Source organism: Phocoena sinus, chromosome 2 (assembly GCF_008692025.1).
Source record: "Phocoena sinus isolate mPhoSin1 chromosome 2, mPhoSin1.pri, whole genome shotgun sequence".
Taxonomy (NCBI): domain Eukaryota; kingdom Metazoa; phylum Chordata; class Mammalia; order Artiodactyla; family Phocoenidae; genus Phocoena; species Phocoena sinus.
Genome location: NC_045764.1, coordinates 71290692 through 71534484, shown reverse-complemented (window position 1 = coordinate 71534484; position 243793 = coordinate 71290692). Strand labels below are relative to the sequence as shown.

At 38.8% G+C, this 243793-nt stretch overlaps 1 protein-coding gene and 2 pseudogenes across 1 annotated transcript; 1 reads left to right on the top strand and 2 right to left on the bottom strand.

The window, feature by feature from the left end:
- Nucleotides 1-703: 703 nt before the first annotated feature.
- On the bottom strand, nt 704-217314 carry HERC1 (HECT and RLD domain containing E3 ubiquitin protein ligase family member 1). Its single transcript, XM_032621703.1, is given in 80 exon segments — nt 704-1348; nt 4550-4855; nt 7454-7606; nt 8104-8356; nt 9129-9205; nt 10332-10497; nt 10781-10950; nt 12031-12200; nt 14201-14339; nt 15717-15886; nt 17453-17555; nt 18640-18762; nt 19466-19621; nt 20433-20614; nt 21657-21795; nt 22685-22810; nt 22985-23050; nt 31502-31795; nt 33244-33368; nt 33371-33415; nt 33626-33644; nt 34406-34507; nt 42377-42523; nt 44109-44214; nt 44620-44819; nt 45653-45783; nt 47728-47928; nt 48764-48891; nt 49803-49930; nt 50682-50887; nt 52065-52278; nt 52418-52688; nt 56202-56376; nt 57094-57294; nt 57979-58031; nt 58793-59061; nt 60026-60246; nt 61264-61388; nt 62630-62861; nt 65196-65312; nt 72353-72513; nt 74642-74840; nt 76944-77719; nt 79772-80292; nt 82087-82170; nt 82559-82798; nt 87435-87611; nt 90343-90453; nt 90991-91097; nt 92962-93117; nt 95286-95470; nt 95634-95871; nt 96108-96228; nt 96866-97081; nt 98770-99038; nt 106216-106267; nt 111579-111699; nt 112147-112459; nt 115025-115196; nt 116998-117118; nt 117207-117321; nt 128572-128745; nt 131205-131426; nt 133822-134013; nt 135367-135499; nt 135625-135777; nt 138910-139131; nt 140117-140242; nt 145749-145914; nt 146233-146367; nt 147879-148050; nt 149615-149759; nt 150987-151114; nt 152213-152356; nt 152938-153034; nt 155460-155771; nt 156588-156782; nt 167330-167425; nt 173631-174586; nt 217085-217314. Coding segments are annotated over 79 exon segments (14592 nt in total). The 5' UTR covers nt 174561-174586; nt 217085-217314; the 3' UTR covers nt 704-1162.
- LOC116750168 lies at nt 142971-143119 on the top strand (annotated as a pseudogene).
- A 4155-nt stretch (nt 217315-221469) lies between the features above and the next one.
- Nucleotides 221470-221570, bottom strand: LOC116750064 (annotated as a pseudogene).
- Between the last annotated feature and the right edge of the window lie 22223 nt (nt 221571-243793).

Genomic DNA, 243793 nt, shown 5'->3' with positions numbered 1-243793 from the left:
CCCGGGACCACACGCTCATTCTGACATGCCTGAGCAAATGAACACATCGCCCAGGGCCTTCTAGGTCTGGGTTTAAGCACCAGGGGTGTGACCCCTTCCCCAGTCCCCTGCACAATTCCCCACCATCATTCAAGGACATAAAAGCCACGCGTTAGTTCTCAAATTCATTCACACGTTCACATGGTCACTCATTCATGTATGCTAAGTGCCCACTTGGCTGCCCTTCCAGGGTAGATGACATGCTATTGTAAACTGCCCCGCTCTTTAATTCCATCACTGGATCCGCTGGCTCCTCAAAGGGCGGTGGCGGTGGGCAGTCAGAACTATATCACTTTAGTTAGTTTCCTCCTGGCCTAGTAGAGCTGCATCCCGTACCAGGCATCCTGGGGCTGTTCAAGAAAGGCTCCTATTAGCGTGTTACACTCTAAGCCAGCTACGGAGAAGGAGGAAGCATAGTGCTAAAGGATGGACACAGGGACCCTGTAGTGAGGGAACACAGTGAGAGACCAAGGATGACAGAACCAATAAACACAGGAGCTTTCACCTCAGGGGGCTGCTAGACCCATGTGGCCCTCCGCTCTGTCATTTCCAAGCGAAGCCCAGTGTGAAGGAATGTTTCTGATGAGTCAAAAAGCTGTCGGAGTGAAACTAGTCTGAAAGCTCATTCTCTCTTCATCAAAGCTCCAATAACAAAAGCAGCCCATGCACTGATTCCTGAATTGGCTTTATTTCTCTGCATAAGGAACCCTGCACAGGCAATTCAAATTAAAACAAAATAAATATATGAATATTCATGTAAAACTGTCCTTTCTAATGAACAATTATACACAATGTACAATTTCATGTTCACTGGGTGGGTTTACAAAAATGTACCATTCCCAACTAAAAATGCACCGAAATGGTTCCATGCAAACTTACCAAAAGTGACCACAAATATGGAGGGAAAAACCTGACTTAGAGCACTTTGTCTTTTTTTTGTACAATCACAGAAAAATAAAAACATCTAATTTCTTTGTTACATTTAGAGTAACTAAATGTGGCCACTGTTTATAATGTCGGTTTATGTTCCTAAAACATCTATTAGTTACCATAAAAGTGTATCAGCATTAAGTTGGAAGTGAGCATTATCGAGAAGAAGGAGGGGCGACGGCACCCTGGGTGGTCAGTAGTCAGTGTCGGAGCCCTCAGCGTTGTCCACGTTTCGCGAGAGCATGTAGTTGTCCATGTCGATTGAGCGGCAGTTGTTGATGGCGTAGCGCAGGCGCTCAGCCATGACCAGCTGGCTGGAGTAGGGCGGCAGTCTCAGCTGGAAGAAGCAGGTCTGTGAGGTAGGCAGACTGTCGTAAGGCTGTGGAGAGAGAGACCCAGAGCCATGACTGCAGCACTGGGGTATCATGGGGGGAGCAGGGCTGCTCATCACCACCACCCCCAAAGTCAGGAAAGCACTTCTCCCTGCCTTCAGGTGGGCTCCACGGACATGACTGACTGCACGGCCACCTGGAGAGCAAGCAGAGACTTGGCAGTGGTAGGAAGAGTGCAGGCTCTGGTGTCCTGTGGCCATCTAGCTTTTGGCGAAGATGCTTCTTTCCTCTCCTCACTCCTCCAAAGCCCTCATGTGTGAAATGAGAATGAGCCCTGACTGGCAGGGTTACCTGGTAGAACACACTTCGCACAGTGCCTGCCACAGCGTAGGAGTGCAACAGAGTTTGTTCCCTTTCACCAAGAGGGTGCAAACTTGAAGCTGCTACAGGGGTTCCCCCAACAGAGCCAGTGAAATGGAAGGAACAACTGTAAGGGAGCCACCACACTCCTCCTCCCCTCACCGTCCTCCTAGTGAGCATTCTGCCATCCTTCACCTGCCATGGCCACCAGCACACCGCTCAGATGAGGAAGGAGCAGTTAATGAAATCCCAGCCCAGCCCTTTAACCGATGGTGATGCAGTCGTTTAAAATGATAATTATGAAGATTAGCAGCAAAACAGCAAAGTGCTGGAGATAGACTGTTAGGTGGAAAAAGCAGAATACAAAACTCTAAATGCGTCATGCAAAAATGTATATGCTTGAAGAATTACACAAAGGTGAAAGGTGAAAATGGCTACCAGTAGGAGAGACAGGATTCCTGTCCCTCCCTGCAAACACTGTCCTGCCTTGCAAACACAACTATTTTCCAAACTATCTGTAATGATAATGATTTACATTGTTTTTATAATTTTTTAAAAAATGAGTTTTTAAAAAAGAACCTGTCCTCTCTTTCTCGTTGAACTCCTTGAAACCAGCCCTCCTCCTCCTGAGAACTCGCCATCAGGTGAGTGCATTTCCGAGAGGTGGGAGATGGAGGGCCCAGAAGCTGAGCTGTGCCAGAGCCAGTGATGAACGCAGAAAACCCTCAACCCACAAAGACATTAAAGGGGAATGTCAACGGGTGGCTCTGATTTGGAAACTAGAGAAATGGTTGAAAAGTCACAAAGCAGAGACCCACAGTGGTCAGTTTTCTGAGGCTAAAACCCCCCAGGCAGGGGATTAATAGTGGATTAAATAACTCCTGGGATGGCAGGGTAGCCCAGGACAGATACAAGGCAAGGCTTTTTTCCAGAGCTGAAGAGAAGCAAACCATTTCCTCCTCCCCATCTTTCTCTGAAGCAACAAAACAGATTTACAACTTACAGTTTCTGGCAAGTCACATCGAAAATTTACAGAAAGGCTCTTTTCATAGCCTTTCCCGTGCATGGCCTCTCCAGGAAGCCCAGGAGTGGAGCCCAGGCAGGCAGCCTCAGGAGGCAGCAGGGGAGGGACGGCTTTGACTACGGCAACTTTGAAGGGGTGGTTACAGGAAAAACACCAGAAGGGCAGATACTGAAACCTGATGAAACTGGTAGGATGGGCCCTTGAGTGAGGAGGTCCTACCTTCCTTACTGTTTCCGGAATAAACACCATGGGCCCTGCTCAGGGGACTGCCCAGCTCACGGCGGGTAGAGGAGGAGAAAGAGGGAACACAGACACGTCTAACTTAATGTTGGGTTCGAGGAGTGTACCAAGTGTCCAGGAGATGGATAAGAAGAAGAACTAAGTCTGCCTGGAGGAATAGTCAGGAGGCATAGGAAAGCATCCAGGAGGGCTTTCTGGAGGAGATGACATTGGTATTGGGCTTAAACGGTGAGTAATTGCTTGCCAGGCATAGATGGAAAGGGATGGGAGGAGAACTTACTAAAGCAGTGGGAATAGCCTGCACAAAGGCACAGACATTTAAAAACAGTGTGACCTTGGGAGTTCCCTGGTGTCTTAGTGATTAAGATCCCAGGCTTCCACTGCCACGGCCTGGGTTCAATCCCTGGTTGGGGAACTCAGATCCAGCAAGCCATGTGGTGCGGCCAAAAAAAATCTCCCCAAACAAACAAACAAACAGAAACCCCAAAATAAAAAACAGTGTGGTCTGTCAGGAGAAAGGCAAGCAGCCCATGATGGCCAGAACATAATAAGCATCAAGAGGTGATATCAGAAGGCGGGGCAGAGGCCCGACTGTGGAGGTGTTGAAGACTGCTAAGGTGGCTGGCGTTTATCCTGGAGTCAATACAGGGGGCCGCTGAACGGTGTGAAGGGAAAAGAGTGACGTGGTTAGAGAGGTGCTTGAGAAAGATGACTCTGGCAGCAGTGTGCATTTAGGCCTCTAAGCCCTTTTATTCCTAAGCCATCTGTCAAAACAGCAGCTGGGCTGGAGCTCTGCAGCAGGGACCTTTCATCAGGCTGCAGGGAAGCTGCACTGCCTGCTCCGTGATGCACGCCACGCACGTAGCCACAGAGCACGTTACTGCTGCTCCCTGTGTCTTCACGTTCCTTCTGGAGCATGTGCACCAGTTAATGGTTAGTATCTTCATGAAAACAAACAAGACCGTGTCCCAGTGCAGAAGTCACACAATGAAAAGGCATAGGAAATATGAGGCAGAGGCAACATGATGACACTTCTGCCAAGCTTAGCTTTCATTCAGGAAGTTACTGGAAGATTCAGTGAAGGTTGTTGGTTGTAGTGTGCTTTCTACATCCATTTAGGACTTTTTAAAAAAAAAATAATTTATTTAATTTTAATTTTATGTATTTATTTATGGCTGTGTTGGGTCTTCGTTTCTGTGCAAGGCCTTTCTCTAGTTGTGGCAAGCGGGGACCACTCTTCATCACGGTGCACGGGCCTCTCACTATCGCGGCCTCTCTTGTTGCGGAGCACAGGCTCCAGACGCGCAGGCTCAGTAATTGTGGCTCACGGGCCTAGTTGCTCCGCGGCATGTGGGATCTTCCCAGACCAGGGCTCGAACCCGTGTCCCCTGCATTGGCAGGCAGATTCTCAACCACTGTGCCACCAGGGAAGCCCCATTTAGGACTTTTTAAAATTGAAGTTATGTGATGTTTCTAAACAAGTTTTTGTGCTTGATTTTTTAAAAAAGTCTGGAAATTCCAAGCATTAATCCTGAATTGGCAGGCCTACTTGAAGCCGAACATGCAAGCATCAAGGAAGCAATAAAGGCACACATTACCAAGGAAGAAAAAATATCTTACTTACTCTATCAACCTTCATGATCTGAAATCTCTGAGAAATATCAGCAGTGTTGGCTGGTAGTCGAGATCTTCCAGACACAAACCTCATGAAAAGCACCCGCTCCTCATTGGAGAACTCCTCCAGCGTGTGCCAGAACCACTGTACCAGCTGATGCTGCTCGTCCACCTCCCGGTACCGCACCACTTTCTTCAAGACTTCTACAGAGATCTCGGGCATCCCGCACACCATCTGCTCCAGCTGCTTTGCTGTGAGGAGGGACAGCAGCGGCACAGGGACGATCCAGGACATCCCTTCTCGGACCGCAGCCACCTGCTCCCAGGAGAGGTTGTTCATTCAATGTGTGCGCATAGACTGGGCACCCATGGTGGACCCAACTGGGCCGGGCACCTCGTGCGTGCTCATCTTCTCCCAGGCCCTCTACTTGTCCCTCAGAACTGGCATGACTGCACACGGCCCAACCTCCTTGTCTCTGACCCTATGTTAGAACTTCTCCCTGCCTGTAGGACTCATACACTCCTTCCTGTCCCAGTTCAAGTCAATCCAGGAGCCCACCTTCCCTGCCCCACAAAATCCCAGCCCACTGGGGCCTTCCCTCATGCCAACCACACTCCTAATCACACACGGCCATGGGCTGTTAAACTGTGCTATGTGGGATACTTTGTCTTCTCAGGAGGGTAAGAAGCTCTTGGAGGATGTGTCTAGAGCGTCTACTGTTTTTGTAATTTATATTTTCTTTTGAAAACAGTTCTATCCTTTTTGTAAAAATCATTTGTGCTGATTGTAAAAGAAAAAGAAAAGTACAAAGAAGAAAGTAAAACTGAGATATCCTTTTGTAGGAAGGCCGCAAAAAGGACAGAAAAATTGATCAGGAGATGGGTTCTGTATCCCAGCTCCATCACTTCTTTTACTTTAATTTTCTGATCTGAAAAATAAGGTAAATAATTGCTGCTCCCATGATTGTGACAGGTATTTTAAATTGAGTCTGTGTGACTGGGCAGTTAGCCCCTGTTAGCACAGTGCAGAGAACAGGTCAGTCAGGGAATGCCGAAGGGGTGCTGCCAGAGGCTGCCACACAGTCTGTTTGGCAAAACCCCTCCAAGGCTGTGCAGTAGTGCGTACTCTACACACAGACCCATCACTGTTCCAGGTTTCTTTCATAAATAACTTCTCCACTCTTGGCCAATTCAAAACCATCTACCACAAACAAGACCAAACCAGAGAACCTGAACAGGAGCCACACCTCGAGGAAGGCCCTGGAGTTATGATTGTACCAGGTTGTCATGCCCAGGGCTAAGGAACGGAGTGGCAGTGAGGGCAGTCTCTACTGATAGTAAAGGGAACACCCCAGCCAAAGTCTGCCAAAAAACAAGCTGTTTGCCTGGAAGGATAAAAACCAAAAGCTGTCTGGAAAAAAAAAAGGCTGAGGTACAGGGATGGCTGCTTGGGTTGGGGACAACTGGGGACAGCTATGGGAAGAAAACAGGGTTCTAAGAGACAAGGAGGAAGTGAAAAGAGGAAGATGGCCTTGTTACCCAGAAAGCAACAAAGCCAGGGCAGAGCACAGCTGATGGACAGCAGGTCAATCTGACCTTCATCGGAAAGGTCAGCACAAGAGCCTGGACACCACGGTTAAACCTGGTTTGCGATCCTGGCTTTGCCTTGGGCACATCACTTCACTTCTCTGGACTCCATGCATTCATTTGTGAAATGGTGATAGTAATTTCTCTCTCTCAGAGTAACTATGTGAAAAGCCACACATGCGGGTGCCTGGTACCACATCTGGCATGCAGAAAGTGATCAGGAAATTTTGGGTCAGTTATTCAGTCTGTAAGGAGTAAACATATTCAAGAACTAGAGACAAACCCTAAGCCCTGGCTGTGTAAACAACATTGCTGACAGGATCCACCCTTACTAAGCTAAAGGGTATAGTTTTCTGACTGGACTTGGCCCAAAGTCAGAGTCAAAGAAGGAACCAGGAGTGAAGGGTGTAGAATATATACACTTCAAATTACTACACAGCCTCAGAGCCTGCATCTAGCTCCTGAGAAGAACCCAACATATTCTGCAAATAAGGTATTACTGAAGTGGCTATGAAGGATTGTATAACCAAAACCACCACTTTTGGACACAGTATTCATTTCTGTGGTCACTCACCATACTCCCATCATTTATTAAATGCTTACTACATATCAGCATAGAACAAGGCTATATAAGTTATATATATGAAATACATTTTTCATTCAATGTCTCACACACTAACTGAAGAAAAAAGACCCAAACTCTGCAGCCTAATTCTTAGACCACAACACAGAAGTATGTGATATCTTGAGGAATTTCTAGGTAACAAGAAAGATATGTACAGACCTGGAGGCAAGTCTGTCCAGAGAGGAGATGCATTCTCAGCTGGGGCTTGAAGGACTGCAGCAGGTGGGGGAAAGAAGCACTCACATGGGATTGCAAGGCCAGTGTTTATGGGTTAATTCACATGGACCTCGACTGACCAAGCTGGAGTGGGACACTGGGTTGGGGGGCAGTAAGAAATGAAGACAAACAGGACAGAGGAAGAGTGAGAGTGAGAAGGCAGGCTCTGAAGGCCTGGGGGAGGGCTTGGCCTCAATCCTACCAGTGACCAATTCAGGGCTCACCTAAGGCCTTGAGTGAGGCGACAGCAGGCCCTGAGACTACGCCTGAAAAGTCTCTGAAAAGGGACTGAAATATATTGGGTTGGCCAAAAAGTCTTCCATAACATCATATGGAAAAACCCGAACGAACTTTTTGGCCAACCCAACAGATACTGATTAATCAACACAGTGAATTCATATGCCAAAATTCAGTAAAAACCAGACAGCTCCTGCTTGGAGACAAATGCAAACATTCATATGCACCTCCCAAAATGTTTCATCTCACCTGTCGGTCCATTTCATGAAGTCGATATTCAATGGCCCTCTCCACATACTCCTTCCTATTAGAAAACGTGAGTGGGATACTATTTCCACCAGGGATTATAGGAACCATTTTGCCATCGGCGCTCTGGCCAACAAAAGAATCAAGAGGAATCATCTGAGAATAGAAGAAAAAAGAATTTTTACTCCATGGTAGAAATGACCACAAAAAGTATGTTACACACAAATACAGAAAAACATTAACAATATCAAAAATTTTAAGGATGAAAACAAGGCAACTGAGATAACTGATCAGGCTGCTTGATCCGCAGAGAGCGCTGACTCATCTGATTGTAATTAAAAATGAGGTTGCATCTCTCTGCCTCCAAATCAGGTTTGATGAACTCTGGTCATCCCAGGCCTCCCTCTCCACCTGGGTTCTCTCTGTCCTTCACTCTAGCAGGCAGAGAATGGATTAAAGGGGAAGGAGCAGAAGCTGGGTGCTGGAGCTGACTCTCTTAGCAGTTATTTAAACTGCTGGTTTGAGCTGCTAAGCGCAGCAATGGCATATGGCATGGGTCAGCCAGACAGCAAATGGAAGGCCATACCTGAGCTTTGCACAGAAAAATTCTAGTCAACACCAACAGAAACATGAACCAGCCAGGATTTATTTACCTCATGGAAACTCTCCTCGGTAATCCCACTGTCTTCAATGTGAAGAATGCTGTTGAGAGTCTGCACGTAGAGCAGATCCACCTCCTCCAGGTCTTCCAGGGTGAGTGGGACGCAGCACAGCTGCTTCCACACCAGAGGGGCTAAGTGGAGGTCCAGAGGCTTCTTTGTGCGAATGGCAACCCCCATTAAAATTCCCAAGAACTTAAACTGCATTAAGTGTTCATCGAGGCAGGCAGAAGGGTTAAAAAGGAACCTGCAGAATTAAAGGAACTATTTCAAACAAGGTTGTCCTCATTTTTATCAGAAATAAGTTATCAAACGGCTATAGCATTAGTCTAGACCTGTGCTGTCCAATATGGCAGTCATTAGCCGCATGTGGCTATTTAAATTAATTAAATAAAATCTAAAATTCAGCTCCTATAACCACATTTCAGGCGCTCAGTAGCCACATATGGCCTATCGCTATTGTTCTGGACAGCACAGGGACCATATTTTGAATTATTTTTAGAAGAACCGTAAGAGGGTAAGTGAATGATCTATTAGTCTTTAAGCTACCTGCTCAAGGGTGCCCTATTTCCTAAAATCATTTCATTTATCATTTACAAGTCCATGAAGCAGGATCCAAAATTCAAACTTCGACAAATAAAGGAATAATACATAATTGCACATACTAACTGCTGTGATTGGATAGCATATCAAAGGTTTTCAATGAGTTTTAATTCGTTGAGGGAAGGCCATGTAGGCCTTCAGAAACACAAAAGAAGTCTGGTTTCAATATCAAGTCTGCACTTCCTCTAACCCTCTATATTATCATTGAGTTGATCTCATAATAAATAACAAGTCATGATGTTAAGTGTCTTTCCTATGTGTGAAAAGAGAACAGTAGCAGTTCCTACTCCTTATCATGAGGATTCAATGGGATAATCCATGTAAAACACTTAGTACAGTGCCTGGCATATAGTAAGCACTCAATAAATTTGAGCTATTATTACAGACATTCAATAACACTTGCTGACTGCCCTTACCTGTCCCTATTGTAACCCACTTCTGCGGTAGCATTGGGAGAGGGTATAAGAAGGTCAACAATACCAGTTTCAAGTTCCTGTAGAAGAAAGAAAAACAATTTCTTAGAAATGACAATCAAATGCATCAAGAAAACGAAACAATTAACATTAAAAATCATACTGAAAAGAGAATATTGAGGAATTTACAATGCTTATGACAACCAGCCATCTCTATAATTATTTTTGTGGTTGTAATTTAAAATGAATTTAGGAGACTCCCCCATGTGCAGAACTAAGATGAAAAAGTCAATCCAGGGCACGAGTTGGGGTATCTGTGAGCAGGGTACAGTGATATTCAAATAAACTTAGTAAATGATAGCCAAGTATTATTTTAGTTACAGGATTTATCAGAAAAATCCTGATACTAGGCAAAGCTGGAAGGGTCAGAGCTGATCTGGAAGCAAAGCTGCCACTGTAGATCTTAAAATATGAACTGGTTCAAACTCTTTTTAATTAATTAATTAATTAATTTTTGGCCGCCATGGGCCTTCGTTGCTGTGCATGGTCTTCTTATTGTGTGGCTTCTCTTGTTGCGGAGTACGGGCTCTAGGCATGCAGGCTTCAGTAGTTGCAGCACGTGGGCTCAGTAGTTGCGGCACGCAGGCCCTAGAGAACACAGGCTTCAGCAGCTGCGGCACGTGGGCTCAGTAGTTGTGGCTCGCGGGCCCTAGAGTGCAGGCTCAGTAGTTGTGGTGCATGGGCTTAGTTGCTCCATGGCATGTGGGATCTTCCCAGACCAGGGCTTGAACCCATGTCCCCTGCATTGGCAGGCAGATTCTTAACCAGTGCGACACCAGGGAAGCCCTGGTTCAAAATCTTAAGACTTTGAAATAAATGGGAGCGCATGGGTGGTCCTGGATTTGTCTGTTACATAAGTGTAAATATGTGTCATTGTTTCCTCTGCCAGTGTTACACAGCACAACAGATGGTGAGTCATTGGTAGATGGCGAAGCACTGGCACTTACTCAGTAAGGTATCTTCACAAAGCATTTCACAAACCTTTGCGGTAATTCGCCTATACATCATTAACAGCATAACTTTATGTAAGGATTACAAATGCATCCTTGCTTACATTTATAAAAACATGCCAGAGTAATCACTGGAAACAGTAAAACAGCCACCACCTGAGTGGACAACTCAGCAGGGGACACTGCATGAATATACCTGGCACATCTCTGTGATCGTGTCATCGAACACTCCTCCAGCATCATCAGCCCCTTCTCCAACCAGCTTAACTTTCCAGGCTCGGGATGGCAGACGGAGGTCTGATGCATTCAGTTTAACTACTTGTCTTGCTATTTGAACAAAGATGGGCTTACACTTCCTTCCTCTTTAAAATAAAGGGAAAACATAATGAAATACAATGCTCTCAAATCACCACAAAAGTCACTTGAAGATATTTTCCCACCAGTGAATGAAAAGGCCAGCTTAACAACAGCCAAACACTGTGCTAGGCCCACTGTAACCACACTGGGTACTGATGTAAAATACTATTACTATCCTACTTTACAAATGAGGAAGCTAAGGCTTCCTCACAGAGATCAGTTAGTAGTAAGTCCATCTCACAAAATGCTAGTTAATGAAACATATACACGTATACATAATATGCTAACCTGGTTGATATCCTCTTTACAGTAATTTGAGGTCCATAGTTTTTGCCTTGAACCATGGTTTTTCCTATAGAGCGCACCATTGGGAGGGTGTAGACTCTTGGGGCTAACAAAGGTCGGAGCTGTCCCTGCACAATGCCCCATGTTCCAGCATTATAATGAGATGTACTATTCTGTAACAGAAAGTAAGCTTAGCAGAAATGGTACAGTCTAAGGCTTAAAAGAAATAACACATCTTACTTTTACAAATGCACTTCAAAAGCATAAATCTGGGTATTAGCCATTATTAGCAACTTTATCAAAATATTTTTTCTGGTAAAGTATGATTATTATTTTTAAAAACTTATAAGATACAGAAAAGGACACACACACAAGCACACAAATAAAATCATCCATAATCCTATCATATGGAGATGGCCCCATTAACGCCTTCATCTATTTCCTTCCAGTCTCCTTCCTTTTCACATTTTCGAGACCATACTATTTATTCAATTTTCCACTGCTTTTCTCACCTCACTTTACACCATACACATTTCTCTCACTAATTACAACAGGTTGCTAACACTCTTGTTTAGTGCTGCACAGTATTCTGTTGCCTGGTTGATTATCTATTTCTAACAATGATTTCTCAAACCTCTCATATGCCGTGACTAGTTACCCAAAGGATTTTTGACTAAGTTTTACAAACTAACACACATTTTGGCAGGCATGCCTACACATTAAACAAACAAACAAACATAGCCAGCTTGCTTTCTTCCTAAATTATCAGACTCTTCTACAAAGACAATCAAATCAGCCAAATTTACTTTCTCTCCCCCACCTATCCCTCCACAAGGTATGCTCATTTGTAAGCTCATTTGTAAGGAGAGCAAGAAGTCTCCAAAATTTCCCAGACTCACTTACATAAGCACCTTGACTGTGGTGCTAACACCTTTGTGTGCTTAAGCTTTAAAATCATATTCTGGAGTTCGTAGAAAATACACGCTTAGCTTTTAGCCATTCATACTTCCTTGAACTTTGGACAAACCGAAACACAGAAGGAAGACCACTGTGTGTTCAACAGCATGATAACCTATATCTGGACTGTCCTTAATCCAGCAATAAAAGGGGAACAGAATTGGTGCCTTTTCTACATCTCTTGGGGGCTGAGAGTAAAAAGCATTAGCTACGCAAGAATTTTCCGAAGGCTGAGAAAGAGGCCCTGGGACCTGGTACGCACATCACAGGCACTGCTTTCCAAGCCGCCATTTTACCTGATTGTTGGGGCTGAGGTTCAGTAGCCTCCAGGATGAGTACATGAGGTCAGAGAAGTGGTAAAGCAGCCGGAGCCTGGCCCTCGCAGTGTGAATGCTCACCTCCCTCAGCGCCCCATACTGGGGGGGCACTGCATCGGGCAGGCCCAGCTGCAGAGGCACTGACACACCTGCCCAGAACACAAATGCACACTTGTAAAGGAAAATGCATTGTTTTCATCATGTTTAGTGTTTTGAAAAATTTCAAACACACATGGAAGCTGCAAGTATATAATGAACACCCATTCCCACCACTTAAATACTAAACTTAATATTTTGCTATATATGCTTTATCACTTATTTATCAATTCCCCTATTCACCATCCATTCATCTTAATTTTTTGATGCACCTTTTGATGCACCTGTGTTGGTTTGTAAAACATCTTTTTAATTTATCATTATGGAAACTTGCTTTTTTTTTTCTCCTTTAATTTAGTTACCCACTTAACTATGGGACTTAAAACCGTTCCTGCACAAAAAAACTCCAGACAATAAAACCCAAATTCATTCTTTCATATTCAACAATTGTCATCTTCATAATAACACAAGGTGTGGGCCAGGACCAGGTAGGCAGTTCTGGAAAATGGAAATGGGCAACTCAGCAGAGCCACCTCCCATACTTACTAGGGATCTGACAGAAAGTGACCATGACAGAATGAAAGATATCAGTAGATGATTCAGAAAGGCTTTATACTGCAAGGATAAGAGCTCTGCAGAGCAAAAACTACAAGGACTGTATCCATGGTTATCATCTTATAGAAACACACAAAAGACTAAGAATAAGATACTCAACTTATTTGAGTTTCCTGCAAATAAAGATTTGTACAGTTCAATTCTCAGAGGTATTTTCCTACTATTAGTTAAAGCTAACATTTATTGAGTACTTTTATGTGCCTGGCACTGTTCTAAGAGCTTCACGTGAATTGATTCATTTACTCCTACAGTTCTTTACAATAGGTGCTATTACCCTTGCTTTGAAGACAAAGAAACTGAGCCTCAGGGTCACTCATCTCCTAAGTGGAGGAGCCAGGATTGAACCCGAGCAATGTGGTTCCTGAGTCTGAACCTTCAGCCACCATGCTGTATGGTCTCTGTCCTGAAGTGGAAGGGAAATCCCACTGGAAGCTAAAGAGGCCCCTGAGTACCTGAAATTGTCAGTGGGCCGGCAGCACTGCTCATTCTGGGCTCTGTTAACCAGAAACCATCTCTTGCTTGTTTGCAATCTACTTGGCAGTCCTACCTTGCTCTCTCAGGGTATGTAAGAGAAAACAATCTCTATGGGAAGTCTTTCCCAAGGACCTGTGGCTAAAAGTAGAGGGCTTCACAAAAAGGGATGAGAATACGGAGCTCTCAGGCACAAGGTCACTTCAGGGAAGTTCTAGTGCCTCAGAGACCAGAGGATGGTTTTAGAAAGGACTTGAGGGCCTGGGAAAGAAATAGACCAAATATGAAGAAATGCATAAGGATAAGTATCATACTTAAGGCAATGGTTACATTTGTGGGGAACAAAAGATGGATCCGATCAGGGAGCGTACACAGTAGGGTGTTAGGTACACAAATATGCATTTTATTTTCTTTATATCTTTTTGTAGACCTATGAGGATTTCGTAATAAATTAAAAGCAAAACATACAAAAGGTAGAAACAGCCCATCAGTCCTGCTATATACACGGGAGTAAAATGGCAACAATTTTTTTTTGTTTTTCTGCTGTGCCAATGTATAGACAACATCATGTTTCAAATGGCTGACTAGGGTGAAGAATCTGACAAGTGGTCTCTGGGCTTTTCATCTTTATTCCTTAACAGCATGGCTTAGAAAGCTACAGTTCATCACTACTATATATAAAAAATACTTTATTGCTATTCCAAAATTATAAATTTTGCTTGCCTAAGTGATACATTTTCTTCTTTTGGGGAGCAGAGAGGGACTGCTATGTAATGAAGTCTGCAGGAGAATCACCTGCTCTGAAAGTATTTGCAGTACTGTAGTACAAAGAGTGCTTTGGTTGTGTGGGGGAAGGTTTGATGGTTTCAGAATGGTGCCTGGATGCAGTGTGAAGCTGGCAAGCAAACAGTGCAGCTGGGGAGTGCTGAAAGAGAGGCTGCAGGAGCAGGGATATGTCATCCCTCACCTGGTGCTCTTGGTGGGACAGGCGGCGCTGTCCATGCAGCACTGTGGCAGCGACCGGCCGAGATCTGCCGAATGTTTTTCCCTTGCAGAACTGTTACCAGGGTTGGTTCTCGAACGTGGTTGGTGTGGCCTAAGCCAAGCTGGAAATAAATTACAAATACACAGAGATTCAATTAGAAAGAGGAAGAGAGGAAGTCAAGATGATAAAATTTGTCTTGGATGGTAGCAGATACAAATAAGTTACTATCTGTACCAAGCAATGGCATCAAAATAATGAAATTAATTCTGATTTTCTCTATCAGAATGATCCTCATAGTTTATACTGTCTCTTAAAAACTAAGCTGTAACAAGGTCATTCCAAATCTAGCAGACGAGTCTTAATGACTGAAAACATCTTTGAACTCCACTTCTAGAGAGGAAATAAATTCTTGGCAAGTTAAAAAAAAAAAACAAAACAGAATGATCTATAGAGCTTTTACTTAGAACACACTGATTTCTTGACTTTTAACATGGACTTCCTGTGTAACAGTAAATAAACAATTATAAAAACATACATAGAAGCAGATTCTCAACTCCGGATCTCTGTCCTTGGGGTCCGACTAGGACACCCAGTGTTTCAGTGGCTGAGCATCTCAACATCATCAGGCAGGATCATGTCAAGGCCCTGCCAGGGACCTTCCAAAGGTCTCTCAACAGCAACTCTCTTCTCATTAAGATAATGTGCAACCACACTGTTGAGCAGTTTCCCCATCTGTTAATATAGTGACGAGGACACCACAGAGCTACTGTGAATAATACTGGACCTTGAACTTGAGGGTCGCTGGCTCTAGGGGCAGCTAGACGTAGAGAGGATTTACAGAGGAAGGAGATGTTGTTCGCATGTGGAGCTGAAAGCCACTGTAGTAGCAGGTATCTCAGACCTGCCCCACCAAAGTGTGTCCCTTCTCCACATACAGGATAGGCTGAACACATCAACCTCTTGAGTCTTTTCTCAACCTCTTACAGGCTCAGTTTACTACTCTACGTAATGGGAGTGACAAGACTTCCTGAACAAACACAAACATACTTTGTATACTGTCATATTATAAAATATAGAAGTATTGTTTCATCCTTTCCATTTTCCAGATCAACTGATGCTCCTAGTACCTAACCTCTTTTATTACTGTAGTGAAAATGATGATTAATCGTGATAGTAGCAAATACTGAATACTTATAAAGTGCTGTTTACTATGTGCTAGGCACTTCTCAGTGTGTGTAGACACATATATATTCAGCGAATCCCCTTAACCACTTTACTGTACTGCCAGATTTTTTTTAAACCATGATATAACACTTACTAGACCATCATCAAGAGACAGAGAGGCACAACTGGACTCCAGATAATCAGCCCCATAGCAAAGTGACGTGCTTGAGGTCTTGTGTAGATATTCCGAGTTTCTAGCTTACCCCTTTGCCAAATGAAGAATGTTGTCAGATTTCTAGAACATGACAGAGCAGCAAGCGAGATAAATATGTACCTGCCCCTCTGAATTGCTCCCCCAGGCATACACATCTCCAGTTGATGCCAAAGCAAGTGTGTGTTCAGCTCCAACGGCCACATCTTCGATGACCACTCCAGCCAGGACAGGGATTTGCTGTGGTCGATTGTGATTGCGAGCACGCCCTTCTGGCAAGCCTATCAAACGATCTGAAAAAATAGCAAGAGGACATTTATGGACGGCACACCACAGTCCTTTTACATTTCCTGATGAGTCATTTAATGTCTACAGTGGTATGGCAATGACATACATAACTCACTGGGGCAAAAGCTGCTTTGCCAGTAAGGTATACTGGATTCTGAGCGAATCAAGTTTAAGACTGTTTCTTTGCAAAATGCCACGATCTCCTTTTTCATAAAAATAAATAAAATTTAATTTAAAATTTGCAGCTTATTTCAAACCAAGAGGCACCTCTAGCATCCTCATACTTGAGAGGACTGGCACATAATTCACAGAGGCCCTAAAGTTCTTGCATTCTAAGAAAAGACATCATGCAACCTGTCCCGTCCTCAAATTTCCAGCCAACTTCTCCCCTTCTCTTTGCTGCCAAACTTCTACGAAGTGCAGGCCAGTCCCTGTTGCTTCACATGCTGTAGGCCTGTTTGGCTTGGCCACCTTCTGCAGCCTAACTTGCATTCTCACCACTGCACTGAAACTGTGCTCTCAAAAGCCATGAATAGCCCTAACTGCCTACACTGCAGCAGCCTCTTCTCCAGCTCTAGCCCATGGAGCTCCACTTAACCTTCTGATAATGTGGCCTCAGCTCCTTCTGCCCCTCAGAGACTCTGCACTGTCCTGGCTCCCCAACTACCTCTCTCTCCACTCCCTTCAAAGCCAGCTCTCCCATGTTCACCTGCCCTTTACTCACATTCCCTAGAGTTTTACCCTCCACTTTTTTCATGCCATATTCTCTCCCTGGGTTTCTTAGAGCTTATTAATATGGCTTTAACCACACCATTAGGAATTATGCAAACCTACATCTCCATAAACAATCTCCCTGGAGTTCCAGATCCAAATCCCCAGTAACTTGCTAGACTTCTGCATACATGTAGTCTAGAGTATATGGCCCCAGTTCAATATGACTAAAACTAAGCTCCTTATCTCTTTCACCAGAACCAACTTCCCTGGCCTCAGCAGCGTCCATGTTCTTCCAAGACTAGAAACTTCAATCACAGCTCACTTCTTCCCCCCTCTTCCTGACACATTCTTCGGTCACTACAACTTGCAAAGAAGTTCCATTTACAAAGCTGAATATATTGCCAGGGAATCCCACTGTGGATGCTTAGATTTTGAACTTACTCAAGATTTGAATCCCAAATGCCTGTGAATTCCTAAGACCTGGACCCCCAGTCCCTGCAAGGGCTGGGAAGTGAGGCAGGATCCAGAGGAGCTCTGGTGGTCAAGGCAGTGTTTGTGGTAGCATGGCAGAGGCAGCAGAGAGGAGGAAGGGAAGCGCTTTGCCAGGAACTCTTCTGGCAAGAATGAAGGCTCTGGCATGAGGGGCCATCAATGGAGAGGAGAGTTTGTCCTTACAACAAATATCATGAAAATGGAGCAGAAAAGTCGCTAGTGAATGAAGGTTGTGTGGCCAATCATCACCCAGAATGAAAAATGACTCAGTTTAAGCACTTTCTATACAGCTGGAAGGCAAATGTTTCTGTAATACATGTGTGCACAAAATAAGCAATATAATTAATGCCTGGAAAATGCCCTACCTTGACCAAAGGTATACACATGACCATCTTTGGTCAATGCAACAGAAAACTGAGTTCCACACGCAACCTTTTTTATTCCAATTCCACAAAGGACATCAACTTTCTGCAAAATAAAAGCGTAAGGCACATAATTTAAAAAGGAAAATAAAAACACTCGAATTTGCCTACTGGCATGTATAAACTCAAGGATTATCTTCCAATAAAAATACTAATAGTCACTTACTTGTTTTCAGCTATATCCACACTCCTACATGTTATTTTCTCATACTGCTCTGCAAACTACCTGAATTTGGGCGAATATTGTAGGGGGTAGGGGACGTTTAACTAAAATCCCCAGGACCCCATGTGAAGTGGAAACATTCCTCTGGGCAACGGAAACCAAAGAGAGTCTATGGCTGTTTAAAGAACACCATAAGACCATGTAAAGCCGTGGTCTGCTCCCAGTTAGATCTTTTCTGCTTTCAGAGGTGACAATAACTGCTTTATATGTTCTCCAGAGAGGATTTCCTTCCTTTTTGTATCCCTAGCTGAATATTCACCAGTCTAGCTATCAAGATGTCACAGACTATATACGATAGTGAATCTGGAGTTGAATATAAATTGAATACTTGTAAATCATGCTGCTTCTTAAACGTGTTAGAAAAATCCACATAAAAAGGATTGCACAGGAGGTCTTCTGAAGAGCCAAGAAACCTTCTATAATGTGAATAAAGCCTCTAAATCATCTGTTTATGGACTTGGATTTCCTATTACTTTTTAAATGCACATATATAATTCAGTGGTAATAATAAGCTGAAATGGCAGTCACAAGCAGAGAGTTACAAAACATTGTTCATGGTTCCCTCCATAAGACACCCTGGAGATACGTTTATACTTATTTCTTCTCTACATGGGAGGTAGTCCTACACTACTCAGCCCATGACAAAGACAGATGCTTGTCCTTGCAGCATTTTTATATCCAGTTTAGTAATTAATGCTTATTAATTACTTATTTTAATTAATTTATTTTAAATTACTTATTTAAAATAAGATCTGGAATGCTGGAAATTTAAGAATAAGCAAAAGAAGCTTCTAAATTTCATTATGAATTACCAAAAATGTTAAAGGTAAATTACTTCCAGCTAAAAAGAGGTACTGACAGAAGAAAACCATGTTGTCTGAATCTCTAGATTAAAGCCAATACTGACCTGAGGTGAAGATTTTGCAGTGGAATTTCCTAAGCCGAGTTTTCCATAGTCCCCATCTCCAAAAGCCCACACCATGGAGCCATCTGCTGACACTGCCAAAGTATGGTTTAAGCCACAAGCCACCTGGAGAAATAAAAGGGTGGTAAGGCAAATCACAATACCTAAAACACCCATTTCTGGGACACTCTGTCTTGACTTCAGTGAAAAACCTGGCTGTGTTTCCAAAAATTTTTTATTGGTTTCAGGGCCTTACATATGTTAACCAAAATGTGTCATGAAGAAAAAAATTCCTAATGTCCACAAACAAAAAACAACCTTTTTCAAAGTAAAATCCTTCAAATATCTGTGGCTAACTCTGAATCAGAGTGCACAAAAGATAGGAAAAAGTACATAGGATTAAAAAATACTCATTCACACCAGAGACAGTCTAAGGAATGATAAAAGATAAAAATAGTAAAAGATAAAAATATTTTATCTCATCTTCTTGTTAAGAGAGAGTCTCAAAATGTACAGGTCAGGAACAATTATTACTTAAGAGCAGCAGCTACCAATGATGCTGCAGTTCAGCCATCTACTTCCAGGATACTGAAGAGGAGTTACTATATTGCTTAAAGCTTTCATATCAAGTGGTATTATGAAGAGGATTTAAAAATATTCACATCCCGAATTAAGACTTCCATTTATTTATCAATTAGGCCAAACAAAATGTATATCAGGTTAAGTACGAGTGGTGATTCTAGTTTTCCTGAAAGGACAATGTCTAAGTGCACATAGCGGAAACAAGAAACTGTGATCATATAGAACGTATTATTGATTTATTCCATGCCTGTCCAATCTGATACCCCTCCAGTGCAGTTACTCTCTCTGGAAGTTTTTTGTTCGAAGTGTTTCCAAGACCCAGACGACCGTAGTCACCATTCCCAAAGGTAAACAGTTTGCCATCTGATGTTACCACTGCTGAATGTTTGAAGCCACAAGACATCTACGAATAGAACAAACAAGAACAAAAATTTTAACAAGAGGGCATACTAAGAAAGAAATCAGTCCTTTTTGGTTATTAATACAGTAATAATCTTTAAGTAAACTTCACTGAAAACTCAGGATCTTCAAGACCAGTATGTCCTATCCACCCAAGTGGCCCTCCTGCTCCCCCAAGTCTGATCCACCTCAAAATCCTCAGGAAGACCAAGCTAAACAGCATACCTTGGAAGTGTTGCTACTCTTCAGCTACGCAGGGATGACCTAGACTATATGAGTTAATGAATAGGGAAATTCTTTGTAAACTTTAAGGTGCTATGTAACTTTACAATATTATTTTAGATCATAAACTGATTTTCCAGAAAATGTATATGAACTCAACCTTTGTAACGATAATGATAGGTTGAAAGCAAAGCTTTCCATTTAACACTATATCAAGAACTGTGGGGCAGGAGTTAAACCCCACTTCTTCCAAGGACCTGAAGCACCCTGGCCTGGGTCAACCAGCTGGCTCAGGAAAAAGGAGTCCATTCTAACACCAAAGCCCATTCAAACTCCTGAGACACTCAAGAATGACTCTGAACCACCAAAAACACTGGATCTTTTATGATGGGGTAATAAATTTTTACTACTGTTTTTCATTACCTAAACTTGAGAACTCAACACCTAGTATGTTTACATTCAAAGATAAACTTATCCAGGCGCAACTATGTCCCGCATGCCACAACTAAGACCCGGCACAGCCAAATAAATAAATAAATAAACATTTAAAAAAAAAAAAAAAAAAAGATAAACTTATCCATATTCTGTCCGACCTGCACCACTTCTTCTCCCTGTAAGGCTTCAATCTGCCTGGGCCGCCGCTGCCTGTCGCTGTTCCCATGGCCGAGTTTGCCATAATCACCATCTCCCCAGCTAAAGACCTCACCACTTTCAGTCAGGGCCATTGAGTGTCCATCAGAACCACAGGAAGTCACCAGCTGGGTCACCACAAAGCCTGGAACAGAGCAGAAACCCAACAAGAGTCGCTGAATGTTAAAAGTCCCCTCTTTACTTGAAGCTGCTACAGAGTAATCTCACAGAATCAAAAAATACCACAACAGTACTTCAGAAATATAAACAATGTCTTTAATTTTAAATCAGATTTGCAGCCATAACCTAGAAAACTGGGAGCAGTCACATAAAATGATGATGACAAGGAAGAGGAGAAGGGTGATAGGAGCAGTTATAGTCACTAAAGATTATGTTCTAGCCACTCCTATAAATGCTTTACATGGATCGCTCATTTTCTATTTTCACACAGATCCTATGAGGCAGATATTATCATCACCACTTTTACAACTGGGGAAACTGAGTCACAAAGAGGTTTAGTAGCTTGTGCCAAGTACCCGAGGCAGGATCTAATAGAACCGAACAGGAACCAAGCCCTCCCATCCCCAGTGTTGTGCACTTCACACACACATCTGAAGGAAGAGAACTTAGAGCTACTCAAGAATTTGTTCTGAACTCATGTTACTTGTATGCTTTTACTTAAAAAGCTCAATTTGCTCTCTTTGTAGGCTTCAGAGTCATAAAAGTTAACTTTAGGAACAAGCCAGGGGTCCGTGCAGTGGTTTTTCCAGAGGTTTTCTTTCTCCAAGTCACAGAGCACTCTGATGGGGATGCCCTTTAAAGTCTTTAGTACATACACACATTTCCGTATAAATTGATTTTTAATGTTAATGAAGCACATGCATGATTACTACTGCTATTAATACTTGCCTAATTACAGTTTTGCAATTTTAAAGAATTTGTTTACAATCTTCAGTGTGTATTAACACAGCAATTCTAGCATGGCTATGATAAGTAACTTGCAAAATAATACAGCTCAAAATATGGAAAATTAAGGTTGTACATGCCTAAACGAGAATCTAAATATAAGTGAAAACCCTACATGACTTTATCTAGCAAAGGTTTGAGATGAGTTCTAACATAATAAGCAAACATTCCTACAGATAGGTCATAGTTTCCGATCAGCTTTTAAATGAGGATAATTTTACCTTGTAAGGCTGAAATAACGGTCAGCACATGAAGGTCATCTGAATTTCCTTGTCCTAATCTGCCATAACTTCCTTCCCCACAAGCCAACACTGTGCCATTGGCCTGTATGACAAAGGTACAATTCTGACCACATATAACCTAGTATAAAAACACATAATTAAATATATTATCTTTTATTATATAGCTTTATCAGGCAAACATTTAAAATGATTCCATGTATACTTAGGATACCTTTATCGGTTCTTTTATCCTTTCATTAAAGAGGAAGGGTTGACATAACAATAAGCCCTTGACATAACAATGGGGTTCCTATAAGCCCTTGATTATTATAAAACCTCTTACTTAACCAAGAGATGTATGAGGCTCATCTGATGATTTAAGATACTTTAGAAACATGTTATCTACAGGGCTTTCAGCCAACTGTGCAGAGTTTAAATAATAACATTAACAACAAAATAGATAAAAGAAGTAAAAGGAGAGGCTGATGGGAAAATAGTAAAGACTGGCTGGAGGCCACAAGAAGCAGAAATTGCAGGGGATATACACATGAAAGAACAGTGTATCCTGGGGCTTACCGAGGTAGAGAAGAATGGAAGAGAAAGCAGTGGCCTCAAGAAGGGTTTAGAAATATAGTACCATGATTATTAGACGAGGGGAGGAGTGTCAATGACATCTGGTTAAAGATCCCAGTAAGTTTATGGCCCCCAAAGAGAGAATTAATAATTACCAATATCTTAACTTCTATAAATATATGCTGGGCAGGCATAATGCATCATGATGTTAATTCATGATACGTGAAAACAAGAAAAATTTAGAAACGTATTAACAAAACCTAAGTCTGATAAAAACTCTAAAAAACTTTTATTTAGAAGCTATATACAAGCTATACATCATGACTTTCTTTGGTGATTCCTCACAATAGACTATGCAATGGACAAACTTTATCCTACAGTGAGTTACTGACAGCAAGGGAATCACAACTGTCAGTTCCCAAGTTTCTTCTACATTTCTTTACCCTGTTAATTACCTGTTGGGCCTGTGAGAATGAGGGAGCTGCTGCAGGTACCATTACATTTCTTCCAGCTTCTGCAAGCTGTCCATGCCTGCCAGCACCCCACAGGTAGACATCACATTTACCTCCCAGGTGCCAGTCCTAGAAAACCACAATCAAGTCAAAATTTGATTCATTAATTCATTCAAACAAGCATGTACTGGGTACTAAGTGTGTACCAGCCTCTATGGGGGACACTAGGACACGAACACACAAGCATTTGGAACCAGAAGATTTACTAAGAACCACCATACAGTTATCTTTATCTTTACTGACCTCAGGTCTGGAAGTTGCCCAAGACATAATTTGTTCATCCATGCCATTAATCCATTTACTGTTATCCTGAAAGACAGCAAACACCAGGATCAATTTTGCTTAATCAATATTTATGTTTTTTTGGGTTTTTTTTAGGAGGCCTTAAAAATGATCACTTATTTTTAAATAGGAAAGGAGAAGCCCAAGATCACATGGTCAGTTACAAGCAGCGTGAAGACCAGAATGCAGCCCTCCCTTCTCCCAGGCCATGTTTTGAGAAAATCATTTGCGAATGATTTATCTGATCTAAACTAACAACTGAGTCTTAAAGAATTTGGTAATATTATGTGAATTTAAGAGCAGTTTCACAATCATGCCAAACTTGATTTTTAATATTTCCCTTTACTATAAACACTTGCATTATTAACTATCACGAACACATTGGAGATTCAAAGCGAACCATTTCTGAACATCCATAGGTACAAGGTCATCTGCAGGAGCCACCACCCCCGTGAACTCGTTGTATGGCTGTGGGCAGGTCATCTTTCTAGGTTGCAGCTTCCTCGTCTACAAATGACATATTTGAGGCAAATGGGCTCAGAAGGATACTTCCTAATTAAAATATTCTATATTTAGATAATTTCCTTCAATTCATATGTCTCTTTTATACTGTATCTTTATTTATATATTCAAATGTTTGTTTATATAAATCTTAACTAGGTAAAGGGGTTGTTAGATCAAGTGCTGGCCTGCACTATTCTACCCCGGCATTTTATCTCCATCACAGTTTCTGTATCTAGACGCTTTCAAATACAATCAGAAAGAAATGACAACTAAAATGTTCTCTTAAACATTATTGAAGTGCCAAATAATTTAGAATCTATAATTGGAGTAAATCTAAAAAGATGACCAGGAAAAGATGCTAAAAAATATTTATAAGTACATATATACTGGGGGACCTTCAAGATGGCAGAGGAGTAAGATGTGGAGATCACCTTCCTCCCCACAAATACATCAAAAATACATCTACATGTGGAACAACTCCTACAGAACACCTACTGAATGCTGGCAGAAGACCTCAGACTTCCCAAAAGGCAAGAAACTCCCCACGTACCTGGGTAGGGTAAAAGAAAAAATAGAGACAGAAGAATAGGGATGAGACCTGCAGCTTGGGGAGGGAGCTGTGAAGGAGGAAAAGTTTCCACACACTAGGAAGCCCCTTCACTAGCAGAGACGGGGCGGGGTGGGGGGGTGGGTGAGGGGGAAACTTCGGAGTCACGGAGGACAGCGCAGCAACAGGGGTGCAGAGGTCAAAGCGGAGAGATTCCCCCACAGAGGATCGGTGCTGACCAGCACTCACCAGCCCGAGAGGCTTCTCTGCTCACCCGCTGCGACGGGCGGGAACTGGGAGCTGAGGCTCGGGCTTCGGAGGTCAGAACCCAGGGAGAGGACTGGGGTTGGCTGCGTGAACACAGCTTGAAGGGGGCTAGTGTGCCACAGCTACCCGGGAGGGAGTCCAGGAAAAAGTCTGGAGCTGCTGAAGAGGCAAGAGACCATTGTTTCGGGGTGTGCGAGGAGAGGGGATTCCTTCCCTGTTTGCCCACAGAAGCACCACCTAAACGAGCTCCAGAGATGGGTGCGAGCCGTGGCTATCAGCTCGGACCCCAGAGACAGGCATGAAATGCTAACGCTGCTGCTGCAGCCACCAAGAAACCTGTGTGCAAGCACAGGTCACACCTCCCATGCCGGGAACCTAGGCAGCCTGCCACTGCCAGGGTCCTGTGATCCAGGGACAACTTCCCTGGGAGAACACACGGCGTACCTCAGGCTGTTGCACTATCATGCTGGCCTCTGCTGCCGCAGGCTCGCCCCACATTCCAATTATAACTACTGTACCCCTCCCTCCCCCCAGCCTGCATGAGGAAGAGCGGGCTAATCAGCTGCTGCTTTAACCCCCTCCTGTCTGGGTGGGAACAGATGCCCTCAGGCAACCTACACGCAGAGGTGGGGCCAAAACCAAAACTGAACCCCAGAAGCTGTGCGAACAAAGAGGAGAAAGGGAAATTTCTCCCAGCAGCCTCAGGAGCAGCGGATTAAATCTCCACAATCAACCTGATATACCCTGCATCTGGGGAATACCTGAATAGACAACGAATCATCCCAAAATTTAGGTGGTGCACTTTGGGAGCAACTGTAGACTTGGGGTTTGCTGTCTGCGACTGATTGGATTCTGATTTTTATGTTTATCTTAGTACAGTTTTCAGTGCTTGTTATCATTGGTGGATTTGTTTATTGGTTTGGTTAGTAACTCTTCTTTTTTTAATTATTTTTATTTTAATAATTTAAAAAAATTAGTATTACTATTATTTTTTCTTTTTCTCCCTTTGCTTTTGAGCTGTGTGGCTGACAGGGTCTTGGTGCTCCGGCCTGGTGTCAGGCCTGAGTCTCTCTGGTGGGAAAGCTGAGTTCAGGACACTGGACCACCAGAGACCTCCCGGCCCTGTGTAATATCAATCAGCGAGAGCTCTCCCAGAGATCTCCAGCTCAACGCTAAGACCCAGCTCCACCTAACAGCCAGGAAGTTCCAGTGCTGGACTCCCCATGCCAAACAACTAGCAAGACAGGAACACAAGCCCACCCATTAGCAGAGACACTGCCTAAAATCATACTGAGTTCACAGACACACCAAAACACACCACTGGATGTGGCCCTGCCCAACAGAAAGACAAGATCCAGCCCCACCCAGCAGAACACAGGCACCAGGTCCATCCACCAGGAAGCCTACACAAGACACTGAACCAACCTCACCCACTGGGGACAGACACCAAAAACAACGGGAAATACGACCCTGCAGCCTGCAAAAAGGAGACCCCAAACACAGTAAGTTACACAAAAAGAGAAGACAGAGAAATATGCAGCAGATGAAGGAGCAAGGTAAAAGCCCACCAGACCTAACAAATGAGGAGGAAATAGGCAGTCTACCTGAAAAAGAATTCAGAGTAATGACAGTAAAGATGATCCCAAATCTTGGAAATAGAATGGAGAAAATACAAGAAACATTTAACAAGGAAGCCTAGAAGAACTAAAGAGCAAACGATGATGAACAACACAATAAATGAAATTAAAAATTCTATAGAAGGAATCAATAGCAGAATAACTGAGGCAGAAGAATGGATAAGTGACCTGGAAGATAAAAGAGTGGAAATAACTACCGCAGAGCAGAATAAAGAAAAAAGAATGAAAAGAATTGAGGACAGCCTCAGAGACCTCTGGGACAACATTAAACACACCAACATTTGAATTACAGGGGTCCCAAAAGAAGAAGAGAGAAAGAAAGGGTCTGAGAAAATATTTGAACAGATTATAGTTGAAAATTTCCCCAACATGAGAAAGGAAATAGTCAATCAAATCCAGGAAGTGCAGTGAGTCCCATACAGGATAAATCCAAGGAGAAACATGCCAAGACACAAATTAATCAAACCAACAAAAATGAAATTCAAAGAAAAAATAGTAAAAGCCGCAAGGGAAACCCAACAATTAACATACAAGGGAATCCCCATAAGGTTAACAGCTGATCTTTCAGCAGAAACTCTGCAAGCCAGAAAGGAGTGTCAAGACATATTTATAGTGATGAAAGGAAAAAACCTACAACCAAGATTCCTCTACCCAGCAAGGAGCTCATTCAGAATCAACAGAAAAATTAAAACCGTTACAGACAAGCAAAGGCTAAGAGAATTCAGCACCACCAAACCAGCTCTACAGCAAATGCTAAAGGAATGTCACTAGGCAGGAAACACAAGAGAAGGAGAAGACTTACAATAACAAACCCAAAACAATTAAGAAAATGGTAATAGAAACATACATATCGATAACTACCTTAAATGTAAATGGATTAAATGTTCCAAACAAAAGACATAGACTGACTGAATGGATACAAAACAAGATCCATATATATGCTGTCTACAAGAGACCCACTTCAGACCTAGGGACACATACAGACTGAAAGGGAGGGGATGGAAAAAGATATTCCATGCAAATGGAAATCAAATGAAAGCTGGAGTAGCAATTCTCATATCAGACAAAATAGACTTCAAAATAAAAACTAGTACAAGAGACAAAGAAGGACACTACATAAGGATCAAAGGATCAATCCAAGAAGAAGGTATAACAATTGTAAATATTTATGCACCCAATATAGTAGCAGCTCAATACACAAGGCAAATGATAACAGCGATAAAAGGGGAAATCGAGTGTAACACAATAATAGTAGGGGACTTTAACATCCCATTTCCCCAACGGACATATCACCCAAAATGAATATAAATAAGGAAACACAAGCTTTAAATGACACATTAAACAAAATGGACTTAATTGATACTTATAGGGCATTCCATCCAAAAACAACAGAATACTGTTCTTCTAAAGTGCTCATGGAACATTCTCCAGGGTAGATCATATCTTGGGTCACAAATCAAGCCTTGGTAAATTGAAGGAAAAATGAAATCATATCAAATGTCTTTTCCAACCACAACACTACAAGACTAGATATCAATTACAGGAAAAAAACTGTAAAAAAATACAAACACATGGAGGCTAAACAATATGCTGCTAAATAACCAAGAGATAACTGAAGCAATCAAAGAGGAAATCAAAAAATACCTAGAAACAAATGACAATGAAAACACGATGGCCCAACACCTATGGGATGCAGAAAAGCAGTTCTAAGAGGAAATTTATAGCACTACAATCCTACCTCAAGAAACAAGAAAAATCTCAAACAACCTAACCTACGTACAGCTGATTCACTTTGTTATGAAGCAGAAACTAACACACCATTGTAAAGCAATTATACTCCAATAAAGATGTTAAAAACAAAAAAACAAAAAAACCCTAACCTTACACCTAAAGCAATTAGAGGAAGAAGGACAAAAAACCCGCCAAAGTTAGCAGAAGGAAAGAAATCATAAAGATCAGATCAGAAATAAATGAAAAAGATATGAAGGAAACGAGAGCAAAGATCAATAAAACTAAAAGCTGGTTCTTTGAGAAGATAAGCAAAATTGACAAAACATTAGCCAGACTCATCAAGAAAAAAGGGAGAAGACTCAAATTAATAGAATTAGAAATGAAAAAGGAGAAGTAACAACTTCTGCAAAAATACAAAGGACCACGAGAGATTACTAAAAAGCAACTATATGCCAATAAAATGGACAACCTGGAAGAAACTGACAAATTCCTGGAAAAGCACAACCTTCCAAGAGGGAACCAGGAAGAAACAGAAAAAATAAACAGACCAATCACAAGCACTGAAATTGAAACTGTGATTAAAAATCTTCCAACAAACAAAAGTCCAGGACCAGATGGCTTCACAGGGGAATTCTACCCAACACTTAGAGAAGAGCTAACACCTATCCTTCTCAAACTCTTCCAAAATACAGCAGAGGGAGGAACACTCCCAAACTCATTCTACAAGGTCACCATCACCCTGATATCAAAAAAAAGTCAAAGATGCCACACAAAAAAAGAAAACTACAGGCCAATATCACTGATGAACATACGTGCAAAAATCCTCAACAAACTACTAGTAAACAGACTCTAACAGCACATTAAAAGGATCATACACCATGATCAAGTGGGGTGTATCCAGGAATGCACGGATTCTTCAATATATGCAAATCAATCAATGTGATACACCATATTAACAAACTGAAGGATAAAAACCATATGATAATCTCAACAGATGCTGAAAAAGCTTTCGACAAAATTCAACACCCATTTATGATAAAAACTCTCCAGAAAGTAGGCACAGAGTGAACCTACCTCAACATAATAAAGGCCATATATGACAAACGCACAGCCAACATTGTTCTCAATGGTGAAAAACTGAAACCTTTCCTCTAAGACCAGGAACAAGACAAGGTTGCCCACTCTCACCACTATTATTCAACATAGTTTTGGAAGTTTTAGCCACAGCACTCAGAGAAGAAAAAGAAATAAAAGGAATTCAAATTGGAAAAGAAGTAAAACTGTCACTGTTTGAAGATGACATGATACTATACACAGAGGATCCTAAAGATGCGAGCAGAAAACTACTAGAGCTAATCAATGAATTTGGTAAGGTAGCAGGATACAGAAGTAATGCAAAGAAATCTCTTGCATTCCTATACACTAATGATGAAAAATCTGAAAGAGAAATTAAGAAAACACTCCCATTTTACCACTGCAACAAAAAGAAAAAAATACCTAGGAATAAACCTACCTAAGGAGAAAAAAAGACCTGTATGCAGAAAACTATAAGACACTGATGAAAGAAATTAAAGATGATACAAACAGATGGAGAGATATACCATGTTCTTGGATTGGAAGAATCAACACTGTGAAAATGACTCTACTACCCAAAGCAATCTACAGATTCACTGCAATCCCTATCAAACTACCAAGGGCATTTTTCACAGAACTAGAACAAAAAATTTCACAATTTGTATGGAAACACAAAAGACCCCAAATAGCCATAGCAATCTTGAGAAAGAAAAAGGGAGCTAAAGGAATCAGGCTCCCTGACTTCAGACTATACTACAAAGCTACAGTAATCAAGACAGTATGGTACTGGCACAAAAACAGAAATATAGATCAATGGAACAGGACAGAAAGCCCAGAGACAAACCCAGGCACATATGGTCACCTTGTCTTTGATAAAGGAGGCATGAATATACAACAGAGAAAAGACAGCCTCTTCAATAACTGGTGCTGGGAAAACTGGACAGCTACATGAAAAAGAATGAAATTAGAACACTCCCTAACACCATACACAAAAATAAACCCAAAATGGATTAAAGACCTAAATGTAAGGCCAGACACTATAAAACTCTTAAGAGGAAAACACAGGCAGAACACTCCATGACATAAATCACAGCAAGATCCTTTTTGGCCCACCTCCTAGAGAAATGGAAATAAAAACAAAAATAAACAAATGGGACCTAATGAAACTTAAAAGCTTTTGCACAGCCAAGGAAACCATAAACAAGACCAAAAGACAACCTCAGAATGGGAGAAAATATTTGCAAATGAAGCAACTGACAAAGGATTAATCTCCAAAATACACAAGCAGCTCATGCAACTCAATATCAAAAAAATCAATCAACCCAATCCAAAAATGGGCAGAAGACCTAAATAGACATTTCTCCAAAGAAGATATACAGATTGCCAACAAACACATGAAAGGATGCTCAACATCACTAATCATTAGAGAAATGCAAATCAAAACTACAATGAGGTACCACCTCACACCAGTCAGAATGGTAATCATCAAAAAATCTAGAAACAATAAATGCTGGAGAGGGTGTGGAGAAAAGGGAACACTCTTGTACTGTTGATGGGAATGTAAATTGATACAGCCACTGTGGAGAACAGTATGGAGGTTCCTTAAAAACTAAAAATAGAACTACCATATGACCCAGCAATCCCACTACTGCACATATACCCTGAGAAAACCATAATCCAAAAGGAGTCATGTACCACAATGTTCTTTGCAGCTCTATTTACAACAGCCGGGACATGGAAGCAACCTAAGTGTCCATCGACAGATGAATGGATAAAGAAGATGTGGCACATATATACAATGGAATATTACTCAGTCATATAAAGAAACGAAACTGAGTTATTTGTAGTGAGGTGGATAGACCTAGAGTCTGTCATACAGAGTGAAATAAGTCAGAAAGAGAAAAACAAATACCGTATGCTAACACATATATATGGAATCTAAAAAAAAAAAAGTTCTGACAAACCTAGGGGCAGGATAGAACAAAGATGCAGACGTAGAGAATGGACTTCAGGACATGGGGAGGGGGAAGGGTAAGCTGGGACGAAGTAAGAGAGTAGCACTGAGATATATACACTACCGAATGTAAAATAGATAGCTAGTGGGAAGCAGGTGCATTGCACAGGGAAATCAGCTCGGTGCTTTGTGACCACCTAGGGGGATGGGATAATGAGGGTGAGAGGGATATGCAAGAGGGAGTTGATATGGGGATATATGTATACATACAGCTGATTTACTTTGTTATACAGCAGAAACTAACACAGCATTGTAAAGCAATTATACTCCAATAAAGATGTTTAAAAAATAAAATAAAACAAAATGAAGGTACCTTTTACAATGTTATTGTAAATAGAAGAAATACAGATAAGCTCTAACAGGGGAAAAATAATAAAATATATATATATACACATATATATATACATATATATGCACACACACTAACAAGGTACCTATGGACAAGAAAATGAGAAAATGTGACTATGTCATTGAAAACCAGCACATTTATAAGAGCTCCACAATTCTCATAATCAATCCCTGTCACCAAAGAAGACTTCCATCAGATTGAAAGTGAGTATCTGAATGCAAAATATTTTAAGTTTATATAAGGGTGTGCTTCTTGCTCTATTCAAGCTAGCAAATACTTATTGAGGGTCTGCTACTTACTAAACATCCATAATACAATCTCAGTTACATATAACAGTAGCTCATACTACACTTACCATTAGGAGTACAAGTTCATCCTCTGGAACAGGCTCCAGATCGGGAACAGTAAAAGATTCTGGAAACTGTGCTCCATTGGTCAGGGCTTCAGCAGCTTTTATGGTGGTTGAGAAACATTCTAACCAGGCCCACTCATTTGGATTCCACGATGCAGGGTCAGGGAGGCAGTTCTGGTGGTGTGGTGGCACTGGAGGATTACACAGCAGCTGATCCAGATGAAGTCCCACAGCAAGGGAAGCCAGACATTGCATATAGGGGCTGTGAACAAGCTGGTCACCACAAACCACATGAGGCTAAGAGAAAATGCAAGGATATTATGCTGAAGAGCCTCTGCCAAATAATATAAATTAGCCTCCTGCATTCTAAAAGCCTGTAGTCATATTTTAACTTTACTGTTTTTTTTAAGCTTTTTACTTTGAAATAATTTTAGATACACAGAGAGTTGCAGAGATAGTACAGAGAATTCCTAGAAACCCTTCACCCAACCTTCTGTAATGTTCACATCTTATATAACCATGGTGCGATAATCAAAGCTAAGAAAGCAACACTGGTTACAATAATAATGAAACCACAGAACTTTATAGGGTTTCCCACTAATGCTCCTTTTCTTTTATTTTCTTTTTAAAAAATATTTATTTATTTATTGGCTGTGTTGGGACTTAGTTGCAGTGCGTGGGCTCTAGAGGGCCCAGCTTAGGTGCCCCTCAGCATGTGGGATCTTAGTTCCCCAAACAGGGATCGAACCCCCGTCCCCTGCACTGGAAGGCGAATTCTTAACCACTGGACCACCAGGGAAGTCCCTAATGCTCCTCTTCTGCTCCAAGATTCAACCCAGGACACCACACTGGCATTTAGCATATTTTCATTCAGTTTTTCTTGAATTAAAAAAAAAAAGGCAGATAACTGAACCCATGGAGACCTGCTCCCTCTCACATTTTCCTCCTTTACCAAAAGAACCCTGGTAGCCATCAAGACAACCTTCTTCCCTGGCCCTCCCTAGATGTACTAGAGCAACTCTGTGAGAGACTGAGCGATTCAGAAAGAAAACCTGGGCAAACCCAGTGAAATTAACGGGTGTGGTTAACAGCTGATAAGATTAATGTAGCATGGCAAAAAAAAAAAAAAAGGAAAAATGAAAAACCCCAGATTGAGCTCTGCCTAGGAGCAGCATACTGTTGACTACTGAGGGCTGGAAGACAGCTATACAGGATCATGGCCTGGGGCAACAAGTCCAAATTCCATAATTTCCCATTCTAGTATTTAATGACCTTACTTAATTCAACCTTACCTCTTCTACTAAACTTCCGCAAGGATTCACCTGATAAAGTCGACAGGATGTTCACTCTGACACCCATATCCATTCCCCCCTCCCAACTGTGGGATGGCAAAACCACACAAAAATAGATATATGGGTCAGAAAAGGGAAGATGATATACTCCGAGGTACAGGGATTTAAAGAAGTTTTAGAATGAATAAATAATCTGACGTGAATAATAGAAACACTATACAAATTTGAGGGTTATTTAAAAATTTTACTCCCACTACAAATAAAGTAAAAAGCAGGCTTAGGATTACTAAAACAACTGTTTTAGACATGAATTATCTTCATCTGATTCCACCCAAACAGCCCCCACTTATTTTACTCAGACCTCTACTCTTAAGGGATAAATTCAAAGCTATAATTCCCAATTCCAAAGCACCAGTCATCTGTAGATCTGCAAGAATGAGTGTAATCAGTTACCTTTTCATAGGCATACTGCTCCTGAAGCATCACAGGGAGCCGCTCCAGAAATGCTCTCATGCAGGGAGCCATGTTTAATCCCAGAACACCCTGTTGTTTCAGTGCTGTCCTACAGGTTGCTAAACATGATTGGCAGCAGCCCATTCTGCTGTACAATTCACGACCAAACATCCTGATGAAAATAAACCATGCCACATGATATTTGTTTAAATAAAAGACATTCCATCACCATTCACATATGAGAAATTCCTACTAGTAATACATTAAACACTTTTGCTTTTTGGACATTTTATGCTATACTTTTAATGCCTATGAACTTCAAAACATCTTAAATTTTGTCTAAGGTAAAAACAAGTGAGTAACTGTAAAATGTGTGAACTACCTTGGATTAGCTGATTCTTCTTAAAGAGAATTATTTGCTATCTTATAGGACTTGTAGGACAAGGTATCTAGTATATTTTAAGAGTCTGACATGACCACAAGGATACTAGAGGAAGTAGTACTCTGCTGAGGGACACACATCTACAAGAGAAGCAGCACTGCTCTGTGGCTCTATGGTTTATTCTATGCAGGCTACTACTGCCTATGGTCTGATTCTATATTTTACTTCTAGTAGGACTGTTCATGCAGGTTTTCAGCTCTATTTTAATATTACCACATATTAACCACATAAATGTAAACCAAGGCAGCACACTGACACTATTCATTAAGGGTATGAAAAGCAATACTGTAAGAGATAATGTCACATCATAGAATTATTTCACAGTAGAGGGCTAGTATTTTTTAGTAGAACATTAAATTTGGAAGCCAAGATATATTCTGTATAGTTGAGTTAAAGGTCTTTGAGGTAGTTCTTCTTTTCAGGGAAAATTCTTTAGATAATTTAGTGCTGTCTCAAAAATCATGGCAGAAAGTAATAAATCCTCTTGATAATTTCCAGTGGAAACTCATTCAATAATTAAGCATTTTTCCCAAAGTATAGGGTACAGGAGAGTACCAGGTTCTAGTTTTCCTTCTGCCACTAAACAGCTGCCTTATCTTGGGCAAGTAATAATCCCTCTGGATATCATTTTTTGCCTCGGTAAAGTGGGATGCTTGGACGACGATTTTTAAGATACCTTACAGGCTAACAACTTACAACTTGATATGATTGTAAAATTACCTTTGATCTATTTGAGCAAGCAGCTACCCCAACATCTGGAATCCATACTGTGGTCTGAATAGCACCAGAGCCAATCACAACAGTTTGCAAGACAGAGCCATCCTAAAATGAGATGTATTTATCAATATACACTACTTATCTAGTTAGCCATTATTTACATTTTAAATTTATACTTCATGTTCACAAAAACTTATTGTAAAACCTACACTTTAGGTATATTTGGCAACGCCCAACTGCATACTACTATCCAATTTTCTAGAGCCTTTTCTAAATGATTTTAAAAATACATCATTAAGAAAAAATAAGGGCAGGGGAGCCTTCAAGATGTCAGAGGAGTAAGACGTGGAGATCACCTTCCTCCCCACAAATACATCTACATGTGGAACAACTCCTACAGAACACCTACTGAACACTGGCAGAAGACCTCAGACTTCCCCAAAGGCAAGAAACTCCCCACGTACCTGGGTAGGGCAAAAGAAAAAAGGAAAAACAGAGACAAAAGAATACGGACAGGACCTGCACCTCTGGGAGGGAGCTGTGAAGGAGGAAAAGTTTCCACACACTAGGAAGGCCCTTCACTGGCAGAGATGGGGTGGGTGAGGGGGAAGCTTCGGAGCTGCGGAGGAGAGTGCAGCAACAGGGGTGCAGAGGTCAAAGCGGAGAGATTCCCGCACAGAGGATCGGGCCGACCAGCACTCACCACCTGAAAGGCTCATCTGCTCACCTGCCAGAGCAGGTGGGGGGGGGGGGGGCTAGGAGCTGAGGCTCGGGCTTCGGGGGTCAGACCCCAGGGAGAGGACTGGGGTTGGCTGCATGAACACAGCCTGAAGGGGGCTAGTGCGTCACAGCTACCCGGGAGAGAGTCCAGGGAAAAGTCTGGACCTGTCTAAGAGGCAAGAGGCCATTGTTTCGGGTGCGCAAGGAGGGGATTCAGAGCACTGCCTAGACGAGGAGATGGGCATGAGCTGCAGCTATCAGCGCGGACACCAGGCACAGGCGTGAGACACTAAGGCTGCTACTGCAGCCACCAAGAAGCCTGTGTGCAAGCACAGGTCACTATCCACACCTCCCCTCCCAGGAGCCTGTGCAGCCTGCCACTGCCAGGGTCCCGTGATACGGGAACAACTTCCCCAGGAGAACACACGTTGTGCCTCAGGCTGTTGCAACGTCACGCTGGCCTCTGCCGCCGCAGGCTCGCCCCACATCCGTACCCCTCCATCCTCCCGGTCTGAGTGAGCCAGAGCCCCCTAATCAGCTGCTCCTTTAACCCCATCCTGTCTGGGTGGGGAACAGACGCCCTCAGGCAACCTACATGCAGAGGCGCGGCCAAATCCAAAGCTGAACCCCGGGAGCTGTGTGAACAAAGAAGAGAAAAGGAAATCTCTCCCAGCAGCCTCAGGAGCAGTGGATTAAATCTCCACAATCAACTTGATGTACCCTGCATCTGTGGAATACCTGAATAGACAAGAAATCATCCCAAAATTGAGGCAGTGCACTTTGGGAGCAACTGTAGACTTGGGATTTGCTTTCTGCATCTCATTTGTTTCTGGCTTTATGTTTATCTTAGTTTAGTATTTAGAAATTATTATCATTGGTAGATCTGTTTACTGACTTCGTTGCTCTCTTCCTTATATATATATATAATTTTTTTTTCCTTTTTCTTTTTGTGAGTGTGTATGTTTATGCTTCTTAGGGTAATTTTGTCTGTATAGCTTTGCTTTTGCCATTTGTCCTAGGGTTCTGACAGTCCGTTTTTGTTTTTTTTTTAAGTATAGTTTTTAGCAATTATTATCATTGGTAGATTTGTTTTTTGGTTTGCTACCTCTCTTCTTTCTATTTTTTATTACTTTTTAATAATTTTTTTCTATTTTAATAACTTTATTTAATTTATTTATTTTTTCTTTCTTTCTTTCTTTCTTTTTTTCTCCCTTTTCTTCTCAGCCATGTGGCTGACAGGGTCTTGGTGCTCTGGCCTGGTGTCAAGCCTGAGCCTCTCAGGTGGGACAGCCGAGTTCAGGACATTGGACCACTGGAGACTTCCCAGCCCCATGTAATATCAAATGGTGAAACCTCTCCCAGAGATCTCCATCTCAACGCTAAGACCCAGCTCCACTCAACGACCAGCATGCTCCAGTGCTGGACACCCCATGTCAAACAACTAGCAAGACAGGAACACAAGCCCACCCATTAGCAGAGACACTGCCTAAAATCATACTAACTTCACAGACACCTGAAAACACACCACTGGACATGGTCCTGCCAACCAGAAAGACAAGATCCAGCCCCACCCACCAGGCACCAGTCCCCTCCACCAGGAAGCCTACACAACCCACTGAACCAACCTCACTCACTGGGGGCAGACACCAAAAAACAACGGGAAATACAAACCTGCAGCCTGCAAAAAGGAGACCCCAGGGGCTTCCCTGGTGGCGCAGTGGTTGAGAGTCCGCCTGCCGATGCAGGGGACACGGGTTCGTGCCCCGGTCTGGGAGGATCCCACATGCCGCGGAGCGGCTGGGCCCGTGAGCCATGGCCGCTGAGCCTGCGCGTCCGGAGCCTGTCCTCCGCAACGGGAGAGGCCACAACAGTGAGAGGCCCGCGTAACGCATAAAAAAAAAAAAAAAAAAAAAAAAGGAGACCCCAAACACAGTAAGTTAAGCAAAATGAGAAGACAGCAAATAGACAGCAGATGAAGGAGCAAGGTAAAACTCCATCAGACCAAACAAATTCAGAGAAAATAGGCAGTCTACCTGAAAAAGAATTCAGAGTAATGATAGTAAAGATGATGCAAAATCTTGGAAACAGAATGGAGAAAATACAAGAAATGTTTAACAAGAAACTAGAAGAACTAAAGAGCAAACAAACAATGATGAACAACACGAAAAATGAAATTAAAAATTCTCTAGAAGGAATCAACAGCAGAATAACTGAGGCAGAAGAACGGATAAGTGACCTGGAAGATAAAAGAGTGGAAATAACTACGGCAGAGCAGAATACAGAAAAAAGAAAGAAAAGAATTGAGGACAGCCTCAGAGACCTCAACATTCGAATTCTTGGGGTCCCAGAAGAAGAGAAACAAAAAGGAACTGAAAAAATATTTGAAGAGATTATAGTTGAAAACTTCCCTAATATGGGAAAGGAAATAATCAAGACCAGAAAGTGCAGAGAGTCCCATACAGGAAAAATCGAAGGAGAAACATGCCAAGACACATATTAATCAAACCAACAAATATTAAATTCAAAGAAAAAATATTAAAAGCAGTAAGGGAAAAGCAACAATGAACATACAAGGGAATCCCCATAAGGTTAACAGCTGATCTTTCAGCAGAAACTCTGCAAGCCAGAAGGGAGTGGCAGGACAAATTTAAAGTGAGGAAAGGGAAACACCTACAGCCAAGATTACTCTACCCAGCAAGGATCTCATTCAGATTTGACGGAGAAATCAAAAACTTTACAGACAACAAAAGTTAAGAGAATTCAGCACCACCAAACCAGCTCTACAACAAATGCTAAAGGAACTTCTCTAGGCAGGAAACACAAGAGAAGGAAAACACCTACAATAACAGACCCAAAACAATTAAGAAAATGGTAATAGGAACATACATATCAATAATGACCTTAAATGTAAATGGATTAAATGCTCCAACCAAAAGACATAGACTGGCTGAATGGATACAAAAACAAGACCGTGTATATGTTGTCTACAAGGACCCACTTCAGGCCTAGGGACACATACAGACTGAAAGGGAGGGGATGGAAAAAGATATTCCGGAAATCAAATGAAAGCTGGAGTAGCAATTCTCATATCAGACAAAATAGACTTTATAAGACTATTACAAGAGACAAAGAAGAGACGAGAGACAAGAGACAAGAGACTATATAATGATCAAGGGATCAACCCAAGAGACAAGAGACTACATAATGATCAAGGGATCAATCCAAGAAGAAGATATAACAATTGTGAATATTTATGCACCCAACATAGGAGCACCTCAATACATAAGGCAAATGCTAACGCCATAAAAGGGAAAATCGACAGTAACACAATAATAGTAGGGGACTTTAATACCCCACTTTCACCAATGGACAGATCAACCAAAATGAAAATAAAGGAGGAAACACAAGCTTTAAATGATACATTAAACAAGAAGGACTTAATTGATATTTATAGTACATTCCATCCAAAAACAGCAGTTTACACTTTCTTCTCAATTGCTCATGGAACACTCTCCAGGAGAGATCATATCGTGGGTCACAAATCAAGCCTTGGTAAATTTAAGAAAATTGAAACCGTATCAAGTATCATTTCCGACCACAATGCTATGAGACTAGATATCAATCACAGGAAAAAATCTGTAAAAAATACAAACACATGGAGGATAAACAATACACTACTAAATAACCAAGAGATCACTCAAGAAATCAAAGAAGAAATAAAAAAATACCTAGAAACAAATGACAATGAAAACATGATGACCCAAAACCTATGGGATGCAGCAAAAGCAGTTCTAAGAGGGAAGTTTATAGCAATACAATTCTACCTCATGAAACAAGAAAAATCTCAAATAAACAACCTAACCTTACACCTAAAGCAAGTAGAGATAGAAGAACAAAAATACCCCATAGTTAGTAGAAGGAAAGAAATCATAAAGATCAGATCAGAAATAAGTGAAAAAGAAATGAAGGAAATGATAGCAAAGATAAATAAAACTAAAAGCTGGTTCTTTGAGAAGATAAACAAAATTGACAAAACATTAGCCAGACTCATCAAGAAAAAAAGGGAGAAGACTCAAATCAATAGAATTAGAAATGAAAAAGGAGAAGTAACAACTTCTGCAAAAATACAAAGGACCATGAGAGATTATTACAAGCAACTACATGCCAATAAAATGGGCAATCTGGAAGAAATGGACAAATTCTTGGAAAAGCACAACCTTCCAAGACTGAACCGGCAAAAGAAAATATAAACAGACCAATCACAAGCACTGAAATTGAAACTGTGATTAAAAATCTTCCAACAAACAAAAGTCCAGGACCAGCTGGCTTCACAGGCGAATTCTACCCAACACTTAGAGAAGAGCTAACACCTATCCTTCTCAAACTCTTCCAAAATACAGCAGAGGGAGGAACACTCCCAAACTCATTCTACAAGGCCACCATCACCCTGATACCAAAAAAAGACAAAGATACCACAAAAAAAGAAAACTACAGGCCAATATCACTGATGAACAAACATGCAAAAATCCTCAACAAAATACTAGCAAACAGAATCCAACAGCACATTAAAAGGATCATACACCATGATCAAGTAGGGTTCATCCCAGGCATACAAGGATTCTTCAATATACACAAATCAATCAATGTGATAAACCATACTAACAAACTGAAGGATGAAAACCATATGATCATCTCAATAGATGTAGAAAAAGCTTTTGACAAAATTTAACACCCATTTATGATAAAAGCTCTCCAGAAAGTAGGCACAGAGGAAACTTACCTCAACATAATAAAGGCTATATGTGACAAACGCACAGCTAACATCATTCTTAATGGTGAAAACTGAAACTATTTCCACTAAGATCAGGAACAAGAAAAGTTGCCCACCCTCGCCACTATTATTCAACATAGTTTTGGACGCTTTAGCCACAGCAATCAGAGAAGAAAAAGAAATAAAAGGAATGCAAATCAGAAAAGAAGTAAAATTGTCACTGTTTGAAGATGACATGATACTATACATAGAGAATCCTAAAGATGCTACCAGAAAACTACTAAAACTAATCAGTGAATTTGGTAAAGTATCAGGATACAAAAGTAATGCACAGAAATCTCTTGCATTCCTATAGACTGATGATGAAAAATCTGAAAGAGAAATTAAGGAAACACTCCCATTTTACCACTGCAACAAAAAGAAAAAAATACCTAGGACTAAACCTACCTAAGGAGAAAAAGTTTTCTGTATGCAGAAAATTATAAGACACTGATGAAAGGAATTAAAGATGATACAGACAGATGGAGAGATATACCATGTTCTTGGATTGGAAGAATCAACATTGTGAAAATGACTCTACTACCCAAAGCAATCTACAGATTCACTGCAATCCCTATCAAACCATCAATGGCATTTCTCACAGAACTAAAACAAAAAATTCCACAATTTTTATGGAAACACAAAAGACCTCAAATAGCCAAAGCAATCTTGAGAAAGAAAAACAGAGCTGGAGGAATTAGGCTTCCTGACTTCAGATTATACTACAAAGCTACAGTAATCAAGACAGTATGGTACTGGCACAAAAACAGAAATATAGATCAATGGAACAGGATAGAAAGCCCAGAGATAAACCCAGGCACATATGGTCACCTTATTTTTCATAAAGGAGGCAAGAATATACAATGGAGAAAAGACAGCCTCTTCAATAAGTGGTGCTGGGAAAACTGGACAGCTACATGTAAAAGAATGAAATTAGTACACTCCCTAACACCATACACAAAAATAAACCCAAAATGGATTAAAGACCTAAATGTAAGGCCAGACACTATAAAACTCCTAAGGGGAAAACACAGGCAGAACACTCCATGACATAAATCACAGCAAGATCCTTTTTGACCCACCTCCTAGAGAAATGGAAATAAAAACAAAAACAAACAAATGGGACCTAATGAAACTTAAAAGCTTTTGCACAGCCAAGGAAACCATAAACAAGACCAAAAGGCAACCTCAGAATGGGAGAAAATATTTGCAAATGAAGCAACTGACAAAGGATTAATCTCCAAAATACACAAGCAGCTCATGCAACTCAATATCAAAAAAAATCAATCAACCCAATCCAAAAATGGGCAGAAGACCTAAACAGACATTTCTCCAAAGAAGATATACAGATTGCCAACAAACACATGAAAGGATGCTCAACATCACTAATCATTAGAGAAATGCAAATCAAAACTACAGTTAGGTACCACCTCACACCAGTCAGAATGGTAATCATCAAAAAATCTAGAAACAATAAATGCTGGAGAGAGTGTGGAGAAAAGGGAACACTCTTGCACTGTTGGTGGGAATGTAAATTGATAAGAGCCACTATGGAGAACAGTATGGAGGTTCCTTAAAAAACTAAAAATAGAACTACCATCTGACCCAGCAATCTCACTACTGGCATATACCCTGAGAAAACCATAATGCAAAAAGAGTCATGTACCACTATGTTCATTGCAGCACTATTTACAATAGGCAGGATGTGGAAGCAACCTAAGTGTCCATCAACAGATGAATGGATAAAGAAGATGTGGCACATATATACAATGGAATATTACTCATTATTAAAAAGAAATGAAATTGAGTTATTTGTAGTGAGTTGGATGGGCCTAGAGACTGTCATAGAGAATGAGGTAAGTCAGAAAGAGAAAAACAAATACCATATGCTAACATATATATATGGAACCAAAAAAAAAAAAGGTCATGAAGAACCTAGGGGCAAGATGGGAATAAAGACGCAGACCTACTAGAGAATGGACTTCAGGATACGGGGTGGGGGAAGGGTAAGCTGGGACAAAGTGAGAGAGTGGTAGTGTATATATGGGCATATATACACCACCAAATGTAAGACAGCTAGCTAGTGGGAAGCAGTCGCATAGCACAGGGAGCTCAGCTCGGTGCTTTGTGACCAGCTAGAAGGGTGGGATAGGGAGGGTGGGAGGGAGATGCAAGAGGGAGGAGATACGGGGATACATTTATATGTATAGCTGATTCACTTTGTTATACAGGAGAAACTAACACACCATTGTAAAGCAATTATACTCCAATAAAGATATTAAAAAAAGAAAAAAATTAAAGGGCAGAGAACTCTGAAAGGGGTTTCTTCAATATTCAAGGTATTATTACACAAAATATTCCTAGGATTGGTTGGGTTAACTTTTATCACATATAAGTTAATATAAAAACATTTCTTAAGATAAAAATAACATCTATACTCTTACCCTTAAAGACCAAATGTTCATGAGGCCACCTAAACCACCAGACACCAGGGCCAACCCATCAGAACTAAAGGCAACGGTCCGGACAGGGGTGATGTGTCCTCGCAATTGATAAACACACTTGGCTCCGACTGATTTCCTATATCCATCCTGCAATTCATTTTTATTTTTAACAAATATTGAAAAATAAAACAATTTATAGATTCAAGATTTACAATTCATTCTTGGAAATTTTATATTTCAGTATAAAATTGGGGAGGAGGGAAGGACAACTCTCTCATAAGGACTAGCCTGACGGAGAAAATAATAAGATATCAATCTGGTTCTCCTTTGCTGATGCTGTTTCACCTTTTTTGATACACTTCTAAGCTAGTTCTCTACTCTTCAAACTGGAAGAAATGACTACATTTAAGTTCCAATTATCCCTCAGAGATAGGAAAATTCTAACTTCTACTTTTTAATGAGTGTTTTAATTTTTAAATTTCACTTCATGTAATTTTCACTTTTAGCGTCTAACATTTGTGAATTGCACATGCTGGTGCTATACAAACAAGTTCCTCTTTCTGTTGGCTTATGGGTCTGTCTGTCCCATGGTATGTAATCTCATGTTTGCTCTGCAGGTTTTAGGAATGAAATAGGTAGGCCTGTCCAAAGGGCTACTCTTTAGCACAGAGAGCAAATCAGATTTATCTCTAGTGCTCCTACCTCTGCTTCTGTGATATTTTCCTCCCATTAGTGAGCTATCTACTCCTCCCTCCTCACCCCTTTCTCCCTGCCTTTAAGCTCCCTCTTCCTTTTAGTTTTGAGACAGCATAATACCAGATATACTCATTTACCCAAAAATGACATAATGTATTTGTATAATGAACAAAAGAGAAAGCAACAGAGGTTGCAAACTGGCAACTCAGGGATACAATTCAACCGGCCAACCAGGGTTTTAAAGAATTTCAAGTCAGATGCCAATGTTTAATATTGGGAGATCTTACTTAAAACACTGAATTTTTGGTTTCCAACAACAAAAAAATTTGACAATCTGGTAGCAACAGGCTCTCATTTCTGGAGGGTGGCAATCTCCTCTGTGGCAACTATGCCCTTTATATGAAGCATGTGCACTCGTGTGTGTGTGTGTGTGTATGTGTGTGTGTTTTACCTTCTCCACAGCTTTGTGAATGAATTTATGTTCCTTATCAAATGGCTCTGTGAGCATCTACCATAATTTTTTTTTTGGCCATGCCACGCGTCTTGTGGGATCTTAGTTCCTCGACCAGGGATTGAAGCCAGGGCCACAGCAGTGAAAGCACTGAGTCCTAACCACTGGACTGCCAGGGAATTCCCTGTCTACTGTAAATTTTTAACCTCTGTTTAAGGTAAAGGGATGGTTCTTCATAGGTGGAATTCTGGTATCAGTAGGAGATACTTTGAATAGCAGTGCTCCCGTGGTGTTCCTGCTTCACTGTACCAAAAACTTTAGCTTAGGACTCACCTATTGGTAGTGTTGATTATATACCATAAACGATCACCGCTCCATATTTATTGAACATCTCACCTTAACAAGCAACTATGGTATCTCTGACGTATAAAAAATTAGGCTAATTCAGAGAGCACACAAAGTATGACAATTATTCACATTTCCCTAATGGCTCTTGACATTTGAGATACCGAGTAGGAGTATTACTTGATAACATATACTATCTGTGGTTTCAAATAAAGTCTTGAAAAACACCAGAATATTTACCTGGCAATTTGATTCCTGGTCCCACCATCCTTCTGAACTAGTCACACTGGTCTGTGTGGTATCTTGTGGAATACGCCAAACACATACTAAGCCACTCTGACAGCCACTTAAAAAATTTGATCACATAAAACCAAAACATATCAATATGCAGAAGTAAAAATATTCTCAAAGAGCAATCAATTAAGACATGATAGAACTACTACAGTATATTTTAAAAATTTATTTGTAGTAGTTATGTTATAATCTTTCACCAAGAAATACAAGTAGGATCTATATTCTAACAATATCACACACGGTTAAGGAGATGGCATATCTTTGGATTACATATCCCAAGCTTCACATTGGAAAACTTCTTTATTTCCCTAAGGTGATCTTATGGTATTACACATTATAAGAACAGTAACTGGCAGTAAACTGTTTAAGATTATTGAGAAGCCACACTTAATGCAAGTAACAGTCTACACTAATATAAAAATTAAGACACACACAGACCCACAAATTTACAACATACCTGGCCATTAGTAAATGCAACTTGGATCCTTTCCCTGGAAGGCTGCACCAAGCAATGCCATTTACAATAGATGGATGGCAGAGTGAATGTAGACAGCGCCAGCATCCTGCAACAGGCCCCCAGAGTTTCACATTTTCTTCTTTGGCACATGTCATAAGAATATGACCTGTTGGGTCCCACTTCATACTAATAAGAGTATCCTTAAAATGGTAGAGGTAGAAAAAAAATCATAGTAATGCTTCCTTCACAAATACTTTAAACTTAATAATTTATGACCTATACTTCTATCACTCAATTATTTTGAAATCAACATTTTATGCAAATTAGATACTGGCATAGTATTTCCAATCACTAGACCAACTCACCCTTTAATATAGTCTGCACTATATATATTTGCTGCAGTCAAAGCTCAGTAAATGTTAGCTGGATGAATGAATTATGAAATTCTGATTCAGAAGGGATGTGTTATCTTTCATCACCATTTTTAAAGTTATTTTTATGGACTACTGATCATTAAAATATGAAAAAGAAGAGACTTTAAAAACAAAGCATCTCTTATACCAAAACCAGCTAATACTATGAGAATCTGGGACATGTCTTGTGTTTATATGGTTGTCATCATGGGGTTCTTCTGACTTCGTTTTTTTTTGCCCTTTTTCACACCTTCCAACTCCTGGCTTCATGCATTTATGTTACTTGCCTAGATGGCCCCATAAGCATCTGAACTGGCAACCTCTGTTTAAGGCAAAGGAATCATTCTTCATAGATGGAATTTCTAGCATTAGTGGGAGGTACTCTGACAGGGGGTGTTCCAAGGGTAATCCTATTTCACTGTTTTGGTTTTACCTCTTTCTTAGTTCAATGGCTTTCTTACACAGACTTTTCCATTTATATACATGGCCCAAAGACTTTGTATAACAATAGAATACTAAATCATAAGTGACTGATATAAAAAAGCTCTTTGAGAAACTAGTATCAAGCAATACTACAGTATAAAACAAGAAAAAGCAACCATCAGGTAAACATGCTTTACCTTATGTGCATCAATTAGAACAATGCCTCCTTTCTCAAGCGGTTCCTTTGTTCCCAATAACAATTTTCCATCAAAATATCCCACTGCAAATGGTCTGTCTTCACTGAACCAAGCAATGCAAGTTACAGACACTAACATGATAGAACAAAATAAAAGTTTTAAAAAGAAAATAAGAGAGACTTATTTGTCATTGTCTCCCTTAAAAGACAGAGACTTTGCAACAAATATATACCTCTACAATCACTGCAAGTAAGTTTACAAACATCTCTTTAACACATTTAGACAAAATGTAAGCTTACAGCTGGGATTCCATGTAACCCACTTTAAAAGTGTTATTTGTAAGTGACGAGGAGTACCTCATTTTTTAATCTTTCATTCTTTTGAAGTGGTTACTGAAAAACAGAGACAGGGCTTCCCTGGTGGCGCAGTGGTTGAGAGTCCGCCTGCCGATGCAGGGGACACGCGTTCATGCCCCAGTCCGGGAAGATCCCACATGCCACGGAGCGGCTGGGCCCATGAGCCATGGTCACTGAGCCTGCGCGTCTGGAGCCTGTGCTCCGCAACGGGAGAGGCCACAACAGTGAGAGGCCCGCGTATAAAAAGAAAAAAGAAAAAGAGACAAAAATTGAATTCCCTTGCTGATTTTAAGTCACTGTATAAGGTTCTTTCCTTTTGGACCAGAATCTACCATGAAACTGACAAATGAAATAATCCAACTCTTAGAAAAAAAAATTTCCTGTCCCTTCTCTTGCTTAATATTGCCTATTCAGTGTGTTTCCATATTCTAACAAACATGTTATATTCTAACAAGCTATATTCATACTTGTTTAAGTATATGTAACACTGGAAGGCTACAAAAGAAGTAAAAACCAGTATCTGTGGGAGTAGAATGGGGACATGGGAGCTGAGCAGATGTGAGAAAGACTTTTTACTGTATGCCTTTTTATTTATTTATTTTTTTGCTGCACTATGCGGCATGTGGGATCTTAGTTCCCTGACCAGGGATCAAACCCGTGCCCCATGCAGTGGAAGCACGGAGTCCTAACCACTGAACCGCCAGGGAATTCCCTACTGTATACCTTTTTAAACTTAAAAATTTTTGAACCCTATGATGGTATTATCTATTTAAAAAAGAACTGGGTAAGAAAATGGCAGCCACCAGGAGGGCTTAGGCCAGTGCGTACTCCCCAGAACTGCTGCTGCCCGTGTCTTTGTCCCCACAATGAGCCACAGCCACCCCCGGCCTCTGCAGGAGACCCTTTACTACTATCAGACCAGGGCTATGGACCTTGAAGAAAGCAAATGAATATTAACTTGTACTGATGGAGATGACATGTTTCTGGAGGATCCCCAGTATTCGCAGAAGACAGAAACTGAGAGTAATGACATGAGCATTATTCTGTGAATAAAAAGGAGCCGCGGGCTGTCAGGGGAGGACAGGGACTGCTAACTGGGCAGTGCACCCTTCATGCTGAGAGAGAAGAGAAGAGAGGGCGAGCTTTCCTCTCAGACATCTGAGAAGCAAGCGTGCTGTCCTCCAGGCCTCGAAACTGCATGGCTGTGGCTGGGATCTTCGAGATATCCTACTCCCCGAAAACATATAATAAAAACTATCTAGTAAGATGACTAGCCATCCAAAAGGAAGATAGTGAGAAAATAAGTAAAAGTAGGCTTCCTGCTATGACTTCTTAAATCAGGAACTTCCCTCCCCTTCTCCTCTTCCCCCCATTTCCTTAATTTTACTCATTTGTTAACAATTTCATCTCCATCAATGATTATTATCTTTTTTCCTCTTGGACATTCTTAACTTTCTAGAGAGACCTAGAGCCCATTAGAAGTGTTCAGACACTTGCACAAAGGATAAATGACTAATTTAGATCTTATTTTGGCAGTGATGTGTGGTAGGGGTTGACAAAGAAATATCTTTCAACTTAGTAACTAACTAAAATGAAATACCAACTGAACAATTTAGAAAACAAAACCAAAAGTAATATTTACTCTGCATATGCCAAAAAAGTAAATCTATTTGACTGGGGGGAACACTTTCTCAACCAGACACAATTCCAGTCACTTACCATCCTTTCGATAGCAATGCTCCAATTCTCGACGGTGCATGGTGGATACATCAACAACTTCAATCAGTCCTAGAGATCCATCCATCCGTCCCACCAACAATAATTCTGGAGATTCTCCTGACCAGGCTAAGGATGGACCCTCTTCTGGCCAAGCCAGGGCAGATACCCAGTGAGGCTGAATATCTACTAACCCTTTTCCTCCTAAAGAGGGAGAAAATGTTAACTAGTTGTCACTTAATTCTTAAAAACAATAACAAGAACAAAAATACGTACTATTTAATTTAATACACTCAAAGCAGTCCCCAATTTTATAATAGCCTACTAATGAATAAGACTGCAAGGCAAGATCCTTCATTTATATACTACATATGATTATCAAATTCATAGCTTTTCTGTAACTATTAATATGACAAAAATGATAGCTTTATAGGAGAAAGAATAAAGGAAAATAATCAATATACAAATGTCAAACACTTAAGTCCTTTCCTAATAATTACTGAAAACCAAATTAATATACAAAATTTACCTATAGTTAAGGCTAGCTGTTCCTTCAAATGTACGAAATAGAACAGCTATTACCCAAACATGCAAAAGCAAACAAAAATGCTGGTAAGCCCAAGATTACAATAATAATTTTTACTTTCCAGAGAGGTTATTAAAAATTAACAAGAGTTTGTCCCTGTGAAACAGATAAAATTAATAGAAATATTTCAGGTGATTCAAAAGAATACATAGCTAAAAATGCAGTGATTGCTACTTCTCCTCAAATCCTACCCTGAATGCTGAGTGGTCCATAGAAAGAATTTTTAGTTTACAACTACCAGGTTAATTGAAACTCCTAGAAGGAAAAGTCAGGAAATGAACACTTTCTCTTTAATTTAAACCATACTATGCATAGATTTTCACAGTTGATGAATAGATTGTGAGATTCAAGGTGAAGGGAAGCCAATGTTTGGACTTAGAAGGCTAAGAGAAAGGCTTTTTTTTTTTTAAAAAAGTAGCTTCAGTAGTTTACTAGTATTTATGTGACTCTTACCATTAACTTGCCAGATATTCACCATCTTTTCCAAAGCTCCAGCTAGATATTTGCCACTGATACTCCAGGAAACAGGTGAGAAACTTGGATCACTAGGTGATCCCAGGCTTTCCTCAGCATCACCTTCCCTAGAATATAACAGATATGTATGGAATTCTAATCCCCATCATCACAAAGTAAACTAAATCCTAAACCTTAAAATAAGGGTTTTATATAGACTATAGTACATAAAGGCAGATCAAAAGCTTTTACATTTCAAAAGCCTGGCTAGCAGTATTTGACAATCACATAATTGCTAGTGTTTGTCATAATGTGAAAAATTACAAAAAAGTAATACTTAGACAACTGATCATTTAATGTAGTACATAATTTGTCAACAAAAGTATTCTGATTCCATATGGGTTATACATATGGTTATTACTCAGAGCACACTGACTCTTGTTTGCCTAATAGCTAGGGAAGTTTTATAGCTAGCTATAAAAATATAAAAGATGCTACACTGTGCTACAGAAAAAATATCATTACCCTAATTCCTAAATAATCCTTGAAGAATGATGGAAAATTAGCCTACTGTTTTATAGAATTGAACATTTATAATGCTGGCATAGTAGACCTTGATTTAATTCTGAGTAAGCTGACAGATATTGACAGTTAGTATTTTTATTTTCTAAATTACTATCTTGCAAATTAAAAAAAAAGACACTGGAGACTGTTCTAAGAGAAAAAGTTGTAAAAAATTTTAGTGACAATTTGAGTACACTAACACAACCAAGATGAAGCATGTTTAGGATTGTCTTTTTTTTTTTTTTTGCGGTACGTGGGCCTCTCACTGTTGTGGCCTCTCCCGTTGCGGAGCACAGGCTCAGCAGCCATGGCTCATGGGCCTAGCCGCTCCACGGCATGGGGGATCCTCCCGGACCGGGGCACGAACCCATGTCCCCTGCATCGGCAGGCGGACTCTCAACCACTGTGCCACCAGGGAAGCCCAGGATTGTCTTATTTTTAAATGTTACCCAAGAGAGCTAATGTCAGTACTCACAATCTGTTGAACACACAGGTCTGTTGCAGTGAATACTGCTTCTTGGTGACATTCCACACCCGGATGGTGCCATCATTGCCACTTGTAGCCAAGAGTCCTTTTTTATTACACCAAACACAAGTCATTACCTAGAAAAGATTAAAAGTCCAGCAATATTTGAGCAAGTTTTAATTCAAATAATTCTATAATTTGAAAGAGTTCTATCAAATTAAAAAAAATCTACCATGAAATTGTAAAAGAAAAGTATCCATGTTATAAAACAACATGCATAGTCTTCATTCTTTTCTAACTGGCTTGTAAATATACACCTATTTGAAGTATAGCTTTAAAGTACTATGCCCAAACTCATTTGAGTTATCTTAGACCTGTTCACAATCTTTACTAAACATGCTTATTTAATTAAAAAACATTTATTTAATTCAATAAAATGGAAATATTCAGCATGTTCTATAAAACTAATTACACAGACTATGAAATGATTAAATTGGTAAAATAGGGGTCAGTCTTCATTTCCTAAACTGCCCTTGTCACTGCTCAGGAGCCCAGTGGGTTAGACTAAAACAGGGAGATCAATTGCTTCTTTTCCTGCATGTATAAACCCTCATCTTTTGTGAGGCTATACCTTTGGTTTTCTTCTCATCTCCCATCTGATTTTCCCATTTGTATAATATTATATCATATAGTATACAACACACACATGTAGAGAAAGGAGAGTTGGTAACTACCAGACAAATAACTGATAATTTAGCTTGTGTGTGTGTGAGTATGTAAGAGAGAGACACACACACCCATGATCTGAACTTTAAGCTCTTGGAGAAGAGGAGAAACTATTTTATCTTACATAAGGTGATCGACACACTTGGGGGTCAAAATACATACTCTGTTTTGATGAGCCTCCAACTTGATAAAGGAGCATTTTCTGAGATCTCCTCCCATATCAGCGAGTGTCTGTGGAGTAGTTTGGTTGTCGCGGTCATGTGCAGCAAGAGTGCGCACCAGCTGTTGAGCAGCCCATTGCCTATGCTGTGAGGATAGCCTGGAGGAGAGGCAGCAGGCTGCCAAGGCGTTAGCCAGCTCCAGAGGGCCTACAGCAGAAGGATCATAGGAAGGATGGGCATACAATTGGGCAGTTAAACCTGCTTAAACAAAACAATGAAATGATGCCCAGGTGAGAGCTGGTGGTGGTGAACAAACAAAAATGGGTTAAACTATCTTTTAAGAATTAGCACTTTTTCAAGCAATCATTTCACTAAGATATGCATACAAGGTATAAAGCATTTATCTCACATCAAATTCTATATTAAATCTGATTCACTGCAAATGTACATTTATATACACTAATCAATAGTCTTTGCTCTAAGGATACACCGACTGAGAATGCAGCAGAAATCATTTTAAAGCCAGGGCAGAGGAAGCATGCCCTGAAGAATAAGTTTGGCTTTTGTTGCTCAAAAGTGATCTTAGGGACTTCCCCGGTGGTGCAGTGGTTAAGAATCTGCCTGCCAATGCAGGGGATATGGGTTCGAGCCCTGGTCAGGGAAGATCCCACATGCCATGGAGCAACTAAGTCCATGCGCCACAACTACTGAGCTTGCGCTCTAGAGCCCGTGAGCCACAACTACTGAGCCCGCGAGCCACAACTACTGAAGGCCGTGCACCTAGAGCCCGTGCTCCGCAACAAGAGAAGCCACCACAATGAGAAGCACGTGCACCGCAACGAAGAGTAGCCCCCGCGTGCAGCAACTAGAGAAAGTCTGCACAGCAACGAAGACCCGGTCCAGCCAAAAATAAATAAATGAAAAATAAATAAATTTTTTTAAAAAGTGATCTTAATAGCCAGTCAAGGGAACGCACTGATAGATCCAAAAGCCCATCTCTCTTGGCCAAATGGTCCTGATGAAGAGAAGGGTAAGTACTGTGTTTAAGTAGTCCCTTCAAATTGTATCATCTTAAGACAAAGAAAAAAATAGCACTACTTTATATAAATTATATTCAGGAAGCCTACCAGGATTATTATCTATGGTGACCCAAACCATAATCTAATAAAATAATCTAATCAAACCAAGACTTATTTGGTACATTTTCTAATATTTGTTTCCAGGCACAATGAAAAAGTATCCATGCACTTTTCTTATGATCTAACTTAATAAGTATACATGATGTTATGTAATTCATCACATACAACAATGCAAAAACATATTTTTAAAAACATATCAAATTAATTGATTAAAAGACTGTATATTTAAATCGTATGAAACTTACCTTTCTTTTCAACTTCTGACTTATCATAATTAGGTCTCAGTTTGGCCCCTTTGTCTGCTAGTAATGCCACAAGGGCCTGAGTTACAACAAAATTTGGGGAGGTTACAAGTTTATTCTCTTCAGCAATTCCTCGGAGAAAGCTAGGTAGAAACTTTCGCTGAATTGGATCATCGACCGTGGTAAGATTTACCCCTGTTGCAGCAGAAATCAAGTTCTGAAGAGGCAATCACAACAAACAGGTTTAATTTTTACATATAATTTTGGAACAAAAAGAAGATTTTATCTCAGAAGGTTCTTTAAGAATTGGCTGGAAATAAGCAATGCAATAAGAAAAGCACTGAAAACTATCCTACCTGTGTACACAACTGCACCAGGAGTTTTGCAGCACTAGGAGTGTTTGATGCTAGACATCCCACTGCTGTGCTCAGATAGGCCAGGCAAGAAATGGGCTTGTTGGCCTTGCTGTGCCCACCTCGTGAGCGTTCTGAAGTGCTTGCCATGGCGGAAGGGCTGGTGGAGAGGCCAGCTCTCCCTGCTGCAGCCAAGCACATTAATCGAACCAACGTTCGGATATCTGTAAGTCCCAGAGATTCAAGACCAGCAGCCAGGCTACAACTGGAACCACTGCCAGGAAAGGAAAACACTTTAGATGCATAAAGAAAATAAATTTAAGGAACCATCTGGAGCCCCACATATCATCCATAGCACCAACAACCAAAATAAAAGGCAAGCTGCGCTATCACTAGTCATACAAGTCCTTAGAGATGTCCAAAAATATTATGTAAGCTGGAAACTGCTTTGAAACTTTTTTATTTTAATAAATATTGACATACTTAAGTATACCTGAATTACCAAAGTATAACTTACAGAAATGTTTACAAATCATGAATTTTCACAAACTGAACAAACCTATGTAACCACCTTCCAGATCAAGAAACAGAACATTACCAATACCCCAGAAGACTGCTTGGGCCCTTCTCGGTCTCTAGGCCTTCAAAAGTAACTACTATTCCAACTTTTTAAGGCCATAAACCAGTTTTGCCTGTTTCTGAACTTCATATAAATAGAATAATAAAGTATGTATTCTCTTCTGTCTGGCTGCTTTTACTCAGCATTATGCTTGTAAGATTCATCCACATTGTTGCATTACAGCAGCAGTTATTCATTTTCACTGACACAGAGGCATACTGTGGAGATGTTCGGGTTCAGTTCCAGACCATCACAATAAAATGAATATTGCAATAAAGAAAGTCACACAAATATTTTTGGTTTCCCAGTGCATATAAAAGTCACGTTTACACTACACTGTAGTCTGTTAAGTGTGCAACAGCATTAAGCCTAAAAGACAATGTACAGGGACTTCCCTGGTGGTGCAGTGGTTAAGAATCCACCTGCCAATGCAGGGGACACGGATTTGAGCCCTGGTCCGGGAAGATCCCACAAGCCGTGGAGCAACTAAGCTCCTGTGCCACAACTACTGAGCCTGCGCTCTAGAGCCCGCGAGCCACAGCTACTGAGCCCGTGTGCCACAACTACTGAAGCTCGCGAGCCTATAGTCCGTGCTCCGCAACGAGAAGCCACCGCAAGGAGAAGCTCACGCACCGCAACGAAGAGTAGCCCCCGCTCGCTGCAACTAGAGAAAGCCCGCACGCAGCCAACGAAGACCAAATGCAGCCAAAAATAAATACTTATTTTTTAAAAAAGAACAATGTACATACCTTAATTTAAAAATAATGTTAACCATCATCTGAGCCGTCAGAAATCTTTTTGTAATAGTAACATCAAAGATCACTGATCACAGATCACCATGACAAATAATAATGGAAAAGCTTGAAATATTGCAAGAATTACTAAAATGTGACAGAGACATGAAGTGAGCAAATGTTGTTGGAAAAATGGTGCCAATAGACTTGCTCAACACAGGGTTGCCACAAACCTTCAATTCGTAAAAAAAAAAAAATGTAATATCTGCGAAGCACAATAAAAAAAGATATGCCCATATAAATGAAATTAAGCACAATTCATTTATCCATACAGATGAGAGCATGGGGCTATTATGAATAGTACTGCTATAAATGTTCTTGCTTATGTCTTTGGGTGCACATATGTAAGCATTTCTGTTGGATATATACCCAGAAGTGTTTTTCTGGGTCACAGAGTATGTTAATATTCACCTTTAGTTGGTACTATTAAAGAGTCTTCCAAAGTAACTGTCTCAATTTATTTTCTCACCAACAGTGTATGAGAGTTCTAAGTGTTCCACACCGTCATGATCACTTTTTTCCCCCCAGTCTTTTAAATTTTAGCCATTCTGATGGGTGTGTAGTAGTATCTCATGGGGTTTTCATTTTCATTTCTCTGAAGACTAATGTGACTGAACATCTCATTGTTCATATTTATTGGCCATTTTGAGAGCCTCTTTTGTCATTATGTCCATTTTTCTTTTGGGTTGTCTGTCTTTCTCTTACTGGTTTATAAGAATTCTTTACATATTTTGTTGGTTATATGCGTTGGTTATATGCATTGCTAAGATCATCTCCCATTCAGTGCTTTTTTTTTCCTTTAACTTTTTTGCCTTTTTACTTCCTAAATGACTTGCTAAACAGAAGTTCTTTTTTTTTTTTTTTTTTTTTTTTTTTTTTGCGTTACGCGGGCCTCTCACTGCTGTGGCCTCTCCCGTTGCGGAGGACAGGCTCCGGACGCGCAGGCTCAGCGGCCATGGCTCACGGGCCCAGCCGCTCCGCGGCATGTGGGATCTTCCCAGACCGGGGCACGAACCCGTGTCCCCTGCATCGGCAGGCGGACTCTCAACCACTGCGCCACCAGGGAAGCCCCAGAAGTTCTTTTTTAATGCAGTCCAATTTATCAATTTTTTTTCCTTAAAGTGAATGTCTTTTGTGACTTGCTTAAGAAATCTCCGGTTGTTCCAATATCAAGAATAAAATCTTCCTCTGTTATCTTATAGAAACTTTATTGATTTACATTTCACATTTAGACCTAAGAGCCACTTGGAAATACTTGCTTTATATAGTTTGAGGTTGGGGCCAAGACTCATTTTTTTTCCTTAAGTGAATAAACCATCTGACCTAGCCCAAGTTACGGAAAAGACCATCCTTTCCTCACTGCTCTGTAATGTAAGCACTGTCATAAATCAAATGTTTATCTACACGTGTGAGTCAGTTTCTGAACTTCATTTTCCACAGTCCGAACTGTCTAGTCTTGAGCCAACCCCATACAGTCTCATCTAAGTATTTTTTTAAATATCCATTTTTTAAAATTTGTTTATTTATTTTTGGCTGTGTTGGGTCTTCGTTGTGGCGCTCAGGCTTTCTCTAGTTGCGGCAAGCGGGGGCTACTCTTCGTTGTGGTGCACGGGCTTCTCATTGCGGTGGTTTCTTGTTTTGCAGAGCATGGGCTCTAGGTGCGCGGGCTTCAGTAGCTGTGGCTTGCGGGCTCTAGAGCGCAGGCTCAGTAGTTGTGGCGCACGGGCTTAGTTGCTCCGCAGCATGTGGGATCTTCCCGGACCAGGGCTCGAACCCATGTCCCCTGCATTGGCAGGCGGATTCTTAACCACTGTGCCACCAGGGAAGTCCTCATCTAAACTTTAAGTTCTTCTTTCAGGGTCCTTCTTTCTTCATGATTTACTGTTAAATACCCCTACTTAATCATTTCCTAAATGGATGTCTTTTAGGTATTCTTGGCACTCTTCCCTTTCTTAACATTATGCTCCACAGTATGAGCACAGCAAGAGTCTCCACGATGGAATATACAGGCTGACTTAGCTACACAGTTGGTAAACTCTGCAAAAAACTCACTCGACCTTTTAGTTTTACCCTACACCAAATGGATCAACAGCCTTGGTTTCCCATTTCAGATAATAAAATAAAATTTTCAGTTTATTCAGTTACTATAATGGCAATATTTTCTACCTAAAAAGAGCTAAGCATTAACTGAATGACTGACTGACTGACTGAATTAATGAATGAATGAATAATAATGATGACTATGTCTAACTTCTTTCATTCAACAGTAGCTATTCAAGTTTCTAAAACTTCTATCCTCCCAAACAATACCAGACTCCTGTCTAATACATACTAGAAGCTAACGTAACATCTTTTGACACAAAATAACACTTACCTGACTGAGAGAAGAGACAGAGCTCTCATGACCATGGTTCTGGCCAGAAGAACCTGAGCAGCAGCAGTCACTCTCCTTAAAGCCACCACCCGGTCATGAGGGTTTGCTAAGGCAGCTGCCTGTTCACCTAATGTTATTCTCCCAGAGGAACTCTTTTCTACAGAGCCATGGCAACCTGAAAAAAATAACATTTTGCTTAGTTTATAAGAAGGTAAGAAAAAAAATAGCCGGACTACTGAAAAAATTTTCCATTCTACCTAGGTTCTAGGCTACCAGGAAATAAAGCAAATCAATGTGTTTTGCTCATCTGGAACTTTGTTATACAGAAAATTGCTTGGGAGAAATGGACATTTCTAAGTCAATAATCTATTATAGGAAAAATATGATTCTTAAATTTTTTTGGTTTTATTTATTTTTGCTCATGTATCACTTCTACTGATATTAACAAATATAGGAAAGATATAGTTTTTAAAATATGCTTTGAGTACACATAAAGGGCTGAGTCACCAGTACTGCGCCAATTCTTTATTTAGTACTCCATACAGCAAAAAGTTACCATACCCTCGCACCGAAATTAAAAAATACTGCAAAATGGTTTTTATTCATTTCCAGGTTTCTCTTAACACAAAGTTTAATACAAACAAAAAACCCCCTACATTTTATAAATTTTCTTTTTATCACTTCAATATTTTATAAAAAGAAAATATCAGAAACTTAATATTATACTAGACCTTCAAAACATTAGAATAACTGGCTACAGATACTTGATGGGATAGGAAATGTTGAACCCTTATTATTATTAACCTTTACCTTATTATTATTATTTACTTTTCTAAGAAGCAAATTAATATAGACTCTATAAAATCCATGCCAATCAGCATTTCAAGTTTACCTATTTGCATCAGAGTCTCTTCCATACTGTTGGTCGCTGTTACCATTGCTACTGATGCTCCCAACGGATCACTGTCAGGGAACTGGACTGGTTCTGGTACAATGCGGCGGTCGTTTAAACCAAGTGGTCCAGCGAGTAATTCAAACTCTTCTTCACCCGTTAGCTTTTCCTCTTCATCAACATCCAACATGTCCCAGTCTTCTGGAATTTAAATAAAGAAGTGTATGGTATGTGAATATAAACATGAAATAACTCTGCTGGCAATGGTTATTTTGAGATATGTCTAAAATGCAGATGGACTGAAAGCCGAGCGCCTACAAAATGAACTACGGCACCATCTCCTGGTGACCCAACCAAACTGCACTCCTGAGTTATAGTGAGACTAAGGGAAAGGGAGGCAGAGCAGTCAAATCCATTTAAACCAAAAGCACATGTTACAGTTGGTAGTGGAGGTTTCAACTAATAAAAAATATTGTTACGGGGCCAACAAAAAGTTCTTGACCCTGTCCATAATCATTAGGAAATGAGTTACTTCAAATAAATGAATGCTTCAGATAAACTGATGCTCACTTCAATTTTTTATCTTTTACTTTCCTCAATTAGGATGGAAATTCAAAATGTACTACATACTTTCCCTACTTTGAAAAAATATGTATGCCACCTGAAATTAACATTCTGTGGCAAAGCTAGTATTAGGACCCAGGTCTTTTTCCTTTTAAAACGAGGGCTGTTGCTACCAAACTATCTTGAACTTTTGGGGGGAAGTTTAAGTTAACATGTACATGAATACAAACAAACACATGAAGGTAAGTTTTAGTAACAGATGTTAAGCAGAAGGTACATACAAAAATACATGTGAAATAAAGAAGCTCTCACAACAACTACCTTCATACACACTGTCCTGCTTGCCAATTAGATCTGGAGCTTGTCCCTTGTACCTGCACCAAACACGAAGAACATTGTGTTTTTATATGAAACAGTGCCTCAAAGTGCAAATTATGTCATTAGGACATTTTAAAAAGTCATTAATAAAGCAACACAAAATTTAAAAAGTGTGTTTCATGTTATGGGCTAATGTAATAAAAACTATTGGTATTAAGTGTTTACAAAATTAATGACTATTTTACCAAAATACTAGGGAGGTTTCTAGGTTACCTACATAAGGCTTTTAATCAAAACCTATTCCAGAACGTCTTAAAGACTTTAATAGTTGACAATAAGGGCAAAAACCCTACTCAATAGCAAACATTTGCTATTCAAGGGTATAAAGAAGTAATATTTTCATGGAAGCTCATTTAATCTAAACAGTCTATATTTTTCATCAAGAAAAAAGACCTTAAGATGTCAAAACTATGGGGAGAAACACCAAAGAAAAAAATTGAACATAAGCCTCCTGAAGGTTAAAGCAAGGGTCCCACTCACAACTTGACAACAAATTAAAGGTTAACACAGTCAAGCTCCGGTGAAGAACCTGAGGCCATACCAACTGTTCCCAGACTACAGGCTCCCACCTCTGGCAGGAACTTGAATTCTTCCACCTCCCTCATCCTTGTCCCCAATTCAGCAATCATAGGTCTTTATAAAGAAAAGGTTAAAGGTTACTCCTCACATAAAAAAAGCTACAATTCCCATGTCTTAATGAGAGATACTTTATGTACTTCGATCAGAGGGTATGGTTATCTATCCAATTTCAAGGTACCTTTCAGAACTTGTTGCCTTGGATTTGGTCTTCAGGGCTAAGTACTTTTCCCTGCAGCTGCCACATAGCAGGTAGTATGGATTTCCACTCCCACATTCACCACCGAACCAGCCATCCACATAGGAGCCGTTGCTGCGATAGCCCTGGCGGTTTGCACTGCGCCCACAGCCTGGGTGATTTCTCTTCATGTGCTGATTGAAGCTGACAACACTGCACTCACACAGTTCACATACCACCACTTCTTCCCTGTCTTCAGACTCACAAACATGCTGCACAAAATAATTTCATATCAAATTATTAGTCAAGTTAACATAAAATTAAGAAGAGGTAAACATCATTTATTATATTAAATTAACAATTTTGTTTACATATGCTGGAATATTTGCAAGATGTTCATCAAGGCTATATAACAAAGTTCTTTCAAATTAAAATCCAGATCACACAGTCTGAAGGTGTTCTTTGCCCCTTCCTCACACTAGTAAGTGACAATAAAAGTAACTGACTATCCTACTGAGAAAAAAGTTATTAATAAAAATGACAATCTGCCCCATCTCAAATGATTTAAAATCCCTCCAATGAACCAACTACTTTCATCTGATCATAACATGCATATCTATTTTCTGAATTTCTAAGAAGTCATTTGGATTCATTTATCTTATTAACATAATATGGTATATGCTCTTTCCTATAGAACTTAAACCTGTGAACTTCTCAGTTTCCCTGCTACAAAAAGTGTAATGCTAAACAATGTAAACATACAAACCCATCATGTACCCTGCCCTTGGATGGAGGCATTTACAAGATCTAGGTGGCACTGGTTCCTAGAATGAGGCATTACAGTGATTAAATAGAACCTATAAAGAAGAAGAGCATGCATTCAGATAGCAAGGTAAGCACAGTAGCCATGTTAAACACCCAGCAGAGCTGACTGGGACCTGATGCCTATTTTGTAATCTATCTTTGATATCAGAAATCAAGTTATCACAGCACGGCTCTATTCATCTAGTCTGGGGAGAGAAGCAATAAAATCGCACAGAGAAAGCAACAAGAGAGACTTTTTCTTACTAGTTTGTAGGTATCAAAGTAACCTCAAGTGTTAAAGCCCCAAACTTTAGGATGAGATGTCAGACTTTTCAGAATGTTACAACTCTAGGAAATGCTGTTATTAGTAAGCTGTATGAACAGGAGGGCAGGAAAATAAGTCAGAGCAGCCCCCGCTGCAGTCACACACACCCAGGTAGGCCAATCCAGTACCTCTGGGATCCACATTCCCAGAATATCGTTGTCACTGGTCAGGTCTTGTCCAAACATAGCTTCCATCGCTTCATCATCAAGATCAATTTCCAATTCCTCATCTAAATTAAAGTCATACAATGCCCCTGGGTCTTGTTGCAAAGATATTCCTTCTCTCCGACTTTGATTCCTATGGGCCTGCACAGAGCGGTATAACCCCGCTCAGAACAAAACAAGAAAGGCATTTTATTTGCATGTATAAAATAATTCTGAATATTTTGCCAGTTCTTAACTGCCATACAATGCAGGTGAGAGCCTACCTCAGCTGACTTATTGGATTCCAAACCACAGACATAAAACTTTACCTAACATATATATATATATATATTCCTCTTCTGTGAAATGGGGATAATAGTATTCATCCCTTGCAGAGCTGCTGACAGGTTTAAATAAGATAATCTATGTAAAATATTTCATAATGTTTGTTATATAGAAGAACACTCAATAAATATGGGCTGTTATTATCCTTTTAGTTTTTTTTTTGTCAGTCGCTTTCATTAAATATTAAATACACATCCTATATGTTCTAAGACAGTCTCAGTTTTTCTGTTTCCATAAATTACTGAACCATTATTTACGTTTTAATAGTTCAAAGATTAAACTCTGTTTTGACAAATGACATATTCTAGATTTTAGTTTGGAAAATATATTCCCTATAATTTAAATTTCACATGCCCAGAACATAATCTTAAAAATATTTACTAAGGTAATGAAAAAATATATCTTTGCTTATCTGGGCCTTACCTAGTAGTGAAACCCTAAAATTCACAAAGTACATCAGAAAAGCCAGTGCCTACTTTGGCACAGTGCTCTTTCTAGCTCCTTCTCATCAGTGGTGCCTTAAACATGCATCTTCACTTCTTAAATTATAAGTATTTTGAGGGCAGAGAGAGCATTTATGAAATTTCTCAATATTTACAAGTGACCAGTATAGCCTTCTTCACCCAGAGGGAACTTAAAAATAAATCTATGAATGTATGCTGTGATTTAAATTATGTAAAATTATATAAATGCATAGAAAGTAATATGCAAATAGTTGCTCTTTTAATGTGGAGGTACTGAATACTTAGTATCATTAGTTTACATCTTCTTTAATGTTGCTTTTACATTTACTTTAAAATATAAACAAACTATATATAATACTTTCACCAAGAGAAGGATGTGAAACATACACTTACCTGCTCTTGCTAGCAATGTTCGAGCAGCTAAATCAAATTTGTGCCTTCTTGTAACTGCTGAGCGACCCCTAGCGGGTGGTCCACTTCCAGAAGCTGCATTCTCTACATGATCCAGATTATCAGGGCTAAAAGAGCAAGTTTGAAAGCAACACACATTTTTAAAATTCATCATGAACAGAAAGCACAGGTGCAAGCTTGCTTGTAGTACTTTTTCCTCCAAATATTATCGAGAACAAAATATGTTTGTTTGTTTGTTTGTTTTGCGGTACGCGGGCCTCTCACTGCTGTGGCTTCTCCCGTTGCGGAGAACAGGCTCCGGACGCGCAGGCCCAGCGACCATGGCTCACGGGCCCAGCCGCTCTGCGGCATGTGGGATCTTCCCGGACCGGGGCACAATCCCATTTCCCCTGCATCAGCAGGCGGACTCTCAACCACTGCGCCACCAGGGAAGCCCCAAAATATGTTTTGAAACATATCTTTTGTGTCTGGCTTATAAATATGTCATATTGCCCTGAGCAATAATTTTAATTGGTTTTGAAATACACCAACAATGAAATTACGCTTAATGCGAGTTTAAATTCAAATGAGGTCAATGGCCTTAACTAAATCCTAAATGATTAAATACTTAAAAATTGAAACGATTGGGAATCCTTGCCTTGGAAAAACAGGTATTTCAAAATAAGTTATGAAAATATTCATTAAGCTTGTCAGAAAAAGTCTGCATATTAATATAAGACAAGAGCCCCCCATATAACTTCATGAGCTAAAATGAAACGAAGATTTAAAGTCATAAGAAGTGCTGAAGGGGGAGGATTTTAGAAAGAATTACAGAATATTTTATTACATTTCTTTTTAGGCTAGGCATTATCAGAGAATTCATTTCACAACTTTAAAAAGGGGGGTATTGTACTGGATATTAAAAACTAAAGAAGAAATGAAAATATAAACCCATATTAAGAGACAAAAAAGATTGAAAAGTCCATTTCTATTGAATGCATTACTTTAAGTCAATTTATATTAAAATGAACATTCTAGTTTATATCTCTTATATAAAATTATTTTATCAGCATATTTACTTTATTTCAGAATAAACTTATTTTAATTTTTAGTTTCTTCTTTTCAGCAATTTTATATTAAAATTATTTCCTTATTTTCATAAAAACATCATTCAAGTCAAAACCTGTCATGTCATTCTGTTAAGGGTGCTTCACAGAAACATAAGCTTGTAACTGAAATGTCCACCTTTTCATCTCTCTCTAGTTATCAACCTTATATACCATTAGAAGCATCTATGAAGGGACATAATGGGGTTCTTGGGGTACCATTTATAACACATGGAACAGAAATATGGAAATTGGAATTTCACCTTTCACTAAAGCCTTCCTCCATTTCAGCAGCATCAGCTGATGGTATGTCTCCTGGTGACTGCAAATAGCAGGGATCATTTGACTTCCCACCACTGCCTACAACTGTGGCTCCGTGCCTTGAGTCGGCTGTGCTGCCTGACTGGGGCTCCTCCTCATCCTCATGCCCAGGGTGCTCTATCATCCACATGGCAAGGACAGTGATGTTCTGGGCATCAGCCTCTCCTCGAGCACCTGAACAGGGGGAAAAAAAGGTCTAATACTGACTTTGGGCAAAATAATTAGTTATTCATGCTATCAGTTTAAGACTGTCTGCTATGTTGCCACTGTAACTGAATCTTGTGTTAAAAATCTTACAAACCTTTATGGCCTCTTAAAAAACATACTGCCTTTAATAAAGATGGTGCTTCTCATAATTGCATATAATGATACATAAAAAGTTACAGTAAGAAAAATAAAAGGAATACAAATTGGAAAAGAAGAAGTAAAACGGTCACTGTTTGCAGATGACATCATACTATACATAGAAAATCCTAAAGATGCCACCAGAAAACTACTAGAACTAATCAATGAATTTGGTAAGGTTGCAAGATACAAAATTAATGGACAGAAATCTCTTGCATTCCTATACACCAACAATGAAAGATCAGAAAGAGAAATTAAGGAAACACTCCCATTTACCACTGCAACAAAAAGAATAACATACCTAGGAATAAACCTACCTAAGGAGGCAAAAGACCTGGACTCAGAAAACTATAAAACAGTGATGAAAGAAATCAAAGATGACACAAACAGATGGAGAGATATACCATGCTCCTGGATTGGAAGAATCAATGTTGTGAAAATGACTCTTCTACCCAAAGCAATCTACAGGTTCAATGCAATCCCTATCAAATTACCAAATGGCATTTTTCACAGAACTAGAACAAAAAATTTCACAATTTGTACGGAAACACAAAAGACCCCGAACAGCCAAAGCAATCTTGAGAAAGAAAACGGAGCTGGAGGAATCAGGCTCCCCAACTACAAAGCTACAGTAATCAAGACAGCAAGGTACTTGCACAAAAACAGAAATATAGATCAACGGTACAGGATAGAAAGCCCAGAGATAAACCCATGCACCTCTGGTCACCTAATCTATGATAAAGGAGGCAAGAATAAACAATGGAGAAAAGACAGCCTCTTCAGTAAATGGTGCTGGGAAAACTGGACAACTACCTGTGAAAGAATGAAATTAGAACACTCCCTAACATCACATACAAAAATAAATTCAAAATGGATTAAAGACCTAAATGTAGGACTGGACATGATAAAACTCTTAGAGGAAAACATAGGGAAAACACTCTTTGACATAAATCATATCAAGGTCTTTTATGACTCACCTCCTAGAGTAATGAAAATGAAAACAAAAATAAGCAAATGGGACCTAATGAACCTTAAAAGCTTTTGCACAGCAAAGGAAACCATAAACAAGACGAAAAGACAACCCACACGTTGGGAGAAAATATTTGCAAATAAAGCAACAGACAAAGGATTCATCTCCAAAGTATACAAACAGCTCATGCAGCTCAGTATCAAAAAAACAAACAACCCAATCAAAAAGTGGGTGGAAGACCTAAGTAGACATTTCACCAAAGAAGACATACAGATGGCCAAGAGGCACATGAAAAGATGCTCAACATCACTAATCATTAGAGAAATGCAAATCAAAACTTCAGTGAGGTATCACCTCACACCAGTCAGAATGGTCATCATCAAAAAGTCTACAACCAATAAATGCTGGATAGGGTGTGGAGAAAAGGGAACCCTTCTGCACTGTTGGTGGGAATGTAAACTGATACAGCCACTATGGAGAACAGTATGGAGGTTCCTTAAAAAACTAAAAATAGAATTACCGTATGATCCAGCAATCTCACTACTGGGCATATACCCTGAGAAAACTGTAATTCAAAAAGACACATGTATCCCAATGTTCACTGCAGCACTATTTACAATAGCCAGGACATGGAAGCAACCTAAATGTCCATTGACAGAGGAATGGATAAGAAGATGTGGTACATATATATAAAGAAATATTACTCAGCCATAAAAAGAAATGAAACTGGGTCATTTGTAGAGATGTGGATGGACCTAGAGTCTGTCATACAGAGTGAAGTAAGTCAGATAGAGAAAAACAAATATCAAATATTAATGCATATATGTGGAATCTAGAAAAATGGTACAGATGAACCTGTTTGCAGGGCAGGAATAGAAACACAGACGTAGAGAACGGACATGTGGACACAGAGGGGAAAAGGAGGGTGAGATGAATTGGGAGATTAGGTTTGACATATATACAGTACCATGTATAAAACAGATAGCTAGTGGGAACCTGCTGTACAGCACAGGGAGCTCAGCTCAGTGCTCCGTGATGACCTAGATGGGTGGGATGGGGAGGGAGGGAGGTCCAGCAGGGAGGGGACATATGTATACATATAGCTGATTCACTTCACTCTACAGCAGAAACTAACACAACATTGTAAAGCAATCATACTCCAATTAAAAAAACATTAAAAAAAATTATACTACCTGTGGCTTCCATGGCTTTCGCAATCTGCCGGAGAGAGAACCCCATTTCCAACAAGGGTACTGCAATTGCTGGAGGAGGAGGAGAAGTTGAAAGTCTACTGCTTGGGTCTGACAAGGCTGAGACAAAAGAAAGAGAAGTCCTAAATATCACTATATGCCATGAATAAAAAGTATTCTTATAGTAACCATAATTCCCAATTTTCTTAATAGTGTCCAAATATAATGAAATGTTACTCTACTAAGAATTCTCTAGTAACTAAATATGATTAAATCTGATATAGCTTTTTAAGGTTTTTCTTAAAGATAAACTAGCTATAGACAAACCTGCTGAAAAAAATGTTTGTTTTCTTTTTAAAAAATAGTTTCCTACTGACAAAAAATTTCAAGCTTTACAAAAATTTGTAAGAATAGTACAAAGAATTCTTTTACCCTTGAACCACTGGAGAGTAAGTAGCAGACATAATGCTCCATCTTCCCTGAATACATTAATATATTTCTCTTACAAATAACAACATTCTCCTGTATAACCACAAGGCAACTATCAAAGTCAGGAAATTAACAATTATCATCTAATCCAGATTCCATTCTAGTTGCAAGGAAAGTCCTGATAACGTTCTTTACAGCAAAGGATCCAATCCAGGATCATCTTTACATTTAATTTTCATGTCTCTTCAGTCTCCTTCACTTTGATACTTTGAAGATTCCAGGCCAGTTATAGGGTAGAAAGTCCCTCAATCTGATGTCTTCTGTTTCCTCATGATTAGACTCAGGTTGTGCATTTTGGCAGGAGAAGCGCAAAATTGATGTTGCCCTCTTCTTACTGCATTCTATTAGATGGTTCATGATTTCATGTTGTCCTATTATGATGGGTCTGACAAGGTTAACTTGATGATGTTAACTTTGATCACTTGAGTGAAGCTGGTATCTGCCAGGTTTCTCCATTGTAAAGGTACTCTTTTTTTTATTTTCTTTGTAATTAGTAAGTATTTGTGGGAAAACACTATGAGAATAGGTAAATATCTCATTCTTCATCAGTTTCACTCTGCATCCATTTATGCTTACTGGCTGAATTAATTATCATTACAACGGTTGACAAAATGATGGTTTTTTTTAAGTCCATCATTGCTTTCAGATTCATCAGTTGGTATTCCACTCTAAAGCAAAGCTTCTCCTTTCTCCATCAGTATAGGGTTACGGATTCTCATTGCATTCATGAGTTACTATCTGTTATTGTAATTATTGTTTATTTTTATGCCCCAAATCTCCCAGATTTGGCCAGTGGATGTCCCTTCACTCTGATTTCTATATCCTTCCAGCCTGTGCCCATCATTCTCTGAGTACTTTGTCACTTTATGGCACAAGCTATTCTAGGCTCATCTCATACTGAGACCTGAAATCAGCCATTTCTCTCTCAGAAGATCAAGGTTCCTTCTAGTAGAGAATGGTATTTAAAAGACAGGATCTTGGCACTAGGTGTGTGTACTGCTACTGAAGCATCACTGTCCCAAGGCCCTCGCAGTGGACAGCTGCCAGTGGAGGCCCTCTTCACCCTATATGGTTCTGACACCTAGTGCCAGGCCATATGGACACTTCTTTGCCCCACTTGGACTCCAAAACGTTATGCCAGGCCACTCCCCACACACATGAGGTGTTTTTTTTTTTCACCCCAATCTGGCTCTGACAACCCATACTGGACTACCATGCCATGCACCTCCCATACTCTGCTGGCATGAGTGCCTCCCTAGCTTGGCCCCACTTAATGGCTTTCAAATTGAATTAGTAAGGAAGAAGGGAAGGAGGGAAAGAGGGAAGGATGGAGGGAGGGAAGACTATAACTCTCATTTTTGCTTAAAAAAATGTCATTACTGCTACAGTGGTGATAGCCCTGATATATCTGATGGACTTCTCCTTGCCACGGTAGAGTAACAGAGACTAGATTTACCCTCACCTTAAACAACTAAAAAAACAGACAAAAATTATCAAACAACAGTCTGCAGATATTGGACAATAGGTAGTGTAGGACGGTGATCCCTGAGAGAAGAGAATCAAATGAGGCAAGGTGTACAACTGCCTTAGCTTACTGCCTGGAAAGAACTTCCCAAACTGCAGGTCAGGGAGGGTAAATTCAAGCCAAACTCAATGGTCTCTCTGAATGGCGGAGACAGAGTAGAGAGTTCAAAAGTGGCTAGAATTCACAGGGCAGAATCCAGAAAGGGGAGATCTGTATGGAAAGAGGGCAGCTACATAGAGAATTCCAGAAATGTGCAGAGGGTCCTCTTCCCCTCAAGTCCTCAGCTGATGCTAATACAGCAACTATCCAAAGCTAGGGAAAGAATCACCAAGAAGTAGCAGGCAGAACAATCCTTAGAGCTCACATAGGGTTGGGAAGTTTGTGTTACAACAAGCCAGAATGAAAAAACTTTGTAATGCATAAGGTATTAGATACAATACTAAACAAACTAAAGGCTGTCCTGGTCCCACCTAACAAAGCTTAAAAGGAAGTCTTGAAAGAATCAAATTGTTTTCAAGTTACTTAACTGAATTCTAGAACAAAGTTTAAGTATAATACAATGAACGAAATACAAAATATCCAGCACCCAGCTAGGTAAAATTCACAATGTCTGGTACCCAATGAAAAATTACCAAACGTGCAAAGAAACAAGAAAACACAATTCAAGATGAGGAGAAAAATTAATAGAAACAGATCTAGAAATAATTGATAAATTAAGTACCACAGACATTAAAACATACTATAAATACACTTGATTCTCGTTAATTGTGGATTCCCTATCTGCCAATTAATCTACTCCTTTAAGTTAATTTGTAACTCCAAAATCAATACTCATGGCACTTTCACAGTCATTCACATGCACAGGGTGACCAAAAAATTCAGTCTTCTGATGCATTTGTTCCCAGCTGAGGTCAAACAAGGTGATGCTCTGTATTCTTGTTTCAGCCCTCAGACTATAACAAGTGTCCTTTCATGCTATTTAGTGTTACTTCTTTTGCATTTTTTGTGCTTTTTGTTGGTGATTTCATTGTTTAAAATGACCCCCAAGTATAGTGCTGAAATGCTGTCTAGTGTTCCTAAGTGCAAGAAGGCTAAAATGTGCCTTACGGAGAAAATATAAGTGTTAAGCTTCACGCATGCATGAGTTAATAGTGTTGCTGGCCATGAGTTCAATGCTAATGAATCAACAACACATATTAAATATGGTGTCTTTAAATCGAAACACACATAAAATAAGGTTATATATTGATCAGTTGACAAAGTGTGACCAGAAGCTCACAGAAATCTAGCCCTGTATTTTCCCTAGAGAACAATGGTTCAGTTTTCACTAATTCTGTGTTCACAGAATATAACTGTTTTAATAATGAGAACTGTTATTCCATGTATTCTGTAAGGCAGAGGAAAGACTGAGTATGTTAAAAAAGACATGGGAGATTTAAAAAAAAAAAGACATACAGAACTTCTAGAAAACTACAATATCTGAAGGGAAACATACACTGGATGGGATTAAGAGCAGATTAGACACTGCAGAAGACAATATTAGTGACCAGAAGGCACAACAATAAAAATTATCCAAAATCAAACACAGACAGGAAAAAGAATTGAAAACAAAAACAGAGCAGAGCATCAGTGATTGTGATCTGCGGGATAACTGCAAGTGGCTTAACATATATGTAACTGGAGACACTGAAATGGAGGAGTAGTGGAACAGAAAAAAATCTGAAAAAAATAATGAATGAAAAATTTCCAAATTTAATGGACAACTTTAAACCTACATGTCCAAAAACCTCAATAAACCCCAAGCACAAGAAACATGAAAAAAACTACACCAGGGCAGATCACAATCAAATTGCTTAAGCCCAGTGATAAAAAGAAAAATCTTAAAAGCAGCCAGAGAAAAAGGCATATTACATCAACATTAGAAAGACAGAAGACTTATCACTGGAAACAATGCAAATCAGAAGACAGTAGGGCAACACCTTAAAGTACTGAAGAAAAAGAAACAACAACTGTCAATATAGAATTCTATTCCCAGTGAAAATATTTTTTCAAAAAGTAAGGTGAAATAGACTCTTTTGGACATAAAAGAGCCAAAAGAATTCATCACTAGCAGATCACTACAAGAAATGTTAAAGGAAGTCTTTAAAGCAGAAGGAAATGATACCAGATGCAAATATTGATATACATAAAAGAATAAAGAATCTCAGAACTAGAAAATATGTGAGTTAATAAAAAATACATATTTTAGTTTTTTAAAATATCTTTAAAAGATAATTGGCTATATACAGCAAAAATAATAATGTATTATGGGGCTTTATAAGATTCATAGAAGTTAAATTTATAATAACAAAAGTACAAAGGCTGCAAAAGGGGAAATGAAAGCATACTATTGTTAGATTCTTTTATTATACATGAAGTGGTATAACATTACTTGAAAGTAGACTGTGATAATTAAGAATGCATACTATAAACCTGAAAGTAATCTCTAAAAACACAACAGCAAGTATAGCTAGTAAGCCAACAAAGGAGATAAAATGGAATTTTAAAAATATTCGTTTAGGGCTTCCCTGGTGGCGCAGTGGTTGAGAGTCCGCCTGCCGATGCAGGGGACACGGGTTCGTGCCCCAGTCCGGGAGGATCCCACATGCCGCGGAGCGGCTGGGCCCGTGAGCCATGGCCGCTGAGCCAGCGCGTCCGGAGTCTGTGCTCCGCAACGGGAGAGGCCACAGCAGTGAGAGGCCCGCGTACCGCAAAAAAAAAAAAAAAAAAAATATTCGTTTAATTCAAAGGAGATAGAAAAAGAGAAAAAAGGAAACAAGAACTGATGAGATGAAAAAAAAGAAGGTAGATTTAAACCCAGCTATAACAATAATCACAGTAAAGGTAAATGGTCTAAACATCCCAATTAAAAGGTAGAGAACGTAAGGCTGAATTTTGAAAGCTGGACCCAACTATAGGCTACCTTTAAGAAATCTACTTTAAATACAAAGACCCAAATAAGTTAAAGGTAAAATGACGGGAGAAGATACATGATTATAAAACAAATAAAAAATTCAGAAGTGGCTACATTTATACCAGATAAAGCAGATTTAAGGGCAAACAGTATTAACACAGATAAAGAGAGTCATTTCATAACAATAAAGAGGTCAATTCATTAAGAAGATATAAGAATCCTAAATGTTTATGGACCTAAAAACAGAGCTTTAAAGTACATGAAACAAAAACTAATAAATGAAAGGGGAAATAGACAAATCCACAATTATAGTTAGAGATTTCAACACCACTCCCACAGTAATTGATAGAATAGGTAAATGAAAAATAAGTAAGGATAAAGAAGACTTGGACAACACTATCAATCAACTTGACCTAATCAACAATTTCTAGAACATACCACTCAACAGTAGCACATACACATTTTTTCCAAGTGTAAATGGAATAGTTATAAAAACAGACCATAGGGCTTCCCTGGTGGCGCAGTGGTTGAGTCCGCCTGCCGATGCAGGGGACACGGGTTCGTGCCCCGGTCCGGGAGGATCCCACATGCCGCGGAGTGGCTAGGCCCGTGAGCCATGGCCGCTGAGCCTGCGTGTCCGGAGCCTGTGCTCCACAATGGGAGAGGCCACAAGAGTGAGAGGCCCGCATACCGCAAAAAAAAAAACAAAAAACAAAAAACAGACCATATTCTGCGCCATAAGACAAGTTTCAGAAATAGAGTCACAGATGTAGAAAACAAATTTATGGTTACCAAGGGGGGAAAAGGGGAAAAGGGATAAAGTGAGAGATTGGGATTGACATATAAACACTACTATATGTAAAACAGGTAACTAATAAGAAGCTACTGTATAGCACAGGGAACTCTACTCAATACTACTGAATGACCTATATGCGAAAAGAATCTAACAAAGAGTGGATATATGTATAACTGATTCGCTTTGCTGTACATCTGAAACTAACACAACGTTGTAAATCAACTATACTCCAATAAACATTTTTTAAAATGAATAAGCTTAAAATAGTGAATTGAACATAAGCATTTAGTTCTACTAATTCCTGAAAACCCATTAAAATGGCAGTAAAGGAAATATTTTAAATGCAGAAATCCATAAGGACTGAGAGAACAGGAAAACTGCAGTAAAATTTTAGAAGTAAGAAAGCCAATGGGCAAACATAAATTGCCTCAGTGGTCCTGAGAAAACTGAATCCTCCAACAGCAATGAGGAAAGTCAAAACAACAGAACTTATTCCTCAGAATCTCAAAATGTTCAGAAATGGGTGGTAGCAGATACTTCTGGAAACCAAAGTGAGGCAAAAAAATAGGACTGACTGAGAGTCTAAGAAGCAGTTAGAAAATGGTACAACCACTATGCGACACTATAGGCAGTTTCTAAAAAAGTTACATATCTACCACCAAAAAATAAATAAATAAAAATAAAATAAAATAATTCAAATTATACAAGATATGTTCTTTGATGAAAATGAAATTAAATTAGAAATCAACAACAGAAAGATACCTGGAAAATCCCCTAGTATTAGGAAGTGAAATAACATACTTCCAAATAACCCATATGTCAAAGAAGGTATCAGGGGCTTCCCTGGTGGTGCAGTGGTTGAGAGTCCGCCTGCCGATGCAGGGGACACGGGTTCATACCCTGGTCCGGGGAGATCCTACATGCCGCGGAGCGGCTGGGCCCGTGAGCCATGGCCACTGAGCCTGCGCTCCACAACGGGAGAGGCCACGACAGTGAGAGGCCCACATAACGCAAAAAAAAAAAAAAAAGAAGGTATCAATGGTAAACTAGAAAGTACTTTAAACTGAATGAAAATGAAAACATAGCATTTCAAAATGTTTGGATTGCAGCAACATCAGTGCTTAGAGGGAAATTAACAGCATTAAAAATGCCTATATTAGAAAAGAAGAAAAGTCTAATATGACTGATGTACAGTACATTATTTCTCTCTTATATAGCCATAATTCAATCTACAGCTTCAAAAGAGAGAAGACAGCTCAGTTTGATGGGGCAGATCCCCCTTAATTAAAATCACTGTTCTACCTTCAGTGAAGACAAAACACAATGCCCACATAATAAAGTCTCACACATATGGAATGTCAAGGTCTGGGTGTCATAGCGCATGATAGCACACGCACCTGTGCGGTTAGCTGGCCTTGCTGACTGGGAATCAGGAGAAGTTAAGCTTTGCCTCCTTCCTACTTCATCAGAAGGAGAGGTTGGTAACGATGATATTGGAGGAGTCTGTGCACGACGTGTGGGAAGTACAGTGGTAGTTGGGTAACTAGAGAACATTTGCCTTTAAGAAAACAACAATGGTTAGCACAGAAATCCAATTAGAAAATAATGTATACATCACAATCTTCTTACAGAAGAATATGAGACCTGGAAAACTATACAAGTTAGCTATAGTTTAATCGGGGAGAGGGAAGAGAGACTCCACAGTTTTAAAAGTCGTTACCTCATAGGATGCTTTTACTATAAAAGTAATACCTTTTCACGTGTTCAGCAAAATGAAAGCAACATAGCAGGTGGGGGGAATACAGCAATTAACAAAATAGATTTTTAAAAAATCTCTGCCTTCACGCAGCTTTCCTTCTACTATAATACCAAGGTGACAGGGGTATTTTGGTAGGCATATAGTAGTTAGAGAATAAAGAAGACTTTTAAAGATAGATAAATTATAAGTTACTTCAGATACATACATTCGCTATAGCCATGAAATTATTCACATGGATTCAAAGTGAGAGTCTATAGGTAAGTTACGGAAAGAAAAGTGCCCAGTCACCCAACACAAATGAAAAACAGCATATGAATGATATGTCAGCTGTGTAGAGGGGTAAAAGTACAGGAGAAGCAGCCCCTCTCACGCTGAAAAGGCAGGCACTGGCTAAAAATAAGTCCAGGAAGATCCTCACTGAGTGACTGCTCTTTAGATTTGTCCAACAAAACTAATAACTTTTTAAGCATCAAAAGAGCACTGTCAACCCAGTCAAGCAACTGTGATACGATGGTATCCACATAGGGGGCAGCTGCTCCCTGATTTTTCTTGTATTAAATGATGTTGAGCCAGGCAGAGACAACTGCAGCTCTACTACAGTCTTAGCCAATAGCAGGGAAATGCAGACTAAGAGGAAAGAAGGAGTCACAGGCCTGGTGAATGTCTCTCGGAGCAAGGGAGCATTATTTTACCATTGAATTCCACACCTATGGAGTTTGAAAGGAAACAAAGAGTCACAGTGTTACTGATTCTCTGTGGATGCCTTGAATTCTGTAATTGGCAGAAGGATTAAAAACCATATTAGAATATCCTATCACTCTTCTCTTCCTCCTTTCTTGAACAGAGGCACTTCCTGGAACTGTGTTACTTAAGTGAGAGAGCTAAGAGGCAGATGTGTGGGGACCCGCCACTGGTAGCTACTTGGATTAGCGCTCCTTCTGTCTAAGACCAGAGCAATAATTCTTAATGTGTGAGCTGAAGCTCACTGCATCAGAATCACTGAAGAAACTTAATTCAAATGCAAACTAGGTGCCACACCAGACCTACTGAATGCGACTTGCTAGGGAATACAGCCCCAGACATTTAAAAAGTTTCCCAGGTGGCTCTTGTGCACACCAAAATTTTAGACTCATTACGATAATAGCCACTCTCTCTCCTATCCTCTAAGATGTGTTTACACACTGGAAACAATAATGACCTATCAATTAAGGGAAGGGGGGAAAGAAATAAGAAAAAGGGAGACTAACTATTCTGCTTCCCTTCATTTCACTTAAGCCCTCGTTAAGAGAGCTCACAAAAGTCTCTCCCTAAAGATTTTCACTCAAAGGTTTTTATTTTATGTATACATCTGGCAAACTGAAGCAAAAAGAAACTTGAGCATTCTTTGGAATTTATGAGTCTACTAAAATAGGGCTGGATGAAGAAGATCATAAGACATGCTCTTTCATTTGAAAAGTAGACTTGTTTGACCTTATAGAAAGAATAAAAGTATAGTTAAAGAATTATGCTTAAAAGGAAAACACCAAGAAGAGAAAATCATTTTCCTGGAGGTAAGCTCTTTCTTGAGGCTCTAATATTCAAAATGCAAGTATTTACCTTTGGAGGAAAAAAAATATTCAAAAGCCTAGCCAAAAAAAAAAAAAAAAAGATCATTATAAGAAGATAGAGTACTACAGTACCTGATTGTCTGTGGTACTGCTGATTAGATCTGGGACCACCACTAACTGGCTGAGAGACTTTGGGCAAGTTATTAAACTTCTGAGGGACACTTCCAACTTCAGTAAAATGAGTTTGACTATATGATCTCTTGGGTTCCCTCTAGCTCTAGAATGCCTTGACTTAGTTGGACACATTCTTCACAAGAGAACAACTGTGTGTTTAGAACCACAGGCATCAATATGGCAGACATTAAAGTCAATTTCCCTACCTGAGAAGACTAAGTGGCATCACTCCTGGGGACTCAGATGCAGGCACCGTTTCTGTGTCAGTGACTGGAGTGGTGGCAGTTGTGGTGTCCTCCAGTGAGCTGCTCATAAAGGATGTTGTACTCGAGGCTGATGGGCTAGTGGTAACTGGCGTCTGTGCCTGTTGGGCTTGGTCACTTTCTTCAGCTTGTTGATCAATCTCTATAAACCAAGATTACGGTTAAGAAAGTAGTAAGGATTTGTTTTTTTCAAAAGTGACGAGGGAATGGGAAGCTTTTAATTTGGAAAGCTTCTAAATATATTTCATAAGTATCAATTTCTGCAAAAGATTTACAGAAAAAAATGTTCTTATATATATAATCCTGCATTCACTATTGTACTTGTTATAGACTCTACAGACAATAATGTAACAAGCCCTTGTAATTACTCATTTCTTATTTTAGAGAAGGTGCTCTTAAAAACAAAAAAGTTTCACTTTTGTTTGTTAAGATTTAACCAGAGGTTCTCTAAAGATCATTAAAACTGTGTTTCCGGGCTTCCCTGGTGGCGCAGTGGTTGGGAATCTGCCTGCTAGTGCAGGGGACACGGGTTCGAGCCCTGGTCTGGGATGATCCCACATGCCGCGGAGCGACTGGGCCCGTGAGCCACAACTGCTGAGCCTGCGCGTCTGGAGCCTGTGCTCCTCAACAAGAGAGGCCGCGATAATGAGAGGCCCGCGCACCGCGATGAAGAGTGGCCCCCGCTTGCCACAACTGGAGAAGGCCCTCGCACAGGAACGAAGACCCAACGCAGCAAAAATAAATAAATTAATAAAAACTGTGTTTCCTTAGCATTTTGATTTTGATGCCTATCTTTAGTCTTTAAACAAGCAAAGATGAAGATATGTAGATACAAGAATAATAAAAACCTAAACAGAAACTCCATGTTCTGAAAATGACAGTGCTTCACAAAATAAACTACTCCCAAGAGTTTAAAAAAAAAAAGTTAAAACGTCTAAGGGCTTACAAATATTTGTAATTTTTCCTATCTGGTAAGGGAGCCTACAAATAAACATAATCAAGATAGCAGTTGTTACAAATAGAGAGCTAATTCTATTTGGCTTGCTAAATGACGAAGTACTTTTCATAATCATGATCTTAACACTCCTATTTATATGCACCACACACCTCTCTCTTCCTACTTACTATCTAAGCTAAAAAAGGAAGAAGGGGAGTAAGGGAAAAGGTAAAAGAAGAGGAAGAGGAAGGGAAGGAAGAAAAAAAGAATGGAAGCACCATGAAGGCAGGTGACTTTGTTTTGTTGACTCCCCAAAATCTAGAATAGTACCTGGCACACTGTAAGCACTCAGTAAACGTTTACTAAATGAACCTCATTTTTATCTCAGAATTCATATTATCCCCAAAGGTGAGGATAAAAGATAAAACAAGGTTTTTTACACACAATATATAGTCTATGAAAGTAGTACTTTAAAAAGTCCTTTAAAATGTCTCTGAGAAGTTATCAGAATAATATATATATTGAATCAGATCAGTAAATACATGAGTACCTTCTGTGGCACGAGTTAAATTTCAGTTTTATGAAATGTAATAATTATTAAGTTCTAATACTTGCATAGGTTTAAAATAGAAAATTATAGGTACAGGCACACCTCGGAGATATTGCGGGTTTGGTTCCAGATAACTGCAATAAAGCAAATACTGCAATAAAGTGACTTTTTGGTTTCCCAGTACATCTAAAAGTTATGTTTACACTATACTGTAGTCTGTTAAGTATGCAACAGCATTATGTCTTAAAAAAAACCCCAAAAACCAATGTATATATCTTAATTAAAAAATACTTCATTGCTAAAGAATGGTAACCATCATCTAAGCCTTCAGCAAGTCACAGCAGCAACATCAAAGATCACTGATCACAGATCACCATAAGAAACATAATAATGATGAAAAAGTTTGAAATATTGTGGAATTACCAAAATGTGACAGAGACACAAAGCAAGCAAATGCTGTTGGAAAAATGGCACTGAAAGACGTGCCTAACCCAGGGTTGCCACAAACCTTCAATTTGTAAAAAACGCAGTATCTGCGAAGTGCAATAAAATGAGGTATGCCTGTAGACAGATGATTATTAATATAAAGAAACAGAAAGGAACTGTTTTCCTTGCAAAGGAAATGTGAAAATTGCTTTGGCCAAAAAAAAAAAAAAACAAAACAAAACTTGTAAGTCTTTAATAGAATATATCACTTCTGACAATTATGAATAATTTCAATAGCACGGAGCAAAAATTTTAAAAATCAGATAACTTACCTTGCTTAATTTTGCCCCCAAACTGGTCTTCCAAAAGGCCATGGACCACTAACTTATAGATCATGGCTTGAGCTCGTTCCAGATCTGCTAATCCCAGGGCTCTCTTTATGGGTGACCGCATAACTGCTCGTTTCACCATGTGGCGCATCAAGAACTGAAGGGCTGCACGCATCTCCACATCTTCATGAACAACTGGAGAGCTCGCACAGTCTGAGTTGTGGCCATTTTCAGCCAGAACTTTTGGTATCAGCAACAGTTCCGCATATTTACTACAGCCAAGAAGAGCACTAAGTGATTTCATAGCACCGAGGTAGAGATAGGACAGCTGGACTGCTCTGATTTCTGACTGGGCTATGTCATGGTTTTTGGATATGTGTTCGTGATTTTTTCTTTTTCCTTCTGTTATTTGATGTTGGGATTCCACACCTGGCACTGTTGAATCTAAAGAAAATGAAGCTATTTCGTTTTCTGATTTGGAGCTTGTGGTACCCTGACTTTTAACATCATCAGATGTTAAGCCTGTTCGTGTATCTAAAGCAGATTCATTCTCAATTTTCTGCTCAACATCCCCTTTCTCCTCAGACTCATGTCGGTGTTTCTTTTCATGTCGCTTGGTGCTCTGTTTGCCCATGTCTTCGTGAATGCCAGTCAGATATGTGAGGTCCAGCAACACAGAAGCCGTCAGGCCTCGAAATCGTGCCACGTCAAAAGGAAGCGGTTCACAGGGTTCCAGATTATACAATGGAGTATCACTAGGCGACCAAAAAGTTGGGAAGCTTTAATAAAGATCAGAATGACACAGGAAGAAGCAAGTGAGGGATAGACAAGAGGAAGGTACAGAAAATAATGTAGACAAAATACAATGTATCATGTACACAGTACAGAGAATAATTTGCACAAACTAGAGAACTCATTACAAACAGAAAAATGAATCTATTATGAGAAAATGGGGAGATGTGATGTTAAACGCAAAAGCAATGAGATGTTCATATGCTTTCAAACAAGAATATTCATTATTATATAATATAAGCCAGGAACTGGCAAAATTTCTGTAAAGAGCCGAACAGTAGATATTTTAGGACTTGGAGGCCACATGGTCTCTGTTGCAACCTTTCAACCCTGCCATCATAGTGTGAGCGCAGCCACTGATAAACCTGAATGAATGTGTGTGGCTATGTAACTTTATTTACAAAAAGAGGAGCCGGACCAGGTGTAGTATGCTGCTCCCTGATGTAAGCTATTTGGAAAGTTTGCATAATAAATCTACTTTATTTTATGGGTAATGGCCATTTATAACCTGTTCCAGATAAGACTTTGTTTCATTCAAAAAAATTACTTTGTAGTCTTCAATAAATGCTTCTAATTTAGTTTAAGCAAAAACATGATCAAGTATTTCCTGATACTCATCAAGAATTTCCATAAGTTTAAACATGTTACAATTAAACAAATTGGAACAGAAAACTTTAGCAAGTATACAAAGTTTGGTGGCATGCATTTGTTCTATTAACTGAAATCTTGGTTCTAGCTTAACTTTTCAAATCTTGTTTTCCCTTTGTGTCATTTTTCTTGTTGGTTTTAATTTAATTACTTTGCTATATCGTATTAGGCATCATAAATCCTTTCCGAAACAAGGCAAAGAATAAAAGAAAAGGCAGATACTTTCACAAGTAAAATTTTCATTGCTTTCTTAGCTTGAAGTCCATTAACTCCTGAAATTGTGTGTAAACTTCATGTATGGTTATTTTTCAGCTGAGAGGGTCCATAGCTATCATTAGATTCTAAAACAGTACCACCTCCAAAAAATTACTGAAGAACCACTGTTTTGTTTTTTTGGGTTTTTTTTTTGCAGTACGCGGGCCTCTCACTGTTGTGGCCTCTCCAGTTGCGGAGCACAGGCTCCGGACGCGCAGGCTCAGCGGCCATGGCTCACGGGCCTAGCCGTTCTGCAGCATGTGGGATCTTCCCGGACCAGGGCATGAACCCGTGTCCCCTGCATCGGCAGGCGGACTCTCAACCACTGCGCCACCAGGGAAGCCCGAACCACTGTTTTTGATACTGTCCCATGTCATATTAACAATGGAATCACTTTAAGCAGTATAATGAACAGTTACATAGTATCATCAATAAATCCATGTTTTCAAATGATATAATTCTGTACAGTCATTAGATGAGTGAGTCTCCTTATCGACTGAGATACTTGACATACTTCCTTTTAAACATATGAAGTTTCTATTTCACACAAATCCTATCTGATTGCAAACACATCTAAATGCTTTTAAGCACACAGTTTGTGCCAAATAAATGTAATTTTCATACCCATCCAACATGTTGCACACTAAGGGTATAGAAATATATGCTTAAAAAAAGGCAAGAATACTTAAAAATCACAGATAATCCAAAACCTAATTTTAGTCACTCAAATGTTCCCATTGTACATTCAAAGCCCTCCTACGTAAAATGTAACTGACAGATCTGCTGACTGGCTTTTTTCTGTCCCAATGTGTAATGGAAATGATTAAAAAGGAGGAAGCCAAATGAAAAATAGAAAGAAGGATCCCAGTTACACCTAAACTAGTGAGCTTACCATTTCTTCACAAAACAAAATAAAAACTATATATTTTACAAGCCACTAGTATTCCAAGGAACACAAGTCTGGGAAATATTTCTTTATGAAATCACAGTACTCATACCCAGATGTATGAAAAAAATTATTTTAAAAAGTTAATTGGCAGCTCACCTAAAATACATAATTACTCACTGTCCATAGGCAATGGCCCATTTCACCAATAAATACTCATTTGCTGAAAGTGTAACTCAACAAATCATACCTGATGGTAATTTCTGCTTCATCCCATTGGACTTTGGCAGACGTGCTGCCCTCCTTGACCACTCCCAGCAGTGTGGCATGGCGCCCAGTTTGCTTGTGAACACACCGACCTCCAACTCTAAGACCAGCATCAACTCCTCCTATCACTGCCAGCACGGGCCACACCTCTATGCAAAGGGTCCTCAGCTGCGGCTCTGACAGGTCAGCAAGGCCATGTCTATTGTGTTTACCTTTCTCTTCCTCTTTGCTCTCCTTCTCCTCTCTCATTTCATTTTCCTCTCGGCTTTGAACCGAGCGGCTTTTCTTTAGCTTCTGACCTGAATCTTTAATACATATCTTAATTTTGTGTAGCCTTTCCATCATTTTTTTGTTAATGCAGTAAGTCCAACGGTCTGTTCGATGAAGGATACGAATAAGCTGAATAGTGGCCTCTGCCAGCACTGCTGCTACTGGACTACAAATGGGGTCTCCTGGAAGTAAGTCTCGTGGTGTGCCACGCATCTGCATATCACAAATTTTCACCTATAAAAGAGGGTAGCAAATGTGTGATTATTAATAGTTCTCTATTAATTCTGTAAATTATAAAACTATAAATTCCAACACATGAGTCCCATGTGGAACTAGTATTTGGTCTCCTGATACATGTCTATTACACTATTGGCCCCCAATAAGGAGGGAACAAATATTACAGTTCTACTGAAGTCAGCAGCAGTATGGTCCTGTGAAATAAGCTACCCTGTCATTTAAACTGCGTGCAGTCTGTGAGCAGCAGTGCTGTTGTGGCCACCCAAGAGATAGATATAGACCAAGGTGTATGTGACTGACTCCATTTAGCACCAACCCCCACCCCCCGGAAAAGTCTTGAGGATCTAGCCACTCTAGTCCTCAAGACACCAGAATAATAACGAGTCCTGGGACCATCTTATATTGTTCCAGCGGCACAAAGATAAAATCCCAAGGCTAGAAAATTGGTATATTCTCAATCTGGACACGCATTTCAAATAAGACATAGAGGCTGAAAGAAGAGCAAGACTTGGGTTCAAATCTTAATTCTGTGTAATTTTTGGAAATCATTTAATCTCACTAACCTCAGCTTTTTCAACTGAAAAGAAAATCGGCACTAATAACATTATCTATCTGTTACTATATTAAAGATTAAATTAGACTATGCACATAAAGTGCTTATCAGTACAGTGCCAGACACCCAGTAAATGTTCAAAAAATGTTAACTATTATTAGTATTGTTTTTTATCAGATTCTGAAGTCAGAAAAGGCTTCTGGGTAGAATAAAGTGATTGATACAAAGCCTATGGTTAAATTAATTCCTTCAAGGTTCACAAATGTTAGGGAGCAACAGGCCATCATTCTAACCAGAACGTACCAGTACCTATTCTAGGCTGCAAGAATATCATCAGGGAAAGGGATAAAAGCAGGTACTGGGTTGCCTCTTTATTTCATTTCCAGTTCAGTTTTGTTGACGACCTGGTTCAAGAAGCAGTTCCCCTCTCTCATGAATGGCTAGCTTGAAATTATACCTCCTTGAAAATTTTAAAAATATATTAAAAGCCCAGAATAAATGGTAACTTTCATGGTTAGAGTTTACCAAATCTAGCACTTCCATTATAGACACATTATATATGAGATGGCTTGAAAACTTTCTACTAAAAATTAACTAGAAATTCCGGAGACCAGACCTAGGCTACTTTTACTTGATGTTATATCCTCAAGTAAAAGGACGGGGTAGAAAACAAATCAACCCACAGGGAGACCACAAAGAAGTTTCTCTCTAACTGGGTTTTACATGAGGAGAAAAAAAAGTTTTTAATGAGAGGGTTATCTCTTTAATACTGTCCTCCTGAAGGTTTAAGGTTCAAATTTACACCATCTACAAGGTCTGAGAACCCTCTAAGCTGAATGAATGAAAGGCAGCTTCCCCGTCATAACTGAAACCTCCATTATTCACCTAATGGTATCTGATTACAATGAAGATTATTTTTAGATTCCTCTCTCATATGCACAACTGCCAGTAAACCAGATTATCCCTAAACTATTTCCTATAATTCCTATAATTGCACATATGTTTGAAAGTTGACTCACTATATTCAAATTACCAGAATATCAAATAGTGCCTTAATAAAGAGCAAAGGCAACTTCTAAAAGTAATCTAACCTTCATCTGGAAGAGTAAATTATCTGAGCAAGTACTTTTAATGGTAGAAATAGCTTATTATTTCTGTGAACTCTGATGTTAACAAATATTAATAAAAAATAACAAATACCCTTTATGCTTAATTACAAAGGTTTGAGGTTTCATTACCTTTTCCCCTGGGTTGCTACTATAGAACATTACGCATGGGTACAACTCTGCTGCATCCACATCTTCAAAAGCTAATTTGGGTTCCTATAGTGTGGCAGAGGTGATGGGAAAAAAAGGAAACAAAATTTTTTTTTAATTGATAATATCCAAGACACATTAAGAATCAAAGCTCTTATGAGACAGAGTAAGTTACTAGAGCCAAATCTCAATTAACCTTGCTAACCATGCTAAGGAAATTCCACATATAATAAATGACCTTAATTTGTTCCTCTGTTTCAACAATCTTCCTGGGATTTTACTATCTTTCTTTTTTTTTTTTGGTGCTGATAAATATTATAAGAACAGAAAGGTATTAGAGAAAAAGCAGAGAAGAGAAAATAATCTATAAACTGAATAGCTAGTACCTGAGTAACTGAGTTGAGGATAAATAAAAACAGGAAAACATGCAATACTTCTGAATGAGTTTCAGTACCTCTCCATTTTTCCCAAAGGAAATGGTCCTGGCTTCCATGTCTAACACACAGATAATGAAATCTCCTTGAGTAAAGCTGGACAATGTCAGAGTCTGTTCTCCATTGTGATAGAGGTTACCACTGTAGGCCCGATAGAGCCACATATCCGAGGTAGTACGGTGGTTAAAGTCATGTACTGGCCAGCGAGAAACTCCAACACAGGTGCCTTCATTACCTCTGTTTTCCTTCACAATGTAAAACTAAAATGAAAGTGGTAATGTTCATTAATATTCAAAAAACTTGTTTATATACTATTAACTGTATAAAGCCATACTGGGGAATGTTTGTGAATAATATTTATGCATTTATGAGAATATAAATAAACATATTTTCAGCTTAAGTGAAAATAACATACAAATGAAATAATTTCATGATTTTGTAAAGATTTTAAGACAGATTTAATCTTTACCTTGTAGAACATTTAGAATAACCTTTGAGTATTTAAAATAAACAATTTTAACTTACATCTTAATTATGAAGCTGAGGAAGTACATCTAGTCCAGAAAATTATTAATGGAAAGCTTCAATTCTTTATACCAATTTTCTAACTACTCTCTTGTGTATACTTCTGTGCAGAAAAGAGTTAATACAGCAGGCCTGAGACTGCTGTCTTTAAAAAGGCATGCTTGTAACACTGGCCCTTGGCTAGTATCTGGGAATTCGACTTGTATACAGTTTCCTACACTGTTAGAAAACTTTCCCAAAATGATTCGGGTGGCTCACCAGGACAAGAATGTTTGAACAAACAATGTGGTTTACACTGAACACGAACTTTCCTTTTGGGAGCTGGAGTTTTGGTACGTGCCAGGCAGAGGATACCTTCATGATCAGTCTCCAGTAAAAATCTTGGGAACTAAGTCTCTAAGGGGGTTCCCTAAAACATCACACACATGTTGCTGCATTTTCTTGCTAGGACAAGACTGCAGTCCATGTGACCCTTCATGGGAGGGAGAGAACATAAGGAAGCCTCCACGTGGATTCCTCCAGATGTCACCTGTGTCTTTTTTCCTTATTATCCAGTTATGTATCCTTACTACCTTGTTATAATAAACCCCAGTCATCATGAGTACAATGATAATACTGAGTCCTATGAGTCCTTCTATCAAATCTTTGAACATAGGGGTCACCTTCAGGACCTCTGACAAAATGGTGGCAACGTGAGCTCCACTTAGAACAACTCTAAGTCATTAAAATATAATTATATATTTGGGAAAAAGAGAGAGAGATAGAACTGGGGAAAGACAAAACTCTAGTGGCTATGGGGTTACACGTGTTATGAAGCAGCAGGTGAGTGGCTATCTGTTGTGAGAGGTAAAAGTTACCTATGGAATTCAAAACTAATAGATCCAACCCCAGGAGGGTTGGCTCACTGGGTCCCCTGGCTGCTTTTGGCCCTGTAAGATAAAGTGAGGCGCAAAGAGCAGCCAGAAGAAAATTTGTGCTCTTCTCTCCTCTAGGTGGGAGGAGAAAGAGAGCCCAAGCATTCTCACACATGGGCTTTGGATGGGCCGAAGAATAAACATTAGCTTGCAGCTGCTCTCTTGTCCAGGTGGGAGGGGGAAAAGTTCAAAAATTCCTGAAGATGAGTTTGGGGTAGACCAAAAGTATTAGAAGTATGTGTTGCTCTTTCCTCCAAGTGAGAGGAGAAATATTTAAATCAGTTCCCAGGGCTGGAGTAAAGCTTTAAATAGATGAAAGAGAGGGAGAAATGGAGAAAGGGAGAGAGAGAAAAGAAGAAAAGAAAAGAAAATACTCCAGCGATTTTCTTTAGCCTAGATGCTGTCACTGCTGTACCAGTGCCCTGGCCCAACCAATTAACCCTAAAAATGCTAAATTTACTGCTAGGGGTCTGAGTAAACTTGAGATCTGTGGGAAAAGGGAAAAGTAAACTGTATACAACAGCTTCACTTTGTGGCTACTGCATCTAGATGTATGATAAAAAATGATGTAAAAACGTTATATGCTCGTAACTTCATAAATACTAAGAGATCATCCTGATAAGTAAAAGCTGCAAAGGAAAAGTCAGTGGGATACAACTTCCTTGCTTTTTGCCCCAGTTGAGTAGATCGGAACTTAAATTCTTTGAGTACTGGAAACAAAACAAGCCTCCATAACTGATGATTTTTTGTTATGATTTTTGCCTATTAGAACTGCTAGAAAAAAAGGGAGACAAAATAAAAAGAGTGGCACTCTCCACGTAGAAATATACTTTGAGAGTTTTAAAAAGCAGTTGTTAGTTGCCAATTAGTTCTTATAAAATCAGATGTCTGACCCTTAGAGGCTGATGATTTTCTAGCCTGAAATGCGTATTTTTGAGTGGGTAAATTTGTACTCTAAGATTGAGAAGGCAAAAAGAGCTTAGGAAAGCCTTGCTCGTCACTTAGACTTAAAATGCAGCTGTCTGATCCTACAGCATTTAGGCTTTATTGCTGCCCCCAAAAGTTGCCAATTTTATAGAATCCTCAATTCACAGCTTCCAACTGCCTGGACCTGCCTCTAAGTTAAAACCTCATACTGTCTGCTATGGGCTGTTTCAACCCAACATGAGCTGTGTTCAACTAAAAGCAGGCACCAGCCTAATGAACAAAAATCAGACAGGGGGCTGGTAAAGATTTAGTTGGTGCAGCCATAAACTGAAAACTACATGGATTCTAGCTGTACTGTCCAGGTCTCTTATACATGCCGCTGGGAAAGGGCCTGTTCTTTTGATAGCCATCTAATTTGAGCTGCTGATTGGCTTTTTATTTCTGACATAGAAATTGATTACATTCCTAACTTTGATTCTTACCGAAAGCTGAAAGTTGGAGGAGGGCATACCTAGGGTGCATGACCTCTATGTCCACTCTTATAACAGACTGGACTCTTGACCTCTTCTTGGGGAGGTCTCACTGCTGTTGACTTATTATGTTCAGTTTTTCGGACTAGTCGTAGTTTGCAACAACAGACTGATAGCTTGATTCAATATCTGATATACACGCCTAGTAAGACAGTTTATTAAATGAAGCTCTCCCCAGAAAAAGACTGATCTTTCCTAGGCTGCTCACTGGATAAATGATTAGGATAAAAGGCGTAGAAGGTTTTGTAAACCTATTCTGGAAAACAATTTTTTTAATTTGGATTTTGTCCTGACCAATTGCTAACCTTTCTGGTTAAGTTGTATCAATATAAAAACATTTTTGTTAAAAAAAAAAAAAAAAAAAAAAGTTTTCGTGTGGAAATTCTTTTGTCCCTCTTGTACCTAACCCTTCTGGACAAAAGGTCTAGATGGAGATAAAAAATGACTGAGAAGACCTAAAGTTATAATAACTAAATGGGAAACACTGATTTTAGAATAACGGTGGGGGCAGGGAGGGGGAAAAAAAAAAAAAACCCAGGCCCTGGGAAAGTGTGGAAGAAGACAGAGGGCATAAATGATCATTGTTTTTTCGGAACTGCTCCTCCTCCCGGGGGGGGGGCGGGAGGGGGGTGGAAAGCCATGCTGTCAAGAAAGCTGTTTTTTTTGTTGTTGTTTTTTTTAATAGATCTTTATTGGAGTATAAATACCTCACAATACTGTGTTAGTTTCTGTTGCACAACAAAGTGAATCAGCCACATGCATAGAGCACTTTAAATTCAAACTAACTTCTGAGCCTTATACCTGACAGGCTATAAGAAGTAGGGGGTGACCCCAGGTCATGGAATTTCCACAGAACACCTCCAGATGTCATCCACACTCTTAAGGCAGATAAAATGATGTCACAGACAAACAAAACCGTTTAACAAACTGTCCTTCAGAGGCAGTCCCTCTGAAACCAAGCACTCAATTAAATTACTTAGACTGCAATGGGAACAGAAGGTGGGAGGCCCCCTGATGGGAGATCACATTGGGGTCCTGTTAACTTGTTCTGCCTGACTACTGTATATCCTGATTAGGGATATCTTAACAATTATAAACTCATTTCCAAGGATACCACGTATGACCTCTGGAATTGTACTTTTTGTGTATGCACCCTATTCTGATCCCTGGACTGGCCAGAGTTGTGCTGTGCTAAATTTAAGGACAAAGTCACTTGACTTTTTAAGATAGACCTTTACAATTAATGAGATTTGTTTTAACTGGCTAAGTCTAAGACCCCTGAAGTCAGTACTGGAGGTCAGTCTCACCCTGCTGTCTGGGGTCCTACCAGATAATAATATTAATTTTATTGTAAAAACACTGTGGCCAGGAGCCAGCCAAGGAGGTGGACTGTGCAAAAAAGAACACAGCAGAGACTGCTATCCTTAGAAATGTCTGCTTGCAATGTTGGTCCTTGGCTGGCACCTGGGAACTTGTCTGGTAAACAGTTCCCTACACTGATTAAAAATCTCCCTGATTGATATTGGTGGCTTATTGTGCTTAGACTGTATGACAATGTGGTTTATGCTAAAAACCCGCTTTCTTTCTGCGAATCTAAAGAAGGCCAGGCAGAGAGTATGTGACCAGCACTCAATAAAAATGTTGGGCACTCAGTCTCTAATACGCTCTCCCAGGAAGAAACATCACACATATGTTACTGCATTTTCATTGCTGGGTGTGCACTGTGTGACCCCTCATGGAAGGGATGATTATGATTTTTCAACCTTACACTAAAAAAAATTTTTGAGGTAATTTTACAATTACAGGCGAGTTACAAAAATAATACAGGGTTTCTGCATATCCTTCACTGAGTTTCCATTTATGTTAAAATCTTACATAGTAATAGAACATTTACATAAGATGATTTTTTTAATAGTCTTTCCATACTTTTTTATAATAACCTAGGAGGAAAGTACTAAAAAAATAAAATGCTTTTAAAAACTACTTGGAATTCTACATACCTTCCACTGATAGCACCCAGAAGTTACTCCAGTTGACGCCAATCCGTATCCTTTTCCTCCACTGCCATGAGTTAAAATCTGTCCATTCTCCACTATGCAACACTGAGCTTTCTCTGGGTCAAAGGATACTTCTTGTATAGGAAGATTCTCATCTTCTTCCTCCAACTCTCCCTGCTTCTACCAGAAAGGAAACTGGGTCAGTATTTTGAACTAACTCAGATTCAGTTCCTGAGATCTCCTTGGGTTGATTCCACAAATATTTATTATCTACTATGTACTAGTTACTGTGCAGACAATGGAACACAATCATACATACAGCATGGTCCCTGCCCATGAAGAGCTTACAGCTCAGTCAGGGGACAGAGAGACAAATAAATAACACCAGTATTGTAGTGAGAGAATAAAAGAAGTTACATGACAGGTATAGCAGAAACATATAAGTGTAAGTTTCTAAGCAGGCTTGAGAAGGATAAGGTAAGCATTCAAAAGAGGATGACTTCTGAGCTGAATCCTGAACGATGAGAAGGCATTAAGCAGCCGATCAAAGTAGAGAAAGAAACTTAAGACAGTATGGACAGCATGTGCCAAGTCATGGAGGTGAAACAGAGTTCACTGATTTAAAGAATTGCAAGCAGTATGGAATATCTGGAGGATGAGACTGAAAGAGAACAAGGAACTAGAAAGAGAAGAAGGAACAAAATCACGGAAGGCCTTCAATGCCATTCTAAGTTTAATCTTTACTCTAGACAATAGGGAGTGCCTACACAGAATGATTTATATAGAGGAACTACAATCAGATCTATGTTTTATAAACATTGTTTTACCAGGAGTATACAGGATGAAAGCAGAGAAAACAATCAGGAGTTTACTGCAAGAGTTCAGGTAAGAAATACTGAGAACTTAAATTCATTCATTTGCTCAATGGGTATTCAATAAGCATCTACTATGTACCAGGCACTATACCAGGTCCTATATACTTGGCAGTATACTGAACAGATAACGTCTCTGCTCTCATAGAACTTATATTTTACAAGGTGGAGATAGAAAATAAACAAGGAAATAGCAGGTAATAAGTGCTATGCTGAAATCAAAAAAGGTGATGTGATAAAGACTGTGTGGCAACTGACTCTAGAATGAGGATCAGGAAAGTACAATGAAGAAGTGATAATTAAGTTGAGACATGAATAATAAATTGACTTCTGAGAAACATATCTGAGGGAAGTATTCTAGGCAAAGAGAATAGCTGGCACAAAGCCCAAAGGAAGGAACAAGCTTAGTGTGTTCAAGAAACAGGAAGAAGGCAAGTTGTTCACAGTGTAGTGAGCAAAGAGGAGAGAACAAGGAGTTCTAGAATTTATCCCAAGAATGATTAAAAACCACTGGTGGGTTTTTAAAGCAGAGGACGAACATGCTCTGATTTACAATGTTAAAAGATCACACTGGCTCCTGTGTAGAGAATGGACTATAGGGAGTTAACAGTGGAAGCAGAAAGACCAGTTAGGAGAATATTGCATAATCCAGGCCAGAGATGGTAGTGGCTTCGAGTAGGGTGATGGCAGAGGAATGAGGAGGTGGAAAATTCAAGTTAAGTCTTAACAGAGAAGTCAACAGGACTTGGAGATTGTACAAAGAAAATGTGGGTGTGTGTGTGATAGAAAGAGAGGAATCAAGGATGACTCTTTGGTTTTTTGGTTGAGTCACTTACTAGGAAAGATGGGAAAGCCTGGGGAAGGAACAAGATGTAACAGAACTAAGGATGCTACTAAGTATGAGAGGCCTATTACACTATTATTCAAGTCGTAAGGCAAGTAGAAGATGGGTGTATGTCTGGAATTCAGGAAAAATGTCAAAAAAGGAATTAAAAATCAATGGCATACGGATCTGAATAAGGTTTTGCTGGCTATAGGAAATGAAATGGAGGTGACAGTTGAAGGAAAAAAGGGGTCTTGGGACCAAGCTTTGGGATACTCCAGCAGTCAGATTAAATAGAAGAGGAAGTATAAATAAAAGAGGATGAGAAGAAGAGGCCACTGTACTGGGACAGAAGGAAAGCCAGAAAACGTGTAGAATCATGAAAACTGACAGAAAGATTAACATAGCTAGATGGATGGATTCAAGAACTATTTAGGAGGTAAACATCAATGAGTTCTAGGGACCACATGGGTGGGGACATTAGGAGAATTCCCAGGAATTCAGGTTTGAAAAGCTAGTTGAATGTTAGTGCCACCAATAAAAATGGGATAGGAAGAAAAGGAGAAAGGTTTGAAGGAGAGACACGTGGGCTATCATTCAAGTTTGGAAGGCAGTGCATGTAGTGAAAATGGCCGTGGGTATGACTGAGACTGCTGGAAAAGCTAAAGACAGAACTCTGAGGAACAGTGGAATTTGGGATGGAGGCAAGGAGAAAGTCACACCAAAGAGATGCCTCCAGAGGGAATCAAGGATTGGCAGAGGGTATCTAGGAGAAAGTAGTGTTTTGAAAACAACAGAAAGCTAGAGTTTCCAGAGGTCAAGTAAGCTGTGGATAAAAAGCCATACACTGTATTACCAATAACACCTACCTCTGTCATTTAATTTCAGTGCTTTGATGGAAGATAAACAATTGGGCTGAAGAGATAATGAGAAGTAAGGAAGTGACTTAAACATACACAAGATTACTCTTCCCAGAAGCTTAGCAATGAAGGATGAGAGAATATAGGGAAGGCTTCATGGATAAAAAAGAAATTTAGAAGGGTGGGAATAAGAGATGTTTATAAACTGAGGGGAAAGAACCAGTGGAGGAGGAGACACAGTACAAAGAAGAGACTGAATAACTGATAGAACAAAATCAAAGGAGAAAGGATCCAGAGACAGGTGACAAGATATTCACATGTCTGTCTAAAAATACCTTTTTGGAAGAATCAAGTACCTGTAATTTTATTTCTTCTTCTTTTTCCTTTATCTGAATAGCATGTTTGGCCTGAGCAATGGGTGTCTCCCACATACAATCCGACAGGAGGGAAAACAGATGTTCAACAACCTATTTATTGAAGGAAAAAGAATGATAAAATTTGTAAAGGATCATTTTAACTATTTTTAGAAAAGATAAATCATGTAACTATAATATTAAGTCACATGTGAGATTTAATTATACCAATGTCTGACAGCTACTTTGGGTGGATGCAAGTTAAATATCATTTTTTAGAAAGACCATTACCCTACAAAGTTGGTTCAACTGTCCTCATGTTGCCCCACTATATGGACCTCTGATGAGGCCATGCAGCCTCACATCTTTCTCTCTCTAGATGCCCAAACCTAGGAAGAAATTCCACAAATTTTCCTTTCTTTCTGATCTTGAAAGTATTCACTATACCACTACTCCTCACATCCCATAACTCACTTAATTTCTCTTTCTCCTTGCTTAGAGATGAAAAAATTTAAAAAGCAATCTCAGAAGTGGAAGTCGTGCTATTGAATAAATGACACATTTACAACTGAAGAGACCATGAGTTTAGATTTTCGGTGCATCATGTTGCACATGTAAAGAACATCTTCTAATAACTTTAAAAATAGAAACCTGGGCCATTTGATCATCTTCTACACCAGATTCACAAGCTGGTAGCACAGCCTCAAGGACATGAAGTGCAAGGAGCCTCGTTCTTAAGTTACCAACTAGAGGAATTCCTGGAGGGGGAAAAAGACATTTTCTTATTATAAATGTGACTTAAATTCAAAGTTTAAATAAACCTCTTGAAAAAAATCTCTGAGGCTGCTAAGTATTTAGGATGGAACAGACTTCACTTCAGCATATTATCACAAGAATTCTGGATTCATCCCATATCCATTAATGTATATGAATATCCATGTTTGTGTTTCAGTTTTTATGTATGTAAGGGAACAGCACTATAACTACCTATGCCAAGTACTGTGCTATGCATTTCATACACATTAATAACTGTTGATCCTCACAAATCCTACATTATATCCCTATTTTACTGATGAGGAAACTGAGGCTCAGAGAAGTTAAGTAACTTGACCAAAGCCACACAGCTCAGTAGAGACAGAAGTAGGACTATAAATGACAGGTCTGTTAATCTCTAAAGCTCAGGCTTATCATCGCCTTTAATTGCTTCTGACTCCATCTATGCCCTGAGGGACTCACAGGATTAACGGGGTGTAAGCAGTTTGTACTTTTCTAAAGTAAGCAAAGGTAGAGACAGGATACTGATGCTCTTTTTTCTATCCATTACTACAACACAACCAGTAGAAATAAATGAATATCTGATTTTTCTTCATGCTCTAAGAACTTAATATTACAGAAGGCTTACCTTATTAAAGGAGAAAAAAAAGCTATTGTAAGTTATACTAGTTAAGAAAAACTATTGGGAAAATGAGTATAAACTTACTATATATAAAGCTAAGATGTGTATTTACAGAAGAACCCTGATTTGAACAACTGATCTGAAAATAGTAGTTACCTGTAAATGGCAGATCTTTTAAGAAAACAGGAGAAAGGTAAGGGCTCTTTTGAATAAACTGCTGTTTTATTTGCAGCACAGCTGATCAGTTTTGGAAATTCTTTAAATACTGTTAACAACAAATGAATTTCTTGCCAGAATTTGCTACCACAAAATGACTGGGATAATTCTGCTGTAAGAACACTAACATTTAGTATGACTCCATTTTACTGTATTTTTGCAGTTAATAACTGTAGCTGTTATGTTAATAATAAGTTGTCTGTATTCTTTTTTTGTTTATGCCAATCTTAAAACAAAGATACAGGATCTGAATTTTTAAAAAATTGAATACACATTAAAAAAAGTAAAAAGAAACACCAATAAACTATATTGAGAGTGTACACATATAAAACAGCATGTACCATAGAAGACTATATTATGTTTCAGCACATTTAAGAAAGACTAGGGATGATGAGAAAGTTCTGGAAATGGAGAGTAGCGATGGTTGACCAACACTGTGAATGTACTTACTGTCCCTGAATTGTACACTTAAGTGGTTAAAATGGTAAATTTTATTTTATGTATATTTATCACAATAAAAAAACAGATTAGGAAAGGACTGATAGTAATCTATGCAAGCAGACCAGACTTTTAGGCTAAGAACCAGGAATTAAGCTTATTATAAAGAACTCTCAGAGATAGCATACAATCAGAAGTTACAAATCAAGGCAACAGAAATCATATCATGATAAGAAAGAACAGACAAACTCCAATCTGCATTTTGATAATCCAAGAAGTAAACTCAAAATCTGTGTCAAATTATCATATTAAACAGGATGTTCTCTGCTTATTTTTATTACTGTAATCTGAACTAGAGCCAAGTTCTCTGCATTAAATCCACGATCTTCTCCAGTGCTACCTTCTATTATTAATTCCTCTCAATTTTTACTCCTACTTTTCTTTCAATCAAATAAGTACTCATAAAACAAGAAAGAAAAGGCTTAAAATCAAGGTCAAGTATCCAATGATGTTATCTGAATAAAACACATGTGATGTACAAAATACTGTAAAATAAGACAAAGGTGACATACCTGAAGAACATTTCTGAGATGCTATATTTAAAAGCACCTCTGTCCACTTTGGGGAAGCCATTTTTGACTGAATTGCTTTTGAAGATACAACTCTGCGAAGAAAAACTAGAAAATCCCCCAGATGAAGTTCGGCTGCGCGTTGTTTCCTAAGAGCAACTAAAGAGTGAAAAGACAAGTTTACATTACAACCAAAAGCCAACAGGAAACAGTCTTATATCAAATAACTTACGTTTAGAATGCAGTAAGCACACACCTAATTCAAAACCTAGGTTGTCAGTTAGCCTGGCTAACTGACAGATTGTCCCTAGCCTGGCTAAGACCCACTCAAAGCCAGTACTCTACCTCTTCTTTACTTCTTTAGCCTTTGCTAATATACAAACATTTATTACACTAGTTTGAAGAATATAAAATTATTAGCCTGCCCTAGGTACCTATATCTCACTCCAACCTTGTTCCTACACATTCCTTCAAAATCCAGTTCAAAGCTACCTCTTCCATGAAACTTTCTCTCTTCGTAGAGATCCCTGGGAAAATCTTTTAGGAGGCCTCCATCCTACCCCATTCTCACTCCCAGCAAGTATTTCTGTAACAAGACACTAAATTAATTAAATTAATTAAAGCCTGGAGACCTTAAATATAAAGCTGGTTAATACAACTTGATGATACAGTCTGTGTTTCAGTATCAGTACTACGTTTGAAATGAAGAGTATACCTTACTTTCAGTTAAGTATTTTAAAGAGTATGTGGAGTTATTAATACCTGGTCCACCTGCCTCTGAATGCCTAGCCACCGCTTACTAGAATCAGTCTCACTCCCAGCCATCCCCATAAATAGAATGGGTGCAACCTGAGGGGAATGGATGTGGACTCAGTCTGCTGTTACACCTACTGAGATTCATCACAGTTTCTTTTTTTTACTGGATATGAAAGGATCCAGTCTTCTTGGGGAGCTATAGGCTGAGAAGTAACTCTACTGGGCCTTCCCTGCCATCCATATGTGCAGTACTCAACAGAGTGGTAAGAAACTATTACCTGAACAACCCTGTATCCCCAAACTGGATCTCAGGAAAAAGGGAGGTGGCATTAAAAGCCTGTTTTAATTTTATCATACCCTGTGAGTCTGCCCATGCTCTTTGTATAAGCTACATACTTGCTATATAAAGAACAAGTAACTTGCCAGAGGTTCAGCCTCTGAAACCAAAAGCTAGCCCTAAATTAGGCTCATACATCCTCCTAGATTCTGCCCTAAGAGATTTAGCTATTTCTTCTGAGCTTATTGTATTACACTGTAATTATCTGTTTAAACAACTACCTTCCTCATTTCCCTAGAAGGTCCTTGAGGGCAGAGATAATGTTTTGTCATTTTTGTATCCCCAGCATATTCCTTTATCCACCCACCCATCTATACAGTATTAATATTATTTAAATACTACTTTATTTAAATATTATTTATTATAATATTCCAATATTAACATTAATTGAGCTCTTACTATGTGTTAGACACTGCTCTAAGTCCTTTACAGAGCTTATTATGGTAATAAGACACTGAATAACTTACCAGTTTTAGACCTTTATTCGCTTAATATATAACAGACATGTATAGTAGTTCTTCTGTTCAGGGTTTACGTTCTACTGAAATACAATGTTCACTATAGTTTGTTTTTTTTTTTTTGGCTGCGCCATGCAGCTTGCAAGATCTTAGTTTCCCAACCAGGGCTTGAACCCGCACCCTCAGCAGCAAAAGCACAGAGTCCTACCCACTTGACCACGAGGGAATTCCCACAATGTTCACTATAGTTTTTAAAAGCTGTAAGGAGATGACCATATTGCAGCAAGCAAAAATTATTACGGCTAAGTATAATGAAGAATTTTTTAGTGACTAGAGAACAGAACAGCCTAGCAAGAAGTTCAGCTTCCCTAATTCTAACCCAATTCCCATATAAAAACCCTTGGTCCTGGGGGAACACTTAAAACAAGAATGCAACCCAAGAGATGGGCTTTCATGATCAAATGCTACAAGAACATAATCTGGGGAAATCAGTCACCTAGAACCTCTAAGTTCTAGAGCCACAACAGCCAAGGAGAGGCTGAACTTAGACATTGAGTGGTACAGTTGCTTCATCAGGGTTAACCAACTCTAAAGAGAGGAAGTTCAGTCAGAGGTACCTCTAAACCATACATATTTGGAGAAAAAAGGGGTTTCTAAATGAATAAAAATCCTCTCATGCCTCACAACAGAAAGAACTCTACATTCTAATGATATTCACACAATGTGGATTCAACAAATGCTTGTAAATAATGACAGAGAAAAAAGATTTATGATACCTCTGAAGTCTCTCTTCTCAGTTTCTCCACTGGAGTCAATTTTTTTTTCTTCTTCATCCTCTTCTCCTTCTCCAAAAGAGGCCATAAGTAGTACACCGGCCTGGGACAACAAATTCTTCAACTGACTACAGAGTAGATCCAACAAAGATTGAACTACCTTGGGGCTCAGTTTATCAGCATAGGTCCTGAAAAAACATATACATGAAATAACAGGAAAAAAATAAATGGTAATTACACAGAAGGGCAAATGTGCTTAAACACATAAAGGAGATTACGGTGAAATGGAAATCACTAAAATGTGAAAGACCAGGCCCCACACAGTTCTACCAAGACATCTACAATGCTCACCCTGTAGTGATGGCTAGAATCTGGAGCAATCTTGTACTAGCCACTTTTAAAGCTGTGCTTAGCTGGGAAACACCCGTTTTTGGCAACAACTGAAGAGGTTGTCCTAGCATGGTGTCTGTGCCACATAACTGCGACAATACATTTAGCAGACCAGTGGAAATCGCCAAAGAAACATCTACTGGTTGATAGTGGACACTCAGGGCGAAAACTGTAACCAAAAGGAGACGCTGCTGGGCTTCTAAAAAGAAGAAAGAAAGAAAGGCAGTTGAGAATCTTCTTTGAAGTTAACAAAGCATTTACTAAAATAAATCATATTCCAAAATATAAATAGTAGTATGGAATACTATTACACTTTCAAGTATTTATTCTTTACCTATAAGCTGACCTAATGTTAAACACAGAACATTAGCTATCTAGCATAACCTCAGGCCAAAATGTTACTTGCACCTTATATTTGCATGTGCAGTTACTCACCAATGTGATGCTTGTTGGCTTGCAGGGCTCTCTCCAGAGTAGCAGACAATTGTTGATAAATCTTATGCACAGCCATCTGGATTTCAATCTGAATATTTCTCTTAGCTGCTCTGATCCCATCCTAAATTACACACAAAGATTTACCTGTTCTATTAACAACAACAACACTTCCTACCCAAATGAAAGTAAAAGCATTTTATTCCTAGCCTATGCTAGAGCCCTATGGTGGTTTTTAATTATTTAGTATATAAAAGTTTTACAACAAATTTATTTTTTCAATGCTTGAAAATTCTTGATTCTATATAATCTCTCTCCTTTCCCACAAAGCATTTTTCCTCTCTAAACATGGAAGACATAAAGACAACACTTCAAAAAAAACAGTTCAAGCAATCAGAGAAACTTGGTTAAAATGATCAAGTCTAAAATGTAAATTCTTGAAACCCATCCTCCCAAACACTAATCCTTATCCCAACTTAGATCTACCTCTATGCAATTTGGCTAAGAGTTAATAAAACTGAGCCAGCAAAGAATCTAAAAGTACAATAGTACCATGGCTTACCTAATGGCTTATCTAACCCCAGCTATACTCAGGAAACTAAACCAATGAGGTATCTTTAAGTCACTTAGGTCTTTATATTTTTAAACCTCAATTCTAAACACCAAAAAGTTTAGCATTATTAAACTGGTGTTGTAAAAATACAGTTAAAATCTGAATATACTAAAAGGTGTCATCCTCCCATGACAGTTCTGTCACCTACCTGATAGTGATGCAATCGGCCACTCTCTCCTTTGGCTCCTGCATGTCCAACAGTGCCTAAACCGAAACACCCTGCTAGAAACTGCAGCCTCACAGATGTGAGCAGAGTGGATGACTGGAAACCTGAGCTTGATCTGCTTCCTGTCAGAGAGATGTTACCTTTTTCTTCCATTCCAGACAATAGTACAAGGATCTGATGAAGTGCCTCTAAACGAAGCTTGAGAAAAAATAAAATAAACATTTTAGAATTCTTCACTGAACTGAGACACAAATAACTCTGTACGTCACAGACAATATATTTCTTAGCACACAGAAAATTCTGATATTTCTTAGGAATCTATTCTATTAAGATAAACATTTCTTTTACTGTTATGACTTTAAAAATTAAAATATCTCTAAGATCTCTGTAAGCATACTTCAGTATAAAAGAGGCTACACAGTACAAGGGGAAAAGTAGTAAATGTGGATGTAGGAGATCTAGTTTCAAGGCCAGAGTATTCCAACGACTATGTAGCCTTGGTAAACTCAATTTCCTGAGTCTCAGTTTCTTCATGTATAAAATGAGGCTAATAGTACTTTAATCTACTCACAGAGCTATTGTGACGCTCATGAGGAGATATACATGATTTCAAAAGCATCAAGTAGTATGGATACTGCTTCCTTTACTTATAACATTATATGGAATGAATACTCTTTAGTTCAAGAATTAGAAGTATTTCCAAAAGGTTCCTCTGTGGTTCTCTTGAACTTCTGGCTCTATCTTCCCTAGGAGGACACATATCCACCACAGCAGTCCGTTGGCCTACCCTCCTTTTTTTTTAAAACAAATAAACTTTTTATTTTGAAATAACTTTATATCTATAGAAGAACTGTAAAGATGGTACAGATAGTTCCTGTATACCTTTCCCCAAGCTTCTCCTAATGTTAGTATCTTACAAAACTATGGTACACTTATGAAAACAAATTAACATTGGTACAACACTACTGACTAAACCACAGAATTTATTTGGATTTCGCCAGAGTTCCCATAATGTCCCTTTTATGTTCCAGGATCCAAATCAGGATATCACATTGCATCAATTGTCTTGTCTCCTTTAGTCTGTGACAGTTTCTGTCTTTGTTTTTCATGACCTTGACATCTATGAAGGGCTGTTTGTGTATTTTATAGAATGTCCCTCAATTTGGGTTTGCCTGATGTTTTCTCATGTTTGGCCTACAGGTATGGATTTAGGAATGAATACTACAAAGTCCCCCTCTCATCACATTATTATCAGGGTATATGATATCACCAGAACTTACTATTGGTGATATTAATCTTGATCACTTGGTTAAGGTGATGTCTGCCGGGTTTCTGCAATGTAAAATTACTGTATTTTTTTCCCCTTTTCATACTCTGTTAGCTCTAAGTCACTAATTCCAGCTTACTCTCAAGAGGAGGAAAATTAAGCTCCACTTCCTGGAGGGAAGAGTATCAAAGAATTTGAGGACATGTTAAAACCACAATCATTAATAAATATTTTGAGGGGGATATTTGGAGGCAATGCTCACTAATATTAGCATTTATCATTATTAGCATGGTGTTCTAATCTAGGCCTTTTTAAACGGAGACAAATGGGTCAAAAATGGGGACTCTAAGAGCAGATCTGTATAGTCACCAACCAACCTCACCCTAGTTTCTAGGAGACAAGGAAAGACTTAGTGATTAGAGTATCTTGTGCACTATTGTTCACTTCAAACAAACTATCAGGCTGCTTTGGTTAAGACAGCAACATCAAAAAGCTCAAGTGAAGGAAAAGGGGAGGCAAGGAATAGAAGAAAAGGAAAAGTTTTTCCTACAATTGTACCTTCAGTGGTTCAGTTTAAGTTTCCACAGTCCCTCACAAGGAGTAAATATCAAAGACTTACTTCTGCCCTTAACTGTTGCTGTTCCATTGCAATGATGGAGGCTTGGGGACTTGTAGACATACTTTCCTCTGGCTCTTTAAAACCTGGGGCATTCCCCACATCTCCACTCACAAAGCTTACAACATTTTCAATCAAAGTGTGAACTCCCAAAGACTTGGTAAGATCAAAATCAGACTCAAAGGAGTTAGAGGAGTTGCACAACCAGTCTCTGTTATGTTTCAGCCGCGCCCAAGAGTCGCTCAGGGTTTCCAATTGACTATGCATAGGACCTACATACAAACAGAACAAAAACGCATCAGTGATGACCAAGATGAGCATACATTCTGAAACTAGATGAGGGCTGAGTGTTGCTATCATACCAACTGGTGAGAAATGGATACTAGTGTTTGAATACATGCATGCATTAAGTGAATCTGAGCAAAATGCTTTGGTAAAAAACAACAAACAAACAAAAACTACAGCAATGTAAGAAAACAAAGGGAAAGCCCTGTTTAATGTACCAGTGTCTCTGTAAGCGCTTTAGTAACACATTGCCACAAGAAAAAGAAAGGCAGAAGCTGCTCTCAAAATGCTTAGCTTAAAATGCTCTGCAGTATTAAACCAGACCATCATTTATGACCAAAATGGAACTCGGCACTTAGGACACTGCTGGTAAGACCTACTAGTAATAGGACTTCATCTGATTTAACATTATCATTGCAAAGATTGAGTCAAGACTGTGCAAAATGTGTACATATCTGCAATGAAATATTACCAAAAAATGAATACAGAAGGGCAAGTAAACTTACACAAAAAGGAGACATAAATATCACCCTTGGTTTCATTAATATAAGGAACATTTTTACTGTGTGATATGCACATTTATTTCAGGTTGTGAAACTCCTATATAAAGGAAGCAAAGTTTCACAGACAAGAATATATAAGATTTACTATAAAATGATATCTACATAAAATTACCAAGTGGTGTTAACAATAGTGGCTAAATATAATACCATTAGTTTTGCCAGTGGGCATTTTCTAGGCTAAAATCTTTACATTAGACAGCAAAAATGTTAATATGTTTGATCACAAGAACTGTCCAAGGCATGTGCCAATAATGGCTTTAAATCAATATATAAATGTCTAATTCTTACACGTTTTGTCTTTTTTGATTTAATTGATCTCAGGTACATGAGTTAGATTAATCATACTCCTTGGCTCATGATATACTCTCATCACTGGTCCATGCATGGCCTGCTTTTGTATTTATATTTACTTATAATAAATGTGAACACAGGAACTAGAGAACTGGCAGAATACTATCTATCTGTTCTTCCCCCCAACCCATCTCTCCCGTGTCCTCCAACCTAAGGATTTCATTATCACTCCTTTGCTTTTATTGTTGTTAAATATTGTTTTATCTTATATGTATTCCCAAGACAAATAATGTTTAGTGTTAGTTGTTTGTGACTTTATAAAAAACTATCATTTTATGTAGTCTTTTTGGACATTACTTTGCATTCAGTATAATATTGCTAATACTCATTCACATGATTCCATGTAACCATGGTTCATTTGTTTGAGTGCTGTATAATATCTCATTCTATGAATATACCAAATTTTTCTATTAGGAATGAATCTTGAGGTACCTAATAAAATATGCATTACAAAGATTATATTTGTTACATACTAGATGGAAAAGATGTGGGAAGAGGACTACTTAAACACTAATGCCCAAAGAGAAAATGAACTAATACAATATTGACTGTATAACTTATTTTTGAATTATTACAGTGATGTCAGGAAAACCCCAGGACCTCAAAATGAGACACAGAAATCCACAATAGGCAGTTAATATTATAAAGTAGCTATGAAATAATTTATATGCATTCTACTAAAATAATTTAGAATGGCTAAGAATATATGGTTTATCTGCCTTCTATATTTTAGCAAGAATTCTTAAGATTAAAAAATGTTGGATTTTCAGTTCTACTGAACATAAAAAAATAACCAATCTGAAAATTTCCCCAAACTGTATAGCTGAATATTTTCCCATGTAAAACAGAAAAGGTAAAAATCCAAAGAAAAATGTCATGGATGCATAATGTATTAAATTAAAATGATATTTAAAGAATAAAGGAGGGGCTAATGTGGAAAAAAAGAAAAAAAAAGAAATAATCATTTTCCACTTCCTTAAGCATCCCAAATGCAGACTCTGGATTTAACCTTAACTTACAAATGATATTTTTTGGTCTCTTAGCATTGAGCTTGTTGGTTCAATAATAAAATTTCAGAATAAAAATTTCTTCCATCTTCCAATACTTATAAATTACTTTTCAAAATGAAAATACAATGTGCAGAGTTAATGCTAGAACCACAGAAGTAAAAGTGACCTTAAAGATTACCTAGTCCAATTTCCTCACTTGAGGAAACAGAGGCTCAAAGAAAATGATCTTTTCTAAATTAATAACACTAATCCCTTAAGTTTATGGGAGGTGGCCTTACATATTCCTGTTCTTAACTCACAAATCACTGATCCATGGGAATTTCAACTGCCTGCCTATGCAAAGGCTCAATATGTGAAGAAACTGCAAGTAGTGAATTGCCTTAATATACTCCAAAATATTCTATGGAATAGGTGGCCAATCCCCAAATTAAATCCTCTCTGCAATTTAAAGCAGGGGTCAGCAAACTTTATCTATAAAGAGCCAGACAGTAAATAATTTCAGGTTTTGTGGGTCATTCACTATTCATTTAACTACTCAACTCTGCTGATGTAGTGTGAAAGCAGCCATAGGTAATACATGAGTGTGGCTGGGTTCCAACAAAACTTTACTTTCAAACAAAGGTGGTAATCCAGATTTGGCCCTCTAGTCAGTTTGTTGACCCCTAATTTAAAACATGTAATTTATGGGCTTCCCTGGTGGCGCAGTGGTTGAGAGTCCGCCTGCCGATGCAGGGGACGCGGGTTCGTGCCCCGGTCCGGGAAGATCCCACATGCCGCGGAGCGGCTGGGCCCGTGAGCCATGGCCGCTGAGCCTGCGCGTCTGGAGCCTGTGCTCTGCAACGGGAGAGGCCACAACAGTGAGAGGCCCGCGTACCACAAAATAAATAAATAAATAAATAAAACATGTAATTTATTAAGTATATAAGCCAAACAAAACTTTGTATGAATAAAATATAAGGAAGAATAAGACACTATCTGAAAGGAATAGGATAAATAAATTAATTAAATAATTATAACCAAAATGTTTAGGTTGATATCAAAAATACTTTGAAACACAAAATCTCACAATATGGAAATGAGAGATGAAAAACCTCTAATTCTTAAAAAAAATTATAACAACCTAATAACTGATTTGTTCTGTGTTGTTTTCTCTGAATATAGGAAATACTGTGTCTGAAAAGCATATCAAAAGCCTCTACAGAGTAATTGTGACTGAGCCCAATTCTTACTTAATATTAATTCAGAGTCTCCCACTATAAAAAGAAAATATAAAGTCCAACAAGAAATTTGAGATTGTTTACTTGTCCTTACAACTTTGGTTCTTAAATGGAATTTTCAAAATGAACATGGCAGAGCTGCAATACATACTTTATAAACCATAAAATATGTAGGCAAGCTAAAAGGGGAAAAAAATTAAACATGCCATCATGTACTTGCTTGAAGCTCTTCTTTTTTCTGGGGCTCAACTGGCCAAAAAGGAGTAAATACACTACCACAACAAGAATCAGAAGACAAAAGGAGAAATTTGATACAGGAGACAACATTCACATTTGTTCTTCTTTATATAATCTAATTCGAAATGCAGAGATAAAACAGCATTTCACCCATACAAGTTATACCATGAAACACACATGTTGATAAATGTTTCCAATATTATTTAGCAATAAAACCCTAACACTATATTTAAAGACCTGGGGCAGGGTAGTGAAATCAAACCATGATGCTCCTTCTTAAAATTTTGCTTTGGTATCCCCACCATTTTTCACTGTACCAGTTTCAGCTTAAATACAAAAACTAAAGTTAAGTATCTGCGAAAACATATTGTCTTTCAGTGAAGAACGAGCTCAGTTCTGCACAACTACAGCAAATCTTTTAAGTATTTATCAAAGTACCCAAATACTAACATGTTTAACAGCTTTTGTCAAGAATTTTGACAGGCTATTATGAGAATTAAATAAGTTAATATGTTTGAAGTGATTAGACCAATACCTGGCATATAGTAAGCAGTTTTTAAGTGTTTAATGAATATAAATTTCATATTACTTCTGAGGTGCTAAGCAGAAATATGTACCACCAGTCATCTCTTTTTAAAGTAACTGATGACATTTTTGGATTTAGAATTTAGCTCTGATGCCTCTAAAGAGCCGAACAAGTTGGCTGAGCTCAATTTATTTGCTCACTTTGCTCTACTCCTTCCTACCATACTCACTTTCTTGGACCAAGAGCTTGGACCAACTGTGACACATTAACTGGAGTGAGGGGAAAAGAAGCAATCATGGTTCAACAGCATGAATTCCAGTATCCCCAATGTCAAATACTGAAATTATAGGCACTAGACCCTCTCAAGGAGGAGTCTTTGGAGGCATATTAAGAGCAGCTGAAATGTGTATACAACCATTAATTGTCACTGATACATCCATTTAGTTTCAGTAAACGAGATGTAATTAAACACTGTTATCTCTAATTTCTCTTACTAAACTTTTAATAACTCAGGACCACTAGACTAATGAAAAAGAAAAGTGAGCGGAAAAAAGTTTACATTTCCTCTTCAAAATATTGGAAACGGGTAAATAAGCACATAGAAGAATTCTCACTTGGCTGGACATCTGCTTGTCCTTCATAGCTCAAGTCAGAATCAGAACACCTGAATGGCTCCAAAAAGTTCTCAGACTTGGTAGGTTCATCTGACCAACTGAAGATAGGCATGTTATGGCTTATGACATCTGGTCCATATTGACAATAAATAGGGAAAAAATAGGGTGGTTTATTTTAATCATCATTTAAGGGCAAAACAAAACAAAAAATTCCACTGTGGTCAGACGGTAGTCTCTAAATATACATGATTTTTAAAATTTTCTTTCAAAATATAAATGTTCCAAATGTATTTTCAATGTTAATTTCTTTTAAAGAAAGAAATTCATTATAATTAAATACATGATATTAAGTATACATTTTCATTGCTTAATCCACAAACATTGGGATTCATGAGATTGAAAACTATTTTTGCTGCTCTTTCTAGAACAGTACTCCTACTTTCTAGTCACCTATTCCTAGGAACAAAGCTATCAGCAAACTTTTTGCCTGAGAAAATTAAGATACAATGATTACTAGAATAAACTGGTACCACATTAGGTGATATCATAATAATTTGCATAACTAGTTTGCCTCCCTATTATAACTTCCTAAATGGGTAATTTAAACAAACTTTTCCCGTGAGGTCCTGTTTGTTTGCCTTTCTGTTTCCAACGAAATAAAGTTAGATTCCAAGAAGTTAATAGGTCTTGGTACTATGACCTTTTGAAGAAGTTGGTTTACCCATAAACAAATTTGGATTAATGGCTTAATTCAGTTGTATCTACTTAGCTCTAAAACTACAGGAAAACGACACGTACTTATAGGGCAATTGTTTAAAATTGTGAACAGACAGCAACTCTAGAATAGTTATTTTACAGTGTCATATTAATTCCTCCTAAGTAATTTACACTTGACTTCTAAGTTATTCTTAATTCAAATCTAAAAATACCACTTTTTGTTTTATTCCAAAGATTACTTTGTCACATGCTGACACAGTTATCACAGACTGAATCTCAAATTTATATTTCCATAAGCATGATAAAGATCTTAGAGAAAAGAGTAATTTTAGTCAACAGACTATCACTTATAAACATAATTAGTATAGTAGGAAGCTCTTAAAACAACAGGCTGGATCCCTTACGCTACTCAGTAAGTTTGGAGCCAACTTTTTATTAATATAACATAGAAATTATAGCAACAATCTTTGCCTGAGCTAACCAACATTAGGAAGGGAAAAGCGTTCCAAAAATTTAATTCCTAACTCAAGTGGTTAAGGAAAAGGATACTCTGGATAATTATGGCACATGAATTGCCAATTTTCAAAGAATTAGAAAATGATAAAATACATATTGCATGTTATACTAAACATCATTTAATTTCTTTGATAACACAAATACCCTATTTTTTTTGGAACCTTGATATGTTATAATACTAAAAGACTTTTCGATAAACAAAGCACCAGCTCTAGTCCCTATAATTCCTAATAGTTCCAAAAAAAAATCATTCTTAGTATTCTAAGTACCAACATTTCTTCTAAGTTATAAACACAAAAATGAAAAAACTGTGGGTGCATTTCTTCCTCTCATTCCTCAACCTTCCCTTACTTCTCACTTTTTTTCCTGTAGGGAACCTAACATCCTGCCAAGGAAGTTATCAAGAGAAGGGTTCAATTCTGAAATATAAAAGACAATATAATGGGAAAAAACAGTTTTCCTACAAGCTTTTAGAAAACTTCCACTAGTGGCAACTTTTAACATTTCAAGTTTTCACAACCACAGAAAAAATGGGTTAATATAAGTGCCAATTTGGGGGCTCCCCTGGTGGTGCAGTGGTTGAGAGTCCACCTGCCGATGCAGGGGACGGGGTTCGTGCCCCAGTCCGGGAGGATCCCACATGCCGCGGAGTGGCTGGGCCCGTGAGCCATGGCCGCTGCGCCTGCGCGTCCAGAGCCTGTGCTCCGCAACGGGAGAGGCCACAACAGTGAGTGGCCCGCGTACCACAAAAAAAAAAAAAAAAAAAAAAAAGTGCCAATTAATCAAGAATAATACTTGGAGAGTTTTTAGTTACCTTGGATTTGTATTATCTAAAACTGCTGTTCTTTCCATCTATTTGTACATATAAACAAGAGTTAACAATATTATTCATTAAGATACAGCTTTTAGCAAATGAGCTTAACTCTTGATGAACTCTAAAATCGCTCCTCATGGGAAAATTTTATTTTTAGAAATCATTTGTTCATCTCTTATATGCTTTGTATCTTGAGAGGCACTGAGGGAAAAAACTAGAAACTTTCAGTTTGAAAGTGTGTATGTGTGTGAATGGGGTAAAGAGTTCTCCCTGTAACACCATTTAAACTATAGCAACTATATCATTGAGCTAAAGCATGGCAAATTATGTCCATAACCCCCCACAATGTAAAGCACTGCTTCCAGAGTTCCATGGGACTTTTAAAAAGTCAAAACATGACAAATGAGAAAGAGAACTGAGTATTAACTCCTAGACATTCCCAGATCTTTTTTTAAGGGTGTATATTTTCAAAAAAATGATCTTCCTTTTAACTTTTCTGATAAAATGTTTCTAACTTTTTGCAATAATGTTTCAATGGCAATCAGATCTAAATATATCAGATATAAAAAGAGCTACCTAACCAGATATTTAATACTTACCTCTCTTTCTATGAGATGATGCCAAGTCCAAATCAACATTTCGTCTTCCACTCTGTTAAGTTAAAAATAAATAATAAAATTTAATTGTGAAAATTATTTAAGATTAAGATTTAATAGAATACTAAATAAAATAAAAAGTAATCTGCATAATTATAGCAATGTGCTACTTATTCACCAGTCAAGTCAGGCTAAGAACAAAAAGTCTCTAAAAACCCACTGAAAGCAGTTCAGGCACATGACTCTGAGATACTAAAACACAAAGTCAATATGCACATTAATTAACAGTGTAAAGTAGCAGAACTTTTTCTTTGTTGTCACCTTTTTCTTCTTTGAAATCTTTGTCTTTTATCTTTCTAACACAGTATGATCTCTTATTAATACCCTCTAGATGCCTAAAGCCCCTGTAGCAAAGTCCCATTTTCCAAAATCACTACTTGCTCTATCCTCACTTTCCATTCTTTTCAAAACTATTAGCCTTGGCTAGGTGTATAGAAGAAGAGAATCTGATGAACCCACACTAACAGAAGAATAACACAGTCCTAAGCTTTCTGGTGGTATTTTAAAAGACTTCAAAATGTTTTCAAAACCTCTTAAAATAAAGAAATCTCAAATGGTTAAACTGCAGTCAGCTTAATAAAACAGTGAAGGCTTTCAGGAAGAAAGGAAGTATATTTGTGTGTGTGTGTGTGTGTGTGTGTGTGTGTGTGTGTGTGTGTGTGTGTGTGGTGGGGAGGCACTGGTGACAACTATCTACTCTATGTACAGATAACCATATACAAACCCATGACTTAGATTTATGCACAGATTTGACATTATGGTCTCAGCAATTTCAATTGCACTTTATCACACAATAAAAAAGTTGGTGGCAAAGAAGAAAGGCTGCAGAAGTGACAAAACAGACCCATTTAGGAAATGTCATTTAGAAAAGTTTTTCCTGGTAATACATATAGACATATGTACCCACATTGTGGATAAATACATTTTGTTTTACATATACACACACACACACACCAGAAATAAGTATGTTCCCAGGCCATTTGATGCTGGAGAAAACACCAAACAGTTGTCACAACAGTTCCTGAAGATAATGCTATCTCATGCAATATAACATTTTTATTATACAGTACCTTTGCCATGAGGGCTCATGGAAGAAATTTATCTCAGGTCTCAGAACCAGAAATATCTGAGTTTTTCTTGAAAACCTGGTTTTTATCTTTTACACACTGTGAATCATTCAACTCGTGTTTTTCCTATTTGCTGGCCAATCTCTGGCAGAACATCACAGGATATGTGTAGAGGTGTACAAATCTTACTCAGGGCTTTATTTTCCTCTCTCAGTTTCTTTTAGCCCTAATTCATTCTCTTATACTTTTATAAATAGTATTTATTTTTGTATGCTAAATCAAATCCTTTGTGAAAGAGGGCGGTAGGGAAATGAGGGAGGTAGATTAGGAGAGCGTAGTAAGAATTGCTGGTAAGTATGACATGTGTCAATCAAACAGTTAACTGTGTAACTGCTGACTTAGGTTTCTCTGGTCACTAAGACAGAGTAGATAATATATCACATAATACTCTTTACGAAAGAAGGTTAAAACTCAGATTTAGCATCAAGCTGGTTAACTTCAGTTATTTTAAGAAAGCATTTCATTCACTGACAATTCAGGATAAACAAGTACTACCAGCTATCAAAGACATCAATGACAATCCTAAATAACCTCAGACAGAAGGGTAACAGATTTCAGCTGGAAAATCCCACACTGCCCCACTGCTTGCTCCTCTTCGTCTACAGGAGGCTCAGCCTGAAGGCTCAGCCCAAGTCTTCTCACCCACAACAGAATCTGCTCTCTCTAGTTCTTGACTTTCCCACCTTTTATAACACAATCTTTCTAAATATTCCATAAGAAAAGTTGATTAAGAGTCCATCTTTCCCAAAAATGTGTTTCTTAATCTTTTTAAAATTCTGCAGAACCTAGACGTGGCAATTATATCTAGGTTCAACCCACCTCCATTTATCTGTCTTCCCATTATGTTTTGAAAACATAACTTTCAACATGTTTTAAATTGTATTACTAAACTTGTTCACAACAACCCCGCTGAGGCAAGTATAACAGGTAGTGGTATTCCCCATTTCAAAGATAAAAATGCTGGAGCTCAGAAAGGTTAAGTGTCTTGCCCCACGTCAAAATCAATAGAGTCTATTGTGACTAAGTCAGATTTCATTGTTTGCTTCCAAAAAGTACACCACTTTAACTACATTTATCCTCATCTTTTAACTTTCATTTCAGTTGAAATGAATTATCAGTCATTTACAATATGCAAAGCACAATGTAGGAGACATGAGGGACATTAAAAAAACTCTAGACCTTCTAAGAGGTCTACTGGAAAGACATACTAATAATACATAAGTAAGTCCAACATGAGACAAACCATTAGTGGTTTATTATAGATGCTAACAAACTGCCATGTAAATAACAGACAGAGTCACTGTGAGTAATCTTAGGAAATCTTAGGAAAGTTTTCTGGAAGAGATGACATTTTAACCAGGCCTTAAGAGAGAGGTAGGACTTCATCAACAAAACCCAGGAGAAGGACATTTAAGGCAAACGATGCTTGAGCAGAGGCTCAAAAGGTATGTTTGGAGTCTGGCAGATGGACTACTACGCTATGGCAAAAATGCAGATTACCGCAGGGGAAAACTGGCTTCAAAAGCAGGCAAGCAACATTTTCCAGAATCTTTGATTTCTGGGTAGGCAGTGCAGAGTCACTGAGGTTTTTTTTAATAGGAAGGTAGCATGACCAGCAGGTGTTCTGTTGTTGTTCTTGTTGTGTTTGTGTGTGTGTCTGTGTTTTTCTCTTTTTTAATTTATTTATTTGCTTTTATTTTTGGCTGTGTTGGGTCTTCGTTGCTGTGCGCAGGCTTTCACTAGTTGCAGCGAGCAGGGACTACTCTTCATTGCGGTGCGCAGGCTTCTCACTGCGGTGGCTTCTCTTGTTGCAGAGCATGGGCTCTAGGCTCACCGGCTTCAGTAGTTATGACACGCGGGCTCAGTAATTGTGGCTCACGGGCTTAGTTGCTCCGTGGCATGTGGGATCTTCCCGGACCAGGGCTCAAACCCGTGTCCCCTGCATTGGCAGGCAGATTCTTAACCAAGGCACCACCAGGGAAGTCCGTTGTGTACATTTTTAAGAGCTCTACCTCTGGGAGCAGTATCAAAGGAGAGGAACTGGAAAAAGTAGGGAGATCAGTTTGAAAACTACCAGTTCAGGCAAAAGTAACAAGGGCCTATATTGAAGAGTGGAAAGAACAAATAGGCACAGAAATTTTACCAAAATAGATTAGACAGACATTCATTCGTTAAAAAAATATTTAATGACTGCCTACTGTGTGCCAGGCACTATAGGTACTTGGGATACAGCAGTGAATAAAACAGCAAAAACTTCTATCCTCAGGGAGCTTATATTCTAGTGTAGACTAAGAGAAACTGATAAATATAGCAAATAATGTTAGGTGCCAGAGGGTGAGGGGGACAGAGCAAGGCAAAGCAGACAGAGAGTGAATATCTGGAAAGGAGAGCAAACTGGAATTTCAAATAGAGTGGTCAGGGTAGGTGTCACTGAAAAAGTAACATCAGAACGAAGACTTGAAGCAAGGGGATTTGCCTACAGACAACAGTATTCCAGTCAGAAGAAACAGCCATGTAAAGGCCCTATGGGGAAGTTGTGTGGTATGTTCATGGAAAAGCCAAGAGGTGTCAGTGTGGCAGAAGGAGAGTCATCAAGAAAGAGAGTAGCAGCAGAGGAGATCAGAGAGGAGTGAGGCCAGGATATGTAGAGTCTTATAGGCCCCTGCAGGGACCTAGGCTTCTACTCTGAGAAATAGTAAAGTCATTGGAGGTTTTGAGGAGAGAAGTGACATGATCTGTTATAAAACTGTCACAGGGCTAGGAGACTAGATAATGAGACTGATCAACTTGGAAACATAAATGGACAGAGAGGAATCTCAGTAGATGGCAAGACTGGGAACGTGAACTGGGAGCACAGAAATAATAACGGGAATGAAGAATAAACGGAGGAAGAACAAACAAAAACATACAATGAAACTTGCTTGAAGACACTGTTCAACTTTCCTCAGAGGAGGAATCTTTCACGCTTAGAAGTTTCTTTTAAACAATAGCTTCATGTTTATGTAGCACTCTATACTTCTCAAAAATATTTTCACATCCAGTTTCTCAATGCATAAGAGAAGAATTTCAGAGCTAAAAATGAATCTCAATCCAAAAAACCCAGAGTTTCCGTTTGAGCTATCATGTGACATGACCAAGGTCTCAAAGCTATTCGTCAGTAGGATCGGGTTCAGAAGCCAAGTCTAACACATTACCACCTACACAACAGGCACTACTATCCTCATATCATACAATGGGACACTAAGGCCCAGAGAAGTCAAGTAGCACATACAGATTCACATGTAAGGCAGAGGATCAGCCAAAATGAAAATCCAGCTATCAACTCTAAGTCCAAAACTATTCAAATAGAAGCTATCTATTAGACAGCTTTCATTCTATAATTTGTTTTACCCGTCACACTATAGCACATATTACTTTCTACTTATATAAATCAGCATCGCACTTCTTTGATTTTTACCTTAAATGCCTGCAGTTCAGGTCCTGAGGCTTTTTTGATAGGGAACTGAGAGCTACTGAAAGATTTTAAGTAGAGGAGATATAAACAGATTTGTATTTCAGGTATATTATTCTAGTGAAATGTTGAAGATGGGCATAAGACAAGAGATGAGGCAACCAATATGGAGGTTTTTGTACCAGGCCAGGCAAAAGAGAAGGAAAGTCTGAGACAGAGCAGTGGCAAGAGGGATGGGCAGGACATAGTACAAAGATATTAAGAGTAAAATTTTCAAGGTTTGACTAATTGGACTGTGGGGAGTGAGGAGGTTGCAGGGACCAGGAATTAAGAAAAAGTAGAGTCAAGGATGAACCCAGGTTTCCAGCCTGGGTAGTTAATAGTAACACTTACTAAGATAGGGAATGTGAGAGAAGAGGTTTAGGAGAAAAATGAGTTTATTTTTGAATAGGTTAAGATTGTGGTCACCTGAGATGTTCAGGTAGAACGTCCATCAAGGAGTCAAATGCGTGAATTTGGAGTTTAGGAACAAGTCAGAGTTAAAGAGAGATACCTGAGTCACTAACATAGAGATGATAAATACCTATGCAATATAGTTATCTCATTTCTCTTAAAAGTTCTTTTAAAAAAGTTTTTGTATGTCTAAAACAAACGTATATTACTTACTCTAAACAAAGTCTTATGTTGCTATACAAAATTCCTTCTTTACTAAATCTAGGTATACCTACCAGTGCGTAACCCTCTTCATCTGATTCAGGCTGAGACAAATCAGATTCACTCCTCGATTTGATCAGTCTATAATTTGGACTTGCGTGGATTAGCCGGCTCTCTGCAGTAAGACTTTCACTCCTGTCTCACATGCACAAAGAAAAGTTTTTCGATTTGGGACTGTTAGTGAACATAAAATTGAATGGAACTAGCAGCACAGAGATAAAACACACACACAGTGAGGAGTAATTATGTCTGTCAATGGAAAACCCTGGCTCTCAGGCAGGTCTAAGCACAAAGTCCTTCTCAATTACATCAGAATAACTTCCATGCGACTAAATTACAGAATTATGCCAATCAACTACTGTTGCTTATATGTGTGAAAAATTGTGCCTCCTCATTTAATCAGAAATTTATACTCCAGGCTGAATTAGTATCACTCTTTACATTAAATTCATCCTTGTCAATTTGTATTTCCTCCTCCATGTCTGTGTTAATTTCAGAATACAGTAAGTGAGAATAAACCATTTCAATGCATAAAGAAACAAGGAGAGGAGAGAAATGTTTTAAGTTTCTAGTCATTCCCACCTGGTCATAAGTCCACCCCCTTCAGAGGCACTTGTGGAAGGCTGCTGCAACTGTCCTTCTTCCCTTCGCTTCTGAAGCTCATCAATCACAGGACTTACTCCTAATATTAACAGGGCACATCGATGGATCACGGAGTTGCAGGCAGCAGTGTACACATCCTGACCCTCAGGAAGGTCTGTGCTGACCCTTCGCTCTTGCTGAGACTGAGGAGGTGGATCATCAGCTCGAGCCCCAGACCCTGCCCCACTGTTCATTCTATCTCGATCTCGGCTACGAGCTACTTCACGGGCTGAGAGGAAACACTGAAAGATTTCTGTAACATGTAACACAAAAACAAGGTCTTAACACATGGGGAGAGAAGAGCAAAGAAAATAACAATAAAAACAGTCAAAAAGTTTGGACCAAAAACTTACTGAAAGAGGGAAAATCATTTTTTAGATATTAAATACTAAGTAACTAAGTTAAATTTTATTAAAAATACACATATAACATTAAACTTTTTATAAAAATTACAATAGGAAATACTTATGCCTTTACAGAATTTAGATTTGGTTGATTCTATTTCTACTCTTATGCGTTTGATCAGTGGTTTGCAAAGTGTGGTTCTAGAAGAGCAGCATCAACATCATCTGGCACTTGTTAGAAATGAAAAATACTGGGCCCATCCCAGACTTTCTAATCAGAAGCTCTAGGCATGGAGCCAGCAATGTACGTTTTAACAAGCCCTCCAGCAGATTTTGAAGGCCATTAAAGTTTGAGAATCACTGGGTTAGATAAAAATAACTGCCTATTTCTGAAATGTTCACAACCTTGGTTTGAAATTGTCAGGTTACAAAAGAACCAGACAAAAGTTAAGTTGCATTAGTTATAATGAAGAGCCCCCTTTCCCCTTCTGAAGTCCATATAATTCCTAATACCTACACTTTGTTGTATTTTAAACATATTACATAAGCACAACCATTAAAGGTCTTTGCTGAAACAGAATCTGGTTATAATAATATGGCCAAGACGGCCCCCAGAGTCAAATAGTATCACCAGGAATGTCCATCTTATGCCAGCTCTTCCCAATTCACAAGTGTAAAAAGTGGGTTTAACAAGGTTCTGATGCAGTGATAGGTATTTCACAATAGGAAAAGAATGTTTTACTCAAATTTAAGTGAAGATGGTATTTTTAATGGGGAACCCAGGCAAGAAAGTTAGTAAAATACTAGATTTGTCTGTTAATATGGAAGTACAAACTTTAAAAATGCATTTGTATATTTCAAAGTATTATTATGACAATATATTCATTATGCTGTTGAAAGTCCCTTATTTCTAAGAAAATCAAAGCAACGAACTAACAGTCTAGAGCTAGAAATCAGTTAAAGTAAGTAGGAGAACGGTTACTGGAATTTGGGGCAGACCTGGTTCTAATTCCAGCTGCTATGAACAGTGGCCCTAGGCACATAATTTTGCCTCCTTAAACCTCAGTTTGTCCATCTTTAGAACAAGGTAATACTAGAAATCATCTAAGATGGAGAGGATTATGAGTTAATCTATGTGAAGCATTTGACCCAGTGCCCAGCATATAACTGATGCTCAAAAATGGCAGCTAGTTTAAAAATTATTACTCCCTGGGTAACTATTACGCTTTCTTTTACTATAATTGAGGGTTATCTTTTGTTACTGTGCTTTCCCCTTTGGTCTTTGCTTTTAGGAATTTCTAAACTAAGTCTTAAGTTCATCTGTAAATGTTCCCTCAGCCTAGGTTTTAAAATATAATTATCCTCTGGGAATTTCCTGGCGGTCCCGTGGTTAGGACTCAGTGCTCTCACTGCCAGGGCCCAGGTTCAATCAATCCCTGGTTGGGGAGCTAAGATCCTGCAAGCCACGCAGCACAGCAAAAAAAAAAAAAAAAAAAAAAAAAAATATATATATATATATATATATATATACACACACACACACACACACACACACACACGTTATATATATATATTTTTTATATATATATATATAAAATTATTCTCCACCTCCTCATCTCCAATCCCCTCTTCTCCATCTGAACCTTATATTTCTCCTCTTGTTTTAATGGGCTTTGACCTTGTTTTGAGTCACCTCAAAATCATTTTTAGAAGTATGCACAACACAGATAAATTGATAATAAAGTAAGTGTCAAATTGACTGAAATATATATACAATCTCAATACCAAATGCATAGATGGCCAAAATGTTTTAGGCTACAAAAGTAAATATACACTTTAACTTGAAACAGCCAGATCACTCAAAAGATAACAAATGTTTCAAAGCTTCCATATTTCTCTTTAAACATCTAAATGATTACATTTTAAAACTATCTGTAGCCTTGTAATAAAAAAGTATGAAAAATGTCATTCACCAGCCAATAATATTCTCATGTATATTCTTGCTCTCTACTGAAATCAGCAGTGCAGTCAGTGGGGGACGTTTATAATTTTAAAAGTTCTACATATGGAAAATAATTGGGCTCTCCTAATAGGCTTAGAAAGGGGCTCTCTTCCTCACCACCCAGAGGCCAGCCAGGTGAATGGACAACTTGGTACCCTCCAGAGAACATGCTTTGAATGTCCCTATCCAATGACTCATGGGCATCACTTCATAAATGAGACTCAGTGGAACAGGTACTGTTTCCAAAAGCCTGCTTCCAGAGCTTTTCAGCCCAAAACATGTAATCCAACAGCTTCAGAACGGAACTAGCAGTTGTAAGAACTGAAATGTAGCTAATCAGATCATCAGGAGAATATCACACCTCTTTAGAAAAACTGTAAGGAAATGTTTTTGCCTCTCTCTTCTACAGTCAGTTTCCCTACCAAAAAGAATGCCACAGTGTGTATCTGCAAAGCAAGACGGATATACTCACTGCCAGCTGTCATCACTTCGTGTTCCCGTTCTTCCTCCTCATCCCCCGGCTCTGGATGCCCCTCTTCCCTATCTCGCTCAGCCTGTTCTTCCATTTCAGCTTCTTCATCAATGGTCCGGGTAAATGAATGCTCCTGAGGATCAACATCTGCAGAGTCTTGGTTTTCCGAGATCTTAAAGAAATGATCAGAGCTACACTGAATATACATATTTTTTAATTTTGAAAAATATCATTAAAACCTTGACTTTTTTATCATGGAAAATAATTCTAATAGCAGTAATAACACATGAATTTTACCACAAAAACAAAAGATACACTGGATAAATCTGAAAAGATTAGAAAGAATGTATGTACACAAAATATACAGAAACATCTAACTATGCTCTCTTCCTCAATATTTTGATTAAAATGTCATGCTGTAAATTGACTCATACATATCGCTGTTCTGCTGTAAACTGCTAACTTAAAATGAGTTGAGTACGACACCAAGCATAAAAGGTAAAGAACATGAAATGTGATTCCATTCAGTCTCCCTCAAGCTGTGTATGTTATTGTTACTCTGTATAAATGTTTAATAATGCTAATTTAAAACAAAACAGTATTTTTTAACCTTTTTTTGGTGAAAAACTTTAAGTTCTACTCTCTTAGCAAATCTCAATTATACAAACAGTATTGTTTTTAATTATTTTCTTTACTTTGTTTGTCCCTGAGGAAACCAAAAATTAGAAATCTGGTAAGGACAATGTTAATTTTATTTCCCATGGTGGTTATGCTACCTCGCAGTCATCTAAAGAAAAGAGTCCTTACAACAGGGGTGAAGAGAGTCACAAACATCCCACATATTTCAGTATAAAGCACAAGTGAAATTTTTTAATGATATCCTCAGATGTACAATAAAAGTTATTTTGTGATTCATGATTGGATGGGGATACTGAGCAGTCAGTCAGACTCACAAAATACATAAGTCATGTATCTCCACAATATTTAAGTTTCAAATTTGAGACTCAACAAAATGGCTAATTAGTATATTTCATGGGCTTTCAAGGTCACTAACAAATAGTTGGATCCACAGATATTAAATCAGTGCATGCCAAAAGAATACTATAATACAAATGTAGAGATAAAGTTTGGTTTTTAAAATCTAAGATCTAAATAATGGAGTGCAAAGCATCTAACATATGACGTTTCAAAGTAAGCACTTTTGAAGGTGAGGTATCAGGCTATACTCATAATTATAGGATCGTGCTATCAGGATTACCAAGCACTTTGGAAATCATCTCATTTTTGTTCCAAGAATTACTTCTGGAACATCCTTAATTAAAGTTTTCAATCTTTACCTCCAGCAGTGGGCAACTCTAAACATTAGAAGGCTTTTTTCCTTACATTCAGCTAACAATGATTCTCCATTCAGTTGTTACCCTTTTGTCCTACCTGTGCCCTCTGGAACAACAGGGAACACATATATTTCCTCTCCTACATGGAAGTCCTTTAAATATCTTTAAGGCACCTATCATACGACTCCCCTTTGCTTTCATTCTCTAAGCTAAACATTTTTGACACTTTCCAGTTCTTGTATAAGATGATTTTCAGACCCTTAACCAATCTAACTTTGCTAATATCCCTCATAAGTTATGGCACCCCAAATCAAATAGGATAATTCAAACGTGATCTTATGAGCGTAAAACAAAGGAATAATATTTCATATGATTTGGACAATTCAATTTGTTGTTATTACCTATATGGCCTAAGAATATATAAACTTCCTTAGCAGCCATATCACACTTGATAAGTGGGTGGTTAAACCCCCAATCTTCTACTCATCCAATTATTTTCATTAGAAAAAGAACTACTCAATATTTATTGAATATCTGCAATAATTAAGCCACATTTTTTTTCCCCTCACATACACAAATATGGAGCTATCTCTCACAGCTTGCAGAAAAACATAGAAATTAACTGATTTCCAACTTTACCCATCTGTCTCTTGATGATGACCTGGTCTGAATAAGTTCAAGGTTCTTGCAAGCAAGTAAACGACTTCGAACTTTGTACACACAACGGTACACTTCTGATAAGCTTTTACCAGGTTGATATCTAAATAAAGAACCAAAGTAGAAAAGTTACTTAATTTCTCACATCATGAGAGCATATATTTGTCTGAGGATAGTTTTAAGTTACTTGCCGGCTTTCTCCACATGCTTGACTGAGTAAATTTGTGTGTTTCAGAAGAGCTGCAAGAACAAATCTAGACACAGTGTCCAAGAGTGACTCATTACTTAAAGTTGCACTGTCCCAATCTGAAAATAAAAATGATACACTGACATTTCATAGAAAACAGTTCAGAGGTGATTTTAATAGCTTTAGTCATCTAACACCTGAATTTTATCGTTTTCCTAAGCAGTTATTTAACAAATGCACCTACTAGATCCCGCATACTGTGCTAGGAACACAGCAGTGAACAAAACTAAGTCCCAGATCTCACAGAGCTTATATTCTAGTTGCGGTGGGGGAGGGGTATGAGGAGACAATACATAAAAACATTAATATGACAGATAAATGCTATGGAGAAAAATAAAGCAGGGTGAGGAGAACAGGGAATACTGTACTGTGTGGGTTTACTATTTTTTATAAGCTGGTTTGGGAAGGTCCCCGATATGGCTACAATCAAGCAGAGAGATCTAGACGAGGTAGGGGAAGAAGCCACACAAACAGTGTCCTTTCAAAAAAAACTATGTAGAGGCCCTGCCTGAGTTCAAGGAGGACAGAGCTGCTAGAGCAAAATGTGCATGCACGAGAGTGGCAGGAGACATTAGAAAGCTGTCTGGGGTCCAGATCACATAGGGCCTTGCAGGCCATTGCAAGTCCTCTAGGTTTTACACTGAGGGAAATGGGAAGGACCATTAGAAACTGTGAACAGAGGTACGGGATGATGTGATCTGTGTTTTAAAAGGCTCACTCTAACTGCTGAGTGCAGAATTTACTATAGGAACAGCAACAGCAGAAGTAATTATTACAGTAATTCAGGTAAGAAATGATGGTGGCTTAGACCATAGTAGTAGCAGTGGGGTTAGTAAGAAGTGGTTAGACTCCAGATGTATTCTGAGGGTAGAGTTGAAGAAATTTGTTGATGGATCAGAGGTGCACATGAGAGCAGACAAGGATGACTATAATGTATTTAGAATGCAGTTGGCTTTTACTGAGAGAAGATCACAAGGACAGCCCTTTGGGAGGATAGGTATCTGTAATCAGGAGTCTGGTTCTGAATACTATGTATTAGACACCCTAGTAGAGATACTGAGTAAACTAGTCAAGTATGTATATATGTGGTATTTGAAGCCATCAGATACTGTGAATACATGTATATTTATGTAGGTAAGAAATGAAACAACATTTGGACAGAGATGAGTATGTGCAATTGAAAACCCAAATCACAGCATTAGATGATGAAAACTAGTCAGCTGCTTTCTTTAATTCCATGTTAGCACACCAGTTCTGTAATTTAAAAATGAAATACATTCAGTAGATTCCAAATGGGGATGGGAGGTTTACTGTCTACTCCCAGAATGTCTGCTAGACTCTGTTAATTTGACAGATTTACCATGCTACTTAAAAACAAAACCAAGAACGGAGCCCGCGTTTCCGCAGAGCTGGAACTCCCGCAGCTCGGGGTCTCTTCCCTCCGCCATCACGGAACGGCCCCAGAGCCCGAGGGGAGGGCGGCCTCACTGAGGCTGCTGGCTCTGGAGGGGCCCCGGCGGCCGAAGCCGCGACAGTTGTGGGGACGGCAGGCCGGGAAGATGGCGGAAGAGTAAGCCGCGGAGATCACCTTCCTCCCCACAGATACACCAGAAACACATCTACACGTGGAATGACTCCTACAGAACACCTACTGAACGCTGGCAGAAGACCTCAGACCTCCCAAAAGGCAAGAAAACCCCCACGTACCTGGGTAGGGCAAAAGAAAAAAGAATAAACAGAGACAAAAGGATAGGGGCAGGACCTGCACCAGTGGGAGGGAGCTGTGAAGGAGGAAAGGTTTCCACACACTAGGAAGCCCCTTCGCGGGCGGAGACTGCAGGTGGCGGAGGGGGAAAGCTTCGGAGCCGTGGAGGAGAGCACAGCAACAGGGGTGTGGGGGGCAAACCGGAGAGATTCCCGCACAGAGGATCGCTGCCGACCGGCACTCACCAGCCCGAGAGGCTTCTCTGCTCACCCGCCAGGGCGGGCGGCACTGGGAGCTGAGGCTCGGGCTTCGGTCGGAGCGCAGCGAGAAGGACTGGGGTTGGCGGCGTGAACATAGCCTGCAGGGGGTTAGTGCAGCACGGCTGGCCGGGAGGGAGTCTGGGGAAAAGTCTGGACCACCAGAAGAGGCAAGAGCCTTTTTCTTCCCTCTTTGTTTCCTTGTGCGCGAGGAGAGGGGATTAAGAACGCTGCTTAAAGGAGCTCCAGAGACGGGCGCAAGCCACGGCTAAAAGCGCGGACTGCAGAGACAGGCATGAGATGCTAAGGCTGCTGCTGCCGCCACCAAGAAGCCTGTGTGCGAGCACAGGTCACTATCCACACCCCCCTTCCAGGGAGCCTGTGCAACCCGCCACTGCCAGGGTCCCGGGATCCAGGGACAACTCCCCCAGGAGAACGCACGGCGCGCCTCAGGCTGGTGCAACGTCATGCTGGCCTCTGCCACCGCAGGCTCGCCCCGCACTTCATGCCCCTCCCTCCCCCCGGCCTGAGTGCGCCAGAGCCCCCGAATCAGTGGCTCCTTTAACCCCGTCCTGTCTGAGCGAAGAACAGACGCCCTCCGGTGACGTATACGCAGAGGCAGGGCCAAATCCACAGCTGAGCCTCTGGAATGTGGGAACAAAGAAGAGAACGGGAAATCTCTCCCAGCAGCCTCAGAAGCAGCGGATTAAAGCTCCACAATCAATTTGATGTACCCTACATGTGTGAAATACATGAATAGACAACGAATCATCCCAAATTAAGGAGGTGGACTTTGAGAGCAAGATTTAGGATTTTTTCCCCTTTTTCTTTTTTTGTGAGTGTGTATATGTATGCTTCTGTGTGAGATTTTGTCTGTATAGCTGTGCTTCCACCATTTATGTCCGAGGGTTCTATCCATCCGTTTTTTTTTTTTAATATTTTTTCTTAATACATTTTATTTTAATAACTTTATTTTATTTTACTTTATCTTCGTCCTTTCTTTCCTTCCTTCCCTCCTTTAGACAACGAATCATCACAAATTGAGGAGGTGGACTTTGAGAGCAAGATTTAGGATTTTTTCCCCTTTTCCTCTTTTTGTGAGTGTGTATGTGTATGCTTCTATGTGAGATTTTGTCTGTATAGCTTTGCTTCCACCATTTGTCCTAGGGCTCTATCCGTCCGTTTTCTTTTTCTCTTAATAATTATTTTTTTATTTTAATAACTTTATTATATTTTATTTAACTTTATCTTTTCTTTTTTCCTTCCTTCCCTCCTTCCTTCCTTCTTTCCTTCCTCCCTCCCTCCCTCCTTTCTTTCTTTTCCTTTCTTTCTTTCTACTTCTACTAATTCTTTCTACTTTTTTTCCCTTTTATTCTGAGCCATGTGGATGAAAGGCTCTTGGTGCTGCAGCCAGGAGTCAGTGCTGTGCCTCCGAGGTGGGAGAGCCAATTTCAGGACACTGGTCAACAAGAGACCTCCCACTCCACATAATATCAAATGGCAAAAATCTCCCCGAGATCTCCATCTCAACACCAGCACCCAGCTTCACTCAACAACCAGCAAGCTACAGTGCTGAACATCCTATGCCAAACAACTATCAAGACAGGAACACAACCCCACCCATTAGCAGAGAGGCTGCCTAAAATCATAATAAGTCCATAGACAACCCAAAACACACCACCAGACGTGGACCTGCCCACCAGAAAGACAAGATCCAGCCTCATCCACCATGACACAGGCACTAGTCCCCTCCACCAGGAAGCCTACACAACCCAATGAACCAACCTTAGCCACTGGGGACAGACAACAAAAACAACGGGAACTACAAACCTGCAGCCTGCAAAAAGGAGACCCCAAACACAGTAAGATAAGCAAAATGAGAAGACAGAAAAACACACAGCAGATGAAGGAGCAACATAAAAACCCACCAGACCTAACAAATGAAGAGGAAATAGGCAGTCTACCTGAAAAAGAATTCAGAATAATGACAGTAAACATGATCCAAAATCTTGGAAATAGAATAGACAAAATGCAAGAAACATTTAACAAGGACCTAGAAGAACTAAAGATGAAACAAACAACGATGAACAACACAATAAATGAAATGAAAAATACTCTAGATGGGATCAATAGCAGAATGACTGAGGCAGAAGAACGGATAAGTGACCTGGAAGATAAAATAGTGGAAATAACTACTGCAGAGCAGAATAAAGAAAAAAGAATGAAAAGAACTGAGGACAGTCTCAGAGACCTCTGGGACAACGTTAAACGCACCAACATTCGAATTATAGGGGTTCCAGAAGAAGAAGAGAAAAAGAAAGGGACTGAGAAAACATTTGAAGAGATTATAGTTGAAAACTTCCCTAATATGGGAAAGGAAATAGTTAATCAAGTCCAGGAAGCACAGAGAGTCCCATTACAGGATAAATCCAAGGAGAAATACACCAAGACACATATGAATCAAAACTGTCAAAAATTAAATACAAAGAAAACATATTAAAAGTGGCAAGGGAAAAATAACACACAAAGGAATCCCCATCAGGTTAACAGCTGATCTTTCAGCAGAAACTCTGCAAGCCAGAAGGGACTGGCATGACATATTTAAACTGATGGAGAAAAACCCACAACCAAGATTACTCTACCCAGCAAGGATCTCATTCAGATTTGATGGAGAAATTAAAAACTTTACAGACAAGCAAAAGCTGAGAGGGTTCAGCACCACCAAACCAGCTCTACAACAACTGCTAAAGGAACTTCTCTAGACAAGAAACACAAGAGAAGGAAAAGACCTACAATAATGAACCCAAAACAATTAAGAAAATGGGAATAGGAACATACATATCGATAATTACCTTAAATGTAAATGGACTAAATGCTCCCACCAAAAGACACAGATTGGCGGAATGGATACTAAAACAAGACCCATATATTTGCTGTCTACAAGAGACCCACTTCAGACCTAGAAACACATACAGACTGAAAGTCAGGGGATGGAAAAAGATATTTCATGCAAATGGAAACCAAAAGAAAGCTGGAGTAGCAATTCTCATATCAGACAAAACAGACTTTAAAATAAAGACTATTAGAAGAGACAAAGAAGGACACTAATAATGATCAAGGGATCGATCCAAGAAGAAGATATAACAATTGTAAATATTTATGCACCCAACATAGGAGCACCTCAATACATAAGGCAAATACTAACAGCCATAAAAGGGGAAATCGACAGTAACACATACATAGTAGGGGACTTTAACATGCCACTTTCACCAGTGGACAGATCATCCAAAATGAAAATAAATAAGGAAACACAAGCTTTAAATGATACATTAAACAAGGTGGACTTAATTGATATTTATAGGACATTCCATCCAAAAACAACAGAATACACATTTTTCTCTAGTGCTCATGGAACATTCTCCAGGATAGATCATATCTTGGGTCACAAATCAAGCCGTGGTAAATTTAAGAAAATTGAAACCATATCAAGTATCTTTTCCAACCACAACGGTAGGAGACTAGATATCAATTACAGGAAAAGATCTGTAAAAAATACAAACACATGGAGGCTAAACAATACACTACTTATTAACGAAGTGATCATTGAAGAAATCAAAGAGGAAATAAAAAAATACCTAGAAACAAATGGCAATGCAGACACGACGACCCAAAATCTATGGGATACAGCAAAAGCAGGTCTAAGAGGGAAGTGTATAGCAATACAATCTTACCTTAAGAAACAGGAAACATCTCGAATAAACAACCTAATCTTGCACGTAAAGCAATTAGAGAAAGAAGAACAAAAAAACCCCAAAGTTAGCAGAAGGAAAGAAATCATAAAAATCAGATCAGAAATAAATGAAAAAGAAATGAAGGAAACGATAGCAAAGATCAATAAAACTAAAAGCTGGTTCTTTGAGAAGATAAACAAAATTGATAAACCATTAGCCAGACTCATCAAGAAAAAAAGGGAGAAGACTCAAATCAATAGAATTAGAAATGAAAAAGGAGAAGTAACAACTGACACTGTAGAAATACAAAAGATCATGAGAGATTACTACAAGCAACACTATGCCAATAAAATGGACAACCTGGAAGCAATGGACAAATTCTTAGAAATGCACAACCTGCCAAGACTGAATCAGGAAGAAATAGAAGATATGAACAGATCAATCACAAGCACTGAACTTGAAACTGTGATTAAAAATCTTCCAACAAACAAAAGCCCAGGACCAGATGGCTTCACAGGTGAATTCTATCAAACATTTAGAGAAGAGCTAACAGCTATCCTTCTGAAACTCTTCCAAAATATAGCAGAGGGAGGAACACTCCCAAACTCATTCTACGAGGCCACCATCACCCTGATACCAAAACCAGACAAGGATGTCACAAAGAAAGAAAACTACAGGCCAATATCACTGATGAACATAGATGCAAAGATTCTCAACAAAATACTAGCAAACAGAATCCAACAGCACATTAAACGGATCATACACCATGATCAAGTGGCGTTTATTCCAGGAATGCAAGGATTCTTCAATATACGCATATCAATCAACGTGATACACCATATTAACAAATTGAAGGAGAAAAACCATATGATCATCTCAATAGATGCAGAGAAAGCTTTCAACAAAATTCAACACCCATTTATGATAAAAACCCTGCAGAAAGTAGGCATAGAGGGAAAATTCTTTAACATAATAAAGGCCATATATGACAAACCCACAGCCAACATCGTCCTCAATGGTGAAAAACTGAAAGCATTTCCACTAACATCAGGAACAAGACAAGGTTGCCCACTCTCACCACTCTTATTCAACATAATTTTGGAAGTTTTAGCCACAGCAATCAGAGAAGAAAAGGAAAGAAAAGGAATCCAAATCGGAAAAGAAAAAGTAAAGCAGTCACTGCTTGCAGATGACATGATACTATACATAGAGAATCCTAAAGATGCTACCAGAAAACTACTAGAGCTTATCAATGAATTTGGTAAAGTTGCAGGATACAAAATTAATGCACAGAAATCTCTGGCATTCCTATACACTAATGATGAAAAATCTGAAAGTGAAATCAAGAAAACACTCCCATTTACCATTGTAACAAAAACAATAAAATACCTAGGAATAAACCTACCTAAGGGGACAAAAGACCTGTATGCAGAAAATTATAAGACACTGATGAAAGAAATTAAAGATGATGCAAATAGAGAGATATACCATGTTCTTGGATTGGAAGAATCAACATTGCGAAAATGACTCTACTATCCAAAGCAATCTACAGATTCAATGCAATCCCTATCAAACTACCACTGGCATTTTTCACAGAACTAGAACAAAAAAATTCACTATTTGTATGGAAACACATTAGACCCCCAAATAGCCAAAGCAATCTTGAGAACGAATAACGGAGCTGAAGGAATCAGGCTCCCTGACTTCAGACTATACTACAAAGCTACAGTAATCAAGACAATATGGTATTGGCATAAAAACAGATAGATCAATGGAACAGGATAGAAAGCCCAGAGATAAACCCACGCACATATGGTCACCTTATCTTTGATAAAGGAGGCAGGAATGTACAGTGGAGAAACGACAGCCTCTTCAATAAGTGGTGCTGGGAAAACTGGACAAGTACCTGTAAAAGTATGAGATTAGATCACTCCCTAACACTATACACAAAAATAAGCTCAAAATGGACTAAAGACCTAAATGTAAGGCCAGACACTATCAAACTCTTAGAGGAAAAGATAGGCAGAATACTGTATGACATAAATCACAGCAAGATCCTTTTTGACCCACCTCCTAGAGAAATGGAAATAAAAACAAAAATAAACAAATGGGACCTAATGAAACTTCAAAGCTTTTGCACAGCAAAGGACACCATAAACAAGTCCAAAAGACAACCCTCAGAATGGGAGAAAATTTTTGCAAATGAAGCAACTGACAAAGGATTAATCTCCAGAATTTATAAGCAGCTCATGCAGCTTAATAACAAAAAAACAAACAACCCAATCCAAAACTGGGCAGAAGACCTAAACAGACATTTCTCCAAAGAAGATATACAGACTGCCCACAAACACATGAAATAATGCTCAACATCACTAATCATTAGAGAAATGTAAATCCAAACTACAATGAGATATCATCTCACACCAGTCAAAATGGCCATCATCAAAAAGTCTAGAAACAATAAATGCTGGAGAGGGTGTGGATAAAAGGGAACCCTCTTGCACTGTTGGTGGGAATGTAAATTGATACAGCCACTGTGGAGAACAGTATGGAGGTTCCTTAAAAAACTACAAATAGAACTACCATATGACCCAGCAATCCCACTGCTGGGCATATACCCTGAGAAAACCATAATGCAAAAAGAGTCATGTACCAAAATGTTCATTGCAGCTCTATTTACAATAGCCCGGAGATGGAAACAACCTAAGTGTCCATCATCGGATGAATGGATAAAGAAGATGTGGCACATATATACAATGGAATATTACTCAGCCATAAAAAGAAACGAAATTGAGCTATTTGTAATGAGGTGGATGGATCTAGAGACTGTCATACAGAGTGAAGTAAGTCAGAAAGAAAAAGACAAATACCGTATGCTAACACATATATATGGAATTTAAGAAAAAAAAATGTCATGAAGAACCTAGGGGTAAGACAGGAAGAAAGACACAGACCTACTAGAGAATGGACTTGAGGATATGGGGAGGCGGAAGGGTAAGCTGTGACAAAGCGAGAGAGAGGCATGGACATATATACACTACCAAACGTAAGGTAGATAGCTAGTGGGAAGCAGCCGCACAGCACAGGGAGATCAGCTCGGTGCTTTGTGATCGCCTGGAGTGGTGGGATAGGGAGGGTGCGAGGGAGGGAGACGCAAGAGGGAAGAGATATGGGAACATATGTATATATGTAACTGATTCATTTTGTTGTAAAGCAGAAACTAACACACCATTGTAAAGCAATTATACTCCAATAAAGATGTTAAAACAACAACAAACCCAAACAAACAAAAAACACTCTTGGAAAATATTAAGCACCAAGTTAACTTTATCTGTTCTTAATTCCTTTTTAAAACTCCTATCTTAAGACAAAAATTTTACAGCTTGGTTTTCCAGTCATTTCTGGATGCTTATGTAAAAATTAAGTTCAGACTTAACTATTTTACAGGTGAAAAAGTGAATATAAGCATGTAAGATTTTCCAACAGAGAATCTTAAAATGATAGTCTGTATTACACACAAAATTTTCCACACTAGGTTCTTGAGAGATCATCTGTTCCAAGGGATTGCTTGCTATTCTGAAAACTGCTATGACTTAAAATCAAACGACCCCATTTCAAGAAGGCTAATATTCAATTTAAAAGCAAACTGAAGTAACATCCTTTGCAGTATGTCAAATTTATCAGGGATTATCCTCCTGTGCAATGTTTATAATAATAGGTTCTTTTAAAACACCTTCGCTAAAGTTATAGTCATTTCATACCAAGCACTACAAAATGTTTCCACTACTCAGGTATAAAGTCTAGGCTATAGTGTACAAGCAACTGAACAAACGGAGCCATAAGAGTTTTTATTCACTTTATGTTTATATCCAGTTTTTTCAAGTGCTCACTGAAAAGTAACAAGTGATACTGGTGCCGCAGTGGTTAAGAATCCACCTGCCAGTACAGGGGACACAGGTTCGTGCTCTGGTCCAGGAAGATCCCACACGCCACAGAGCAACTAGGCCCATGCGCCACAACTACTGAGCCTGCACTCTAGAGCCCGCGAGCCACAACTACTGAGCCCACGTGCCACAACTACTGAAGCCTGCGTGCCTAGAGCCCGTGCTCTGCAACCAGAGAAGCCACAGCAATGAGAAGCCCGCGCAATGAAGAGCAGCCCCCACTCACCGCAACTAGAGAAAGCCCACGCGCAGCAACAGAGACCCAAGGCAGCCAAAAATAAATAAAAATAAATTTATAAAAAAAAAAAACCTAACCGCACATTCCAAGAAAATGATGCAAATAAGACGATATCAGAAAATACCACTTAGAAAGTAAGCTTTCTTCCTCCTCCACTATCATACTTTTCTACCACTGGTGAAAGTCAACACGATAGAATGAATAAATGAATGACAAATTGGATGAGATTAAACTTTCAAAGGTATCATCTCACTGGTGTTTAAAGATCTGAATGATATGTATCTCATTTTTATTATACGAAGTAAAGGTGAAAATGTATTTACTTTTACCATTTTTATCACAGAAGGAAGAAAATCCAAAGACACAGGGGAGCAGGGACTAAAGAAAGAGCAATGTGGAGAAAGACAACTAGGGGAATGTGATTCTGAACAATCCAAGTCATTGTTAAAAGTGGATGAGAGCTAAAAAGAAATCAGGTACAACGTTTGAAAACTTGTACATAAAATTAATTTTATTAATCAAGTAATATTAGAAACTGAAATACCACTACACACTTGCATAGCACTTTACTGCTGTACTTAATAATATACCTCATTTCAAACTGGTATCTTCACTAGCACTCTAAAATGGGCAAGTGTTTTATACAGGAGGAAAATGACCAAGGCCCAGAGCTCAGACTTCCACATACACACCATTTCAGTTCTTCACCAGGGCTCACCAAGGGAAGAGATTCATTAAACAGACTCTTATACTAGATCCATTTACGCTGCATGGAATCCTTCAGTAAAATGCTGCCTCTGGATTTATTTTTCACACTAATCTCAATTTTCCCACAGTGGATTTTCTTCAAGTGGGATATATGTATATAAAAGAATACACGGGGTTTCTTACCAAGCACTTCAAAATGTTCCACAAACAGGAATAAGAAACTGTTTTTAAAATGTTAATTGTAGGGACTTCCCTTGTGGTGCAGTGGTTGAGAATCCACCTGACAATGAAGGCGACACGGGTTCGAAACCTGGTCTGGGAAGATCCCACATGCCGTGAAGCAACTGGGCCCTTGTGACACCACTGCTGAACCTGTGCTCTGGAGCCTGCGAGCCACAGCTACTGAGCCGGCATGCCACAACTGCTGAAGCCCACGCTCCGTGACAAGAGAAGGCACCATGGTGAGAGGCCCGCACACCACAACGAGGAGTGGCCCCCGCTCACCGCACTAGAGAAAGCCCGCACGCAGCAGCGAAGACACAACATAGCCAAAAATAAAAATAAAATAAACATTTTTTAAAAATGTTAATTGTAAAATCCCTTTTTCAATAAAAAAGTAATAGGGTAATCCCTAGGATTTTCTATTTACATATATTATACTATACTTATATCAGTCAGTATTATGAGCTATCTACATATTTAGCCCCTTTATCCTCTTCATCTTACCTTTACTAATAGCATAATCCTGCATGCTGATCCAAAGACTTCGAGCCGGCTCTTTTGAACAACCCAATGCCAAGTCTACGTAGATAGCAATTTCAGGCCGCAATTTGTAATCAAAAGGCTTCTGTTCTTCATTTCCCGAAAGAGCTACTTCTAATAGGCAACTCATGCATTTATCTAAAAAAGAAATTACACAAGTTATCAATTTCAAGCTTTGTAAATTTTGGTGCTACAAATAAAAGCTTATCATATTTACTTAATGCATATGAAATGATACATTTCAAACCATTTTAAGTAGATGCTACAAAGGTAAAAGTCCTTTAATGCTTCTCAATTGGGCATAGTATCACCCCTTTCTTTATGAGACTAAATGTAACATTCCAGGAAGTAGTTCTGGCATTTTGGTAGGCAGGGCCCTACATGTGTAGCACAGTCTTGTGTAACAAAGAACTTTCTTGCTCAAAACGGATTGATATCCTTGTTGAGAAACATGGGACCACTGGGAAAGAGACTAGCCAAGATTTTTCTTTTCTTTTTGTAGACTTAAGGGAAAATAATCACTTCAGTATGATTTAAGGGAGATCAAAGATATTGATACTTGAACAATTTCTCAACTGATACTTACATTTGTTCAGGTGGTTCCTAACTTTCCAATGGGACATTTGGCATTAAGAATTCATTTTCCATTTAAAAAACAAAACACTTCTCTAAATGACAGGTTCCTGGGCTAATACCCAAAGTCAATTTAACCCACAATATAACTAAATTATCATTTATTTACAATTTTACAGACAAGAGCCTCCTCCTAATATATGCAAGTATTTTTTTTAGAAGCTACTGCTTATCTTTGCTTTTTATTATTATCATTTATTTTTGGCTGTGTTGGGTCTTCACTGCTGTGCACGGGCTTTCTCTAGTTGCAGTGAGCGGGGGCTACTCTTTGTTGCGGTGCACGGGCTTCTCGTTGTGGTGGCTTGTTGCAGAGCATGGGCTCCAGGCGCGTGGGCTTCAGGAGTTGTAGAGCGCAGGCTCAGTAGTTGTGGCTCATGGGCTCTAGAGCACAGGCTCAGTAGTTGTAGCACACGGGCTTAGTTGCTCCGTGGCATGTGGGATCTTCCTGCACCAGGGCTCAAACCCATGTCCCCTGCATTGGCAGGCAGATTCTTAACCACTGTGGGAAGTCCAATATATGCAAGTATTTAAACATAAAATATAACATTTTAATAATTTCATAATTTAAAAAGTGAAAAATAACATTAAAAACTGAAATTGATTATATTCATACCAAAGGCCAGTTGAGTAAAGTACACATAACAAAAATATGAGGAAGGTAGAGATAAAGATACTTTTGTCCTCAGGAGGACATTTGGGACTATCACAGAGCTAAACACTGATAGCACTGGAACTACCTTTATGATGTTAAATACCCCTTGAAAAAAAACATGATTTTACTTTTTTTGATACAAACGTTCCTAAGTACCAGTCTAGCATTCATCAGCCATGGCTGGAATCACTTTCTGGTTCATAAATGAAACAATGAATATACACTCCTATTTGGAAAAGGAAGAAAATCTTCAACATCTCTGACTCCCACCCTCCAACCCTCCAACCCCAAAGCAGAAATCTCCATGATTTTTGTCATGGTTTCTACTTTTGTTTCTCCTTTGGAGATTCTCTTAAATCGAGATTTCTCTTAGATTTTGCTTCTTGGACACTCTCTGAGTCTCTTTCTCTTATCAGAGAAATAATAAATTTAAAATCTAGGGACTTCCCTGGTGGTCCAGTGGGTAAGACTCTGAGCTCCCAATGCCGGGGGCCCGGGTTTGATCCCTGATCAGGGAACTAGATCCCACATGACGCAACTAAGAAGTCCGCATGCTACAACGAAGATCCCACGTGCTGCAACTAAGACCTGGCACAGCCAAAATAAATAAATATTTCTTAAAAATAAATAAATAAAATCTAATAAGACCATACGGGCTATCTAATCTAACTCATTATTTTAAGGATTGAAATTAGAGGTTCAGAGAGATTAAAGGACCAATCCTAGTCTATTCAGGAACTGGAGAAATCCTCTTGTTCAGACAGTCTGAGAGCTAGCCTACCTTCAAAGTAGACAAATGGAAGATGAGGCAGGAAAGGAAACCCCAAAGGTACCATAAATGGGGAGGAAAAAAATAAGGAATCACACAAGGTAACATCAGCTTGAAAGGAGGACAGGCTGGGAGAAGGGATTGGCCCTCACAACTGAGAGGTGTTTATGACCTGAGCCCTCGTAAGTCATGGTCAGTAACCTTCTATGAAGCAGTTTCATAACCTCCAAGCCCCAGAACACAAGTAATTAAGCATTTTCCCATTTTTATGAGTTAGATGACTTGCTCAAAATGAGTGATAAATAAAAACCCAGTAGAACCAGACCTACATTTCCCTAGTTCAGGGACTCTTTTCACCATACGATGCTGCAGGACTTAACTGTTTTTCTGAGGGCTCCAAGTTACAGTCTTGGATCCCCTACCCTGCAAATGTTGCATTTGTTTTCTATCAGTTCTCTATTCAGCAAACCCAGAATAAGAGAAATCTCCAAAGGAGGTACAAACAGAAGCACGTATTCTAAATGCTGCAGAGAAGCACATTACCTAACTGAGGGGTATCCATTTCTACACCATCACTAAAAAGTGGTGTTTTCATCCAATATGCAGTGTCCTGTTCCTCTGGAGACACAGGTGAACCCTGAAGCATGCCACCAAGACACTGCCCAATAAGAAGAGCAATTGTTCTTTCCAGATCAACAAGCCACACCCAGGACTGGGCTGGCTGAGGTAATGGCACACCAGCAGGATCAATCAGTTCTGGCCCTCCTGAAAACAAGATCATTAGTAATTTATCTGGTGTTGAAGATTCTCAAGCTTTTTCATTTATATTGCACTGCAACAAGACACTGAAGCAAAATAATTTTATAATGAAAACATAGATTATAACACTTTCTGTATATATTCTCTTTAGTAGGCTAATTTAAAATACATTCAGATAAGTTTGCCATCAAATAAAATCTGCTTTGTAAAGTTACTGATTTTGAGATAAACAGTGAAACAGTACATGGCAGAATTATCTCCCATTGATTCTATTCCTACTTTTCACTATCCAGATCAAATTTCAACCTTAAGAGTGAGTAACTGAGGTAGTTCATCCCTCCAAAATCAAAACAAGAGTTGATCTAGTAAAATGACACTTAGTATTGTTCAATGCTTTTAAGGCCTGAATTCAGATCTGTCCTATACTAAGATCCAGATCCATGCTTTCTTATTGTACATTTGTTTTTAAAAGTTCTTCACTTAAAAAAAAAAAAACTACAGCTAGCCATAAAGATAAGAAGAGATATCAATGAAATCATAAAAGAAAAACACAAGAAATCATCAAATTCAAAAACTGGGTATTTGAAAACACTAATAAAATGGACAAACCTCGAATAAAAGTAATCCAGAAAATAAAGGTGGCATAAATTTTAAAATTAAAAATACAAAAAGAGGATATAACCACAGATACACTAGAGATTTTTAAAAACTATGTGTGAATATTATGAACTTTGTGTCAATAAATTTGAAAACCAACAAAATGACATTTTCTGAAAAAATATCAATTTCTGAAATGGATTTGAGAAGAAACAAAAAGCTGTAAGAGAACAATAACCACTAAAGAAAGAAAATTAATAGCCAAAAACCTATCTATAAAAAAAACACTAGGGCCAGATACTTTGTTTTTGTTTTTGCAGTACACGGGCCTCTCACTGTTGTGGCCTTTCCCATTGCGGAGCACAGGCTCTGGACGCGCAGGCTCAGTGGCCATGGCTCATGGGCCCAGCCGCTCCTTGGCATGTGGGATCTTCCCAGACCGGGGCATGAACCCGTGTCCCCTGCATCGGCAGGCGGACTCTCAACCACTGCGCCACCAGGGAAGCCCAGGCCAGATAGTTTTTATAAACTCTTATAAACCTTCAAGAAGAGATAACTCCTAAATTACACAAATTATTTCAGAGAAAAGGGAAATAAAGGAAGATTCCAAACTGATGTTATGAGGTTAGTATAATTGTGGTCGTAAAAATGACATAAGAATAGCATGAAAAAGGAAAATCATGGGAAAAAATCAGTTATGAACAGATGCAAAAATCCAAAATAAAATGACACCTTCCTCGCCTAATACAAATAGAGTAAGTCTTAGCAAATTCTGAGATGCTTTAGAAAAACAAGAGTAAACCTGGAATGGCTCCATATAAAGCCTAATCAATATCCTGATACAATCAATATCAAGATACAGTTGACTTCATCTAAATCCAGTTGTCACAGAACAATGGGATATAAGACGGGCCCTCAAAGTATTCTGTCCAATCCCAATCTCTCCAGGAGAAGGAACCAAGGCTTCAAATAAGTGACTTGCCCAAGATCATACAGCCAAGTTCAAATAGAGCCAATACTAAAATCTAAATCTTTTTATGCCTTAGACCAGGATTCTTTCCATAAAACATGTGACCTCATTTAAACTTGAAAGGTTTTTAAGATTTCAGTAATGAAACTCCTTTGATAGCCTTAGGATAGACAGACTTCAATGGAAAAATACATTGGTGTTTTCTAGACATGATATTTTAAGCTATATTCAATGGAATAAAATCATCAACATTTTATAAATTAAGAGTGAATTCACATATTATGTCTAAAATCAAAATGCTATTTCCTATAAAGTACCTAAAAAGAAAAACACAGAAAGATAGGTTTCCAATTTCCATCTTTTACATTCAGTTATCTACATATCCAACCAAAATACAAAATATTTTACTGTCGAATAGAGATTTAAAACTAAAAACGTTTGCATTTAAGAAATACAACAAATCAATTCATTGATTGTAAAATGTGTCATTATGCTGTTGACTGATTTATGAAACAATGCCTCCTATCATCCACTGTAAGATGTATCCAAATTAAGCCATGTCAAAATTTGAAGAAAAGCATGTCTTGGAATCAATGAAATATATTTCAAGCCTGATGATCAGATAAAGACTTTATTCGTGACACTTATATATAAGCAACTTTCTTAAATTTTCCCATCTCAGTTGCCCACTTCACACTATAAGCTCTTAGACAGTAACAACTTTATCTTTTGAGTACATTAAACAACCAAGTGTCAGATATGATTTACCTGATGCATGCAAGAGAAACAACTTTTCTCAAGAGCATTATTTGCTCCTTTATTATCTTTACTTACCATGAAGAGGCCACTGTAACTCTTGGTCTTCTAAAAGAGTGGCCGCTGGCAGGAGTCTATTAAGGCAATCAAGAGGTGGCAACAAGTCGAGGAGGTAACTCAATAAAGGCCGAGCCACCGACACTGGGAGTAACAGTAGGGAGTTAACAATCTGGCAGAGCATACTGCCTGCAGCTGAGACGTATATCACATCTATGAAGGGTAAGAAATTTAACAGGCATCAATTGTTTCAAACAAACTTAAAAAAAAAACTAATAAATACTATTTTTGCCTAGAACTCTTTGTTGAATTATTATATAACTCTCTGGTAGCTAGGGTTGGGTTAGTATTTACTCACTTTCAGAAAGTGTCACCAACAGATACTTTATGGGAAAGCACAAATATCCTTGTGCCAACAAATTCAAAGGATTATAGCTGCTTCCCTTAAAATGCATTATGAATTTCTCATTCACAAATTTATTCTCATTTTCAGATTTACTCAAGAAATATTTATTGAACACATACAACATATCAGGCACTATTATAGGTGAAAGGTGTACAGCTGTGAACAAAGAACTAAAAATTCCTGCCCTCATGGTGCTTACATTCTACTGTAGGAAGTCTTTTATGTTTTTTAAACCAAATTTACTTTTCTTTTTAATTAAAATTACCTCAAAACATCTGGGTTTTCTTATTATCTGTATTGGTTTTTAATCAATTCTGTGTCAATATTTTATTGTATTTGGGGGCAAGAAGACTATTCAGAGATGAGCTCAATTTGAACAAATTAAATTTTAGACGCCTGTGGAACAACAAAATGCAAGTGTCTAGTAAGCAATGGTTTTAGCTTCTCAGTTTATTTATTTCTTTGTTCAGTGAGGAAACTTCAGAAAAAAGTTGCTTTTGGACAGGCTTACCAAATTTTACCTATCTTTGGGATAATCAAGAAAAGGCACCTAGTAGGTAACTAGAGAAAGGCTCTTGTGTAAAAAAGGAGTTCTCAGCTAGATGCATATATGGCAGTCAACATACACATGGCGGTTAAAGACAACAGGACCAGATAAGATCATTCTCAGAGAAAAGAGGGTTGAGGGCAAAATTCAGAAGATCCTAAACATTAAAGGGCATGCCCCAAAAAGAGGGGCTTACAGGAACAGACTGAAAAAGAGTGGGCAAAGAGATATGTGTAAATACAGGATTGTGCCTACACAGAAGACCAGAGAAAAGAAAGCATTTCAAGACAGAGATGGTAAATGCTAAAGAAAGGTAAAGAAATAGATGAAAATCTCACTTTATGCCATTTAATATTAATCTTTTTGAGTATATATCATCTAATTCCTTTAAATTAGACCTCTGTCACACCAATTAGTGTCTTTTAAGATTAATTAGATCAATCACTGTTGCCACCACCCCAAAAGCAAGATCAAAGGGATCTTCGATAACAAGGGAAATTCAACGTCATTCCTATTCCACTCAGAGGTTTCTGGCCCTCTTAAAGCTTTGGAAAGGCCAAGAACTCTTGCTTTACAACCACTGATTAAATATGAAACCCAGTACCAAACACACCTCTTAATTTTTCTCCAACGCTGCCATTCCAAGGACTTTCTTTGAGCAAATTTGCAGAACGTGAATAAATGTCTGTGGCATGAGGCAACAAGAGCTGAAGATGTTTATGAAGCAATGCCACACTGCTTGAGTTCTGAGGAAAAAAGTTCCTAAATTACTACTTTGGAAGATTCAAGGTAGAAAAATATCATGGCTTACCCAAATATCTGAGTTTCAAGGTCCCTGAGAAAAGACCATAAAAGGCAAAGAATCACATACCTCACTAATGTTATTGATATGGCAAAATGCCAGCAGCTGTTTCTGCAGTGAACATAGTAGTTCATGAAGATGAGCAGGCTGACTGTTCTCTGAAGACGATGTTCCAAGTAGAAATTTATCACTATTCTTTTCTAGCTCCCCAAATGCTTGATCCTAAAATGATACATAAATTAAGATTATATTTGAAGTGTTTGAAAGTGAAATTAATGTCCTACCATAAATGATTCTGATTTAAGAAGCCACTATCTCCTTTCTCCCATTATTAATCTTTAAATCTTTGCTATGCTGTCATTAGCTATAAGGTGGTAAGACTTATCAAGCAATTTCAATTTGTTTTTCCATTAAAAACTTTCACCACAAGAACTTTTGTGGTTTCACCACAAAAACTTTGAAAATGCGGAAAACAAGAAAAAGGAAAACAATACCCAAAGACAACACATTTCAACATTTTAATGCTATTGCTTTCCTGACCTCCTATGTAAAGTTTTTGTTTTCACATATTTGAATTTCTAAGAACACAATTCTTAGAAATTAAATTTATTTCTGACTATAAAAGAAGTAAGTGGCCTAAAGAAACATGACAACTAAATACAATGTATGATCCTGGATTTGGGGGGCAGGGGGAGGGTGCCATAAAGGACATTACTGGGATAACTGTAGAAATTTGAATATGGACTCTGTATTATACAATGGTTCTGTGTCGACGTTAAATTTCCTGAATTCGATAATTGTTCTGTTGTTATGTAAGAGAATGTCCTTATTCTTAAGATATATAAGTGCTTAGGAATAGCCAGTATGACATCTGCAGTTTACTCTCAAATGATGGATGGAAGAATGGAAACAAGGAAAGGCAAATTTGGCTGAAGCGTATAGGAGAGTTCTTTGAAAGTTTCCTGTAATTCTTGTGGGAGTTTTAAGTTATTTAAAGTTAAAAATATTTTTTTAAAACAGAAATAGTGTAACAAATTTAGAAAATACCAAAACTGTATTTTAAAAAATTTTAGGGCTTCCCTGGTGGCGCAGTGGTTGAGAGTCCGCCTGCCAATGCAGGGGACACGGGTTTGTGCCCCAGTCCGGGAGGATCCCACATGCCGCAGAGTGGCTGGGCCCGTGGGCCATGGCCGCTGGGCCTGTGTGTACGGAGCCTGTGCTCCGTGGCAGGAGAGGCCACAACAGTGAGAGGCCCGTGTACCGTTAAAAAAAAAAAAAACTTCAAATCACCATTTAGTCAACCACTGTATCTAATCTTTTTTTGTGACTTTTAATTTTTTTCATAATACTGCATATTCTGTTTTTAGTCTTCTCTTTTCTAACAGATCCACAAATATTTTACATGTTTTCATAAGCCATGTGTACATAAAATTTGAGACATAATATTCCACTGAGTATATATATCATAATGTACTTAAACCATTCCTCAACTTTTAGATATTTCAGTTGTTTCCAACTTTTCTTTCTTATAATAATGATGTGATGAACATCTTTATGCATAAAGTATGGTCTTTGTTTATAAATATGCAAGAGAGAGTCACAGAACATTTTAAGGCCCTTCCTATATAAGCACCTTTATAAGCAGCCAAATTAGCACTGCTAGAGACTGAATGAATGTTTGTGTCCCTTCAAAATTCTTATGTTGAACCCAATGTGGTGGTATTTGGAGGTGGGGTCTCTGGGAGGTGATTAAGTCATGAGGGCAGAACCCTCGTGAATGGGATTAGTGACCTTACAAAAGAGACAACAGAGAGTTCCCTTGTATGAGGACACAGCAAGAAGACGGCTGTCTATGAATCAAGAAGCAGGCACCACCAAATCTGCTGCCTCCTTGATCTTGGACTTTCCGTCTCCATAACTGTGAGAAATAAATCTGTGTTGTAGATAAGCTGGCCCACTCTGTGGTATTCTATTACAGCAACCCAAACAGACTAAGACCAGCACCATTATTTTAAAATCTTAGAACATGACAAATTTGGTTAAATTACATCAGAAAGAAACAAAAATTTATGATTTTCAGCCTAAAAGCAGTTAGTATTTTATTTCCATTGCCATATAATATACACATCTACCTCAGCCCTACTGGCATAAAAAAGGCACTACTTTAATACAACTTTGGGAAAAAAATTCAGTTAATACCAAATGGATACACTGTAACATTGTTCCCATTCCATTTGCAGCCAAACATCAGCTCAAATTTACATCCTTAAATCTGAAAGAAAATAATTCTATAGGAACAACTGTCACTGACTTAGTCAACAACCTTTTAAGTTGGGCAGAACAGAACACTAAGACATGTACAGAAGAAAAAGAATATACAGACCTGACCCTGAAGAGTAGGAGACAATATGAAATGATACACAAACTATTCAAAGTTAAGTCACATAGTACACTTTGACTTTAAAAACTGGTGAGAGGTATGCAGTTATAATTACATGGTTAGAAAAGGTTATTTGAGCAAGGCTTCCAAGAACAGTCAAGTGTTAAAGAAGTCACAGATTGGTAGACAAGAAGAGAGAGGAGGAAATAGGTGTGCCACGCATGAGTTCATATGAGTGTGGTGTGTAAGCCAAATGATGAAGGGTCTGAAAAAGTTCTGATTTAATAAAATGAGGGTATTTAATACAACAAGGTTATTCTAGCAGTAGGATGCTGAGAGAAGACCAGCAACAGTGACAACAGCTATAACACTGCTATTACCATTAGGTCGTGATGGCATGGATTAGAACCCATAAAAATGGAAAGAAAAAAAGTGACGGATCTAAGAAACACCAGGGAGGAAGAACTAAGGGCATCCTAATACAGAGAAGGCTATACTGTCCATTGTCTTCTCTCCTATTGACCAGCTATTTTTAATAATTTAATAAAATAATAATTTTAATTAATTGACCAGCCTATTTTTAAACAATTTAAACCACATTGTTTAATTATAAGATTACATCTGGTAAGGTTAATCCTTTCCTCATTCTTCTTCTCTTGCAAAATGTTGTTGAATATTTTTACCTGCTTATTCTTGTACATTAATATCAGAAAAAAATTGGTAAAAATTCCAAAACAAATCTCTTTGGAACTCTCAACTACAAGTCATTTGGCACCCACAATATTTCAGAAGATCTGACATATCTCTCCCCTTTCAGGGAGTGGAGTTTAGTTTTACTTATTTCATAAGCGTTTAAATGTCAAAATACCTTGACCTGAAGTGATCCCTACCCCCTCCAAAAACAAAACAAAACAAAACCAACCCAAGTTTTATTTATTTATTCTTTTTAACGACAAAAAAAAAGAGCAACTTACCGTATAAAATCCTAAATTTCTTAAAAGAGTCTTCATCAAAATTTCAGCCAGATGGGTGTCTGGATGGCAGCTCTGAGTGCCATAAGGTTGATCCGACAGGCTTCCATAGCCAGTACATACAGAAGAGAGGTCAGCAGCATCGGAGGGTGAGCTATAGCCAAGTAAGGAGGCTACATGGGTATGATCTTGCAAACTTGTTAGGATAATATCCAGTTGCATTCTCTAAAGAAAAATATTTCCATCGATGAAATAGGAACAAATAATAATTAGCTTAAAATGCACTAGAAAAGTAAAAAAAGGATCCCGCAGTGGGGGGGGGGGGGAATACATACTAATGATGCTAACTAATTCACTTAATATCCTAATGAACAATAATCTTTTAGGAAGTCTATAATTTTTTAAAAAGCTATCCCACTAATACCTTTTGAGAAATTGCAACTTATAGTGTTTTATTACATCTTTTACTACCTGAAACTCTTAAGCTAAAATGGTACACTCTACATAATGATTTTAGCACTATAAGTAAGAGGAGTAGGCAATGTCAACAGATAAATTACACTATACATTCTTCTACAGAATTACCAATGAAACTATTTATTCTAATGTTTAAAATAAATCACTTGAAATCTAAACTAATACCAAATACTCATTGGAAAGCATCTGTGGCTATTATACCGCCAGATTTTTCCCTCAAATCTATAACTCAACACTTGATTGTTCTACTTGGTTGAACAAAATGTACTTATTTTAACGTACATAAGATAATAAAAATGGAAAGAAGCAGCATACTCATATCATCAAGTACTTTTTCACAACAGTCGTCTTCTTTTACTTTTTATGTAAGCTCTTTCAAAGTTCTGGGCATGGAACCAACAGCAGCACATGCCCTTGATTTCAACTCAGAATACTACAAATAAACTAAAAGATCTCTGGTTTGACAGTGTGAGCAACATTGGAAAAATTAGACATAATTTTAATAATTAGCCCCAAATCATTTAATGAGTTATCACTTGCTTCACTTTCATTAGAAATCTGGGAACCCTTCCAGTCAAAAACATTAAATACTAGGATTTACCAGACTCATCAAGTTAAGTATTATTCCCTGAACACATGGCAATCGATTAGCTTTATTTCCCTCTCAATTTTTTTTTTTTTTTTTTTTTTGTAATATAGTACTGGTTTACTTAGATGCCATGCAAAGGCTCACCTGTCCTTTAGATAAGCTTTCCCATCTATCAGGTCCTTGGGGTAAAAGAGAATGAAGTAATTCCATACGTTCTCGTAATGGAGGTAACAGCATGGTTGCTCCCACTGACAGAGTTTCAATTACCACCTAATATAAAAAAGAAAAGCAGATTTATTTGGCCTGGTTCTTATCTTTTTAATAGAAAAACATAAAAATAAATCCACTGACTATTAAGAGCAAAGAAGTCTAAAGAAGGTGGATCATGGAAGTCTAAAGAAGGAGGCATATGAATAAAAGAAAGCATGCCAAGTCCTTCTTTAGATGTCTTTAAGAAGACTTAGAAGGACTTCCCTGGTGATCCAGTTGTAAAGAATCTGTCTTACAATGCAGGGGACGTGGTTCGATCCCTGATTGGGGAGCTAAGATCCCCCATGCTGCAGGGCAACTAAGCCCACGTGCCACAACTACTGAGCTCATGTGCCTCAACTAGAGAGCCTGTGTGCTGCAAACTACAGAGCCTACATGTTCTGGAACCTGCACCCCACAACTACAGAGCCCATGTGCCCTGAAGCCTGCACACCACAACTAGAGAAAAGCCTGTGTGCTGCAACGAGGAGCCCATGTGCCGCAGTGAAAGATCCCGCATGCCTCAAAGAAGATTCTGTGTGCTGCAACTAAGACCCGACACAGACAAAAATTAAATAAATAAATAATAAATCCTTTTAAAAAATTCATGCATAAAAATTTTTTTTAAAAAAGAAGACTTAGAATATACATCTTGGGGATTTCCCTGGTGGTCCAGTGGTTAAGACTTTGCCTTCCAATGCAGGGGGTGCGGGTTTGATCCCTGGTCGGGGAGCTAAGATATCACATGCCTCACGGCCAAAAAACCAAAACATAAAACAGAAGCAATACTGTAACAAATTCAATAAAGACTTAAAAAAAAAGAATACATATTTTGGATTTGCCACTAAATAACTAGTCATTATGCAATAAATATTTAGTGTTGAGTCTATAGTGCTGAGCCTGGTAAAGCTGTTTACAAAGTGCTGGGGATGTAGAAATGAACAAGACAGATAAAAGCCCTGCTTTCATAAGCATACAGTCTAGTAGGAAAAAGAGATTCTGAGTAAGTAATTTTACATGTGAAAGGAGTCACATGGACAAAGTAAAAAGAAATGCAAACTTGAGTGAGCACCCATACATAAAGGCAATTAACATGGTCTATGGGTTCATCATGGAGGGTCTCCCTGAGGATTGGGCCTTTAGGTTAAAAATTGAAAAATGAGCAGGCCTTGGCCAAACAAAGGTCCAGGTATCAGGAACAGCATAAAAAATAGCTGTATTATCTTAGGCCCCATAACTTCTCTGGGTCGTAGATTCCTTACCACTAAAATAAGGATGCTGAATTAGAAAAAAAGAAACACTCAATGATTAAGAGCTCTTATAAATTAAAAATACGACATAAAAACCTCAAAAGGGGGGTTAGAATATTAAATTTCTCATAAAGTAGAGGGGAGAAAAGATGGAAAACAGGAAAGAAAACATAAGAAAATTAAGAGGACTGGGGACTTTCGTGATGGCGCAGTGCTTAAGAATCTGCCTGCCAATGCAGGGGACATGGGTTCAAGCCCTGGTCCGGGAAGATCCCACATGCCGTGGAGCAACTAAGCCCATGCGCCACAACTACTGAAGCCCACACTCTAGAGCCTGAGAGCCACAGCTACTGAAGCCTGGGTGCCTAGAGCCCAGTGCTTCGCAACAAGAGAACCCACCATAATGTGAAGCCCACGCACCGCAACGAAGAGCAGCCCCTGCTCACCGCAACTAGAGAAAGCCCACACGCAGCAACAAAGACCCAACGCAGCCAAAAATAAATTAATTAATTAAAAAAAAATTAGACATTAAAAAAAATCAGACACAGTGGACTGGTCCAGGAGATCTATTATCCCAATAATGAGTTCCAGAGACAAAGAGAAAACACAGAAAATAAGGAGAAAATAACAATACACTTCAAGCTAATTTGTTAACACTGAAGGCTATGAGTTTCCAAATTAAGAGTCTACCCCAATATACACGAAAATGGATAAAATCAGACCCACGTCAGTTCATATCGTTTTAAAATATGAAAACAGAGAGGACAAGTAGAACTTGCTACAGAATCCAGAGAGAAAAAGATTTCCATAAAAGGATCAAAAATTTGAATAGTGTTGATTTTCTGAGTAACAACCTGAAAGCTAGAAGATGACTTCACAATTCTTATGAGAAAATATTTACAATTTAGAATACTATGCCTGAACTATTCATGAAGATATTCAATTCTCAAACTATTTAAGTGTGAGTATATTCTCAAAGAGTATATTTTCTACCTACTCTCTCTCAGAAGTTACTGATGTATGCAGAAATCCAGCAGACACCACCTTAACCAAGTGATCAAGGTCAAAATCTCCAGTAATAAGACACATCAATATCATGAACCACATGATATGATGTACTGAGGGTACATCATTTCTGTGGTATTCTTGCCAAAAGCGCATAACCTCAGTCCAATCATGAAAAATAACAGAGATATTCAATAAAATAACTGACCAGTATCCATAAAGTGTCCAATTAAACGTAATATGGGATCCTGAATAGGATCCTGCAAAAGAACAAGGACATTAGCAAAAAACTGATAAACTTTCTAATAAGGTGTTTAGTTTAATTAATAGTATTAAACCAATGTTGATTTCTTGGTTTTGATAACTGTACTGTAATTATACAAGACATCAGCATTAGGGGAAGCTGGTTGAGATATATGTGAAGACTCTATCACTTATGCAACTTTTCCTTAAGTCTACAACTGCTTCAAAATAAAGTGTCAAAAAAGGAAGACAGCTTTGCGCAGTGGCAGTATCGTAGCCAATGAGGTTTATCCGAGGCGCGATTATTGCTAATTGAAAAAAGGAAGAAACACAAAAAAAACAGCAGCAGCACTGATTGCTGCAAACAGATAAATTACCGGAAGTTTCAAGGATAAAGAAAGAGGAACAGAAACAGCCCTGTACACATCCTGAGAGAATCCACCTCCAAAGGATTCTCCTAAGGAGTAGCTACAAAGAACACTCAAGGAATGAATAAACAATTATAAAAATAGTTTTTTTTAAAGTTTACTTCCGTTATTTTAGTCCAATACTTTTCAACCTTTCAAAAATATTGTACTACCGGGGCTTCCCTCGTGGCGCAGTGGTTGAGAGTCCGCCTGCCGATGCAGGGGATCTGGGAGGATCTCACGTGCCGCGGAGCGGCTGGGCCCGTGAGCCATGGCCACTGAGCCTGCGTGTCCGGAGCCTCTGCTCCGCAACGGAAGAGGCCACAACAGTGAGAGGCCCGCGTACCACAAAAAAAAAAAAAAAAAAAAAAAAAATCATACTACCTTGTTCCTGGTAAAATTTAATCCTCAAAGTTCCCATTCACCACCAGGTTAATATTCCTTCTACCTACATCCCAGGGATATGTCCCTCTAGTTGGAAAATCACTGTATCTTTTTTGCTTTTTTTTTTTAATTGACACATCATAAAATTTACTTTTTGAAAGCAGAAAATTCAGTGGGTTTTAGTATATTCACAGAGTTGTGCAACCATTACCACTATCTAATTTTAGGACATTTTCATCACCCCAAAAAGAAACCTGTGCCCATTAGCAGTCATTTCCCATCTCTCCCTCCCCCAAAACCCCTGACAGCCAATTAATCTACTTTGTGTCTCTATGGATTTACCTACTCTGCACATTTCATATATATGGAATCATACAGTATGTAACCTTTTGTGTCTGGCTTCTTTCACTTAGCGTAATGTTTACAAGGTTCACTCATGTTGTGGCTTGTACAGCAGTACTTCATTCCCTCTTACGGCTGAATAATATTACCTTGTATGGACATACCACATTTTGTTCATCCCTTCACCAGTTGACAGACATTTGTTTGTTTCCACTTTTTGGCTACAATGAATAATACTGTTATGAACATTCATGTATAAGTTTTTGTGTGGACATATGTTTTATATTCTCTTGGATATAGACCTAGGTGTGGAACTGCTGCAGTACGTGGTAACTCTATGTTTAACTATGTACAGAACTACCTGTTTTCCAAAGTGGCTGTACCATTTTACATTCCCATTAGCAATGCATGAGGGTTCCAATTTCTCTACATTTTCACCACTGCTTGCTATTACCAGTCTTTCTGATTATAGCCATTTAGTGGGCGTGAAGCAGTATCTCACTGTGATTTTAATTTGCATTTCCTTTATGCCCAATGATGAACATTTTTTCACGTGCTTAGTGGCCTTATGTCTATCTTCTTTGGAGATATGTCTACTCAGATTCTTGACTCATTTTCTGATTGGGTTATTTGTCTTTTTTATTGTTGAACTGTAAGGATCCTTTATACATTCCGTAAACTAGAATCTTATGAGACATATGATTTACAAATATTTCTCCCATTCTGTGAGTTGTATTTTCATTTTCTTGATAATGTCCTTTGAAGCAAAAATGTTTTTAATTTTTTTTTTTTTAAACAAAGACTACTAGCAGCATTGGGAAGTGCTCTTTCAAAGCTGCTAAGTAGGCACAAACTTCTTGTTTCGGATCAATGTCGTGTCTTCCACTTAAGTGTACTCTTCTTTGGTCTTGTTGGTTGTTTCAAGGTTTGTTCCTTGCCTGATCTGAACATGAGCAGCAGTTTCAAGTGCAAATACAGTCTGTTCTGTTACTCTTCATACCCAACAGCTCAGCGCCCCCTCTCCAGCACCACCATAAACATGTTTTTAATTTTGATGGAGTCGAATTTATCTTTTTTCTTTGGTTGCTTGTGCTTTGGGTATCATATCTAAGAAACCACTGCTTAATCTAAGGTCATAAAAATGACAGATGAGCAAAAATTTAATATATACAAATAACAAAAGGTTATTCAGCCTTAAAAAGGAAGGAAATTCTGACATATGCTACTTACCATGGATAAACGTTGACAACATTATGCTAAGTGAAATAAGCCAGTGACAAAAAGACAGTGTATGATTCCACTTGTACGACATACTTAGAGTATCAATATCATAGAGAAAGAAAGAATGGTTGTTGCTAGGGGCTGAAGGGAGGGGAGAATAGGGAGTTATTATTTAATGGGTACAGAATTTCAATTTTGTATGATGAAACGAGTTATGGAGATAAATGGTGGTAATGGTTGTACAATAGTATAAACGTATTTAATACCACTGAACTACACATTTAAAAATGGTTAAGATGGCAACCTTTATGTTATGTGAATTTTACCACAATAAAAATAAAATAAAATTGGGTCTTTGTGCTCAGAAATTCATCTTGTGGTAGAAAAGACAGACACAGTTGTAAGTAGACAATTACAAAACAGTGTGATGTGATGAGAACATACATGAGAGAAACCAAACCTGGCAGGACAGCAGGGAATGAAAGGTTTCTCAGAGGCGACATGTGACCTTTGTCTTAAAGGACAAGTTCACCAAAAAATTTACTCCCACCAAGAAAACAGGAGTAACGGAAAGAATATCCAATTGAAGTTTTCCAATACATAGTTGAATTTGTGAGCTACAACCTCAGGGAGAGATGTGGCTGAGCTACAGATTTACAAGTCCTATACTCTTACCTCTTGGATTTCATCTGGGACAGTTGAGTCCATCAGCCTGAAGAGTAAATTTCGAAGCGGACCTCCCTGTCTCCCAAGAATGCTGGTAGCTACCCCTCCCGCAAGCGCAAGAGCAAGGTGATTTGAAAGCAGCTTCAGGCACAGCTTGAGGAAATTGTGGTGTTCCCTGAAACCAAATAAACTGCTATGAACTTCTGGAATATAAGAGAGCACATGCCATCTAGTTTGGATAACATTTTTTTCTCTTTAAAATTTTTCTCAAATTATGACTAACAGAAAGTTTAAAAACACGATTCATGACATTATGGATAAATTTTTCTAAAGGTTATTATCAGAAGTACCTAAGTTTAGCTCTCTTTTTAGATTATAAAAAAGTTTCATATAATTGAGGGATAAAGTGAATAACTCAAAATTCAAAATGAGTAATTAATAGATGTGCGTGCCCATGTGCGCACACACACAAATACACATATATATAACATACCTTGATGAAGGGAAAGGGAGCGGGGGAATCTCACTGTTTATTTTATCACAGTATCTCTCAAGAAATGAACGAAGGTGCGAGAAGGTACTCTCTTCAAGATCTACACAATAAGGTCGGTGCCAGGCAACAACTTGTCTAGAAGGAAGCACATGAAAATCATGAAAAATCCTTAACATGAAATTTTCACACATGATCAAAAGCAAAAATTAAACCATTATTAAAGTTGAAAGATGTTAACAAGATATACAGAAGGCCTTTCTGATTATAAAGGTGATAAAACCCTTCATTTTAGCAACTGAGGAAAACCAAGAATTTGCTATCTCTAGAATTCTTCAAGAAGAAAATACGTAACCACTACTTATTTTGCAAGGTCTGGCTATTCATTCACCTGACGTCAGAGGGCTGAGCCACATGATCTGCTATAGACCCTTCTGGTTCTTAGGGCCTATAAGATGTATAGTTCATATTAAGAAAAATAGCTGACTCTGTAAAGTGATATACTGAAATCTACTAAAAGAAAACCTCTTGAAAACTCTTGTGAAAATTTTCAAGATCTTGGGAACCAATTTTCTACATATAAGGTGAGAAACTGCAGATTTAATACTAACAGCAAATTATTTATATTCAATTTATTATATTTTCGGTTTTGTTTTGGAGGGTAATTACCTATAAATGTTTTAAATTGGTTAGAATGATATAATAAACCCCATCTGAATCAAAGGTCTAGAATACAAATATAATACATTCTAAGTTATTAATTAGCCCATATACATCTGAAAATAGCTGAAATAACCTCAAATTTCTTAAAATTCAATCTTCAAATATTGGCTAAAAATTACCTACCTGATTATCTAAATAAGATATGGTTATCACATTAGGAAAAAGCTAACTTTCTGCAAAAAGTAACTTCCTTTATTTAAAAGTATGGCCACTGCTTCTTTTCACAAAACAACCAGATAAAGGGCATGGAAGCTAATTAACTGTTAAAAAGCAATAAAGCCTAGTTCTGATTTTGATTATTTTAATTTAACTTCCTCTTGATACGTGACCACAATATTTAAGATCAGTATCTGGAGACAGAGTAGGAATTCAAAATGTTTAAAAGACACTTAAATTAAGACAGTGTCTTAATATACGGTATAACTTCTTGCTTATGAAACATATCTAACTTCAACATTCAAATTGAAAGAAATCTAGATGGCATGTCTATGACAGTAAAAAAATCAGTACTAGAAATAGAGGGTATTTTATGAACAAAGTACAATTATTTCTGCTTTTATAAGTGTTTCTGCTGTTAATAAAACACAAGAAAATTTTTTTTAAATAAATTTATTTATTTTATTTTTGGCTGCTTTGGGTCTTTGTTGCTGCACGCAGGCTTTCTCTGCACGGGCTTCTCATTGCAGTGGCTTCTCTTGTTGCGGAGCACAGGCTCTAGGCACACGGGCTTCAGTAGCTGTGGCACGTGGGCTCTAGAGCTCAGGCTCAGTAGTTGTGGCACACGGGCTTAGTTGCTCCGTGGCATGTGGGATCTTCCCAGACCAGGGCTCGAACCCGTGTCCCCTGCATTGGCAGGCAGATTCTTAACCACTGCGCCACCAGGGAAGCCCTAAAACACAAGAAATTTTAAACATGAGCACATTTACCTGTCCCTAGGAAGAGCAGTCCATGCCAGACTATGTGATGTTCCAGCGGAGATCTGCTGAATAGCTATGCCATCTAAGCCACTCACTTTCTTTGGTTTAGTAATAGGACCTGTGGAATTTCCTTGCCCACACTGCCCCATTGAGTTATTGCCCCAGGCATAAACTTCATTATCTAAAAACAAAACATAAAGAACAAAAGAAAAGCCAAATTTCAATGTAAAATATTTATGGAAGGTAATATTTAATACTATTTTTTTTTGTAGGTGATACCTGTTTCATTTATTTAAAACCTACAATATGCATTTCAAACACGCCATGTTTTCAGATCCATTAATTTAAAAGAGAATTATCAAATTGTCACAATGTGCTAGGCCTTTAGTTAGAGTCAGAGATATGAAGTGGAACAGGGCATGGTCCATATTCTCCAGGAGCTCACAGATTAGTGTGGAGACAGCCAAGTGCACTAATAATCAGAGTACAGTATGTCCCAGGCTGTTCCAATCAGGCTGGATCCAGGAAAGCTTTTTGTAGGCCATGAGCCCTGAACTGAATTAGTTTTCTTATTCATTCATTTATTCATCCATCCATCTGCTCATCCATCCAACCAATCATTCATTCACTTATTTTTAATAGCAGTAAAATACACATAACATAAAACACATTTTAATCATTTTTCAGTGCACAATTCAGAGACATTAAATACATTCACAGTGCTGTGCAAGCATCACTACTATCCATCTCCAGAAACTTCTCATCATCCCAAGCAGAAACCCTGTACCCATTAAGCAGTTATCTCCCCATCCCCGCTTCCTCCCAGTGCCTGTTAACCTCTACTCTGCTCTGTCTCTATGAACTTGCCTACTCTAGATACCTCATATAAGTGGAATCACATATTTGTTCTTTCATTTCACTCAGTGCAATGTCTTCAAGATTCACGCACGTTGTAGCATAGATCAGTATTTCATTCCTTTATAAGGCTGAATAATATTCCACTCTATGGATATACCCCCATTTTATTTATCCATTCGTCTTTTGGTGGAAACTTGAGTTGTTTCCACCCTCTGGTGAATAACACTGCTACGAACATTGGTGTACAATTATCTGTTTGAGCCTCTGTTTTCGGTTCTTTTCGGTATATACCCAAGAGTGGAATTGCCAGATCATATGGTAATTCTATTTGAACTGAACTTGGAAGGCTGAGAATGACTGAGTAGGAGGAAGCAAACAAACTCTGTGGATGAATGACAAGGGAGGTCATGCTTCTGTGAGGTGACCCACCCATCACATAATCTCTCACTCCCCCTCCTCTCAAGGACCGTGCTGTGTGTCCTACCATGACGACAACCACCAAATTTGATTCCTGGTTTACCCAGAAGAGCAACACTATGGTATCCTTTATGATATGCACTCCTTTCCCATCGCCTTCCCCAGTTCCACCCAGCCCAGAACACCCTAGGTCTTTCCATGGGTTGGTAAGTACTCCTCTGCCTACCTCACTGTATTGTTTTGAAAGAACTTGAAAAGGAATAGATACATGTATATGTATAACTGAATCACTTTGCTGTATACCTGAAACTAACACAACATTGCAAATCAACCACAGTCCAATATAAATTAAAAATTTTTAAAATCATAGCCAACTTGGTACGTTAAAAATGGGGAGAAAAAAAGGATGGTATGAACTTGAAAGTGCCTTTAAAACCTAATACTATTTCTTTAAAAACAAATGATCTTACCATGAGAAAGAGCCAAACAATGACTGTCTCCAATAGAAATATCAACTACTCTTGTGGCAGCCAGTTCTTCAATAAGCTTGGGTCTCAGTGCAGTAGCTTCTGAAGAACCACAACCTAGACAAGCACCACAGCCCCAAGCATAGACCTGAAACAAAGAGAAATACACTACACATAATATTCTGAGATGGTAGGTTAACAACTTACGTTGTTTAGAAAGAAATATAATCTATTAAATAAGAGTGTGGTTTGATACTAAATAATAACTTTTTGTTGTTACAGAAGCTTTCAGTTCGAAGTTGAAATCTTTGAATCTATCTTATATAATCATTCAAAGTTGAATCTATCTTATATAATCATTCAAAGCAGAAGTTATTACCCCTGTCATAAAAAAGAAGCATGTGATTTTCAAGGAAGGTTTGTGATTTGCCAGTGGCTATACATCAAATAAGTGAGCATTTTTTGGCTTCAATTCATGGATTCCTACCGCAAAACTCACAGTGAGAAAGATGTAAAAGAGAAGTTTTAAATTTTAAGACAGCAACCAGCATTGTAACAAATGACTAACGTAATTAAATACAAAATGATAAATAGTTTTGCGTTAGATCTTTTACGTCAAGGCATTCCGGTCTTTCAAAAATAATTAAATAATATGGTAATTTCAGCTTTGCTACTCATCTGCCATGTGAATGTCAGAAACATTTTTATACCACTGCCTGGCTCATAATAGATTCCTACATGTGAAACAATGAGTGATCAGCTCACTTTTTCACTGTCATTGCTGATGGATTTAAGGAGCAAAATTATTGTCAGTCTATCACCATACCTGGACCCTCTCCATCACCAACAAACAAACAGAGGGAAGTCAAAATATGAAGGTAGAAAATCGCAAGTTTATAAAAGGATTATACAATTCTAAGTATCCTAAGACTGAGTAACCCTCTTTCAGAAACACCTAACCACCTAACCCTCTCAGATTATTTTCCATCTGGAAATGTTCTCCTTGCCCTCTCTTTTGATCACCTTCTTGCCTTCTTAGTTCATATCACTGGTTCCAGCAAGATCTATTCTCACTTTCCCCCACTATTCATGATTTTTAAAGGTTTAAGCAGTGTTTAGTGCTAAAAGCTTTTTTAAAACCATCTTAATACAAAGAACATGGGGTTAACAGTAAGTTTATCTGGCTCACACACAGTCAGAAAACCTGGCTCCTTCTCAGATACTCAACTTCTTCAAACAGGAGAAAATATTTAATTTCAGTAGATTAACTTTAAAATGTATTTTTTAACTTCAAAATTTAAATACAATTATCACTTTTTAGTCATCTGGTCCTCTGAAATACTCTAAACCTTTTATGCTCATCCCTTAGTCCTACCTGCCCTGTTGATGTCAAAGCAAGTGAAGACTGACTTCCAGCACAAACTTTCCGAATGAACATTCCTTGTAAAGCTTCAATAACTTTAGGTTTATACACTCTGTTGGTATCACCATGGCCAAGTTTGCCTATAAAAACAAACATATTCAAGTTAAACAATATACTTGTTTCAAAGAAATGCTATTCTTTTCTTAGTATTAATGTTGATAAATATCATTAATATTTCCATCACTAACCTGACAGATTGTCCGCATTTTAGAAAGCTCTAAGTTTCTAATAGCAGAGGATGTTAACAAATGAATCATTTTATTACAAGAAAGAAACCAATAAACAATAGTTTTCTGAATTTTTATTTCAAGCAATTAAAACCACTTTAAGAGAGATATGGAAAATTAATTTGCTGTCTTTCTCCCCTTTAATGGTCATACTTCTAACTTCAAATTTACTGATATAATAAACAGGTCCTTATACAAGAATGTGTATGCATATAATGATTTTAAATTTTTTTTAAAAGACTCAATAATTCACCAAATAGAGAACTTGGCAAATTACCAAAGAAGAAAAACAAATGGCCAACAACCTCACTAAGGACGAAATACAGATTAAATACCATTTTCACTAGTGAAACTATTTTTTAAATTATCTTAATTTTAATGGCCAGTATTGTTGAGGGATATGGGGAAATGAGCATTCTCGCATCACTGGTAGGAGTGACTGAAGTAAAAAAAGATTTAGTCATTCACTGTATTGTTTTTAATACTGAAAAAAAATTGGAAACCATCTAGATATTCAACAATAATAAATTTCTTTGTAAGTTTTGCTACAATCATATGAAAGAATACTTTGTGCCACTGAAAAGAAAAATGTAGAGCCATGTTTCTTGACATAGAAAGATATTCATAAGATACTGTTAGATTAAAAACAAACAAGTTATAAGACAGTAACTATGGTATATATAGGTCTGCTTTGGTTTTTTAAAACATCTATGTAGAAATATATGTACATATTTATATAAATGCATATATATTTACCTCCCAAAATTTTAACAATGCTTAGAGCAAATTTTTCTTAAATTTTTTAAGAAAAATTTATTTAAATTTTAAAAGTTTCTGCTCACCTATATACATTTGAGTTTTTCTACAATAGCCTTGTATAACTGAAAAATAAATTTTTTTAAAAGTCAAGGAAAAAAGGCCAAAGCTATCAATAAATAAATTTTTACATACCATTGTCTCCTCCTCCAAAAGACCATACAGTTCTCCCATCTTTAGATAAAGCAATAGTATGTGAACTGCCACAAGAAACCTCTCCTACATTGCTAATGTCTTTTACTAACGTTGGAATGTTACGGCTATTACTGTCACCGTGACCTTGGATAAAACACACAAAACACCAAAGAAATAATGTTAGCTCTTTTTCTTTAGGCCATTACTTCACAGGTAGAATAAACATTACAAGTTATTAACAGAATTGAGGAATTTTTTAAGTGCAATTAAATATGAAAAACAGAATCATTTCTAATATCTTCTCATCTAATCTTCTACGCTGCTCCCAACATGAGATACCCAGTCCCTTCACTGAATCAGTAGAACATTCTATTATGCTCCTCTCACAGCACTTATCTAATGCTGTCTAGTATCGTTAACGCTGACTTGTTTTCACTACCTCCTAGATAACACACTTCAGGATCACTTTAGGATGATATCTTTCTTATCCCTGAAATCCTATAGTGCCTGCTCAAAGTAGTAAATACTTGCTAGATTTAATTACATCTTAAATTTCAGCACGAGAATCTAGGTACTCTCTATATAAAATTATCTTCCTCTGAGCTTAAAACTAACAATAATAAATGACAGTCTTTGGCCTATTAAATTTAGTCTCACCACTTCTCAGTAACCATCATCATTTCTATTTTTCTGTGATACTAACTTCAATTTTCAAAAAATCTTACCTAATCTTCCGAAGTCTCCTTCACCCCATGTGTATAATTCACCATCCTCCGTGACAGCAGCACTATGTCTGTATCCAGCTGACACACAAACAACTACCTGTATTGCACACAAAGTGAATTTGATGAACACAAGATACTAAAATATAGAGTTCACATTTGATCCTATACAGAGAGACTTCAGAGATACCGATATTCACAACTCATCCAGAAGTGCCATATACAGTTGTGGAGGTTTTGCCCAGGACAAGGCTGCCTGCATAAAGGATCAAGAAAGTGCTGAAATACAGCCTAAGCTCTGTTGGCCAAGCCACAAACTCTGACTTCTACCCAGAGAGGACAACTTTTCTTAATTCACACAGAGACTGTAAAGGCTAGCAGCACTCTCTCGCCCACTCCTCCCTGCCCCAAATACATCAATCTAATCACCTGCAAACAATACTATATCACCAATCAACTCTTTACTCAAAGAGTTGGATGGGGCTGAACACTCATGGAACAAAGAAAAATTTTTAAATATAACATTAACACAAAACCTCCAGTCCTGGCTAATCAAGAAAAATTCATTACATAATAGGGTTAACTCTCAAAAACACACTATTACCAATGAAGAAAGATCTAAGATATAAGCTTATATCAATTAAACTCCTAATAGTATCTCTTTACCCTCAAATAGCTACACAGTTTATGGGCAGAATCAGGGAAATAAGGGTATATGGCAGCATAATTTGGGGATCAGTTATACCTTTTAACACTGATCAAAATCACTAACTGCTGAAAAAAAGATAACAGAAAAAATATCCATACTAATAACTCCACATTTTTTAATCTTCAAAAATTAGAACTAACTTTAGAAAATTCAAACTTTAGATTCAATTAAAAATACTGAATAGGGTTTCCCTGGTGGCGCAGTGGTTGAGAGTCCGCCTGCCAATGCAGGGGACACGGGTTCGTGCCCCGGTCCAGGAAGATCCCACATGCCGCGGAGCGGCTGGGCCCGTGAGCCATGGCCGCTGAGCCTGCGCATCTGGAGCCTGTGCTCCGCAACGGGAGAGGCCACAACAGTGAAAGGCCCATGTACAGAAAAATAAATAAATAAATAAAATAAAAAATAAAAAATACTGAGCACCTACTACATTTTAAATAATATGCTAAGAACCTCTGAAATTTTTATCTGTAAATTATTAATTTACTTTTTGGGAATTTTTCCTTCATGATATTCATACTAAGTTATTTTTAACTGGCAATGTTTCCATTATAAAATGAAACATTAAAAGAATATAAATAAGGAATTCTCTGGAGGTTCAGTGGTTAGGACTCAGTGCTTTCATAGCAGTGGCTCAAGTTCACCGGGCCACCGCTATGGTCCTGCAAGCTGTGCGGTGCGGCCAATAAAAACAAACAAACAAAATAATACACACACACACACACACACACACACACACACACACACATATATGTATGTGTATGTATATATATATATGTAAAGAAAATTTTAAACAATGGGAATTAAGAAAAAAGGTGCTAGAAAAACTAAAAAAATACAACTTTAAAGAGTATTTATCTGAAGTTCCTTAGAGTCCCATATTCAACATCTTATCAAGGACCCCCTGATGTTAAGTGGAATGTTCCAAGGCTCACTGCTTTGAGGCTGATGTCTAAGTTAAACATTTAAAGTTATAATAAAGTAAAATTCATTTGAGAGCCAACTTTGTCAGACAAACTCCCATGAAGGAAGTGTCCCACTTTTAATTCTGGTATAAAATAAAATTTTTAATTTAAAGACTTTTATATAAGAAAACATTCATAGAAAGAAAGGACTCTTAAAATGGAGGAACCCACAAAACTGCATATAATTTTAAGTTAGGAAAATGGCTTCATTTCTTTAAGAAAAGGTAAAATAGAAATAAAAAGAGGAGATCTAGCTTCAGTTTCTAATGGTACCATTTATTTGTGTGTGACCTTGGCCAAGTTACTTAACCACTTTAAATGTCTTATTTAAGTTTTTGTTAAAATGCCACCTACTCCAAGAGAACCCTCTGACCTCATTATCTAATATCACACCCAGCCAAAGTTAGTATCTATTACATTACTCAATTTTTTTACTATTATTTGAAATTATTTTATGTGTTTGCTTACTTATCATCTCTAGCCCACAGATTAAAGCTCCATGAGAGTAAGAATCTTGTCTGTTTTGTTCACTGCCATATGTCTAATGCCTAAAACACTGCCTGGCATTTGGAAGGTACTAAATAAATATTTGTTAAATGGATGATTCTCAGTTTCCTATCTGTGAAATGAAAATAATAAATACTTTAACAAGGCTGTTATAATAATTAAAATTAAATAATGTACGTGAAAGTGTGTTGTAAACCACCACGCAGATATACAAAAATAAGCCAGAAGAGTTGGGAGGGTGGGCTACTTCAGAAAGAATAAATCAAAATCTGAAAGATACTGTCAATTATAGCAATCATAGTACCAGTGCATCTAATTATTTTTAAATCCAAAAAGAAGGCACATACCTTTCCCTGCAGAGGGCCCTGAATAAGCTTGGGATATTTCTGTGTTGAACTATTTCCATGTCCCAGTTTCCCATAATCACCATCTCCCCAGCTGAAGACTTCTCCTTCTGTAGTGAAAGCTAAAGTATGACCATCAGATCCTTTAGAAGATGAGACCTTTTTAATGGACCTGTGAGGCTCAAATGTTAACTTTTTTAAAGTAGACTGATTATTAGAATCTCCAAGGCCCAGTCTCCCATAGCTGCCTTTACCACAAGCTCTGACAGAGCCATCCATAGAAATGACAAAAGTGCAGTATTGTCCAGCTTCAATCTATAAGCAAACAAACAGAATCACAGATATAAAATGCTTCTGTGAAAATCAAAGTATAATATTTAAGTTGATTTTACCAAAGAGGCTCAAAGGATATCTTTTAAAGCAGAATATGAATATCCATAGAGATTAAGAAGTAAACAGAAAATTAAGAAAACTGTTCAAGGCCTATTCATGTTGACTTTACTGTTGAACTCAAATTAATGTATATTTTATCTTTTCAGGTTATCTATCCAGTCATGGTTCAATGAAATAACAAAGAAAAATGTTTAGCCTACTCTTATATAATTGGTGAAGGGCAGGAAGGAAAATTTTCCTGTAATTCCTTAGGGTCCATCATAACAAGAACCATGTAATATATATTCTAAATTCATTTGAGAAAAACATATGTTTTAAAGAAAATAATAAAACAAAGTTCCATTTTGACTAAAAGTTAGCTACAAATGTAGAAAAAGTGATCATAATAAGAAAATGAAATGTCAATATGGCAAAGGGAAAATTTTCATTTTTACTTAGTCTTATTTACCATTTGTGTTGAATATAAGGGTAAGTCTGATGCCATTCATAATTCTTTCTAAAACTCCAGATGCAAATTTAACTTTTTAAAACTTGGATACACTATTAGGGAAATGAGGGACTTAAAATATTTTTTCTATGAAAATGAAAAAACTGATGCAGTATAGTATAGAAACAATATAGATAAGAAACAAGCAAGAACATTCACTCATTAAAACAAAAAACAAAAAAAACCACTCTTAACATTATTTAAAGCAAACCCTGTCATGTACCAATTTGTAAGGTATGCAGAGAACTCACAGTCTGCGCATCAGAGAAACTAGGAGCCAGTTTGGGTTGTAATATTTTCTCCTGTGTGCCTTCTACCAACTGATGGCTGCTATTGCTCCCCCAAACATAAACCTCACAGGTTTCTGAAACAATAGGAGCATCACCAGTCTGAATGCTATCTGGGCTAGCACATGTTCTTGAGTAATCAGAAGCCATTCTGCAAACCTATTAAAATAAGAAACATGCAATAAAGAGTCAAGACATTCTTAGTACAGATATTTTCATAAATATTCTCTGAAATTATTGTTGACTTTCCTTCTTCGAAAACTATCTCAACTGCTCAAATAACCTAAGAGCAACACATCCAATCTTAAACACAGATGGCTAGACTATTTACTCCTGCAGAATAAATCACTAAAAGATACCAACAAAGGTGGCAAAAATGAGGAGGGGGAGACACACAATCAAGCCTTTATTAACTAAATATTTTATTAACGCATATAATAGCATTATAGAAGAACAAAGTAGAAAAAAACCTACCTTTGATAATCCCATCACCTTAATACAATATATGCAAAACCTACCTTTGATAATCCCATCACCTTAATACAATATATGCTATCTTTTTTTATATATGTCCTTCCAGAGTTTTGCATATACACGCTCTTTACCACAGTTATCACAGTGGATATATAAGTGATGATACAGAAGGGCCATGAAGAATTTTCTCTTTGTCTACTTAATCTTCGTAATTGAGCCAACAATATTCCATCTAATGTAAAAATCACAATTTGCTTAAGCATTTTCCTTTAAGAGGACACTGAGATTCTTTCTACTTATTTGTTATATGAGCCATTTTTAAGAATATAGTTGTGGCTACTTCATTGTTTTGTTTTTGTTTGAAGGAAAATAATCAATGCTATTTGGCTGCACTGAAATGTGTTCCCGGCTGGCTTCGTGGGGGGTGTTCCATTGATTCGCCCTGGGCACTGGCTCACTCCCTGCCGCCTAGGCGGCCTCCTCCTCCTCCTCCTCCTCCTGTTGCTACATTTTTAATTACTTCACTTGGTAGAGAACCTCAGACATGGGACTACTATATGCAAAAAGTGACAACAATCTTCTGATTCCTGAAACATACTATACCAAATTGCTTTCAAAACTGGTGTTACAATATTATTTCATCACCAGCAATGTATAAAATGAGGGCGGTCTTAAAAACAATAAAGGTCCAGAGCAATTCAACACTCACACACATATCTATACGTATCTGTATATGTATATAGATATATAAAAAATCATGGCTTATTTACCATTTGTGTTGAATATGATGCTAAAGTCTATTGCCATTCATAATGCTTTATAAAAATCCAGACTTCTCCTCTCCTCCTCCCCTCTCCTCAAAACCCTGCCAAAAGCACAGGACCCAGGGTTGTCATCACAGTTGCCCTAACCAATGAATACGGCTATGTGAGAGTACCAGTCTCACTGCACCCATACCAATAACTATTATGCTTTAAATTTTTTTTGAAAAGTAAAGTGGGAGAAAAGAGGATGTATTCTTTTAACTTCACACTTCCTTATTATCAACAGAATTGAAGTTTTTCCATCCATTTGCTTATAACTAACTTCTGCCCATTTATTTATTAGGGTTTAATGGATTTTTTACTGACTTTGTATGAATCCCATACAATAAAGATATTATCTCTGACTACAGCTGTTGTCAATTTGTTGTTTGCCTTTTAGGGGTTGGTTTTGTTTTTGTTTTTCTCTGAACCAAGTAAAACAATAAAAGAAGAATCTTCAAAAGTCAATATATTATATTGCCAGACCACGAAATGGGAAGGGATAGAGTAATCTCAGTCAGAATTTTAAATAGTACCCAAAACAATAGAATATATGTGTCAGACAAAAAATTTTCAGTGAACATGAGGAGAGTTTTGAGGACATACAAAATATGCATAAGTAAAGGCTGCCAGTCCCTAATAAGAGATCTGAAATTCTGCTGCTGACAAAAGGAGGATGATGGGCCCAAGTAGGTTAGAATTTTTTATCTAAAGATCTATTACAGTAGTCCCCCTTTATTCGCGGTTTCACTTTCTGTGGTTTCAGTTACTGGCAGTGAACCGTCAACTGAAAATATTAAATGGAAAATTCCAGAAATAAACAATTCGTAAGTTTTAAACTGCATACTGTTCTGAGTATCATCCCTTTGTCCAGCATAGCCACACTATATAAGCTAGCCACCCGGTAGTCACTTAGTAGCCATCTGGTTATCAGCTCATCTGCCACAGTATCTCAGTGCTTGTGTTCAAGTAACCCTTATTTTACTTAAAAATGGGCCCTAAGTGCAAGAGTTGTGATGCTGGCAATCTGGATATTCTCCTACTGTACCTAATTTATAAATTAAGCTTTATCATAGGTATGTATGTACAGGAAATAACATGGTATATGTAGGGTTTGGTACTATTCATCGTTTCAGGCATCCAGTGGGGGTCTTGGAATGTATTCCCCATATTTAAGAAGGGACTACTGCTCTATAATAAGACTTAAAAAAATAATAGCCCTCCTTCCCTGACCCCCACGAAAAAGAGAGAAGAGAGGAGAAGGGGAGGGGCAGGGAAGGGGAAGGGGAGAGGAGGGGAGGAGAGGAGAAGGGGAAGCAAAGGCGGGAGAGGAGAGGGCGTAAAAAAAATCTGTTCACAAGACTTAGAAATGTGTTTTTTAAAAACAACTGGAGGAGGGGCTTCCCTGATGGCGCAGTGGTTAAGAATCCACCTGCCAATGCAGAGGACACGGGTTCAAGCCCTGGTCCAGGAAGATCCCACATGCTGCAGAGCAACTAAGCCCACTTGCCACAACTACTGAGCCTGCGCTCTAGAGCCCGCATGCCACAACTACTGAAGCCCGAGCATCTATAGCCTGTGCTCCGCAACAAGAGAAGCCATCGTAATGAGAAGCACGCGTACCACAACAAAGAGTAGCCCACGGTTGCCACAACTAAAGAAAGCCCATGCACAGCAACAGAGACCCAATGCGGCCAAAAAAACCAAACAAACAAATAAACAACTGGGGCGGGGCACGTAGAATTCTGGAAAAGATGACAATAGCAGCAGCAATGTAGTTTTCTAAACATGGAATCATTACACAAAACAAATAGAAGGCTAAACTCCAAATTTGTACTTAATATTCACAATAAAACTAGACAAACATAGCTCCGGTAACTCCAAAATATAAGCAGGTGCAGACAAACCACTACCAAATACAGAATCTGCATGGGAATAATATCTGTGCAGGAGGAAGCCAAAGAGTGTCTGACAGACCTCAGAATAAGAAAACCCCAAAACAACCAATCAGGTACTCACCAGAAAGAACAGTGAGCCAATCTAAGGACAGCAGCTGCAACTGGGAAGAGTTTGCCCTCTCTGATAGCACGTAAGTACAAAGGTCCCATGATGAGAAGTTTGAAAACAGCTAGAGCAGTCTAGCTCTTGCGAATTCTTGAAACTGAAAAGCCAGTACTCCCTTCCAGGACAGAGCCCTCATACTGAGCAGAAACTACTGGGAGCAGAATAAAAGTTAAGCAGAATGAGGACAACAGAAAGGAAAGAGAAAAAGTTAAGATAAAAGGGGGGGAGGGGAATACGCTTGAAACCACCATGTTTTTCCTAACGTTACACAAAAACAATACAGAAAGGGAGTCTATGGATTTAGAAAAGCCATCCTGAATGCCATCCCATTCTAAAAATTCAGGAAAATGAATTTTTCATAAAAATAAGCAACAGAAAAGTATGAAGGTCAAATTCCATATGAAGTTGTTATAAGGGGAAAAAAAGGAAAAGAGGCAGAATAACATCCGTACACTAAAAAAATGACAGATGAGAAATGCCCACAAAACAGATCAAACTAACCTATTTCAAAGCAAGGTAAAGGGATTAATAAAATGAAACACGACTTGAAAGAAAAACACAAAACTAAAAGAGAAGCATTCAAAAATGAGGTGACAGACTCAAAAAAAGAATTAGAAATAAGAGAAAAAAATCATTTCAGAAGTGAGGGGTAAAGTATAAGAAATCCAAGAGTAAATAAATACAGAAGATAATACCTTATGAGCAACAAAAGATAAAAAGGAAAAAGCTGTTTAGAAATAAAAAAAGAAATGAAAATTATATAAAAAGTATTCAAAAAAAAAGAAGTATTCAAAAAAAAGTGACAATTACTAAGTTAATTGTTAAAAATCCAACATATATCCAAGACTGAACCAGGAAGAAACAGAAAATATAGAGACAAATCACAAGCACTGAAATTGAGACTGTGATTAAAAATCTTCCAACAAATAAAAGCCCAGGACCAGATGGCTTCACAGGTGAATGCTATCAAACATTTAGAGAAGAGCTAACACTTATCCTTCCCAAACTCTTCCAAAATACAGCAGAGGGAGGAACACTCCCAAATTCATTCTATGAGGCCACCATCACGCTGATACCAAAACCAGACAAAGATGTCACAAAGAAAGAAAACTACAGGCCAACATCACTGATGAACATAGATGCAAAGATCCTCAACAAAATACTAGCAAACAGAGTCCAACAGCACATTAAAAGGATCATACACCATGATCAAGTGGGGTTTATTCCAGGAATGCAAGGATTCTTCAATATACGCAAATCAATCAACGTGATAAACCATATTAACAAACTGAAGGAGAAAAGCCATATGATCATCTCAATAGATCCAGAGAAAGCTTTGACAAAATTCAACAGCCATTTATGATAAAAACCCTGCAGAAAGTAGGCATAGAGGGAACGTGCCTTAAAATAAAGGTCATATATGACAAACCCACAGCCAACATCATCCTCAATGGTGAAAAACTGAAAGCATTTCCACTAACATCAGGAACAAGACACAGTTGCCCACTCTCACCACTCTTATTCAACATAGTTTTGGAAGTTTTAGCCACAGCAATCAGAGAAGAAAAGGAAATAGAAGGAATCCAAATTGGACAAGAAAAAGTAAAGCTGTCACTGTTTGCAGATGACATGATACTATACATAGAGAATCCTAAACATGCTACCTGAAAAATATTAGAGGTAATCAACGAATTTGGTAAAGTAGCAGGATACAAAAGTAATGCAGAGAAATCTCTTACATTCCTATACACTAATGATGAAAACTCTGAAAGTGAAATTAAGGAAACACTCCCATTTACCACTGCAACAAAAAGAATAAAATACCTAGGAATAAACCTACCTAAGGAGACAAAAAACCTGTATGCAGACAGAAGACCTATAAGACACTGATGAAAGAAATTAAAGATGATACAAACAGATGGAGAGATATACCATGTTCTTGGATTGGAAGAATCAACATTGTGAAAATGACTATACTACCCAAAGCAATCTACAGATTCAATGCAATGCCTATCAAGCTACCAATGACATTTTTCACAGAACTAGAACAAAAAATTTCACAATTTGTATGGAAACACAAAAGACCCCAAATAGCCAAAGCAATATGGGGAAAGAAAAATGGAGCTGGAGGAATCAGGCTCCCGGACTTCAGACTATACTACAAAGCTACAGTAATCAAGACAGTATGGTACTGGCACAAAAACAGAAAGATAGATCAATGGAACAGGATAGAAAGCCCAGAGATAAATCCATGTACATATGGGCACCTTATCTTTGATAAAGAAGGCAAGAATATACAATGGAGAAAAGACAGCCTCTTCAGTAAGTGGTGCTGGGAAAACTGGACAGCTACATGTAAAAGAATGAAATTAGAAAATAAAAATAAACTCAAAATGGATTAAAGACCTAAATGTAAGGTCAGACACTACAAAACTCTTAAAGGAAAACATAGGCAGAACACTCTATGACATATATCACAGCAAGATGTTTTTTGACCCACCTCTTACAGAAATGGAAATAAAAACAAAACTAAACAAATGGGACCTAATGAAACTTAATAGCTTTTGCACAGCAAAGGAAACCATAAACAAGTCCAAAAGACAACCCTCAGAATGGGAGAAAATATTTTCAAATGAAGCAACTGACAAAAGATTAATCTCCAAAATTTATAAGCAGCTCATGCAGCTCAATATCAAAAAAACAACCAACCCAATCCAAAAATGGGCAGAAGACCTAAACAGACATTTCTCCACCGAAGATATACAGATTGCCAACAAACACATGAAAGGATGCTCAACATCACTAATCATTAGAGAAATGCAAATCAAAACTACAGTGAGGTATCACCTCACACCACTCAGAATGGCCATCATGAAAAAGTCTACAAACAATAAGTGCTGGAGAGGCTGTGGAGAAAAGGGAACCCTCTTGCACTGTTGGTGGGAATGTAAACTGATACAGCCACTATGGAGAACAGTATGGAGGTTCCTTAAAAAACTAAAAATAGGGCTTCCCTGGTGGCGCAGTGGTTGAGAGCCCGCCTGCCGATGCAGGGGACACGGGTTCGTGCCCCAGTCTGGCAAGATTCCACATGCCACGGAGCGGCTGGGCCCGTGAGCCATGGCCGCTGAGCCTGTGCGTCCGGAGCCTGTGCTCCACAACGGGAGAGGCCACAACAGTGAGAGGCCCGTGTACAGCCAAAAAAAAAAAAAAAAAAACTAAAAATAGAACTACCATACGACCCAGCAATCCCACTACTGGGCATATACCGTGAGAAAACCACAATTCAAAAAGAGTCATGTACCACAATGTTCATTGCAGCACTCTTCACAATAGCTGGGACATGGAAGCAACCTAAGTGTCCATCGACAGATGAATGAATAAAGAAGATGTGGCACATATATACAATAGAATATTACTCGGCCATAAAAAGAAATGAAATTGAGTTATCTGTAGTGGGGTGGATGGACCTAGAGTCTGTCATACAGAGTGAAGTAAGTCAGAAAGAGAAAAATAAATCCCATATGCTTATATATATGGAATCTAAAAATAAAAAATGGTTCTGAAGAACAGAGGGGCAGGACAGGAAGAAAGACGGAGACGTAGAGAATGGACTTGAGGACACAGGGAGGGGGAAGAGTAAGCTGGGATGAAGTGAGAGAGTAGCATGGACTTATATATACTACCAAATGTAAAACAGATAGCTAATGGGAAGCAGCCGCATAGCACAGAGAGATCAGCTCAGTGCTTTGTGACCACCTAGAGAGGTGGGATAGGGAAGGTGGGAGGGAGATGCAAGAGGGAGGAGATATGGGGATATGTGTATACGTATAGCTGATTCACTTTGTTATAAAGCAGAAACTAACACACCATTGCAAAGCAATTATACTCCATAAAGATGTTAAAAAAAATCCAACATAAAAACGATAGTGGTCCTAGATGAGAACCAAATAAAAAGAGTAAAAATGATACTAAAAACAATAATTTAGGGAAACTTCCCTGAAATAAAAAAGATTTGAAACTACATATTAAAATCCTCACATCTCTGAGAACATCGACCCAGAATACATAACATCAAGATGTATTCTAGTAAAATTACTGCCAGAAGAAAATGAATGAATATACTTAAGAAGTAGAAGAAAAGAAAATGTGAGCCAAAGATTTTATCTTCTCAAAACTGACTTTCAAGTATAAAGTGCACAGCAATTAAAATGTAAGAACTAAGAGAATCTTTTTTGTGAGTATTTATTGAGGATTCTACTAGAGAATAAGCTTCAGACAAACAAAAAGAATAGAGAGCCACTGACAGAAACTGGCAGTGAGCATTAAATATGTAGTTACTTGTACAACTCATACTAAACAAGGGTTAAAAGGCAGAGAGTAAATATGTTCTGAGTATGCAGATATAATACAACTACAAAAAATGGGGAAAGCATATGTAGAAAGTTAATATTTTTAGTAATCATACAGTGGTAGTGTTTGTCTTATTTTAGGATTGCTGTGTGTGTGTGTGTGTGTGTGTGTGTGTGTGTATGTGTACTGTGTGATTAAAATAAATAATTACAGGATATTCTAATTCTATATCCCTGTATCCTTCAGAATCAGCATTCTTAGTTGGAAGGATATATAAATGTAATATAGAAAAGCAGAAATTCTATAGCCCTGATTTTGAAAGTACCAGTATCAACTCATGAGGTATATTAGCTTTAAATACGCATGCATGTGTGCACACACACACATTTCCTAGCTCTGGCTACTGTAAGACCCCAGAAAAATAATACCGACTTAGTAGTGATGAGCACCCTGATTGTGGTCCTGAAATAATATTTTCCACTTAAAAAAAAACAGGGTTTATGGAGAAAGAGCTAGCTGGTTGCAGATCCAGATCAAGAAATGTATGAGTCCAGAAACAATTTGATGGGTCAGATAGCAAGGAAGCTATCAAAGATTACTAGGCCTATGTCAAAAGAACTTGGGAACCACACTGAAAGAGCCTACTACCCTGAAAGACTGTTGGCCAAAGATAAAACAATATGAGCTTCACTACAGATAATAATTCAACAAAGTAAAATTTGAATCGGTTTAAATCTACAAGTTCATAACAATACTTTTCAAGTGAAACCAATTGGTCAAGTTTGGAGCATGACAGTAGATCAGTTCATTAAACTGGAAACTAGTAAATAAAAATCAGTGTTAAAAATTTTTTTAAAAATCAAGTGGAGAGAATCAAGCACTTATTCTGCTCTTCCTGTCTAAACTGTGGCAGGGTAACCAAACTGTCAATAAGGGAATCATCTCTTTATGAAAACATTCCAATTAATAAATGAAAGAGGAATGATATAATTAGATTATCACCATTTTGCAACCAAGCACCAATGAATTAATAGATCTGATCATTAAGAATCAAGGGCTGCTAATACTACAAAAAGACAGACAACCAGATGGAAGATCACAACACCATGTTTAGCCTTGCCAAAGGGATCAAACCTGAAACTGATCAAGTCTCTAGATTCACCTGTCAGTATGCAGGAAATACATAGGAACTGCATTATGAGTAATCAATCAGCAAACTCCAGATGGTAGGAAATTATACAGCCTTAAAAGTCCAAGTTCCTCAACAAATACACTAAAGGAAAAGAAAAACAATGGAGGGGGAACCTACAGATTAAGAGATTTAAAAGATATATATAGGACTTCCCTGGTGGCGCGGTGGTTAAGAATCTGCCAGTCAATGCAGGGGACGTGGGTTCAAGGCCTGGTCCGGGCAGATCCCACATACCGCAGAGTAACTAAGCCCGTGATCCGCAACTACTGAGCCTGCGCTCTAGAGCTCGCAAGCCACAACTACTGAGCCCATGTGCCACAACTACTGAAGCCCGTGCGCCTAGAGCCTGTGCTCCACAACAAGAGAAGCCACCACAATGAGAGCCCGTGCACCACAACAAAGAGTAGCCCCCGCTTGCCGCAACTAGAGAAAGCCTGTGCGCCACAACGAAGACCCAACGCAGCCAAAAAAAAAAGTTTTAATTAAAAATATATATATACTAAAAAGATATATATAGATTGTTTTAATAGGGAAGACTGAACTATAGTGTCTAGGGACGCACACAACTATAAAGAAATGCAACAAAGTGACTACACTTGAAGTCAGGATAGTGGCTACTTACGGAAGGAGGAAAGGGATAATGACCAGGACATGAAAGGGTTTCTCGGGTTGCTAGTAAAGTTTTATTTCTTTCCTGGGCACAGATTAAAAGGACATTTGTTTTAAAATAATTCATTAAGGAACACATTTGTATGTCTTTTTGTATCTGTTTTAGTAATACATTTTTAAATTAAAAAATGCACATATGGCAGGGGGAAGGGTAAGCGGGGACGAAGTCAGAGAGTGGCATGGACATATATACACTACCAAATGTAAAATAGATAGCTAGTGGGAAGCAGCCACATAGCACAGGGAGATCAGCTCGGTGCTTTGTGACCACCTAGAGGGGTGGGATAGGGAGGGTGGGTGGGTAGAAGGGAGACGCAAGAGGGAGGGGATATGGGGATATATGTACACGTATAGCTGATTCACTTTGTTTTACAGCAGAAACTAACACAACAATGTAAAGCAATTATACTCCAATAATGATGTTTAAAAAAAATAATGCACATGATACAAAGTCCAAAATGAATAAAAGGGTATGCATTGAAACTATGCCTCCTTCCCACACCTGATGCGAGACACCCCGGCTCCACTTTCTAGAGGCAACCAATCACGGATGCCACTTTCTTTTGCATCCTTTCCAGAGACTGAACGGATTTTTTTTTTTTTTTTTTTTTTGCGGTACACAGGCCTCTCAATGTTGCGGCCTCTCCCGTTGCGGAGCACAGGCTCCAGACGCGCAGGCTCAGTGGCCATGGCCCACGGGCCCAGCTGCTCCGCGGCATGTGGGGTCTTCCCGGACCGGGGCACAAACCCGCGTCCCCTGCATCGGCAGGCAGACACTCAACCACTGCGCCACCAGGGAAGCCCTGAATGGATTATTTTTAAGGGATAAATACATGCTGTAGCATTTTAAGACAAAGTAATTTTTATTGATTGATTGATTTTTATTGGAATATAGTTGATTTACAATGTGGTGTTACTTTCAGGTGTACAGCAAAGTGAATCTGTTATACATATACATATATCCACTCATTTTGAGATTCTTTTCCCATAAAGGCCATTACAGAGTACTGAGTAGAGTCTCTTGTGCTATACAGTACGTCCTTATTAGTTATCTATTTTATATCTAGTAGTATGTATACGTCAATCACAATCTTCCAGTTTATCCCTTGACAAAGTAATTTTTCACCATAAAAGCCATGATTATTACGTACCTCTTCAAAAAGACATAAAGCTGCCTCATAGAGTGAGCACAAGCCATCGGATGTTCTGGGTGGTTCCCTCCACTGACTCCGATCAGCAGATGAACCCTATAATTAAGACATTGTGGGATACAGTTAGGGAAGGAGAGAGACATGTATTAAAATCACTTAAATAGTCCACAAAAACATCTGAGGAACTGTTTACATAATTATGTGCATTAAAATCAAATCCTAACATTAGGTCATGAAACCAATTTTATGTGTAAGTGTTATAAAAGACATGGCTATAGAGTGAAGCAGTAAATTAAGTACCAATCCCTCACTTATTACATTTGTGATTTGTTCTAAGTGTCACAAGGTTTGACCTAAAAACACTCAAGGAGGCAGGATTTTGCCAACTACACACTCTTTAGGTGACCAATATCCAATAAATGGGGTCCCAGCAAATATTCTACTCCCCTGGGGCTGTCTTGTCCACTTGCTCCAAGAATACAGTAGAAAGCAGCCAGCTTAAGTGATGATCCTTACCAGAGCAGCAGTAAGTCTGTTCCTCCCTGCTTAGTTTCAGCACAACAAAGGTCCCACAAGTCAGTTCATGTAGCTACCTGACTATATTAGCAACAAAATATCTTTTTCCTAGCACAGCTGAGGAATCATAGATCCTCTCTGTGACTAACTGCCTACTCTCCACAATAGGGCCCAATGGCTATGACCAGAAATCATTCTTTCATTGAAAACTGATAAATGAGTGAACTTGACCTCCGCTGTTCCCTCAAGTTCCCATATCCTTATCACAAATGTCAAGTTCTTTCTCTGATTTATCCATCCTCTAGTTGAAAAATTTTCATCTGTGGCTTTATTTCAAAGACGATTATATTGTAAAAATATTTAGATTCTAGATGATCACCGGGCAAACATACCACAGAAAAGTATATCCTCTACTGTGGAACGGAGGTTGGCCTAGATGCTCTGTAAGATCCCATCCAACTCTAAGATTATATGATTTTATCAATTCAGACTATTTTAATTAACGTGGTTCCTAAGTAATGAATGAAATGAATATGTTGGCTATTTAATTTATTGCTGGGTCATCAGGTGCTAAGCTACTGCTACCAAATCAATTTTTCTTTTTTATTGCTTAGGTGGTGCTTCTCGAATTTTAATGTGGACATAAGTTATCTGGAAATTTTGTTAAAATGCAGATTCCAATTCAGTAAATATAGGTGGGGGCCTGAGATTCTGTATTTCTAACAAGTTCTCAGGTGATGCCAATGCTGCTGTCTGAGGCTCACACTTCAAGTAGTAAGGCTTTCGAGAGCCACTTGCAGGTCTTGGAGTCATATGAGAAGCTGAGTGTTCAAAATTATCTAGTTCCTAGACACACAAGGTGTGGCTATACCAGCAAATACTTTGAGGCACAGCCTCTCCAAATTCCATAATTAGCTGTGTAGCACTTCTGGGAGAAACACAATTGTAATCTGTGGCTCCGTTATTTAAAGGCCACCTCTACTGATCACCAAACCAAAAGCAGATAAGAAACAACAGCAGCTTGCCATACCTTTCTAGGAGCTGGCACCAGGCCGGTAATAATTCCTTTTTATGCCTTTCTACAGTATGAAGGAAAATGCTGAAAATAACATAAGGTTTTCAGTGAGAGATCTGAGTTTAAATCCATGTTCCATCACTTACTGGCAACGTGACTTAAGGGTAAGTTTGCTTATCCTTAGGAATAATTCCTCTATTATTTAGGGCTGTTGGGAAGAATAACTGAAATTATGCATAAAACATGCTTAGCACAGTTCTTAATACATAGTACGAACTCAAAACTGGCATCAGTAATTATGATTTTGTATGATGTACATGGAGAAAGTAGAGGAAACATAGGGAGTCTTTAATAAACTCCTGCTAACTTTAAAAATACCAAACCAATTTTTAAAAAAATCCTTCAAACACTGTCTGCAGTAACTGTCACTGACTTCTGTTCTCCCCAAAAAGTCAATAGTTAAGGGTAAGACTAATCCAGCCCCAGTAAATTAGGATTAAAGATATCTTAAAAACCCATTCTGTATAGAATTCTTAATGTGTTTTGTAAATATACTGCACAATAGAAAAAGAGGCCTATACCTAGGCATTTTTAAAGAAATTACATTTTGGAAATGTGTAACTTCATACACTGCTAATATACCACAGGAAGTTCAAAGGTCCAAAGATAAATGGGAAATTAAAATAACATAAATGTGTGGTTTCACAGGTCTTCATTGAATTACCTTTCTCTTATTTACCTACCATCAAAAATAATGCAATACCTTTTCGTTTTTTTCACATCTGTCTTTTTAAGAAAATCAGACAAGAACATTAAGACTTGATGGAGTACACTTCTTTACATTCTTGCTATCTGATTTTACTCTGCTTAAAATTGCTTCAGTGACTCCCCACTGCCTACAGAATCAAGCTCAAAACCCCATAGCATGGGATACCTGGCCCTGCCCACGTTGGCCGCCTCAGCTCATCCCATTCTAGCCCCAGCACCCAGGAGCCTACTCTCCCACACCTCAGTCACTTTGAGAATACTAATCCTCTCACCTGAAAACTTCTTCAGCTCCCTCACTCACACACCTCATGTCTGCAAGCAAACTCTTCTTACTTTTCAACTAAGCTTAGGCATCCTTCATTTTCTGCCCCTTCCCTTCTAGCCCTCCTCCTCCTGTATCTCATCACCACCTCCCTGTGCAGACCTCTACTACAGCCCAGCATCATTAATATGAAATGTCTGTGCATCTCTCTCTCCTTACACTGTGAGCTGGCTAACGGCATGGACGCTACAAAGCTTATTCATCATTTTAACCCATAGCCTAACAGTATCTGGCACACAGTAAACACCTAGTGGCATCAAAGGCCAAAGGTGTTTTTCTTGGTGTTTACTCTTTTAGAATTCAGGGATGTACAGTGACATTATTTCCCTACTCTTTATTTAAATGTAAGTTAATGAGTATCTTGCATGCTTACACTCAAACAGAATTACTATGTGCATGGGTAGAGGAGGTTAAGAATCACACATGTAAATACAATTTAAGGATTGAACTCATTTTTGTTAGGCCTTCTACCGGGTACTCAATTGATGGTTATGCGTCTCTCCCTCTAACTTCTAGCTTGGGGATACAGTCTGTCCCAGCTGTTCTTGAGCAGAGAATCTTAAGACAGGGAAGATAAGGTCAGGATGGGATTCTTCCCCAGAATATATCCAGAATTCTGAGGAAAGCTATCCGGGGCACCCTCATCCCAAGAGAAAGCTACAATGTAGGGTATAGCCTAGGAAGGTAAGGAGGGAGGCGGAGGCCCCTTCTGCCTAGGTGTATTTGACATTTTGTCCAGAAATGAAAGAGGCCAAGTGGAGAGAAAATTGGAAATCCAGCAATAAAATAAGTTTATTATATTTTATATCTACTTTAAGGTAGGCCTTCATGGGAAAAAAAAATAAGTCAATTTAACATAAACAGGGTAAAGGCTGCATACAGCTGTCAGAAAAAATGTGGGCTTTGCAGACAGACTATGGGTTGTAAGAATTAGTTAACACAGTGCCTGGCCCATCAGTGCTTAATCAGGAGTATACATAATACTTTCAGTTCTTTTGCCAAATAGATGTGTAAATTTAGGATAATTGCCACAGTTTCTTCATCCTTAAGATAAGGATAAATAATATCTACCTTACAGATTAACATGATAATTGAATAAGACACTGCTTATAAAAAGCACCTGAGGGGCTTCCCTGGTGGCGCAGTGGTTGAGAGTCCGCCTGCCGATGCAGGGGACACGGGTTTGTGCCCCGGTCCGGGAAGATCCCACATGCCGCAGAGCGGCTGGGCCCGTGAGCCATGGCTGCTGAGCCTGCGCGTGCGGAGCCTGTGCTCCGCAACGGGAGAGGCCACAAGAGTGAGAGGCCCGCGTACCGCAAAAAAAAAAAAAAAAAAAAAAAAAAAAGCACCTGGTAGGTAGTAGGCACTCAACGAAGGTTAGAGCTCTTCCTCCCTTATTCCAGGTACTGGGAAGCAGTAAGTAGAATCCAAAAAATGAATGGGATGGTTTACTATAGGTTAATTAAGTGAATATTAAAACATATTATATAGGTAGTAGATATATTTACTGTAAAGATTTCTTAAGGTTATAGAGCCAACTTAAACTTACAGCCAAATATGCATACAAACCAATTTACAACATGCTAAAAGACAATGGGCTAAACAGATACTGAGAAAAGCAATTTAGTTTCTTGGGGCACCCTCTTCCCACTAAGGAGCAATATTGCAGGATAAGGCCTTTGAGGGTAAGGTGGGGAAGAGGCTTCTGACTCAGGGTATTTAGCATTTTGATTAAAAAGGAAACACACCATGGGCAAGCGTACGATCATATAAGTAGACTGCACAATAATTAACATGTTTTCTTTGTAACAAAGGCAATGCAAAATAAACAGACTGTAAAATGAAGAATTAAGTAACTCCTCACAGAAATATTAACATGTGACCATGAATAGATACATTATTTTAGGTCATCAAATGGCATCACATATTTGAAAACGGTATAAATTTAGAGAATGTTACCAGAAAGTATTAAGAATTGGAAAATAAAATGAGAAAAACACATATGCAAGTGAATAAGTTTAAATATTGAATAAGAAACCACAAGAGGCCTAATTGCCTTTCATAGCTGTTACTTCAAACCTTTCTTACTTAGATCATTGCTTAGATCTCTGGCTCTAGATTCCTACTTCAGGTAAAGATCATACGGCCCTTGTCAACATTCCAGATTCTGAACAAAGCACCACATGCTTTTCTAGTCTAAATTTTATTTAACATTAAGGAATTCAAATTTTCATAGATCTAATGATCTAAAATTTCCAAGTACTTGCTTACAATAAGATTATTTGTAATAAAATGACCCAATATTTACCATTCAGTTCACAAGTACAAAATGTAAGCCAGGTGAAAATTTAAATGCCCTGGTTTGAAAATAAATTCAACATAATTGTTTTTTATGAAACATTCCTGTCAATCCAACAGCTTTCCACATTTTTGCGGGGGAGGGGGAGTCATGAAACATACATACATAATTTACAAGTGGCATTTTTAATTATTTAAACTATAAATTTGTTAATTGATATTTGGTAATAAAGAATATCAAAAACGCTGATCAATGTAACTCAATTGAAATTAAATCAACTTATAAGTGTTTCAATCTTTATATTCCAAATTTGTATTCTTTTTTAAATTTAATTTTATTTATTTTTTTTAAACAGTAGGTTCTTGTAAGTTATCCATTTTATACATATGTCAATCCCAATCTCCCAGTTCATTGCACCACCACCAGCCCTCTACTTTCCCCCCCTGGCGTTCATACATTTGTTCTCTACATCTGTGTCTCTATTTCTGCCCTGCAAACCAGTTCATCTGTTATTTCAAACTTTTATTCTTGGTTTTCACAAAAGCATTAAATTTCAATCTCAGAAATTCTTGAAATTGATCATACTGCACTATATTTTACTGTTTATTCTTTAATATGGTATCTAAAGTTAGTCCTTTTATGATAGTCAAGCAATTAAGTTCCTTCATGAACAAGACATTCATTACAGATCTAGTAATCAGTTCATTACTCCCCTCCATTCAGGTCTCTGCTCAAATGTCCCAATTCAGAGACTCCCCTGATCACATTAACTAAAATACCACACCTTTCCCCTCCCCAATCTCTGCTTGAACCCATCATTTTGTATTCCCTTTCCCTCCCTTATTTTAATTCTTAGAACTTAACACTACCTAAAATTTATATTTATTGTCTGATTCCCCTACGAGGCTGTTAGCTCCAAGAAACTCTGTTTTTCTCTGCTGTATCCTTAGGGCCTAGAATAATACTTAGTACATAGTAAATGTTTAATAAAAATGGAGAAGGACGAAATTAGAGATTTTTTTCAAAAGGTCTCCACACTTACTAGCCAAGGCCCCTCATTTTACTTTTGAGTTTACTAAAACACAGAGAAGTTAGATGAATTTCCCAAGTTCACAGAGGAAGCCATAAAACTTAAACTACAATCCTAACTCCTGATCCAGTGGTCTTAACACTATACAACTAACCTGTCCTTGAATTACATATTCACATCAACACATATAAAAGTTTCTTTACTCAAAGTATATAAATTATTTAACTAACCTAACAATCACCAGTAGAATTCTCAAATCATTTGCTATTACTATCAATTCATTAAAAGTTGGGTTGACATTTCCCAAAATTGTTAGATAAGAATTTTAAAGTTGAGATTTATCATACGTACCAAAGAACGTCTCATCTGCATTAATATAGTCATAAAGCAGTCAAAGCTGATCATCCCTTCCTGGCTTGATAGTAGTTTGCTTTTCTCCATGGAATTTACAACTGCTGAAGCCCCTAAGGCCATTTCTATCCATTCAAGGAGATACCGCAAAGAACCTCGCTGAGCAGCTAAACCAAGCAGCAACTCAGAAGCTAATCTACGACCTAAAGTGTCTGCTCCAGAATTGGGAATAGTTACTCCTTTAAGAAATGTTGTTACTTGCGATAAGCAATCCAAGCCCATAGGTGGAATCTTGCTTTCATTTGCTAAAGATAATGGTGGCAAAGAGCTCACGACTTCAATTGCAGTATGAATAACGTCATTGCAAAGACTGAGACCAGGTCCCGACACAGGCATCATCCAACTTTGTCTCAGAAGTGCAAATAATAAACTTAGACCAGTTCGAACACCCATTTCTATAAGTGCATCAGTGCTTGACCGGGGACGTTCACTAACAGAATGGACATCTGCCGAACCAGAGCTGCTCTCCGGAGAATGCTGCTGCTGTTTCACTTTGCCTTTATCATGGTATTTATTAGAAAGTGCATAGAAGACACGCTGGAGTACAAGCAATCGTTTTCGAAGTGCCCCAGCAAATGGGGAATCTGAACATACCATCTTCGCTAGTGCTAGTTGACTGCTAAGAAGGGCATCCAAATAGTGGTCCTGTTCATCACTTGAAAGAGACTCACGTTCAAAGTCTGGCAACTGGGGTCCTTTGAGGCACAAAACTTGTTGGGGCAAAGGTACTACTTCCTTATTGCTGACCAGTTTAGAATATAGAACAGCAACCCCCTCTCTTGTAGCAATAGATTCACTGTCCTCTGTAATCCAGGAGCTGTTGAGGTGTTCAAGCCATTTCAGTTTCACTGGTGGAACCATAGTTGCCATTTTGATTTACTCTTCAGCCATTAGTTCTATAAAGGGAGAAAGAAAAAGGAGTCAAGTTTCTGAACTTCCATCATATATTACAATTAGTGGTTTCAAACTGGTGAAACACAAAGTCTGGACTTCAGTTAACAGTAACATACCAATGTTAGTATTTTAGCTTCAATAAATGTACCATGGTTATTTAAGACATTAATATTAGGGAGCAATGGGTTGCAGGGCATACGGGAACTCTGTACTATCTTTGCAACTTTTACATAGTCTAAAATTATCCCAAAATAAAAAGTTTATTTTAAAAATTAGTGATTTATGTAACTTTTCTCTTCAGGTTCTGGTCCCACTGTCAGTATTAACAGTGGGTTCTACATGATGATGGACCCCAAATTTGTATCTCCAGGCTTCTCCTCTGAATTCCAAACTCATATATGTAATTGTCCACTTGACCTCTCCACACCTCATAGGCATCTCAAACTTTATATTCAAAACTGAATTCCTAATCCAACATTTCCACCACACCCACCCAAACCTGTTCCTCCTGCAGAACTCCTCACTTCAATAAATGGCAACTGTATCCTTCTATTTCCTTTGGCTAAAAACCTTGGGAGTCATCATTGACTCCTCCCTCTCTTACACTCCAAATTCAATTAGTCAACTCTACTCTCAAAATATAGCCAGAATCCAAACAGTTCTCACACCCCCCCCCATTGCTGAAACCCTGGTCTAAGCCATCATCTCTTGGATCACTGAAGAAGCTTTCTTACTGGTCTCCCTGACTGTACTGAGGAGCTGCAGTGACTCCAAAAGGGCAGGAATGTTTCTGTATATTTTGTTTACTGCTGTATTCTGGCACACAGTAAGTGCTCAGTTAAGTATTTGCTGACAAAAAGTACTTAAAAACTAAGTTTGCTGGGATAAAATATTCACAAGACATATATCGTGCAAAGGACTATCATCCAAGATACATTAAGAACTCCTACAACTCAATAATAAAAAGACAACCTAATTTTTTAAATGGTCAGAAAAGTTGTGAACAAAACTTCACCAAAGATATGGCAATGGCTAATAAGCACAAAAAAAAGTGCTCAACATCATTATTCATCAGAAAAATGCCAATTAAAAACACAAAGAGATACTAATGCACACCCAGAAGGATTAAAATTAGTAAGGCTGACAATACCAAATGTTAAGCAAGGATGCAGGGCAACCAGAACTCTCACAAACCATTTGTGGAAATGTAAAATTGAACAGCCACCTTAGAAAGACATCTGGTAGCTTCTTATAAAACTAAATATAGGGCTTCCCTGGTGGCGCAGTGGTTGGGAGTCCACCTGCCGATGCAGGGGACGCGGGTTTGTGCCCCGGTCCGGGAGGATCCCACATGCCGTGGAGCGGCTGGGCCCGTGAGCCGTGGCGGCTGGGCCTGCGCGTCCGGAGCCTGTGCTCTGCAATGGGAGGGGCCGCAGCGGTGAGAGGCCCAGGTACCGCAAAAAAAAAAAAAAAAAACTAAATATATACCTACTCAATGACTCAACAATTCCTCTCCTACAGATTCGCCCAGAAGAAAACATATCTCCACAGAAAGACTTAACGCTAAATAGTAGTTGCCCCTCTAGAAGGTGAGGGCATGAATAGGTTGGGCAGGGCATGAATAGGTTGGGCAGGGCACGAGGGAACTTCCTGAAGTGATGGTAATGCTGGATTACCAAGCCTTATACATTTGTCAAAACTCAGTGAATATACATTTAAGATGTCACTGCATGTAAATTTTACCTCAATAAATACTGAATTCCAGCTGATACATATACTGAAGTATATTTAGGGGGAAGTATACTGATATGTATAATTTACTTTGAAATGCATCAAATAATAAGATGCACTGACGTGTGTGTGTGTATAAAGATATATATATGTATATACATACACACATACATATGGATTGATATGTGATAAAACAAGTATAATAAAATATTAATGGCAGAATCTCAGTGGTGAAGTATATATGCCTGTTCATTTTTAAATCTTTCAACTTTGCTGTATGTTTGAAATTTTTCATCATAAAATATTGCTGGAGAGTTGGGACTAACTCCTGCTTTTCAAGCAAGTTCCCAGAATGGTAGTCATAACAGTTGGTGGTAGATAAAGATCCTCACATAATGAAGGGCATTTTATTTTCATGATATATGTAGCTCTTAAAAAAAGAGCTCCAATGATAGAGACTGCAGGCTAATTAAAAGGAGTTTCCTACTTCCAAACATGCCCTGTTAAATTCTAAATATAAAATCTAATGGTACTTCTTCCTTTTTCAAGCTTATGATTACTATGCTTAATTTAACTTCAATAGATACTTGGAAAGTATGTACTTGGGAGAGGGAAAATAAAACCATAAGCCTCCTCCCACTTCATTCGGCTAAGTATTTACTAAACATTGTGCAGAGGATATAAAAGTACCTTACTTACCTCCATCCCTGCAAGCCAGAGGTAATTCTGCTCTTTTTATTTTTGCTAGTTTGACTGCTATAAAGGAATATGTTGTTATTCTAATTTCAATCTCCCTGATCACTAACACCTGAACAGCACATGGATATTGGTCATTTGGACACACTCTTCTGGGAAATGCTTATTCATGTCCTTCTAGTCACATATTTTTCTACTGGGTTATTTTTCTTGTCAATTTGTAAAAAGTTTTTGTATTTTATCATTGTCCTCAGCACTGCAAATATTTCTTCTAAATCTATCTTTCGCATACATACACATCCTTTCTTTATGGCTCCTGCTTTCCATTCTTGGTTAAAAGAGCACCCCAACATCCCCATGCCCTTACACATAAACTCTAGATAATACAGGTATTCACCTAGATTTTCTTGAAGTATTTTTGATTTTTTTACACATGACTCTTTAAATGAATTTTATATTCATCTGAAATTTTAATTAAGTTCTGCATGGTGTAAAATTGGATTCCAATTTTATTGTTTCCAGGTGGATAGCTAATTATGCCACCACCATTTAAGTCATCCAAGACTTCCAAGACAGCTGAGGACAATGGCAGCTGCATGATTATCTCCCCAAATTTCTTCCCAAACAATAAGGAAAAATAAATTCTACATAAAACCGCACCCACAGCATAATTTGAAGATATAGAATGACAAAACTGCAAATTAACTGTAAAAAAAGAAATATCATCAATCCCAGTGCACACACTCTCAGCTCCAAGAGCCACAAGGTTTTTTGCAAGCAGAAGCAGACTAAGAAAATCTGTAGAGAAGAGAGAAGAGGAAGGATAGTGAAGGAGCCTAAAGGTGATTTGGAATGACTGCCAGAAAGATTAAATCCACACTAAATCTGAAAATACTGAACAAATGTCCAGGCAGATCAGAGCACAGACTACAAGGAAGAGATTTCAAAGTACATTTAATTTAAAGAGTCAGGCATGATTTAAAGAAGCAGGTACAATTTTAAAAGACAGGTATGATTTATATGAGTATTCCTTGAAATGCAGAGGAGAAAAAAGACAAAAAAGAAGAGAGAAGCATTCTTTGGCAACTGGGTGGTAAAGGGTAAAAGAAAAAAAGGAGGGGGGAATATTTAGGGTTCTGCAAGACAAAAGAGAACTATAAAATTGGAGATATAACAAAGCTTCTCTCAAGCAAAAGAAACAAAGCTCCAAAAAAAAAAAAAAATCCTTTGAAGTACTTGGACTTTGCTATATAGACAGAAGAGGGTGCCATTAAATTAGGAATATTATTTTAAAAACCCAATACCATAAAAATGAACAAGAAAAAAGTCCACAGAGAACTACTGCAGAAAATCAGTAAAGTTCACATATATCAACTGATGGAAATCGTCCTGATAACAAGAAAGCATAAGAAAATAAAAGTTAACAATCCAAGCAAAATTAAACACACAAACATTTGAGGATAAAAAAACCTTGAATCAGAAATTCAAAAACTAAAAGCAGAAAAAGGCCACATAAATAATTAAATAAATAAAGTTTTTAAAGTTTTTGAAAAGGGAAGGAACAGGGAAGGAAGAAAGGGGAAAAAAAGGAGAAGAGTTGACTGAACTCAAGAAAGAAACGGAAGAAAAAGACAAAATTCTCAGAAATGAAAAATGAATTATAAACTGTCCAAGGGTAGACTCAAATAAAAAGTTAGCAAAGGGCAATTAAAGGCTGGAGCAGGGAAACAACTATGAGAATTAAAATCTCACACACATACACATACACACACACACACACACACACACACACACACGAATCAGTGAAAGTAGTGGAAAGAGAAGACAAGCAAAGACGGGCAAGTATTTGTACTACTGGATTACCTGAAAAAGTAAAACAAAAAAGCAACAAAGAGCTGATTTTAAAGCTACTAGCCAAGAAAACCTGCCAGAAATAGAAAAAAAAAATTTTTGAATCAATACAATAAGGGTTCACAAGGTACCTGGGAAATTAAGCAAGAACAACCAACTCTAAGACATTGGCCTTGTAAATTCAAGGATTTAGATAAAACCCTCAAGACCTCCAGGCAAAAAGATCAAATAACTTAAAAAGGTAAAAGAATTAGATTGGCATTGACATTTTAAAACCAGTCAAATAAACAGCACAGCAACAGCTTTTATAAAGCAAAAAGTACAGGGGGTGCAAGGAAACACAGACAGAAACACACAAATAATGGGAGACTTTAATATACCATTCCCAGTACAAGACACATCAAGTGGACAAAAATATGTAAGGAAACAGAAGACCTAAACAACAAAATAATTTACTCTTTTTCCATTACCAGGATCTATTTCTGAATTCTCTATTTTGGTCCACATGTCCATTCTTATGCCAACAGTGACTTGATTACAGTGGCTTTTATAAATATTCTGATGGCTGGTAAGGCAAGTCCCTAACCTTTAAGATTATTTCATTCAATTACATGCTACCTCTCCCAAGGTAGCATGTTCTAATTGGAACTTCATTAAATATATATATTAATTTTCAGAAAATAGATATTTTTATGATAATTTGTCCACCTAAGAATATAGTATGTCTTTCTATTTTGATCCGGTGTGATTTTAGATTTTCTTCATATAAGTCCTATGCCTTTCTTGATAAACTGTTTCTTGAGTATTTTTGATTTTGTGGCTACTATGAATGGAATTCCCCAATTTCCTTTCCTGGATAATTATTGCTATCCAGCCATCTGGGTACATTCGTACACTTTTCCAAATTATGCAAGGATAGAGATGAATGAAAGAAACATAAACCATATAACAAAGGGTCAGAAAATGAAGAAAGCAAAGAAGTATTAAAGATAAAACAGAAAAAAAGGTCAGCAACAAGACTAAGCATATCTACTCATCACTATCAGCAAAACTCATCTATTAAAACCAAAGACAGGGCTTCCCTCATGGCACAGTGGTTGGAAATCCACCTGCCAATGCAGGGGACACAAGTTCAAGTCACGTGCCGCGGAGCAACTAAGCCCGTGCGCCGCAACTACTGAGCCTGCACTCTAGAGCCCACGAGCCACAACTACTGAAACCCACGCACCTAGAGCCTGTGCTCCACAACAAAAGAAGCCACTGCAGTGAGAAGCCCGTGCAGCCAAACAAAGAGTAGCCCCCACTCACTGCAACTAGAGAAAGCCCACATGCAGCAATGAAGACCCAACACAGCCAAAAATAAATAAATAAATATTTTTTAAAAACCTGTTACAAAGCTACAATAATCAAAACAGTGTGGTACTGGCATATAGAAAAATGGAATAGAATAGAGAGCCCAGAAATAAACCCTCACATATATGGTCAAATGATTTTTGACAAGGGCTCCAAGACATTCAATGGGAAAAGGACAGTCTTTTCAACAAAGAGTGCTCAGAAAACTGAATATCCACAAGCAAAAGAATGAAACTGAACCTTTTCCTCACACCATGTATAAAAATTAACTCAAAATGGATCAAAGACCTAATGTAAGATTGAAAACTCTTAGAAGAAAACATAGGGCAAAGCTTCAGGACATTGTATTTAGCACTGATTTATTAGATATGACACCAGAGGCACAGGCAACAACAAAAAAAAATAGACAAAGTTGACTTCATGAAAATTTTAAAATTTTGTGCATCAAAAGACAGTAGTAATGGAGTAAAAAGGCAACCCACAGAATGGAAAAAAATATCTGCAAATCATATATCTGATAAGGGATTAACAGCCAAGATATACAGAGAACTTCTTAAAAGCAAAAAAAAAAAAAAACAGAACAAAAAACCAACCCAATTCAAAATGGGCAAAGGACTTGAATAGACATTCCTCCAAAGAAGATATACAAACGGACAATAAGCAAATGAAAAGAAGGTCAACATCACTAATCATTAGAGAAAGGCAAATCAAAACTACAATGAGATACCACCTCACATCCATTAGGATAGCTTACCAGAAAAAAAATGTTGGCAAAGATGTGGAGAAACTGGCACCCTTGTGCACTGTTGGCAGGAGTGTAAAATGGTACAGGGGCTGTGGAAAACAGTATGGCATTCCTCAAAAATTTACAAACAAAATTACCATATGATTCAGCAATTCCATTTCTGGGTTTATACCCAAAAGAATTGAAAGCAGGGTCTTAAGAGATACTTGTAAACACATGTTCATAGCATCATTATTCACAAAAGCTAAAAGACAAAAGCAACCCAAATATCCATCAACAGATGAATGGACAAATAAAACATGGTATTAACCATACAACGGGATATTATTCAGCCTTAAAAAGGAAGGAAATTCTGACACATACTACAACATGAATGAACCTTGAGGATGTTATGCTAAGTGAAATAATCCAGTCACAAAATGACAAATACTACATGATTCCACTCATACGATGTACTTAAGAGTATATAGTCAAAATCATAGAGACAGAAAATAGAATGGTGGTTGCCAGGGGCTTGGAGGAAGGGGGATAAGTAGTTATTGCTTAATGAGAATAGTTTCAGTTTTTACAAGATAAAAATAGTTACAGAGATGGACAACAATGGTAGTTGTACATCATGAATGTATTTAATACCACTGAACTGTACACTTAAAAACGGTTAAGGGCTTCCCTGGTAGCGCAGTGGTTGAGAGTCCACCTGCCGATGCAGGGGACATGGGTTCGTGCCCTGGTCCGGGAAGATCCCACATGTCGCGGAGCGGCTTGGCCCCTGAGCCATGGCCGCTGAGCCTGCGTGTCCAGAGCCTGTGCTCCGCAACGGAAGAGGCCACAACAGTGAGGGGCCCGCGTACCGCAAAACAAAACAAAACAAAAAAAAGACAACAAAAAAATGGTTAAGATGGTAAATATGATGTTATATGTATCTTACCAAATACATAATTTTTTTTTTTGAAAAAAGTAAAAGGCACATTGCATGGGGGGTGGGTGGGGGGAAGGATGGTGTGAAACCAAGGCCCAGACCAATAGCTCAGAAAGGCAAAAAGTCTGCTTCACCGTTATTAAGAGAACAAAGAAATTGGTCATCCTTGGTCTGGGAGTACCTTCAGAGTAAAGCTATGCAAGTAATACAAAGAAGCAGGAGGTTCCAGGAGGAATTGGCCATCCATAGTTTAGGAAACCAGAATGTATCAAGGATAACTAGTAATGTAGTACTACAGTCAATAAAGTGTGTGTTGGGTTGTACAAAACTCATCAAAGAAAAACATTAAGAATGTCCTACCTTTTCCCACAACACCAGCTAATTCATGCTACTTCGTGGATGGTTTGTTTCTCCTATTGTAGGCAAGATTTACCCTTTTTTATCTTGGAATTTTCACATATCCTAGCATGCATAGTTTTGCACTTGTGTATCACCCCCTAAAAAGCTCTCGCATCTATCCAGATATCTCCATTTTCACTGCCACAACCCTCATCTAAGTTACAACCATCTCTCATCTGGACCACCAAAATAATCTCTTAATCCTCCTTTGCCTCCCTAGCCAGAGTAGTGCTTTAAAAAACAAACCTGATTGTGTCCCTCCCCTGCTTTAAAATCCTTTGGAATATGTCATCTGAGATTTGCTTCAAAATAATACAAGGGGCAAGGAAAGTGGATCGAAGCATGTGGTATGACAGGAGACAGATATTTGATCTTTGTCCAGTTCAGGCACAGAGCTCCTAAAACCCTTGGAATCACTGGAGTGATAAGTATCTTTTGCATGCTTACTAGATGACTGGTGACTGGGGGCCCCTAGATAAGTTTCAGGATCAGGGAAGGTCCTCAGAAATCGAAGCCATCATTAGAGTTGGAACTTTCAGCCCCCAAACCCCACCTCCCAGGAGGGGAGAGAGGGTGGAGATTGAGTTAAATCACCAATGGGCCAATGCTTTAATCAATGATGCTGAATTAATGAAACCTCCATAAAAACCCTTGAATGACAGTTTGGAGAGCTTCCAATATGCTCAAGGAAGGCATGGAAGCTCTTCACACCACCCTCCAGCCACCTCCACCCCCTGCCCCCTACAAATACCTTGCCCTAATCATCTCTTCCATTTGGTTGCTCCTGAGTTGTATCCTTTATAAGTCAGTAAATGCAAGTAAAGTGTTTTCTTGAGCTTTGTGAGCCATTCTAGCAAATTATCAAACCTGGCGAGGAGGTATTGGGAACACCCAATTTATAGTGAGTTGATCGTAAGTATAGCTGGCAACCTGGGACTTGCAACAGGCATCTGAAGTGGGGACAGATCTGTGGGACTGAGCCCTTAATCTATGGAGTCTTTGCTAATTCCAGATAGTTAGTATCAGAATTGAGTTAAATTGGAGGACATACAGCGTCTAGAGAGTTAGAGGATTGGTTAGTGTGAGGAAAGAATCCACACATCTGGTGTCAGAAGTGTTAATGAGTGAAAACAGTCAGAGGGTCGAAATGAAATAAAGTGGCCACGAACTGATAACTGTTGAAATGCATGTTGGGAAATATTCTCTCTGTTTATGTATATGTTTAATATTTTTCTATAATAAAAAGTTAATAAAGTCTTTTCTATTTTTTTTAAATTTTTTGGCCACGCCGTGTGGCATGTGGGAATTTAGTTCCCCGACTAGGGATTGTACTCACGCCCCCTTGAGTGGAAGTGTGGAGTCTTAACCACTGGACCACCCGGGAAGTCCCAATAAAATCTATTTTTAAAGTTAAAATTTTTTCAGAAGCAATCTGAATTGACCTCTCACCCTTGCTCTCCCTTCTCTAGCCACACCATATGTACTCAATAATTGCTAATTGAATTAAATGTCACTTCCAAGGGAAACTATCCCTGAATGTACCCATATGAGATCAGGTCCCTCTTTTAAAATGCTCACACAACACCCAGTACTTTACCTTCACAGCATTCTGCACAGTTTGCAATTATGTACTTTTTTTTTTTTTTTTTGCGGTACGCGGGCCTTTCACTGTTGTGGCCTCTCCCGTTGCGGAGCACAGGCTCCGGACACGCAGGCTCAGTGGCCATGGCTCACGGGCCCAGCCGCTCCGCGGCACGTGGGATCTTCCCGGACCGGGGCACGAACCTGTGTCCCCTGCATTGGCAGGCGGATTCTCAACCACTGCGCCACCAGGGAAGCCCTTATGTACTATTTATGTGATAATTTGCTTAGTGTCCTCTCATATTGGTCTATAAGGTCCATGAGGGCAAAGACAGAGTTGATTTTGCTTATATTCCTAATGTTTAGCACATAAAGAGACCTCAAGAAATATTTGCTGAATTGAGCTAAGCAATCTGGGTCTGTGGTTCATTATTTACAAAGAATCTAATTTAAACCCAGATATTATCTTACTCTGAACTGATATAATGGAAGCACTTTAAAAGAAATGATTCCAAGTGGGGTGGTACCACAGGGGACAGACACCATGGATTCTGTCTTCCATCCATTTCTGTCTCCTCCTCTCACCGTACATACATTTCTGGAGTAGTTCCAGCTACTCCCAAGGCTTTCACCTACCTCTCATATACTAATGATTCAGTCCAAATGTCTCCCTCCTGAACTCCAGACCTGAACATCCACTGCTAAAATGATATAACCATTCCGATCTTCAATCTTAAATTGAAAGGAATTTTAAAGGAAGGACTCTTAAACTCAGTATGTTTAAAACTGAACTTGTCAGGAATTCCCTGGTGGTCCACTGTTTACGACTCCACACTTTCACTGCTGAGGGCCTGGGTTCAATCCCTGGTCCAGGAACTAAGATCCCACAAGCCACGTGGCACAGCCTAAATAAATAAATAAAACTGAACTTGTTGTTCCCCACCACCCCTCTGCCACACGCACAGCTAAAAATAAATTTATGAAGCTCTAAATTTATGAATTTAGAGATTCATGTAAGAAAGACATCAATAAAGATACTTATCAAGAGCATTTCTGGAAGTGCAGGAAGGACAGCCCATTTGCAAAGTTCTGCAACTGAAAATGAAGTGCACACACTGTGATCCAGCTCTCCCCACCCCGGCCGCAAGTACTTCCTTTCTCCAGGGCTTCATTACGCTGACACTGATTTTGGCACTCTAACTCATTAAAGCACACAAATTATCAATGTTTAGCTGCACAAAAGTAAACAGCTGGGCTTCCCTGGTGGCGCAGTGGTTGAGAGTCCACCTGCCGATGCAGGGGACACGGGTTTGTGCCCTGGTCTGGGAATATCCCACATGCCGCGGAGCGGCGGGGCCCGTGAGCCATGGCCGCTGAGCCTGCGCGTCCGGAGCCTGTGCTCCGCAACGGGAGAGGCCACAGCAGTGAGAGGCCCGCGTACCGCAAAAGAAAAAAAAAAAAAAAAAAAAGTAAACAGCTGATTAAAAAGGAAAAAGCTTTTTTTGTTATTATCCCTATTTAGAAAGTAAGTACACTTAGAAAACGAAAGGACTTGCTGAGTTTGCTGACAAATTGTTTTGCTACATCAATAATCAGAACTAGGCAAATAAACCAGGAAGCAGACATGCTTATTAAGCAAGTAAAGAACTATAGACAAAATTGAATAAAACGAATGGGTTTTTACTTGTATTCAAGAACAACCAATTCACAATCCTGATGAACCAGCTAAACACTGGCACGGAAGAAAAAAGAAAACTGCTGTCGTCTTGTTTTGTTTTGTTTTAATTTACAGTGATGATTTATACCACTAAAAGCCAATTGTTAATCACAACTAACTGCTGAACAATCATCAAAAGGAAGACACCGGAACTCACCAAAAAAGATACGCCACATTCAAAGACAAAGGAGAAGCTGCAATGGATGGTAGGAGGGGCGCAATCACGATAAAATCAAGTCCCATAACAGCTGGGTGGGTGACTCACAAGCGGAGAACAATTATACCACAGAAGTCCACTGGAATGAAGGTTCTGAGCCCCACTTCAGGCTTCCCAACATGGGGGTCCAGCAACAGGAGGAATCCCCAGGGAACCAGACTTTGAAGGCCAGAGGGATTTGATTGCAGGACTTCAACAGGACTGGGGGAACCAGAAACTGCAGTCTTGGAGGGCACACACAAAGTAGTGTGCACACCAGGACCCAGGAGGAAGCAGCAGTGACCCCAGACCTACCTGGACAGTGAACCAGACCTACCTGCTAGTGTTGGAGGGTCTCCTGTAGAGGCGGGGTGGGGGGGGGGGGTGGCTGTGGCTCACTGCAGGCACAAGGAGACTGGCAGCAGAAGTTCTGAGAAGTAATCATTGGCATGAGCCCTCCCAGAGACCGCCATTAGCCCCACCAAAGAGCCTGCAGACTCCAGTGCTGGGTTGCCTCAGGCCAAACAACTAACAGGCAGGGAACTCACCCCACCCCTCAGCAACATGCAGATTAAAGTTTTACTGAGCTCTGCCAACCAGAGCAACACCCAGCTCTACCCAACACCACTCCCTCCCAACAGGAACCTTGCACAAGCCTCTTACATATAGCCTCATCCACCAGACGGCAGACAGCAGAAGCAAGAACTACAATCTTGCAGCCTGCAGAATGAAAACCACAATCACAGAAAGTTAGACAAAATGAAAAGGCTATGTCGCAAATGAAGGAACAAGATAAAACCCCCGAAAAACAACTAAATGAAGTAGAGACAGGCAACCATCCAGAAAAATAATTCAGAATAATGATAGTGAAGACAATCCAGGACCTCAGAAAAAGAATGAAGGCAAAGATGGAGAAGATGCAAGAAATGTTTATCAAAGACCTAGAAGAATTAAAGAACAAACAAACAGCTATGAACAATACAATAACTGAAATGAAAAATACACTAGAAGGAATCAGTAGCAGAATAACTGAGGCAGAAGAACGGATAAGTGACCTGGAAGATAGAATGGTGGAAATCACTGCCGTGGAACAGAATAAAAAGAAAAGAATGAAAAGAAACGAAGACAGCCTAAGAGACCTCTGGGACACCATTAAACACACCAACATTTGCATTATAGGGCTCCTAGAAGGCAAGAAGACAGAGAAAGGACCCAAGAAAATATCTGAAGAGATTATAGTCAAAAACTTCCCTAACATGGGAAAGGAGATAGCCACCCAAGTCCAGGAAGCACAGAGAGTCCCATGCAGGATAAACCCAAGGAGAAACACGCCAAGACACACAGTAATCAAATTGACAAAAATTAAAGACAAAGAAAAATTATTAAAAGCAACAAGAGAAAAAGGACAGCATACGAGGGAACTCCCACAAGGTTAACAGCTGATTTCTCAACAGAAACTCTGCAAGCCATAAGGGAGTGGCACTATATATTTAAACTGATGAAAGGGAAGAACCTACAACCAAGAATACTCTGCCCAGCAAGGATCTCATTCGGATATGACGGAGAAATCAAAGACTTTACAAACAAGCAAAAGCTAAGAGAATTCAGCACCACCAAACCAGCTCTACAACAAATGCTGAAGGAACTTCTCTAAGTGGGAAACACAAGAGAAGAAAAAGACCTACAAAAACAAACCCAAAACAATTAAGAAAATGGCAATAGGAACATACATATCAGTAATTACCTTAAATGTGAATGGATTAAACACTCCAACCAAAAGACACAGACTGGCTGAATGGATACAAAAACAAGAACCATATATATGCTGTCTACAAGAGACCCACTTCAGACCTAGGGACACATACAGACTGAAAGTGAGGGAATGGAAAAAGATATTCCATGCAAATGGAAATCAGAAGAAAGCTGGAGTAGCAATACTCATATCAGATAAAATAGACTTTAAAATAAAGAATGTTACAAGAGACAAGGAAGGACACTACATAATGATCAGGGGATCAATCCAAGAAGACATAACAATTATAAATATATATGCACCCAACACAGGAGCACCACAATACATAAGGCAACTGCTAACAGCTATAAAAGAGGAAATCGACAGTAACACAATAAGAGTGGGGGACTTTAACATCTCACTTACACCAATGGACAGACGATCCAAACAGAAAATTAATAAGGAAACACAAGCTTTAAATGACACAATAGACCAGATAGATTTAATTGATATTTATAGGACATTCCATTAGAAAACAACAGATTACACTTTCTTCTGAAGTGCACATGGAACATTCTCCAGGATAGATCACATCTTGGGTCACAAATCAAGCCTCAGTAAATAAAAGAAAATTGAAATCGTTATCAAGCAGCTTTTCCGACCACAACGTTATGAGATTAGAAATAAATTACAGGAAATAAAACGTATAAAACACAAACACATGGAGGCTAAACAATACACTATTAAATAACCAAGAGATCACTGAAGAAATCAAAGAGGAAATCAAAAAACACCTAGAAAAAAATGACAACAAAAACATGACAATCCAAAACCTATGGGATGTAGCAAAAGTAGTTCTAAGAGGCAAGTTTATAGCAATACAATCCTACCTCAATAAACAGGAAAAACCTCAAATAAACAATCTAACGTTACATCTAAAGGAACCAAAGAAAGAAGAACAAACAAAACCCGAAGTTAGTAGAAGAAAAGAGATCATAAAGATCAGAGCAGAAATAAATGAAATAGAACCAAAGAAAACAACAGCAAAGATCAATAAAACTAAAATCTGGTTCTTTGAGAAGATAAACAAAAGTGACAAACCTTTAGCCAGACTCATCAAGAAAAAAGGAGGAAGAGGACTCAAATCAATATAATCAGAAATGAAAAAGGAGAATTTACAATGGACACCACAGAAATACAAAGCATCATAAGAGACTACTATAAGCAACTATATGCCAATAAAATGGACAATCTGGGGCTTCCCTGGTGGCGCAGTGGTTGAGAGTCCGCCTGCCGATGCAGGGGACACGGGTTCGTGCCCCGGTCTGGGAAGATCGGAGCGGCTGGGCCCGTGAGCCATGGCCGCTGAGCCTGCGCTCCGCAATGGGAGAGGCCACAACAGTGAGAGGCCCACGTACCACAAAAAAAAAAAAAAAAAAAGGACAACCTGGTAGAATGGGCAAATTCTTAGAAAGGTATAAACTTCCAAGACTGAACCAGGAAGAAATAGAAAGTATGAACAGACCAATCACAAATAATGAAATTGAAACTCTGATTGAAAATCTTCCAACAAACAAAAGTCTAGGACCAGATGGCTTCACAGGTGAATTCTATCAAACATTTACAGAAGAGTTAACACCCATCCTTCTCAAACTCTTCCAAAAAACTGCGGAGGAAGGAACACTCCCAAATTCATTCTACAAGGCCAACATCACAAAATTGGGTTATTCGTAGAGTCACGGATGGACCTAGAGACTGTCATACAGAGTGAAGTAAGTCAGAAAGAGAAAAACAAATATTGTATATTAACACATATATGTGGAATCCAGAAAAATGGTACAGATGAACTGGTTTGCAAGGCAGAAATAGAGACACAGATGTAGAGAACAAACGTAGGTACACCAAGGGGAGAAAGCGGGGGTAGTGGGTGTGGGATGAATTGGTAGAGTGGGATTGACATATATACACTAATATGTATAAAATAGATAACTAATAAAAAAAATTTTTTAATAAAACAATACTTTGTTCAAAACAAAAAAAGGCCAATTGTTCTTTTTTCCACTCATGGTCCAATGAACAAATCCAAATTTAATTATATACACAAACTACTAAAGTCACCAATGAAAAGTGGGGTTCGAAAAACTACCAAAGGACTGAAAAAAAACCGAACAGCACTACCTATCTTTCTAAAACATAAATGAGGGAAGCTGACGGTTTTGAGCACAGAGGTAGACTTAATGGTGCCTACAAGTGAATTTATCAAATTTTGAAGCTTTCTAACATTCTCTAGGTGAACAGAACAATAATAGCCTCTAACATTCATTGAGCATTTTCTACGTGGCAGGCACTGTGCACCCTTTCGATGTATTATCTTATATAATCTCAGAACAACTCTAAGAAATAGGTACTATTATTATTCCCATTTGCAAGGAAAGGAAATGGAGGCACAGTGAGGCTAAGTAGTTACCCAAGGTCACACTGCCAGTAATTGATAGAGTAAGGATTCAAACCAGAGCAGTCTGACATCCAACCTCAACCACTAAATCGTGCTGCTTATCACTATCATGATGGTTTCACATGTTCTGTATCACTAAATTTCTAAAAATAAAAATCTCAGAAGCTTTCAATGTATCAATTGCCAATTCAGTTATTTCTTTATTGCTAAGATAAAATCTGTTTCTCCTAGCCACTCTGTCCAGATCCTTAAATGATCCCAAACAGGTTACAACAACAACAAAATACTTTTCATAGTCCTCATCATAAATGTGCAGGACAGAAATGCAAAGGACTGAGAAGAGCATCTTCTTTTTTTAAGAAGATGTTGGGGGTAGGATTTACTTATTTATTTTTGCTGTGTTGGGTCTTCGTTTCTGTGCGAGGGCTTTCTCTAGTTGTGGCAAGCGGGACCCACTCTTCATCGCGGTGCAGGGGCCACTCTTCATCGCGGTGCGCGGGCCTCTCACTATTGCGGCCTCTCTTGTTGCGGAGCACAGGCTCCAAGACACACAGGCTCCAAGACACGCAGGCTCAGTAGTTGTGGCTCACGGGCCTAGTTGCTCCGTGGCATGTGGGATCCTCCCAAGCCAGGGCTCGAACCCGTGCCCCCTGCATTGGCAGGCAGATTCTCAACCACTGCGCCACCAGGGAAGCCCAAGAGCAAAATAATTTTGATAGAGAACAAAGTCATAAAATTTCCATTATCTGACTTTTAGGCTTATTATAAGGCTACAGTAATCAAGACATCTACTATCATAAAGATAAACAGAACAGAACTGAAAGTCCAGAATAGGCCCACAGATACATGGGCAATTGATTTTTAACTAAGGTGCCAAGATAGTTTAATGGGGAAAGGATAATCTTCAACAAAGGGTGCTGGATCAACTGGATATGCACATGGAAAAAAATGAACCTCAACCCTAATTTCATACCATGTACAAAAATCAACTCAAATTGGCTCATAGACCTAAATGTAAGAGCTAAAACTACAAAAATCTCTAGAAGAAAACAGGAAAAAATCTTAGCAACCCTGGATTAAGCAAAGACTTCTTAAATAGGACTCAAAAAATCGACACATTAGACTTCATCAAAATTAAAAACATCTGTTCAAAAAGCACTGCTAAGAAAATGAAAAAGCAAGCCTCAAATTTAAACTATTTGCAAAATACATATCCAACAAAGGACTAGTATCAAAAATATGTAAGAAGAACCCTTTCAACTCAGTAGTAAGAAAACACAATTTTTTTAAATGGACAAAATATTTGAATAGACATTTCACCAAAGATACATAAATGGCCAAACAAGCATATAAAAAGATGCCCACCAACATTAGTCATTAGAGAAATGCAAATTAAAACTACAAATGAAATACTATTACAAACCCATTAAAATGGCTAAATTCAAAGAAACAGACAGTACAAAGTATTTGTGAGGATGTGAAGCAACTAAAACTCTAATAAACTGGTAGTGGGAATGTAAAGTGGAAAATGGCAGTTTATTATAAAACTAAACATATACTGTATTTACTATATACGCAGCAATTCCACTCCTTAGGTATTTTTCCAGAAAAAGGAAAACACATGACCACATAAAAACCTGTACGTGAATGTTCATAGCAGCTTTATTCATAATAGCTTAAAACTGGAATTTCAAATGTCCATCAACTGATGAATGGATTGACAAATTATAGTATATTAATACAATGGCATACCACTCAGTAATAAAAAGGAATGAACTACTGGTACAAGCCACAACGCAAATGAATCTCAAAAGAATTACACTAAATTAAAGAAGCCAGTCACAAAAAAGTATATAACTATGCTTCCGTATCTATACACTTCTAGGAGAAGCAACACTATAATGATAGAAAACAGATCAGTGGTTGCCAGTGGCTAGGGAATAGGGAGAGTGGATTAACTGCTGCAAAGAGGTATAGCAGAACTTTCTGGGGATGATGAAAATGAAAATGAAAAATATCATGATTGTGGTGGCAGCTTCATGATCACACATTGGTCAAAATTTGTCAAAACTGTTCATTTGAAATGGTAAATTTTGTTGTATGTTAATTATACTCATTAAAGCTGAACAAAAGCAAATTAAAAAAACCAATAACTTGGAGACCTCTTGCCTCCTCTTGTCCACTTAATGCCCAAAGGTTCTGGGACCTCCTCTTCTTCTTCTCAATATTTTCCTTTCTTTTTACATCAACTGTATATCTTCATTGCTAAAGCTGAACCCATCACTACATTGATACCTCCCAAATCCACATCCCTGGACAGCATCCCTGCAGAATGCTGGTCTTGTTTCCAAAAGCCTCATGGATATCACCATGTCAGTGCTGCCTACTCTCAATTCACCATGTCCAGAATTAACTTCAATGTCTTCCAGCTTCCCTACCTCCTAATGTTCTCCTCCCCTCCCCTCCTACATTCTTACAAAATCAGCTCCTTCTGATACATCACTCAAGTACCCTTAATCAAAACCATAGAACGGTCTTTGACTCAGGCCTTTCCTTTACACCCCAGCCTCTTTTAACATTTTTCCACTGGCTCCACCCTGTTTCAACCATTATAACCTACCCTGGGAAACTGCAACGGGCTCCCAAAGAGTCTCCCCATTCCCCTGCATTCTACCTACTTCTGGATTAATCTTAAAGCTCAGTTCTAACCAATTATTTCATTACCCATTTATAAAGAAGTCAATGGCTCTCCACTTCCTATGAAACAGAAAACAAGACATTGTTGTGGGTTTAAATCCATTCAGAGGGAGCCAAGTTTGCCTTCCGATTTCATCTTCCACAATCCCCCTAAATACATCCTAATTTTAACAAACCAAACACTCTGACCTCGGTGCCTTTGTTCATGCTAGTCCCTATAACTGATGGCCCTCACCTATTTAATCTTTACCTGTCAAAATCCGTATTTCTCCTTCAAAGGCCTATCTCAAAGGTCACTTCCTCCATGAAGCCTTTCAGGTTTTAATCACTCTACACTCACCAATACAGATTTGATCACTTCCTCCTCTAAACTCTGATAACACTTTTGTTTACACATATTGTAACATCTGTCATACTCTGCCTGATTTATCATTTGTGTACTTGTCTTCATCACCACTGCCCCATGTACTCTACAACCAGGCAAGCTTTTCAAGGCTGGTGCTCTGTACTGCTCCCTCTTTTGCCCCTTTAAGTCACTGGCATCCTACCTTTTTTGCTGCAGGGGCTCAGGAACTCTCTGCAGTAGATGAATTAATTCTGGTCTAAGAAGTTGACAAGAGAAATTTTAAAAATTATATTATCCATGGGGTCTATAAGGATAAATCAGATAATAGATTGCATTCTGCCTTTTTTGTTACAAGCTGGAACTCTGCCTAAAGAGAGATTCTTCTTAAAACGACCCTCAAAATCCACTAAACCAAATCTTCCTACAAGCGAATTTTCAGTATAATATTCCTCTGCTTACAACTTCACAATCATTTAAAATGGGTCCTGGGCTAGGCATTCTCTATTTGACCCCAGTCTCCCAAACAAACTTAATCTCTAACTTTCTATGCTCTGTTTTGTGCCCTTTAAGGCTGACCTTGAGGACTATAGTGCCCATACTCCCCTAGTTTCCATTTGGGTCACGCCAACGAGAGGCACTAGCAGGAAATTAGAGGATGAGAAGAAAAAGAAATCAGGGTCGTTATTCCCTTGGCTCTTTCCCCACCTGGAACCCTTTCCCCTATGGCCACAGGTCCTTGGCTTCCACTACTCCCACTCTCATCAGGCTTCAGTAACCCTCTTCTTGTCCCCTCTGGCTTAAAAGTACCAATGGCTTCCAGACACTGCTAGGCCTTGGGAACTTCACAACCCCTTGTTGCTTTCCTTAACCCTACCCAAATCTCTACAACTAGTTCACTTATTTCCTGCCAGGACCCTCAGTAATACAGCTCCCTAGGCTTAGAATTCCTCACTCTGCTTCCCAAGGCTCACAAGCACCTGTTCCCTCTAACCCATCAAATCTTAACCACTCCATGCTCCTCAGCAGCCCTCTGCTTTGGTCAGGCAGGCATCCCTACCAATCCTTAGTATCACTCAGTTGTGATGTGTTCACTCCTACTCTGCACCTTTACTCACGCTGCTGCCCCCCCAGGATGCCCACCCCTTCCTCTCTACCTAACAAACCCTATACTTCCTTCAGTACAAATTGAGATCCTACGTCCTCCCCGCCCACCCCCCACTCCATTAAACCTGTTCTAATAACCTTAACCCACAATTACCTTTCTTATCTTGGAACTTCCATTTCTCTTACACAGAAGTACTTTGAAAACTATGAAAACTAAATGTTAGGTATTGCATTGTATGGTCTCTAATTGTTCACCGCATATCTCCTAAAGGGAAGTAATTTGAACTATTTAAAATTCCTTCTTGGGGCTTCCCTGGTGGCGCAGTGGTTGAGAGTCCGCCTGCCGATGCAGGGGACACGGGTTCGTGCCCCGGTCTGGGAAGATCCCACATGCCGCGGAGCGGCTGGGCCCGTGAGCCATGGCCGCTGAGCCTGCGCGTCCGGAGCCTGTCCTCCGCAACGGGAGAGGCCACAACAGTGAGAGGCCCGCGTAACGCATAAAAAAAAAAAAAAAAAAAAAAAAAAAAAAATTCCTTCTTTTATATTCTGTTAAGAATATACACTAACATTAGAAATAGTCATTCTTGTTGACAAAGAGTGATAAATAAAGATACATCAAGGGCTTCCCTGGTGGCGCAGTGGTTGAGAATCCGCCTGCTGATGCAGGGGACACGGGTTCGTGCCCCGGTCCAGGAAGATCCCACATGCTGCAGAGCGGCTGGGCCCGTGAGCCATGGCCCCTGAGCCTGCGCGTCTGGAGTCTGTGCTCTGCAATGGGAGAGGCCACAACAGTGAGAGGCCCGCGTACCGCAAAAAGAAAAAAAATCAATACAATGTTCTAGTACAAAAAGTTTATGATAACTAGCTATGAGCAAATTTACTACACTTTTAATTATTGTTTTCAGTGTAATAGTTATAACAATGGCTGCTATCAACCTTGGGGTTTTTAGAACATAAACACACTTTTTAATGAAAGGACCCTTGGGAACAAAAGAGTAAAACAAATTATCAATTTGTCAAGTTCACCAACCTGTTATGCAAATAGATGCAATTATTCCAGAAATGCAAACAGTAATGTCAGCACATGCAGGATACCTTAATTTGTAGCTGACCAGTGGCCATGAACCAGACAATAGACTTCAACAAAAGTAGATTTTCTAGAGGCATGAAGAGGCCAGTGGTCCTCATCATATATTGTTTGTAGAGAAAATCTCCTCCCCCTTCTTTAGAACCACCTATTTACTAGCCTCTAAAGCCTAAGTCATGGCAATCATAACATTTTTGGTAAAATTATCCTCACTGAACTGCCAATGATACATCCAATTTACACTTCAAGAACTCATTCTTATGAGGCTCCCTAAAACAAAGAATGGAGAAATAGCAAAAATGTAGGAAGCAGGTAATATGGCTAGCTCCTCACACAATCTCAGAATATCAGTATGTGAATATGATTTTGAGGAGAAAAAAATAAAACTTAAGCAACTATTAGAAAGATCTAATGGTGTCAAACGAAACAGGGGGCAGGCAGGGAGAGACATAACAGTACCAAATACTAACTGGCTTCAAAGTAACCTTTTTATCTTTTCATTAAAAAAACAAAACAAAAACCCCAAAACACAAACAAAACTAAAAAACAAAGGGCTGTACCCCTAGCACATTTACTAATGAACTAAGGTCAGTCCTATTTGTACATTTAAAAAAAATTTTCGGGCTTCCCTGGTGGCGCAGTGGTTGAGAATCTGCCTGCTAATGCAGGGGACACGGGTTCGTGCCCTGGTCTGAGAGGATCCCACATGCCGCGGATCAACTAGGCCCGTGAGCCACAAGTACTTGAGCCTGCGCGTCTGGAGCCTGTGCTCCGCAACAAGAGAGGCCGCGATGGCCCGCACACCGCGATGAAGAGTGGCCCCCGCTTGCCACAACTAGAGAAAGCCCTCGCACAGAAACTTAGACCCAACACAGCAAAGATTAATAAACTCCTACCCCCAACATCTTAAAAAAAAAAAATTAAACAAGGCATTTTAATGGTAAAAAAAAAAAAAGTTTTTTCTTCTGTAACTATATGTTAATTTTAACACAGGTATTCTAATTTATTACTACTAGAAACTTGACAAGAATGTGCAAAATGTATCCATAGTAGGAAAGTCTATCTCACACAAAGCACAGTGTGCCTAAAGGACTCAGAACCCAGATGAGGAGAAGGATATGTAAGCAATTGCAATACAGTATGATAACACTGCATAACAAAGTTACCCAGCAGGAGCCATGGATAATACTAAGGGAATGAAGAGAAGAAAAGAAGGCCCAGGACACAAGAAATATCCCAAAAGTTAAGATATAAGGGCTTAAAATAAAAGAGCTATAATGTACTGGGTCTGTGAGGAGATGAATTTTTAGGATATTCAGAAGGTATGCTCAGTGAGACTAGGCTCAATCAACATTTTCACATTGCAATTTTAATCAAGAATAAGGTACTGCTTAAACTAAGAAATATCTTATTCATCGCAGCCTTTTTTAGAATAGCAAAAAGGAAAAAACAAAAAGGGGAAACAATCTGAAATTCACCAACAAGAAACTGGTTAAATAAATAATACACATACACTGAGATTCAAGGCAATCATTAAAATGAACAAGGAAGATCTATAACTATCTGGAATGTGTTGAACTGAAATGATAACCAAGATTTATTAAGTTAATAATACATTAAGATATAGACCAAATAATTCTACTCCTGATTATATATCCAAAGGAATTGAAAGCAGGGACTTGAGCAGATACTTGTACATCGATGTTCATAGCATCATTATTCACAATAGCCCAAAGGCAGAAACAACTCCTGTTCATAGCATCATTATTCACAATAGCCCAAAGGCAGAAACAACTGGTGTCTATCAAGAGATGAATAGGTAAACAAAATGTGGTACATACATACAGTCGAATATTACTCAGCCATAAAAAGGAATGAAATTTTGATGTATGTTCCAACTTGGATGGACCTCCAAAGTATTAAATTTAGCAAAATAAGCAAGACAAGGAAGGACAAATATTGTACAATTCCCCTTACATGAGGAACCAAAAATAGGCAAATTCATAGAGAAAGTAGACTAGAGATTACCAGGAGCTGGGGGAAGAGGGGAAGAGGGAATTATTGTTTAATGGGTACAGAGTTTTTGTTGGGGATGCTGGAAAAGCTTTGGATATAGACAGTAATGATGGTTATACGACATTGTGAATGCATTCAATGTCACTGAATTGTACACTTTACAAATGATTTAAATGTTAAATATGCTATCTATATTTTACCACAATAAAAAAAATAAGATGTAGAGAAGTCTGCAGTATGCTAACATTTGTATAAAAAGGAAAAAGAGAGAGAATATATATGAATGCATGATTAGAGAGGTTTAGAATCTTGGAAAGAATACACAAGAAACTGTTAACTCTGGGAAAAAATAGGAAAGTGGAGAGAACAGAATGAAAGGGAGATATACATTTTGCTGTAACCCCTTTTATACCATGTGGGTTTCTATCCATGTGCATATATTGCTTAAGAATATTTTTTCATTAAAGAAAGGAAAAGAATTATCCCGGCAAGGATAATCTTCCCATGGACGCTACAACCATTGTGAAAAGGTTGTAGGAGAGAGGATTTTCACACAAGCTCAAAATACCACACTCCCTAGATTAATTACTAGTTACAAAGGGGAAAAATGTGCATTTATAAAGTGATCTGGTAACAGCCACCACTTTAAATCAGTGATCAAACTTAGCATTACCTATAATGGAAACAAATGGCATTAGGTGCCTCATGAGGTGATGCAAAAAGCACACACCACCTAAACAGTGTTCATCCAATTCATGTTTAACTTGAATATGTAACCTTAAAGAAACAATCAGCAAATTCAGATTGTAGTACATTATGTAAGACAAACAGCCTAGATTCTTCAGTAAAATTAGTATCATTGAAAAAGAGGGGAGGTAGGCAGGGGATTGTTCTAGATTAAAAGAGACTAAAGTGACTTAAAAACCAAAAGCAATATGTGAATATGACTGGATTGTGGATCAGAAAAAAACAAAAAAGTTATAAAAGATATGTGGGAGACAAACAGAACAATTTAAATACAGACACCGCATACTGAATAATGAATTCAAGTTATCTTCCTTAGCTCTGATACAGGTATTGTGGTTACAATGGAGAATGTCATTTATAGGAGATGCGCACCTGAATTTTTTTTTTTTGAGGGGTGAGGGAGTACCTTGGTGCCTACAATTTACTCTCACTTAAAACAAAACGTGTATGTGTGTGTGTTTAGAGAAAAGAAAAAAAAGCAACTGCAGCAAAATGTTACAATCTGTGAAACTAAGTGAAAAGGACATGGGTGCTTATTGTACTGTTGTTCTTCAACTTTTCTATAGATTTGAGAAACTTTCAAAATAAAAGTTTGGAGCAGTGTGCAGAAACAGCTGAATCAGGCACAGCTGAGCTCCAGTGGTAAAAATGAGGAAAGAAAAAAAGATTATCTTTTACAATAAAAATATACAGAGGAGTTAAATAAGTATGGTTTTTCTATTCTTAACCATGTCCTTCCTGATGGAGCATACATAATAGGGTCATTTATTCCTAGGAGTATCTGTGATAATCAAATATCACTTTTAATTTCCTTGCAATATAATTAAGTAATTATAGTGATATCATCTCTATAAACTCAGTTAGAATTATGAATCTTACTCAAAAAGGACCAGGGCAGGGGATGGATTATTGCTCTCGTAAACAAAGACCCTAAGTTGCCTACCCTTCTTAGAAGGAAGATAAAACCCAGACAGCAAGATGATAAGTTTACTTAAGCTTGTGCTCTGTACAAACTACACAGAAGGAAGCTAATGGGCAGGGAATAGCTGAGTTGAACAAAAATGAAAAGGCAGACCTCTTCATCTCTTAAATCTTCAACCCACATTCTTCATTGTTTCAAAATAGTTATCAATTCTTGTATCAGAAAATATAGGAAAATATCTAAGCTAATCTCTATTATAACATGACTGGAGGTAAATTATAGCAGAAAAAACCTAAATGGCAAAACTGATTAGGAAATGAGCTTAACTATCTTTGACTATGTTCTTTGAGAATTCACCTTTCAACAAAATAGTGAAGTCAAACTATGAAGACCTGACAAAGGAGAAAATGGAAAGCTTTTCTTATTCCCTCATCTTGAATCCTACCTCCCTCTGAATATCTCTTAACAGAAAATAGCAGAATCTGAAAATAATTTCATCTCTGTGAAACTAATCAAGCTATACATTTACTGTATGTACACTTCTATGAAGATATATGATACTTTGATTAAAAGGTTTTTAAACATTTTTAAAAATAAAAAACATAGATGCAAGACTAACAAAACAGGTACAGGATCTATATGCTAAAAATTGCAAATCACAGATGAAAGAAATCAAAGGAGCTCTAAATAAGGATATGCCATGTTCCTAGATTGGAGGACTAAATATAAAATTGTCATTTCTCCCCCAAAATGATCTACAGGTTTAATACAATAACTATCAAAATCACAGCAAGATTTTTTGCAGCTACAGATGAACTTACTTTAAAATTTATATGGAAAAGCAAACAAACTAGCATAGCTAAAATCATAAGCCTTACCATCAATTTAAAACCAACAGAGACATAAAATATAATCCAATCCTCAAAAAGAAAAACATTTTGAAAATAAGATCACGTCAAAAATCTGCTTGGGCAAAGAGAATGATTAACAAAGCAAATTACTAGATGTAGTCAAGAAAAGAGAAAGCAAGATTAGCTAAAGAACCAACTTCAAGTACAAAAAGCCATTCCACAACCCAACACAACAGGCTCCTTTCCCCTCCCACCACTGCAACAGTATTGATAATCAGAGATGGTTACATACAGACGCACACACGCACATAAACTCACTAAAAAAGCCCATATAAGAATGTTCAAAAGAACCATACTTTATTCTTTTATTTTTTTTTAATTTATTTTATTTGTTTATTTATTTTTGGCTGTGTGGCTGTGCATGGGCTTCTCTAGTTGCAGCAAGCGGAGGCTATTCTTCCTTGCGGTGCACGGGCTTCTCATCGCAGTGGCTTCTCTTGTCATGGAGCACGGGCTCTAGGCGCGCGGGCTTCAGTGGCTGTGGCACACGGGCTCAGCAGTTGTGGCTAGCAGGCTCTAGAGCACAGGCTCAGTAGTTGTGGCGCATGGGCTTAGTTGCTCCACGGCATATGGGATCCTCCCAGACCAGGGCTCCAACCCGTGTCCCCTGTACTGGCAGGCGGATTCTTAACCACTGTGCCACCAGGGAAGTCCCATATTTTATTCTTTTTAATGTTTACTTAAAGAGATCTGAGTTACTTGTCTTTTAATCCAGTATAGTGTGAAAAGAGTTTTTTCCCCTATCAAACTACAAAACAATCAATAATCCCAAATTCTACAGAAAAAAACCAATAAAATAAAGCTTTACACTACAGTAGTCCCCCCTTATCCACAGGGAATATGTTCCAAGACCCCCAGTGGATACCTGAAACTGAGGATAGCACCAAATACAAATATATTATGTTTTTCCTATACATACATACCTATTATAAAGTTTAATGTATAAATTAGGCATAGTAAAAGATTAACAATAATAATAAGATAGAACAATGTAACATATACTGTAATAAAACAGTATACATAACAATATACTGTAATAAAAATTATGTGAATATGGTCCTTCGCTCTCTCAAAATATCTTACAGTACAAGTTTAATGCCTTTCCCATCTTAACTAAGCACTTCTGCACTATGGCCATAACTTTTGCAGTCTGAAGTGCATCAGCAAAACTAGTACAAAATCCTATTTCCTTCTTCACAATTTCACAGATAGAAGATTCATTCTTATCATAGAGTTTAGGAACCTCAGCATAGATTTTTGTCTTTCCTTATGAAGTTGAGAACTTTAACTTTTTCACTTAAAGGAAGCACTTAACTGCTTCTTTGGCATATCCAAATTGCCAGCATCACTACTCTTGCACTTTGGGGCCATTATTGAGTAAAACAAGGGTTACTTGAACACAAGCACCGTACAAAGGGATGATTCACATCCCAGACGGGATGGAGCAGGACCACAGGAAATTTAGTCAGGTTATTCAGAATGGCGAGCAATTTAAAAATTATGAATTGTTTATTGCTGGAATTTTCCATTTAATATTTTCGGACCATGGTTGACAGTGGGTAGATTTGGATGGACCTAGAGACTGTCATACAGAGTGAATCAAGTCAGAAAGAGAAAAACAAATATCAAAAAATAAATATGCAATATTTTAATGGATATACGTGGAATCTAGAAAAATGGTACAGATGAACCTGTTTGAAAGGCAGAAATAGAGACACAGACGTAGAGAACAAACATATGGACACCAAGGGGGAAAGGGGAGTGGGATGAATTGGGAGATTGGGATTGACATATATACACTAATATGTATAAAATAGATAACTAATGAGAACCTGCTGTATAGCACAGGAAACTCTACTTAGTGCTCTGTGGTGACCTAAATGGGAAGGAAATCCAAAAAAGAGGGGATATATGTATACATATGGCTGATTCACTTCGCTGTACGGTAGAAACTAACACCACATTGTAAAACAACTATACCCCATTTAAAAAAAAAAAAGCGAAACCATGGGTAAGAGGTGACTGCTGTACTCACTGCCTCCTTAAATTAATCTAACCCCAAACAGGTTTTTTATCTATTCACCCTGTTACTAACAGGTCAGCTATTAAAGTGTGTGTACTGGGGAGGGGACTATACATCTCAGTTGGCCCAAGATGTTACCCTTTTATGCCTGCTGTCCCCACATGTACCTTTTCACTACGGTAGAGGCAAAAGACCAAATGCCTATGAATATTCTAAGAATACAGTATTTTAGGTTATAAAACAATACATATATAATTTTGAAACAATTCTCTGAATATATAAAAGAAAAAATGTCATATCTAGAAAAAATGTGGAGAACTACACGAGAATTACTGGCAGTTACTCTGTGTGGTGAGATAGTTTTCACTTTTTTCTTTATATTTCCCTACACCATCTAAAAATTACTTTTTACAACAGCATATATTACTCTTTTTTTTTTTTTATAGAAGATGTTGGGGGTAGGAGTTTATTAATTAATTTATTTATTTTTGGCTGTGTTGGGTCTTCGTTTCTGTGTGAGGGCTTTCTCTAGTTGTGGTGAGCGGGGGGCCACTCTTCATCGCGGTGCGCGGGCCTCTCACTGTGGCGGCCTCTCTTTTGCGGAGCACAGGCTCCAGACGCGCAAGCTCAGTAGTTGTGGCTCACAGGCTTAGCTGCTCCGTGGCATGTGGGATCCTCCCAGACCAGGGCTCGAACCCGTGTCCCCTGCATTAGCAGGCAGATTCTCAACCACTGCGCCACCAGGGAAGCCCCAGTATATATTACTTTTTACACTTAGGAGGGAGTCATTGCCATTTGTTAAAATGCAGCTTTTCTTTCTGACCCAAGTCCTCATCTCATTTCAAAAGCATGCACTAGTCTTCTTTAATATATGTTATTCATTAAGAACTGAGGCAATGTGAAATAGTATAGAAAATTTTAGCCTTTAGGATGCAGAATATCTAAATTCAAGAACCAGCTTTGTTGTGGAAAATACAGAACCTACCTACCTTCCAGGATTGTTTAGAGGATCAAACAAGAATCTACATGAAAGTGTTTTAATGAAATATACTCATGTGAGCTATGATTACTACCACAAGCACATGGACAAACTATGTAACCTCTGATCTCATATATAAAATGAGGGGGTCTTATAAAGTAAGCTCCGATTCCCTTCTACATCTGAAATTCTGGTATTGACAGTGTCCTCTTAACTCAGACTTCTACTCACAACTAATTTATGTCTTCAAGAGGTGTACCTTTTTTTACTGATAACACTTCCCAGGTCTCCATGTCTTCTATCTTCACTGGGATACAGTCAGCTCTCCACATTCTTCTGGTAGGCCCTGACTGCCTGAAAGTTAAAGAAAATATGTATGGTCCTTCCAAACAGACTTTATATCCCCTCTTAATCTAATTTATATTTCATGATCTCCATCTGCCACATCTTGCAGTGTAGAGTAGTAGCTATGCACAGGACTCTGGAGCCAGGTGCCTAGGTCCAGATTCTGGCTCTGCTGTTATCACCAACACTGCAGTGTAACCTTGAACTACTTAATCCCTCTGTGCCTCAATTTCCTTATCTGCAAAATTGGGATAACAACAATGTACCTACTGGGTAAGTTTGTTGTAAAGATTAAACAAATTACAAATTATATATAAAGGACTGAAAACAGTGCCTGGCATATAGTTAATGTTATATGTGACTGAATTCTTTTTCTAACATTGCTTCTCTAAAAGTATAATGCTTACAGGCTAAGATCAAACAAACAACCAACATTCGCCTCTTACTTTTTTTCTCATTGAAAAAAATGTCTTCTTATTATTTGCTTATCAAAAATTTCTCCACATCATTGTAGTGAAGTCATACACACTCATCATCATTGGACATTTTTCTTTATTCTCTGTTCAAACCCTCTAATCCAACATTTCCCAAAATGTGTTTCCCTAGAAAATTTGTTCCACTAGTTCTTCTAGATGTTATGGGGGAAGAGGGCGAAGGTTCAGTGATCAAATAAATTTGGAAAATGCTGAGTTAATGTTAAACAGGTTCCTTTACTGTAGGTCTTTTACATGCTAGTATGTACTATATTACGTTCCAAGAGAGGAAAAAGTGCACAGTGTTTACCAAGTTTATTTGACCCTAAAACGCTTTTGTCAAGGCGCTACATTGGGAAATGCTGCTGCTCTAGTTGACAACTTTTAATACAAAATATGCTATGTTACATAAACTTAATATTTCTTAAATCTGATTCACACACAAAGCCTGTTCTCAAATTCACACTGAGAAATCCAACTCAAAAACCTAATAACTGCTGCCTTGTACAAATTACTTTTTGAAATTTGTGAATATGAACACTGACCGTAAAAGAACAAACACCAATGACCAGCTACATATGCTAGGTGACAAGTTGTTATCTCATGATGAGATGTTCAGCTATTTATTGGCCAAATGTCCTTTAAACAACTCTAGTTATTCAATATTCCCAAGTTTTTTCTGAATTTTCAATAATAAAAACTTGTGCTCTTCCCTTTTTAAAGGAATTCACTACAGAACACTGTCAAATCATCCCAGAACCAGTTCTGATATAAATACAAGGCCGTAAATATACAATTTACACTGTTGAAGAACTATCCTAAAAAACACCATCTAATACATGAACAATAGGATTTCACTATTTTGCAATCCCTGATGAATTAGTAAATCAAAGCAATGATCATCAACAGCTGCAAACGTCACAAAGAGAGATGACAAGACCTTACATACCTCCTGATGGAAACACAAATTCCTCCTATGAAGTACTCTTACCAAAAGAAAAAAAAAAATCTGATGAATTCTATCAATTTACTACACGAAATTCAGGAGACAGAACATGTTAAATGACATTACAGTACAGAGATGCAATCATCAAAATGAAACTATTGGAAACTTCTCAAAAACCTGGTTTCTTTTAGCAAAAAATTTTAAGAAAAAAAGAAAGATGGAAGGAGAGTCTCAAGATTAAAAATGATTTAATATACAAGACAAACAATTGTAAAGTATGGACCTTATTTGTATCCCACTTCAAGGAAACTGTGTGTGTATAAAACAATCAGAAAAATATGAAACCTGATTACATATTTGATATTAAGAACTTGCTATAAAATTTTTTGGTAAGATAATGGTATTATGCTTATTTTATAAAGAAGAGAGAGTGACTATCTTTTAAAGATCCATACTGAAATACCTGAAATTTACAAATTAAATATGTCTCGGATATGGTTCAAAAAAGTCCAGAGTTGGGAGTGGGGTAGTGGTGATAGAAATATAGAGAAAATAATACTGTCTATAATAATTCTGGAGGCTCAATGATGGGTACATAGGAGCTGTTTAAACTATCCTTTCTACTTTTATATTAATATATGTTTAAAATACTTTGTAATAAAAAAGATTTTAAAAAAAAACACTGTCTGGGAATTGAATTACCTACCTAGGACTGCAAATAGCCTCTACATATTCCCATAATAGATTAATGCACAGTTAAGCATAAGTGAGTTTAAGTTTACTATGAACAAATCATGTTTATAAAGTACTAAAAGAAATCATTTGACAAGAATTTCACTAACACTCAACATACTAAACTCTCCTATGTAATTAACTCTTATTTACAAGTCTGTTAACAATATCTAGCTAATTTATGGCTTTCCATGAAAAAAATATAGTTTAATTATGATTTTTTTTAATTTCTATTTAAGTTGCAGACAATATTGCAGAGTCATCGCTATCTTTCTACTCCTGTGGGCTTATGGTACTTCTGGAGTTTATCGTCAGCAGACATACTGCATAAGTGCTCCAGCTCACTGAGCTCCAAACAGGACTAGTTTTATCTTGTGTACAAGAACTCTTTCCTGCCTTCCTACTCTGAAATAAAGAGCCAAACCAACAGAAGGCAGACCAAGAGGGAGGGGTTGGTTATATGGAGGCAGTTACAAGAGAGTACCATGGAAAGGGAGAATATCACTGAGAACTGAAAGCTACAACTTAAAAATACAAAACATTCAGCAATTCTTTAGATTTTTGCAAAACAATGTCACGTTTTGTCAATCATGAATTACTTTAAAGTGAAATGATTCTGTGAATTTGCATCTGACTTTATTCCTTTATACAGCGTATCTTTAAAGAGTTTTGAAAAATTCCTCTTCGTATCTCAGACTAATTTAAATTAACCAAAGCAATTCAGAATAGTTTCAAAATGAACAGGGGAAACAGGTGACAGGTGATACTAAACTTTTATCAGCATTTCCCTACTGCCACACATTACATGATTCTTTTCAGAAGCTACCAAACTCTCTTTTTGACTTTAAAAAAGCAAAGTGCCCCACCCCTATGCTAATCTACAATGCAATCAAAACAGCATCAATATTACTACAGCCTAACTGTAAAAGGTCTTAGTGAAAAATATTGGTTTAAAAAAGATCAAAACAGTATTGTAATTATATTTTTAATTTATATTTTAATCTTAAATTTTATATCTTTAATCTGAATTATATTTCTCAAAAATGCCTAGGCTTTAAGAATAACACTAAGAACATGCCAATTACAACAGGCCATCTTTGCCCTTTCATCATGCCAAGTATGTTCTGCCTCCAGATTAAGCAACTTTCCAATCACTAATTTAAGAGATCAAGCCCATAACACCATACAATGCAGAAGTCCACCACTTACACGCTGGCAGTTTTGCAAAGGAATAGCAACTTCCTTTATGAATAGAACCTTCATAAAAGAGGGTCTAGCAACTAGAGGTTATTCAAGGGCTTGTTTATTAGGCAGCTACCTCTCTCCTCTGTGGAATCTTATCAAATGGCAGAATATCTACCCTGCCTATCCCACAGAGGTGTTATGAAGATAAATTGGGAAAATGTTTACCAAACTACTTTGAAAACTGAAAGGCTATATACAAATATAAGGCATTATTATTTCATTACTTGTTTGCACTCTAGACAGTTTGCAGACTAAACTTGCTACTTAATATCATTGTTTCAAGGTCTACCAAGAAAAACTTATTTCAGGGTATAAAGATTCACTAACATTCACCTTTCTATAGCAACGTTCAATCCTTATTCCAATTGTTGTTCTCTTCTAACATCTATTACCCTTCTTTGGCAGAAGAAAACTAGAAACATTCTTTAAGAAGTCAAAGCAACATGTGACACCTCAAAGTCTGTCTCACTGTCAACATGAGTTTCTGAACACCTATGTAGAATGGTCCTGCCCAAACGACATTATGTGGATGGGATTTTAGATCAGACAAAACCATCACACTGAGGCTGGCCATTTCCACGCTCTGCCTCCCACAGTTTCCACCAACACCTGCCTTTGTTTCTGAATTCTAATCCAGGCTCTACCACTTACTAGCTATGTGATCCTGGGCAAGTTACTTTACCTTTCTGTGCTTCAATTTCCTATCTACAAAATAAATGTGGCTTAAATAATAAACAATTCAACCAGATTTAATATTATTTATACAATAAAGTTCTTAGAATAATGCCTGGTGCACAATAAATGCTCAGTAAGTGTTACCGAATATTATTACTTTATTTGTGCATCTGGCCACTCCACCACACCACCTTCACTAAATTACATAAATCTCTCCATCATTCGTCGTCATTCCTTCTTTTCAAAAGAATGAGCAATTTTAAGAAGTCAAACTATGACCATATTACCGATAAAATTTCAATGTATCAATATATCACTGGATGTTTAGTTGTATAAGAAAGTTCAATGATACTTTATATAAAAGATACTGGGCCCCACATGCTTTTAAATTATATTAACACATAGATAATATAATATTCCTAGGCTATCCTAGCTTTCTACTACTATCAGTTGGCAAAGCTGTTTTTTGAATTGTATCACATAAAACTTCCCATGAACAGTTTTGTATAGTGACTAACAGGAAAGGTCTTCTAAAATGGCAAAATTTAAAAGGGCTTCTATAAATCCTACTATATTAAGTTTAAAAAAAAAAAGCTTGGATAATAACATATCCCTCCCCAAAAAATCAAGATCAACGGAGACTTTAAATCAAGAGTTTAGAGTGAGGAAAAATAGCTTGCCAGAGCAAGAGGAAATATTATTATTACATTAACATATAATTAGAGGACAACCAAAGTATGTTAAACACTGCAACAAACACAAGAGCTACACTCCAAGCTTATTTTTTAAATATTACTTAGCACATATTTGATTATATGCTCCTGATAATGTTATAAATTCTAAATCTTAACACTTCACATATGAGTGTCTAATGCAAAAAATTCACAGCATTGCTTAACTGATTTAATAGTTCTTCTGTGTCTTAAAATCTTAAAAAGGTAGAATCACTTAATCTAATTTAGAGATAACTTCACTCCACAGACAACTACCTAGAGCTGCATCTCTGGCTTACTATGTGTCAGGGACTTTTCTAGGCACTGGAATGAACAGGTTATGGAGTTCCTGCTCTCACAGAGTTTACATTCCAGTGAGGAAGACAAGTAATAAACAAGTAGACAAATAAATCATTAAATTTCAGAAAGTGTACTATAAAAAAATAAAGCAAGAGAGACAAGGAGAAATTAGGGGCAAGGTGATCACTAGTTTGTATAGTGTGTTCACTGGAGATCTCTAAAGAGGTAGACTCTCTGAACCCCTTTTTAAGCAGACACTTGAATGACGTGAGGGAGCAAGCAGTACAAAGACCTGAGGGAAGAACAGAGCAAGAACAAGTATTAAGCCCTGGGAATGCACCTGGCATGATCAAAGAACACAGCAAAGTTCAGTGTAGCAGAAGTGGAGTGAACAGAGAGAAGGAGACAGGGACTACATCATGGAGGACTTTACAGGCCATGGCCAGGAATCTGCCTGTTATTTTAATTATAAAAGGAAGTCATTATAAAGTATTAAATAGAGGAGTGGCTTATCTGATGAACAGTTAAAAAGATCATTCTAGCTGTGAAACGGCAGAATAGACTGTAGGAGGTCAAGTGAGAAAACAGGGAAAACAGTTAAGAGACTCTTGTAATTATCTAACCAGGACATGATGGTGGTTTAGACCAGAATAATAAGGTAGAGATGATGATATCTGATCACATTAGAAATATATTCAAAAGACAGAACCAAGAGGATTTGCTGATGGGCTGATTATAGGGTATAAAGAAAAGAAACGAATCACATGTGACACCTAGGCTTTTGGCCTGAGTGACTAGGTAAATGGTCCTGCCATTTACTAAGGGCACATTGGGAGGAAATGGTGAGGACAGGAATCACAACTTCTGTGTTGTGCAAATTTAGTTTGAGAAGCCTTTTAGACAGCCAAATGAGATATGGAATAAGCAGATGAACTATGACACTGTACCTCAGGAAAGGGGTCAGGGCTGAAGATATAAATGTGGAAGTCAGTGAACATTCAGATAGTTCTTAAAGCCATAGAAACGGATAAATGTAGATGGGAAAAACATTTTTGTTTAATCTTCACATGAGCCCTATGAGGTAGCAACTATCATCATTCCCATTTTATAGATCAGAAAATAGGCTAAGAGATAAAAACTTATCCAACATCACTCTACTAGTAAGTGGTAATAAGTTAGAAAAACAAACAAACAAACAAAATATCTAATTAACTATAATGACTATGACCTTTCTCAACCGGTTTCATCATCTGAACCATAGAACTTGAAATGAATATTGGAATGAATCTTTTTCAACTCTCCCAAGGACAGCAGGTAACTAGTGCCACTCTAGGTGCACTGGAGAGAAGTTTATTCTTCACATACAATTAATGCTCAAATGTCCTAGAACATTAGGGTTTAGTTCTCTCATGGAACCCCAGATGAGAAAAAAACTATACTATATATACTATTATTCTATTGTTATTATTCTACTACTACTACTACTACTAGTGGTAGGAATCACTTAAAATGAGAGAAAAAAAGATTGGTGAACAACATAAGTTACCATCTTGTGGAAACCTTTTCATGGCTTTGCTTTGTAACCAGTAAAATAAAGTGTTATTTGAGGGTTTTATACCACTAAAGGTGATTGTAAGAATACACCAGACCTCTGCTGATTCTACTCACAATCAGCACTCATCATCTGTTTTCCTGAGAACATCAATTCAATAGAAAAACACTAGAATATAAGCTCCTCCAGTGCAAGAATATTTGTTTTTTCATTAATGTGTTCCAAGCACCTGGAACAATGTCCTTTTTGGTGAAAGAACCTAAATTTCCAGCCTCCCTGAGCAGAACCTGTTACCTTGTAAGATGGAGATGTTTTTCATGTTGTCTTAGTTTCTTGGCACCACTAAAATCTGATAGGATTATCCTAATCCAGAACTTTAAACTCTCGATTTCTTCTTCCTTAAGACTGGCCTTCTTTCTTATGGAAATAAAACAGATTCCAGATAAAGCCATTACTGTTCAAATAACTACCATACCATAGTGTCAATATGTACTGTATGTCCTGTTCAAAATAACTAGCATACAATGTGAACCAATAATTACTATCTCATACATACTCTAGAGGAAAAAATATTCTCCTTACAATTTCAGTTATCCTTTGTTAAACTCCACAAGTATTTCAGAGCACGGGTATTATGAATCAATGCAGCAACTCCATTAAATGCAAAAAGTTTCAAATGAGCAATTCTGGCTAGATCGGAAATTGCCTTCTAGTCAATTTCCCCTGCACAAAATAACCTACATGTCATCAGTACAGTATTAGTGGACAATATATTTCATTTTCAAGCTATAAGAACCTGCCAACGGGGCTTTCCTGGTGGCGCAGTGGTTAAGAATCCGCCTGCCAATGCGGAGGACACAGGTTCAAGCCCTGGTCCAGGAAGATCCCACAGGCCACGAAGCAACTAAGCCCGTGAGCCACAACTACTAAGCCTGCGCTCTAGAGCCCTAGAGCCACAACTACTGAAGCCCGCACGCCTAGAGCCCGTGCTCCATAATGAAGAGCAGCCCCCGCTCGTCACAACTAGAGAAAGCTCGCATGCAGCAATGGAGACCCAACGCGACCGAAAAAAAAAAAGAAAAGAAAAAGAACCTGCCAACAGCAGGCATTAAGTGCCCTTCCACGATGGGTTCCAGTCACTGAAATGACTGCAGGGCATTTTTTTAAATCACTCATCTCTGGCAAAAAAAAAAATATATTAAAAAGCACAACAACACATTCTGTTGGTAAGGCTGTGGTGAAAACAGGTGCTCCCATACATTACTGGTGGGAACGCAAAGTATTACAACACTCCTGGAGGAAAATCTGGCAATACCTAACAAAACTACATATGCACAGAACTTTTGACCCAGCAATCCCACTTACAGGAATCTACCTTCAAGATACATCTCTTACACTACAAAAATATATATTCACAGGTCACTTACTGCAAATTTGTTTATAACTGCAAAATATAGGAAACAACCTAAGTGCTCACATATAGAAGAATGACTGAATAACTTAGGATACATCTACACAGTAGAGTGCTATACAGCTGTAAAAAAGAATGGAGAATATCTGGGAATTCCCTGGTGATCCACTGGTTAGGACTCAGCGCTCTAACTACTGGGACCTGGATTAGATCCCTGGCCAGGGAACTAAAATTCCATAAGCCACATGGTGCTGCCAAAAAATAAATAAATCAAAAATTTTTAATTTTTTAAAAAAAAGAATGGAGAATATCAAAAGACTATCTCTTCAAAAGAATGAACTGTTGGGGTGATTTCCAGGACATATCAGTAAGTTGAAAAAAAGGTGCAAAAAGTATCTATAACATGCCACTCTTCATATAAGAAAGAAGGGAATGGAAAAAAGAGTTTGGCAGTTCCTCAAAAAGTTATCATACGACCCGGTAATTCCACTCCTAGGTATATACCCAAGGGAATTGAAAACATACATCCACATAAAAACTTGTACCTGAATGTTCATAATAGCCAAAAAAGAAAAAAGAAAAACCCAATGTCCAGCAACTGATGCATGGATGAACAAAGTGTGGTATATTCATACAATGGAATATTATTCAGCCATAAAAAGAATGAAGTACTGACACACGCTATAACACAGATGAACATAGAAAAGATTATGTTAAGTGAAAGAAGCCAGGCACAAAAGTCCACATATCATATGATTCCATTTACATGAAATGTCCAGAATAGACAAATTCATACAAACAGAAAGTATGGTTACTAGTGGCTGGAGAAGGGGGAATAGGAAGTGACTACTAATGAATACAGGGTTTCATTTCCGGATAATGAAAATGTTCTAAAATTAGGTAGTGGTGATGGTTGCACAACCTTATGAATAGACTAAAAAACAATGATTTGTACACTTCAAAAGGGTGAGCTTTGTGTTTTGTGAATTGTACCTCAATTTAAAAAACTGCATGCAAAAAAAAAGGAATACAAAAAAAACACAATCTGTTCATCTGTGTAAAAGATAATGGAAGGATAAAAGAGAAACTAAAGAAGCTGGTTACCTAAGGGCATGGAAAACAGGTGGGGAAAAGGGGGAGGGAAGGGAATGGGAATAGGGTAGTAGGAATAAGGAGTGACAATTATGAGTATATGTTTTTTTTGTTTGTTTGTTTGTTTTTTTTGCGGTACGCGGGCCTCCCACTGTTGTGGCCTCTCCCATTGCGGAGCACAGGCTCCGGACGCGCAGGCTCAGCGGCCATGGCTCACGGGCCCAGCCGCTCCGCGGCACGTGGGATCTTCCCGGACTGGGGCGCGAACCCGTGTCGCCTGCATCGGCAGGCTGACTCTCAACCACTGCGCCATCAGGGAAGCCCCGAGTATATGTTTTTTAATGTAATGTTTAGTAGCAGTAATGTTTCATATACCAAAAGAAATAAAATCAACCAGAATTGGAGGAACCCAAAATAGGATACAAAGAATGAGAACTGCATTACAGATGAATAATATAACCACACTAAAGGAAGTGAGGAACAAAAGAATTAACCTAAGTAACTTTGAAAAACAGTATGTTGACTAGATACTGTAAGGCTAAAGACAAGAAAAAAAAACATGTATACAAATACTGCACTCATTGGTAAATATGTTTCTCATAAGGGTTAGCAATCGGTCACTACTTGATGTGCATTCTAAAATTGAACAAATAAATTAGTATACAGTATTATAGATAATGAGAGGCAGGTTTCTCACTGTCAGGAAAAGTTACAAATAAGAAACAGTTGGTACAGCAGAAACTAACACAACATTGTAAAGCAGCCATAAGCCAATAAAAATTAATTAAATAAATATATAAAAAGAAAAGGTTGGAATGAACCTTGTGGTGTCGGACTGGAATACAAGATATTAATATGAACTCAAATATGGTTTTTAAAATATAGAGAAAGACAAATACAGAAATAAGTGTGTGTGTGTGTGTGTGTGTGTGTGTGTGTCTGCTAGCATGTGTGAGCAGGTTAGTATATATACATATATCTCCTAGCTCTGTCCTCTGAGGGCCTAGGAGCAATGACACCCCAGTGAGCATACCTAGCATTCAGATCTTGATTTAAATTCTGTTCTCCAATAAAAGGAACCAGATCTCCTTAGAGTAGTAGTTGATTTCAGGACAGGTACAAGGAAAAATACAAGATCAGCATGGAATATAGCCTGTGGTGCCAGAATATAAGGAAGTGCTCAAAAAAGGGTGGAGGACAACCCAAAAGAGCTCCTAATATCCAAAACTGGAAGAATCTGAGCAATAAGATAATGATACTATTGAAGTAGAATCTGTAGAATAAAATAAATATCTATGAAGTCATACTTATAAAAATAAATAATTTAACAAATAAATGAGGAAGGGACATCTCTTTCTTACAGAAGAATTCCAATAATAAATGTAAAAGGAACGAGGGAAATAACAAAATCACCAGTAGGCAAATACTACAGTAATAACTGTTGCAGACAACATCCACCAATGGTTGCTAAAATCAGGGGGAGAAAGTTTGAGGAGAAACTACCTGCATAGTCTCAAAGTATGTCCCTTAAGATATGTATCAATTACAAAAAGAAAAATAGTAACTTTATAGAGGAGAATACAGCAGAGTTCACCTTAATAAAGCAATCAAGGTTAAAATATCACTAGCAATAAGACATATCAGCACCATGTACCCTCTAGTATGATGCACTGAAGACACATCCCTTTTGTAGTTTTCTTGCAAACATACAGAACCTCAATCTAATCATGAGAAAAACATCAGACAAACCCAAAATGAGAAATATTATACAAAATAACCGACTAGTACTCATCAAAAGTGTCAAGGTCATGAAAGACAAGGAAAAACAGAGGAACTGTCACAGATTGTAGATAAGACTAGGAAGATATAACAACTAAATGCAATGTGGGATCCTGGATTAGATCCTGGAAGAGAAAAAAAAAAAAAAATACATTGGGGAAAAACTGGTGACATTCATATAAAGTCTGTAGTTTAGTTAATATTTCACCAATGCGAATTTCCTGGGTTTGATCATTGTTATGTAAGTTTTCAACAATAGAGGATGCTATGTGAATGGTGTATAGGAACTCTCTGTACTGTCTTTGCAACGCTTCTGTAAGTCTAACATTATTTCAAAATAAAGTTAAAAATAAATAAAATCCATCAATCGATCACCTTATGCGAATGTCTTATTCCCTTGCTCAGGGATCTCATCTGGAATTTAATATTCCCATTAATTTAGAGGGTCTAGTAAGTGACAGCAGAACAAACTAAAATCATAAAAACCAGATCAGGCATCTAAAAAGTAAATTACCTACGTTATGTTTTTTATACCTTCTGCCTTTTTTATTCAAAAAAAATTTGCTGCTGTTGCAACTTTACTGGCTTTGCAAACTTCTTTTAAAACAACCAATTTTTTTTTATGTTTTCAATATCGTGATAATCTGTAGTATGTGCCCAAAATAACATATTTCATTTGTCTGTTAAGCCAAAGTTTTATTTACATAAAAAACTGTCAATAGATTATAGTAAGTTTGTTACTTATTATCACATAGTCGTCCAACCATAAAATTCATGGTTTTTTCTCAAGTCAATTTGCTTTTATCCTAATACAAACTTCTCTCCACACCCTAAACTACAAAGTCATCATCATTGTTATTTTAAGTTCTGAAAATCTGAATTTTAAAAAAATCAGCTGTTCAATGTATGCAGTCTTTTATTTTTAATTTCAAATATTGAGTAATTTCGTCTTTTTTGGGAAAAAATGCTTGGGACATTAGAATTGTACTGTATTTATTATTTGCATCCTCTACTAACCAACCCAGCCTAATCAACAAGTCTTCTGAAATTCCTTTTATCAAATAAGATTTTCAGATGTTTATATTAATAAACAGATTAAGTGACATGTTTACATTTGCTTTCTCCTCCACGCACCACCACGATGCCTGCATTGGGAGTGGAATACATGACGAGCAAATGAATGGGTAAGTGTCACGAGCAAACAGCATGACTAGAAATTTAAGAAGCAAAGTGATAAGAACCTTAGGGAAAGCAAAATTCATAAAAGTTTAGAATTACAAGAGGCCTTAATAGGTCATTCCAATGACAACCCCAGATAGATGACAATCTATCCTATTTTTAAAAGCCTCCAGATTTTCAACCTCCCTAGATGTCTCATTCTGCCATATAAAACTGTCATGTGATTTGGGGGAAATATTGCAAGACTATACTTTGCCCTACCTAATGCTTTCTTTCTTCAAATAATATAACAATAAATTTTAACTCACTTCCAAGATTTATGAATGCGTACAGGTGCTTAATACACATGTGTGTACATATATATGCACACAGGTACCAAGGACACTCAATTTTGCTTGTATAAACACACACTATAGAAATCTACATAATCAATGTCCATCCTATCCCATCCCATCCCAATCACAAAAGCACTAGGAAACAAACAATGCCACATAATGATTCGGGTCTAAAAATAACCAATGGGAGCCAATTTTATAAAGCCTTGAAGTAAACAGGTTTCTTCCCACCATAATAATCAAAGTTTATTTGCTTTCCACAAATACTACTCCTTTACAGCACCCACCACAGGCAGAACTGTAAAGACACATATGTCCTAGATCCAAGTAAATAATAATTTTTAATGTTTTCTTTTTTTAAAAGCATTTAGCTAATAATCATTTTGGAAGAGGGCCCAATGAAAGAGATAGTGATGACAGAGTACAGCCCGTGCTAACGAACAAGTAACCAGTTTTAATCAAGCAGGTCAAAGAAGTGACTCAAATAAAACAAATCATTTTTCCAACATGTATAGAATGGGGAAGTCCCAGTCAAGGATGAGCCAAAAACTATTTGAAAAAATTAAGTGTCTGTTAGGAAATACACCAAAATGTTAACCATGAAATGCTACCTCTGGAAATGGAATTACGAGGATGGGTCAGTGTGTTCAGATTTGGTATTCCTATTATTCTGAGTATCCATATTTTCTACTGCATTATAGAAACCATTGTTAAATTAAAGCAAAATTCTGTCCCTGTGTTTCACAGCTCTCTAGGATGCACAGCATGTCTTTTACATAACCTCCTGGGAGAAATCGTACCAGCTCCGGTCCTCCTGTGTCTCCCAAGAACCTGCCACCCATCACAGGAAAGGTTTCACTATGTTCCCTGAGACAGCTTCAGTCATCATCCTCCTCATCTCACCCCAGAGACTTAACAATGCATCTCGTCTCCCCTCCCAGTAGCAAAAGCTTTATAAATTGTTATTTTATAAAGGCAGAAGATTTGAAGAAAGGTTTACCAGATCATGAGCTGCCCCCACCCAAAAAGCAGAGCAAAAGGGAAAGACACGTCGTCCCAACCTCCACCCCTCCAAAGGTGGAGGGTGACGGGGGGCACCCGGGTCGCGGCTCTCCTCGGATCCCGAAATAGAGTCGGGCAGCCACCCCACCCCGCGGTCCGAGCCCCGGTGGGGGGCGGGACTCTCGTTAGCAGATAAAGGAGTGGGGGAGGTCAGAGACGCGACCCCCGAGGCCCGTGGACTGATACAGCAAGCCGCCAGAGGGGCGGGTTCCTCCGCCCTCTCGGGCCAGCCGCTCGGCTTCTAACGCGGCTCTGTAGCCGCCCGGGCAGCGAGAGGCCTCAGGGGCCGAGGAGCCGCACCGCGCCGGGAGGGCTTCCTCAGGCCTCTGCCTGCCTCCCACCCAGGACCCCGGTGGCCCCCTTCGGCGGCGGCCCCCGAACGGCTCCGGCTGGCCTTGCCGGGCCAGCGGGGCGCACGCACAGGCGGCCTGCAGGACAGAAGAGAAGGCGTTACCATACGCGGCTCCAGAGCTGGCGGGGGTGGGGCGCGGCTCCGGCGACCCGAACCAGGCTCGGCAGCGGCTGCGGTGGTCGCGTCCTTTATCTTTGCTGCAGCAGCGGCGACTTGTCAAAGGGAAAGACGTAGGAGGCGGAGGCGGCGGCGGCGGCGTCGGCGGCGGCGGCGGCGGCAGCGGCAGCAGCAGCAGCAGCAGCAGCGGCGGCGGCCGGCGAGTCTCGCGGGACTTGGGCGGAACTCTCGCGCAGCCTGGAGCCCTCGCCCCGCCCCCCAGGCCTAGCGCGGGAGGCAAGAGTAGGTGGGGGAGGAGTGCTCAGTGGAGGAGTGTTTGGGCCAGGCTGCAGGAGAACGGGAAAAGAGACTGGGATTTAACAATGGATGGGGGTGGGAAGCCTAGATTCTAAGAACACCCAGTTACCGTGCAGCCCTCACCTTTCAGCGCAGAGGCCAGGCAGCTCGGTGCGTCCGCGAGGGTCGGACTCCGCATGAGGCACAATTGGGGGGCGTTTCATAAACGGCGGTGAGCAGTACGGGGGCCAGCCAACGTGCCCCCTTTTCCTCGTGGTGGGCCTGGAAGACCCTACTGCCCCGCGTCCTGTTGCTGCCAGATGGAGCGACGCGTGGAAAAACTGGCTGCAGAGACTAGGCGGCCACACCCCTTTATCTCGGACTCGCGCCACGCGCTCTGCGCTCTTTATCTCCCACACCAGCCAGCCCAAGACTTCTGGCCGGTCAAGTTCAATCACATGAAAGCGGTTCACTTGAGTTACTTCTAGCTTTTTATTCATGAATTTGTGCTGCAGGACTGCCAAAACCCTGTAGATGCTGGGGCGCCTGCGACCCCTCTTTTTTCTACTGAGGAACACAGAGGTAAATTATGACTTTGATCTTGACCTTGACCTCTACAGTGAAGTCTCATGAGTGGAGGGACCCTGACTGGCCTAGTCATCACTGTGTCTCCAGCACCTAACACCGGCCCAGGTGCTCATTAAGTTGTGGAATGAATACACCGGTCCCCGTCTTCCTTCTGTACCTGTTCTTACTCCAAGACTCCGCACTTACAGCCACCATCCTGGTATCCTTCGTTGAAAATTTTCTAACGAGCAGCAGTTATGTGTAACTGACTGAGGTCATGGAGCCGATCGCTGCCTTCCAGAAGTTCACAATCTAACTGGGGACATGTGAGGAATATGCAGCATACAGGCCATGTATGTGTCACTAATGTAAAAAATTGTGATATAGGCAGAAGAGGGAGTGCTTGCCCCATGGATATATGCGGAGATAAGTTGGATATATGCGGAGATAAGTTGGATATATGCGAGGCAGTTTAGCCTAAGAGTTTTTTGACTCACTGTCAAATAATTTGTTTCACTGTCACATAGGTGAGAATTCTGGAATCCCACTTACCAGGTGTGTGACTCTGGACAAGTTGCTTGACCTCTCTGAAACTCAGGTGCTTATATGTCAACTCATAATGTTAGTTTTTATTATCACAGGGCTCCTGTGAGGAGTAAAATATATGTAAAGGGGCTTCCCTGGTGGTGCAGTGGTTGAGAGTCCGCCTGCCGATGCAGGGGACACGGGTTCGTGCCCCGGTCCGGGAAGATCCCACATGCCGCGGAGCGACTAAGCCCGTGAGCCATGGCCGCTGAGCCTGTGCGTCCAGAGCCTGTGCTCTGCAACGGGAGAGGCCACAACAGTGAGAGGCCCGCGTACAGCAAAAAAAAAAAAAAATATATATATATATATATGTAAAGCTCCTGGCACATATTAATTACTCATTAAATGCTAGGCCTTATTATGTGTGTAACTTTTTTTTTTTTTTTTTTTTACAGCCTTTCTAACCTGTAAATACGGCTAATAATGGGTATCTTGCCTGCCTCGGAGTATCATGGGAGTCAAATAACATAGGAAAGTACTTGCAAGCCTAAAACTCTCTATAAATGTGACACATTATTTTCATTCATCCGTTCATTTAACAGATCTTTGTTGAATGCCTATCATAAACCAGGCACTTGTGCAAGACACTGAATATACTAAGTTGAGCAAGCTTTAATACCTGTCTTCAAGGAGCTTATGGTGTAATGGGAGGAGGAAGGGAAGAAAATAGGTAAGTATAATGCCATGTGAGGAGACTGCAAGTGATAAGTGTATGGGGGAAGGATTCAGTGAGAGGAAGGACAGCTGAAACACTTCTTGGAGAAGGAGGTTTAGAAAGATAGCACACATAATGAGGATCCAGTAGTCCATTTCCTAAAGAGTGATCCGTAAATCAACTCCAAAATAACTTCAACAAATTGCTCTGTTGTGGGTTGTGAGTTCTGCTTTGTTCTAATAAAATGCACATCTCCTAAACCGTTAGAAAAGAGTCTTTGATGTGAAGTCATTGTATATACCCATTAGCTTTGAAGAAAGATGGAATTAATGGAGGGAAAGATCAGTGGTATCTTAATTAGAAACATTTTGTTCTTACAGCTTCTTTTTAAACACCAGAAAAAGAGAATGCATTCCCCCTCACATACTTGGTCTCCAGGAGTTCCCTTCAGCCAGTCCTTCTGATCCAGGTAATACTGCCTATCAGAAGCAAAGAAGCTTTTCCAAAATGTGAAAACAAAACCTTTTTTTTTTTTTTTTTGCGGTACGCGGGCCTCTCACTGTTGTGGCCTCTCCTGTTGCGGAGCACAGGCTCCGGACGCGCAGGCCCAGCGGCCATGGCTCACAGGCCCAGCCACTCAGCAGCATGTGGGATCTTCCCGGACCGGGGCATGAACCCATGTCCCCTGCATCGGCAGGCGGACTCTCAACCACTGCACCACCAGGGAAGCCCCCTTATTTTTAAGTGTTTCTTTATACTTCACTCTTTTACGAAAAGACTTTGAGATAGATATTAGCACTTTATTCTTAATCATGTTCCCCACAAAGAAACTCCAAGAGAGTGTATATATTATTCAATTATTTCTAACATTTATTGCTGCCTACTCTGTGTAAGACATCATGCCGGAACTGTAGGCTATACAAAGGAGGTCCGTGCCCTCTCGGGTCCTGAAAACTGAAGGTGGAGACAAATGTCCATGAAAAGATACCTAAATGACCAACAATGTGGATTCCATTGCCCTGTATTTTTTTGTTGGTTGAATGAGCAAAATTGTAAAGTTAGGCACCCAACTTCTGAAACGTGTTTACCCTACTGCTCCACCAGAGAAGGAGGATACAAAGGAAGGGCAAGATGTTTATTGTAACTTGATATTTATAGAGGTAGGATAGGTATTTTAGTAGGTCCTCTAGAATATGTCATCCTTTAAACAGAGTGTAACTATTGCAGTTTTCTCTGAGTACCGGTAAAATTTGAAACTGACCAAACCCAAGGACCAACTAAAATTATTCTGGAAGACAAAGACTTGCACAAAACAAACAAAACCAGCCATCAATAAAAAGCAGTATGATATGAGCTAAAAAGATGGTGCAGAAAATAAATATTCTCAGAACTCAGAAAAGAGAAAAGATTTCTAGACAGAGAGAACTTCACCCAGGTGGTAGAATTTGAAAAGGGAGCTGACAGCTAAATAGAAAAAGTTACATATTCTGATAATGATGTAGTCTCAAAACGCCAACCTCCAGGTCACAAAATTTGCCTAGAATTTTTAAGGGTATCTACATATGAGAACACACTTGGTACCTCTTTTCTCCCTAACAAATAATTGATCTGCCAAAGAGGTTTGAAAGGAAGCAGGGATACTAAAAATAGGACCACAAGACTGACAGGTAGTTCTTTTGGAAATGCAGTCCGTTCTTGCTGAATGCAAACCTTATAGAGTTCCCACTTGAAATCCATATTCTAAATGAAATATCACACATACCAGGACAGCCCACTATCTCACCAGTATTCATTTCCCTCAGTAGCTCCTTAAAGCTGCAATGCAGTTACCATTTTTAGGTAAATTAGCTTATTTTTACAACAGTTTGTGAACACAACTGCCTGAGGCACACACAGATGAACATTTTCTCACTCAGCAGCAAGGAATGGAACATTGATGCTGAGGAAAGAAAACGAAACTGTAGGGGGAAAAGTGTGCCTCCAGTGAGGAGGAGGGAAGAAGAAGGGAACTAACATGTATGTAGTGCTATCCGTGCCAGATACTGTGGTAGCACAGTGGGAACAAGATGAACAAGGCAAATCTTTGTTCTGGAAAGAAACTAGTAGAGGAGGTGTATATACAAGAAACTAGTAGAGGAGGTGTACATACAAATAATTGTAACGCAAGTTAGAAAGTTCTAAGTTCCATAAAAGAACTTTTTTTTTTTTAAAGGAATGTTAGAACTTATTTAATTGGCTCTGGGCCTAGAGAACGTAGACACATTATAATTCTCTTGAGACAGATTCGAAAAATATGGAACGCTTCACAAATGTGCATGTCATCCTTCCACAGGGACCATGCTAATCTTCTCTGTATCGAAAAGAACTCTTTTATCCTTTTTAAAGGACTGGGGAGCTTAAAAGAGGGATAGTTGAATTGCAACATTTTGGACCAGGGAAAGTTCATGAGAAATGGGGCCTTGAAGACTGAATGGTTAGTTTTGGACATGTGGGAATGGGGAACATTCTAGGCACAAAGAACAACATAAGCACAAGTGTGCTCAGAATGAGCAGGCAGTCCAGTTTAGCTCTGGCCATGTGGCATTTATGTTATCCAGAACTCCTGGTTGCAAGTGACAGAAACTTCCCACCTGAATTTGCCTGGCAAAGTAAAGGAGAAGAATTAGCTTAAGGAATCCAAAAAATTGTTGAACAGTCAACATAAAGTGGTGGGGGCAGTAAACAGAGGCTTCAGGAACTTCAGCACCATCAGAATTCTCTTGCTTCGTCTTTGCTTCCCTTGTTGCATTGGCTTCAGTTTCTTTCAAGACTGGCTTTCTTTATATATTAGGAAATACAGCACCCCCAAGTTTTACATCTTACTATTGCCACCATTAGAGAGGGACTACCACTCTTAATTCAAGCTTGAAATTAAGGGGAAAAGAAGTGCTAATTGGCCAGGCTGGGATCAGTGCTCATCCCTAGAACAATCCCAGGGGCCCAAGAGGAAGGGCAGGGCACACCATAAATGTACACCATTGTATTCTCTGATGGTTTGAGAAGAAGTGGAGATGGGTCTGGAAAAGCAGTTGAGTCTTGTAAGGCTGTGCTCTGGGAGTTGGAAGGACCGAAGTTGGCATGTGTACAAGGGGCAGATCAGGTGATCAGGAAGGGGAGGAGATGTTTTAGCCCAAAATTATGGTGAACATTCACTGGATTATCAGGTTAAAACAGGGTTGAAACTTTTGTCATTGTTCAAAGTGATTAGTGTTTTGTCATTTCAATCAAGATGTAAAACATAGAGGGTCTCTTACACTGACATTGCACAGCAAGACCTGGAATCCTTCAGCCTTCTAGGTGGATATCTTAACCCAACTGAGCCTGAATTTCTTCACTGAAAAATAATAGTATAATGACAGCTAACATCTATTGAATCTAGATGTTCTAAGCACATTTCAAACACTATTTCATTTAATCCTCAAATCAACCCTACAGGGCTCTATAAATCTGCGATAGTAATCCCCACTCACAGGATTACTGTAAAGATTAAAGAAACTGGTAAAATGCAGAGCCCATTTGCCTGGCACACAGCCAGCACTCAATACATCGTTATTTTTAATTATCTGTTTCCCAGAAAAGGAAACTCCCCTCATTTCCTGATTGCCTTGGGCACCAAAAGCTGATACTTTGAGAAAACAAAAACAAATGGAAGAGAAGAACTCTATGACCCCTTGTGTCTGACATAGAGCCAGTTAGTTAGGCTTGACTTAATAGGGGCTAAAATAGGCCAGGAAGAGAAATACTACAAAATACTAGAAAGTAGGATATTGAGAAATGTGGTTGCGGAATGCCAACTGAATGAGATTGGGGTAAGTTCACTTTCTTTCTTTTTAAAAGGATAAAACTACCCCCAAAAGTTTCATCTGTATAGCTAGCTGATCTAAAGAGCCATTTGAAGTTGCTCTTCTCTTTGACCTGAATGCTATCAAATGACTGGGATTATTCAACCAAGGGAAGGAAATAACATTGACTGAGAAAAACCAATGTGCTTGGGCCCTCTGCTGAGCTCTTTAGATACATTAATATCTTTTACTTCCACTGCCATCCAGTAAGGTGAATATCTTCTCTGCATTATACAGATAAGAAAACTGAGGCTGAGAGTTTCGAAGTGACCTGGTACAGGTCACCAGCTAGTAAGTAGCAAGGCTGGAATTCAAACACAGTTCTGTCTGACTTCAAAGTCAAGAATACAAAATAGTAAGTCCCACTTCCTTACCAGGGAGAGATACTCAAGGCATGGGTACTACCGAAACCTGAGAAAACTGGTGAACTAATAGGCAGTTCTCAACTTCTCTTTCCTCTACCCTTTCTCCCATGGCCATCCCTCTCGCTTTTTTGACAACACCTGGGCTCCAGACTGCAGGCTGCAAGCTCTTCCCGAAGACTCTCTTCTCAAAATGTATTGTGTCTGTCTTCTCCTACTCTGTACCATATCGATACTGTGTCCTCAAGCGTGCTCATCCCTCTAGTTAACACATTTGCATTCTAAACTGGACTTCCTGGGAGTATCGCACCAATATCAAGATATAAATCGAATGACAGAAATTTCAGAACCATGAAGAGGGGGATGGGTCAGAGCAGAGACAAGTAGGCCTCTGAGAGCTCCCCAGGTTGTACCACATAGCTCTTCATCCCACTCCACACCCCAGCTGTGAGTTCCCTGAAAGCTGAGCCTGGGCCTGTCATGTGCAGTGCCTGGAAATTAATAAATACATAATGAATGAATAAATGAAAGGTCCCTGAAACACATGACTGCCCCTTACTTTGGACCACCCCATCAAATGTGCCAGCTGTTCCAGGTGACAGGATCTTTTTGTTTGTTTGTTTTGTTTTGTTTTTGCTGTACACGGGCCTCTCACTGTTGTGGCCTCTCCTGTTGCGGAGCACAGGCCCCGGACGCGCAGGCTCAGCGGCCATAGCTCACGGGCCCAGCCGCTCCGCGGCATGTGGGATCTTCCCGGACCGGGGCACGAACCCGTGTCCCCTGCATCGGCAGGCGGACTCTCAACCACTGTGCCACCAGGGAAGCCCCCCAGGTGACAGGATCTTTATCCTCCCTTGGCAGAACATTCCTTCCCATACCCTCCCTCAGTGAGCTCTGCCAACCCTCAAACAAGGTCACAATGGACCGTGTCTTAGTGGATGACGATGGACCGCACCAGTATGAAATATGGAATAAAGCTTTCTAGAGCACGGAGAGAATGAAGAACAGGTTTGCCTGTGTGTGGCAGTGAATGTGAGTTACTGCAGAAAGTCGAAGCAATCACCAAAAATCCAACAAAACCATCATTTTTTTTGAGAAATATTCAACAAAGAGTAGTCAAGATCCTTTTGAGGATCTACACATATGTGGATGCACTCCTGGTTACAAACCAAAGTAGTAGAAATAAAAAGGTACTTTATTGGTTCATATAACTGAAAATTTCATGGATATATCAATCTTCAGAAATGGCTAGATTCAGGTAGTCAAACAAGATCATCTTGGACTTTATGTCTCACATTCTGTCTCTAGACCCTGCATTCTTCTGGGATGGCTTCATTCCCAAAGTAGCTCTCTGTACCTAGAAAGAATCATGGCACCTAGCAGCTCCAGACTTATATGTTGTCCTTAGAACTGTTTAAAACAAAACAAACAAAAACTGCAAAATAAAACACCCAATTAAAAAACAAAAAACAAATGAAACCCAAAAATGCATAGCACAAACTAAGGTGAACATTCATGTCACCACCATCAGATCAAGAAATAGAATCTTGCCATCTACTCCAGAAGCCCCATCCATGGGCCACTTCCCAATCACAACCCTCCCCAGATCCTGATTTTTATAATAATCACCCTAACGTACATCCCTAACCTGGACTTTAGTCTTGCCCATTCTCCAAGTTAATACATTCGCAATCTCTTTCAACCCATATCTCTCCCTCTATCCCTTTACTGTACCCAATCTGTTGAAGAATGCTTTTGACTTGTACAACTTCCCAGTCTAGATTTTACTGATTGCATATTCTTGGTGCAGCTCGACATGTTTCTCTGTCCCTTAAATTTCCTGCAAATATGTAGCTGCATCCAGAGACTGGATTAGACTCAAGTTTGGTCCCTTTGGCAAGACCACAGGAAGCACACAATGCCTTTTTAAGATCTTAACATCTACTGATTCCTAATGTCCATATCTACTAATTCACTGAGGGCTGCTAAATGATGATGTTCTAATCCAAGAATTACCAAACTATGGCCTATAGGCCAAATCTGTCAAACTTCCCATGTTTTTATAAATAAAGTTTTATTGTCAGGAAGTGACAGGCCTGGAAAGCCAAATTCCATCTCTTTGTATGCAGCAGGCTTCCAGTCCCCTCTGAGGTCCTGGAATCTCCCTGGGACCAGATTAGGGTACAGGTTGCCAAAAGTCACAGAATATACAGACTTTCATCCTTCTCCTTGAGATATCAAGGAGTCTTCCTTCACTCTCTCTGCTTCCAGCTATCCCACACTAGAATAATTAGCCTCTCTCCCTTCTTCTAGAATCCCCTCCAAGGAACTCAAACTTTTGGAAACCGAACCTAGGACAGGGACTTCCCTGGTGGTGCAATGGATAAGACTCTGTGCTCCCAATGCAGGGGGCCCGGGTTCAATCCCTGGTCAGGGAACTAGATCCCACATGCATGCTGCAACTAAGAGTTCGCATGCCACAACTAAGGAGCCTGCAAGCCACAACTAAGGAGCCCACCTGCTGCAACTAAGACCCAGCGCAACCAAATAAGTAAATAAATAAATACTCAAAACAAAACAAAACAAAACAAAAAATAGATGTCTTCAAACCTAGGACAGCAGGCTGCCTTAGGTAACTTCTTGCAGCCCCATAGCTCAAACTTCCTCTGAGGCAGGAAACCCAAAGCCTGTCTACCTTCTTAGAAGAGGGGGGGAATGTTCCAAGAATAAACAAACAAATGGCTGTTATTCTTTCTAATTCTTCCACAACAGCCAAAGCAAAATACAACAACTCAATAAATTTTCCTGCCATAACTTCTTTGCTACTATATACAAAAGAAAGGGTTATCTGTTTATTCCATATCTTTATGAATCCCCTTTTCTTGCAAATAATGGAAAAATCATTCAAATTTGTTGAAGGAAAATGGGGACTCTATTAAAAAGGACCCAAGGGCAGGAGTAGCATGGCCCCGCTCATGAAGAATGAGAGCCACAACCGGGACAGCTGCTCTGAGCACCTGTCAGACCTCACAGTATCCCCACCCTGCCTCTTGTTTTGCATTTGCTCCATTCTCCATTCTTTGCAAACCACCTCTTCTTGTTTATTGTCCCCATGGCAGAAAGCAGCATCCTGTGGCTCCCAGTTCTATCTCTTCTCAGTTCAAGAGGCCAGCAGATATTCATTTGTATCTCTCAAAGTCCAAAATTTCTAGATGAACAAATCCGCTGGCTTCACCTCTGGAGTTGGCAGACTTTCCTTCCACTTATCTCTTATTGGCCAAAACTTATTCACATGACCACACCTAGCTGTAAGGGAGGCTCGGTTATGTGGTCTCTAACTGAGTGGTCATAGGCTCTGTGGATCTATTACCAAAAGGAAGAAAGGGAAAATAGCTACTAGAGATAGTTAGCTGCCTCTGCCACATAGTCCATATCAAATGCTTAGTTGTTTAAGTCAAAGATGGGTGTGGCACCTCCTGGAGATAAGACCAAAGAAAATGATAGATCTAGCTCATGCAGGGAGCTATAACCTGTAAAGAAAGAGAAACTGATGCCAACAGGAAACAGACCTGATACCTTCTTTTTGTAGAACAGATTCACAAAAATGGGGTTCTCACATCAATTTTTTAAACAGCTTTATTGAGATATAATTGACATATAACATTGTGGAAGTTTAAGGTGTACAATGTATTGATTTGATACACTCATATACTACAATGTTATTCAGCCATAAGAAAGAAGGAAATCCTGCCATTTGCAACACATGGATGGACCTTGAGGATGTTATACTAAATGAAATTAATCAGACAAAGAGAGACAAATACTGTGTGATCTCATATGTGGAACTGTGGACAAAGAATGTCACCTGCTGTTTCAGTAAACAAAGGATGTTGCAACCATAAAGCCATCAGCCACTGCATTCGCCCCTGATGGTGCACTCTGAGGGGAATTCAGAATGGAGAAAAACAGGATACTGGCTCTAGATAGTTAAGGTGCATATCAAAGGAATAATTTCAATAAGTCCAGACTCTTTCATCTTCCCATACAAAGAAAAGCACTAAAATCTTAACTTGAGATGTCAGTTTTTGTTACTAGCAGTAATCTTTTAATGTTCAACTACATGTTTTCTTTTTTGGGTTTTTTTTGACTTTTTTGTTTTTTCCAGTGAAAACTCCTATATATCCTGGCTTCTCCCTTACCTCTTTAGAACAGTTCCTCAGAGCTATCTGAGAGGCTGTTTCCTGGGCTATAGTCCTCAGTAAAGCCCCAAATAAAACATAGTTCTCAACTATTAGGATGCACTTTTTTTTCACATTGGATTTTAGATTAGAAAGAATCTAAAAAAGCCTAACTTACAGAAACAGAGCATAGAATGTTGTCTACCAGGGAATGGGGGTGGGAGGGTGAGAGGAAAGGGGTGATGTCTGTCAAAGGGTACAAACTTCCAGTTAGAAGATGAATAAATTCTGGGGATGCAGAATTGCCAAAGCAATCCTGAGGAAAAAGAACAAAGCAGAGGCATAACGCTTCCAGGCTTCAGGAAATACTGCAAAGCTACAGTAATTAAAACAGCATGGTATTTTAATGGATCAATGGAACAGAATAGACAGCCCAGAAATAAACCCACACACCTACTGTCAATTAATCTTCAACAAAGGAGGCAAGAATGTAAAATGGAGAAAAGACAGCCTCTTCAGCAAGTGGTGTTGGGAAAGCTGTACGGCCACATGTAAATCAATGAAGTTAGAACACACCCTCACACCATACACAAAAATAAACTCAAAATGGCTTAAAGACTTAAATATAAGACATGATACCATAAAACTCCTAGAAGAGAACATAGGCAAAATATTCTCTGACATAAATTGTACCAGTGTTTTCTTATGTCAGTCTCCCAAGGCAATAGAAATTAAACAAAAATAAACAAATGGGACCTAATCAAACTTAAGCTTTTGTACAGAAAGGAAACCATAAACAAAACTAAAAGATTAGAAGATATTTGCAAATGATGTGACCAACAAGGGCTTAATTTCTTTTTTTTTTGTTTGTTTGTTTTTTTTGTTTTTTTTTTTTTTGAGAAACAGGTTAAAATCTTTATTTTTATTTGGTTTGATTTTCCTTTCTAATGTGACATAGGAAATACTCATAGAAAATACACAAAAATAACTGTACCACCCAGTCGATTATTAGAAAGTGCTGCTTATTCTGACTTCTTTAGTGCTGCCTGTTTTGAACTATATACAAATGGAATCATGCAGAATGCATTCTTGTGTCTGCCTGCTTCTCCTTTAGCAGTCTGCAGGTTGTGTACCTTCCTTCTGGGTAGGAGGGAGTGGCTCACTCATTGACGCTGGGGTGGGGAGAGCTCCCGTCAGGAGTTTAATTGTGATTGTGTTAGATATATAGATCAGTTTGGGGCCATTTGCCATCTTCTCAACATTGGGCCTTTTAAAACACGATATGATATATGCCCTCATTTATGTAGGTCTTCTTTACTTTTTAATCCATAAATCACTTTATTCTTTCTTGGTGTACATCTTACATTTCTCATTACATTTACTCCTAGAGATTTGATATTTTTAATGCTATGGTAAATTGTATCTTTATTTAAGTCTCATTTTTAATTTCTTGATGGTATATAAAAAGAAAATAGATTTTTCTTTATATTATCCTCTTACCTAGTGTCCTTGCTTAATCCATTTATTAATTCTACTTTACTGTTGAAAACAGGATTTTTTTCTTCCTTTCTAATGCTTATATTTTCTTTTTCTCTATGTTTTGTTTCTCCTTTTCCTTTGTCTTCCTTCCTATGTGTTACTTGAACATTATTTAGAATTTCATTTTGTTGTATCTATAGCAATTTTAGGTATATCTCTTTTTTTTTTTTTAACATCTTTATTGGGGTATAATTGCTTTACAATGGTGTGTTAGTTTCTGATTTATAACAAAGTGAATCAGCTATACATATACATGTGCTCCCATGTGTCTTCCCTCTTGCGTCTCCCTCCCTCCCACTCTCCCCCTCCCACCCCTCCAGGCTGTCCCAAAGCCCCGAGCTTATATCCCTGTGCCTTGCGGCTGCTTCCCCCTAGCTATCTACCTTACTACGTTTGTTAGTGTGTATATGTCCATGACTCTCTCTCGCCCTGTCAAAACTCACCCTTCCCCCTCCCCATATCCTCAAGTCCATTCTCCAGTAGGTCTGCGCCTCTATTCCTGTCTTATCCCTAGGTTCTTCATGACATTTTTTCCCCTTAAATTCCATATATATGTGTTAGCATACGGTATTTGTCTTTGTCTTTCTGACTTACTTCACTCTGTATGACAGACTCTAGGTCTATCCATCTCATTACAAATATCTCAATTTCATTTCTTTTTAAGGCTGAGTAATATTCCATTGTGTATATGTGCCACATCTTCTTTATCCATTCGTCCGATGATGGGCGCTTAGGTTCTTTCCATCTCCGGGCTATTGTAAATAGAGCTGCAATGAACATTTTGGTACATGACTCTTTTTGAATTTTGGTTTTCTCAGGGTATATGCCCAGTAGTGGGATTGCTGGGTCATATGGTAATTCTATTTGTAGTTTTTTAAGGAACCTCCATACTGTTCTCCATAGTGGCTGAACCAATTCACATTCCCACCAGCAGTGCAAAAGTGTCCCCTTTTCTCCACACCTTCTCCAGCATTTATTGTTTCTAGATTTTTTGATGATGGCCATTCTGACTGGTGTGAGATGATATCTCATTGTAGTTTTGATTTGCATTTCTCTAATGATTAATGATGTTGAGCATTCTTTCATGTGTTTGTTGGCATTCTGTATATCTTCTTTGGAGAAATGTCTGTTTAGGTCTTCTGCCCATTTTTGGATGGGGTTGTTTGTTTTTTTGTTATTGAGCTGCATGAGCTGCTTGTAAATTTTGGAGATTAATCCTTTGTCAGTTGCTTCATTTGCAAATGTTTTCTCCCATTCTGAGGGTTGTCTTTTGGTCTTGATTATGGTTTCCTTTGCTGTGCAAAAGCTTTGAAGTTTCATTAGGTCCCATTTGTTTATTTTTGTTTTTATTTCCATTTCTCTAGGAGGTGGGTCAGAAAGGATCTTGCTGTGATTTATGTCATAGAGTGTTCTGCCTATGTTTTCCTCTAAGAGTTTGATAGTTTCTGGCCTTACATTTAGGTCTTTAATCCATTTTGAGCTTATTTTTGTGTATGGTGTTAGGGAGTGATCTAATCTCATACTTTTACATGTACCTGTCCAGTTTTCCCAGCACCATTTATTGAAGAGGCTGTCCTTTCTCCACTGTACATTCCTGCCTCCTTTATCAAAGATAAGGTGTCCATATGTGCGTGGGTTTATCTCTGGGCTTTCTATCCTGTTCCACTGATCTATCTTTCTGTTTTTGTGCCAGTACCATACTGTCTTGATTACTGTTGCTTTGTAGTATAGTCTGAAGTCAGGGAGCCTGATTCCTCCAGCTCCTTTTTTCGTTCTCAAGATTGCTTTGGCTATTCGGGGTCTTTTGTGTTTCCATACAAATTGCGAAATTTTTTGTTCTAGTTCTGTGAAAAATGCCAGTTAATTTCTAAAATATACAAACAGCTCATATACCTGATAAGAACAACAACAACAAAAATCAAAAAATGGGCAGAAGACCTAAATAGACATTTCTCCAAAGAAGACATACAGATGGCCAACAGGCAGATGAAAACATGCTCAACATCACTAATTATTAGAGAAATGTAAATCAAAACTACAATAAAGTACCACCTCACATTGGTCAGAAGGGCCATCATAAAAAGCCTGCAAATAACAAATGCAGGAGAGAATATGGAGAAAAAGGAACCTTCCTACACTGTTGGTGGGAATGTAAATTGGTGGAGCCACTATGGAGAAGAGTATGAAGGTTCCTTAGAAAAGTAAAACTAGAGTTACCATATGATCCAGCAATCCCACTCCTGGGCATATATCTAGACAAAACTGTAATCCAAAAAGATACACGCACCCCTATATTCATAGCTGCACTATTCACAATAGCCAAGATACCAAAACAACCTAAATGCCCATCGACAGATGAATGGATAAAGAAGATGTGGTACATATATACAATGGAATAGTACTCAGCCATAAAAAAGAATGAAATAATGCCATTTGCAGCAACATGGATGGACCTAGAGATTATCCTACTAAGTGAAGTAAGTCAGAAAGAGAAAGACAAATACCATATGATATCACTTCTATATGGAATCTAAAACATGACACAAATGAACTTATTTATGAAACAGAAACAGACTTACAGACAGAAAACAAACTTACAGTTACCAAAGGGGAAATTGTGTAGGGGAGTGATAAATTAGGAGTTTGGGATTAGCAGATACAAACTACTTTTTATAAAACAGATAAACAACAAGGTCTTACTGTATAGCACAGGGAACTGTATTCAATATCCTGTGATAAACCATATGAAAAAGAATATTGGGGCTTCTCTGGTGGTGCAGTAGTTAAGAATCTGCCTGCCAATACAGGGGACATGGGTTCGAGCCCTGGTCCAGGAAGATCCCACATGCCATGGAGCAACTAAGCCCGTGCGCCACAACTACTGAGCCTGTGCTCTAGAGCCCACGAGCCACAACTACTGAGCCCAAGTGCCATAACTACTGAAGCCCATGCACCTAGAGCCCGTGCTCTGCAATAAGAGAAGCCACCGCAATGAGAAGCCCACAAACCGCAATGAAGAGTAGCCCCCGCTCGCTGCAACTAGAGAAAAGCCCAAGCACAGCAACAAAGACCCAGCGCAGCCAAAAAAAAAAAGAAAAAGAATATATATGTGTATATATATACATGTATACATAATATACATATATAACTGAATCACTTTGCTGCACACTAGAAATGAACACATTGTAAATCAACTATATTTCAATTTTTAAAAACGTTCCCCCCACAAAAGAAATGGTAATTATGTGATGCAATGAAGGTGTTCTCAGATCAACCTTAATCCATATTGCTAGATTATTTCCCAAAATGTCATAATAATTCCCATTTCTATCAGCTGATTATGAGGGTGCCTCTTTCCCCAATCTAAGAAGCACTGCATGTGATCAGTGCTTTCAAGTTTTACCAATCAAATGGATGAAAGACGGTCTCACTGTTCTGGTACACATCTCCCTAACTAGAAGTAAGTTTGCATTTCATCTCAGTTTGAAGCAGGGTAAGTATATTTCCTGTTTGTTGCTTTGGCCATGACCTCAATGCACAGTGGTTTGTGGAGTCCTTTTAACCCACCTCCGTTTGCAAGGCCTGAGACTGAGCACAATTTTACCTCTCAGGCTCAGCAGCTGCACTGCTCCCTGTACATTTGTGCAGCCCTCCTGGAAAACAATTTACCAAAATGAGTTGTTCTCACCTTTAACCCAGCAACCCCTCTTCTGGGAATCTGTCTTATAGAAATAAACTAACCTATAGAGAAAACTATTTGCACAAAAAAATGTTCATTTCAGCATTATTTATAATGAGGAATTTTAATAGCAATCTAAGTAGCCAACAGTATCTGACAAGGGTTAGGCAAACCACAGTATGCTGAAATCCTAAATCTATTAAAATGATCATTATGAAGACTATGAAATGATGTACAAATTACTCATGACATGAAATATAGATAGAGGATGGCTCCTGATTTTGCATGCCCAACACCTCATGTTTGTTAAAGGAACTGCCCCGCCCCCTGTTTGTATAGCAATCACACTGTTTCTTCCAATCCCTTCCAGTAGGAGTGGGCAAGTGACACCAGCCCAGACAATCATGATACCCTTTTCCCCTACCCACAACGGTTTGTCCAGGGGAAATGCATGTGGCCCATGGAAGGCCAATCAGAGTCTCAGCATGACATTTGGTACATGGATACTTTGTCTTCCTCTCCGATCAAGAGCTGTTAAGGACCACAGAAGCGTCACCATGCTGTTGGCCATTCTTCCCACAACATGAAGAGAACTCCCTGGATACTGAAGCCACACAGAAGAAAGCAGAGCCAGGGCATGGAGATACACAGGACCCTAACAACATCACTTGAATACATGAATCTAGCTATTCCAATAGCCAGTACCCTTCCCAGTTACTGAACCAACAAATTTCCTTTTTTTTTTTTAACCTAAGCTATTTTGAGTTGGGTTTTGGTTACTTCCAACCAAGAATCTTGACTAACAAAATGGGTATATGAAAAAAAGACTGGAAGGGAATGCACAAAAGAATTATTGTGTTAGGGTGAAGGAATTACGGGAGTTTTCCTCTACACTTTCTATACTGTTTGTAATGTTACATTATTTTTAAAATTTCAAAAAAATTATTTAAGAAAAAAAAAAGCAGTCTACTTCTTGGGGACCACTGCAGCTGAAAATGATCATATGCATGGTCCACATATATGTAGATTAGGAGATCAGAGAAGTTTTTTACAAACTTGCCCAAGGGCACACAGCTGAGGGGCTGAGATGCAAACTCAGATCTGCCTCCTCCAAAGCCAATGCTAAAAATCAAACCTCTTCCTTATTCAAAGGGAAAATGTCATGGGCATAAGTGTAAAGAAAATATATAATTATTCCACTGTATTTGGTAACACTCTTGTAATAGTTGACACTTTAGAAAATTAATTTTTATTATATTGTATTCATTTCAGTTTTATCATATATATTATATTCATTTCCTATTGCTGCTATAACAAATTACCACAAATTCAGTGGCTTGAAACAACCTACATTTTATTTTCACATCTTTATTAGAGTATAAATGCTTTACAAGGTTGTGCTAGTTTCTGTTGTACAACAAAGTGAATCAGCTATATGTATACATATATCCCCGTATGCCCTCCCTCTTGCGCCTCCCTCCCACCCACCCTATCCCATCCCTCTAGGACATCACAAAGCATCGAGCTGGTCTCCTTGTGCTATGCAGTAGCTTCCCACTAGCCATCCATTTTACATTTGGTAGTGTATATATGTCAATGTTGCTCTCTCACTTCAGCCCAGCTTCCCCTTCCCGCCCCGTGCCCTCAAGTCCGTTCTCCACATCTGCGTCTTTACTCCTGTCCTGCCACTAGATTCATCAGTACCGCTTTTTAATATTTATTTTTTATTATTGTTTATGTAATTCCATATATATGAGTTAGCATATGGTATTTGTTTTTCTCTTTCTGACTTACTTCACTCTGTATAACAGACTTCAGGTCCATCCAAGTCACTACAAATGACTCAGTTTTGTTCCTTTAAATGGCTGAGTAATATCCTATTGTATATATGTGCCACATCTTCTTTATCCATTCATCTGTCGGTGGACACTTAGGTTGCTTCCATGTCCTGGCTATTGTAAATAGTGCTGCAATGAACACTGTGGAGCATGTATCTTTTTGAATTATGGTTTTCTCAGGGTATATGCCCAGTAGTGGGATTGCTGGGTCATACAGTAGTTCATTTTTAGATTTTTAAGGAACCTCGGTACTGTTCTCCATAGAGGCTGTATCAATTTACATTCCCACCAAAAGTGCAGGAGAGTTCCCTTTTCTCCAGACCATCTCCAGCATTTATTGTTTCTAGATTTTTTTTTAACAGCTTTATTGGAGTATAAATGCTTTACAATGGTGTGTAAGTTTCTGCTTTATGACAAAGTGGATCAGCTATACATACACATATATCTCCATATATCCTCCCTCTTGCGTCTCCCTCCCACACTCCCTAGCCCACCCCTTTATGTGGTCACAAAGCACCGAGCTAATCTCCCTGTGCTATGTGGCTGCTTCCCACCAGCTATCTATTTTACATTTGGTAGTGTATGTATGTCCATGCCACTCTCTCACTTCGTCCCAGCTTACCATTCCCCCTCTTCATGTCCTCAAGTCCATTCTCTACATCTGCATCTTTATTCCTGTCCTGCCCCTAGGTTCTTCAGAACCTTATTATTTTTTTTTGAGATTCCATATATATGGGTAGTACAGTCATTTTCACAATATTGATTCTTCCAATCCAGGAGCATGATATATCTCTCCATCTGTTTATGTTATCTTTGATTTCTTTCATTAGTGTTTTATAGTTTTCTGAGTAGAGGTCTTTTGCCTCCTTAGGTAGGTTTGTTCCTAGGTATTTTATTCTTCTTCTTGCGATGGTAAATGGGATTGTTTACTTAATTTCTCTTTCTGATCTTTCGTTGTTAGTGTATAGGAACGCAAGGGATTTCTGTGCATTAATCTTGTATCCTGCAAACTTACCAAATTCATTGATTAGTTCTAGTAGTTTTCTGGTGGCATCTTTAGGATTTCCTCTGTATAGTATCATGTCATTGGCAAACAGTGACAGCTTTACTTCTTCTTTTCCAGTTTGTATTTCTTTTATTTCTTTTTCTTCTCTGATTGCTATGGCTAGGACTGACAATACTATGTTGAATAATAGTGGCAAGAGTGGACATCCTTTTCTTATTCCTGATCTTAGAGGAAATGCTTTCAGTTTTTCACCATTGAGAATGATGTTTCCTGTGGGTTTGTCATATATGGCTTTTATTATGTTGAGGTTTGTTCTCTCTAAGCCCACTTTCTGGAGACCTTTTATCATAAATAGGTGTTAAATTTTGTCAAAAGCTTATTCTGCGTCTATTAAGATGATCATATGGTTTTTCTTCTTCAATTTGTTAATATGGTGTATCACATTGATTGATTTGTGTATATTGAAGAATCATTGCATCCCTGGGATAAATCCCACTTGATCATGTTGTATGATCCTTTTAACGTGTTGTTGGATTCTGTTTGGTAGAGTTTTGTTGAGGATTTTTACATCTATATTCATCAGTGATATTGGTCTGTAATTTTCTTTTTTTGTAGTATCTTTGTCTGTTTTTGGTATCAGGGTGATGGTGGCCTCGTAGAACAAGTTTGAGAATATTCCTCCCTCTGCAATTTTTTGGAAGAGTTTGAGAAGGATAGGTGTTAACTCTTCTCTAAATGTTTGATAGAATTCGCCTGTGAAGCCATCTGGTCCTGGACGTTTGTTTGTTGGAAGATTTTTAATTACAGTTTCAATTTCATTACCTGTGATTGGTCTGTTTATATTTTCTAATTCTTCCTCGTTCAATCTTGTACTTTTCCAAGAATTTGTCCATTTCTTCCAGGTTGTCCATTTATTGGCATACCGTTGCTTGTAGTAGTCTCCTATGATTTTTTTGTATTTCTGTGGTGTCCAGTGTAGCTTCTTGTTTTTCATTTCTAATTTTATTGATTTGAGTCCTCTCTCTTTTTTTCTTGACGAGTCTGGCTAAAGGATTTTCAATTTTGTTTATCTTCTCAAAGAACCAACATTTAGTTTTATTTATCTTTGCTATTGTTTTCTTCATTTCTATTTCATTTATCTCTGCCCTCATCTTTATGATTTCTTTCCTTCTACTAACTTTAGGTTTTCTTTTGTTCTTCTTTTTCTAGTTGCTTTAGGTGTAAGTTTGGATTGCTTATTTGAGATTTTTCTTGTTTCTTGATGTGAGCTTGAATTGCTATGAACTTCCTTCTTAGAACTGCCTTTGCTGCATCCCATAGGTTTTGGATCATTGTGTTTTCATTGTCATTTGTTTCTAGTAAATTTTTCATTCCCTCTTTGATTTCTTTAGTAATCTCTTGGTTATTTAGCAGTGCACTGGTTAGCATCCAAGTGATTGTATTTTTTACAGTTTTTTTCCTGTAACTGATATCTAGTCTCATAGCATTGTGGTTGGAAAAGATGCCTGATACAATTTCAATTTTCTTAAATTTACCAAGGCTTGATTTGTGACCCAAGTTGTGATCTATTCTGGAGAATGTTCTGTGTGCACTTGAGAAGAAAGTGTATTCTTCCACTTTTGGGTGGAATGTCCTAAAAATATCAATTAAATCTATCTGGTCTATTGTGTCACTTAAAGCTTGTGTTTCCTTATTTATTTTCTGTCTGGATGATCTGTCTATTGGTGTAAGTGGGGTGTTAAAGTCCTCCACTATTATTGTGTTACTGTCGATTTCTCCTTTTATGGCTGTTCACATTTCATGTATTGAGGTGCTCCTATGTTGGGTGCATAAATATTTACAATTGTCATATCTTCTTCTTGGATTGATCCCTTGATCATTATGTAGTGTCCTTCCTTATCTCTTGTAACAGTCTTTATTTTAAAGTCTATTTTATCTGACATGAGTATTGCTACTCCAGCTTTCTTGTGATTTCTATTTGCATGGAATATCTTTTTCCATCCCCTCACTTTCAGTCTGTATGTGTCCCTAGGCCTGAAGTGGGTCTCTTGTAGACAGTGTATATAAGGGTCTTGTTTTTGAATCCATTCAGCCAGTCTGTGTCTTTTGGTTGTAGCGTTTAATCCATTTACATTCAAGGTGATTATCGATATGTATGTTCTTATTGCCATTTTCTTAATTGATTTGGGTTTGTTTTTGTGGGTCTTTTTCTTCTCTTGTGTTTCCTGCTTAGAGAAGTTCCTTTAGCATTTGTTGTAAAGCTGGTTTGGTGGTGCTGAATTCTCTTAGCTTTTGGTTGTCTGTAAACCTTTTGATTTCTCCTTCAAATCTGAATGACATCCTTGCTGGGTAGAGTAATCTTGGTTGTAGGTTCTCCCCTTTCCTCACTTTAAATATGTCCTGCCACTCCCTTCTGGCTTGCAGAGTTTCTGCTGAAAGATCAGCTTTTAACCTTATGGGGATTCCCTTGTATGTTATTTGTTGCTTTTCCCTTGCTGCTTTTAATATTTTTCCTTTTTATTTAATTTTTGATAGTTTGATTAATATGTGTCTCGGTGTGTTTCTCTTTGGGTTTACCCTGTATGGGACTCTCTGCGCTTCCTGGACTTGATTGACTATTTCCCTTCCCAAGTTAGGGAAATTTTCGACTATAATCTCTTCAAATATTTTCCCAGACCCTTTCTTTTTCTCTTCTTCATCTGGGACCCCTATAATTTGAATGTTGTTGCATTTAATGTTGTCCCAGCAGTCTCTGAGACTGTCCTCAATTCTTCTCACTTTTTTTTTTTTTTTGCAGTACGCGGGTCTCTCACTGTTGTGGCCTCTCCTCTTGCGGAGCACAGGCTCCAGACGCGCAGGTTCAGTGGCCATGGCTCACGGGCCCAGCTGCTCCGTGACATGTGGGATCCTCCCAGACCGGGGCACGAACCCGTGTCCCCTGCATCAGCAAGCAGACTCTCAACCACTGCACCACCAGGGAAGCCCCCATTCTTTTTTTCTTTATTCTGCTCCCTGGCCGTTATTTCCACCATTTTATCTTCCAGCTCACTTATCCGTTCTTCTGTTTCAGTTATTCTGCTATTGATTCCTTCTATAGTATTTTTAATTTCAGTTATTGTGTGTTCATCACTGTTTGTTTGCTCTTTCATTCTTCTAGATCCTTGTTAAACATTTCTTATATTTCCTCCATTCTGCTTCCAAGATTTTCGATCAACTTTACTATCATTACTCTGAATTCTTTTTCAGGTACGTTGCCTATTTTGTCTTCATTTATTTGGTCTTGTAGGTTTTTACCTTGCTCCTTCGTCTGTAACATCTTTTTCTGTCTTTTTTTTTTTTTTTTTTTGATGGGTGGAGCTGTATTCCTGTCTTACTGGTTGTTTGGCCTGAGGAGTCCAGCACTGGAGTTTGCAGGCAGTTAGGTGGAGCCAGGTCTTGGTGCTGAGATGAGGACCGCCAGGAGGCCTCACTCCGATTAATATTCCCTGGAGTCTGAGGTTCTCTGTTAGTCCAGCGGTTTGGACTTGGCACTCCCACCACAGGAGCTCGGGCCTGACCTCCGGCCTGGGAACCTGCCGGATCCCACAAGCCACATGGCATGACAAAAAGAAAAAGAAAAAGAAAAGGAAAAAAGGAGAAGTATTGGTCACTGGGGCTTCCTCCCATCCCTTTAGGTGTCCGTGGTCCCCCACCAGTGAATGGTAGGTGCCCTAGTTCTGCAGAGACACGAATTCCACACCCTCCTAGTCTGCCACCTTAAAACAACACACTTATTGACAGAGAAAGACAAATCCTGTATGTTATCACTTCTATGTGGAATCTAAAAAATAAAAGACTAGTGAATAGAACAAAAAAGAAACAGACTCACAGACATAAAAAACAAACTAGTGGTTACCAGTGGGGAGAGGAAAGAGGGGAGGGGCAAGGTTGAGGTAGGGGATTAAGAGTTACAAACTACTATATATAAAACAAATAAGCTACAAGGATGTATTATACAGCACAGGGAATATAGCCAACATTTTATAATAACTATAAATGGAGTATGATCTTTGAAAATTGTGAATCACTATATTGTACCCCTAAAACCTATATAACATTATAAATCAACTATACCTCAATAAAAAAAATAAACAAAAAAACCCCACACTTATTATATCATAATTCTGGAGGTCAGAAGTCTGAAATGGGCCTCTCTGGGCTAAAATCAAGGTGTTGGCAGGGCTGTGCTCCTTCTGGAGGCTCTGGGAAACAATCTGTTCCTTTACCTTTTCCAGTTTCCAGAGGTCACATGAATTTCTTAGCTCATGGTGCCTTCCTCCCTCTTCAAAGCCAGCAGTGTAGCATGTTCTAATATTTCTCTGACCCTGATATTCCTGCCTCCCTTTTTTAGGGACCTCTGTGGTTACATTGGGCCCATCTGGATAATTCAGGATACCCTCCCCATTTCAAAATCCTTCATTTTACATTCACATTTGCAAAGTCCCTTTTGCCGTGTAAGATAACATATGCCCAGGTCCCAGGGGTTAGTACGTGGAGATCTTTGAAGGGGTTGTTATTCTGCCCACCACAAATTTATGTAACTACAAAATTAAAAACTTGGACCATGTACCAAAAAAGTTACCCAGAATTCCTCCATTATCCTGACACAATCCCTAATAATATATTTCTGTAACTCTTTCCAATATATTATTCTATCTGGTCTTTCACAGAGTTATAATTATACCATGTTGTGTTTAACTTTTTCACTTGATATATACCACAAGCCTTTTCCTGGGCTGGGGTGTGGTCTTTGTGATACCCATTAACAATGGCTACATAACATTCTACCAAATGGACATGCTGCTGTTTACTTAACCAACCCCCTATTGTTAGACCCTTTGTTTGACATTTAGAATGTTTCCGTCTTTTCACCCTTATACCCAATGAGGCAATGAAGAAACATATGCATACAGCTCTTTCTAAAATTTGTGAATTATTTCTTTAGGATAGATTCTCAGAGACGGAATTGCCAAACTTAAGGAAATACACACTTTTACGCCAACAGCCAAATTGAAACCAAGTCTCTGTAAAACTGAGTTCCTCTCCTGAGTTTATGATTAATATGTCTATCCAAAACTTTATTTCCTTTCTTGTGCTGAACCTGTTCCTCTCAAGATTGAGGAGTATCAGAGAAAAGGGGGGACTGAAACTGAGTAGGACCCTGCACAGCCCTCCTGGGTACAAAAGCCTGTCCGTGACCCCTGATTTTTGTTTGTAGGAAAAAAAAGAAAAAGAAAAGGCTTTAATCTCCTAGGCCTTCCCCAAATTCCAAAGAGCAGGTTCAAGCAGCTAATAGGACAGTAGAGTCACAGGCCTCCTAGTTCCTCTTGAAAGGATATAGATAACAATCTGATACATATCCCTTAGTTCTTCTACAGAAACTAAGATCTCCACCCAGGTGGAGGATGGTGACTACAACCTGATCAGAAGCACATAGACCCCAGACTGGTTGGAACCAGAAGGTTGAGATTCCCAAGAGATCACCTCATCCCCAACCAATCAGAAAAAAGTCACACTCTGCAGCCCTCACCCCAAATTTTGCATTTAAAAACTCTTACCCCAGGGGACTTCCCTGGTGGTCCAGTGGTTAAGACTTTGCCTTCCAATGCAGGGGGTGCGTGTCCAACCTCTGATCAGGGAGCTAAGATCCCATATGCCTCGCAGCAAATAAACCAAAACATAAAACAGAAGCAGTATTGTAGCAAATTCAATAAAATTTTTAAAAATGGTCCAGATCGGGCTTCCCTGGTGGTGCAGTGGTTGAGAGTCCGTCTGCCGATGCAGGGGACACGGGTTCATGCCCTGGTCCGGGAGGATCCCACATGCTGCGGAGCGGCTGTGCCCGTGAGCCATGGCCGCTGAGCCTGAGTGTCCGGAGCCTATACTCCGCAACGGGAGGTGCCACAACAGTGAGAGGCCCGCGTACAGGAAAAAAAAAAAAAAAAAGGTCCACATTAAAAAAATCAAAACAAACAAAAAAACTCTTTCCCCAAAACCATCAAGGAGTTTGGGTCTTTTGAGCATGAGCTGCCTGTTCTCCTTGCTTGGTGCCCTGCAATAAACCTTTCTGGGTTCCAAACTCCAACATTATGGATTGTTTGGCCTCACTGTGCATCAGGCATATGAACCTGGGTTTGACAACAAAATTACATTCCCAAAGGTTACAGCGATTTCACTGCCACCAGCAGTGAAGACGAATGCTTGTTCCACAGCATCCCATCAATTGCTATTGCTCCAGGGGCTTGAATTCCAAGCCGCTGACACATGTCATTTGACTCCATCCTTTATATCCTTTTGCCCTCTGGGGAAATTTGCTCCAAGTCACCAGGTTTGAGATAAACCTGAAGTGTCATGATTTCTCAGGTATGTTTTCATCAGTTATAACCAAATCAGCCTGTCAACTAATTCACCCCTTGTGTCTGAAGACACATGAAGTTAGAAACCAGCTTCTCAGTAACGAATTTTTTTAAAAGTTTTGATAGGAGAGACAGCACCAATCCCCAACACAACAGCTGTGGAGCACATCTGGAACACGTCAACATCTCTTCCTTGTCTCTTATAGCTGTGCCTGGCTGAACCCACCCGGGAGAGCCTCAGGCTGCCTACCCTCCTGAACCCTGCAGGACAAAGGGGCCTGACCTCCCAGACCCTGCCAAGCATGCAGTCTCAGGCGGCTGCGACAATACAGAGGAGGAAAGCCAAGTTGGTACCTGGGCTTGTGGCTGCCTCTGGTCCCAAGTTAAAGCTTTTTCTGAAAATGATATTAACATGGCAATGATACTGACAACAGTAATCAGTATCTCCTCAGTAATTGCTAAAGTCCAGGCAGTGTGCTGAGCACAGTGTATGGATCATCTCATTTCTCCTTACAAGAACCCTAAAAGGTATCTGCTATTACAGCCATTTTATTTTATTTGGCCAAGCCGCGCAGCTGGCAGGATCTTAGTTCCCTGACCAGGGATTGAACATGCTCCCTCGGCAGTGAAAGCTCGGACTCCTAACCACTGGACCACCAGGGAATTCCCTACAACTTCAATTGAGGCTCAGAGAAGTTAAGGAACTTGTCCCAGGCCACACAGCTAAAAAGTGACAAAGCCAGGGTGTGAGGCCAGATTTTATCAGACTCCAGAGGAAGATTCTTAATCACCCTATTAGGTGGTGTTATGTCCTAAAAATATCCACAATACATTGTGGTAGTGTGTTACTCATCAAAACCCAGTGTCTTAGGGAAAAGCCATCTGGTACCTTTCTGTAATCAAAGAAAAGAAGCAGGGAGAGCCCCTGAACAATAGCAGGGCCTTGGGAGACAATCACAGAGATAATGAGGAGGCATTTGTACCTTGCTCACACATTCATTTGCTGTCTGACTTTTCTCAACTGGAAAATAACAAGAAGAAATGGATGTGTACTTGGGTTCCGGGTCCTGGTTTGTCTCCCAGAGCAGAGGACCAGTGCCTGAAATTCGGGAATCTGTCATGTCTTGGCATTCCTCCAGCATTTCCCTAGCTCAAGGTCTGGGCTGGGGGCGCTGTGCCAGACAGAAGCTCAGAGGGAAGGCCTTGGCTGATGATTCTAGTCCAGGTCTCTGAGCCCAGGCACAGATCATCCAGCACAGTTCTGGGATGGGCAGAGGTAGATGTTAACCTCTTCCGCCTCCAGAGCCCTCAGGCCAGGCTTCAGATTCCGAAGTCAATCTCAGACAGCCACGTGAAGTTGTGACTTCCACTCTCTGACCCTTTCTAATCCCATCCTCCCTCCTTGCAGCTGCTGTCTCTATGAATTCTTCTGCAGCACCTGCTCTGCCCTTCAGCCACAGAGAATGCTCTTGTTGTTGCAGTATTAGTAGCAGTGGCAGCAGTAGCAGTAACGGCAGTGATAGTAGTAGGAATAGAAGTGATGGTGGATAGAATAAGAATAACTACTGCTACTATTTATTGAGCCCTTGCTATGTTCCAGGCATTCTGCTGAGCTCCCACATTATTTTATTTCATCTTCCCAATCACCTTGGGCAAGGTGGGTATTAATACTCCCATTTTATGGGTAAGGAAATGAGCCTCTGAGATATTGTGAAATGTAGCAGAGCTGGACT